Genomic DNA, 206111 nt, shown 5'->3' on the forward strand with positions numbered 1-206111 from the left:
ATGAAAATACAGGTGGTGCTCCAGTGAGCCCAGTGCACATCCACTCTGCGTCCACCTTTGCTGTCTCCCGTCGATGCCACTCAAAACACCAGGGTGATGGAGTTAATCTGTTGGAACTGGATATTTTTGCTGAAGAAAGAGCAGAAATTAATGCATCTGCCAGGTGTGGATTAATTTGTGTGGTGCTGCCAAATGGTTTGCGTCCCTATAATCTGAAGAGAATTTCCAGAATAATAAAGTTAGTAAACTTTAAAAGTTTACTTTAACTAAAATTTAGTACCTACTTTCCTGCATTAGGGAACAGAGTTTTCATTTTCACCGACTAAACCATGCACTGCCTAGAGCCAAAACCTGGTCTGAATTAGCCTGTAATAAAGAAAAAGTCATTACCCTCTTACCATAGGCATTCACTGGGGTGAATCTTATGCAAAACCCCCACATTTTTCTTTTTTTTTTTTTCTTTCAAAGGCCACAATTTATGCAGAGTATATCACATCAGATTACATGTTATTTTTTTATAATCACCCAGTTTCCCCTATTTGGTTGTGTGAGCACAGGCAGGATGCAGGAACAACCACAAAACCACAGATAAAATGCAAAGAGTAAATTTATTTTCGTTACCTCGCCAACCAGTGGGATCCCCAGAGCAGCACCCGGACAGAAGCACACAGGTGGGGACACAGGCATCGCAGAGCACGGTCCATGCTAGAGGATCACTGAACTCGCTGGTTTTGCCATACAGTTGGTATGATATGTGTATTTTTCTACACCGCAGCTGCAGGTCACTTGAGCTTGTTTGTAATCCTCCTCGCCAATCTTCCGTTATAATCCCCTTCTACCCCCTCGCTCAAGGGACTGCATCCGCTGGGGCTGGCAAAGCTGGAGGTGTCCATCTGCGCTCGCGGGGTGTAGGGCCGGGTAACTTACAGAGGCACATAATAAACACGTATAGAAAAAGGAATAAACATGTCACTACACTATTGCTTTGAATCAGGTGTCCCACCCATCTTGCCAGCCAGGCACCACCAGTAGGTTGTTTTGTTTTGCATTAAGTCCTGGGGATGTTGAACGTCATCCTCTGCGCTGGCTGATTCATCAATTGTGTTGAAGCGACATATGCCTTCAAAATCAGAGCCACATTTATGGTGTCAAAGAAGGAGACAGTCCACCACCACTGATTTTGTAATGTTCCTTGGGGTACAGCCATTACCTACTCAGAAAAAATAACAAGGAGGAACATGAATATCAAAAGCACTTAGCGTAGTATAATCCTGTAACACTGGGGTTGTCACGCCAGTGAAACACGTTGTCAGAAGATCTGCGGCTGTTAATCCTCCCTTGATACCAAAGGCAGATGAGTTAGTTACAGTAGTGGCCAACCAAATCCAAGTATTTACATGCTGATCTCATGGAAATGTATCCAGGACATAAACTTGTAGTACAAGACTACAAAGCATGACAGGCCAACCTGTGATAATGGAGGAAAACAGGAGTGTCATCTCCTTCCAGTAATATGCACGCCATTGCTCCAGCTCCTTCAGCTAATATTATTCTGGGTTTGATAACCTGGTGTGGGGTTATTGCCCACATAGATTGGAGGGCTCTGACTTGCGCTTTTTCAGATTGAACTTCAAACCGATGCGGGGTTTGTGACACTAATAACATTGTTTCAGTGCTCTCTCCTCTAGATAATGCACAGATATTCGTTGAAGATACCTGAAACACAAGAACTTGAGAATTTGACATCAACAGAGGATGTAAAATAAGAGAAGCTGGGGTACAGAACCATATGGCATTCTCAGGGGTTATTATATTAATCTTCACGTCTAGAGCTATAGGTCATGGTCCCATCATGCAATCTGTTGGTGTAAACAATTCCATTTACCATGTGGTTAATATTTTGGGAGTGATACTATCTGGAAGAATTTCAATCCTCAGCATGTTTTATACTGGAGGTGCTGTAAAACGATCATAGGGTGTTTGATTATCCCTTCTTCTGAGTTCGTGTCTGCAGAGGGCACATTAATACCACCAGATGTGTGGGATAGAAGTTCTCCAGTACCCTCAAAATCCCAAGAAGGTCTGTAGCTGTTTTACTGTGGTCAGTGCAGGAAATTGCTGGGCTGTTTGCTGTACCTTATTTGGTATTTCTCTAATCTGCCCATGCCAAACTATTCCCCCAAATTGTACAGTAGCACTAGGGCCTCGTATTTTCTTTGGATTCATTGCCCAGCCTCTGCTGTAAGTGTGCTTTCAGTGATTCAGCAGCTACTTCAATTTCTTGTTGTAACTCTGCCATAATCAGTAAATCATCGATACAATGGCAAGCAGTAACAGCACCTGGCCATAGCTGCTATCACTTGGTTGCAAATGGAGGGACTGTGTTTGTATCCCTGAAGCAATACTTGGAAAGTATATTGCTTTTGTAGCCAGGTACAAGCAAACTGATTTTGGCCTTCTTAAGCGATGGCTATCAAAAGGAAAGCATTAGCAAGCTCTATCACCACCTTCCAGGGTTGTACATTTTCGCTATTTTTTTCTGTAAGAATAACTATGTGTGGTACCGTAACTGCAAGCAGGGGGAGGGGGGACACACACGACTTTATTCAATTCTCTATAATCTACAGTCATTCTCCAAGTGCCATCTGGTTTCTGAACATGCCAAATAGGATTATTAAAAGCAGCCAGTTTCCTTAAGGATTCCCACTTGTTGAAGCACCTGAATGCTTTGAGTGATTTCCTCCTCCTCCTGCTCCCTCCTACCCCCCCAGAATACGATATTGTTTTACAGTCACCATGTTGGCAGGCACGGGCAGCACAGCAGGATCCCACTTCAGGAGTCCACACCAGACAGTTACAGACCAAATAGAAAATCCTGCTTGTGAAATCCCGAGCCAGAAGCAACCATTTAAAGTTTCAACTGTTTGTCCCACCAACACATCAATACCCAAATATATATTCTCTAATTGGGGCAATTAACACCACTGTGGTAAATAAAGAGGCATTTCCAATTGTCAAGGTAACCTTAGCTCATAGGGCAGGGGCTCCCTAATCTACAGATCTGTGATGTGGTTTCTTTATTATTAATATTACTAGGTAATAGAGTAACCTCAGCTCCAGTATCCACCAGCATGAGCACATGTAAAATCCCCCCAGACCGTCACTTTATAGTTAAAGAGCACAGGGGCATCGCTCCCCTGCAGGGTAAGAGGCTACAGTGGTGGCAGGTTTGGGGATCCCGACAAACCTTTATTTGCGCTGTTTTGGCATTTTCCAGGCACTGCTTTGGCCTGAGGCGGCAGGCAGGGCTGCGGGTGGGCGCGGGGTTGGCAGCGGGGCCGGGGACAGTCGGGTTTTTTGCATAGGAGATAACTTTTGCCATCGGCAAAACATTTCTGATGTTGTGATCCCATTTATTTCTGATCGCTGGACGCCAGCTTGTAAAAGATCATTCCACATCTGTTTCCTCGTCACCTGTGATGTATTACCTCTTTTCTGTTTTGTCGGCTTTCCTTTATCCACCACCTGCACAGACAGTTCCGAAATCAGAGCCCCAGTTTCCCACAAGGTATTTGCTAGATCGCCCACATTACCCGTAGCATTTACCACTGCTGGTATAATCACAGGTTTTAGTGAGGCAGGCGCTCCTCTGAGAAGCTGCCTTTTGATACTTTTTGTTACTACTACCCTGTCCGGACTGGATCCTGTAATCAATGCATAAGCCATCCCCATCTGCCGCAGTAAATTAATACCTTCCTTCATCGTACACCATTTTTCGAAGGACAACACCAATTCGACAGGTTCATCACATGCTTTTGAAACTGCTGCACATAACCATTGATATAGCGTAGGTGCAATAATATCTTGCCCATCGGAATCTCTGATAGTTTGCAGCTGAGTGTATCCAAGTTGTATCAGATAATCACTGGCTATAGGGTTTAATAAATTTTTTTCACCTGTTAATAAATGGATAGATGCAGCTCCACTATCCCAAGCTCGCAAAAGCCATGCCAGTAAGCCTTCCCCACTCTTCTGCTGATAGATCTCTGAAAATTCCCTTAACTCTTTCAGACTGTAGGTACACATGATCTGCACCCCGCCACCCGCTTTTTCCTGCTGCGCCTTCATCTGTACGGGGAGCTGTGCTCCCACCACCTCCCTGCCTTCTAAAGCCAACTCAAACTCAACCTCGGAGTCTGAGGATTCACTCCAGATATTTCCATCCCATTCCTTGGGATCCCACAAAGGTTTTGTGATGAGAGCACGAACTTGGGAAATCGAAACCTTACTTCTTCCGCATCCGTCCCTTTGTTTATTAGCAATACGCGCTACCAAGCACTCTACAGTACCTTGCAGCCTGTGGCACTGCTGTGCCTGAGTAGTAATCACTTCTTGCAGGATCGCCTTCGCATCCTGGAAAGCACCGATTTCCTTTTCTGATTCTCTCACTTTACTCCGTAATGCGACAACTTCACGATCAAGAGCTCTAAGACCGGCAACCAATAACCATCCCACTCTCGCCGCGAACCGGCAAGAAGAGTCTGATGCTGCCTTCCACGGCAACCCGCGCATCGCCGTTTCGATTGCCTGGGGGGTAACTGCCGCCCCGTCATCCATCTCAGGCCAGGCTTCTGGCAGAGCCCACGCAGCCAGGAAAGTGGCCACGGGGGCCCAGCGGTCAGTACTGGGCCACCCCGGCATACAGAGAGTCACGGTCGTGGCCTCCTCAGGCCCCGACTTCTTTCGCAGCGAGGGCATGGCTGCTCCTGGATCCTGCCGACTGCACAAGAGCGTGTGAGCCAGCACAGGCAGGACACAGGGAACGACCACAAAACCACGGATGAAATGCGAAGAGAAAATTTAATTCTGTTACCTCGCCAACCGGGAGATCCCCGATGCAGCAGCCAGGCAGAGGCACACAAGAGGGGACGCAGGCTCCGCGGAGCTCAGTCCATGCTAGAGGATGGCCAAACCTGCTCTTTTCCCTTGTTTATCGTGGATTTGCACGGGGATAGCTTTCCGTTCTGCTTTGATCTTTACCACAGCGGGGCAGGAATCTCAAGCACGTCTGATAGGGTGCCTCTAAGACTTTCACAGGCCTGTGTTATCTAAACACAGAGGTTCGACTTGTCAAACACACAAGGTTAAATAACAATTAGTGTGATATATGTGTTTTCCTACACCCCAGCTGCAAGTCACTGGAGCGTGTTTATAATCCTCCTTGCCAGCCTTCTGGTATTATTCCACTTTGGTTGTTCATATATCACAACAAAAACATTTTGCCAACAGGAGGTAGGGAGGAGGAGAGGAAAAAACTTGAGTACTCTGCAAACATCAAGGAAACAAACTGAATTTCACATTCCAGTACCTTCTCAAAGTTATAGACTGCCGAAAAGTGCAACTGAAGGCTAGCAGGAAAAACGTAGATATTTTCTGTTGTTTTCAGTGTTCCCAATTAGGCCCTGTTTGACCCAATTTACTTTTCCAGGTAGCATCTCTCAGGACACCAAGAAATGCAAATCAAGATGTGCAGCCATTTATCTTACCAGTTTGTTCATAGAAAAGATGTTTGATACATGCTGACTTTTGTCCCAGGGTCACCCCTCTTCACAGATATTTAGAAAACCCAAACATTTGCAGGTGAAGAAAGCACAGTAAAATAGACTGTAGGCAAGTGTCTTGCGAGGTGTGGGCTAACAGGGTGTCCTGGCTTTGGCACATGAGGTGTGGCTCATCCAAAGAAGAAAAAGTCCGACAAACAAGAGTAACAACCAGAACGACTTTTGAGAAAGACAATTTTGGTTTATTGTCAAGATACCTTCTCTCTTTTCTCATCAAGTATTTCAGATAACTTCTAACATGGATTAACAGTTTCTCTCCTAAGAGGTCACTACAATTTCCCAGGGCCTCGTGTTAATTTGAGACAGAGCATGTTTGTGGCACAGAAAGTAATTTTTGAGATTCTTTGTTCCCAGAATCCAACCTGGGTCTGCAGAGGTTGTCACTTCATGCAAGAAACTCATCCCATGAATTAGATGACCAATCTGTTGCGTAGTCAGTCCTGGGCTTCAGAGCTGCACTTCAGAAAAAGCTTTTATTTTACACAAGCTTGCTTGCCTAGGGTTGTGCTTAACAGTCTAGAAATAAAGTAGTGCTGGTGATTTTTTAAACTCAGAGAAATAGCTTGTCAACGGCTTCTCATGTCCCCACATGCCACAATCTGCACTTCTGACATATCTTGCAAAAAGCTGCATCAATAAATGGAGAAAAACAGTCTCATCAGTGTTCCATGTTGGAATAAATAAAGGGCTATCCTCTTGAATATTACATTGAGGTACAACTTCTTCCTGTATACCGCATTGCAGAGACCTTTCTGTAGAATTTAAGTTTGGTTGATCCTGGATAAGAGACTTGTGCCTTGAAAGACCGAGTGTGCTGTGGATGGGAATATGTCAGTATCACCTGGAATCGCCAGCGGTTTGGTTCTGCATGTCACGTCCATGGCTTGCAAGTGGACATGAGCCACCCCAGAGCCACACGTTGACTTCTGGGCAACTGCACGACCTCTGCGCCCAGCCACGTGCTCCCTTGTGTACACGGTTTTGTCGTCTTAGGAACTCCCTGCTGAAATGTACTTTTGCTTTGTATTAGGACTCTATAAAAAGGTAAATATATTAAAATCATTATCACTCCCTAGCTGTGATTGCTATATAAATACGGGCTTCTTTTTTTTTTTCCAATCCTTTTGGCTACTCTGCAGTTCCCGATTGGCACAGTATTTTACAAGAATCACCATTTTTCAGGCAGCACATTACAAAATCCTGACTAAGGAGAGAAGGATGGGACCGTCTGTCAGACTCCACCAGGGCAGCTTCTCAAGCAGTGATGCTGCACTGGGCACCGAATGCTCTTGTCACTGTAATGCTCTTTCACAGATTTTAAACTGGCCTAGAAATCAGTTTACTTTTTCCAAATGAAATTACTGTTCCTAATACTCTTTTCACACCCGGTTCCAGAAAAATGGACACAGAAATTCCTGCCTTCAAGAGCTTACAATGTGTATTTGACTGACTTTCAACACAGACATTAGTTTACTAGTGAGATGTACAAGAAGAACATGGGAGTTAAGCAATTCTTAGATACTGCCACAGTGGGAACATTCTTCTTCAGATGGCAGATAGGACATTTTGTTCCCTGTTTTTCTTGTTTGTTGCTGGCTTTTATCTAATTATTTTTGTAATTTATATCTCTTCTCCTCCCCCCAATTATTTCTTACCATCTGAAAAAGAACCTATTTTTTTACTATTTTTTGCAAGAGGTAGTGAATTTGCAGAAACTTCTGCAACCTACATGTCCTGACAGATTTTTACTTTTTTTTGTACCTTTAGTAGCTAGAATTTCTGGTTTTATACCAAAGGCTAGTGCACAAACAGAGCAGCATACTACAGACAGAAGCAACTCATAAATTGGGATTGGCCTTTCTCTCTTCTGTATATACCTCCACACATGCATATACACATACATTTGGATTCGCTATTAACAGACAATTTCCTACTAAAAATCAATGACATTTTGCATTAACATTGTTGAGAGAAGAATTGATTTGCCTGTAAAAGGTTGGTTGCACATTATGGGAAAGAATCTAACTGAAAAGAGTTAAATTTGCAACATAAAATGTACTCATTCTGCTGGGGAAGCACTATCAAGGCTTTTATCCAGACCTTCAGAATAATACATGACATGGCACTTCTTTATCAAACATCTCTATACTTCACTCTGTTGAGGGTTTATTAATTCACACCAGTATGGCCAGAGTCACAATCCAGTACTGAATACCTGCAAGATTTTATTGGTGCACTCTGATTTAAAGTTGATAACGCCTCTTTAAACCAAGAAAATTATCAATTTTATGTTAGACTACTTTCCTAGTCTTAACCATGAAAAAAATAACTTCTGAAAGTTATTCAGAAAATAAAGTATACAGGAGGAACTCAGAATGCTAATATCATGTACTATGTATATAATGTATTTTGAACATTATGTAGCTAATATAATGTAATGAAGTTTTTAAATAAATAAATAAAACATTTCCTCATTGCCACTGTAACTTTTTAATGGTTTTGCTGTTAAGTCCATCCATTTAATCTTGTCTTATAGAAACAAACGATGCATTGTTTTGAACCACTTAAATAAATGCACTGTAGCAACAGCTTTGTTGGAGCAGTGACTGCTGATAGAAATGGCATTTCCAAAACTTCGTGGAATCCAAACACCACCTGACAAGGTATAGTTGCTCGCAATATCCTGAAGACATTATCCCTGTGCTGCATGCCCAAGTGTCCTCTCTTCAGCCCAGACACTGACTGAAGGTTTAGCAAGTTCGCAGCATGCAGGTGCCTCCACAGAACCGTAAGCCAGTCAGTGGGAATCACTGGACGCAGGGATGTCGGTAGAAATTTGGCAGAATCCACCTGAGCTTTAGTCTTCCTGATCCCATATTCTTTCCAGATTTCAGGCACAGCTTTTCTGTGCAGAGCCCTCCCAAGAGTTGTGCTCCAGCCTGTAGCCACCTGCCTGATGTCTCCTAGAGCATTCGTCACTCCAGCCTATCACTGCTGCTCTAAGCTCACAGAATTTTGCTCTTTTTCCTCTTCTATTTTTTTCCCCATGTTTGACTGACTTTGGCCTTCCATACGCTTAGAATTGTGAAGAAACATGTAGGCTAAACTTTTTCTTTCCCCTTGCTGTGACTACCCCATGGTTCCTTTGCTGCCTTCTCTCTTCTGTACTTGCTGAAGCTACTTTTATCTTCAAGAATCTTCATTAGCCTGCCCGCCTCATACCTTACTGTCCTTCTGTGCATCCGCTGTACTTTTCTTCTCAGTAATCTCCCTGCTCCACCTTTTCTGCCATTATTCCGTGCCTTCTTTCAGGCTGAGCCTTATGCAGGACCCAGCGCCCAGTCCCGGTTCCTCGAAACCCTGCATTCATCAAATCCACTTCTTTCCCAATTCTTTTAACTGATTTCCAGCAACCTTCCAAACCTCCTTTCACCAAGCTATTGCTCCTTGCACAACCATCCTTCTTTTAAATTAAGATAATAAATTCTCCTCTCTCCAGTATATAAACAGTGAAGGCTCATAAATGCCACAGAACCTTATGGATGTATTAATGTAGTAACAGAAGGGCTCTAAGGGGGACTGGGGCTGTAAGTGGGAAGAACAAACTTTGAACATAAACGAAGGAAGCATAGAATGAGTTAATACAGAGCAAAACTCAGGAGAAGATTGAAGCTGAAAACCATTCCCAATAAAAGGAAAACTGGAAATTAATCTCACATCTAGCTTCAATGGTTCTTGTTTTACAGGCAAACTGTAAACCAACTGTAAACTCTGAACATGCCCTGTAACAGTATGATTAAACATCAGAACGACAAGAGTCTCCTTTTTCTCTTTAGCATGGCCAAAGTCGGCATATTTTTCCTCCTCTCCTACTGCTTTGGATGTCTTTCGCAGAGGTTTGCTAAACTTAACCCACACTTATGACCATTAAAGCCAAAACTGCAAACCTTCCCTATGGAGGAAGTTTATCATGGAAGAAAGGATCTTTGAAGTTGGATGCGTGACAGAAATTAATTATGTACTTGTCCCAAGTAGCAAGTGATAGGACAAGAGGAAATGGCCTCAAGTTGCACCAGGGGAGGTTTAGATTGGGTATTAGGAAATAATTCTTCACAGAAAGGGTTGTCAGGCATTGGAACAGGCTGCCCAGCGAAGTGGTGGAGTCACCATCCCTGGAGGTGTTTAAAAGGCGTTTAGACGAGGTTCTTAGGGACATGGTTTAGTGCTAGAGTTGGTTAGGTTATGGCTGGACTCGACGATCCTGAGGGTCTTTTCCAACCAAAACGATTCTATGATTCTATGTTTTCCTTTGCATAATTATATACACACCAAAGTTGTTGCCAGTACAGAAAACACAGCCTAAAGGTGTCCTTTTTTGTAGTGGAAACTTGGGCCAAAGCCTGTATTGCTGAGAAAACTGACCTATTAACCTATTCTGCATGCTGCTACAGGGGATGGTGGCAGCGGGGAGATGATATGGTAACATCTCCGTAAGAAAGTTACCTGAATTGCCTAAATAAATATCAATATAAGCTCTATTAAACATATTTCAGAACATTTATCTCACTACATCTTATACTGTGTAAAATGTAGTCACATAGCAACATCAATAGGGCTACATAAACACCGCCTTCTGCACATTAGCCAAAACCTGAGCTTCAGCCCAAACTCACCTTACACCACAGGTGGGTTTTAGATGAGCATCAAGGCTCCCTGTGGACAGAGAAGAAATCCAGCCCCTGCTGCCTTTAAGTCTAATCTCACCTACCTGCATTGAGAAGATGGTGTGCACACAAGCCAAGGCTTTCCAAAGCGTTCCCCATACAGCCTGTAAAAATGAGGGGCACATCAGCTGGCCAGCGACGGGGACACGAGCTGGCCTGGCTCCCTCCTGCGGGCACTCCATGCAAAATACCGCTGAGTCCTGCAGAAGTTGCAGGCCGCAGAACTGTAATTTTCTCCAATGCTGCAATTTTTCACTTGGATTATTTCCCCGTTGGTAAACAATAAAGCAAAGCACAAATATTCCTGTCAGGGTGGTGGCAGGAGGACTAGTTGGCCTTTACACGCAGCTTTGAAAGGAAAAGGACCTGCTGTGAGAAGGACACAGCGCTCCATGTTCCATGTGATCAGCCCTGGGAGAGACACCAAAGCAAAACTCACGAGATGTTCAGCAGCTGCAGAATGTTTTGCGCTATCTCTTTGCAACAGTATGTAGTTCAGATCAGTATTAATAATATCTGAAACGATCTACTTTATTCAATTAGGTTTTCATTTAATTTAAAAAAAATCCAATGGTTGTTTAAACATATTTAGCACACAGAAATGGTAGAAAGTTTGCTGTGCACCAGTTAATCCCACCTTTGCTCCAGTGAGTGCAGCTGAATTCACCTTCTCCACTTCATTCCCCTTCTCACACATGCTGCTTATAATCTGGTTCTCCAAGAATTTTAGTTTTTTGGGACAGGTTGCAAGTAAGAGAGAAGTAGTAGAAACACAAATGACACTGGAAAAAGTTTAGGATTATTTCAATTTTTTTTAGTCTCAGCAATTGAGATGCCAAAGTGGGACGGATATGTAAGTATGCTTTAGTTGTTTCTGAAGTGAATTAGTAAATTTTTAATGAAAACTGGAGGTTAGTAGCTGGATGCATGGTTTATGGCATTCAGTGGGTTGCCATACGCTGCGGGACACATCTTTTGAAGGAGATTTTAATCAACTCAAAAGACAATATGGCAACTGGCAGCCTTTTTCTTTATTGAAGCAAAGTCACAGCATTTTCATCACTATTCCCCTCCTGTGACGGGAAGAGTTAAACAAAGGCCCCTGAAATTTACATTACTAACAAATAAAGGATTGAAGAAAGAGATTACAAGCATATTTCTCTAAAATAAATAATCTACAAAGAGTGCTTTTTCTTCTTAAAAGCAATCTAAAAATGTGTAAATTCTACGGTAGGGAGATCAAAAGATATTTTAACAACTTTCAATATTTACAAACAATACAAAAACTGCGCACGCCATCAAATGATGCAAAATTCTTCTTAAAAATTAAAAGCTCCATTCCTACTAAGAACCAAAAACTCCAGCCAATATTTCAGTTTTAATTAATGGTCTTCTTTACAATTGGAAAACCGTTAAATGTTTTTATTATCTGTAAAATATACAATAAAAATGAACCTCACTAAATTATTAATGTTAAAAAAGAAGAGAAATACTGCAGGCAAATCAAAAAGGAAAGTAACTGTAACTTATTCTTTGGTAACCAAAAGTTAGCAAGTATCTGTATTTCAAGTGATGAAAAGTAATCATCTTCCCATTTTGACAAATGGAAGAAAGACTTCTGGCAAACCACAATTCCCAAGTTTCAATTTTGAAAGTCAGGCTCTACCTACAGCTCTGTAGTGCAAGTTCCCAAAGTCAAATTTTGCTTTCCAATTCAGAAACGTTAACCCTTCCAAACTCCGGCAGTACACTGCTTCGTTCCTCTCCCACTTTTCCGCTGTCTGCTCGCATCCTCTGCACACATCCAGTTGTTCCAGTTTGCTAAGGGAATACTCAAGGAAGCAATTCACTTGGAAATGAGTGTTCCACCAAGCGTACGTGTGTAGCTGCATAGCAGCTAATAGTGTGTTACAGAACTCGGATCCCTTCTCCACGGCAACTACGTATTTCATTTTCCCTCAGGAAAAAAAAAAAGTACCTTGGACCAATTCATTACCTGGTGACCTAATTGTTTTAGCAGGACACACTTCATCAAACACTGGGGCACACCCCAGTAATGAGCCATGTAACCCCAGTACCAACCCTACCACCTTCTCATAGGTGATCGTGCCTCACCCGGCCTCTCTCTGCTTAACCAATGCACTGCGACGCGGCACCACCACATTGCTTTTGAAGCAAACGTCCAGCTTGTACCACAGGAGCCTTCCCATTCCTCTTTCTCAGGCTTATTCCTCAATTTTGCTTGCACGATTGCAGTCTCAAGAAAAAAAGAAAAGCTTCACACCCCTATAGGCTCTGAGAAAACTCCCCCCCACAAGAAGACTTCTAAGGCTTTACACAAAAAAATGCAACTGTTAACTTTCTTTAAGCCACAGACCACTCATTCAAAGCAAGTCCTCCCCACCCCAACCCCAACCATGCAGAACTATCATTGCTTTAGCATTTAAAGACACGCATGCAGTTCATCGAATAAATGCTCAGCAAAGTAAACTTGTCCTGGTCTGGGCTTTCTTCGGGAATCTAGTCCTCTGTCATTTTCTAGACTAATATCCAATGCCTTTTGTCACTGCCTTTTAACTTTCTTCAGCTGAAGGGCCTAGATACTTCCTTGAAATACCTGGTTGAGTCATTAAGTCTAGATGGGTTGGATCCGAGGTCTCCTTGCAGCCTGCCTCCTCAGCATATGGAAAGTCATTCACGTCCATTTCATCACTGTTAAACATGTCAAGCTGCCCCTCTTGCTGCTCTTCTGAAGTCCTTCGGACCCTGCCCTCGGACTGTTCCACCGCTTCCCCATCTCCTTCGCTAATGACGGTCATGGGGCTGCTCTGGATGCGGTTGCGGACATTGTACTTGCTGCTGGCAGCAGAGGGGGGCGTTCGTGACCGGCCATACCGAGTGCCAGAGAAAGACATGCTCCTGGGCATCAGGCCCTCGCTCTTGGCCCACTCTTCCTGGGCCCGTTTGCTCTTGCTGGGCGAGCAGCTGGCGGGGCTGTCAGGAAGGTCAGGGGAGGCGTCCGTCTTTGTCCGGTGGAACCGCGGGTCCGTGTTCTTCAACATCTCCGCGGCGGACATGCGGGAACTGGTGTCGCCGCGGCTGCCCTTCTTCAGCAGCAGGGCTTTGAAGTTGTCGTTGCTGGTGCTGCTCTTGCGAACGCTCCTCTGAATGGATCCGGCTTGTTTGAGGGTAGCTAAGGTCGGGGAAGCACCGGTGGGAGTTACGGGGGGCGACGGAGAATGGTTGCGGGTACGGTCGTCTTCAGAATCTTTACGGCCAAGGACTTTCCTTTTGGATCTGAGTTTGAGAAAAAAAAAAAAAAAAAAGGGCCAAGGGAAAAAATGAAACTTTTAACCTCTCCTAATTGAACTCAGCTTAGAGGGATGACAATGAATTAAGCTAAAGCACAAAGAAGGATAAGGGAAAAGTAATCTAAATCTAAAGCACGAGTAAGAACACCACCAAAACTGTACAGGCTCTAATGCAGGTATTGGAGGTATAAGCTAAGTTTATTGTTCTTTTTCTGCAAATCTGGAACAATGAAACCACTAAATCTGGCAACACTGATGTCCAAAAACTCTTTAGTGAATTTAGTGAATCAGGTTTTCTGGAGTCAGTATTCAACTGCTAACATTAATGCATTATGAAGATTATATTCAGTGCTATTTGTCTGTTAGTTTGGGGATTTGATTAAAAATATGTCATCCAGAGTATGTTGGGCTTTTTGGTTTGTTTTTACTATTTCATTTGATGCTCTCTGGAGAATGAGAAGTGTAGCTTAATGCACTTGCCTTTAGAAAAGGATATTGCAATGCACTGCTGCTGAAGTTAAGACAAAGTAATGTGGGCCACATGTAACCATTCTGGAATAAATGATTTTTAAAAAAAAATCCCATCCCCAATCCAAACATTAAGTGAATCATGAAAACTGAGTTTTCCAGTTTCTATTAAGATGCACAAAATTCACAGTTCTGTTGGTGCTCTGTTATTTCAACTCTGACTAAATGAAGGAGAGACCAACTTCCTGACATGAAAGTGATCTTTCCAAATGCAAGGGTGGAGTATTTTTTAATTTAAAGTGCAGGCTAGCAACAACAACAACAAATTAAGAATCATGGAACTGGGAATAAGTGGAAACTGGACTTCTATTGCCCCATTTTCACACTATTAGAAATCTTAAAGAAAGAAATGTATTACATGCCTGGTATCTGTAGCAAAGCTGTTTTGCTTCTTTGCAGGCTAAGCAAGAATTATTTCAAAAAGGCTGCATAAAGGCTAATTTTACATATGCTACTTTGGCAAAAGTTTAAAACAAGTCAGCAGACTTGTTACAAATACAAGATTATCATGCTGTAATTCCATATTAATTTTTATCACGCATGTGTTCAATACAGACCACTCCCCTTGTAAAACAGGTTTCTACTTAACGTGATCCTTAGCTGTACTTTCTTGAAGGCCTTGAGATTTTGCCAAGGCAAGCTCCAATGTCTTCATGCATTGCAGCCTACTGATAATAAAAAAACCCAAAACAAACCAAGCAACAAACAGAAAACAAAGCAGCGGGATCTGTCAGCTGAGTAGGTGGCAGCAACAGACATTGCCATAAACTCTGCCAAGACTTTGGAGTGATCCTGTCTCTCTCAAGTGGTGCTGCTGCCTCCACCTGCCCTTCTGGAAGACGAATGTGATACTAACATCCATTCAGCCTGAGGGTGAATGGACACCAGAGATAGCATAGGGATAAAATGACAGCTTCAGTAGTGGCAAACATATGAACCTTGTCTGGGCTTAACTGTGTGTCAGTACCATAGGGAGCAGGTGAACCTGGTGCTCGGATGCTCTGCGAGTCTGGATGTGAGCATGTGTGCACATTAGTTACAGGAAAAAGATCTCCCTTCATTAGTGTTTTGGCTTCCTACGGGTATCTATCCGCAATGCTGGGGTTGTACTGCTGCCAAAACCCAAATTAAATTCCAAATAAACAGAAAGCAAAATTCAATTGGAAAGATCTGCAGGGAAAGACTTAGCTATCCTGGTTTGAAGTAATGCAGTAGGACTGCGAATGCGGTGCGGAGCAGTCAGTTTGCTGTCAGCATCTAAGCAGCTTTTCTCAGCATGTATGAATTATGGCAGAAACTGAAGAACCAAATTTGGTTTTGGTGGCTTTTCAGACAGAGACAGGGTACATATTCAAACAAATCTGTGACTTAAGATTGTTCTTCCTGCCCTTAACGCACATACCACTAAATTTATTGTCTTACTCCAAAGCACATACTCAAAGTGCCAATCACTGTAGAAATGGCGGGGGGAACCAAAACATTTTGTATTAATTAACAGCTAAGGAAGATAGTGGTTCAAGTCTAAAGCCAGCAAAAGCAAGGTCTTAATAACAAATGTGTCAAGCAGTTTTAACTATTAATGTGTCACATCCAGTTCCATTGTCCATTTCCCCATAAACTCCTGAATTACATGTAGGTGCATACACACAGAGATCCACTCTCCATCCACATAACAGAGAAAGGCAACTGGCCAGAATATTTCATTCTAAAAACAGATTTGTCGCAGTCCCAGTGAGCACCATGCAACATGAATGCAACAATCATTTTTAGAACAGTTCCTATAGGCCAAGTCCTAAGGGTAACCATAAATTACAAAAAGTCAATATCATATATTTGTAACTTTTGTAACGTCTGAAACAGAATCGTTTCAAAAATGAAAAAATAGCATTTGGGTTCCAAGTGCTGCAGTGTCCCAGCTGCATTCTCACAACAGGTTTTCCCATCCCTCAGTACTCCTGATGCAGAACTCAGGCACAGATGCGCAAACTGACTAAACACCTGGATAAACCTACATGGATGCTGCCAAGCACGTTCTGTGACCAGTTCAGAGATGAGGTCCCTCTGAATTTTGAAGGAAAAGACAAAGCCACGAGATGGCACTACCACTACATTGGTTCTAGTCTAAAAGCAAGCTCAGTAGTTCAGAGAGTGGTAATGGTCTTCTGTGTGTACTGTTTAAATGGTGCACACGTTTCATTTTGTGGTTTTAAGCTTTTTTTTGTTTCTTTTTTTGTTTTTTGACAACCTAACGTGAACAGCACAAAAATCTAGTTACCTATTCAGGATGATTTTGTTTTTAAGGGAAATGAATAATGTCAATAATAGAGCCAGTATTGCACATTTCATTCATGAACCAGTTTGACACAAAACACCCGACCTCAGGCTGGATTATGGCAAACTATAATCCAGCGTTTGCCATATGTTTTGCCATATGACTGACATGTTGTGTTACTTGCCAGTTTCAGCCACGCTTGCCATGAAGCATTAGCGTTGAGCCTCTGTCCCAAACTGCACCATATAAGCAGCGAAGAGAGTAAAAAGAGATGGAGAAGAACGAGAATGAAAACAAAAAGATACACAGAAAAAGCAACAGTAGAGTTAATATGACAGATTGAGAACAGTACAATAAATACTAGACGTAACTTGATATTTTAAGGGGCAGGATATTTATAATATCATCTACATTGATTTAATTTGGTAGCTTTTAGCTCAGAACAGGTTAAATATATTTTTAAAACAATAAAGCATAAGTTCTTTTCCTTATCTTTTTCATATAGAGCCTTAGTAAGAAGTTGCTAAATGTGTGCTTTCTGTTAAAGCAATGACTGTTACAATTGGGTGTTTTAGTAAAACAATGTTAAATTAATTTTTGAGAGAACTACCTGAGCCGACAGTATGGGAAGGGCAATTTCAGCCATACCTGTGAATGGCTGCAAAAAGATCCTCAGTAGTCCTTGGTCTCGCTGGCGTTGCCACTCCGTCTGCCTCTTCCCCATAACTATTGCTCGGCAGGAATGAACTATTTGCCGTGTCCGATTCAAACACCTCCACTATGCAGAGAGAAGGAACAATACTGTCAGTTTGGCGTGGGAACCCAAGAGGCTTATAATCCTGAAACCAGCCCATGCTGCCACTAAGGCAAAGCATCTGAGAGATCAAGTGAGTGCACCCTTGTCTTTATCATCATTTCAACACCACTTGCTCAGGAAACGGTGGTGCACAAAATGCCTGTGCTTGCATACACACACAGGCGGAGAACAATGCTGAGAGAAAATCTGTATGGTTTCCACTAAAATGCAAAATCAAATTTAACAAAGCTAACCGTGTTTTCATAGCATGTTTTAATCCTAGCACAGTCAAATAAAGCATCGTTATCTTTCCATGTCTGCAATAATGAGAAGTCAGAAAGAAATTACAAGAAATCTCATAAATTATTAATCTGATCCCTGCAAGTTTCTTTAGGCTTTTAGTTGTAACAATCACGAGAGGGTCTTTTCTCTGCAGAAGCCCACCTGAATGCTAGGATCGCCACCCTCACTCCCCAGCTTCTTTAAAATAGCTACTGCTGCATCTGAAGAGCAGTCAGAGAAAAGAGACTCACCACTTTCGTTCTCTTGAGATAGGTGCCCGTCAGCGTTACTGCCGCTGTCTTGGCTGCTGCCTGAACTGCTTCCTTCATCAAAAGCGGGCTGTTCCTCCTGCTTGGGTTCTTCTTGAACTGGTGATGCAGCAGGCTGCACCACAAAGGCATTAGCTCCCACCGTCTCAGAGAAGGTGAATCTGGCAGCTCCTCCCCCAGGAACCAGGCTGCCAGAGTCCATCTCGCTAGAACTGAGTCCATCTGTAAGACAATTTCTCGCCTCCTCGCAGTGTGCAAGCACAGCGTCTCTCTTAGTTGGGCTTGATGTGCTTCTGGCAGTATCACTCACTTCAGCCGTTTTTTCCACTCTGAGATCTAACTGTGGAGGTGGTACAACGAGGAACAGTTTGGGTTTCTTTGAAATAGGAGGTGGTTTCTTGCTTGGCAATGCAACCTGAGTTTTGTTGGGAGATGCTGGTGACCCCTGAAGTGATGTGCCAGAATGGAGGTCTTCGCTCTGCACTGAAGACTCAGGTGTGTCTTCAGCAGCTGTCCCCAGTGAATCAGCTTCAGAAGGCTTTTTTAGACCTAGGGCACTTGCAGGCCTTGGATCACTGTCAAGCGCAGGTATGTTATCAGAGAGAAGGAGAGGAGAACCCCGAGCCAGTGCTTGAACTGAGTTTTTAAATGAAGTGCCTTGAGTTTTCATTTCCTCTTCACCTGAGCTGTTACTGAGTCTTAGCGAGAGAGATGGCTTTAGGGAAGTCTCTGATGCTGAATTCACGGTACCCTTTTCCTGAGAGATGGTTTCAGAAGCAGACTCAGGTGATGGTTCACCTTCTGTCGCTTTTTTCACAGACCTCAGCTGCACCATTTGCAATGCTTTGGTAGTTACTAAGGGCATCACAGGTCTCGATGCGTCTTGCTTGTTGAGCAGCTGTTTCACTGGACTGTAGCAAGACTCTTCCTGGTTACGTTTCTTAAAAGAATACTGTGGGTATATTGTTGCACCTTTTGTTAGTTTGGGATCAAGAGGTGGTGCTGGTGGTGGGACAGCTAAGGGGAAAGTAGGAGGAGAAACAGGGGAAGAGAACGAACTCATGGAGGCTTCTTGCGGAAACCATGGGACAGTCTGGGCAAAGGAAGAATTTACATCGGCTTCTGGTGGAGGAGGCGGAAATGTGGGAGAGGCTGGCAATGGTGACAGATCCATCACTTCTGCTGGAGGAGGAGGAGGGGGAGGAGAAAGTCCGGGGCAATGTGGAGGAGGTGTTGGAAGAGGAGGTGGTGGAGGAGGTGAACCAGAATCCAGAGGAGAGCTCAGGGTGGGCTCCAGTTTCTTCACACTTACACTCCCTTCAGTAGACGTATTTGAAGAAAGAGACGTGGAAGACGATGACATGGAGACTGAAGACAGGAGAGAAGATTTCCTTTCAGGCACTTTAGGCTTCAGCTTGGATTTCCCATTTCCTGATGATGCAGGTTTTAAAAGTACAGGCACTGGAGTAAGTGCAGTCGGTGTATTGGACTGGCTGGAGTACCCACTTGATGGCGAGGTGACCCGGTGGGATTTCTCCGGAGAAGTGCTCTTTGGTTTGGCCAGTCCACTGGGCACTTGTGGCGCAGAAGCCCTTGAGCCATCACTGAAGTGGCTGATGCTATAATCACTGAGAGCAGATGACGTACTGGCAGAATGGGTCACTGGGGATTTTACCTGGTCGTCTCCCACCGCAGCATAGTCGCTGTAGTAACCCCACTGGTCAGCATACTCTGACTTGATGCTACTTGTTTCGCTCTGAGAGGGAGTGACTGTGCAGATGGAGTAGAGGTTTGGAGCAGTGGTGGACATCATGCTGCTGCTGGCACTGACCGAGCTCTGGCTGCGGGAGCGCAGCACCCAGGGATCCTCATAATCGCTGCAGGGGCTCTGGGAAGGGGAGCTGCCATTTTTGCACTTGAGATTCAGCTGCAGGGAATGCTGGAGGGTGGCAATAAGGGTTTCATCAAGTACCTGTCCATTGGGCTGCGCTTTTTTCTTGGGCACCCTTCTGAGTGAGTCTGTTCTGGATGGTGGCAAAGGCGGCTTCTTTGCCTTTTTCAGAGAGATGTTTCTTGCAAGGGATTTGTCACCTTGACCTGGCTGGTCATCCTGATGTTTCTTCTCCTTTCCTTCAAAGACATTTATCACGCTGTCTCTGGGGTTCCCAAAACCATTAATACTACTGCATGGCACGTCTGACTTCAGTCCGGAGTCCATCTGCATGGAACTGTAATAACCATCATGGTCCACAGAATACAGAGAAGTAGAATCATCTCTGACTGAAGTCCTCTCCAGGCTGCTGCTGCTCAGGTTGCTACCGGGAGTGGCACAGTCTGGTGTGGTACAAACCACCTTGTGTGAGGGAGTCTCGCTGTTTTCTGCAGATTTGTACAGCCAGTGCTCCGTGCTGTTCACTGCTGCTTGTGCTCGCTCCCCCGAACAGCTAGATTCACTCCTACCATCGCTGTCCTGGGAAGGGTTTGGTAAAGCAAGATTGTTCCTACAGCTGTAGCTCACGCTCTGAGCCCCAGCCTCTGCGTTTCCAGGAGTGCTGAGGGAGACGGCAGAGTCACCAAGAGAAAGCATCATGACAGTATTAGATGAGATGGTATCTGAAGTCTGTGAGTGACGTGTGGAGCTGCTCTCGCTCCAGTTACCGCTTGATGAATGATGATCTTCTTTCCCACTGACTGCACTGCTGGCAACAGGATTGTCTCTTGGCTTTGGGTAGGCAGTGGAGCTGGTAATTTTGCTATCCAATGATCCAACACTCTGGGCAGTGTGAATAACGATAACTTCTGAGGAGGATGACAGTGTTGCGTTGGGTATGATGCTGGTTGAGTAGGTGGCATGAGGGGAGACCACACATGCCGGGCTTGCGGACTTTTCGCCATCGTAACTCCTCACCTCTTGAGACTTTGGCCTTGACATGGTTCCTGTCGTGGGATTATTCCTCAGATGCACAACACTATCATCCAGTTGCGATTTACTTATCTGGTGGGGTAAAGTGCCAGCGATGTCTTCTGTCTGCCTAGAGATGCTCTGTGTCTGCTCTAGGGACTGCAGAGACACCCTCGCGCCAGCCCGAGGCAGGCTGTGAAAACCCATGTCGCTGTTTTGGCGAGAAGGAAATATAACTGCAGCAGAATCACTCATCACTGACATGTTTCCAGATGAGCTGGAGAACTGAGACATCTGGGCAGCGATGCCTTGTCCCTTCTGCGCTCGTATTCTTCTCATTGAAGGGGGCACAACTTTCAGGTCCTCTGTCTGGCAGCTGGTGTCCCTGGTTTCAGAGCGCTGCGCGGCGCCACGATAGCTGTCCAGTCTCCCTAGTGTGGAACAGTGATCCGGGACATACATCGAATGCCCTCGGAAATCGCTTTGGCCAGGGCCAACTGCTGGAGTCAAAATAAAAGAATTATTCCTTGAAGCATAAATTCCCATTTATCTTCTTACTCGTTTAAAAACAAAGAAAACCAGCAAACTGCTTGATCCCCATGCTCTTGAAGGTTATGCCTTTGGAAAAACAATCTGCAACAATGGATTTTTGCACAGGCATTGTGTGTTTTCTGCATTTCTCTTCCCTTTTTCTTTATTACCAGGAACCTTCTGCTTACAGAATCATCTGCGTTCCTGCTGCACATTCGACACATGAAATCCTCTGTTTATGACATGGTAATAATTTCCATAGTAATCAGTTATGTCAGAAACCAAGTAGCACTGTTTGACTTCCAGTAGGCAAAGCAGTAGGAACAGACAAAAGCCTGAGAAATGTGAAGTGTGTTTCCATGCTAATGCCTCATGCAATAAAGAAAAGGGGAAGGAAATCTGGAGACTAATGTGAATAATCGCTTCTGCTTTTTAAAAGCATTACACTTCAGAAAAAAAATCTCAGGAGACACAGATAGCTCTCCAAGTCTTGCAATTCATCTGAAAGGAGGCTAACACATTGAAACATGCATTGTTTTACCACAAATAATACATATGCTATAACAGCATTTACACATAGACATTATCCAGCACTGCAAAGAAAACTATTTACAACTACTTTCTATTTATCATAAAGGAAAACCTCCAAGAAATGGGGAGAAGAAATAGCTTGTACTCATGGTTGTCTCATCCTCAGGACCATCAGGAAATAAAAAATAACTGTACTTAATCATGTGTTGATATTAAAAAAAACAGTTGAGGACAATAGAAAAACAGTTTCAGTTCAAAATATAGTTATCACTGGGTCAGTAGAAAGGACTTCAGGGTTCTTTTACATTTATGTTTTTATTGGTAGCAGCCTTTTAAAATCACAAACCAGAGCACTGCTTTAAAATTAGCCTGTGTAAGGCTGTTGCTTTTCAGTTCAGTTGTGATACTGTATAAATAGCAGACACGAGTGGCGGGCGTGCTGCTGGAGATGCTCGTAAGGATGCTGCATGTGTCGCTGCTGGGGAAAATTGGTTATTTCAAGTCTCTGCCTTAAAGCTAGTCTCAGGAGCAATGAAGTAGCACTCCTGATAGGGCTGTTCTCCATTCATATTTACTATATGGAACTGGATCATGAGGATAGGTACTCTTATCATGCAGCTTTAAACACCACTTAAAGAACATTTAATTATCCTTATTCTTGGCAGGCAAAAGAGGCATTTAGGATAAGGAAAAGAGAGCTCTGAAAAGGCTACAGTGAAAGCGGCACATACAAAAAGATTGTTTACTTCTTTTCCCCAGGCACATAAGTAGTCTTTTAGCAGCTTGAAGCCTATTTAGCTTGCCTTGTGTAGATTCTCTTGCTCTGATGAAAACGTAGCCTCTTTCTGCTTCTGGTAGAGGTTTGCAGCAAAGCGAGATACTCGGATGCTGGCAAACATCTTGGATAATCTAATATGAGATACTGTCAGAACAGATGGACCACTGCAGCCAACCAAGAGAAGTATTTGCATATTCCGTATACGGTTATTAAGAACTGTACAGTAAGAAAGATAATTTCATTTTGGTTTCCATGTGTACTTTTTCTATAGAATCAGGTTAAGAGAGACAAAAACATCAAAGTAGAAATTATGAATGCTTCTGGAACCATGATATCACTGATAGCAACTGTTAGCCAATTAAAAAAAGCTGGTAATAAAAATCTGCGGACTAGGTTATATAAATAACGAAAGAGATGGGGTATTTTTCGTGTTTCTACCACCACGAAATACACACGCACACACACACACCCAGCACATACAAGACAGAGGATGGGGCTTGTGGAGAGTGAAGCTGTCAGCACTACAGCAAGTATTTAATACCATCACATACTGACCTGTGGCAGAGAGCACCTCATTTCAGTATGCAGTACATTGGTATTCACAAAGGAAACTAAATGCACTCCACAAGCAGCGTAATGCGCACAGGCAGTTTATGCTTGTCTAAAACGTTACTGCTGGGGAAGGCAGACGGCATAGCAGGACAACACTGGACTTGTGAACCTCCCCCTTCCTCCTTCCAAACCCAGGAGTGTCAGAATGCATTACTGGGGCATCCTGTTCGTTGCAAATGCACAGCAATGCTCTAAAATGTCTGAAATACAAAATTAAACCCTTGGTGCTAGATCTAAGCTGCTAAATGAGAGAGGCCAAGGACCCTTCTTACATCAATCCAAGCCAAGCTCTTTTCTGGCATGGGTGGCTGTACCGAAATGCCTGGGGGAGCGGCCCCTGCCCCATCCTGGGCACCCCTGCCCAGCCAGATCCCGGGCGGCTGCTGGCCCAGGCCACAGCGGTGCTGGAGCAGCGGGTTAACACCAGGGCAGCACCAACAACTGCCCTCAACGCTGTTAAGCATCAGTACTAACCCTGTGTTTGTTACTAGAAGAGATATAATTTAGGGTCGAGTCTGCTTTGCTCACAGAAACTGCATAAATTGATTCTACAGGACACTTTACTGCAGCCTTTCACTACTTAAAAGGAGCCTATAAGAAAGAGGGGGACAGACGTTTTAGAAGGGTGTGTTATGACAAGGGATAATGGTTTTAAACTAAAAGAGGGAAGCTTCAGGTCAGACATGAGGAAGAAATTTTTTACAATGAGGGTGGTGAAACACTGGCACAGGTTGCCCAGACAGGTGGTAGATGCCCCATCCCTGGAGACATTCAAGGCCAGGCTGGATGGGGCTCTGAGCAGCCTGATCTAGTTGAAGATGTCCCTGCTCATTGCAGGGGGTTGGACTAGATGACTGTTGAAGGTCCCTTCCAACCCAAACTGCTCTATGATTCTAGGATTCTATGAACAGCAGTAAAACTTTATAACCTCAATACTGCAGGGGTGCCCATCAGGGCAGGTCTTTGCACCAGCGTGAGGCCTCTGGTAGTTAGAACAGTGCAGAGTCCAAATAAATACAGGGTTCAGAGGGGGCAAGACAGCCCTGTCTCAGAAGTATAAATTACAGGGCTACATCCTTCAATCATTATATGGGATATGGGTAGAGAAGAGCTTTTTCATGGTTGTTGCTATTACGAGAATACAACTTTGAGGTTTTAAATATTTTCTATAGAAATGTAGCACATTCTGAAACTACTTCAGCTTTGGTTTTGGCTTTACATGTATGCACAATCTCATGCAAGGCCATGAGGATTTACTTGCCCTTTATAATACAGCAATTGCTCTTTTGACAGCTCCGTTTCCTGAAGAGGGACAACAGAAATCTGCAGGGAAAATGATTTAAAAAAAAAAAAAACACAACCAAAGGAACATTTAGGATTCAGGTAATCTCTTAAAATGTTGAGGGTTTTAAGATTTTGGTGGAGTTCAGAGTAGGGTAGTGAGGAACCTTTTGTTTGCAATTCCCAAATGCACTGTAAAACCCTCACTCGCTTCCAGAGTAACGCTAAAAGCAAGGGTTTTCAAAAATTCTTAAAATTGAACTGCTTTTGTTGGCACTGCAGCTAGAAGATGAGCAATCCAATTCTAAGGGACAGCTCAAACCTTTAGTTGACTATTACACAGAAAATGCTATGTCTCTCAAAAAACCCTCTACTTAAGTAACAGTCAGAAGTTACAAGATGTTTCTGCAACACCAAAAATTCTGGAACTGAATCAGAGCTTTTAAAGAATACCATCCACAAGTCCATCTAGTTGCAGCGGTGATGTCTGAGCAGACAGCAGTAAAAACTATTGCAGAACTGGACATTAGGTTACAGATGCTGAATGTTACGAAGTCAGAAGTGGCTGCAATTTGGTGGTATGATATATGCATCTGAAAGTAATTAATAATTATCTTGTCCACATTTTATATAATCCTGTGTCCAGTAGCCCTGCAGCCAGTGCTATGTCCATCACAGAAGACCCGAATGTACGCTCCTTTCTTCTTTATTACCCTGCTTCTTGCTATGCTGAAAATATCTCTTTGGGGAAATGCTCTTCCCTAAGGCACACGTTCAGTGTAGATGCCAGCAGCAAGTAAAGAACACTTACCATCCGGAACAAGCGAAACATGCAACATATTTAACATCTCTTGCATGGAAGCACAGAGAAGAGGTTCAAACGCCTATCTTAGCTCCAAGCACTTGGTCCAAGACAGGCATATACAGGTTACACCAGTTTTCCCTGACTCTGGTAGTTACTGGTGTTGCTTATTAGAGACAACAGGGACTGAGACTGACTGCAAATTTGATGGAAAAAAGAAAGCGCCTGCATGTAATCCCTAGGGCCAGGTCCTAGCTACTAGAAGACCCCTTGTCTCACTGTGACTCTGGCTGACCTGGTGGCAACTTGCTGCAGAGAATCAGCAGAAAGGTCCTCTGCACTGACACCAGCAAAGAGAACTGAGGATTTGAGAGGATAAAAAGTATGTTGATATCACAAAGAACATGCTTGTTTCAACTAGTATATAGAAGTAATCTCTCTTCCCAAACCACTTCTGACTAATCATTTCTGCTACAAGCACTTGTCTCTTGTGCCACAGGCACATTACTAAGATTTGTTGCTTTCACCTTCTCACACCCTGCCTAGTAATCCTCCTCCAAAACTGGTGAGCTGGCCAAGTCACTGTGCAGGCACCACAACTTACAGTCTTACAAAAAAACTCAGAGATTCTTCATCTATTTCAGTCCAGTACTTACAAAGCAAATTATTTTTAATAGACACTCAACAAGAAACAGACAAGTACATCAAGCTTATGGCAATATTAAGGAATTTTCACTGTGCTACATGAAGCATTTGTAATCTCTCAGAGGGGAGAAAATGAAGCAGAGAATCCTGCAATACTTCTCAGACCGACAGCTAAAAAATATCCTGAACACTTGCATATATCACTGCCACCCTGCAAGGAAGAATTTTGATGAAAACAGAGGGAATTTAAATTTTCTCGATTCTGTTCATTTCGCAACTGAACAGCCTTTGGTTAAGATTATATTCCTGGCATTGCTGTCTTTCATTCTTGGATATCTGCGTGGCATTTTGTAGGACCACTGGATATCTGGGACTCTTCTTACCTGTGGGACCTGTAACTTGAATGACTGCTAGTGCTGAAAGGACTAATTGGAAAAGAATATCAATTAAGAGGAGTCTTCAATAGAACAGCTGAGTTCCCAAACATCATAAGGACTTATGTGTTCCCATGCTGCTGAGATGGAATGGTATCCTCTAAGGCATGTCAAAGGAGAAGCTTCAACAGTCTCAAATGATACCTGGGACACTGGCTGGTAGCAACAGGGGGTCTGAGCTGTACCACAAGAAAGCAAATGAGTGACTCATTCAGGTGTCAGTCATATCCACCCTGATGAATGACAGGAGGTCCTATAGGTGGCAACTCATTGTGAGCTACTGAAAATGGGAGGCAGGGAAATAAGCTGAAGAAAAGCATTTGAGGTCATTCTGACCCTCTGAACTCTCTGGTTAGAAAGACAGAAGAAAAAGGTAGATGGGAGGGGAAAAAGAATCACAGAGCCACAAAGGCCCTGAATTGCACCCTAAGGTGGAAAAAAAATAATTGAAATAATTCAAGGAAAGTACATACAAAGCATAAAATTTGAATACTTTTTTTGAAAACCAAAAGAAAAGAGAAACTTTCTGTTTGATTAAAGAAAAGCAAAATGTCTGGCAGAAGAAGAAATCAAAAGGTAGAAAACTTGAAGATGTTTTCCTCTCCCCTGCTTTGCTGAGACATGTTTACCTCAAAGATAAACTATGGGTGAACTGATACCCCAGTCAGTCTGGAACTTGCTCCTCCTGCAAGAGAGGGAGGGAGTTCAGGTCACCAGAAGCTGTCCATCGGTGCCTTCGACTGCACCTGTGCAGAGCTCTGGAGAAACACTCACAACCAGATAATTGGTACCCTCACAAAATTAAAGTTAGTCTAAGCCAGACCCTAGAGCACTGACAGAGAGAAGGAACCATGGAAACGTGAAGGCATTTTGCTGCCTTTATTTCGTCTGAAGAGCTGGAATGTGTGAAGGAAGCTGAAGATAACCAAGAGCCAAGACAGGAGCAAGGCCTGCAACAGGTTCTCCCAGAATGCTGCTCACCTCTACCCAACTTCTGTTTGGGAATCACCTTCTTGCCTGAGGGGAGAATACCAGTTTGCATATAAGGCACCATCTAAAGCTAGAAGTGATGGATAATGTCAACACAGAACAGAGAAACGGAGAGCACAAAAACTTGAAGTGAAACATCATCTCAAAATTTCTTGTCCTTTTTGCAGTTTTGATCTGACATTAACTCCATTAAATACATGTATAATATTTATGTTCTATAAGACAGAGAAAGTAATTCAGAGGTATGCAAACCTAATTTTTTCATTGCTGTGCTTGGCAGAGAGAGGAGTGCTTTGCCTTCTCCTCTTACTTCGGTGTTGTTCTGCTAGATAGCACTGAAAAGGTCCTGCTGTTAAAAAATAACTATTCAGAAAATAACTGGAATCTCTAAGCTGGGAGGCATCTCATATTCTTATTCTGTCTCAGAATCTCATCTATCGCATCACATTTTATTTAAGCAGCATTTTTAATGCGGAAGTTTCTAGGCTATGCAGAGAGACTGGTTCATCGGGGGAAGACACCTGTGAAAACATGGCAGTATTGTAACGCACAAAAGGAAGAATGTTCGAAGATAGTTTCCACACAAGGCTTACAGCTGCAGGTAACGACTCCTTTCAATACGTTTGGCTAAATTCTGGAAGGGTACCCTGGCTGCTGAGCTCAGGCCAATAATCAGCGCAGGCTTTTCTTCTGTTCGGTCTTTTTTGTTCCAAAGGAGCCAAAGAAGCCAGAGGAGAACCCCAGCAGCTTGGCCCAGCAGCAGCTCTTCCAGGCTCTCTCGCAAGAAATGAAAATAGTTCAAGCTTGGTTGAAGCTTTGAGGTTCTCTCAAGTTTCTGCTTCCTTCTGAAGGATAAACAAGAGGTAACAAGAATCTGCTGTATGTGTTGGTTATTTAGCCTGCGCACAGCAACTTTGATGTACCAAGGGATTTTAATCTTTGTGTAAATATTATAGCCATCCACAGCAATGCTTTAGGGGAGAAACAAAGAGATTTATTCAGCTGAAACCACGGGGAGAATGTCAATAGGCTCAATGCAATTGCTTGATTTGGAGTTTAGTCCGGATCCTTGTTCCAATCAAATGAACTGTGGAATGTTTTAAAACAACTCATTGTTTGTTTTGGGACAGTGTAAGAGAAATAGGCTACAGAAATACTTGGGGAGTGACAGAGGAGAAAAGGCAGAAAGTACACTGAACAAGGATGGGGGAGACTTAATTTATTCCCAGCCTTGCCAGCGGCTTGGTGGGTGACTCTGGCAAAATCACTTCACTGCAGCATGCCTGGCTTCCCCACCTATAAGATGAAGACACCGATAACTGTTCTCTTTTAAAGCGCACTTTGTTTCTAGTGATGGAAAGCAACACGCTAACAGGATGGACGCCGCCATCAGAGAGCTTTCCTGGCTCACTTTTTGCTGTCTGGATGACATACAACCACCACGGAAGCACGATGAAGCTCCTCAGGCAACTTCCACCACAGGGCAGATGGCTGAAGCCCCACACGCCTGCCCGCTGTGGGCCAGGGAACCGTCCAGAGAGAGCTCCCACAGATACAGCGCAGATATACTGCCAGCCCTGAAATTTCTGCAACTTAAAGTAGGAGCCAAGGAAAACCTTCAAGCACTGCAACATGAAGTGTGCTCAGCACAGAGATGAAAGATCAAAATCAAGGCCATAAAACCTGTCGCCTTTAGTAAACAGATTGGCAATGGTCACAAGCTTCTTTTAAGATACCGATTGATGATTTCTTTTTAAGATAGATGCCAACTGCATTCTCAGTTTTTTCCACCAGGTAAATTATGGCTGACGCTTACAAGCATTAAACACTCTGAAGTGGTCACAAACGTAACCTTGAAGTTTTGGAAACGCTGCCAGCAGGAATCATACTCCACACATCCACCCAAGTGCAGTCGTCACCCGTTTCTAAATCTACACGCCTGAAAGAGTGTCAGGACCCCAACAAGTGACAAATGCTAGTGTGGGACAAAGCGTTCTGCTTCGCTCTGCTTTTCTCCGCTATCTGCCCTCAAGGTGATTACTACATGTGTCAAAGATACTCTCTGTCAAAAACTATGACCTTGGTATGCGTGTCATTTTCAGAATAACACACTAGACTCAAGACCACTGTTAAGTACCCTGAAAATGACCAGTTTAAGGGATATCCTGTATCGGTTTTGCATTTAAGTAGCACAAGCGCTTTTAAGGTGCACAAGTCACTTCGTCTCAGCTCTAGACAAAGAGCAAAGAGATGTAGTTTAAAATGGAAGAAGGGAATTAAAAAGGTATGCATCCTGAACAGATGCAAGAGGATGAGGGTTGTCCCTGCTGTTCCTCAAACCAGGTGTAAACACGGTATCTGAGAGATTAGCCTCAGAGACCTAAAACAGGAGAAGGGAATCTTTTGATAAGAGCAACTCGATATCAAGTTTTAATGTAGCTTTGTTTCCAGCTTTGATCTTTGTTTGGTTAGAACAAATCTATTTTATTTTATTTAACTCTCAAGCTTGTTTATAGTTGATTGCAAAGCTGATAAATGTGTTGTTCTCTCTCAGGAAATAACAAATTCAGATTTTGACCTCCAGGAGGACTCCAGGTCTGGAAAGAGCCTCCTGCCAGGTGGCACGGCCCACTATGGACAGTGAAGAGGGAGGAAGGGAACCCACACTATGAGGAGTTCCCTACGGCAGGCACAAAACAGCATCCATCCCACAAGAAAAGATGGATAAAGGCACCTGACAGCTTTGGAAAAATCTCAAAGCTGCAGTCTGAAATAAAACCATTACATGAGATCCAAAGGTAACAAAATTTAAAGCTGCCTAACTTTAGCTGTCCTAACAGGGTCAGGGCAATTGAATTATCTTTCTTGAGGCAGAGGATTCCCATGGCAGGGCACCGTTCCATTATAGATGCTGAAGGAGCACAGTTCCACCCACAAACTGCTCTTCATGCACTTGTTCATTACTTGGCTTTGTCTACACCTGGCCCTCTAGCTCATTTCAAATCCATCCAGACAAGCTACATATTTTTGATTCTGTTTCTGAAAAATCTAGACAAAGAACCAAGAACTGAAAACATAATTTAAAAAGGAAGGTAGTAAATGCAAGGTAGTCAAATTTACTGAAGCCATCGATATATCAGATGATTCCACACGTAAACCGCCTAAAACGATGTTCTGCTAGACTAGTTTAAAAGACATTCTTCCTGTACTGCAAAACAAAGAGAGAGGGAGCATAATTTTATCTGTGAAGTAATCGTTCAGGAAAAACTGAAACATCTTTTTTAAAAATAAGTAAGAATGACCAGATCTAAATCAAAGAGTTCTACAAAAAGTGTCTGGTAAGTCTGCCAAAATTCGCCCTGCTTCAACAGCTTTGAATATCACGTATGCTACTAACTGTGAAAGAGGACAGCCTGAGGTAGTGTAAATGTGACCGAGGACACATTTTTCCTTTGCAGTATATGCAATAGCTAATGAGCTCATGTAAATTACTTCCAATCAAATAACACTGATACTTAAGTGGTTGCCAATTAGATCTAAACTAAACTGGAAAATATACAGCTTTTTCACTGTTGATGCAACTCCTGGCAGATTTGGGGAGGCATCCATGAATTGTTTTATTCCACTGAGTAATTATTTGCAAGCCAAAACGTCTGCCCACTTCAGTTTTGCTTCAGTGAACATCCTGGAAGAGCAGACATAGACCAAATCTCCAGGAAAGCATTAAAGACCAGAAACCTTATGTCCCTGTGGATTGCATTTTACCAGGACACCATTTTCCAAATACCCTGTTCCCTTCAACAGATGGAAGTCAACAGATAAAAAGGTCCTAATTTCCCAATGCACAAGGTGGCAAGGAGGCACACGCGTATTTGGAACTGTAATAGGCTATCAGACTGTATTGGTTTCATGAGCACTGGTAATGTTATTAGTCGAGTAATGATAAGCAGTGACAATGAACAGTGGATGGAATACAGTTCTGATGAGCCATACCTAGCTCCTTTTGTATGTTGTCAGGGATTCCTGTAATAGTCTTTCTCCTTTTGACTTTCTTCGGCCGTCTTACCACCGTGTCTGTGTAAATTAGAGACCGCCGAATGCTGGCTTGGCGGTCGAAATTCTCCCCTAATACATGGTAGAACAAGCAAAGCAACATTACTTCCAAGCACGCTGACATCATGCACTTTCTTCCACTAGTTTTGTTGTAGAAATGGAAAAAAAGGCATTAATAAATGATGTTAGCTTGTTCCTACAATGAAGGAAGATACTGCATATCGTCACGGTAAGGCTTTAGACACATCCATTACACAGTACTGCCGGTTTTAAAAGGAATTTTGACTTCCTGAGGCCAGTTCAGATCTGGTGAGACCAGCTCTAATTCCACAAGTGAACGGAATCCTTACTTTAATTTGGCCCTTTTTGTTTGTCTTGGGTGGTTTTGTTGTTTTATTTTTAAGTAATGAGCTACATAAAAAGCAAATCTGTTCATGATAATGAAAGATCACAATGGTTTATGCAGGAACAGACACCGCTATTGGCAACAGTTATTACAACATCTTTGCACAGCTCCATCATTAAATCACAAGACACTTTTTTCATTTCAAGTTCCTTTGAACCTGTCAAATACACCACATTTCTGATGGTGATCTTTTAACTTGAATACAAATAAGTACTATGGATCATGCAGAGATCAAACTCATCTTGTGGTCTCATAAATATTTCAGTCAGAGTGGAAGCTGTTTAAAATTGAAACTCTATAAATGATTATAAAAATATACAACAGTAAGAGCCAAAAAATGTGTAAGTGCACGTTGCCAGACAAAGCCTTATGATGACCATGTGCTGTATCATAATGGGACCCAGAAGCACCACTATCATTAAGCAACTTTTCTTTAGGAATTCACTTTTGTTTAGAGGTTTATAATTTGGCCATTTTACTAGTGGCAAGATAAAACTTGCCCAATAGGTCGTGAGCTGAGTTAATTTTCTGTCACTTCTAAAAATCTAACAACTACTCCCCATATCTCACAAGGAAGTTCCCTTTTTAGAAGTTAATGCATTTTAAAGCACTGCTAAATGTCCCATTAAAACTTCAATGCAGAAAAAACTCGATATACATGTATGTTTTTTGCCTTGTACGCTTTTTTTTTTGAAAACTGATGACCAAATTATTTACCTCTAAAAAGTGATTAATGCACAGTAACTAATACATCATAAATATTATCCCTGGCTGACTGCACATCAGTATGATGTGTGTCATGCAAACAGCATAGAAAACCTCATTACCTCCACAACAGGTAAAGATACAGTCATGTATTAAAGTATAGCATGTGGACTTGTGAAAATGCAAGGAAAAAATGTAGCAGTTTCATTCACTGTCTTGTAAATATAAAGAGGCTGACTCTGTTGGACCAGAGCCTTGTGCTGCCACGAGCCACACTTGTGCTAAGAAAAATCCTTGCAGCTACAAAAAAGTGCCAGTTTCACCCAAGTTTTGGACTGACTGAAGTCAGGGCAGATTAAGGGAGGAGGAAGCCCTTGAGATCTATAAAATTTAGAGCTGTGGATCCCACCAGCTTAGTAGAATCCCTGAAATATTGAGACAGACTATTCACTGTCTGGGGCATCACCACTGTTAGGATGTTAGGACCCTTACGGGGTCTTTTGGTAATCCTGCCATGCAGGATAATAATAATAATTCTAGTCACATTATAACAAATCCAAAGAATTTGAAGGAGAAAGTTTTGCATCTCTGAACATATCTTTATCCATTCAAAGGCCAACAATTGTGCCTGAAATGGTGACTTGCAAGGAAATTAAAATACAGCCTTGAATGCCCTGCAATAAAATGTAAATGGTAAGCAGAGGGTACAAAGAAGGAAAGAGTCTTTTACATGAAGCCTCAGACAGCACGAACAGTGTGACCATGGGGAAATGTTACTGTGTCAGCTGACCCACAGTAACTTCTTCCCTTGAGCTACCCAAGAGCTAACTCAACCAATCCATCCTCCAGGGCTTTTGATACACAAAGGCTTTTTCAAAGCCACTGTGCCAATTTAAGAATTTCAAAGTAGCAGCTTGAATAAATTCCAAAAAGCAAAATCAGAATGTCACATTCTTTTTTTCCCTCTTCACTGTCACTTTTTTTTTCTTTTAACAAATATCGATGTTAACGTTAAACGTATTTTGCAGATTTAAGAATACATTTCTCCTTCTGTTACAGGTTTGTAACAAATCATTTAGGCATTCCTTATACATTTTACTCAGTTTTCCCTCATGCAGTTTACTCAGTTTCCTTGGATTCATTGAAAATATTTAAGTATGTGCTTAAATCTCACTAGAGTCAGTCAAGGCAGACTCAAGCAAATGCTTAAATGTTTTGCAGGATCCAGCCTGGCGCTGATCACCTCCACCATCACCAGACTCCTTTATCTGGAAAGAAAGTTAGTTCCGGAAAACCCATGAGAGCAGACACCATTATACATCTTTTAGACCCCAGGATATATGAAAGCAAAGACCGGCCACCACTGAAAATTCAGCCCAACCCCTTCCAGGCCAGAATAAGCTCAGCCCAGGCACTCCCTAAGACTGAACCGGCTTCCAAATCTGGATGTTTAGTCAGCAGCTTGTCAGCCTAATGCAATGCCCCTGCACCTTCAGGCTACCCGACAGATTTTTACTACTACTGTATTAGTTGCAATCTGTTCACTGAAGAGCCCTGAAAGCTGAACTCGTGGAGCACTTATTGCACAGCCACGTGAGAGGCCATTGTAGCTGAATCATTACTAATGCACTGCTGAAAATGCTGGCAATCGCCAGCAGCCTATTCAGAGTTTAACCTTTTATTTAATGCCAGGAGTAATAAAATGGAAGTTTTTTGACCTCACTTCTGGGAGAGTGAGAAAAAGAGCAAGCGAAGGAAAAAGCCAAATCAAAACAAAAACCATCAATGGTTTGTTCCATGGCACGTTGAACAAACGGCACAGAATTTTTCATCGTTTTTTCCTGCCTTGTGCAGTAACATAAGGAGCTTCACAAAATAAAATTACTGGGCGTGTGGGAGGGCAGAGGAGGGGAGCAGATTGTGACTTTTTAAAGAGGAACAAGGACAGCAGCTTCTTTTTGTGTGTGGCTCCTAGTCTGTTACTTTCACAGTAGCAATATAATTATTCCAAGGGAAAGGGAACGGTGGATCCCAGAGACCAATCTGCATACTGCAACAGCAGTTTTCCTTTACTGCCCTCCCTTTCTATCCCTTCCGATTACCTGTTTGTAAGGGAATAAATGCTCAACAGCACACTCCAGAAAGGTGAGGTGCAATATGCGCATTTTTATCAGAAAAGCTGAGGTTTCCTACATCAGTCGAAGTAAGCTGGTTGAAGTTACACGTGTAATTTATCCAAACACAGTCATGTTCCCAGTGACACTGAATTAAATCTGTGAGGGTTATTTGATCTCTTTTACTTTATTTTTCTTTCCACCCATTTACTTCCTCCATATACTTTTAGTACACAGGGTCATTAAATCAAACAGCAGATTACTCCTTCTGTATACACCCTGTTACTGCTGTTGCAATATCTAAGCCCTGCTTAAGCTTATCGATTATGTCAGATTATCCATTATTCCAATAACTCGGCTCTCTGCACCTGCATCCTACATTCCCTACATAATGCCAACCGGCCTAGTAACATTTCAGCATTACACTTGTTTTCCTTCTATTAATTATCCAGACCTAGAGTGTTCCTCATTTTCTGTTGTTTTCACAGTATTTATTTCAAACATTTTCTGCTGTTTATTTAAGGAAACATCTCTTGTTGATTTCTCAGAGCTCTTTGATGTTTGTCACAGAAGTGCGGCTCCTACACTATCTAAATACTATTAAACAGTATTATTTAAAATACTAGTTTATAACAATACATGTGAAAAAATTATTGGTAGTCACACTGGGAAAGGGAACAACTAATTTACTTTCAAAACAAAACCAAATATTGCAAGCTATTGATTGTAAGAGGGAGCATGGAGCCAGAGAGTGCCATATGGTGTTTGAAATAAATTGGATATTGAATATCATCGTGGTTTTAGCAGACAAACGGTCAATTATTTGAATTAACTAATAAGAGACAACCTTGATATTGTGCAGAAAAAGAAGGATTATTAAATTGAAGAGATAATTTGATCTTTTGCAGAAATTCTATTTATACACAACAAAGTATCTATTCAGCATTAGGCTTTAACATAATTTAACTTCCACAGAGCAGGAGTTCTGCACCTGTAAAGCCAAAGAGCACTTTCAAAATGAAGTGTTAATACACCGTTCATAATACGAAAACATGGACTATTGTCACATAAGTGGAATGTCTTACCAAGGATCTCGCTCAAAGATGTAGCCCTATTAACTTTTGGTGTTCTTACCCTACTCTCCTTGACACCTAAACCTCTTGTTGCTGATATAAATAAGGCCCTGGAGTTCTTTTCCTTGAATTTTGTAACATCTAGTCTTTGGAATACCCAAGTCCCTGATTACCTCCCTTACACAAAATTCCTAGAAGAAAATCCCGAAATATCATTAGCATTGCATAAAACACGATTTTCCATTATGTATCTTCAGCGCAGTCCATAGCCAAACACTGCTATTTATCAACCCTCTTATTGTATTTCATGAATGTCTAATGCCATTTCAAGTCAACATTATAGACTATCTTCACTAATAATAATTTTAAGGGATTCTGAGGTTTTCTCATTAAGTTAGAGATGGACTATTAAACACAAAACACTGTGCAATAAGTAATTTAAAATTCATGCATCAAATATATCAGTGTCAAAATACTATGCAACTGTGTGGAACCACTTTTACCCCTTCTCTCCCTCATCAGTGTAATGCAATTACTGAAATTAAAAGCCTACCAGTCACATTAATAGGAACCACATCTGTTTGGACTGCCTGTGCTTGTTGTCGCATTTTCTCTTCTGGTGTTGGCAGTGGGAGTGACTTGGTCCAGTTGGTTTGGGTGTTGATATCCGATAACTCATTTGGAACTGGAGTTTTAGGCCTTTTGATGGTAATAAGCTTTTCTTCTTCTGGGGAAGAGACAGGACACTACAAACAGAAATACATGCAACAATGTAAGTTTACTACCTAAAAAAAAAAGCTATTACTAAGGTATTGCCCCTGCAGTCAGTATGATTGCTTGTGGAGCAAAATATACCCTCACCAATATCCCACCTTGACCTATATAAAGAGTGATTAAGAACAAAAACAACCACACCACAAACTATGCAAAACAAAACACCTGGATTGTATTTATCTAGGGCATCTGATCAGTCTAAGGAATATAAACCAATAAGAAAGAAAAGAGTGGTCTTGAGCAGAGCAAAGGACAGTTACTAATTATCTTACACATTGATCTTACCCCTAGAGTGATTAACCCCTCCAGTGCCCTATTAGGAAGATGAGATCTGAGCACTGCTTTGCTCCAGCTGCACTAGGTTGCAAGGATGTGTAAGGTCTCAGCAAGAAGCCTATTACAAAGAGAGATTTTGGGAGAGCTCAGTAAAAGAACCAGCTGATGCACTCTACAAATCCATCAGCCACGGATCAGTGAGGTAGCAAGAACAACTTTGCTTTGGCCTTGGGAGAAATTCATGCCACGGTCAAGGGGTTCATTTTGCGTATTTTTTTAAGGATGAAGCAGTTAACGTATAGTAGTCATAGAATGATCATTTAAAAAATCATTCCTTACCAAAGTGGCAGATTTCACCTCCATGGTGGGTGTGCCACTTAAAAAACAAAACAAAAAAAATCCCAAACAATGAAACAAAAAACTTTCTGCACCAGAAAAGAGGCTGCAACAGCTTGTGCAAATCCTTCCACCAGACAAAGTTACTAGCCAAAAAACCCATTTGCTTTCAGGGAGCAAATTTGTTTTCATCACAAGGTCCTCACTTGCATGCCAGTAACGGCACAGAAAGCCATAACGCAGCTTTTTGCTGATAGGACAGTATTAGTCCACAGCAAACCCTGAGGACAGGCACGTTTGGAGCACACAGAAGACATCACTAGGGCTTCTATTAATAGCAGGTGGTCACAAGCTCCAGGCAAACCCAGGAGAAACAGCTCTCTCCTCCCCACTCACACCACCAAGGCACCCCGGGGAATCTCAGAAGCAGGAAAGGAAGAAAGACCTGGAGGAAAACCAACCTCTGGCTCCCAGGCAAAACAAAGGGAAAAAAAAAAAAAAACCAGAAGAGAAGAAAACCATGGAAGAAGAGTTGGGTAGAGGCTGCAGCATGAGCAGAGATTTCTCTGCAGCCTCGGGACTCCTGTGCCTCAGGAGTGTTCGCTTGGGCTGCCTGGCACTGTGGACCTCCCTCTGTGCCACCAGACCAGAGCTACAGCTCTCTCCCCCTTTGGAGAGCAGACCACTACCCAAAACAGGGGCTGGCAGTACCAGATCACCGCCTCTCCTGGTAGTTACTCCTTCACTGCTGTACATGGGCATGGAAAGAAACATCACACCTTCTACAACAGATGGATTTTTTTAATTATTACTATATGCTTTCAGTGTAAGCGATCTGTTTTCTCTTGAAGTTGAGTGCTGTACAAAAGACATGCCCAGACACTGTGCCGCAACCACTGTTTATCATTTCTGATTTTAATTTGCTTCCTGTTACCATGAGGAGTTCCCACTGTTTATAAATAAATAACCATTTATTTATTCTATTATGCTTTGGCTCTACATCCTTTAGGACAGGGCCCAACATTTTATTTAATAAAAATAAAAGCAACTTCCAGGCAAAAAGTAAAACAATCTTCAGGTAATAATAAAAAAAAATTCTGGCAACAAAATTATTACTAATATCATGCTGAGGTTTGGAACCACACTTCTTTGAGGAAATAACTCATTTCTGTCAGTCTTACACTTCTTTACCAGGGAGGCTGCGGAGGGGATAGATGCTGCTCTGTAGGAAATGGCTCAGTGCTGTGAAAGCCCTAGCGATTCTTTCAATGCAAGCTTCCTGAAGGACACCAATATTTTGTCAGTCCTGCATTGTTTTTCAAAGGCTCCAAAATAATTTCTATAAAAATTGTATTGGGTTTGCGTGGCAAGATTTTGGTAGTGGCGGGGGGGGGGCTAGAGGGGTGGCTCCTGTGAGAAGCTGCCAGAAGCTTCTCCCACATCCAACAGAGCCAATGCCGGATGGCTCCAAGATGGACCCACCGCTGTCCAAGGCCAAACCCGTCAGCGATGGTGGTGTCACCTCTGGGATAACACTGTTAAGAAGGGGGGGAAAAGCCTGCACAACACCAGCAGCAGTCAGGAGAGAGGAGTGAGAATATGTGAGAGAGACAACTGCAGACACCCAGGTCAGTGAAGAAGGAGGGCAGGAGGTGTTCCAGGTTCTGTAGCGGAGATTCCTCTGCAGCCCATGGTGCAGCCATGGTGAGGCCGGCTGTCCCCTGGCAGCTCATGGAGGTCCATGGTGGAGCAGAGATCTACCTGCAGCCTGGAGAGGACCCCACACCACAGTAGGTGAATGCCCAAAAGAGGCTGTGAACCCTATGGGAAGCCCATGCTGGAGCAGACTCCTGGCAGGACCTGTGCCCCCACAGAGAGAGGAGACCAGGCTGGGGCAGGTTTGCTAGCAGGACTTACGACCCCATGGGGAAACCACACTGGAGCAGTTCATGAAGAACTGCAGCCTGTGCAAAGGACTCATGTTGGAGAAGTTCGTGGAGGGACCCCATGCTGGAGCAGGGAAGACTGCAAGGAGGAAGGAGCAGCAGAGACAACATGTGATGAACTGACCGCAACCTCCATTCCTCGTCCCCCTGCACCGCTTGGGGGGAGAAGGTGGAGAATCTAGGAGTTAAGTTGAGCTTGAGAAGAAGGGAGGGGTAGCGGGAAGCTGTTTTAAGATTTGGGTTTATTTCTAATTACCCTACCCTAATTTGGCTGACAATAAATTCATTTCCCCAAGTTGAGTCTCTTTCGCCCGTGACGTTAATGGCTGACAGCTCTCCCTGTCCTTATCTCGATCCATGAGCCTTTCATTATATTTTCTCTCCCCTGTCCAGCCGAGGAAGGGAGCGATAGAGTGGCTTTCGTGGGCACCTGGCATCCAGCCAGGGTCAACCCATCACAAAAACATAATGTGAATGCTTATTTTTTTATGGGTACATGTACATACACTGTTTATACACCTATACAGTGCATGCACACATACATATATGCACCTATACACAAAGACAAGCACCTTCCCACCACAAATCACTTGAATGTATAAAAACTTTCATTAACTTAAGCAATTTGGGAGAGAAGTGCCCCTGCAGAAGGCAAAGCTGCCTCCAGGCCATGCTTCCCCCCAATTAGGTTTAAAAACAGCTGGGAGAAAGAAAGGATTTGTAGGGACCATGGCACAGAGGTGCCAGCCCAGTGCCACAGCAGGCACGTGTGTGTGCATTTAAAGGAGTAATCAGAGGCTGAGGTAAAGAAACATCCTTTTCCCTCTTCTACAAAGAGCTTTTCTCTGCCTGAATCAAGGCATGCTTCAAGCCTAGTTTTGCAGTTTGTGTGGGGTGAGGATGAGCTCCAGTGACCTTGGGATACTCTGCCTGGTTGACACTGTCAGCATCAATATCTGTCACATTCAGACTGTACGGCAGGGCCAGGTCTCAGCTGTCATAGAACAGTCACCAGGGGCTACTCCAATATGTCAAGTGACAGAGATATTGGTTACAAAGCCACCCTTCCTTTTCAGGGAAATTACCCAAACCAAGCAGAACCCTTTTTCTGTTACAGTATATAAACAGACAGAAAAACTGAAGAACTGAAGCATTTATTAGAAGGGAATCCTAATTATAAAAAAAAAAAAAAAAAGTGAGGCAGCAATCACAAATCTTGCAGAATTAAAAGCTGAGAAAATGAGGGACGAAGGGAGAAAGACGGATTGAAATGAATCAGCCCAGGGAGCACATAACAAATGAAAAGCAATTGAAAACCCAGTTGTGCAGTTGTGCAAAGCCCTGTGTCAGAGAGTGATTTTCTGCCATAGGACAGTGGTGTGGGCATCTACAAAATAATTCAGTAAAAGAGTTGTGGGCAGTTTTGAGTGTAGGAAGAAATGCTGATACTTCATCTGGAGGGATTCCGTGGTTGCGGGATGAGCATGACTGTCTATTCTTATATTCTTTCCTCCAAAGTGCTCTCAATGATCGTGGTATATTTACTTGGTTTTGTGATGTGAAAATACTTTTAAAGGGCATAACAAAGCCGTACACAGCTTTATTGCACACAGAGGAAGACAGCAGCTCATCTTTCAGCTTTCTTCACACAGAAATTATTTATGTCTAGTTGGGATGAAAATTGGAATGTACATATTTTTAGCAAACATTCCCAGATTTACAAAACAGCAGTGAATTGCTGCTGTATGACAGGAATGTCTTCTCAAGTAAGGCCTGTTGTATTAGAAACAGAACTGGACTAGGCAGTACTTAGAGATTATGTTATCTGCTTAGCAAGGCAGACCACAAACACTATGTTTAAAATGGAATAGAAAGCACTGCCTTTTTAAAGCATCTCTGATTCATAATAACTTTATTGCTAGACTTAAATGGCCAAATTTCTGTGCAACGGGATGTTAGACTCATCTCCTTGGGAAAATCTGCTGGAATTCACCCTTGTTAAGCGACTAGGGAAGAGGGAAAGATGGGATGTGAAATCAACACCCTTGGACCTTGCAGTGTTTCCATGAGCATGCATTAGGGGGGACAATGCATGAACTTTCAAATGGGAGTTGAAATGAGAATCCAGGAAAGAAATGGCCTATAAATACACTATAGACAAGCTATATGGCTCAGTAAGCCAGAGCCTTGCCGTTGCCTTGTTGACATATTGTCCCCCAGCCTACTTAGTTGCTGAGATACAAAAGGGTTTCACTATCTCAGCACATTCATGCTATTTGAGAGGTCTCAGATGACAAGTGAGTATATGCTGTGTATCTTGCCACACGCTCTGCCTAAATACCCTGTTCATTCTTATTCTTTTTATATTCCAGGGGTTTATACTACAATGTTTGAAAAAATACAGGACCTCCAGGAGGAAAGTTCAATCCATACATATTTCACTTTTCAGCAAATAAACTTCAGCCTTCTTGTCATGTCTTTTACCTCCCAGCCTATTGCAATCGTATCTAAAATTGTAATTTCTCAGGAAAATAAAATTGAGGGGGAAAAAAAAAAAAATCAGCATTGTGGACAGGAGCCATACCAATTCAGCTGTCTGTTAGTATTTGTCAAGATCCTATTTCTTCTCCAGCCTTTTACTAGGTTTGATGGCCTCACATGCCCTTTTACCCAATGCAAAGGAATCAAGACAAATCATGACAGAGAAAAAAAACAAACAAAGAAACAAAATCCTCCCAAACTCTTAGATTCTTGTCTTGGTCAATTGAGAATGTCACTTTACGTGCCTGCTTCAGCCCACGAGGTTTCATACTGTGCTATGGGACACTGTCACATTGCAAATTTACATGAAATTACACTCAAGTTGAATTATTCGTGTCTTGCTCTATTTGGTGTCCTCCAGACCAAGGTCTCCAAGTCTAGTCCCCCAGTTTTTCATAGCATATTCCCTTTTTATTACTTCTACACAGAGACCTTCAGTTGCACTAGCGTACTCTGTTATCCTACTACATCCTTTACTTCATAGCCTTCACTGTCTCAGTAAGGAAGGGATTATCTTTTTTTGTTGGCAGAAATTACTGACCATCACGCAAGTTATCACCTTAACCAGCATTGCAGAAACGTTCCTTTCTTGTTCCTCTACTCTGTCGCAATGGGATTAAAAATATGAGAAGAGCCGTACTCCATCAGATCAGAGCTCTAAAAGGCTACCTGGTATCTGCCTTATGATAATGGCCAATCAATGACATACAGGTGAAATTAAATCAGAGGATGCATACAGTGGATACCTTCCCCTGAATATTTTCTCAGCACTGGATAGAGTCGTCCCTCTGCCAAGAACTTACCCAGTTGCTTTCTGAACTCATGTAAAATTTCAGCATCCACAATTCTTGCAGGAATTGCACAGTGTGAGTATGTGGTGAGTGAAGAATTACCCTCGTTTGTTTAGTCAAGAAGTTTCTATACTCACTTCCTTATGCTTTGACCTGCTGTTTCAACCCAGTAAACTGAGCAGTATTTAAAAAAAAAAGTGAAGCCATATAAACTACATGCGCTGCTGACAAGAGCACCCCCATGGAGTTGCAGCAGAGGGGCAGGGAGGCCAGCTGAGGGCACCACCACCCAGCAAGACCTCTAGTTCTGCCAGAACCTCAAGGATCTCAGCGTTCCCACCCCCAAACGGGAATGCCCAATTGTTTTAGCCCCTCTTAACACGGAGCAAAATTTTGAATTAGGCCTCCTCAAGTCCCTCAAGCCAATACATTTGTTTTCATTTAAAATACTGAACAGTCTCTTGCAGGTATTGAAGGGACAACTAAGAATTTGGCTGAGTACAGTGGCAAAACCATACTTTTTTTTTTCCTCATGAATTAACAAAATGAATGTTTTTGCACCTGAAGCTTAACAAACTGTATCAAGGCAAAGATCATAAACCAAATGGCAGTACCTGGGGAAAAATACCATGAGTTTTTGCCATACGAACATTTTTACAGATGAAATAAAGACATGATATAATGCATGCCTGGGAGCAAGTACTCTCTGTAGCTCACATTCATAATTTTTAAAAAAATGGTACTCCAAATTAGTAAAGTTTGTCCTTGGCTAATTAAAACCCAATGAAGGGTCCAATTAAATAAAACACATTTTTTCATTGGAGGAGGGGTTTCAAAGGATGCTAATGTTAATAGACAAAAAGGCATAATGAGGAAAAATAAACAAACCTGGCATGACATTCTTCTGTTGAATAGGTGTTTAGTTTTTTTCTTTTGTTTTTTTAAACAGAAAACAGAAGCAGATAATGACTAAAGGCTGAGAGCAGAGTAAGTTTGCGTATATGCTAAATGCTACAAGTAACATCAAGCTGCAGATACGGCAGCTGGATGGTCCCACTCGTGGGCAAGGTACCTTGTTGCTCCAGGGAACCAAGTTACAGCAGGCGCTAATGCAAGACTGAGAGATGCAGTCTAACAGACTAGACTGTTGAGTGAGACAAAAAGAAACAAAGAGAATGAGTGATAAAAGAGGCAAGAAAAAAGAATGAAAAACACCCAGAAGACAAATACATTCAACATACACAATGCATGTGTTTCAGAATATAAGGGGAAGCAGAGTTTGAAAATGACATCTCAATATATCTTTGACACCGGGAAAAAAGAGCAATACTGAAGGACAGGAATAGCTCCCAAGGCACATCACCAACAGGGGCATGTAATAGACAAGAAAGGAGGACACTGGTCACAGTACTGAAGTGTAAAATCCAGATAAACCAATTTAATCTCCAACAAACTCAATTAGGATCAGTACTGCAGTGGAGCTTTGTCTGTGCTCCATTACATGTAACTTGTAAGAATCAATGTTAAGAGTTAAAGGGTGGTTCCAAGAAATTCATTTCGTATCAACAACTACTCAGAGACCTCAGCTTTCTGTGTTTTCTAATTTTGTTTGCTTGTTTCTGAGTTGGTCTCACTTGCCCCCTTCTCCCTAGCGGTTTTCCTTCAGAACAGCAAGTGTTCTTCATATCTCAGACATTTCCTAAGACTCATGTTGAGCCATGTGTTTTGTGGTATGAGTAACACCCACTGGTGAGACACTCACCTCCAGAAAACATGAGAATGTTTGTGGAGGTCTCCTCTCACATCACCTACCCATGGTTTCACATTGCCTCGGTATAGACAGACGAGTGGACTATCTGGCTGCATTTTTTTTTAAAAGTAGATTAAAAGGAGCAGGGAAAGATGGTTTCCTTTGTGAAATTACAATGCAGCAAAACATTGTTTCTCTGCAAGTTGGCAATTATGTCAACTTGGAAGCAAATTTCCAAACAGCAAATAGCTATTCATCCATCCATCATTATTCTGCTCTTCTCAAGTTTCAACTATTAAGTACTGCATCTACAGAATTTAAATGTTGGGGTTTTTTCTTTGAATAGACAACAAAGCTACAAAGCTTTCATCTGGTAGTGAGGAGTTCACATTTTGAATCACGGGATTTTGGTGACCCCAGTTCCATACTGTCACTGAAGAATTCTTCTGACAACTGAAATATGACTCGCTCAAGGCATAAGATTTATCAGAATTACTTGGCACTCTACCAGTGGGATTCAAATGCAAGTTCAGAGATCTGTTGTGGTAAGTGTTCATTTAAAAGAGAGTAAAATTTTAGGCCACTACAGAAAAAGCCAATTAAACAAATATGCTGGTCAAATGACCCCACAAAACACTAAGTTGTATAACATGAAGGGAGAATCATGCTACCTTCTACAAGGGATTAAGGCCTTTCTAAGCTGCAAATAAGAGTGGCAGGGTTAAGGTTAATGTTTTGAGACAATCAGTAACATCCAAGACTGTCAATTTGGCAACTATCTTTCTCCACAGATCTGAATCATCCTTTCGGCTAAAAAAATTTAAAGGAAACTATTCCGATCTGAAATGGGAGTGCTATTCTATCCCGGAAGCATAATTAATTGCATTAATTTTTTTCAGAATACATAGCAATTGTAAGCAACATGTTACGGTAACACTCCAGAAAAACCGTAACCAAGATAAGAATGACAGGTCGAAGACCTCTAAGAGGCCTCACCCATGCTTATATGCTCTTATTCGAATTGTTAAAAAAAAAAGTGTATTTATATTTTTAAAATATTACATTAGTTTTACATGTGCAGATGGTCGTGTGCTGCACAGCACTGGCTTAGACAAGTTGATAACATATATGTATGCATATATATGCAGTACACTAATAGCAACAAACAACGTGTTAATACTTTCCCCAGTGGAAATCATAACTCCACTGATTTCAGTAGGGTTTTGCAAATTATCATTGTAACGCATTCCACAGTATGAATGTGCTTTACATTCTCTGCTCACTGTCAGTACATACCACACACAGCTAAACAAGATGCTCTAATGTTCTGTGCCAATACATGGATAATGTAATCACCACCTGGATGAGAGCCTGTACATACTGCACAATGCCTTTTATTATGTGATTTAAAACCACAGAGGACAGAACTGAAAACACTGTACCCTCTGAAGCGAGTTCTCGGGATTTGCACGCTTTGTATAGAGACAGAGTTATTTGGTCCATGCTACAGAGGCACATTAGTAATGATTCAAAGAAATTAGACTCTGTTACGATCAAGGATATCCTCTCACTCTCTAAGCAACCATTTGTGACAAAGTATTCTGGAGTAGCTGTCTTGAAAATCCCAGGAGCTCCGGCATCTCAGGTGTGGACATCTTGCTGTCCACCAGCACTAATGCCTTAGCCCACAGCACTGAAGTTGGCCACAGCTTCTCCTTCAGAGCCCACAGGCATAACAGCGTGAGGTGAGGGCAGGGGAGCAAAATTTCTTTTGTTCTTTAGAACGTTAATGCAACTTACTAGTCCTTTAATTGAAATGTATATAAATTGATGTATATAACAATGTCTTCACAGCTTTCTTAGGACTTGTGCTCAACTGTCCCTTTGCTTTCTTTATTTGTTTAATTAATTTCTAGATTCTAAGCTAAGCATACATGACGTTGAGATGTAGGCAGGTAAACAGGAAAAGCATGAAGCAATCTGAAAGAAAGCTGATAGTGGGTTATCTTTCATTCTTCTGGATGCCTTTACGCAAACAGTTGTGATGCACTGGGACAAAGCCTCTACCTAATGAAACTGCATAACTGCCTGTATTAGCAATTCGAAGTGTGCACTGTTACAATGGGAGTACGCTGATGGCTGGTTAATTGCTCTTCCTGCTACTGGAATGTAAACACTTAAAAGGCTCAGAACAGCTACCCTTGCTTAGGGTCTTGCCTCTGGAACATTACGAAACTCCTCCTGGCTTTCATACCTTTATTGTGCCAGTGGGACTTTATATAAATGCATGGGTAGAACTGGGATTTTTAAGAGACTGTGGAAGTCAGATTATCTAACATCACTGTAATTCAAAGGAATATGCATCCTTATGATCTTCTAAAAACCCTACCTTACCTGAACAATGTTATGACAGGCAATTAAACCACACCAGGCATGTACCCTTTAAAGCACTTTGCCCCCCCCCCCATTACCTTTTGTTCAATTTCTTCATAATCATCCTGGTAACTTCCAGAGACTGCGCTGGAGGACGAGGAGAAGGTGGGGCCCTGAGAGTAATACTGCGAGCTCCGGTAGCCATCCCGCCGCAGCTTGTCACACTCTGCCGAAAGACAGAGAAAAGAGAAGATTAATTCATGACAAGAGCCATTACTGTTTACACTTCGTGTACAATGGCACTTACAAAAATACAGAATATTTTACCATGCATTAGCACCGTCTATCCAAAGACCAGAATTCAAAGGTGCATTCCTCATATTTGTATCTATATTTCCCCCTCCCTTCACATATATTATATACATATGCCCACACATAGCGTGTATATACGCATGGCTCTTATCTGTCGCAGGAGATGGCAAGAGCTTTGGAAAGAAGTGGAATATTATTTATTTATTTATTTGAGCGAGGCCTGGCTCGGTGTCTTGACAGATGGCAGCATCTTGCAGGATGGGAGATGGAAGCATGTGAGTAACACCGGGGGTCTCATTTGCCAGGCCGGTAGACATCCATTATGTGCCTTACACATGAAACGACGAAGTTGCTCGCAACTCAAGCACCATCTGCTACATAACTTTGGCACTGACCACTTGTCCTGTCTTCCTGCCTGTGGAAGAGACCATTTATTGTGGTTTTGGAGAGAGGAATGCAAATCCTGGGCATCTCAAAATCTCATGTCACTGCAGAGCACATGAGGTTTAATACTGAGGAGTTTTCAAAGTTCAGAAGGAATTCAGAGAAAACATGCACCCCCACTCACAACAGCCAAAATCCCAGTCAGTATCTCATCCCCTCCACCCAAGTTTTCCACAATCATCTTCCTGCCTCCTAATTGATATTCAGTGTGACTGTGCTACAGAACAACAGACGCCAGAGCATAAGGAAAAATTAAATGTTCAAAATGCGGCAACCAAACTCATCAGCCCAGTCAAACTGTTAGCATTACATTTCCAGAGACAGATATCTGAATCTGTTGAAAGACGAGGAAAGCAAAAATAAAATTAAGTATTTGGTACATTTCTCTCTAAAGAACTGAAATTTCTGCACAATACACAGGCATTATCGTGACAGAAAGCACTTTTTTTCATCACTTATTGGAGAAAGTTTTTCTGTGATTGTATCATGTCTCTTTATCTTGATCTCTTTAATACCCTTAAAACTGAAAACATGCAATGTTTATATTGAGGGCAAGGTTTTAGAGAGGCTTTTGCCTGGCACACGTTTAAGTGGAGTTACAACTTGCAACTCCAGCGTAAGTTTCCTCTGTTATAGGCAGATGCCCCTGAGACTGAGGTCTGGAGGGCTCCATGCTGATGGGTTAACTGACCTAGAGCTCTGTGAGGATTTAATCAGTGTGGACTCCCCTGTATCTGCACATGCACATTGAGAAAGCAAGCTCACAGTGTGGCAGCTCGCCATTTCCATCAGAGCCAGACATATGTCCTGGCCTATCACGTGTTTCTGTACCGGGTCAAAAAAGGGCAGTGTGGTGCAAACCTGTCGCTTCTGTCTCAATTCAAAGACCAAGGGTGCTGTGGTGGGTTTGGAGATCCACACCAATTGTTATACCTCAGGAACAGAGGGTCAGCAACCCCATTTACCCGTTTCGCACCTGCGAGCATGCGGGCACTGCACACATCTGGCAAACAGCTGCTGCATTTCAGGAGATGGGAGGGGGGGAGTGGTGAAAAATGACTGCCAGCAACCACAGTAAAACAACTTCCTCCACCACCCTTCCAAATCCAGCACTGCATCCAGCCAGATCAAGCACATAACACTCAAAAAAGTGAGCACCCTGATGGGCTGGTTTTCGGTTTGAGCCACAAATCAGCAGCGATAAGCAGGCTGAAGCACAAGGCCTGGCTGAAGCACAAGGCCTGGCTGAAGCACAAGGCCTGGCTGAAGCCCAAGGCCTTGCATCAACTTGTAGCATGGGTTAACACAAGAAGTTGTCAACTTAAAACACTGCAAGTTTTAGCTGCACATCAGTGCTAATCACCACAAACATGAAGATAACATAAAGGGTACATAAGATCGTTCTTGAGATAAGGACCAGGGTCCTGGCTGTCCACTTCTGTGACTGTTGGACATCAGGTACAACAGCACACCCCAAAGGTGACGGGCTCTTATGGACCATGATAGATGCACCCTTTGGTATTAACTGCTTGACCTTATTTATTCTCCTAACCAAGGAGATGAAGGTGATAAATAATGCACTTCATGAAGTGCAGAAGAGCTCCAAAAACTTAAGAATGTTGACACTGAAAGTCTCAAGTCCCTGCAAGTTCAACAAGTGGACTGACGATAAAAAAATGGCGGTTTATCAAGCTTACAACCTCTATTTGTCCACAAGACAAGATCCATGTAACACCAGAAGCTATCGCAGTGACAGTGCTGAAGAAGACGACAGAATTGCTACAAACCATAAGATGAACCACACCAACAAAAATGTGATTTGTCCCCAAATTTCCATTTATGTGCTGTTACCCTATATTTTACAGCACAGCAGGAAACACACCCTGTGGATGGCACCCGAGGCCAACAAACCTCAGGAAAGGTTTTAGGCAGGTATCTTTCACTTCATATTGCAGCAGCCCCAAAGTGCAACACAAGGTCAGTCACTGCATCCAACTGAAGCTATTGTCATTGCGAGACCAAGGGCGGCAACTTCTGTTTAAAAACTGTTCTAGCTGGACGCAACCCCCCCATCTCATCGCTATTATTAAAGGTTCACATGGTCTTCTGTAAGCAATCAGGTTTGTATTTTTCAGATAAAAGGTTTTTATTTATGTAAAAAATATCGATGAAGAAGCTAGAAATACTTAGTCTAGGAAAGGAGCAATACCTTGTCCTATTCCCACAACCCCAAGCAGAGAGAAGCACTAGATACTTTGTTAAGTGAAAAAGTTCTTAGTTATGCATGTTATTTCAGAGATGTCTGTACTGAAGCTGATTAGGTAACAGAAGGATAAGCCAGTTCTAGTTATTAAAAATCTTCTGTTTTAAGAATGTGACAATAAGTTAGTGCCAGCTGAGCCAGGAACACACATACTTTTGGGAGGACACAGCGAAAGGGCTGCCATTACCCACATTACTCAACATACAAAACCGTGTACAGCCTTTCCATGTTTCTGCCTAAGAACAGCCAGGGCAAACCCCAGGAGACCACATCAGGCAGGACACAAACACCTGTTCCTGAGGATGCCCCTGCTAGTTCAACTCTGCAGCACATGCAGACCAAGCTCATGGTCATAATCTTGCATTTTTCTGATCTGAACTGTGCAAGAATACTATTGTGCTCCAGATGAACCGGTTTTGTTTACACCAATACTGGCTGTTTGCCTGGGAGGACCAGGACGCTGGCACTGCCTTGGGCCATGCTGGGTGATGCCATGGCATACATGCTGGAAATACCTCCCCTTCATCCCACGACTGCTGCTGGGGCTGAGTGCGCTGGGGTGCTGCCCCTCATCATCTGCTGCCCTGCAAGTGCTTTTCTGGCTAGGTAAAACCAGACATTAGTCCTTGTCCTAATTCTACACTAGAGATACGATGAATTTCAAAACCTCTTCTGTATTATAAACGTTGCTCTATAAATGACTGGAATCAGATTACATTAGAATACAATTTATCCCCACTTCTGCGGTACAAGTTAAAACCTTCCTAGAGAAGGAAATTTTGCCTGAGGTTGAGTTTTGCTGTTCACAGGGTGGTTTTAGTTAAGCATGAAGAAAGTGCGTGGGAAATGTGGTCAAAGAACTTTTAACAGCCTCCTCATCATTTCCACAGTTATTAGAACAGGGCACATATGATGTTTCAGGAGATGCACAACACAAAAAAAAATGTGTAAAAGTTGTCAATGTCTGATACCATTATGTGCAGGTGGGTGCCAAATACCCAACCACTCACATGTCTGCTCAGCATTTCATGACCACAGGCTTTGCTAAATCCTGGCATCAGACAGAAGTGTGTTGGAGACGTGTTTCTCGCTGACAGCAGGTGAGCGCATCACTCTTCTCTGCTCTCTCCTCTCCCACTAAATGAGCAGGGGAACACACAGGTATCAGCAGCACACCGCCAGGTGCGAGGGTTCAACTCAGCCAGCTGCGATTCTGCACCAGAGTTTTGAGCCACAAGCATCGAATTCAGCACTGCTGTGAATAACTCTTATAGCCCCTGTGACAGGCAGTCAGGCCAAGTGTATGAAAATACCTCCGAGGCCTCTCAGCCCAGATCTCCTCTTCATTTTATACAAGGAACTCACACGTAATTGCTTTTGACCCTGAGCTGGCAACACACAGTAGCAAGTCTCACATGCAGAGGTGATTTACTGCTTTTCCAACAACCTGAAACCATATTCTTACATGATAATTTGAGCCCCAAATCACCCGACTGAACAGAAGGCACAGTGCTGATACCTCAGTAATTCGTCTGACATGACATTACTGTGGAAAAGCAGGATTAACGTTTACCTTGTCTGGGTTTGCTGGGAGAGGACCGGGTGTGTTGGCTCCTTCCCTCTCCTTGAACCAACTTTGGTACCTGCGGAGCTTCCTAACACCAAAACCAGCTGCAGTATATTGAAAGCGCATATGAAGGAAAATGCATCGCTCTGCCAGCAGAACTGGTCAGAGGGAGACAGATTCATGGTTGTTTTCAGAAGTTTTCCATCTTTCTTTTTTTTTTTGTTAATGGTAAGTGAATTGTGTAAGACCAGGTGTCATTTTTCAATGGCTTCTTCATAAACCTGTTCTTTCACCTGCTGGGGTCAGGGAGCCCCATACTGACCTCTCTACAGGGAGAAAGGCTCCAGGTGCTGATTGATTTTCAGGGCTGGATCCCACCTGAGCCTGGGACGTGTCCCCAAGATGCGGCCCCAGCAGCAGTGCAGAGCCACAGCTTTCTGCCACAGCTCTGGACCGGTCCTCCATGCCTCAAGCCTGAACCTGCAGCCCTCACTCACTAAATTAGCCCTAATGAGATTACTCGTATAAGTAAACACTGCTCACGTGACTGTTGCAGGATCAGGCCTTAAGCTCTGTAGCTGTCCACATCCACACGTACACCCTCAGACACACTCTTACGAGCATGTATTAAAGAGTTTAATATCAAAAAAAATCCACTCTTCTGCATTTCTAAGTATTTATTAGTAATCAGTAAAGACCCTGGCTGAAGAATTAAACTACCATGATATTCACAAGTATAAACTTAGAAACTTGGCATCAAGGTTATTTAGACATCTAAACAGATGAGACTATTTGCTTGGCATGACTAGCCAGCCCATGGGATGCGTCAAGCAATGAAGGACAGAAAGATAATGTCCCTGAAACATCTAAATTTGCCTTGTATCTAAGAACAGCACCTGAAACTTGAGACCAACTGCTAAAACCCAAAGAGAAAACGCCAGTCGGACTAGAAGCAGCTTCCCAGAGGAGCAGATGTGCTGCCCAAAGCCACTGAAACAGAAACTCCCTGGTGTAGAGGGAGAAAGGGGAAAGACCAGCACACACTCTTCTTGCCTCTGCACCATCTCCTGTTGTCTCCTCATCAGCAAGAAGGGATAAGCAACAAGCTGACAGCTGCATCTGCATGCTTGAAAAATTAGCTCCGCTAAAGTCAGGGTGACTTCTTGGCAGAGCCTTTCATGTTGTAACTTGTATTTTGTAGAGTGGGAATTTTTTTTTTTTTTTGGTACTAGGGAAAGGCTATTAACTGCAATAGTCAGCTAAACTGTCAACCACAGAAATAACTCTGCTGACTAGTATATTAAAACATATTCATCCATTCACTGCACATATCACTGTATCACTTGAAAACTACTCCCTGAGGTCAGAATTTTTTTTTTTTTTAAATCTTTAAACATTGCAGCCACTCCCTTTTTCTGCAAACACCCACAAACCATTTTCCTCCCCAGGTCACAATTACAAACGCTATCTTAGAAGTAGTTTTTCCAAATTTCACCTGAAGCCAGACAGACTGTAGTACAATATATATTTGTCTTGTGAAAGCAAACTTCTAAAAATGACTGATTACTTTATAGGTCACAGTGCTCTTTAACAATCACTATACATATCACTGTTTTTTGTTTTAGAAGAACCTTCTGTTTCAAAACTGAAAAATAACTGCATATCATTTTAATTTACTACATGCATATTTTGAACTTGTTTTTCCAGTTGAGCTGAGACAACTAAGACTTTGTAGGCTGGTGACAGACAGGCACGGGTGTCACAAGACCTGGATTCCCCATCCAGCATTGCTGCATCCAAGCAAATCACTTCAGGTTAGATCCGGTCAAGAACTTTACACCTACAGACAGGCAAGACACCATCTAAATTTCACATATGTGCCTCCTAAATTAATTGTCCAAGTGGGTATCTACACTCTGGCTGCAGCACACATGTATATAGTGAGGCACCTGAGGGTAAAGCCAACTAATGGGGAATCTGAGGTGCCTTAACTCTCCTCCTTGACCCGTGAGTAACAACCAGCTCCAGGTCCAATGCTGCAGGCATCCCTCTCACAAGAGGCAGAATGTAACACGAATTTCAACATCTCTTCTTCCAAGGATTATGTGCATTTTATCCAACAGTTGCTTAAAATAAAGTGCTGCAAGTTAAGGAAGTATTTTTCATGTAGATAGGAATTTATATTCTTCAAGGATGGGGTGAGCACAGGCTAAATCTCCAACTTCCTAGCAGCGTGCTCTAAACCCTAAGCAAAAAGGTTCCCACCTGAAATGTTAACAGCCACAGGTAGGTTTTGTGTGGGACTGGTTGCACCAGTGTGGACAGAGATGCTCTGAGGACACCTCCCAAACTGGGACCTCTCCAAGGGCGCAGCTGACTCTCCACCTGCTTGCAGTGCTGTAGTAAGGTGTAGGTAAGACCAGAGTAACTCTGGACTACACGGCTAACTGGGGAATTTCAGGGAGGTAACTTTTCAAGATAAAGAGATTGTTGAGAATGATTATGCCTAGGACCATAATTAAAACAGATGCCTTAGTTCAAAGGTCTCTTTGGTTAGTAAAGCTAACTAAAACTACTGCCTTTTGCTCTGTGCCTCTTTATGAGTCCCTCATTTGTAAACTGGGGATAAGAATGCACAGCTCTCTTTGTGTGGATGAAACAAGCTGTATAAAAGCAGAGCTGTACAAAGGCAATCTTTGCGACAAATATCTCATGCTAAATATGACTTAAAAAAAAAGCAGCTCAATTTAATTCCAATGCAGCATCTATTTTTGTTCCTGGATCTAAATATGAAGCAGACAGCTTGCCTCTACCACTTTATATTCCTCCCAAAAATTCATGCAGCTTGGATCAAATCCCATTTCCCTTAAACGTATAAATCCCCATATCATCTGCAGAACTTGACTATCACAGGGACTGCTTCCATATCAAAGCTTTAAAATACGTTGTAAAGCCACAGCAATGATGCACTTGTGTAACAATTGAACTGTAACCAATGCTGACTGCAAAGCAAGTTCATGAACTTCGGCTGTGATATATCCGCTGCGCTGTTTTGTTCAGACTCAGGTTTTAATGGGCCAGGAATTGCAACAGATGTACCATGGCAGCCCAGCTGAAAAAACTTCTCCTTAACAGCTCGATATAGATGCTTTGACTAATACCAGCCTTTGCCAATCCAGCTACTTTCCCTATTATTTCCCTCTCTTCCCCCTAAATGCAATTTCATATTGCTATTTCTAGGTCTTTGTTTTTATCAATACATATAGAAAAATTTAAGATGAGACTGGAGACAGTGAACATTGGTACTCAACACACTTCTTCCACAAAAAAGTGCCATATGAAATGGCAAGCTTTTATAACCCACCAGCAAAACTTAATCGTTTACTGCAAGGCCTTCCTATCTGATGAGTAACAAGAAAGGTCTATCAGACTTTTTTAATACAGTTATGTATGTTCCCTCTCTTGAATCAGCAGCCAATCCCAGCCACACAGGTAGCTTTTAATGACAGATGCTGTGTGGAGTTTCCCAGAAACAAAGATGTCTTGGGCTCCACAGGATGAAGGTAACCCTAAACAGAGGGCTGTCCCACTTAGTGATGGAGAAGTCTGTTGAATGGATACTTCAAAGAAATCTTACTGACCCAAAGTATTTCTCTTAGGTCTGTTCGCTTTGAGGCACTAGCGCTCGCTGTCTCCTTGGGAAGGGCGTCCTGATGTGGTAACTGGATGCCCAGCTGGACTGGGAAGCTCACCCTTCCAGGTCAGCTTCTCCAAGATGCTTCAGGGCTCAGCTGAACAGATGCTTGTAGTAGCACAAGGATGAGGCAAGAAAAAGCAACATTGAAGTAAAGCAAGTCTGCAGTTAGACTTACTTCCAAGGGTCCAAATCAGAGAGAAGTCTTTAAGAAGGATCCAAACTAAACGGAACTCTGAAATGTGAAAATACCTTTAACAGGGTTAAGTCAATGCAAACACATTGATCATTCCTTTCTTTCTTTTCTTGAAGCTTTTAAAAAACACTCAATCCCACCCTTAATTCCCCAGGTAATCTGGATGATTTAGCTATACAGAAAACCTTTTTAATGGCACCAAAATGCAAGAGCCATTACAAATTATATTTGTTAACAAGCTGTCACTGGGGAGTGCTCAAAATAATTATCACTGTTTGTCTTGAGTTAATTTAGATTTCTGCAAGTGCGTTATACGACTACATTTAGTGGTGACAAGATGTCTTAAGTTTAACAGTTTCTTTGCTTCCTTTTGCATGTTTGATGCTGGCATTAAAAGAATTCTCCCTGCTTTTTCTCTAGTGTTTTTATGGATATTTGTTGTTTCTTAGACAACTGAATACAGCTAATATAAAATATGAAGGGTGTACTTACTGATTTTTCTCCTAGGACACTTAATATTAAACTCAAAGCTATCTAAAATGCTGCAAACAAGCATGTATAACACCGCAATTGAAGAGAGGAAGGAGGAAGAAAAGCAAAAAGGGAAACAACCAAAGGTCTGATATTCTTCGTGATGGAAGTTGCTTTACCTGAAACAACTACACTACAGACAGTAAGAGTTCAAATTTCTTCCCTCTACTAAAGGCACAGATCTGAAATGGGGTGAAGTTTGATAATCTTTCAGCTAAATCTTCCTACTGATTCTGACTTGTATCATAAAACATTAAGAACACATTAATCTGGTTTAAGAAAAAATAAGTACCATTAGTATTATTTTGAAAGAAATTTTTGTGTTCTTTTAACCTTTTCAACTGGAATTGCTTTCACTTATCATCTGCATCGTGCAATCAACCTACATATAACCACCCCATGTGTTTTTACACTCAGCGCTACACTATATAACTAAACCTAAAAATACGGAACCTAAATGATTCTGAGTAGCTCAATTTTTCAGCACAAAAACAGCTTTCAAACACATGCAGTGTAGACACCCGGTCAAATTCTGCTTAGTTTCACTAGAATATTTGCTTTTTAAAATTCCTTATTAGAAAGGGCAGTTGGAACATGGATCTTAGCCAAAACTATCAACAGATGCACTGTGAATTCATTCAGGAAGAGTAAAAAGGGCAGGATACATGGGCAGAACCTCTGGTACTAACTTGACTATTGAAACTACAATAATGAGAAATAAGTTGATGTGTATTTTCTGATTTTACAGCTCCAAGGCCTTTCTGGAACATATGGTCTACTCCTAGCCTTTAATGTTCTTTTACTTCATTAAGGTTTCCAGTTGATAGGGAGCTCACATCTTGACATCCCTCTGAACCTGAACCAGACCTATTGTTAATATGAAGTGGTTCCCCTCTATTTTGCAGGTCTTTAATGATACATAAGATTATTTTAAGTCCATAATCTTCTCAGCAGGATTATTGACTGGTGGGGCTGACCCTAATATTGCTCATCTGAACAGTGATCTGGCAGATGCAATGAGAAAACAAAGGCTAAACACATACCTGTCTGGAGGGTCTTGCAGCAAGACATAATAGAGGCTTTATGAGTAACTACTTAAATCCGGTTTTATTTGACAATGCTAACCAGATGTCTTGTGGAAAACAAATCAAGTGTTTCAATCACTGCTGCTTAAATACATTCCTTGAATTTGGCCAACAAAGCTAAACAGAAGCTACAGTCAGCCAAATCCAGCTCTTCTGAAGATGAGATAATAACTGAATCATCGCAGACATTGGAACAATGAGCCCCATATGATGTACATAGCTTGAATCAACACAATAACCCTGGGGGAAAAGAGACACAAAGTACAGAGAGTTGCGCAGGAATTCTCCGCAGCCCTAGTCTGAAAAGCAGGATGAAAGTCGTCGTATGGAGTGTTCCCACTACTGACAGCTGCACCTTCCTCGGTATGTATCTGACACCTTGTTATCCACTAGGAAGAACAGCCAGCCTAGGCAGTAACCATTGCCCCTCATCTGCCACTCGAACTGTGCAAAAAGCACACTCGCAAGAACTCATGGGCAGGTGACAACATGCAACAGTGGGGCTCATTCTTCTCCCTCTTTCTGTTTATTTATTTATTTATTTAAAATCCAAAGTGCTTTACACTGCTAATTGCTGGAACTGGAAGATAACTGCCCCTTGCAAATCAGGCTATATATGCCCTTCTCTGGCTCCCATCACTCCAACTGACTTACATGCACATTTGAGGGAGAATATAGGATAGTTCAAAAAATACAGAAGCAAACAGAGTTCAGGGGTGTGACAGGAAAATTTATCCTGTTCTTTCACTTCACCATAGTTTGCAAGATTATCTGAGGCCAATGCATTCCATATTACTTTAGGTTTTCCTTTTAGGACACTGGACCAACACCTCTGAACACACTGCTAATAGTGCAAACCTGTCTAGAATGCAGATAGGCACACTTAAGACATGCTCCAAGCAGTTAAGCAAAGCAACACTACAAAAGTGCTGTTCCTCCTGCCCATCTTCACGCTTCATGCCTTATTGCTCATCATTTTTAGACTACAGTACAGTTAGCAAAATGAAGATTAGTCTCTAATTTACTTATCCAAATATTTAAATCACTGCTATATCCTACAGCTGTTCTATCAGTGCTCCTGGCTGAAGACCAGGATACTTTAGGGACTTCTTCAGACAAAAGTCCTTAAACACGACCACGCTGTAGAACAACAAACCAGATCTGCCAGCGCATTGTGTCAGGGACGGAGGCTGTTTTGTGGTGCTACCCTCTGGACAGTGGTTGAACACCCAACTCAACCTCTTGGCTTCATGGACCGAAAAAGCTGTAGGAAACCCTGCAGTATGTGGCACTTGCCCTTTAGCACAGATAATACTCTGCCTTAAAAAAAAAAAAAAGAAAGAAAGAAAAAGAACCAACGCCACTCTGAACAACATTAAACTCACAGCTCTGCTTCTGTCCAGAGCAGGCTCGGGGCTGGTCCTGCCACTCAGTAGCCATTGGCAACATGAGACTAAACAAGTCAAGCAGCCCTTCAGCCTCGGAGCAGAGCGCCCACTGCAAGGGGGCAGGATTGATTTGAGGATCCTGACACCATGCAGAGCCTTCTGCCCACCCACCACCTTCTTCACTCATTTCAACAACTCCCTAGGAGGAAACAGTCATGTGGAGCACAGGGTCATGCAAGACTCCTCAAGGGTCAATATTGTGTCCACCTGATGGTCTGTGTGCTGACAAACACCTTTCTTAAGGTAACTATGAAAACACGAGGAGGAGGCTACTGCAGACAGGCTCTTGGGAAAAGACCAGTCAGAGCAGCTTGGCCCCGAGGGTAAGGAAACAGGCACCTTGGATGGAACATGTTTGACATCCAATGTGTCACCCTATCTGCTCCACCAGGCACCCAAAGGTCCTGTCTGCTTCCCCAAAGAAAGGGAGAGTCTGTTTTACCCAGCGCAAACAAAACACGTAAAATAATTGGATCTACCACCACAACCAAAGAACTGCAGTATTTTGTAAACATTCAAGTCATGTTGCAATAGTACCATGACTCTGAAGTGTAGCTGAATTTACTCTTCTGCTCAAGCCACCAGATTAAGCCACTGAGAGCTCTAATTTAAAATGCAGTAATGCAGCCGAGTTAAACGTGTTCAAGCCACTGATTCAGTCAATGACAACCTCTGATTTTAATAAAAGTCATAAAGCCACTTCAGTTTTTGAGAACAGCTCTACTATGCATAACAAACCTCCTAGGTGTTTCATTTTCTAATTCAGATTACTAGAAAATACTGCTTTTTAAAACTTCAGGTGGCACCTAAGCACCCGCATGCCTAAAGAAGGATAAATAACTTTACCTCAGTGTTCTGGTTTTGGCTGGGATAGGGTTAATTTTCTTCCTAGTAGCTGGTACAGTGCTGTGTTTTGGATTTAGTATGAGAATAATGATGACAACACACTGATGTTTTAGTTGCTGCTAAGCAGTCAAGGACTGTTCAGCTTCTCATACTGGCCTGCCAACGAGAAGGTGGGGAGTGCATGAAAGGTTGGAAGGAGACACAGCTGGGACAGCTGAGCCCAGCTGACCAGAGGGATATTCCACACCATATGACGTCATGCTCAGTATAAAAGCTGGGGAAGAAGAAGGAAGGGGGTGACATTCAGAGTGATGGTGTTTGTCTTCTCAAGAGACTGTTACACATGACGGAGCCCGGCTTTCCTGGAGATGCTGAACACCTGCCTGCCCATGGGAAGCAGTGAATGAATCCCTTGTTTTGTTTTGCTTGTGTGTGTGCCTTTTGCTTTACCTATTAAACTGCCTTTATCTCAGCCCATGAGTTTTCTCACTTTTATTCTTCTGATTCTTTCCCCCATCCCACGGTAGGGTGCAGGAGTGAGCGAACGGCTGCGTGGGGCTTAGTTGCCAGCTGGAGTTAAACCACAACACTCAGATACGAACACATTTGAGTGCAAGATATCACCATTTACACTTGAAACTAACTTTGTAAAGGAAAAGCATAGTATTTTCCCTTGATTACAAAAGGGTAAAAGTCTTGTTCATAGGTACAAAAACATAATAATCTCCCCATGCAACATCTACTATCATGCTATATCCACTTCCACAGTGCAATAAGCAGTGGACATTTCAATATGTAATGTACAATGTAAAACAATAAACTGCGTAAAAAATAAGGAAGAATCTCCTCCTTCTCCAAACACAACCCTACTTCCCGTAAAGGCCCATAGAACATGCAGAGGTGGCCAGGCAGAGTACTTGTTTTCTCTTAAGACAGGTTAGATATCATACATTTTAATATATCTACCCCTAACGTTTTACTCTTAAATAAATTTAAGAATAAGCAGTGATAATAGCTTTTCTGCTCCTGAAGTGGTACTTAAAAAGTTTATTCTAGACAAAAGACAAGCTTCCTATCTATGTCACTAGTTTTTTCTAGCTAGACCCATGCTGTCAAAAATTTACTGAGCTGTTAAAATTGTACGAGAAAAAATAGGTTTGACTTTGCATTATCTTAAAAGCTAACCAGCATTTTTTCATCTGGTTAGTGTTAAATGGGTGAAAACACCCTGACAGAAAGGAATTACTTGGAATTACTTGGAAATATTTTATAAACTCAATACCTTTACAGGTGGCTTAAATGACTATTGTGCTCTACATGTGAATTACTATTTGTTACCAAAGTTTTATCCTTACTTTTCCATTCAGTAGCGAGACAATGAATGCAATAACAAATTAACAGTCTGCAATCATGTTGCTATGTATCAGCAATGCTAGACCTCATAATCCGAACAAGAACAGGACTGAAAAACTTTCAAATGTGTGTTTTAATGGTCTGAACTGTAGCTACTAGTTTAGTCCTCAGGACCACATTATCAGGTTTGAGGGGACCACCAGAGGTTCTCTCTTCCTTCCCAACATCCTCTAAAAGTAGAATTAAATATACACAAACAACTTTCAAGCAGTGTTTCTCTCATCTATTCTTAAAAATCTCCAATGACTTCATAGCCCTAAAAATTTATTTCAGTGCTTCAGTATCTTTACTGCAGGGAAGTTTCCCCTATTATCAAACCTAAGTATTTCGCCACTGCATCTCCGACTTACCACAAAGAAAAAATTAGTTTTGCTTTTGTACTACTCCTTTCCAGTTTCTGCAACACTTTCTGGAGAGCAGGGGGATCCATCCCACTGTTGCCTGCATGGAGTACGGCGCACCTTGTCATCCAACACTGTTCGTTCCCCACCACCCAGGCAGCACATCAGGTCACATACAGCTGCCCTACTGCCCAACGCTTCAGCTCCACCAATGCATTTGAAACACCCAAAAGATGCCAAGATGCAAGCTTCATCGTGACGCCAAGAAACGCAGAATTGAAGTTCCCGTGATAGCCCAATGGTGCTTCTCATGAGACTGCTTTTCCTCAAGGTCTTCTATACTGTAATCACATAGCACCGACTTTAATTCCTACCCACTAAGGAGCTTTGGAAAACTCTGTCTTTTCCAAAGCAGCAGGTGGAAAAGCAGTTCATCAGTTGTCACGATTACGTCACAATTTCAACAGCACTTTTACATTGAACGAAACCCAGCTCTGGCTACAGAACTTTCAACTCAATCCTCCAAATGTGATCAGAAGCACCAGAGTCTTCCTCATTTCACAGAGCTGGCTGAAGCAACAGCCAAGTAAAACCAATAAAACTTCAGTCAGTGCCTCTCTTACTACTCAGAGCCCCTCCAGGCAAGAATAAAATTACTGGAAATGGTGTTAAATTCATGCTCCAGCTACTCGGGACAGGTACAAGTCACAGCAAGGAGCTATTTTAGAACTGCTCTTAGGGAATAAACATGCCTCAGGAAAAGAGCTTGAAGTAAAACAAATAGACAAATAAATGAAAGAGCAGAGTTTTGTTGACTATGTCAGCAACTTGAGGTCTGGTGGAGGCATCACAGTTTCTTCTCTCTCTCGGTTACTACTCTGAAAGCATGAAACTGAAATTCACTTCACTACCAAGGAGTCCTACATCATGTACACAAGCCAGTTTATTTAACACAAATGGCTAACTGGTAGGTTGTAGCAGTACTGGATAGGTTTTGTTTTATAAAGAGCAGCAGCTCTAGAGAAAAATCCCAGCAGACTGAAGTAACTTCAGATGTGTAAGCTGAGAGAAGCAGCATATATTACTTAGTTTCACACTAATATGTTAGATATCAATGTATTGAAATAGAAGATGAACTGCAGTAGATACATTTCTGATAAAACACAAAAAAATCAGAGCAGCATTTTAACCTGTGCAATTTTATTTTATTTTATAATAGTCTCAGAGAACAGAAAAATAGAAGAATGAGTAGTTAAAGTTTACAAAAAGCTAGCCACAAGCAGTATTCTTTTTAATCTAAAGCAGGCAAATATTTTTTCTTTTCTAAAGAACCAGTAAGTGTGCCTGCAAGGGAACAGTAAATATTTCAAGGCTAAAGGCCTGAACAAATGCATTAACCCAATAACAAGTATAGAGGACACCCAGGCTATCTGCTGAGCCATGCGTGAGCAAATAACAGTGGCTGTCAAGACTCCCCTATTAAATGATAACAAAAGGCACCTAGCAAGAGACAGTGAAAATCAATTAACTGGAGAAATGGCAAGAGAAATAAAATACGGCAGCCAAACAGTTCTCTATTCAGAGGTGCAAAATGAAGTTTTCCTGCACGTTTAAAAAAGCAGAAATATCATGTTAAACAAAAATTACAATGTTCTTTTAAATCAGTTTAACTCTTCAAGGTATCAAGTACCTGCATTTCCTGCTGAAACAAAAAGGGACCTGAAATGAGTGGCTCTTTGCAGGGTAACCCCCTTTGTTAAACAGCCAATGTAAAGAAAAATCTAGGTTAACCACTTCCAGAACACAGACATTAAACTGTAATTTTAAACTTTGCTTCTGGCCCAGGGACAGATGTTCTGCAGTCCTCCCCGCTGGCTGCCTGCTGCTGTACCCACTGCTGCACTAACACGACACAACGCATCCCAGGCCAGACCGTATGGGTGCACTCCCAGTGAAGACACTAAGGGTAAAAACTGGTCCTCAAAAATGCACTGCAGCCTTCTGCAAGAAAGCACTTTCACATTTCCCTTCTCTGCCCTCAGCGCCTTTTCCGACCTCTCACAAGTAGCCACATCCCTGGAAATGACACTGTACAACAACAAATCACCAAATGAAACACCTCTGTTGTGGTTCTTACACTAAAGTATAAATGGAATAACTCAGGACTTACTGAACTTGAAGGTACCATTTTAGAAACACTCCAAAGACTAAATGGAAATGGCCAAAAGACACCAGGCTTTCCCTTTTTCCATTCTAGAGTGCTCTGCCAGGTAACAGATTTCCTTGTCTCTTGATAGTGAAAACATTTTCCCCCATCTCTCCTTTTGAGTGGTTAAACCCCACTCAATGTTCCTGATGTGCTGCAGGCAGAAGAACAAACAAGTCTCTTCTGAAGCCTGCAATTCGATCACATTTGCAAAGATTGTGGCAAAAACTACTGTCCCTTTGGAACACCTCAGTGTCTGCAGCAATATCTTACCTCTCAGTACTGACTTGAGGTTCAACTTGGCTTGTCGGTGCAGGTCCTCCACACAAGGTGGCCTTGAGGAGGGCAGGAAGACATTTTCCTGCTGGTGCCAGGGAGCAGTGTAGTGCACAGTCCATCTACTCTCTTCGTCTAGGTTGGAAACAGCTGCAGAGAGAGACAATAATAAGAAAATTAAATGCTATTGTAGAGAGCTGTATCATGAAACCCCACACCTAAGTTTGTCACGCATCATCTTAAAAAGATTGTTTGCCGCTGTAGTACCCATCAAAGCGCTTCCTAAATATTCCCTAGAATATTTACTGTTCCCTTGCAGGCACACTTACTGGTTCTTTAGAAAAGAAAAAATATTTGCCTGCTTTAGATTAAAAAGAATACTGCTTGTGGCTAGCTTTTTGTAAACTTTAACTACTCATTCTTCTATTTTTCTGTTCTCTGTTTGAGACTATTATAAAATAAAATACGACAGTCACCATGAGAGATTACAACAGGTAAAATATCGGGAAATAACTTTCTCCAACCTCGCCTGCTCAAACCAGGAACAAAAATTCCAGTGGAGCCAACAAATGAGCTACTTCCCATTGCTGTGAGTGGAAAGCGTATTTGGACAACAGCAACTCCCTAGGCAAACACTGCCCAGAGCACAACAGAACCAAAGAGAGATTGCTCTTGGCCACCTCTTCTCAGCCAATACACACGTGAAAATAAAATACTGACAATGCTCAAGTTCAAAGTTCCCTACAGACAGTCGAGTGATGAATCAGCCAAAGCACATATTGCTAAGATTTGTTTATCACTTATGCTTCCCCAGAGACAGCCATTACCTTTTGTTTAAAGTTTGTCATCAATAAAAACTTCTACAGTTGAATGGCCTTATCCCTCCACCCTGTAATAATAGGAAAAGGGCAGCTGGGGGTCATATTTTATGATCCCCCAGGAGCCCCTTGTCCTTCAGCCAGCATACCATACATCCTTGCTTTTAGCTCTCCAAAGCAGAAAAAGTTGCTCCAGCTGTGCTGCCTCCCCAGCACCTGCCCTGCCTGCTGGCCTCGCTGCCAGCCCCGCACCTTCCCTCGCTCTCCTGGCTGCCCGCAGCATCACTTTGTCAAGCCGGTCTGACACCTCTGTGGTAGCAGAGGAGGTGTGTAAGCAAACTGAAGGCAACAGCCTTCTGTCACCTGAAAAATCCCTAACACCATCGTGCATCTGCCGGGATCATTTTGGATGGAAACAATCAGTACTTGTCAAAAAAAATGAGCTATGCCTTTCACTTCAAAACCTATCTACAGTCTAATGCTCAAAGCCTGTTCTGTCCTAAAAGGACTTGGGGTGCGGATGGGGTTGCAGGGGGGTCCTTAACTGCCTCTCCTCAGTTTTTTTGGATTAGCACCAGACTTCAAAAAAGGCTTTTGAAGACTTTCGATTTGTCTTTTCATCTCTGAGGTGGTTTGGTCCTGCATCCCCTCCCCTCTCACAGACATATCGGCTGCAACATGGCAGACACACGTTCAGTCTGTGCCTGCTTTTCTTGTCCTTGCTAACTAGAGGTCAAAAATAAATCACCACAAACTGACAAGCCACCACCTACCTGGTTATAGCATCAATCATCCTGATATTATAGAAAAAGCCATAGGTATATTCAACGACCTGCCTGAAAAGTATCCCTCATCATCTCCTGGCTGAGCAGGTGGGCGGGGAGGCGGAGGAAGGCTGGGGGAGGAAGAGGAGGAGGGCAACAGCAGCCTCCAGCCCACCACCCGGCTGCAGTCTCGCCATAACAAAATTAAAGTTCAGAACAATGGCCATCAAAACCAGCTGACAGAAGTGCTGTGCATATTTGCAAACAACACTCTCTAGCGCAATTCCTCCATCTTCAGGAGTCGAATGGGGAGTCGCGAATTTCAAAGCCACGCTGAAAACAGAGCATTTTATAAAAACACAACTTGGCTCAGAACAAGCCTTATAGCTACCAGCCCATAGCCAGACATGGCTCAGCAGCTGCACAAGCAGAGGCAGGTGTCTGACAGACGCTGGGAGGATGGCCCAGCACACGGCAGGACACCGCTGCCCCACAGCAGGTGACACCGCCACACTCAGCCCTTGTCACACTGAGAAGTTCGGCTCCTTCAAAACCTCTGAGACAAAGGACTTAAAAACCACCACAGTGTCCCAAAGCAGAGGTCCTAGAACGCTTCATGAGGCTGCCTCCACACATCAGAAAATATCCAACAGAGAGTGAGATAAACTTAAAAGGAGGCGTCAGGAGAGCAGAAGCAAAGCCGAAGGGAGCTGCACTTTCCTTGCAGGACCCGCTGCCTCCCGAAACAACAGCGAGCAAGCACAACTACTTACTCTTTCTCTTGAAAAGTTTCATGAGAGATTTAAGCTTTGTGTTGATGAAAACCACCATTTTCAAGGTGTTGAATTGCGATCCTGAAGTTTAAATCCCATAAAAAGGAGGAGCTGCAGAAAGGTTACTGTTTTCCAGGGTGAGCCCGTTGTACGCACCCAATTTTTCTTCTGCAGGCTTCTCTCCTCCACCTTTCTTTCCTGAGATCACAAGTTTAAATCTGCCTAGGTCCTCCTGATGCTCAAAACCATTTACGATTCTTTAGTCTGAATTTCTCCTCCTCACACGTAACCTTGTGGACTGAAACCAGCCACTTTCAACAGCAAAATAGCAGGCGGAGGGGGAAAAAAAAGTTAATTGTTATTCACGTTCGCACAGGGCCAAAAACGAGGCTTTCTTGCTGCCCGTGCAAGTACTCAGTTCTTCTTCTCATCCCTTCCTTCGCTTTCCCAAGCTCGGCTGCTGCAGAAAGCCCGAGTTCGCAGGTGGCTCCCCGCTCCCACGGCTCCAGCGGCTGTGCCGGAGCGGGCGCTGCCGGCACCTTCCCCGCCCTTTGCACCTCCCCCGGCGCGGCCCTGCAGCCTCCTGCCAGTTGCAAATGAGAGTTGCATTTTCGTGCAAATCAGGATGCCCTGCTTTCCCACCGCTCCCATCCTCCCCCCTCTCCCCCCCCCCCCCCCCTTGTTTTTAACCCTCTTGCTCCCCCTTTATTAAGGACCCCCGACGCAGCCTCTGCTCCGCATTGCTCTACCCTTCCAGATTCGCTGCTCCCCCCGTAGTCATTGCCATTGCCTGGGACATCAGCCCACTAATTTTACATATCGAATTTCATTCAGCAACACTCCTAATTTATTCTCATTAGCGTCATCTCGGACCAGATACATGGAAAACAAAATCGAGTTATTCCTGGCTAATAGAGAACCTGTTATTCATCAAATGAAACTTGTGCGCAGAGATTAAATAGCCCGGCTTTTTAAGATGCGCAGTATATCCTCATGCCTTTAAAAAAATATATCTGTACAGAGGTCCACAGCCATCCTTCCTGCAGTTTTGCAGAAGAGAAAATGCTAAGCATCAAATCAATGTGCTCAGCAGGGCATGCCCTTCGCGCAGTGTTCAAGCTCAAGAAGCAAGCCCTCCCTGACAAAGAAAGCTTAGGAAACCCCCTCGAGTTAACAATGAAAAGGATTTTTTCCTCAGGAAAAAAAAAAAGAAAAAAAACAAAATGCCAGCAGCAGGGGGCTCAGACTGACCCCAAAGCTGCAGCAGGACCCGGTCTCTGGAGAGCAGCATGGAAAACACGGGTGCTCCACAGGAACTTCACTCCAAGTTTCACCAAATGCCCGAGACTCAGCACCACACAGAACCGACCACAAACAAAGTGCCTCCATCATTGTCTGAACACCCTGTTATCAGCATTTCATCAGTATTTTCCAAACCCAGAGATTTTACAATTACAATATGGGTTTGACACCCAATTTGCCATTAGCAGCAGGTCTCTGGTCCAAGAGACATTTTGACTGGCCCAAGGGACAGAAGACCATGGTGCCATGGCAGCAATGGCAGGGAAGACATCTCTGCTTTTGCATTGATTTCCATCAAGCACCTTACACACAAAGTAAACCTGGCATCAAACTCTGATAACAAGATAACTATTTAGTGGTTTTGTCATTGTTTTTTGTTTGGTTTGTGTTTTGTTTTTTAATCATATACACAATAATACCCCCATTTGGAATTTGCTATCACCCATACATCATTAAAACCGCTTGCTGCGCACACTCTGGAGGCGAGTGCAGAATGACTCTACTTCTAACTCCAGCAGCGCTGCCATCTGAGAGCAAACCCAGAAGGTGGTAACTCCTTTTTTAGTGTGGTGGTGATCTTTTTGAGGATGTAGCAAGTGCCTCCATAAGTGGGGAGGGAAGCTACTGTGCAATTGCACAGGGGAAGGTGACAGTCTGAAGCTGGCTTGTGAGGGAGACTGGGCTACTGGAAGTGAGACAGATTGTCCCCGAGGTCTTCATGGCACCTCACAGCAGCCTGCAAGCCCTGCGAAGCAAGACTTTGTTCCCTTTTCATGGCCAAGCCCCTGTGTATCAACATGATCCTGGGTACTTTGGACTGCTCAGGGAACCCCTCCCTGTTCCACCTGGGCTGCAATATGTGCCAAGTCCAGTGCTGCTCTTTGTTATGGGATCCTCAACTCACCCTGAAGCGTTTCTCCTGACTGAGAACAGTTCTTGAATCACTGGCCTAAAGCCTTGATCTCCAGCACGGGAGGCAGCTATTCAAACCCAGTAACAAACAATGCATAAGATGATGTCTGCCTTTCATCCTCACCCCTCTTTGCTTCCACCTTCCCTCAGGTCATGCTGATAGAGGTCAAACATCAAAAATGGCTACTCCGTCTCTCAGACTCTGCATTAGGTCAAAAACAAGCAAAAACTCTTCCCACTTGAGACAAATCCATTGGCTTCCATGAAATTCAGCATGTTGTCTCGATCCAGCTTTTTTAAAAAGCTTTTCCTGTCACGAGAAACTGTCGCCACAATTGTCTCCTAATGGCTGTTCTCTTAGAGCTGAAAGCATGAAAGTGTGCTTCTCCCCAGCCCGCCTCTCTACAACGAGAAGGAAAAGATAAGGTAGTTCGAGAAAATTTATATTATAGTCACTATGCAAACAGATAAAGGACTTCAGCCTCCAACGTTACCAATACAGCAGACAAAACCACAAAACACTCACCAAACAACAACAAACCCACCTAAAATTACCTTGATAGAAAAAAATTAAAAGTCTGTTAAAGCTCGCCTAACCCAGCATGAACAGTAGGTGTGTGCACAGTATGATATCAGTTCTTTAAAAGCAAATGACTCAGAGATGGGTGGTGGACTACGGAGACCTTGCTCTGTAGCACACTTCCTACTTGACCTTGGAAAAGTTAGTATTAACCCACTGCCTCCATTCCCACATCCTTACAAGTGGGGATCACACTCACCTGCCATTCCACAAGGATACTATCACAAGGAATACAGAAAATACGGAGATTTTCAGCAAATGCTAATTCTCACTTTATGCTGGGTGGGATTGTTAACCCAGATTGCAAAATTTGGCCCAGAAGAAACTCCTTCCAAACTCTGAAGCAAAGAAAATGAGAGGCACAAGATGCAGTGCCAAACAGCGTGCTCAAAATCACGAACGTATAACACACTCATCAGCGAAACTGTGTCACTTTTTAGTTCACACTATAATAGTTTTTAATCCCTGAGTGATTAAACTGATTTTAATTTCTAGTATAGGCCATGTACATGCAGAAGAGCAGTGAACAGGAGCGGCTGATGTGCGTGGCGTCCCTGCAATGCTGCGGCCATTCATTCCTTCACTCCTCTTCCTGCTCTCTCCCCTCTTTAGAGGGGCTTTCCAGCTGACCTGCTCCGCGACAGCCATCTGGGACAGCCACCCCTACACATTCACGGCAACATAAAACATCGGCGCCTGTGAAACAATCTGGAAATATTCAGCTTCCAGGGAAATATTTCAAGTCGGACGCTGGGGGAGGGGGGGCTCTCCTGTCCAGTCCCCATTCACGACCCAATGCCCTGAACCTTGCACCAGCGCACAAGGTGCGTTGAAGAAGTTGAGGCTTTATAAAAAGGCAAATGTTGGAAAGGGACGTACTTGGGTTGTCCGTAACCACAGCCAGAGCAGCTGCCCAGCAGCAGTCCCGACGGCAGCTGTCTGTCAGGGACACTAACAAATCGGTGAGAATCAACCGTTCTCCTTCCTACTGCTGCTCGTCAGCCTACGCACACATGCAGCATTAAATTTAGTAAGTACAAAGTTCAAAAAAAACCCAAACCCCAAATAAAACATAGGAATGGTTAAAGCAACCCACTCCTCCTCCCTCCCACAAATCAAGAAAAATTTTACCACCTATTTTCATGAAGAAAAGGTAAACCCAACACGCATATCAGGGTCATGAAAGAAATGATGCATCAAACTATGTATCATCATCTCAAAACCTAAACTTTAAGCTGTAAGCCTTAGCAGCTTTATTCAGACAATGGAAGAGTCCTCCATTAAACAACTCTATGGCACTGACGACATTTTAACAAGAAAGAAGAAGTAAAACAACAGCACTGAGCTGGGAACTGCACTGCAAGAGCTCTTCTGTTCAATAAGCAAAAGGCTAAGTAGAAATGTTAGCAAGCAGATGTACTAAAAACAATTAAATCAATGCCTTTGCTTTTTACGGCCATGTCAGTCACTCGCTCGAAATAAGTTTCCACTGTGCCACCACCCAGCCGCTCGCATGGGGAAGGAGCTGTTGGAGGGCAGCTGTTTCCAGCGCGTCTGCAGGACTGGGTCTGTGTAGGACCGGGTCTCTGTAGGACCGGGTCTGTGTAGGACGTGCTCGGGATTACTCCCTGCCACCCCCGTCCCCCACCTTCGAGCAGCCGCGGTGTCTGGAGTAAAGCAACCCTGGGACTGACCCCTGAGCAGCCCTCCCCAGGCTGTGCAGAGGCACCCAGGCATCTGCGGAGCAAGCCTGAACCCCAGGAGGGCTATGAACCCCTTCTGCAGGCCACAAGGCTCCTGCCTGGATCACACCAACACCACCCTGCCTTGAAAGCTGCACTTCTAGGCAAGACTTCCGTCATTAAGAAACATCAAGCACCTGAGATAAGAATGCCTCAAGTGCTTTTAAAACTCTGTGCCCAAGTTTTATGCCAGTTCTGGGCATCCTCAACCCATGCTGTCAGACGCTTGCTGGTGCTTAAATGGAGTGAAAGCCACCCCTGCAAACCACAGGAGTCAATAATTTATGGTCAGAAGGGATTCCTCCCTCCCTCCAGAACCAGTCCCGGCTGGCCTTCTCCCCTCATCTTTCAGGAGAACAAAAGTGCTCCTCCACAAAGGCGGTCCCAGCCAGCACCCCATCCAGCTGCCCTCCCGTCTCCAGCCCCGCTGGCTCACAATGGCCTCTTTCAGGACAACCTCGGCCTCGGTGAAGCACGGTACTTCCCCGGCTATTGAGAAACTACAATTCATTAAACCTGGGATCAGGAGGAAGAGCAGGAGGAGACTGCACGGGGGAGAGGGAACAAAGGAGGAGAAGTGTTTTATCCCTAAGCCAGCGTCACAAGAAGCCAAGAAGGACTCGCACCCCAGCAAACAGGCAGGGGAGCCCGAGCAGGGATTGCTTTAGGGGGGGTACCCCAGGAGCACCCTCCTTTACCCGAGCTCTAAGGGATTATGGATGGAGGCTCTGGGAAAGGGGCTGCCCAGCGGGGACAGGGGGAAGAGGGAGGAAGATGAGAAGGAGAAGCAGCACAACCTCAGCCAGAGACAGGGCAGAAAAGCAGCAGACTGATTGATCTGATGATCCTATTTAGGTCACAGCACAATAAAGCTAATTCATTCCTTTGACAATTCAAAACATCTTTTCCACAGGATCCTCTATCATGCAAACACATCACCAGAGAGAAAAGGGAGCATTTGGGCAGGGCTGCCTGCAGACAAAGCAGCAGTTTCTTTTGGTTAGAGCATTTCCCCACACACTGCAACTGCAGGCAGGAGAACAGAAAACATTTACTGAATGTGCAATTCTGTCTCATGGTTTTGTTTTAAATTGCAGGGCACAACCCTTTTTCCTTTAGCCATTCCTGAACCGCAGCTAAGGAAACCTCAGCTCCCAGAAGGGTACTTTTCTCTCTCCCTGGGAAGATCCTTGTAAAATTCCACCAGGATATATTCTCATTTTAAATTCCAAATTCACCTCAATGCTTGTATGCTACAATTTATCCTGAAGAACTGATCAAAAATGGCTACAACAAATAAGTCTTTACAAAATCTCGACTCTTATTCGCCCTGATAATGCACCATAGAGAAGATGCTTCTCTTCTGAATTAGGGATGGAAAAAATACCAGGCAGACGAGTGTACATAAGTCTTTTCATTGATTCATCCTGCAGTATTGGGAGCAAAATCAACAACACCAGACTGAAAAAATGCCATTTCTGAACTTCTGTCCCCAACCGTCTCCCCATTCAGCCCATAATTCCATCTTTGACAGCTGTGCACTTGTGGATCCACACTAATACCCACCAGACATCTTCCACTAATCTCAGTCTGCATTCTCCTTACAGATGGTCCTGAAGGGGACACGCTACCCACTTATTTCACTTATTTAAAGGTCACAGAAAGAATCTCCATCTCCCCGCCCAACATTGCTGTTTGGAATACTGTAATTTATACATGGATTATCCTGTTGTAAGGAGTTGGCAGTTCTTCTTTTCTTATTTCTGCTGACGGTCTTAATAAACTCAAGGTGAGTCACATTTAAGCTCAGAGACATCCTCTCTTAAAATTAGGCCAGTATGTCCTCTAGTTTCTTAAGAACTTTGCAACCTATAAATGAAAAAAAATTAAGATCCTTGGAAAATACCAACCTTCATATGATTGTGTAACTGCTCATGCCAAACTCAAGCACCAAGTGCTTGCTGACTGTCTCACACGGCAACTTGAAATAACTGTTTTGTTTCTTAGTTAGAAACTTTAAAAAACTTCCCCTGAAAAGATTATTTGCACAACAGAGCACTAAAATGATAAGTAAAACCTAAGGTTCACAAATAATAAACGGACTGGAGGAGTTGTGACTAAACTCCTAAGATTTTTGACAAAATCTGAAAACCTGGGTACAAACTGCCCTGAAAAACAATATACTCCAACTAAAGTATGGCATCCAGTCCATGTAACAATCACCTAATTACGTTGCTGCAGGATTCAGTGATCTGTTCTAAGCTCCTAAGGAAAAAACTGAATCAACATCTGTACCACAACATCTCTAGAGAACATCTTTGGCTGGCCACGGGCAAGTGGATCTCAGACACGATCAAATACCAATAGATTTTGAAAACAAATTTTAATATGACCTATGTGTGATCAGCTTCTTCTTATAAAGGCTCTCAATAAAGTAATTAAAATGAAAGGACAGCCTCCTAAATTCATACTGCTAATTGGTTGAACTTTCAAAATTTATAATGTGGATGACAACTTAAAATTTTATTACTCCCATTTTGATTGAAAGTGTCAGAGATGCAAACATCCTTGTTATTAATGATACACAAACAAGCATCCCCAACCTCACAACCTGTCATGGTCAGTTAACATTAACAGCTCAATAGCTATGTTTCTTTGGATCACTAGTGAAAAGCATCTAACAGTTTAAATGAGCTACTGTTAAAGAAGTGCCTCACAATAAAACATCCCCAGAAAGCACTAGTGAGCCCATCAGCTGTCATGACTTTTAATATCGTGGCAATGGTTTCAATAAATAAGTATGTGGAGGCATTAAGCAAACAACAGGCATCACCATCTACTTCAAACCAGAAAAAGACCAAAAATGGAGAATCTCTCCTCCTCTCCTCTCCTCTCTAATTTGCCTTTTCTGCCTCCAATTCCTGTCAGAAAAGGAAAGACGATTCCTACTTTTTTCTACAGGATCCCTACGGCAGATACCTACAATTTTTCTTGCTGTAGAAAGAGTAGTTATTCCGTTCTGTGCCTGGAGAACTTCAGAAAACTGAACAAACAAGAAAGCTGTAATATGACAAAGGGTTTACTATACACCATTTAAGTGAAAGACACCATTTTTAATAGCAAAAACGTCTCTTTTGGTATCCTTGCTTTCCCCACGTAGCACAAAATATAAACTGCAGAAAAGTTCATATTTTGTTGGAGGAGCTGGAGTAAAAGTTGGAGAAGTTGGAGGAGGAGTATAAGTTTAAAGCTTGAGACAGTTGATGCTAGTTTTAAAAAATATTTCTTCCAGTACTTTCACTATTTATATGTGAAACCTTCAAAAGCATGCAGCACCATCACCCCCACTTCAGTTCCAAACAGATCACACACTCCATAGCCTGACATCACATCTCCAGAGTAACCTTCTTCCAGTGGTGAACTCTCACTTGAAGTCAACTGAATCATAGAACGGTTTGGGTTGGAAGAGACCTTAAAAGACCATCTAGTTCCACTCCCTGCCATGGGCAGGGACACCTTCCACTAGACCAGGTTGCTCAAAGCCCCATCCAGCCTGGCCTTGAACATTCCCGGGGATGGGGCATCCACAGCTTCTCTGGGCAGCCTGTTCCAGGGCCTCACCACCCCCATGGTGAAGAATTTCTTCCTTATATCTAATTTAAATTTACCTCCTTTCAGTTTAAAGCCATCACCCCTTGTCCTATCACTACATGGACTTGTAAAAAGTCCCTCTCCAGCCCAAAATGCAAGCATGCATCCACAATTCAGATCAACAGCACTTACACTAAAACTGCCAATGTATTTTTGAAAGAGCTCCTAAATGTAACATCTTGCCAATAGGAGATACACTGTGACTCAAAGATTTACACCACTTGATCAAAGAGTGGAGACACCGCACAAAGAATACAAAGGCAATTATGCAGAGCCTAAAAATAAATTTCTGTGCAGAAATACCATGGGTTTTCCAGCCCAAAAAATAAGCTTGCAACAATCAACAGTCCTGCCCAGCTCGGTCATTCCTGAAACATCCCAGTAGCCATTATTAAGACAACAGTAAGAAAAAGGCAAAGAAATATCAGTAGTTAACTACAACTAAGCAAACGACTCCGCCATCTCAAGATAGTTGGTAAAACTACTGCGTATCTCAGTGGCTGCATTTTTAAACTACACACAATGATACGAATTCAACTTTGGGTTACAGATTTGTCCAGACAACTGCTAATTACTGACAGCTTGTGCTATTACAGAATTGGAATGGGACAGCACTTTACATAGCAAGTTATTGAGAGCAGAGGAGGAGCCCGATTTAAAAATAGTCTGGAAGAGTCAGGTTGGAAACTTCCTGCTGGCTCCCGGGCAGGGAGGACCCCTGGAGCAGAAGATGTGATTTGAACATAAAGAAGGAGGTCTGAGATCAATAACATGGTCAGTGTGAATAACAGTTACACCCTCAGGAAAACTGATCAATAAAACCACAGCTATATTTTCCCAAAAATATTCTGCAGTAGGCAGTATGCATGAAAAGCCTCCTCTTTTTTCCCACCTTTATGGATAATGATACAAGCAGTTCCAGACTTCGGCATCCTTTAAGGACGCTGCAATGCAGCACTGAACAAACTTCAATCCCAGTCCACTTGAGTTTGACAGAAGCATCGCCTAATAGGATCCCTGCTTTGCCACGATGCCAGGAATTGTCTAAATTGATGCACACCAAAACTCAATTTACATTTTTGTTTTTAAACCATGGTTGGTTGAAGAATACAGTTGAAACTACAGTCACCGACAGTATCTGACACATCCCACAATGTCTAATATTCTGTACAGAGCATACACCCTGCTCCAAGAATAAAGAAATTAAAACACTGTGTTCTCATAGGCTTTGAAAATATTTCTTTTTGTGTCAGGGCAATTCAGGTCTTGCTCCTCTTCGGATTTATTAAACCTAGTAGGACAAGGTTAGCAACACACACAAGAAACAAACGTGAGCTCACCTTCAGCTACTGGACATAAACGAGTATTTTTCTCTGACGCTATTAATTATTTAACTTAACACTGCTACCACCATCTGCTTGGGGACCTGTTCACACCCGCCAAAGAGCAGCCCACTGTCCCTGGTCTAGCCCTGCCATTGTGTTTGTGGCAAACATCCGACCAACGCAGGGAGGCCCAGGCTGATTAAAAGTGGGTGCTGAGAACAACCATGAGGGATCATTCAGTCTGGAGAGGTGGCAAACCTGCTTTGGAGTTGCTACCCAGCTACAAGTTTAATTAGCCCTCCCAGGAACAGATCATGAAACTGCAGAGAAATGGTTTTATAATCCTCTATCGACGCTTTTGGGCAAGGACAAATGCGCTCCGCAGCCCTTCCGTGTAAAACTTCGCTCTTCTTAAACTCCTTGTCAAAGCGCCCAAAGGACAGCGGACAAAGAAATGAAAGCACTGAAACAGAAGAGGAAAAGTTGTCCCATGGTCACTATGGCTCAGGTCAGCAATGAGATGGACGGGAGGATGAGACCTTCAGGGTGAGCAGCAGATGGCTGCTGACTCCTCTCAGAGCAGGTAGCTGAGCTCTCCCATGGAAAAGGCATCACACTTGGATAATTTGCCTTTCGGCCACAATATTTACAAGCTTTGCTCTCCTCTCCAGAAGCCTGGTCTCCAACAGCACCCACTCATGCTCAGCTGATGGGGACAAGCCCTCACTAGTAATCCAGGCGGCTGCCAGCACACTGAAAAACAGCTTCCAAACAAAAGCCAGGAGCTGCAGCCCAACAGCCACGAGCAAGGCTTGGGGGAATTCGGCTTTTAAATTAGTAATAGTCAGGCTGCAGCCTGCCTGCCTGCGCACAGAAGACATGGGGAGGCTCATTAAGTACCTTCTGCTGTGACGGGAGCAGCAGCACCGTGGGGTTTCACATTTATTCTCTTCCAATGACTCCAGGTCAGAACTGGTCAGCTTACAAGTCAGGCGCTGTTGCTGTAACTGCTGTAGCGGCGGGCACTGCTTGCAATCCAAAATTCAAGCTGTGTCTTTCCAATCATGTATCATCCCTATAATCCAGATCCCACTGCAGTGTATTACAGCACCAATTGAGATGTAATTGTGATGAGCCACTTAAAGCATTTCTCTGATGAAAAAAAACCTAAGAAAACAACCTCTCTGCCCCAATTTCTGCTTTGACAAAAGAACGTCACCGTTACTGTTTGTTTTGCACCCCGTATGCTTATAATAGATTAGATCCAATTTACTTTTCAACTGCTTATTAGCAATTTCTTAGCTGTGCAATCCTTGTGCCTACTTTTGTGCTTTCTAGTACAGTCTGAAACATGTATTTTGGATAATATGTTAGATAAAACAAAGGCTGCGCCTCCCCGGCCTTTTTTTTTTTTTTTTTTAAATAATCTATCTCTCCCAATCCCAGCTCTTCCGAGATATTTAGGAAATGCAAGCAAAATGCCATCTGTTGGCAATGAGACTAAGCCTTTAATGTTGAAATACTCACTTGAGAAAACCCAGGCAGGCAGATTTAATTGACTGACAAGACTGAGTTCTCTAAATCATTGCATATTCCAGGTCCAGTCCTGTGCTTCACATAATTAGACATATTTCTATTTGATCTGCCATTAACTCCTTGCTTCCTTTCTAAGAATGCAATGAGCTGCCCTTGGGTCTTCCTCCTGCCAAACCTGCTGCCCCTTCATCAGCCTAAAAATTCCAGCACCAGGCTTTTGCTCACCTTAAGAGGTGTGAAGGGGAGGAAAGAGGAAATATACTCAAGGTAGAGACCTTCGGTGGTTTTTTTTGTCTTGTTCCAGCCAGCATCCTTTGCAAATATCACATCGTTTGTCCCTGCAGCGGCTGCCCAGAGGCAGGAGACGGGCGCCCCGCTGAAGGAGGTGCTCTGCAGATCGTGATAACGTCAGTCTGGGGGTGACAGGACAGAAGTCACCGTGGGTGCTCCCCTAACCTGCACCTGCTGCCCGTCAGAGCTGCCCTGCGGTCACTGAGAGCGGCTGCTGCCTTCACACAGCAGGAAAATACAAAAAAAGCAAAAAAAAAAGAACTTGAGGCCAGCTTTCTAAAGTCTCAGGAAGAGCATAACTCAACATCCTACACAGTAATCTGATGCTAAATACATGCAGCGGCCTGGCCACTACCATTTGCTTCTTACTGTAGGTATTTCACACTAGCTAACCCACCTGTATCACGGTTTTTATTTTTTCACTCTTAAAAAGCCCAGTTCTGCTCAAGACTTAAGACTGTTAGCTAAAAAGACTTCCAGCAAAATTGCATAAGGTATAAAAATCACCAAGTTTTTTTACTGCTTTTGGCTCTTCCAGCCTTACGATTCTGGGCAGCATGGGTGCATCCTTCGGCACAGCAGACAAAGGAGCGGCCACGTGCCGGCCAGGCTGCCTTCTGCAAATTACCAAACTAATTCCGTACCAACTTGCACAGTAGTACTTTCACCAACACACAGTCATCATGCAAGGCATAGTCCTTTCTAGTCCAGTTCCTCTCACTTTTAAATACAATTATTTAGCATTGGGGAAAAAAAAAAATACAAATTCCTTCTAAAAATGGGGTCGCATCAGCAAAGTTCAGGCACTCTATCATTCTGAAATTTGTCCTCTGAAGACAGGACTCTGCCAGTTCATTTTCTCTTTTCCACCACTAAGTAGCCTTCACTCCACTCCACTGTCTCCCATATGGTTAACATGAATGTGGCAATTAATATGCAATTAATAAAATGGTGTGATCAACTGCTTTTGTTCACAGCAGCAGCTGCTCTGCATGTTAAAGCATAATTAGGCAAATTAAGACGTAGCGCTTTTGTTTGTGGATGAACTGACAGCATCGCTCATGCTTAAATGTCGCTAAGCCTATTGGCATTTGGGATTATTTTAAACATGTCTTTTTTTATTAACACTACGAGGTATCAATAAGCCAGATTTATACACTGCCAGCTGCAATGCCAGGGAAGCACAAATTTGCTTTACCTCCAAGACATTTGCACAAGCCAACCGAGAGTTAAGGAGAGAAGCGATGTATTTAGAGAATGAGCATGCTTTTACTTAAAGTATCACAGTCTGTAGTACAGAGGGAGTGGCTGTGGACTGGGGAAAAAAAAATAGAGTTGCTCTGCAACTGTGTCCAAGCACAGGTTTGAAAATATTGAGGATCAAGCACTATGCACAGTTTTCAATGATTTGTCATTGGATGAGGGCAGGAAAATAATGAAGGTCTAAAAATCTGTTGTAACCTATCAGACTTCTAATACAATTTGCTTTAAAAGGTGTTAGTTTGGCCTATGCAGGAGCCATAAGGAGGAAAAGTGTTTTCAGGGACAGTCCTGAGGTTTTTGGGAGCTGAGAGCAGGAGCAAAACCCCTGTGCCCAGGCAGGGCAGGGGGCCAGGGACTGCAGCATCAGCTCCAAGCACCAGCAAACCTACACAACCCAGATCCACCATCGCGCAGAGGCCCCGGGATGGGTGGCAGCAACGTCCTGCCAGCCTGGTCCCCCCAGGTCTTGCTAGAGGAGCTGCCACCCAAGAGCCAGACCCCTTTGCCTGTGTGGGGTCCCCAAATGGGAGCCCATGTCCCCTGCGGAGGCTGTATGCTGTTTTCCAATTGTCCCTCCCCGGCAGTACACTGCACAGCCCATATTGCTCCTTCTGTGCACAACATGCCCACCATGTAAATGGCAACACACTGTTTTAATCACTGCATTACCATCTACCATGGGAGCTGCAAAAGCAGCACAGCAGGTTAACTGCGTTCAACTGGGGGCAAGCACACACCATACACAAAACACTGAACATGATACTTCATAAATCAAAGTATTTGTAAGGCAACACAACACCACACCTTTCCAAGGGGTCGTTCTTGAAACTTCTGGCTTCCCAATAGTGTGAGAAAAACCAAAGGAAAGGACACCGTGTGAGGCGTCATCGGCACAGAAAAAATAAGGGCGTGGTGAGGAAGCCTTTGAAGATTTTCACATTTAGTAGCAGCTAACAAGGCAAGTCACCAACAGGATTTCTGCAGGAGGAGCACTGCAAACGTACCAAATGCCGCAGAAGCCTTCTACCACCACAACCAGGCACAGGCACACAACCTGCCTCAGGAGATGGGTGCAAGTCACCAATCTGCAGAGTCCTGAAAAACGGGCTCCAGAAGGGACAATATAAATATCTGCATTGTTGATTAAAGAATTTGCTTCTCTACTTCCCCCAGAACAAGAAAATGCACTACAGCTATAAAACCTGGTTACCTTTTATCACTTCATCTCAAAGTGCTGGCCTAGAGGAGGGTGGGACACAGTAAGAAACAACGCATAGTAAAATGGATTTTGATAATGCTGCCATAATCCATTTCTGATTGCTAGTGTGACTCCATTAGCCAGGCTGATAAAGGCATCCCTTAAAATGCTTGTGCCTTTTCTGTGGAGTTTCACGTTCTCCTCACTGTGTTTCAGCTTTAATCTGATTTGAGTGTAATTTTCTTATAGCACTCCAAACCAATTCTTGGCTACAATGCACTAGATAAAGCAACTCCCAGTAAGATCTGCAAACATACTGTACCTGCCATCCATAAATCTCAGGAGTTTTAATCAAATTATGCACCGAAGAGCCCACTCAGTCTACTGCTAACCACCATCCTCAACCACAAGCTTTGCAATCTCACCTGTTTCATATGTGGATTTGCACTTTCGTTGCTCCGCCTCCTTAATTACAGCAGATGCTCCCTGCTCCATTTGCCAAAAACATTACACAAAAGATGTCTCTGAACACTATTTTTCTAGACTCCTCTAGACACACTTGAGCGACGTTAATGAGCTCCATACCAAAACCTCCCTGCCTCACCCTCGTGCTCCTGAGTGCCACACAAGGCTTCTTGTCTGCTTGCATGTAGAGAGGAATGCACGAAACATCCACCACCAGCATCTCCTTGCAACAGCGAGCATGATTTCACACCGAGCAGCAAGCAGCCAGGCTAGGAAGGAGTTTTCTTTTCGGCAAGACAACACAGCAAGGCCTTCATACTCATGCTACTGATTCTCTTCTGAAGTGTTTTACAGCATCCCAACATTAATCTCTTTTTACCCAGCCTGTTCTGAGTTCTTCATCCCTCCCTTCATCCACAATGCTCTTGTGTCTGACTCTCAAAGGACTTATGAACCATACAGCAACTGCACAGGAGATCAAGATCTGGACCTTCCCGTGCCTGGCCAAAAAACGACAGGCACTGAGGCTTGTTCGATATGGTACACGCAGGGAACATTCAACAGGATGAGCTGAAAATGCAAGACACATACTGAAATGCCCACCGGTAGAGTTGTTGCTTATCTAGGACCTGAAGAAATTTTGTACAAATGGACACGTTCCTTTGCAAGGTTTCAGTGGCTTGTTTTGGCCGAATGAACAAAACTTCCAAGAAGACTCAGGCATAAGATAAACCCTTGCTAGAAAAGGGGAATAAGCCTTTTTTTTTTCCAAGCACATAATAAAAATTATATTCAAGTTATTTTCTCTTTTCAAAACAAACCAGTTCCCGGCTTTATCTGATGCAATCTGATACGTCAGCTGTTATGGTACGAGCTGGATGCAGCAGATGAAGCCGGGAGCAAGGATGGCCCGTCACTCGCATGAGGCTCTGTCAGCAGCCGTCCCGGCCATTCACTGCCACAGACTGAGCCCTTCTGTCACTCGAGGGACGAAGGGCCACAAAGGCTTGCTCAGTGCTCCACACGGCCCGGGATCTGCAGAGATGGAACTCGATTCAGTCTTTGTTTCACACTTCTGAATCAGAAGGCAAAGGATGAATCTTCTCAAGTTGAAAGGATTCTGGCTTTTTGTTGTTGTTTCTTATAACATCCTTTAATTGGGAAATTTAAATCTCATTGTTATCAGAAGAGAAGCCTGGAAAAAAATAGCCATAGCAAACAGTGAATAATAAAATACCCAACTTGGTTCAAAACATCCCGTTCATTTACAGATTTAGTTATTATTCTTTCCAATTTTATCTTTTTCACAAAACATGTATCGCACAGAAGGGTCTCAGCTTTATAGATAAGACAGAGCTGTTGTCCTTAGAAAGGGTAATGAATGAAATAGAAGAAAGCATTCTTTCATGAGCTAGCAGGCAACAAAACACTGAGAAAAAAAATCCCAATAACTGAAGCTACTGTTTAACAAACACTAAAAGTAAGCTGACACTGCCATTGGCTCCCACCCACATCTGTAGAAGAAAGAAAAAACCTCCAAAATCCTCATAAAAACTTAATCATCACAAAAAGCCGACAGACACCGCAGTTTAGCCAGTTTAACAACAACATCCCACATCTTTAAACTTTGCAAATTCAGTAAAATATGAAAGGGCAGTGGGAATCACAAGAGGCAGGCGATGCGCTAAGCTAGAGAAGGTGACGGACTCCCACGGCAGCAGTCACTGCCAACTGGCTCCAATTTATAAGGCGTTTAAACCAAACCAGGTCCTTCACATTTCTGCCAAACCTGCTCAGTAGAAGACCTCAGCTTAACTTCGCTGCAGGAAAACCAACTACCAAACACTCAGCACCACCGGAGTTTATCTGTAATTGCGAATGAACACGTGACGGTCCCTCCGCCACTGTAATACCGTTTTTCTTTCAGACAGGCAGGCTGTTAAAGTATGTATTGCTGAACTTTGGCTGATTTCAGTCCTACGCTGCCAATTTAGAATCAACCTGGCAGTGAGGAACGGCAGAGAAACAGCATCACAGATGCTGAAATCAGGCTGAGCTGCTAATACAGAACCTCCACTTCACGATATCCCTAATTAAAGTTTTATCAGAACAATTGCCAAAGTTTAAAAAAACTAAAACCCTAACATGGTCACTTGATTATCACAGCCGCCACACCACACCACAAACATTGTGAATATTGAGTATTTTGCAGCAGAGATGCAGGAGTGCCGGGGACTCCTGCTGCAGACCACGGAGAGCCCCTCAGCAAGGATGCTCCCCCAGCCTGCGAGAACGTTCAATAATTTGACTGTATTATGTTTTCAAACAAGCCTAACACTACCGGGGGCATTTTTTACGGAGTACATCAGCACTGTGAAACCTCTCAAAGCGCAGTTCTCATGATGCTCGATAAGAACCCCAAAGGGAGGCCTTTTATCAACAGAGATAAAGCTCAGCCAATAATCCCCTGCTGTGCTCTGCAGTTATCACTTGACCTGGTCCCAGAAAGCATTTCCACTCTTAAACACTTTTGTTCCTTAAAATAAACATTAACAGAGTGTAAAAGCAATGCAGCCTCCCTATCTCGAAGAGAAATAGTACCTGTCCCACAAATAATACTTTTAACTGATGGCTTAATTACATTCCCATTCTTGTGTTTCCAGGGACTGGAATGAGTAAGAAGGAAAGGGAAAGGGAGGCAGTGGGGCAGAGCTGGTGTCCCATGTGTGTGGTGGTGGGACACCACCACCGAAGCACAAGTGGTTCTGGGAAAGGTCTGGGCAGAAAGCAGGTTAACTCGTTTTTGCCATTCACCGTTTCAAGGATTCAACATTAAATATTGAAACTTCAATGGTTTGTAATTCAAAAATAGCAAATAAAATGCATGGGGTCATACCAGACACCAGCGAAAACTAACATAACGGAACCAACAATAAACTTGATCTGAAACATGTAAAAGTTTATTGTTAAGGACCAGAAATGCATAAAAAGCTTTAGTAGATCACAAGTCAATTCAACTGCTTATATAAGTGCTGTATTATAAATCAAATGTACACAAATGCACACAATTTTTAAAATATTAAACAGAATCACACAGAGCTCTCTTCATTAGGAATATGCTAAAGCAACAATAAAAAACGAATGCACTTGAACAGGGATGAGCAGATGCTCCCACTGCGTATATAGGAATTATATCACACCATTCAGCCATGTGAAAGTTTCCCAGGCTCTTCTTCGCACACCTATTTACATGACTTAAATTCAGAAGTTCTCATCCAAGAAGAAACTGGACAGTGCCTTGAAGTGACTTGGCTATTTAAACACAAAAATAATCAACAAAAAAATCGCTGTGTTTCAATTTCCAGACTTGTTAAATGCAAAGACTTAAGATCATCAGCACGTATTTACTGTCTCTTTCTAATACCGTGGTAACATAAATATTCTTTAAAGTACTGCTCTGTTCACCATTCCTCTGTCTTTACTCACCTTTTCAAAAGCTTTATTATTTAAATTCAAGTGCATTTTAGAAAGCGGGGCACGGAGGATGGACACCTTTCCCTGCAGACAGCACAGAGAAAGAGGACGCAGGCTGCAGGGAGGGAGCAGGGGTTTCCAAGTGCCCTACGTGTGCTCCTCAGCCCCATTTCCACCCCCCAGAGAAAAAGCAGGTTCACACAGAGCAGCGGCTGCTCCCAACGACCTCTGAAAGTCAATGTCATGACTCTGTAGGAACAAACTAACCTGTCACCCAGCAAGAGAGACAAAATCATCCCCCCTCAGCTGGCACAGAGGGGCCAATTCCTTCTCCTTGAGAGCATCTCTGGAGCTGCTCCCTGACACCTCGGGGCAGCCACAAGCATCTGCAGAGCTTCCCCAGGTCCTGCAGTACAGAGGCTATAGAATTTTACATGAAGAAAGCATTTTCATTTTCCCCTCTGAATGAACCAGAATTGACCCTGTGCTCTAAAATACAAAAATTCAGCAGATGAGGTGGATTTTTCTTTCCCTGCATTTTAAGAAACTGCTTCCTCTTGAAAAAGGCCTGAAACACCCCTGTGGTAAATCACACTCCTCCTACAGGAGGGGACATCAAACGAAGCTTCCTTAGCACTAGGATGGTGAACACTGCAATACAGAAAACAGAAACACACTTGGTTTCACTAATCAGTGTTAGCACCGTGTGGCTAGACAGTGATTTTTCAATTGCTGGCAATAACTAGCTATTGTCAGATGATCAGCATGAGACTAATGAGGAAAAGAAAAATCAATACATTTGCAAATATATTCATGTACTTTTTTTTTTTTCTTAAAGGCCTGGTGCAAGATAGCCAGCCAGCTGGCTTTTGCAGGATAAGCTTTCTTTGTCTTGTGAAATTTCTCCCCCATCACCCTTAAATACACTTTTTTGACCAGCCATTCCACAAACAGCTGGGTGCCTTTGCTTAGGTGGTCAGAAAAAAAAGAAAGGCAAGCAATAAGGCTAAAACCAAAACAGCTGAACATTACCATTGTCTGTCCTATGCTCTCCCTGTTTCCCATCTGTATTTGCCAGTGAAACTTGAAGCTATACAGATTAAAAAAGGAGCGAGTCATCACAATTCAGGATGTCTTTCTTCTCATGGAGGGAAAATAACCTTAGACCTAGGGTTATTCGAAAACAGATTTTTTTTTTTAAAAATAAGTACTCATCTACTGCATTAAACACCTTTGAGTCTGTTAGACCTCTTTCTTATTTTTCCTGGCCTTTTCATCCACTGATTGTTTCTATGGCTTTCAATTACAGTGCCACGTCAACAGCTCCACTCATCTAAAACAATCATTTTGGTGAAAAGGAGCATTACTGAACAGAAAGCAAGTGCTCAAGACCTCTCGAACATAGACATATCACATGCACAACACTGTCATCCTGTATCAGCTTAGCAGTTCCACCAGATACAATATTTATGGACAGTCTCATGAAGTGGAAAAGCATTCTTTTCCTAAGAAAATTGTTTCAAATTCCTCCATCCTCCAAAAGAATAAGTTAAATAAGAGTATTTTCGTTGTTTATAAATCTGTTTTACTTATTTCCCCAATAATGACAACACGAGGCAAAACGACCACAACAACTGATCTTACTTGGCCAGAAGGAGTTGTCGTCTTTGCTCAGCAACTTTTTCTTGAGGCGGCCGGGCAGCCTGGAGTGAGTGTTTCCCATTCTGCCGGAATACAGCGGGATAAGTTCCTCCTCCTCCTCCTCATCGTTGCAGCTGGGCTGCCACTTGCTCCTGCCGAGGCAGCCGACCATGGGGTCGGCGGGCAGGCAGTGCACATAGGCGATCATTGTGAGATGCTGCTCCCAAGGATGTCCCTGCTGTCCCCAATGGCCAGGCTGGAGCAGAAGGGAGTGGCCTGCTCATCACCCTTGAACGGACGCATTCAAGTAACTGCAGAGGAACAGATTTTCTCCTCCTCTGCAATTAGGCAAGCTAAGCTATTCGGTTATGCTGAGGACTGTTTTGAACACGATTCTGTTAGCTCTTCAAAAAGAAGGAAAATTTTTAAAAAAAAAAAAAAAGTCAACCACCTGGTTAAGCAGCCACAAGCGGGAAAATAGGGGCTGCAGAAAGCTGTGAAACCCAGTCATCTGCCACAGATTTCAGACTTCTCCCTTCCTGCTTCCACTCCAGTCTGCTGCTTCTCTTAAGCCTTATCCCAGATTATTCGCCACCCTCTGAACAACAGGTACTATGGCCACACGCAGATGGCCGTATCCCAGAAGCTTATTTAAAGCTAACTTACCATAATCACTGTGACACTGATGGCAGGAATCTGCCAAGAACATTTACTTTCTTCGAGAGTGCAAAAGCAGGAAAAATATACAGACTCAAGAAAAGAGAGCCAAGTGTCATGATTTCACTACTTGGATTTTAGTAAGGAAACACTCTTTCCAAAGTCAGAATCATGATTGTCAACCTAAGGAAGGTACCATCCAGGTTAGACTACAACCAGATTGATGCTGAATACAAAGCAGAAGCAGTTATCAGTTTGCACTCAGTTTGTCCTGAATAAATACATAAATCCTCACAATGTCTCTCGAGGGTAGGTATTATTCCTATTTAAAGGCGAAGACGTAGTCTCAAAGGGATTTAGTAACCTGCCCACAGAGTGGAAAAGCCAGGATTAGAGTTGAGGTATTCTCAGTTCTTCAACCTCAACCACAAGCCATTAGTCCACGGCACCTCTCCCAAATACTGCACTACTGAGCAAGTTCCCATGCTGGTAACTGTGTCAGCCCTCACCTTAGACCCCCTATGCTGTTTTTCTCTGGGATCCAGGACACATGTCCTTGCTGGGCTTTGGAACTGGCTGCAACAGCACAGCCAGATCGGGACAGCAAGAAAAACAGCACACAGGAAACATGCATCCTGTGTGAACTGCTGTCTTCAGCTTTTTAAACTTTTTTAAAGTTTGCTTTTTACTTTATATTTATTGTTCAAAAGGTAACATAGGATGATATTTGTTTTTAAAAATGAGAAAATATCAAAACATTAAAGTACAATAAAGATCAATTCTTATTCTGCTTTCTTAAATCTTCTCCAGAAGTGCTTCAGTCACAACCCACACCATTCACTGTTCTCTATATAAGAGCACAACAGTGTCAGGTATTTATATATTTAGAAAAGGCTTTATCTGCTGTCTGGTTGATATCTAACATAAAATTTTGGACATAAAATATCACTGTTTTTTAAAAAAAAAAAAAATTTAAGATCATATAGGATGCACACCTCCCCTTTCTCCCCACGGCATACACACATGTCCTGCTGCCTAGTGCGGCTGCATCAGCAGCCACAGCCCCGAGCTGGCTGCACACACCAGCTGCCCGCAGGCACCACACCAGGGCGGCATCAGCATTCAAACATGCAAAACACAGAGTACCGCCCAGCATAAACTGTCTGAGATGCTGACTCAACACTGCTGGCAACGCGCAGAAAGTTAGCAAGAAACTGGCTTGGTTTTGGTTTGGTTTTGTTTGTTTTGGTTTGGTTTTTTGTTTGGTTTGTTGGTTTTTTTTTGGTTTAGCATCCTGTTGCTTTACGTAGCAATCCGAGCAAATAGTTTTCACTATATACTGTTTTATACACACCTCACATGGTTGAATCTCAGCAAACTTGCAAAATAGATGAAAATGGGTCTTAGAATGAAAAGTTGCATTGTGTAACTTTAATAAATATGGATGAAACAAGCCCTGTCTCTACTTTTAGATTTTTTGACAATTTCAAGTATCTGCAAAAATACAGCTGGAACTGGGAAAAGGTGCCAACAGCATGGGCACATGGGCAATAGCTGTCGGCACCGCTGGCTCATCTGTACATAGAGGAGAAACTGACTGGCATAAACTGAAAGCTGGCAACCGGGCGTTTGAAGCAAATACAAATTTACAGAGCCAAGTACATTTACCCATCAGACTATGAGAAAGACAAACTGTGATTAACACCAGCCAAGTTCAACTCACTCATCAACCATGCTGATATTCTTGTGTCCATCAGAATAAATGAATGTCTAGACAGTCCTCCTGGGTGGGATGAAGCTCTGACAGCGCTGTCAGTGAACCAGTTCATAAGGAGGCACCATTAACACCCCCCTAATGAGATAGTATCTCTGTAACCCGCCTGCCTAGCCACTGAATCTGCCGTCTCACCCTTTGGATTCCTTGCGATTATCAGGGACCCAGGAAGATTCAGTCCCATAGATGTGATGCACAAAGCTTCTGAGCACCAACAGGCTATTAATAAAAGAGTGCATTGGGGCGTGTAGTTATTTCTCCCGCAGACAGGAACAGTATCTTTTAGCGGACAAGGATATAGCTGCATTTCTGTTATGCTTTTCAACAACTCGAAATCATGTTTTCAAATCATATTTCAAAAGGATATCAGCTGATGTTTGCATGCAGTCCTTGTATCTCTATGCAATCATGTTACTTGACATAAAAGTTATGTGTAGATCTACACATAAAACCAGTATCACCAGGTAACATGCAGGGCAAACACAGGAGCGAGAAGACAGGGGATACAGACAAAAATTAGTGTTCAGCAGATTCAGATGTTCCCAAACACTTAACAAGATGACACGGGATAACATATTGGCCTGGAGTCCCCATGACATTTACCATGCCCTTCTCTAGGCTACAGACATACCCAATTAGCCATGTTTCCAATGCGTGCTCATGAAGGCTGATGCACAATAATGGGATCAAGGCTGAAATCCAGTTTAACAAGTATATTCACCATATGGTAGGCGTTAATATCCCTACAAGTTTTTTACTTGAAGAATAAATCTGTTCTTCCCTGAAGCCTGGAAGACCTTGGTAACATATATGATACAGGATTTGGTGATGGTTATGGTCTCAGCTGTTAGCAAATGCAAAACTATAAAGAGTTAGGAAGAGGATGTACTATTTCATGTGAGAAAGACATGGCGTACATTGCCTCTTCTAGTCTCCTCCCCAAAATCCTATAAAAAGACACGATTATTTTATACTGTGTCTATATGGAGCAATAATCTAAGTTTGATAAGGACAAAACTTCAGCTGAAATCACACCATGAAAAGTTCTGATTAAACTTCATTTATCCTACTGCAGCTGTAGTGCTGTTTTACTATTAAAAATATACAAAAGTGAGGCTGTTCATTGTTCTCAGCCTTGGACTACCATTTATATAAAGATTTATTCCTTTACTACTCTTTTTCACACCTTTTAAAAATGGAACTACTAGTAATGCAAGTATGAATGTTCTGAGCAGACTGTTAAACATGCATATTCATCTTCATCAGCATATTTACTTTTTGCAAAACCACCTCTTTACAGTCAGGCTCAATTAGGGAGACCATGAATAATTAAGGAGAAAATTGGTTACATTATACTGGAAACAACATTTGGTCTAAAGGAAAAAGATCGTTAAGAGTTTGACAGACTCCCAAAACTGTGACTAACTCGGGGATTACAAGAAACAAAATTTTAAAAAACCCAACAAAGTAAAACATTAGCCCTTTTATTAGACAAGCATAAACGCTCCTGAGCTCTAAGAACAGCAATGATACTGATGACTTATCACACGTAGGAGTTTTAAAAGCATATAGGATATACCTAATGACAACTCAGGGAATTTGGAATCACAAAGTATGGTCACGTCAGTCCTACTCTGGTATTAAGATAATCTTTATAAATATGCTCCACAAGAAATTGTATCATCAGTCTTTATGTACAACTAGCAGATCCTCTGGATAAAAGGAAAATGGTAATACGCACAATGTACTAAAATAACAGCACTTTTATGAACACCACATGCAACAAAAACATCAAATGAAGTAATTTCTGATGCAAGCCCAACAGCCACATTGGAAATTAAAGAGAGCTTGCAGAAATCCACAGGGATAAACTTTGCCCTAATTAGGCAGCAATTCTATTTTTAGCAGTGATGGGTTGATGTATTCTGGGCTTTTCCGCTGATCAGCTGGAAGTTTTAAATTGTACTTAAATAGCTATTTTTAAAACAAGCAAGAAAATAAATTACTTGTACATTAAACATACTTCATCTGAGCCATATAGCGTTAAATAAAGCCTTAAAATAATACTCTTGGAGAGAAAGTACCCTCCCTTTACAGATGGACAACTTGCGACACAGAAAGAATGCGGACGTGCCCGTCACGGCGGAGCACCCCAGCATCCGACACAGGATGTCCTGCTCTCCTGGCCCGTGTCAGCACCTTCCCTCTTTCTTGTGCATTAATTCAGTGTGTCTGAAATCCTAACTCATGCTTCTTTAAACACACATACAGCTGACAAAAGCTAAAGAATTTCAAAACAAAGGGAAAAAAACCGTCGAGGTATTGTAATTCGCTTTTTAACTCAAAATTAATCTTTCAAACAGGAAGCGAGCAGGAGGTATCAGTTTTACGGCGTTTAAAGGAAGCCCAGCGTTTGAAGCTCCTGTACAATACTGGCGGACATCAGGGCGCAGGGGAGATGAAAGGGACCCGGGTGGGGTGGCAGGCACTGCTGCCAGGATGCACACAAAGCCTCATGATGTTCCAAAAATCTCTCTCCACGTGGCCATCTTCGCATTCCCCAGCATTAGCTCTATCTCCTACTACTTTCACAGATGTATTTTTATCATATGCTTGCAGTCACATAGCATCCATCAAGCTTTTAACTTTTTTTTTAAAGGACATAAGTAATAAGGAATGTGTGGCTAAAAGAGCTCAAATGGCACGGCAGCTAAAAGCAGTCCGAGCAATCAAATACTCTTCATAAAAAGCTACAGCAAGTGTTGCTGGCAACTGTGGCCTGACAAACTGGATGCAAACCCCCAAATGCAAAGGCATTTGGCTAATTTAATTCCTGGTACCCGAACAGCCAGCCCTAGCTGCAAAGGGTCATCCCTAGGGAAACCTCAGCCCTCTGCTGGGACACTGAATCTGAAAACCCATCGATACAGCAGGCACCCATAAAACTTTCACACAACAAAAAACAACAACAAAAAATTCGAAGTAGAAGGAAAACTACAAGGAATGTGAGGAATCATCTGGAACAGCCTCCCCATTATCTCCCTGCTGCATCAATTCTAAATAAATCCATTATCCTCTCTTTTATATCTTAATTTCATTTTTCCTTTGCTGTTATGTAACAGCCCTCCATAATTATTTTTAATCCAATAATAATTTTTATATACAGCACATATGTAAGGCACTAGAGGAGATAAACACACTTTGCATTACATTATTGACAGTGCCTGGGCACTTAAAAATACACTTCTATGTTCTAATTATTCATCTTTACTTTCAATTAGGAGGCTTTTTAAGGGCAACGAGCAATGTCATATGTTTGATATTAACTCTTATTTACTGCTTTGCAATATATAAATGAGAAAGCAGATAAAGCCAGCTGGATAAGCAGCAGGTAACTTGGAAAAGCCCTTCTGTGCCTGTTTCAGCTCTGTGGCCATACAAAAAGCAAGATGAAGTATTTTGGTTGGCACATTCTGTGAACCAGACCGCCTTCAGGAAAGGGGTGACGGACATTTGGGACAGAAGAGAGGGCCCTTAGCGAGACAAAGGCAGTTAGACAATCGTTCTAATGAGGAGCTATTGCTGCTGGTGGTCCAAACAGAAGCTATTTTTGCTGCCTTACTCCAGCGGCTGGGTCCCACACATCTGTTGATGCTTCTGAAAACACGGAGCAGAACGTGATGCTGCCAAAAGCCGGGGGAGAAGGTTTCCAGTCTGGAGCCAGCACCAGTAACACTGGACTATCCACGTGCTTAGAGAGCAAGGCAGTCACATCTCTGTCAGCTTATTTTACAACGCGCATTAAATGACAACCCAGAGTTGCGCTAGGATTACTTGTTTCAGGTCTGCTCATTAATCTCATTACCATGGTAACAGGAAGAGAAAGAAGTCGTTTCACCGCTATTTTCTCTCACAATTCCCTTATGGATTTAAAGGCCCGAAGAGGGAAGCACCTTTCAACGCAGAGCAGCAGCGACCTCGCTGCCACCCAAGCAGCTCTCCGGAGGAGTCCACACGCAGCGAGATTCTCAACACAAAACCAAAGCAACTTACAGTACTTGACAAAAGCTACCATTAGAAAGCAACCTTCAGTCAGAAGGGCACAGCATCCTAGTCCTCCTCCTCTCGGAGGAGATGCTCTCCTGAGGCTGCCTGTCACTCATCTCCACTGTCAAAAACATAGTGCCATCTCCTGGACACACATGTTCCTGGGAAGGCCGGCTTTGGCCAGGTGCGTAATCTGACAGCCAAGAGGCTTCCAAGATTAAATCAACAAAAAATATTAAAAGAATTCAAATCCATACTGATAGAGTTTATGATTTTTAGTGGGCGCTCCTAGAAAAGTTTCATTTTTGCACAGAGTGCTTCAATGAGTGCCCTATAAAACTCATTTTTACTAACAGTGCTGTTTCACTGTACAGTAAAGTAAATCTGAGACGTTAGAAGTTGAGTTGATCTGTTGGCCACGCGTTTTAGACAGAAACCACTAGGTAATACCCAGCCCAGCAAGGTCAAGACTTTCCACTTTGTAGGGCACAACATTCAACATTGAAGAACATCATTCAACCCCTGCCAGGCAGAGGCAATCTTTCACTCTTTTTTGGACCACAGAGCGGCAGCTAATACATTACAATATAATGCAACAATATGAAAAAAAAAAAAAAAAAGAAAGAGCAAGAATGACAAACCTAATTGTTACAAAAAGAAGAAATCCAACAGTTGTGCTTTCATTTTGTGGCCTGAAAGGGTCTTCCTGCATATCTGCACACATTTCAGCTGCACAGTAGTTCAGCTCAGGGATGCTCCTTTTGGCACGACCCTGGTCACCTCCATGCCCCGTGACACTGGTTTCCATTGCAGGCTGAAGAACCTGACAACTACTCCAAGCTACAGATCCCTCTGCTGTTATGCTACTTACCAGTGTAAACACAGCTTCTCATAGTCATTGCTGTGTGCTTAAGATAAGATAGTTTTACTATTTTTAAATGCACAACCAATGAAAAAAGTAACCTTGTCACACACTTCCACCAGCAGCCTAAGGAAAGGCTATACCTCAGAAAAGAGAAGTAAGTGGAAAGAACTAAATCAATACTTTATATCAAGATCATCACATTAACCTGAAATGGTTCGGTAGAAAATTAAGCTGAAGTGTCGCATTTGCTTGAAAATCGTATTTATGCAAGATTAGCCAGTTAGCACTAACTTCTTAGGATTATGCATAAATGCAGCCCATCTACTTTATAACAGGTCACATAAAGGCTTTTAAAAAAGAGTAAGTACAACTCTTACATTTACAGATCACAGCAGAGGAATGCATCAAATTCCATTACAACAAGTAAGGACAAAAATATGCACCTTTTGTCATGGACAAGATTAAGCTAATGAGGAGCAGCACAGGATAGTTCCAACTATGTGCACCTGGTTTGTGCAGGGAAGGGCACCTATCCAGAGGGTGCTGCACAAATGATGGTTCCTGGTTGCCAGCAACTACAAAACCCTCGTTGTGATCTTGAATTCAACTGAGGTGTGAAACTGGGACAACAAAAAGCAAACCTGACCAGCTAAGGAAGGGTACATTTGTGCATTCAGACAGTGGAAAGCTTTTCTCCAATTTAACACAAATCTCCCTGCAAATTAAGCCTTCAGGCAAGAGTGTCCAAGTGGTTGACCTTAATAATGAAGGGAGGAAAAACTTGGGTTTTTCTCATTACTTTAGCATTACGCTTTTTTATCCCACACAAGCATGTTAAAGATGCAGCAATTTTATTAAGGCTAAAAGATGCACAAATAATCCAAGACTTTGGAACTGAGGTGTGGACAGAAAGCACGTTTCCCTCCTAAAAAGCAGGCTCTGCTGTTGCTGAAGATGCCTTTGCTTCAGCATCACAAGTATTAGTCCTTGTCTTCACCATGAGATGTGGCTAAAATTCCCATTTTATCTTTCTGTTTCAACAATTATTGATGGGTTTAAATTAAAATGAGGATGGATTAAAAATCAGAAACCAAAAGGGGCCAGGATGCTGTGCTGTGAAGAGCAGATTTCCAACAGGCCTCTGGATTAGGAGCACTTGCAGGTCAAGAAGAATGTTAAAACAAGCAGCTTAATGTGAGACATGGTGGTATCTCACTACGTATGTAACTACAATGAGTCACAGGAAAAGAACAAGCGAAATTTGAAAGGTGTCAAGAAGCCCCTGTGAGTGCAGGAAATAGCTAAAGTAAAACTTCTACGGAGACTGCAGTACACCTGGTGCTAGAAGAGGATGCTGACGCAGAACAAAACTAAGAGAAACTTCAGAAGCTGCAATTACATACTTAAATGGATAATTCTTCTTGGTCTTCACAGGAGGAACAACAGAAGCACCTAATCATGGGATGACTACAACATACACACAGTACAAATGCAATCCTGTCCCCAAGACGCCACATAGCCCCATGGCCCTCTGTCACAAACTCCCCCTACCAGCTCCAGAAATTCTGACTTAAACTCTCCCAAAACTTATCAAGAACCATCTTAAAAACACTCCTTTGTCCACATTATCCTGTTTGGAAGTTTGCTCCACAACTTCCCTCCTTGGATGGTTTGGGACCTTTTAATGTCTGACTTCAATTAATTCACAGCACACCCATAACCATTCATCTTGTGCCAATACTCTCCTTGGACTTCAACAGGTTTCCTCCCTCCTTGTGGTATTTACCTCCCAAGCTAACAGCTAGACTAAATAAACCATACTTTTGTAATCCCTCTGCATATGACTAGCAATTAAGTTTAAAATACTTTAAAGTCTGAAGGTCCGGATAAGTTACACGAGAGCTTCAAATGCCAGAAACATTTTCTGATTTCTTTTTTTTTTAATATAGCTAGAAAAAAAGTGGGATGCTGTAGAGGACTGGGAGTCTAACAACACTGGGATACTATTAAAAAAAGATCCCTGGGGTAATTATAGACTGGTTTGCCAGCCATTAACTATAAGCAAGATTGCAGCTGTGACAGGACTCTCAATAAAAGAATTAATAAAAATTCCATCTCTTAATACCAGGCAATGTGTTTTCACAGGGAACAGGTCTCCCATTTGACAACGATTTATGGCATTTCCCCAAAAGTAACAACAGCCTTCTGCACAAATGCTGTTGGAGGAGGGAAAAGCCAATGTAGAAGAGTTACAAGCATAGACAGCACAAATCTGGTAATGTAATACTTAAACAATGTGAAATCACTACTATGCTTAAACCACTGAAAAACATATGAAGATATTTATAGGTTTCAAGTATGTGCATGCTGTTTCAAAGACCACTTCAACATGAAATTCTTTCGATGCTTATGAATCCAATCAGCTGTGGGTGCTACTTTTTTCATCTGTTTTAATATTCTCTAGCCTGCATGCTTCTGCTGTTTAAAATTAAGTGCTGGCTTCTTGCTGCAATTTGACATAAATTAACTGCCCTCTACTACTGCTTTGCACAGCAATCACCATCTGCATTGTACTCGCAGCCCTTCAGATGATGGAAGTGGGTTAACAGATACTGTTTAAAAGCAAACATTAGCAGGTCAAGGAAAACAGCCGACGATCTTTCTACCTATGATTCATTTACCAACAGGTCCTCTTCAGGATTGCAGTGCTGTGTGAATTGTGCAAACGGCTCCTGTTGCAATCTGCAGTAAAGAACTACACATGGCGCAGAAAGGCAGAATGTGCATTAAATGCTCACGTGAAAGTAAAATTAGAGTCTAAGGAAAAGCTGTGTGTTAATTATACAGTTGTGACAGTAGATGAGTCAATTTGCAGAGTCTTAAAGACTGAACGCCACCATCTGAGTAAACTAATGGGACTACAAGCATCAAGTATTTTTGTCTGTGTGTATTTATACTGGACTGTGTTCGAAAAGCAGAAGCTGAATTCAAATATGGAAAGCTAGGCACATACAGACATCTTTCCTGACCTCCATATTTCCAGTCATCAGCTAAAGATTTACTGAAGGAGAGGTTCAATACTAACTGATTCCACAGCTGAATCTACATGACTTGCTTTGTCACCGTGCCACTTGAGGACGAGAGCCCCGTGTGCCCTGGGAAAGGCTGGCATACCTGCCAGAAGAGATTTTTATCTATTGCCTGGTTAGGCTCACCCTGCTTCAACCACTGCCATCGGCCTTCTGAAAAATTTAACGGAAAAAATAAGGCCCCACACCCTGTTCTATGACCAAAAACAGGATAGCAAACCCACAGCAAACAATAGCCATTCATTCTGCAGGTTCTGTGCCCGTGCCATTTGGTGGCCTCCTCAGAAGCAGTCACATGAAACAGCTCCAAGGGGTGAAACAACATGCTTAACACAACGTGGTGAACAAAGTGGAACAAATGTATGTGTGGGCAATTTTTGAACTGCAGAAACAAGAGCTGGGGTACGTCACTCTCCCCGGTCGGCCGGCCTGGCAGAAGCACCCTCTGGGGTCTCCATCTGCCCGCTCCGCTGCAAAGAGAGCCAAGGGCAAGCGGGGGAGGCAGCGCAGGCACGGCCGGGGCTCTGCCACCCAGGCGCATCACTTTGCTTCGTATACAATACCCTCCTTCCATTATATTTCCTTCCGATGTATTTAGATTGCAAATCCATGCAAGCAGAAAGAGTGTTTTACTTGCTGCCCAAATACAACATCACACGACAGGACCGTAACCGTAGGTAAAGCAGTTGAATGCTACTTAAGGTAAAATAATAGAAGTATATGGGAATGTCCCAACATTTTGGAGCATCTGGCTAACTCCAGTAACAATGCTATTGTCCAAACCTATAATCTTCCTTTCGTTATGTTCAACTTCACCCTGTACCTCCAGGAACGGCCAAAAGTGATTCCCATCCAGGGCCGCCCGGCAGAGCGAGGCCCGGCCTGTGCCAGGGGCTGTCAGCCATGCTCAGCCATGGGCCTTCTCACCCCTGTGCCTCTCCTTCCTTCAGCGTGAGCTCATGAAGTTGTCATTTAACCAACAAAACCTCCAAACTTCAAGCAGTCTTAAACACTAAAAATCTCTTTATTAAGTAAAAACTGACTTTTTCCCCATTGCATGTGAATGCTGGGTGTTTGAGAGAGCGAGTGACAGACCCCAGCTGCAGCCGAGATGAACCAGGCAGCCATTCGCTTGAGCGGGGACAGGAAAATCGGTGGCAAAAGAGACTGGAAAAAGCACAGCAGGAAGAATAACTCCATAAGATAGAGGAGAAATGAAGAAAAATAGCAGATCTCTTCTGAGATGTAGACTTTTTTTTTTAAACTCAGAGTCATATGCTTGATACTTGATTCTCATTTGTTTGTACTAATTCTGCATTTGTTCAAACTGCTCGTATATTTCGAAGAACTGCAGATAAGAAATGTCCCCAAAGTTACACATCCTATTAAAATAATGTATATGACATAAAAAAAACAAGTACAAAAAGAATGGGTATGATTCATGAGTCCCATTGTGATTACACACAACACTGAGACAGAAATAAAAAAATTGAAATGAAGTCAGAGGAACAAATGCCACACAATCAATCTTAAGCTTTAACTAAACTTACCAAATTCTGCCAGGAATCTTCACTTGGTAAGACTCCTTCATTTAGTTTACTATACATCCCGTCCCTCATTTTGGCCTGCTGTTATATACACAGAAAAGTAATACTTTAAACAGAAAGAAAAAAAAAAAGTAACTTGTACAAATTTTTGCTTGCCTAGTTCAACTTGGAAATCGTATTTGTTTAAAGACATCAGAGAAAAATCTGTTTCTGATTTCAAACATTGGATATTTTATGAGAACATTGCCAAGAAAGGAATCTAAGGAATGTCCTTACACACACAGAACACACGAGACAACTGGTGAGCAGCCCTGTGATCTTTTACAAAAAACAAATAAAAAAAAAATCTGCATTTCTACCATGAAACCCTTCTCCAGGGAGCAAGCAGCGCATGCCTGGGATTTTTCATGGATAGCTTCTATCATAACTTCTTGCTATTATTAGTATAAAAGACTTTCCTCTCAAATCCACAGCTGTAAGACAAGCAAGGATGGAAAATACTTCCCGAGTGCAGGCAAGCAGCAAGAGCACATGCTCCCTTCACAGCATTTCTTGGCACTATTCTCCTTCTACAAAAACTATGCAGGAAAGAGAAAGTCCAGGCAAATATGACAGAAACATGAGCTCATTTTTCAGCACGTGCCAATGAACTGGCTCCTCACCCATAAGAAAAAGTATTTAAATCTTCTGTTTGTACCTCTTTAGTCCAAAAGATCCATAAGAAGCGCACAGCATCGCCTCTGCTGCAGAAACCCGATTTTGACCAAACACCACTGCACCCCGTGTTTCACACAGTAGGGGTCACCTCAAGGGCCACGCAGAAGAACCGAGCACTGCCCGGTTCGGTCCGTACGCAAGTCTGGGACTAGCACACCTGATCAAGACTATTTGCCAGATCAGACCAAGAGAACACACCACAGGAGCTGGTGGCCAGGGTAGCATCTAAACTTCACCACTTCTTCCTGAGCTCTCACAGCTGAAAACAACCTGCATCCGAAAGGCAAAGGTGCTTGCAGTTTCCAAGACAAACAAATCCTCCTCCCTATAGAGGCTACCATCAAGGCAGTAAAAGGACTGGTGTGTAACAACTTAACTCCTTTGCATGTTAAGGTTAACAAACAAACAAACAACAACAAAATCAATTATAATGCCCTAGCTTATTACTTCAGGATGACGATTTTCAGTGCATAATAAGGTAATGCACCATAACTGTTGCTCCTCAAGGTCGGGAGAAGCCTACTACGAACAAACAAAATAGTGCAGAGCACAGTGACATAGAGAAAACAGAATGTAAGTGCATGAAAACAGTCAAAAATTAAAATATGACAATCAAAATATATTGCTACACAACAAATCTATCCACTGCTTTGAAGCGTAACCCTAAAATGGGGGTTTATGTATTGTAACTAGCAACTTTTCTTATTCAGAAATAAAACCGGAAAGTTTCGAAAACACTTTTTTCCATACGTTCAACTTAAGATTCATTAAAAAGCAAGTGTAATTCAATTTTATTATGCAATACAAAAATATTTTGTTTCTGTACAAACTCTTTTGCTGCACGTATCGTATCTCTGAAAACTTTACTCCTTGCTTCATTTTCCGTCAGATGATCTAGATTCCAGAAGCCTCAGTCTTCTAAGCTGCCTTCTTACCCAACTCACTTGAAAACCTTTTACCTATTATACTCTTCATTAAAACAACTTCTACCTTGTATCTCGAAGTTAATGATTTTTAAAAAGTTTCATCTTTCATTGTTTCTAAATTCCAGTGATCTGTTGAGTTGTTGCGAATTAAAAACCTCTTGTACAGTTAAAAAAAATGTAAACAGTGTGTGTTTTTTGACTTGCACACAGGCATATTCAGTTTATGATAAACTACTGCATAGCAAATTGTGTTGTACAATTCAGCAGTGTTTTCTGTAGAAACACCGGTTCACTACTCAGAAATACGCAGGAAAGGAACATTTTTTATGCCTTTTTGAATTTATGGTTGGCAACCATACCAAGATCCTTAGCGGAGACTTTGCATAAATAGAAGTCATTAGTAGAATAAAAGCAGTCAATGTTTTGAATCAACCTGAAAATAAGAATATTCTGAGCAAGCATTTATAAGCACTCGAGTATTTAACTTAATTGCTATTCTCTCCTAGGGAAGGTATGTTTTTTACAACTTCTAAGACCTTCCTTACAACAGCTCTCTGGTGTCAGCTTTCAACAACTGCACTTCAGTAAGAAGGGTAGCAGTAACATCGTTTATAAAAACAGAAATACGAATGTTAAATAAAAAAAGAGTTAGCCATTTCTAGTCTTTTAGTTTCAGAACCACGTTCTTAAGAAGTCCAGTTAAAAAGATAAAATAAAAGTATCTCTTTGGCTATAAGACCTCATTGTCCCGGCGGCTCTGCACCACCTCTGAGTGAGAGAGCAGCCCGAGTTTCCACCGAGCACCTGCAACCCCGCAGCACCACCCATTCGTTGCCCCTCTCCGGGCGCTCCGTGACATCCCACCCAGAACGGGGGCAAACCCGAATTAAGGTAAATCAGCTTCTGGTGCAGCACCACCAGTAAAGATGCTCCACACCACCACCCACCACGGAAGCTCCCGCGATGCGAAGCTCCCACCCCTTGGAGGCTCCCCAGCCCCGCCGCGCACCCCGAGCCAGCCCGGCCTTTTGTCCCCGCCGCGGGATTCACGCCGGGCAGCGCTGTCCTGTTCGCAGGAACAAAAGGAACGACACATCCATACGCTCCCTCATCGACGCGCTCAGCAGGTTGCTTGTTTGTTTTCCTTTAAGGACTACATTTCAATTCTAAAAACCCCTCTTTCCATCAGCCGAAAAGATCCAGCCGGAAGCGGCCGCACCAGCTGTTTGTTTTTTTTTTTTTTTCTCCCGGCGCGGCACCCTCACCTTTCAGGCAGAACATCCCGCAGCCGTCCCGGGCAGCGGCCAGGCGGGGCGCGGCGGTGCCTGCGGCCGCGGCAGCCCCGCGGGGCCCGGCCCAGCCCGCGGAGCGGGGCCCGGCGCTGCCCTGGGGCCGCCCAATCCGCTGGGGTCTGGGCCGCGGCGCCGGCACCTCCCCATCGCTCACCTCCCGTCCCGGCCCGAAACACAAGGCGGGGAAATGAAATGCCGCTTACAACGCGGACTGCCGGTCACCTTCGGAGTGTCCCAGCTGTCCCCGGCCCGAAGGCAATTGTTGTAGCTCATCTGTCAGCATTTTCCACCGCTGTGGGTTCAGCTTATGGGCATCAGTTGGGCAGAGCTGGAGAAATGCATCGCTTTAATCCCACTCAACTGTTCGTTACGAATTACTAACTGCTCTTTGTGTTGTTTGGGGTTTTTTTTATCTTTTTGTTCTCAAATATGTGCCTGGTCTCTCTCCAGAAAGTGCTTTGCTTGCGCAGTTTTCTATTTCATCTATACATCTAGGCTTAATTAATAAACAAAAATCTTGCGAGTGTATCTCAACAGTCAAGCTAGAGATGGCTCATCTCTACCTGACTACTGGCTAGAGACAGAACACCCCTCCACCCAATTTTCTGTACAAAGAAGAGTAACAGTTGGGAAAATCTAAAGACGACGTCAAACCATGCTGCACCTTAAGTGACTTCTCATTTTAAGATGAATACTACAGTTTCTCAAGTTAGAGCCAGCATGTATTCCCTCTCACTAGCATCTCAGTTCTGGGGGTACTAAACTTCCACAACACACCAGTTACCCTCCACAGTCCAAGGGGGGAAATGCTTTTTTTTTTAATAGAATCATAGAACAGTTTGGGTTGGAAGGGACCTTCAAAGCTCATCTAGTCCAACCCCCTGCAATAAGCAGGGACATCTTCAACTAGATCAGGTTGCTCAGAGCCCCATCCAGCCTAGCCTTGAATGTCTCCAGGGATGGGGCATCTACCACCTCTCTGGGCAACCTGTGCCAGTGTTTCACCACTCTCACTGTAAAAAATTTCTTCGTCATGTCTAGCCTCCTTTAGTTTAAAACCATTACCCTTTGTCCTATCACAACAGGACCAACTAAAAAGTCTGTCCCCATCCTTCTTATAAGCCCCCTTTAGGTACTGAAAGGCCGCAAGAGGGTCTCTCCAGAGCCTTCTCTTCTCCAGGCTGAACAAGCCCAACTGTCTCAGCCTGTCCTCACAGCAGAGCTGTTCCAGCCCTCTGATGAACTTGGTGGCCTCCTCTGGCCCCTCTCCAACATGTCCATGTCTTTCCTGTACTGAGGGCTCCAGAATTGGATGCAGGACTCCAGGTGGGCTCTTACCAGAGCAGAGTAGAGGGGCAGAATCCCCTCCCTTGACCTGCTGGGCACGCTGCTTTTGATGCAGCCCAAGGTCCGATTTGCCTTCTGGGCTGTGAGCACACATTGCCAGCTCACGTCCAGCTTTTCATCCACCAATAATAATAAATATTCCTTGCTGTGCAGATAAAGACTGCTTTCCCAGCTCAATACCAGAGATGACGCTGCTAAAAAGATTTCTTACATACACCCTATCTCAGCAGAGGAGACCTTCAGGGATAGAAGTGCACAACCTTGTAAGCATTTTATTTTTATAAGGGTCACAAAGAGCTACCACCAGCAACTTACTTACTGGTGACTTACTGGTCTAAATGCAGCTGTGTTTTGTTGACTAATTTTTACAGGCCCTGGCCTTGTACAGCAAAGAAACATAAGAACCAGGGAGAAAAGTAAGGGTCAGGGTAACCTACCTTGCTGAACAACAAATAATTGCAACTGTCTCCAAATGCATGAGTTGTCCAAAAACCTCCATGTAAAGCCAAATTAAAATAAAGAACACACACAAGTGCATGTTATCTTTGGGTGGAGCGCCAGGGAAAAAAAAAAAAAAAAGTCAGATACCTTGCAAATGAAGTTTAGACTCCAGATGAAGCAACACTGATGAGACGCTAAGTACCATTAGCCATGCTTAGATCTTACGTATCACATTTCAGGTATCTATCATCATGTAAGAAAAGTTACTTCATTTTAGAGTGGGCTAAGAGCAGGCTGCTGTGGCAGAAAAGTGGAGATATTATAGTGGAGTAGCTCAAAATCCAGAAACAGTGTTTATATAGCTTAGCCTGCCTTTTCTCTTTTAAATCCTGATAGAAAGGGTACAATATGTCCTTATGCTCTGAGAAGCAAAGGGCCCTCTCCCCTTAATTCCATTTTCTGGTGCTCCAGGCATGCGCACACTATTTCCTACCATAACTCTTCAGAGGGCTCCAGGAATAAACATTTCATGGAGGCAAAATAAACAAAAACATATTGTAGCTGGAGGAAGGTTACTTGGATACCAGAAGGATTTTAAGGTCCAATCTTGTTAAATCTACTCATTAATTACCTGGAAGGGGAAGTAAGCAGCGCATCAGTGACAGTCACCAGGGATGGAGAGCAGCTGCAAACACACCACTGGGGACTGAGAAACAGCACGACAGATTCTAGGGGAATCACAAACACAAGTAGAAAAACACAAGAAGAGACAAAACCAGCAGTCAATTCTGCACACAGGCAGCGGGAAAAATGTCAATAAAACAAAGAAGAGGAAGTCAACTACGGAACAATAATATTGTCTGAGAAATTAGACACAGCTTAGAGGCAACACAGCATTAAAGTGCTGAAAAGTCAGAAATTGCTCTGGGCCGTAACACTGGCGACACGTACCGCTGTGGGAGGATCGGGGCCAATATCCCTTCCTCAGGGGACACCCTCTGTCCTGTTCACTGGCTCCCTCTCCCACCCTCACCACTAGAGCAGAGGAGCCTGAACGGGATCCCCGCCTTCCTGATGCCCCTTGGGAAAGAAGGAATGCTAGAATAAAATAAAATAAAATTTCATGAAGGGGAGCAGAATTACCAAACCCTGGATAGCCATGAGGCAGTCCAGCATCTATTTCCACCTCTTTTTTAGTGTGTCAGGACTCTGTGAGTGCCCCAAAGACACGTGCGCAGCTTTATAAGCAGCAAAACTAAGGAGGGCTGGTATCCCACCTCAAAGGTGGTGGAACTCACTGCCCAGGAAGGCAGGAGGTCCAAGTGGTGTTCTTCTCTTGCCTGGCTATTTGCAGCAACCGGACAGGTGCCTGGACCCTCTCTTGCAGCTGTGACACTTTGCAGGATGTCACACCTGGTCCTGACTCCAAGTCCCATCAGGGAACTGGTTCCCCAAATCTCCATGTCTCACTTTGCTGTCTGTGACAACAAAGAACCAGGTTTCCACATTGTACTGGGGTGAACTCTATGGAAATAATATGGAAATATCTTCCAACAGTCAAATTACAAAGTATATATATATATTACAAAGCACTACATGGCGAGCTGCCTACGAAGAGGCAGCTACAAGTGTGAAGTGGTGCCTCCAGGAACATATTCCACCCACTTCTACCCCATCAAGGGAGACACAGAAGACATGATGGCAACTGCCATCGCCACCTCTCATGGAGGCACTGCTCCTGCTGCCTGGATGCTCAATAGACTGGCTCCATTCAGGAGACCACGACAGACATGCATGTATATCCATGTTTAATAAGGACTGGCCATGGTCTTTTAAATAACAGTCAGGAATTTTGACACACCAGATCGTGTCTTTTGTTCTCACTCTCAAGTCACTGAAGCTTCTGTCAGCTCTCTGAGAACAGCTAGAAGAAATACATCCGTATCGTTTTTCCCTTGTTGAAAACATAACATCACTAGTGGCATTTCTCTTAGCTGCCCTAACCCGGAAATGCAGTAGGATGGAAGGAAATAAATTTAGGAAAAACATGTATATACTTGCACCATTTTTTGACACTAAAGATTGTATCATTAAAATGAGCATGGAAGAAAATGCAGCTGAGACCTGCCCAACTCAAAAAAAACCGATGAGGGTTTAGGCTGTTTCTCTGTTGCTTCACATGTTGCTGCACAGCAAAGTGCATCTTGATTTGCCTGCCAGCAAGCAGGCCTGTTGGGATGTTTAATTAAATACTTTTTCCATTTAGAACCAAAGCGATCTGCAGAGACGTGTGTTTCTGATACCCTGGATGGGTGCCAACTATCAAAAAAGATTTTTTTTTTCCCAAGGCCTGAATCATTCTGACACGTTTCCCTTTCAAACTGTGCATAAAACACATATACATTAAAAACAAAACAAAACACAACACCACCAACCCATCCTGAAAAAGTATCCGAAGAAAACAGCTGGAGGAAAAATAAAATTTTCAACTTGAAGTTTGTCACAACCCAACACTATTTAGTCTGCAGTTGGCTCAAGCAGTAAGGAAAGCCAGACCCAGAGCCTACCAGGCACTGTGGTCCCACTGGTGATAAGGGGAGGGAGATAAAGAGAGGTCAGGTCAGCCCCAAGTGTATCTTTAAAGGAGCAGCATCGGCTCGGAAACCGAGCACCGGCTGGAAAGATATTAACCATTATTTTTATAAGGAAAACCAAATATTCTTATAACTCCAAAACAAGAGAAAGTATTTTGCTATTATCTCTTGCAGTTGATAGCATGCATTATATTACCCTTTCCTCTTGAGGAATTTTTCACCGATTAAGGTGGAGTTTCCTCATACAGTGAGGAAGGAAAGAAATATTTTAAAAATTATTATAGAAGATGAAATTTATTTGGGGAAAGTCACAGCAGACACAGTGAAACAACTTATTCAAATGATCAGGCTGGAAGCACGTCCTTTAAAGCAGAATCCACCATGAATAACTAGAATAAGCCCCTGATTAATTCAAATACCTCAAACTGATAAATATTCACCATAGCAGGAGGTAAAAGGATGTGTCCTGTCTTGCAAAAAGTAATGCAGGTAGGTGACTTGTGGTGAATGGACCTTCTCAAATTATCAGCGAAACAACTAGTAATAGAGCTACTTGTACACTTCCAGATTCGCAGTTACACGGCCTTGTTGTACCTTTCAAGACTGGCATGAGAAACAGAATTTACCAAATATTCAAAGGTAGAAGAAAATTGAATTTTGAGCAACAAAGATGAACAGAACCAATCTAAACATCAGAAAATGTTGCTTATAATTAAAACTGACTTCTAAAAACCTTCCAGTGAAACCTCTGAAACCGTTTGAAAGTGTTTTCCTAGAGAACTAAACATAAAGCACTGACCTGTTACTTGAAGAAGGGACATAGTTGCACTTTAGTCATATGTAAATTCAGGAGTCAAAGTAAAATCCTTTATTTATGTGCCTGTTTTTGTTTTGTTTGTTTGTTTTTAATCAAAAGATGATTTTCAGTGAAACAACTTTATTTCTATTCCTACTCTTGCTATACCTATACTGAGGAGTTTTCAATTAGATACTACATGGAGCATTTGTGAAATTATGTTATGGTTTCTGCCTATTACAAACAAAAAGTTCTCCTGTAATAAATCCACTAATGTCTGCAGGTGTAAAATGCTTGGCAATAAAATTAATAAAATAAATGGGTGTAGGAATGGGCTGTCTTCTGCCTTAAGTGAGGAAGAAAACAAATACAATGAAGTCATGAATTAGTTCGCCTTATCTTTTGTTTGCCTTACTCTTCAGACAAAGGGCACAGAAAGGGCAAAATCTTTTTAAGAGCTGCAGTAGGTCAAGAAAGGAATCTGTAACCAACTTCTCCAAATTCATTCAGGAATTTCTTTGCCGAAGAAGTCAAACAAAGGGGGCATTTCTGGTTGTGTGGGGAGGACTGAAGCGTATAGAGGCTTACCGCATGACAGGGAGAAAACTAATTATACCAAAACAGTGACTGACGGTCCTAAAATTAAAGAGAGATTAGGGTAGAAATTCTGAAGAAAAAGTCTGGAAAAACAACAGGCAATCCAGCAATTTCAGTCCACTGCTAAAAGACCTGCTCCTAAATTTAAAAAAAAAAAAAAAAAAAAAGTTTTGCAAGGGTTGTGTGCCAAATTATCTTTGATTAATGGATGCAACAGGGCTTTACCAATAATGTTTACTGTTAAAACAAAAAAGCCCTTTGCGGGCACTTTCAGTTGTCCAGTTGCCTGTGCACCACTCCAGAAAAGGCTGCAGGTGTACCACAGGTTGACATGGGCTCACTTCTTCCGACCGACACCGTCAGTTTTTCACTAGCCCTGGTAAGAACAAGCCGCTGAGGAATGCTCTGAGGCCGCCTTTGGGTAACCAGGAATATCAAAATCACAGGCGGCAGGAAGGACACCTGAATTACCCCATTATCACCCTGGCATCCAAACAGACCTGGACTGTTACACACCATCCTAAAAGGAGCATAAAAGAACAGGTTGTTTCCCAAAATATGCACGATTACAGCACATTGTCACCAAATACAGAACAATGGTCTTTTATCAAAACACTCCCCAGTGCTGACACACATCAGACAGACACAAAGAAACAGAAACATCAGTTTGTCTTCTGAGCTAAGGGGTACAACCGTGCAGGCACATCATCAGTACTAGCTGGGAGCCTTCTTCGTTCACATTATCAAAATGCTTACCTAACAGACCAGAAATAAATAGTTCACTGAAATACTGAGCTAAACACAGCAGTACTTCAAGCAGTTCTCTTTTGATTTAAAGCGATGTGCCAAAATATACCCAAGTCCTTCAAAACAAATGACAAGAATTGGCACTTGGGCATTCGCTGTCCTTGGGTACCAAACTGAACCAGCACATCCATCAGTAACGTCATGCAGAGCAGGCTAAACCAGAGGTTTGTAGGTTATTACAGCTTCACCTGTGTGTTGCAACGGGAAATATTCCTGAATCCATCTGTTCCAGCTCTTTCCTTGCTACAAACCCAAGCCAGCCCCCAAGGCGTCCTCTGCCATCATCCCTAGGGAAGAAACGCGATTGCTTCTTCACTGAGGCTCCAGCATGTGTGTGTGAAGTGCCAGCGCAGAGTGGGGACAACAAAATGAGTTATTTCTCATCTGACCTGATTAATTTAATAGATTCGCTGCCTTTCCCACAGTCCCAGCTGAATCACAATCTGCCAGAGACAGTGGAGGAGCTACAGTCTCCTCAGTGTTAGGTCCAGCTCTCTGTTGTAGCCAGCGGCACCCCGGTGAAGGAGCTGAGCGCTGGGGGTCTCCTCCCTTTGCAAAAGCAGGTCAAGTTGGCTACAAGTCAAAAGTCTAATTTCATACCTGGTTCTGCCACTGCATGTCACAACGACCTCATTTCATACAGAAATGAAAATGCCATATTTTTTGTATATGGCATTAGATGCATTACTCAAGGTTAATGAAATTCAGTTAATAACTCCTGGATGAAAGTTTCCATGTAAGTGCACAGTGCACTGTAATCAGTCACTCTTACTCATCAGCTCTTCAGCAGTCTTGACTACAAGGGAGAAAAACAGATACAAAAGACTCCATGAAAATTACAAGCAAGTACAAACAAATTTCAGTTTCTAAAAGGCAACAGCCTCCACTATTCATTAGTTTCTATACCTATTTCAGACATTGAAATTAGGCATGAATGACAGAACTGAAATTAAGAGCTTGGGTTTTTTTCCGTAGGTCCATTTAATTAATATTGTCACCAGCGAGGTGCCTGTAAGAGTGTAATTCAGAATATTAAGCCAAATACGTAAACCGTGAGCGTCCCTGCTGCATTAGGAAGCAAACACCTGTGTGTGCAAAATAAAACAAAGCCCCAGGGAAGTAAGAAAATTCACACGTGCAAGCAATCAAAAGGAAACAGAGGCAGCAGGCGGCAGGAGTGGGTCTGATGGGACCCGACCAAGGGGGACGTGCTGCCTGTACCCAGGCGTGTGGTACCCGGGGGCAGGTGCCGTTCCTGGGCAATGCAGTGAGGAGGCCAAACCCGGTCTCGCTCCAGCAGCCGTACCATCAAACCCCGCCTGCCAGCTGGCACACACGGCTTCTTGTACCACAGTTAATGGACATGGCCCACAGTTCATGTAAGAAGAGAGAAGAGAGGTCATGTCTCTGCTTCTCCCCTCCCTTCCAATACACATGCACACAAATGCACGTGCACTTTTCTTATGGACCAATGAAACTGTGACCGGGGAAAACTTCTATTTAACACCTCCGTGAGCTACTCTCAAGCAATACGCAGCCCTCTGAATCCCTCTGCTTTGGTGTTTGATTTGACAACTTCTGAGCAGCTTTACCAAATGCCGCCTATGTACTTCACACATCGTTTTGAGTGAACGGGCAAGCGATACACAAGATGCAAAGCTTTTAATTCGCAGCTCATAACTGCCTTTGGTACACTGCAAGTTCATGGAGACACAATGTCCAGGGAATCCATCTGCCTCAGGGAGATAAAATGCCAAGCAGAAGCTGCCATGCCATATATAAGGGAAGCTCCAGAAGGAGCAGAGGGTGTACATATTAATTACCTTTCCTCAAGATGGAAAATACACCAACATACGTGACCACATGATGAAAATACACCTTGTGTAGATACCATAAGCAGCTAAGCCTTGTATTTTAACAGACCACTTCAGCTCAGGCTTTGGAAAAACAAGCTACACCTAAGGTTACAATGGAGTTTCCATTTCAATTCCCCAGGAAAAAGAAAAATACAAGAAAGGGGTTTCTACCTACAAGTGGGAAAGAGAGGCTATTAGATAAATTAATGGGTAAATGTCAGGGGGGGAAAAAAAAACCCACAAAAAAAAAACCCAAAAAAAACCCCCACAAAAAACAGGTGGATGGGAAAACTAGAATTTAATTTATTTATTTTTATTGAGATTCTGCAGCTAAAAGACAAGAAGAAAATGTATTTCACAGTTTAATTTACAAACTGTCAATTCCACCCTTTTTAATAGTTTCAAATCTTGTAATAGAAGTTAAATACACTATTGGAAAATTAATTAACTTTAGTCATTAAACCACATTCTTAACCTTTAACTTCACTTTCTTTTCATTTGTAATGGAGATTGGAGAAAAACAAGTAGCTGTAATATTTGCAATGTCCTGCCAGAATGGTGAGCTATGACCACACCAGAGACAAAGGTCCCCTCAGTTTTACGGGACAATTCACGAAACAGTTGGCTAACAACTGCAGGGAAACTGAAATTTTCCTGTATTCTTTTCCTTGATGAGCAGTGCGTAGGAAAGCACACAGAGCACGTTGTTTCAGCTCAAAAAGTGCATACAATGTCTCGCTGGAAAGCATCCAGTCTGCTTTATAAAATACAACTAGCTAAGAGTAAAATGTGAAGGTCAGGAGACATCAGTTCTGACCCTCTACTGAGGGGAAATAGTGGCCCCAACTTTTCAGCCTAAGGATTAGCTGGACTCCGTAGGGAATGAGCAGTATCCTGGGAACAAGAAAAAGTATATGAAGTGTATAAAAGTATATAGAAGTGTCTACAACATGAAATATAACTTGAAACCATTCATAAAGGTCAAAACGATACCCTCAAGGAAAACCACAGCACCCTGTGCATTTCTTCATTGCTGCAAAGAAGCAAGCAAAGGACACACAATTCTGTGAAGAGCACTGCTCCAGCTACAGTGCTAATCCAAACATCATGTAAAGCTAAACTGCAAGACAAATTGGGTTGCAATGTCCTTGTAACTTTGGAAACACAAGGTTAAGTCAGGTGCTGCTGAATTTGTTTGCATTTCCCAAGACTGTGGTCTTCTACAGCGACCAGCCAAGAAAACTCTTACTGGAGCTACTCTGCGAGTGACATTCAAGGTGTGCTACGGCAGGTAAAAGCAGCCAGAGCCTCACTTCACAGCAGCTCACAGCTGCCCAGATGGAACCAGCATCTGCCCGGGCAGAAGACATGGGAAAGAAGGCAAAGTTTTGATTAAATTTGCATTTATGTACAAGCATACAAAAGTTGCTACTTCAAGTTGTAGTTAAATGCAGGATCTTCGACCATCTCCAGCTGGTTTTTTGCCAGCATTAAAAGTTTCAATTGCTACAGCATATCACAGAAGTTTTACAGAACTCTCTGCTGTGCCACAATACAAACAAGCTAAGACAAACAGTACATGCCTCAGTAATTTCAGTAGTACCTCTGCTCCCAGCTGAGGACTGCCTCCATAAAAGCACAACATCCAACAGTTTCAACCACAAATATTAAGATGCAAACTTGACCATATAGGCAAATTGTTATGAATGCATCTAACTACATCCTGTTTTATCTTTGCATACAGAACCTACAACATGTCAAAGGAAAAGGTATGGCAAGACAGAAAAATGGCCTTTGTTATCAAATACTTCATTATTTTTTCCACTTAAATATTTATTTTTGTATGTGTGCTTATACATACAAAATTACATGTCTATAAAACATTTATTTCTTTTTAAAAAGTCTTCCACAAAAAGGTATATAAAACATATAGTATTTGTTTTGGAGTTATTCCAGTCTCTTACGCAAATGCTTTTTGAGGTTTCCGTAAATTATTGTTTATGGACTTGCCCAAAGCTTCAAGAATCCTTTTCACAGACACACACACCCCAACACTCCAATCCATCACGTATTACTGCATCTACAAACACTAACAGCTCCCTTGGGTTTATGGGCCCTTATCTCTGTAGTATCTGACATGAGTTTTCCACCCCTTGAACACAAGATTTTGTGCAAAAACATACAGAAAAAAAAAAGCCCTGTTAAATGATTTTACATTAGAATAGCAACAGCAAGTCTGGATTCAGTAATCTTGCTTATGGGGACTTACTAGTTCTTGGTACTCTTAACATCTCATTACTACAAAAAACATGATTACTGCCCTGTCCCTGAAACCCCCTCATGAACTGTGTTCATGACTTAAAAACCACAGGATTTAAAAATTCATTTCGACTTCAGAAAAAGACTGAGCTGATGGTCTGATGCTACAGTTAGACAGCGTCATAGTTGCAAATCCCTACACTGAGTTTCTACAGGAAGCACTGAAAATACAAACACCTTGGTATTAAACAAAACAAAACAAACGACGGTCTTGAGTCCCGACTCTGCCTCTGGAATGTGAAGAAAAACTCATCTGATAGTATCAAGCTTATGCGACATATGTTTAAACAGACCACAGGTAGTATATGCATAGCTAAACAACATAATTTTCACTGACATAATAAGGAAACACCAATATTGCTACTGTGACAGAACAAATTAATTGTTCAGTTTGTAGAGACTTAACCTCTTGGTAAGCATGATGTTATGCAGTGGGTGGTTAGGAAGTTAACTGACAGCTTTGGTAAGAGTTGTCATCAAGATGTCAGGATTATCTCCATCAGACATGCCAGGAAGACAGGAAAGGCTGACCCCACAAGCAGTTACTTATTAATTTAAAGGACTTTTAGCATTAAAACAGAGTTTCACATTTAGACTGTTTTTGCAAAGAAAAAATGGGCATTCCACACGCTTTTATATTAAGGACCAAGACTTGGCCAGCAGACAGCAGAAAGCCAGTGGCTGCCACCTTTTGAACTGGGTTTGATCAGTCTTTAAAAGACCATAGTTATCTGAGAAACGAGGTTTCTCTGACTAATGACTCCAAATAAGTAAAAAGCAGCCAAGGCTGTTGACTTTCTCTGGATGCAGAAAGGCTGGAAAGTGACCAAGTGAAATGGAAGCGGTGGGTAAAAAATTACAGCAATAAGCGGGGACAGGAGCTGAGGGGAGAGGGGGAAAACCTCCTTCTCGGGTAACAGCTTCATTTGATGCATTGCCACCTGTGGCCAGACCTCACTGCTAATGGTGCTTCTCCAAAAACTGGCCAGAAGGTCACTGTTGGAAAGAATTAACAGGAGAAAGAATGTCGCTAGCTCTGGAGAAACATCCTCCCTTTCTCTGCATCGCTGCCAGCATGGTGGGAAGATCAGCAAGATCAGATATAAAGGCAGCACTGCTCAGAGCTGCTGTCACAAGCTCTCCTTTTCCAGCCCCGAAAACTAGGGAAGGGAAGGGAAGGGAAGGGAAGGGAAGGGAAGGGAAGGGAAGGGAAGGGAAGGGAAGGGAAGGGAAGGGAAGGGAAGGGAAGGGAAGGGAAGGGAAGGGAAGGGAAGGGAAGGGAAGGGGAAGAGGGAAAAAAAAAGAGTAAGCAAAACTCGGCAAGATATTCTGATGCTGAAATGTGGCTCATCTCCTTTTCTGCAAAGTCAAAGTAAATATGATGAGATCTGTACCATAAACTGACTAGTGTTACCTCAATTCAAAGTTAACTTGCTATGTCATACTCATGGCAAACAACACAGGCCCATGTGAATGACTGTAACGTATTTCCACATGGCAGAAACCCTTTGCAACACACATAAGCACCTTTGCTTCAGTTTCAAGTAGTAACTCTGTCAGGTTTATTTTCAAAATAATGTATTTTTTAAAGGAAAAAATGCTCTGAACTTCAGTCTGAAAACCCCTGGGCATCCCTTGGCAAAGGTGCTGGGGTGCCACTGCCCTGACACCCCACGCTCAGCTGCATGGAGCACAGTTCGCTCCAGCAGCTCCGTCCGTAACAGGCTGGATGAATCCAGATTGACTCTGGCCATGCTGGCCTGTCCTCTCCCCTTGGAGTGACTCCTGGGAACACCAGTGACAGAAAGAGAACAGAAAAAGGACATTCGGAGCATGCGTAGGGAATAAAAAAATACATAATTTCACCCAGACACACACTCCAGAATAAAGGAGACTTCTGCAACCCCCAAGAGAAATCCGAACTAAAATTTCAGATCAAAGAAGAGAAACACGGGGTTACAGTGTGCTCGCACTTCAGAAGTCCTCCAGCTGACTGGGGAGGAAGAGGGCTGAGCAAGAAAAGTTTCAAACAACAAACTTTTATTTTACTATCAACGTTTACCGTCTTCTTTAGTAACTGCTTTATCCAATGTGAAGTCTCATCGGTGCTGCCAGTTCCAAAACGCTCTGCACTACTCTGTACCTTTTAAAAATGAAGAGCAAAGCAGTGGCCCCCAACTTGACTTGCACACAAACAGAGCTCAGCCACGCGGGACATCAGGGTGTGCCCTGGGATCGTAGTTACCATTTACTTTTTGTTTTTCTTGCTCATTTTAAACTGGCAAATCCGACCAATCTCGCTGCTTGCTACTGTTTGCAAGTTCCCGTTTGCAGCCAATGCAGATTAGCCACTTTGCTGGTGAAATACCACGCAACACATGCTGCCTGGTGCCTGTCACCTAGCAGCCTGGTGGGAATGCAATATGAGACGGGAAGAGCAATGAAGCGGCAAAAGAATAAAAGGTTTAAAAAGACAGGAAAAGAAACAGCTCTGAAAGAAAAACAACAATTCCTTCACTTCCAGTTTCTGTTAACGCTCCTGCCTTTACATGTACAGCTAGGTGAAGAAAAAGGTGTAAGGAGAGCCTGTGATTTGTCATTTTTACCAGTTTACCTGAGGAAGAACTAGAGGCAAAATTATTTCGATAGATGAAATTTTAATGGTTTTACTGCTAATTTAAAGTAAGCAGTCTGGTTTTCTACATAAAACTAGTCATCCAGTCTTCTGTGCATCCTGTTTTTTTCTAGTCTGCATTAATTTTAAGTGATGTGGTTAATTCGAGCACCAAAGACAATATTGTTTTGAGCCCTCAAAGGCTGGAAGGCAGTAACACAATGGTCCAATGGAGCGAGCTAATTTGAGAACACAAGTATTCACTTATCACGCGTGTTTTGCCTTTGAACACAAACCCAAGATGACGACTCAGCCAGGTAGCGATACTCAAACTGCTCCAACACCGTGCAAGCCTGACTTGCAGCCCTGGGTGAAACACTTGCAGCTGTGATCAGTTTTTCCTGCCCCAGTATATAACCCAAACTCCCTCCAGCCCTGGCATCCCCCAGCAGTTTGTCAGCTCCCTCCAAGCAGAGGGTCCTGGTCAGACAGAAGTGCACAGTTAGATCTACGATCCAGGCAGACTTTACAAGTCAAGTTTAATTGTACCCTGCAAAGGGGAAATAAGTCCTGCATAACCTATACCCCCCTCCACCTTCCTTTCAAACATGATGTATTGTCATCTCCTCTATAGGCAGGCAGGGAGGCTTTCATAGCTTGCTGCCCAATTACGGGAGGAATTCTGCCCTCCCCCTTCAGCCTGTACAATAGACTCTTTATGTAAATCACTCAGAAAAATTAATACAGCATTAATCCATCAGTAAAGCTTCCTTTCCCATCTCTGCCTTGTGGTGCGAGCGTGGACTAAGGAAAGCAGTATGAGAAATTTCATGGAAGCTACATAGCAACCAGCAGCAGGGCTGCGTGGTTCTTCTCACCCGCAGCACAGAAGATCCCACAGGCGTTAGAAGCATATCTGACATCGCTGTGCAATATCAACATGCCAGCAACCAAAAGTGAAAATTAGCCACCAGCTGCAAAAGCAAACTCCCTTCGTAGAAGTTTTTCAGCAGCGAAAGGGGTTAAAAAACAATCTTCAGAGCACAGTTTAAAAATAATCTCCTAGGGTGCTAGTAGCAATGCACAAGTGTATACATCCTGTGTTAGTGTTCCTGCATCCAAACCATTTACTCAAGCCACAACTTATTCTGACTCAGAATTTAAATTCTGGTCAAATAACTACTAACTGCTCCCAGAAATGAAAAGAAATAAAAATCCCTTTGAACTTCAATGTCCCTGAAGTGCTTGCCTGCTCTTACAAAAGTGACCTTAGAGCAGAACTGAGTCAACCTCGCACTTTCCATTAACAAACTAGTGCTTTGGCAGCACTAGAGAAATTACAACCAAATCACTTCATCAGGTGTTTTTAACCATACACGCTACTGCCAACCAGCCAGTAAATGCACTGATAATGGTAGCTCACCAGCTCTGAGAAGCAAAGTTCTGAAATTTATTTTGATTTATGGTAAATATGAGGTATACTTAAATATGTACCTGACAAAGTCCACTCAAAAAAAAAAAAAAATACTCCAGGTCTGAGTATTTCAAGGATTCTTTCAGAGCTGCCTATCTTGCATCCTAGATCTCCTTCCTCTGTGGAGCAATTCCCATCGCCATTCCATGGTCCCGTTTTATTTTGCATCTGGGAGCTCTTCCCAAATTGCCCTCATAAAACAAAATGCACTTAAAATTTTCCAGCAGGACCATGAGGCAATTATCCAAAAGCCATCCAGTCTGTTACAAGCGGAGCTTTAAATGGCTTGTGGTACCACAGAGAGAGGAGAGATTCCTGCAGCACTTGCCCAAAGGATCTGCCACGAGTGACTACTGGCTACAAGAAGCATCAACAAGACTTCCCTACACACAACACAGTCGGTACCTCTATGTTGCCCAGATGGGAAATTAAAGGTTTTTCCAGCTGATTACTATGAGATTTTACAGTTTTAACCCGAGAAAAACTTGACAAGGTGGTGCTGTGCCTAGGCTTTTGTGCTGCCCTCCTCCTCCTCCCCTACCTGTGGCTCCCAGCTTGAGCAGGACCCCAGCAGCTGGACTACAGCAGGGACCAGGGACTGGCACGACAGCAACAATCACAATGGTTAAAGAGAAAGCAAGTCACCTTTTCTGTGCTGGCTCCTGTAGGTCCAGTTCTCATCATCCTCGTCTACCTGCTGCACGCACATGGAGGAGAGTTCACCATCGCTGCGAAACAATCTCTTTGTCTGCCTTGACAAGGAGGAGAAATTGATCCAGCTTACAGCACGCGAGAGGGAGCCTGGGTTTTGTTTGAGTTTGAAAGATCTCGAGACACATTCCTTTTTCATTTTCTTTTAAGCCAGCTACTAGCCTCAGTTCCAAATAGACCTTTCTGAAATTGTTCCCGTCCCCTCTCTCCTGGTGGTTTTCGTGGAGGGCTAAACAATTTCAGTACGACTTCCGTCCAGGTTTCTTCTGGCTGCATTTAAGCCAGCACCACCATGGAGGTAGGTCACTGTGCCAGCGCAGCTCCCCTGAAGCTGTTTTGATACAGCACTTAGGGAGCTGCCAAAGAAAACAAAGGGAAGAAAAGCAGCAGAAAGTGGCACCTTGCAGCAGCTCAGAGAAGCACGTAACGGCTGAGCAGAACACAGCGCTAAGGCACGTGTTTTCCCCATTCTCTACTCAACAGCAAAAACTGTAGCTTCACTCTTCTCCCTGGCATCGCTCCCCAGGATCGTGCATGCGATTCAGTCCCCTCTTCTGGCTCATCAAAAACACCCCACGGCGGGGGAAGAGCAGGCAGAGATCACACCCCAGCGTGGCACAGCTCAGGAGGGACGATGGACGGATCAGGCTTCTGCCTCCTCATTCTGGCTGCCCTGCTGTTCCCCAGTGAAACGCCTGGTGCAGGAGCTCCAGGAAGGCTCTCCTAACAATAAAACAGACTGTGTAGCTATCGCTTAGGATTAGAGTGAAATACGATAGGCTCGCTCTCCTAAAAGCACAACCGCAGAAGCAAAACTCCTCCTTTCCTCAGCCAGCTCAGTGGCAGCGCAAACTTCTGAACCCTGCATGCAGAAATAGAAAAGCACTTGTGCACCTCTGTGGACTCAGAGAGAGGAAAAATAAAATTCTGGAGCTTGTCAATGCCACAAGCATCCTGAACAGAGTGTGCTGCAAACATTAGTGCCCCTGTACCTGGTGGTACATTAAAAAAAAATAGTGCAAAGACACAAAATCTATTCATGAGCAGACATTTTTAGTGACCAGACTCCTACTGGTGTGACTGCAGCTCACAAAACAGGTTTCACTCCCAGCTGTGCTATGTTCTGCCACCTTCTCTTTAACATAGCAGCTGGAAAAAGCACTCCATGGTGTGAAGGTTTTAAAAAGTCAGGCACTACTGAAAGCTGCCACAATGCCAATCGCTTGCCCTGCATGCCAACAGCAGTGCTGCTTCCAGGAGGGGGTAAGGCAAAGGCAGCGTTTTAAAGCAGACAGAAGCTGGCAATACCAGGGCATCCCAATATCCATGGTTTTTGACGGGATTTGTCACCAAGATGTAAATTGACAAAAACCACACAGGTTTGTGACTTGCAGCAAAAGAATAGACTTGAATGTATGAGACAGCCAACAGAATCAGTTCAGTGAATCCTCAAGGAGATGCCTGTAGCGAGGAATCCGGGGGCAGGGGGAAAGTGCCACCTATCTGAAGAATAAGCATTGGTGCTTTAACATCTTAATGGCTGCAGATGATGTTAGCAAAAGGAAAAGCAGCTTAAGTAAACAAGGGTACAGTGTTTCAGCTCCCAAGCTGTCAGTCAGATTTGCACTATTGCAGAACACACCCCAGCCCCCTGGCAGATGCTCTCAAAGCCCTCTGGATTCTGCTGCACAGCCTCTTCAAAACCATTGAAAACAAAGGCTCCAGCTTTTTCTGAAACTTTTGGTTCTCTGACTCATAATATGAGGATAAGGTTTAACCCACTGACTGGGAGGCAAAAAGCTAAGTACTGTATCGGATTACCCTATGAATCAACTGGGCGCACCAAAGTGACCTTTGGCTCCTACTAAGACAGCACAATGGGTTGGCCAACTGTCTTCTGTAAATAATTTAATAGGCTGCATTTAAATTGAGCTCGCCCAGCGAGGTAATGCCTATGTACATACACAGGTCTTCCGCCACTTGCCAAACTCAGTGGTGGTGTGGTGGGGCTGGGGAGGGGGGTAAGGGGGGTACACGAATGGGAGCATACACTGCTAACATTTGTTTTTTTCACTATGCCATCAAGTCCTTCTGTTTTGGAGGTTTTTGTCTTAAAAAGACACCACCTCCCATTCCCGATGAGACAAGAGACTTGGGTTATGGTTTGGGGGTTTTGTTTTTATTCTTTAGACTGTTTGCTTAAAAGATTTTGAGAATGTGGGGTGACATAATGTAGATTCCCAAACAGCAGAATATCCATTTTGGGGCAGTCCCTGTTCAAATAGGTAGGATTTAACGTAAAAAATCAAAGATGATGCTTGAAGTCAACCTAATGTTTCTTTTGAGAAAGAGCAAACATTTGGAATGGCCAGAACCACAAAATACAGAGAACTGTAAACTACCACAGCTATTATTGGCTAAAGTATACAGAGACAGATGTATAAAAACCCTGGTAGGAACTGCAGAATCAGAGTCATCTTCTCTACACTGTACTTCTTACAAACAGAAGATTAGAGAAAGCAACCCTTTCAGGTTAACCCAAAATGCCAGGGTAAAATCCCATAGACCTGTCCAAAGTCTTGGCAGCAATTTATTTTTAGGAGTTTTCCTGACCTGTCTGGATCTTTGCCCTTGTATCGTGGTGTTTAGTTAGAACTTGACGATGCAAGGATGAAAACATTGCCATGGGTGATTGACCATACCATTTCCACTGCTACTGTAAATACAAAGTGGTACAATGTTTTGTGTTCAGTTCAGTATTATACTTCCTTCCAGGAAAAGATCCACTAGGATACTGTCATTACCGTGGAATGCTTTTTTTTGTAGGTGACAGGAAGCTTAACATCAGCATATATTGTTGCATATGTGGATCAAAAGTGAATTTCCCAAGATCAAGAGAAAATAACAATTACTGCTTGAAAAACAATACATATTGAGGCATTAATCCCAATAGCATTGCAAGCTGATCCACGCTTTAATCAGTAGCCAAATGCAAGGCCAAGGAGTTGGAAATTTTAGCATCTGACACACTTTAGAGGATTAATTTTGTAAAACACTCTACAAAGCCATTTAAGAGAAACAAGGTATGCTTCTAATAAGCGTAGGTAATTTTCCAACCTGACTATTTTCTCCCTTATGAAGTCAGCATACAAGTAAATAGGCTTAATATTCTCCAGGTTACACATGTAAAGATTAAGGTATTATTTCTGGTTCATCTCGGTTGAAACAAAACAAAACATGAAGGAATCACAGAAGAAGAAACCCAGGGTTTGAAGTAGAAAGCTAAACTGGTTCCCCCTCCCAGCCCTTTTTTTACAAATTATTTTTAGAGGTGAACGAGAGCAACTATGCATAGCCTCAAAAGCCGTCAGGATTTTTAATGTCTATCACAACTTGATGGTCAAAGAATGTTCTAAAAGTTGTTAGGCAAACACACGTATATGGCTCACAGCCACTGCGTTTCCGTATGGCCAGCAAAAAAAAAAAAAAAAAAGTTGAACGGAAAAGGTTTCGGTTCAGTGTAAAAAACCAACAAAACAGAAAGAAAAGAAACAACTCCCAAACCCCACAGATGTGCTCTGGTTTTGGTTGGGCTGTGGTTTTTGGCACAATTCACATGTTAGTTTAATTCCTACGTTTCCTAGTCTGTCATTTCTGATGACTCAAGCAGACAGTAACACGGGTGATTCACAAGAACAGCTCCAGCCACCCAGAGGACATCTCTCTCTCAGGTTTCCTGGGTGTTTTCCTTCAGGTGGTAACAACTCATCACCAGCCGGTCATAAAGCCGTTCGGATTAAGCACAGTCAAAAAGCCCATTGAAAACAACTGCCGGCAGACTCAGTGCTTCGCTACACAGTTGTCGTGGTGCACAGCAGCCCCAAGGGACCCTCCAACCCAGAAACTGCCCCCACGCTGCTGGATCCTCCACATGTGGTCACCCCCCCCACAGTGGCACTCATCACCTCTGGGCAGAGATGTGAGGGAAATTCTGTAGCTCGTGAACCTGACTTCCATCAGAGGTCTTTACCTACAGCATACCTGTTCTTATAGGTATCCTATACAATGCTCACAAACCTGTAAAGTAATCCATATTCCTGCATGATTACTTACAGCAAAGCAGCCACAGAGAGCGTTTTGGTATTATGACAAGAGGCTGAAACTTGCAGTTAAGATCGTGTCCCTTTTTATGCAGAGCACGTAGAGAGAGAAACTTTTTCCCTTCCAATGTGAATGGACCTGAGAGGGGGAAATCATAGTAAAAGGATCAAAAACGAAGTTACTTGCCCAAGATCACAGTGAGGATAAGCAGCACAGCTAAGAAAAGAAAGTAGGTCTCCTGGCTACCAGCCTCACGACCTACTTAAGTAGGCCCCTTCTCACACAAAAAGGAATGCCTATTAATTGCTTCTGTCATAATCATTACAGGGTCTTTGAATGCTCTAATTACAAATTAAAGTTTCCTTTCTGTTTTGTTACCTATTTTATCTGTTGGGGTTTTTTTGTTGTTTTGTTTTGGTTTTTGTTGTTTTGTGTGTGTGTGGTTTTGGTTTGGTTTGGTTTGGGGCGGGGGGGGGGGGTTGGTGTTTTTTGTTTTGTTTTAATTTTTTTTGTCAACTTAAAAATATACCATACTATAAATGAGCACCTAAAAGAGAATTCTGCACTGTAGGACTGCTTGAGGCATCCCATCCACATTTCCAACTTTATTAGGTCCATAGGAGAAAACACAACAAAACAAAAAAACCAGACTGCAGACAACCATAAAGGATAAAACAGTTTTGGGGCAGGTCTATATGATGCACCTGCCACCAGCCTCCCTCCCTTCAACTTCTGTACCCCAGAAGGATTCACTGCCTCAAGGCAATCTATATATGATGCAATAGCTGTACTTACCTTGGTAAAGAAATTTTGTAAAATGAGGGGGGCAGTTTCTACACAGCAGTAGGCTCTCCTGGGCCTGGTTCTCCCCCCAACACCACCCGCACATGGGGGTAACTCCCACCCAGCCAACCAAACCGCTTGTGCTGGGAGAGAGGAGCTGAGCAAGGAACACAAACAAGGCGCTCGCACAACTTGGTTGTTAGCAAAAAAGCAGGATATTTCTAAGAGAGACATAACAACCATATTTGTCTCCAAGAGTTTGATGCCAAAGGAGCAGGCAAGCTATCTGCCCATAAGATGCCTACATGCTTCAACCAGGGGTACAAAGACACCCACAAGCTTTTCGGTTTGTTAATAAGCATAATTCGAGAACTAATGGAAACCCCAAATTGCAGAGATCTGCTGTCAAGCACGCAAGGAGTACTTGCTGGGTGAGAGTATGATGGATATTCTGAGGGATACAGAAGGAAAGGGCTCAAACCGCATTAAGTTTCAGCCTTGTCCGTACACAGCAGAGTTTCACCTCGTAGCTGCCAATAACTGTTTTCCAAATAAAGCAGTGTATATTTATCGGTAAAATAACTTCTGTTCTCGCAGCACACGAGTGCCGACGCGAAGTTCTATGTCGCCGGGCAACCCGTGGGGGTGAGTAACAGGCCCTTGAGGAATTCAGGCAACTTGGCACTGTTTGGGGCCGGCAGGGGGCAGCAGGGATCCAGGCCCCCGCGAGGGCTGCAGGGTTAGCGACACGGTTCGTGTGACTCGCCTGTGATTCAGCTTCTAGCCATCTGCATGCAGAAAGCTGTTATTATCTCTGCTAAAAATGTCATTAACAATTTTAGTGGGTGTTTTCTTTTTTTGTTTTTTTTTTTTTTTTTTGACTTGGGCATGACACCTCACTAACTAAGGCAGCTCTGCTAAAAGCTCACACTAACTGTGGCTGCTGCCTGGGTTCCTACACGATCCTCCCGAGCTGTGGGGCTCTGCTTTCAAAACAGAAAATCTTTTTAAAAAAAAAAAAAAAAAAAAAACTCTTAACCACAGGGTCACCCACTCTCCAAAGTGGATGCTGGCCCAGGGAAGTACTCCACTCACAACGCATCCCCAATGCCAACGCATCCCCAGTGCGGATCATCTGTGAAGATGAACTAAATATCTAATTTTGAGGAAGGAGTAAGTTTTCTGTCTGCTGATTATTTTTTTTTCCCCAGACACTCATCTGTTGATTGAAGCACCAAAAGTTATCAATAACAGCTCTGAGCAACACCAGATGTCACTTACAAGGTCTGGGAGAGAAACTCGAATGGCGCTACCCAAGTCAGCAGCATCCAGTGCCTCGGTACCCCCGCACCGCACTGACCCCGCTCCACCTGGCACCACCCGCTTCCAAACTGCTGTCCCAGCCGGCATGAAGGATGCTCCAAATCAAACCACCCCTTGCGTCTCACCAGGTGGCTCCTACCTCCCAGGAAAGCTGTGTGCTTTCTAATATCCTGTCTTTACATCATATATATTCCTCTCTGCTCTTGAACACACTCTGCAATGAACTCATGGGTTTAAACAAATTCTGACTTTATAAATGCAACTTGCATGGCTTCCATCTAAATTGTAAGACGAGTTTACTCTCTCCTATTACTTTACTCAGCACACACTATGTTCATATAAGGAGGGGCTCAAATCACTCTTAATACCTGAATATGCACATGAAACTTTGCAACACGTCAGTTACATTAGGAATTTAGAAATATGAGATTTTAGAGAAGCACAAGAAACTTCTACTGGATTGTCAAGTTTCCTGTGGAAATGCTGACGGCTGTACTAAAAACAACTGGAAGCCAGTTAAAAACAAACTGTATAAAAACCATTTATTAACATGTAATTGAGGACCATTCTGCCAGCAGGAAAGTACTCTAGACAACTAAATAAATGTCTGTTTCCCACTTCTGTAATTAAGAGGATACCAGGGAAGGTACAGAGGGGATATGGCTGTTTGCTTTGAGGTGGAAGCCCTCTGCTGGTTAACATAAACTAATTAATGCACTAATCTGAATGTTTTTGTAGATAACAGAACCACAAAGAACAAGAAAAGAGAGAGTGGCTGACAAAGCTGCAGAGAAGAATCGTCAGTAGTCTCAGAAATCCTCATTCTTCATCTTATTTGCTCGGCCCATATATGCCAAAGGGGCTGGTTTTGTTTTCTTTTTTCTTGTTTGTATTTACGTACTCTTTGACTTACAAAACATGCAATTTGATAAATCTTACTAGGTATTTGCAATAATCAAATGCTAAAAAGGAGCTTTAGAATGCAGGGAGACACTTGGGCAGACCTCACCATTCCAACACTAAAAACATAGTTCATGTGTGTTATAACCAGGTCTCACTGTTTCACATGCAAAATACAGGAACCTATTTCTTCCTAGAGATATGAATGCTCTTTGCACACAATTTTTTGTCTTGAGTCCTGTATCTTTAAAACATATTTCAAAGTTACTTCACAGCCAAAACCAGCAAAATTGTTTGACCTTACTGACATTGTACATAGATCTCTGCTAGGAACCAAGCTAAAAATGTACCATTTCTGTAAACTGCGCACAAATGCCAGACTTCAGAAGGAAGACAGAAGGCTCACTTTTCCTTGTGTGTGCACAGGTACAGGATTGCTGTTGCACTTTTTTCATTCATTTCTGAGTTTGCATGCCTGCTTAACCTGATCCGTGGTAAGCACAGAGGAGTGTGTTGCAACTCCGGACAAAATTTGTAAATGAAACCCAGCCCTGCCACGCCTGGAGGAATGCTGCAATCTCCTCTCTTCCTCACAACAGGCTCTAGGTTAAAAGAAACTCATTTCTAGGCGGAGGATGAACACAAGGAATGTTGCTGACACACAGAGAGTGAGGAAGAAAACAGAGTTTGTGGCTTTGTTACTATCCTACATAGTTATATTTAATCCTCATTAAAACAGCCCTGTTAAAAGCTTGATAAAAACGCAAAAGAAAACTAAACTTCTAAAGTAATGAACATATGGCCTATGTATGTGTATGTGCTCTCTCTATACGGAGGGCCTGCATATGTGCTCCCTCCATATGTACACATTCACATATTCAGCAGGAGCACCAACTGTGACCAATGTCAAAATTCTTCGTCCCCCTCCCCTGCTGCAATTTCCCCTTCTGCCCTATACAGGCCTGAAATTAACCCTGATTCTTTTTTTGCAACCTAGAAACTTTTTTAACATTTTTGCCTACCAATAGCAGTTTCTAGGTGGAAAAACACCCAAGAATACGAAAGCATAATATGCAGGGCCAGTCTTGCAGAGCCCATGGTCCCCTCAGCAGACCCTATACAAAACATTTTACACACAGGAAAGGTTCCTATTCATCAGCTGGCAAAACAAGGTGAGGACAGGAGGGAAAACGAAATCCCAAATAATCCTCAGTGGAAGACAGGATAAATAAGGACATTCACACTAACAGCAGGAATAATCTGAACCTGCCTCTCAACCACTGGTATGTGAAATAATCAGCCTCAACAAAACAGCTGTTCAGTTGGCAATTAAAAAACGAAAGTGTCAATTTTTAAATCGTTGCTCTTTACTGACAGCACAGAGAAAACCAATCCAAGGCTTTGCAATCTTCTGTAATTTGCATCATGGCTTCTTGTTTATGTATCTAAAGAAAGCTCATCTTCTGGCATACCCTTTACTTCGTGAAATACAGGGTGGGAGGGGTGGACAGTGAAAGAGAAATCACATATTACTGAAATTACAGGTGTAAAAAATGTTCGGTCATCAGATACTTATCTGTTGAGAGCCCAGTGAAATGTCTCCCACAATACTAACACCCCAAATCAACTTCTCCCAAGGAAGAAGGAGTTTAAAAAGCAGCCTCACCGACTTCTCACAGCCAATGCCAACCTCCAATCACTATTTCAGGTGGTTTCATCAAGACAAAGAAGATTCATACCTTGATAGCAATTCTTAAATGAAGTTGCCCTGACATTTCACTGTAACTAAATTACAGGCCTAGGCTTCACCTAGGGCTTTTTCCTGCCCACAAGACAATCTGCTTGAAATAGCCTGAAAGCAACCCTAAGCTCCTCATCACGCAGATTTTTCGAAGCCTTCCTCTTCAGATGCTTGGAAACCGAGTATCAATCCTGATGCATCATTAACTCCTGAACACCTCCTCCAGCATGACTCCTCTTGTGGCCAATGCCAAAATCCTGCTCCTATCTACACAGTTTGGTTTTATTTTTTTCTTCTTCTTTTTACTAAATGAAGTAAAGCAACTAACACAACTCGCAGCCCATGTGCCACATGCAGTATTTCATGACGTCTTTCACCTTCTCCTTGGCAGAAACAAGGAACACGGCTCGGCTCGGTACCGGAGCTTGCACACCTAGGTATGAAGAAGTGGAGCAGCAGGAGATCTCCACGAGAACAGGCCCAGGTCCCACGGCAGCGCACCACCACAGCAATACGTCTTTTACATCTTCCAGGAGGTGAGGGGTGAGGAAAAGAAGCAGGACCCAAAATGGAAGCTAACCCCTTCTCTGAGCACACAAAAGTAAAGGCTATTAGACATAAAAGGAAATGTCAAACTGCTGTAAATAAAACACATCCCCAAAATAAAATATTCAACTTATGCTTTAAATGATGGATTTTTATTGTAAAGAAATCAAAATGAAGGTTTTATCGCTGTGTTTTTCACCTAGTTCTGCCTGTAAAGTCAAGCCATCTTCATCAACATCAACGCTATTACATTACACTCAAATAGAAAACAACAACGCTGAGAAGAGGTACTTATTATTTAACTTGCAATAAACATTCCTTATTTACAGGCATCTGGCAAATTGCCAGCAGTAGAAACAGATGCCATATAGATATTTCTAAAGAAATGCAAGTACAGACACATAGGATTACATAGAAAATAAATTGATGCAGAAATAGTTATTATCTAAGCATGTGCTCTATCACATACCACATTCCTGTTATGCAACCAAGTTTATTAACCTGGAGGAGTCCACTAACAAATAAGGAGAACGTTTCATATGTATTTATTCATCAAATAAAAATAACAATGGTTTCTAGATGGGAACTACCACCTTCTTTTGATTCACATGCCTCCTCCATGCTGCTTGTTCTAAACTCATCAAGTGGTCAAGATTATCAAGATTGCTTAAAGAGTCAATATTTCTCTCTTGTACTTTTTTTTTTCCTGAAATAGCAAAGTGGAAAACACGCTGGCTTTCTCAGCCAGCTTTGGCATAGAGGTAATGCCATGTTCTGTGGTTAAGTGCTGGCTCTTCTTCCTCCGAGGCACTGTGAGTCATCTCTGCTTTCCACACTGGTGTCTTCCAAACAATTCTGGGTAAAACTGTGCTAGCTCATTCTCACCAACGACATTGTATGAGAGCACAATTACGCAGAAGGGATCACATATTAAACAAGTTTTTTTAAAGCATTCCATTAAAAAATGTGCAAGGCAAATATTGCAGCAACTATTAATCAAGTCTAAAAAAAAAAATAAAGCTAACTTCATGAAAGACGCCTTGGCATTTGTTGACATTTAAAGTTTTCCTTCAAGTACGAGCATGGCCACAGCAGGATTTGCTCCTCTCATCCAATGGCACTTTTTCCCCAGCTTAGACAAACAGATGTGAGGAGACACTTTCAATCTTTACTTGCAGACAATATTGTTTTTTCATTACGACAAAGTGTTACTGAGCTTGGCGGCAGAAACCACCCACTTTCAGGAACTCTCACTGTAGTTAATATTCCTCTGCTTAACAAAAGATGCCGTGGTCTCAGGCTGTTTCTACAGGCTGTTGTTACAGCACTTCACCCAACTGACCTTCATTTATGAAGGGCTGCTTGGTTACCAGATTCTGAGTTACTCTCTGTTTAGCTTAGGGCCAGCAAAAGGCAACAGACTGACAGTTCTAAAAAACACTCAATGGGGAAAAAAAAGAAAGAAAGAAAGAAAAAAATCACATCTTGGCTATTGGCTAAAATATATGGTACCGGCAGCATCCTTCAGTGATGAATGGGCCATCTTAAAAGACACTATTTAGTTGTCAAGTTAGTATCCTGCATGGTTTCTCTTTTGAAAAAAAAAAAAAGAGAGCGAAAAAGGTACCATTTTATAGACACTTAAAAAACAACTAAGCAAATAGACAAAGCAGCTCCTTTATGGCTTCCAAATTCTGGGCTGCTCTAGAGGTCACTGCAAGTATCCTGTGAAAACAAAACAAAACAACTTATGATAGCCCCCAGGAGAGGGCTTGCAGCCCACCCTCCAGGGTCGTCGATGGGATCTACCCTTAGGTGGGGTCATTACAAAGTACCTTTTCTTTTGCTCTCAAGCAAAGCCAGAAAATAAAGTTTCTGCCTTTCCCTGCCCTATGTGTGCTTGTTCCTGCGCTGCAACCACGGCCTTTCTGAAAGGCTGGGATTTAATCTAAATCACTGCAGCGAGCCAACAGACAGCCCCAAAGCAGCTGTGTCAGCACGGCCCAAGGAGAAGGGTGGACACGAGCACTGAAAGAATGGGAACTTCTTCAGAAGCAGAGCGCGTCAGTTTAACCAGCTATACCTCCAACACTACATCTGTCCAGGGCTTTCTACAAACTCTCCAATTCTCTTCTGGACAATTCAGGGTATTGATAAAGAGAAGAAAGTTAGCGGACAGTATTTTCCTGGATCCCTGTTAAACTCGTACCTCTAAAAAAAACCCTTTGATTTTCAGACAGAAGAACTTTTCTTCATGGGAAAATGTGTTTGCAGGGGCGGGGTGGTTTGGGGGAGCCTTTTTTTTTTTTTTTTTAATAGTGCTTTATTTTAACTGCATGTGGGAAAAAGATGCATGAAATCCTTGGAAGTTTTCAACACAGGAAAAAATACTAAAGAAGCCCCATAGTGGGGTGAGGTCACAGTTGGGCTTGGAGTGCACTCAGAATACTTATGTGAACTATGTCACCAAAAAAAATTCAAAACACATTATAAAGACGTGTGGAAAAGTCATTGCCACAGCACAAAAGGGATATGGCATCTAAGATCACAGGAAGTTCATTACTGGATTACTGGATGCAGAATTTTGGTTTGTTTGTTTGGATTTTTTTCGGTTTAGCAATCAGTTTTTCTGTGTTGGAAGTGCTCTCCTGTGCTGAGAAGGTTTTGTTATATCCAAAAGCATCTCAGCAGCCAGCCAAGACAGGGATCAAGAGAGGGAAACACTGTTATGTTCTCCCCAAGTCAGGAGAGGACAAAGCCAAGGTAAATAATTGAAAGAGAGCCGTCTTCCGAAGTAAACTTTTCTTTTAGTTCATGGGTTATTTCTACATTGTCAGCCAACAATAGACATGCCAATTTGTTAGGGCAGCCTGTTGAAATTAAGTGGAAATGTATATCCACCTTAATTCCAGGGAACTTTATTTCCTTTGCAGTTTTTTAACTCTAGGACCTCTTGGCAAAGTTGTTGCCTGCTGCTTGGATTTCAACACTTTTTTTTTTTTAAATGGAAACCTTCACCTTCAGACCTTACTGCAGGAAATCACTACAGGACAGGGCAGAAAATACATTTCTGTGCTACAGTGTCAAGCATGGAGAGGACGAAAAACAAAAACAAGAAAACCCCACAAGTCATTAATGTGAGCGGAGGGCAGGACAGGCATCCCTGGCCCTCCAGCCCTGATGGAAAAGAGATGTCACTGCCTTGTGGCTGAGGTGAAGACACAAGCTCATTCCTTGACTAAAACACAGACATGCACACCCCTCTTCTCAGAAAAACAGCTCAAGATGCCGCCTGAAATACCCTCCTTGGCCTCAGCTGCAGGTCCACTGGGCAGGCAGACACCCTTCAGGCACTACCAGTCAGTTTTAAGCCTCGAGAAGGCTGTTGCCTTTGCATGTCTTCAGCAGAGGTTCATCTGCAGTTGTCCTACAGGTTCTGCCTGTAAAACTGGGTCTGCTGTCTCCCTGCAGGGACGCTGGCCTCCTTCCTACCTGCTCTCCTCATCCCACAGCCTCTCCATAACAACTGCTGTCTTCTCCAGCGATGGACACTGTTAGTCAGAGCCAGACACTGACACATGAAAAAATATCTTTAACCTCATCAAACATTTTCTACAGTATCATTCCATCTCCATACGCAGCTTTCCAGGATAGCGCAAGTGGAAAACTAAGCCAAGGAAAGCAAGGTGGCACAGAGCAACCACACTGCTGCTCTCATGGGTCAGGGGGAAACACCATGCATGGGCACCCATTTTCCCTCGCCTTTTGCAGCACTGCTAATTTCTGCAAAATCCAGGGTGAATCATATTTATGTTGCTTCTTCCCACATCCCGTTTCTTGGGAGTCATATATCTGGGCCAGACTCTCATCTTTCATCTTCAAAGAAAAGAGAAAATTTCTAAACTTGAGGGATGGAGGAAATTCAAACAACCTAAACATCATAAAAGCTCAAACCTCAAATCCTTTTTGTTTTCACGTTTCGTGATTTTTGGGGGGTAAGCTCAAGATCCTGAGTGCTTTGGTTAAACACACTTCTACAGGTGGGAAGATCTTAGCCAAACTCTTAGTGGAAGCAGTTACACTGCAGGAATGCAGTTAAAGCAAGATAAGGGATGCATTCCTGGGGAGGGTGCTGAATACTTGAACATGATAATTTTAATGTCACTCCTGTCAAGGTAATGCCCCGTCAGGGTAGAAGCAAGAAAAACACAGGCTTTTCGTTATTGGATAATTGGGTGCACACCCTTAGTAGTGAAAGCAGTTTACTAAGTAATTACTCACCACCAAGTAGCTAGAGCAAGAACTAGAGCAAGAACAGTAACAAAAACATTTCAAGATCCTAAGTGTCAGAAGAGAAGCAAGAACTCAAAAAGCAACAACACGAAAATAAGAAGTTTTCTATATGGTAAAGACTTTAGCCAGTACAAATCAATAACACATGGTCTCCTCTCAGAAAACACACAGCCAAACATAAGCACAAATGACTAAAGTTATTTTGCTCAAAAGCTAATTAATGAAACTTTAAATTCTTAAATGCTTATTTTATTCAAAGATTTTATTGAAAAATCTGATATTTATTCAACTCCCATCATTGATTACATTCAATTTTAATCAAATTTAAAACAAAAACTAACCAACTTTAAAGACTCTAATTCTGAAAAGAGTAATTTCATAGTTTTTTTTTAAAAAAGCAAGCAACACCTGAGATGACCAGAATGGGATCAACACTACCATTTCCACCTCCCTCCCTTTCTTTGCTAGCTCTGTGCAAACCAATTCTCTTTCTGAATCACCCGAAGCTGGGTGTGTATAAAGGTGAGCAAGCAGATCTGGATGGATGCCTCCACCTAGCTATCAATTACTGTCACAAGATTTATACTTCACCTGTTTTCTGCCTCTCCTGTTTCATTTCTCCTGCATCTGTCATGAATTTAGAACAAAACAACAGGACTAAAAATTCAGTCACTGCCACCTACCGAAGCCGGTTCACCAATAAATGAGCTTACCAATTTTTATATTGCATGGTGTGAAAGATTAAACTGCAAGTTCCAATAGCTTGCAGATCAGCTTCCCAAAAAAAGCTGCTCTTATTCTCAGAAAAATCAAGAATGGACCAAATCAACATTCAACACTTCGTATGTAAAGATGAAGCATGCCCACCTATTTAGCCAAGTGACTTATTTCTGCTATAGACTGACATTTTCTTCTTTCGCTCTTTCTTAGATAAAACAATAATAAGCCAATATATTATGATAAGTCGTGAGAAAGAAGCATCAGTAATGACTGCCTAGATAAACCAGAATATACTGACAAAATTTTTATTGAAAATACATGAACTAAGCCATCAGTTGATAAGTTTGCCTTGAGAACAAGAGTAGTCAACTCAAAATTACTTATTCTGTTTTTATGATTAAACAAAGAGACAGCTAGCAAGAGATATATAATGCAGAAGAGTCAGTTACTCAAAACAAATCAAAATAGTTTGGAACTAAATAGTGGTTTAGAACTAGAACTAAATAACATTTACAACAAATGACACGTGCTTCTGCCATGCAAATGAAGACAGCGATGAGAGTGCTGGACAACACTGGAACTTACTAATGGCGATTTGAAAGGAAAAAAAAAAAAAAGATAATCAGCAGAATGAGAGCTGATGTTTCCATCACAAGGACGAAGATGACCCTCTGTCCACAGCAGAGAAGCCACAATTTGGGGGTGAAAGAGGGGAGTATTTCCTTTGCCCACATAAGGCCTCTGACCTAAAGCTTCTTCGCCTTCAAAGATTCAAAGATTTTACAAGTATGGGGCACTTGGACACGGGTTGGTTTTGGTTTGAGTTTTTGTTTTGTTGCTGTTTTGGGTTGTGGTGGGGGTTTTCTGTTTGGTTTGGTTTTTGGTTTATTTTGGATTGGTTTTTTGGGGTGTGTTGTTGTTGTCGAGGTTTTTTTTGAGAACTCAACACAGCCTTCTTCATATGACATAAAATGCAAAATTTATTTTATTGATCCCTTTCATTGCTCTGAAAAACAAATCTTGTGTAAAGAAAAACAAGCTATGCACTGCTGTAAATCAGTTGGTCCACAGCTGAAGCAGTCTGCTACAGCTACCATCTCCACTATATTTACGTTACTGCTTAATTCCTCCTTTTTCTCGATTTATGGCATATCTGAATCGTCAACACAAAAAGACCAAAATAGGGTCCTGGTCATTTGATGGGACATTCCCAGGAAACTTGCGGATAATATTAAAGAACAGGAACTTTGGCAAACAAGAGAAAATACATACAAGGGAAAAATAAACTCCATTTAGTAGGATTATATAGTCAAACTGAAAAATGATTTTTTGATCTGATCTATGGCTTGTTGGCCCTCTATTAAAGCAGACACACATATGTTGAATATCTGTTTAAAAGCAGAACACATTCACTAAATCGTAGTGGAGCTAGAAAACTATTTGTAACTGAGACCATAAAAGGGAGAAACCTATGGAATGTGTTATGTTCATCTAGCAAAGCTGCTCTCTAGCAATCAGCAGATTCAGGCAGCATATATCAATCCTGCTCTTAGACACAATAGAGCCTAGTCTGGAACACAAGAGTAAACTAAGACAAACCATTAGAAAGCTCCCCAGAGATTTTTTTTTTTTCATTCTCTTTTTTGTGGCATCAGACACTGCTGGCAGGAAATCCTGATAGCAAGAAAAATCATGTGCTCAAAGTTTACTGCTCCAACTTCCTAGTAAGAGGATGAAATCAAAACACCTCCCTACAATTTGCACTTTAAAAAAAAATAGGAGAAAATTAAAGAAAGAAAAGATTAAATAAAGGAAAACGTCAACGGAGGTTGTCATCATAGTGAAAAAAATGTCTGGAAACAATTAGCAACTCAAAAAAGGAGGAGGAGGAAGAGTAATAAAAAAATACTTAAAATAGTAAGTATTGAAGTAATGAATTTTTATGACTAGAACACCCTAAACATTGCAGAGATGTAACTTAGAGTTTGACACATGCTTCCACAGAATTTCATGCAGTTCAAAATAAAACCAACCTCTTTTATTATCGACATTTCGAGGCCATAAGCCTACACAGCAAGTTATCAAAGCAAAACATCTGCACACTGTCCACACACGCAGCGCGTGCTTATGAAACAGAGAAGAATGATGTCATTTCAGCCTGCTTTTTATTATATTCCGTTTTCTCAATTCTTCGCAATATGGCCCTACCTCTGCCTCTGAGAAACAGCTCTACGTTGCTTCACCATCATTTGGGGCAAATTTACAAGGGAAGCCACTCACAATGCTCCATGGAGTGACTGGTCCCTGTCCCGCGCTAGGGAAGGTGCTGCACGGTTTCATTTACCCCCCACAGCTGGGAACAAGCCTTTGCCTATAAACGAACCTGAAGCATTACAGATTTTGTCGGCTTCCCCCTGGTGCCACCAGCGCAGCCAGCAGCCTGCTCCCGCAACACAGCTGGCTTCCAGCAAAACTGTGCCAGTCCGTACAAAGGAGCACGAAGCTAAAATCAAGTTTCTTGAGGAGATAAAATCTGCTCTCCAACAGAGAGCCGTAGCAATCAAAGCTGAAGTTCTCAGACACGTACTGCCCCCAAGCCCACTGATGCAGCAAGGAGGGAACTGTGTGTTTGGGAGAAAATATCTGAGGCCACACGTGTCATCACTTCTCAAGGCCAACTGTGCTGTGTCCATCAACCTTCATGCTTCAACCTCCCACCTCTCAGCAGCTTCATTTGTGTCAACCTCCGCACCACTGGTTCAAAAATTCCCCCAAACAAGTCTCCATTTTACCACCTGCTGGTGGTTTCTTGAGCCCAGCACCCCCCTCACCATTTCCTCCATCCTCCCATCACCATTGCGCCTCACCTGGTATTTCTCCCAGAGATGATCACTCATGTTATCAACACATTTTCTACAGGGAAAGCAAGGAGGAGAATTACTGTCGCGACCTACAGAAGCACTAGAAAGCATGGCTATGCTAACACAGCACTGTGCTGCTTTTTTCCTCCCTTTTGGGGGAAGTTAATGTAAATAAAATGAACACATTTCTGGCACTGAGGCCTACAATACCCCTAGAAACTGTCAACCAGACTGGTTTATTTTTTTCTTTTTTTAATTTACCATGCTAGAGAGAAAGTGTTGTTGAGCAGATCATACAGCTTTATAAAGTTGGTGACTCGTTTTTAATTATTTGAGAAGGACTAGCACATTGCAATGAGGGCTTTGTAAATGTGGACCTTTGGTAGTTTTGTGGAGGGATATTGAGTACATGTGTTTCTCTCTCTCAAACCAGTTCCAGGAGACAGTGGAAAAAAGCCATACCCTTTGATTCAAATGAAGTCACTCCTGCTTCTCTTCCAAAAATTACAATAGCACCATGTACGAAATTCATCAGTAACTGGAGAATCTTGGCTTTCATTATTTAAACCTGGACTTGATGCAATATGAACTCTTTTTTAAAAACAACTTTTCACATAAAGGCATTAATATAAACTCGGTCATGTATATTTTTTTACGCATACCAACACTTTCTTGTAATACTCCTGGACTGTGTAATATTGGCCTTACATACTGCATGTAAAAATACTCTGTCCTCTTACCAAACAACGGGCTTGAGGAACTCCAGGGCTTTTAAATTTGGACAGACTGTAGTAGAAACATGGGATCTGCTCGTGGACCCTGAGCGGGAAGCAAGTGCCTCTCCCCGCACTGCAGAGACCAACCTCCCCGCGCGATGGCCAACCTGGCCGCCCCTCCAGCCTGGGCAGAGCTCCAGCAGCACAGGGCAAGTCCCCATCCCTGCCAGAGCCCTTGCGGCTTGCCTTCCATCTCTGTCACCATTCAGAGAGGTTGCGGAGTGTCCTTCTCTGGAGACATTCGAAACCCGCCTGGACGCATTTCTGTGCGATCTGCTCCAGGTGAATCTGCTTTAGCAGGTGGGTTAAACTAGATGATCTCCAGAGGTCTTTTCTAACCCCAACCATTCTGTGATATCTTCTCGCCCTTACCTGGTCTGATACGGGTATTACCAAGGGAGTAAATGCTTACGGCATCTGGACTAACTGCATGCAATATAACATCCTCTTTACCTACACATGTTAACCCACGGCATGTTAACCCACACATCCATCAACGCTTTCACGAGTGTTGTATTAGTTCTGAAATGAATACCAATGTTAAAAATGCCCAAATGTAGTAATTTCCAGCTTTAGAACAGCCTTGGCATATAAGGTCATCTAAGCCAGCTAAAATCCACAATCAAATACCTGAAAATCTCCTTGCTGAAGAATGAGAAGAAGGGCAGAAGTATTTCATTTTGAGGCCCTAAATGGAAGTCCAAAATTTGTGTTTACTCCAAACCAAAACATAAAGTGGAAGAATTACTTGCAACACATAAGGAACTTAAAATTGCAGATTTTTACTAATATTAACAAAATTGTTTTAACTGCCACTAAGAAAGAAAATACTACTGACAGCTCACTGTTCTTATCATTGATAGGAAGTTCTTTAATATGCTTTAAATTGATACGAAAGCAGTCAATGGCCAGATGACTTTACTAAAGGCTTTTGCTATTCTGTAAAACACACATCCGCACATGGAAAAAAAAAATAATGTGCAAGAACAGAGTGTATTCAGCATCTTCTCTCTGCAGGAAATTACTCCCATCAGGTATCTGCTTATTTCTATGTATACATGTACACAGATAGAGACACTTTCCATTCCTTTTGTATATTGCACACTATTTAAATTTACCCAGTAGGTAAAGTCCTATATACAAAGCAGCTTAAAAAAAGGTCATCCAAAGAGATGCTGCCCCTGGAACACATAAAATATCCAATCCCATTTTAAAAATAGTTCTTATATATACTTCAATTGATAAATCTCCTCTATCTGGAGTTAGCCAGTGTGAGAACACTGACACTAACCTGATAGTATTGTAAATCTGAATTTGGAAGTCTTTACTAGTATTGCTTAAAAAGCAAGGAGTTGAGAGTCTTTGCCTTGTTTTACTGTTCACTTTGTTAAAGCAGTTCTTCCAAGCATTCAGTGAATTAAGTTTACTCAACAGCATTCTCTGTTGTCATTTACGCTTGATTTAAAACATATTATGAAATCAGAAGGACACGTACTTAGGTTAGAATCTGTGCACTTGGACTCTGACCTGACTTTTAAACACAGAAAAAAAAAACCAAGTGTGAAGCTTTCATCCATAAACCAAAGTGCAGACTTTATCTGCATAATCATAAATGCTACACAGTTGTAATAAAAAACCTCAGTTGCTCCTGCTATATTTAATTGTTCCCTTCTAAATTTAGGATAATTCCAGGCCTAGAGACTCAGGTCACCAGGTAAAGCTTTGCAGAGCATAAATCTATCACCACCTTTGCTCAAACCATCTCTTTAATCAAAATTCATTGACTATGACAGTGAAAAGCGGCCAATTTAGACAGGACAGCCAGATAATTTTGAACCCGTTCATCCTGTTTTCAAAGGAAGGAGATCACAGTGGAAACTCAGAGGAGTCAGCAGAAACTCTAGAAAGTTGTCAGCCTGCCAACCAACTTTTTTATCTTTTTGTTTGTTTACTTAATCTTCTTCAAAAATGCACGTTCATTGCAATTGTTACCAATTCCCAATTAAATTAATGTAGCATCAGAAAAAATGTGTTTCTGTTTACTTCTTGGTAACAATTATAATTACTAGATATATGGGTAGCCAACCACTACCACAAATAAGATTATGCATTTCCCATAATTATAAGGGGAAACATTAAGACTGATATTGTTCAATTTTTCCTATTAATATAGTTACCACTGAACTCTAATTTGGCTCATCTGTGTCAAATAGACAGCGAACAAGTATGTTTGTAAAGGGAGGGCATTTCAATTACTGATGTCTAAGGCATGAATGCATCTGTAGTAAGCTTTTTCAAAACCAGAGCAGCTTGACAGTGTTTATGTATTTCTTCCCTCTTTTCTGCTTTATATATGTATTTTTAAAATTCTGTCATTAATCTACAACTAAATGAAGGCATATGCTTTAAAAAAAATGGGAGACATTACCTTTTCTAAAGCAACTTGTATTTTGTGAGATATGGTGGCTCTAAGATTTAACGAAATAAAGCTGTGCTCCAAAAAGGTCTGTTCAAAGTACTTTAAAGTATTTAGGCATTCCTATTAAAATACAAATGTGAAAAATTAACTGGAAATGAACATTTCTTTATGGCTTTAATCAATGCTTCAGTGCAGGCTGCCGGAATAGAGACACAGCACTAGCACCGCTTCACAGGTTACTGAAATCCAGCATTCTTGGGGAAAAATGGAATCACCCAGTTCCCTATGGCACATCGTATGGTTAATGAGGGAGGAATTAATCAAGCGATGTTATTACATTTAAGTTTTCATAACAAATGACTTTCTCTGGGGAAGCCAAAACAAATTAGACTCATCATTAGAGCGTTTCAGCTGCAATTCAGCATCCAGCAGCAGCGCTGCTTCTGCTGATGCCTCTGCAACCAGCCGGCCAGGGAACTCATCTGGCTGCAAAATAACCCTGCAAAGTCAAGTAAATCAAATCAAACCTTCCGGGGCCATTTTTCATCCTCTCCACCCCCATTTGGTTCCCCACACAAGCACACACACACGTGTGCCAGCACAAGAAGGGGCACAGCGACAGGCACTGGTGCCAAGGTTTTGCTCGAAACGTGCCCCAAGTTTTTCTTCTACTGTCTTCTTTTAGATATAACTCAGCACCGCCACAAACCTTTGCAACACCTATATTTCTAATTTGGTTTTGCCTTTGCCTGTAGACTGTACTTTAAAGCTAAGCTAACAGATGATGAAAACACTTCTTGTGTCTTTCAGGATTGCAGAATGTGGAGGCCTCACCGCAGCACTGCTCCATAATGCTGCCACAGCAAGTCATCAAAGAGATGCTAGGGTTGGCTGATGATTCCTATGAGTCTCATAACTCACATGCAACTCCCAGACCTGTACAGCAAAATCAATGAGGACTTCCCTCAAGCTTCCCTCTTCAAAGCCACAGAGAAAGGCTGTGGTGAGACATGGGGGGGATGGTGTCTCACCACAGGCTGAGGGAAGCCCAGACGGAAGCCCAGCCTCTGAAGGCTCACTCAAACTCCCACAACTGATCTTCAAGCTCCACAGAGCTCCTGGACCAGGCACTGAGCAAGGGGCAGGTTCTACACCTGCCTCTGAGCCTCGAATTCCCAGCACTGCACCACTAGTAGGATTACCACCACGCCTGCCACACCCCCATTCATCTTCCTCAACGGGAGAGATCTGATGCAACGCAGCCACCACAACCTGTCATCATTCGGGTGTGACAGCATGGTATTTTCTACAAAGAAACACAGCAGATACTATGTATAGATGCCATGAAGGCAGAGCCACGATGCTTTAATTTCCTGCAGTAGGTGGAAAAAATACAAAGGAAACCACCGTGAGGATCATCAAGGAGGAGACGCCCTTGTCTGAAACAGCCATCCAGCTACAGATACCTTAAAAGAACTAATTGGTACCTGCTTAAATATGCCCTCTCCTAATAAAGGAGATTTTTTTCTGCTGTGTTTCCACTAGTGAATTAGTATGTAGGGAAGAGCCAACTTCATTATTTACAAGAGCCTCAATAATCTATCTGCATCTCCACATCATGCTTCAAGCAAAACAATCTAACACTTCATTAGAGTTTATTAATACATGAAGCCCCATGACCACCTTGTGATTTATGGTATCATTTCCTCCACTTTACAAACAGAGAAAACTACAGAACAGCGGTTATCTCAGTTGAGTAGGTTATTAAAAATCTCTGGGAGGAAACCCACAATACAAGTCAGCTAATTTCCATGGGGCCAGGATTTCACGTCTGGTTTTCTGACTCCATGCCTGTGCTTTAACTTTACAATTACTACCAAACTGCAGTGAAGCGAAGCTCAAATAATTAAAGAGACATAGTCTGCTTCCACCAAAGCCGGTGGCAAAACTCTCATTAATTTTAACAGAAGCAAGACTAGACTGTTTATAAAGCAGTTGTGATCACTGGAAGGCACTTCTGAGTTCTCAATATTATTAGCTATGAGATTACATCTATCTAAGAGCAACTTTTGTTTTAAAGCATTCAAAACCTGGTCTCAAAACCTAGCAGGTTTTAGGAGTTTTTGTTTTTCATAAGAACATCATTGAAGGAGCACTGAATGGTTATTACGTGTATTGAAATTTTTTATATGAATAATTTAAATGTGTTGCTGAAGCTCATACTAAAGGCCACTCCAGCAAGGGACAGAGTCCCTGGGAGGATTCTCGTTTCTTTCATATCTGCTCTTGCCCCTGGTTATAATAGCTTTTCATTCGTTTTCCAATTAAAATGGTAATACAATGAGATTTGGAAGATCGATCCAATCAACAAGTTTATTGCTGTATTCAATGGAAAAATCATTAAATACCTCAAAATGGAGGAAGGAAAGCTTTTCAAAGTCTTAGATCGAGTTGCTAACAAGAAATTGTTTAGATTATAAAGCACAGCAGATATACAGAGTTTCTTGCACTTGAGTGATCTGTTTCTTTTTTGAATTACGAATTTTTCTCTACATAGATAGTGTCCCACACTGAAACAAATGCATCCTAAAGATCATGAATGATGGGTTCCACCACACTTCCTCACTCAATTTTAAAACAGAAGTTATATCCTGAGTATGAAATATACCTAAAACGAAGGCATACGCAAGTTCTCACCAAGCCTTTTGGGCAACGAGTGAACAAGCATGACTTCGTTATGCTTTAACTATGATCAAATCAGTGCAGCCGAGGGCCCTCAAGTACAGAATTGTGCCAACGGCAGCAAAGGACCTACCTTTATTAAGTGTGAGCAAGAGCTACACCTAATGAACACGAGTACAGCAGCTTTCACAGGCAAATTACCGGTGTGAGCCACACCAGGCGGCGAGGAAGAAGTCAGTACAGCACCTATGACTCTCCCTGCAAGTGAAGTGATAAACAGGTGGCTCTGCTCCACACTGATCCACTGCTGTATCTCTCAGAGGATTTTAAAGAGAAGGCTTCATTAAATGCTTCTAGAAGCCAAAAAAATCATAGCTAACAGCAACAAATTTCACACTGTAGAAAAACGCCACAATTATTATATCAGAGGACTCTCTAAGAAATGAGGGATGCAACAGCATCCTGAAACCACACACACCTGTATGTCAAATAGATCTCAAATAATGGAATTTTTTTCAAGAGATTTCCTCTATTTTGCAGCACAATGTAAACATTTGGGTGATGACTGCCATGTCAGCACAGTTGTTTAGACATATTCACCCAGATTAAAGAGAATGGAAGCGAAAGCATAAGAGTGCTGCTGCTTAAAAGAAATTCCAACATGTCAAGGGTTTGCACTTTTCACTAGAAACCTGCAAGGCCACGGCAAAGCAAAGTGTACAACTTCAATAAATGCTGCTTCTATCCTATCCATAATCACAGAATTAATATTACAGTATCACAAAAAATTTCAAGTATAACAGAAGCTCAGACTGCTCTTATAAGATATCTGTGAATGCTCAAAGATTTGAATCATTACTTTAAAAGACATGAAAATATTTTTGGAAATCAGCTATGAAGAAAAAACTATCATTGTTCTTTACCAGTCTTAGTCTGCAGCCCCTGTGATCTTATCAGTGTAAATTTAAGTTTTCCATAGTCTCACCTGAGCTTCCAGGATTCATTACAAAGTCCCTCACAGATTCATTGTGTTACAGTCCCTACATTTTTACTGAAGATAAATCGGCGAATAAATATACTCATTTAAAGCAAAGAATACTCATATTTCTCTACAGCAGCAGACCTTGTGTGTTGTATATGCTTTGACGACTTTTTTTAACTGACTTCATTTTCACATGAAAATCTAGATCATTCTGAACAGCAAGGATGACTTGTTCTTTACAAGCATGAAAGGATGCTCTTTCTTCTGTTTAGTCAGCTAAATGCCAAAAACGTAACCCCCTATTTAAATCTACCTGCAATAAGAAGAGACTAGATATACACCCAATGTTATTTCCAAAGATGAAATCTAATTTACACAGAAACAAAATTAGTTGTTCTCCAACTAATGACTGCATCCAGAAATGGCCCTACTCGCATCTGTGCTAAGAGACAGATAAATTGGCACCTTGTCCCCACGTCCACCTCAGCTCTAGCAAATGGGAATCCCAAAGCTGCCCATGAGTGATTGCTCCCCCTCGGCACTACACACCACATGGACTTGCCTCCTCTTGCCTATCCACTGTCTCCCCAGATAAACTCACAACAGATTTGCTACCTCAAAACACATTTACAAGCAGCACTACCTGCTGCTTTCTTGGATAAACATCTCCAAGTAGCTCGACTTTCCATAAAGGAATGTGAACCTTCTCCAACCGTCATTACACATTCCGATATCCCTGTACAGATTTCGTCATTCTGGCGAGCACAGAGCACATAATTTCAGCTGTTTAAGCCATCTGCACCACTGGATCCCTTTATTCAAACCAAAACAATTCAATCTCATTTGTGTCTTTCCAGTCGTCTGTATATTTTTATCCTTGCAGATAACTGTACGTCTGTGCCAGCTGCTAACATCAGTCACTCATTAACTTTCTGTGGTCCCCTCAGCCCCCTCTAAATCTCAAGCAGTAACCAGTTTCACATCACTCCATGATGTGCCAGGTAAGCATCAGTCCTGTTTCACAGCTGAAAACACAGATATAAAAGTTTACTGACTTGTTTAAAGTGAAGGGAAAAAAAAAGACTTGTTAGTTAACACTTGTTGTGATCAACAAAAACACAGTAAAGAACTATTTAAGACACTCTGATATTACTGTGCTACTGACATTTGAAGTTGATATAAAGTTATGCTTAGTAACCTTTTGAAAGCACCTACTAAGCCCAACTTTCATCATTAAAAAGCCATATGCTACTGAAGTAGAATTTTGAATTATAAATAGGTATGTATAGGACTGACATTGGGGCTCCTTTTGAATATTCACCACTGTAAAAATAAAGGGGAAAAAAGCCTATAATAATTCACACTACCATTCATTCTATTTAAATTGTACTATTAAGCCGTACTACTGAAAAAAACCAGAGTGGAAATCTACTTACCAAAAGGGTAATCCCTTGCTTTATATACCCAGAAACAGATAGGATGATTAAACTACATATTATATTTGATATGAAAAAGAATTAAAAAAAAAATAAATAAACTGGTAGCAGATCTAATTTCACACTCAGAGGATTACAATGTAGAGAATACACACATGCATTCTTCACTGACAACAGTGCTGTGAAATGCTCAGTAGATTGCTGGCACTCCTGGGATTTAAAAGATTTAATGTTCTGCTTCGTTACTTCACAGCATGCCAAAGTTTGGAGGACGCTGGAATACCGAGCAGCTTAGCAGAGAAGAAAAAAGGCAAGAAAAGGGCCTCATCAAACTTACAGGATCCTTCTAGACCTTATCTGAGAGCATTTTACTGCGCTTAAATTGCAGAAAATAAAAAACAGTGTTTCTATTCCCTTAACTGCATAATCAAAGGCACGTAGCAGGTGCCAGTGATTGCCCCAAAAGCAGACTGTACATGCACTGATACACTATTTTTACTAAACCTAGTAGAAAGAAACTTCAATCCTTTCCTCCAGCCTTTCAAAAACCATGAAGGCTTGCAAGACCAAAAACCAGCAAACTTACACCTGGAGTAGCTGCATTAGAAATTTTGCTTATACCTGAACACAGGCCGTTTCTCATCTTGGATCTCCAGGAGCGGACACTCTGCAAACACCTGCTTTCCAGCGGTCAGCACTGAGGCGGACCATTGCTCCTCAACAAAGAATAATAATTAGGGCAAAGCATCTCTGCAAGCTGCAGTAATTTCTCCCTTTTTTCCCTCACGCAGCCAAGCAGGAGCAACCCCGCAGGGTAGGTGACAGGACTACAATAGCTAATCCCAACAAGCAAAATTCTAAGCAAGGAAATGCGCTCTGGAAGTGCAAGATGTATTCTAAGAGGATGAGACTCCTGAGAAAAGAGAAAGCCTCAGTAATTAGTCTTCAGGATGAGAAGGTGGCTCTTTCACCTAAGAATTCTTTTCAAATCTTGGGTATTTAGCTTAGCTCAAAGAAAACAAGCTTTTTTGTTACGCAAGTATCTAAGCACCTGGAAATTTTAGAAGCACACATACAACTTCAACAAAAACTAACTTCAAACAACTGGATGTTGTGTTTAAGCTGCCCTCTAAATTATCTGCTTAACATTGAAGGTTTTGTGGTTGTTTTTACCCCTTTTATGAAAAAACACTTAGGTGGGCGGTTTTGTTCTTATTGTTCTGTTCAGAAAGGGCTTGAGGGAAAAGTCAAAATCCACTCAAAATACACCTCCCCTGTCCTTCCCTTCTCCCGGTGCCTCCCAGGGCGTGCTGCAATGGAGAACAGCAATGGACCTGACCCACAAGCGTGACCCGAAGCCGCTACCCTCCAACTACCCCACTTCTGGGAAACCACTGCACCTAAATCTGCCCTCACACACTTCTTCCCATTTCCATCCCTAAAGAAACCCACCTGGGCTGGGAAAAGCTCATCCCAGGAGATGGTACAGCAGCTCCTCAGGGAGCACACACAGAAACAATAGCGGTGTCTGGTCTGCGGCTTTTCGAAAGTTGCAATTTACTAGCAGAGAGCTGGTAACTGCTCTCATGTTGTCCTGAGCAGTCCCAACTACATCATAAATATACATTAAATCAACCATATTTACTTAGTGAAAAGCACGTATAAATAGCAGAATGGTCTGAAGCTATGCAGAGAAACAGTAAGTCACCCATTTATAACTGGCTGATACATCCTCAGATAATTGTTTTACTGCTTAAAGCAGTAAAACATTGCCTTGAACAATTCCTATTCTTCCTGCTTCATCCCTCCCCTCCCTTCCCTCACTAGGCTATCCAGCAAGGATCTGGCACTGATGAAAAAGGCCTGACCCTTTTCCTTTTTCCCTTTTCCAGGCTGGCTCTGGCACCACCAGCCCACGGGAGCAAAGGGGCAGCAGGCAAGGGAAGGTCAACCGACACATTCTAAACCATTACTGTAAATATACGGCTTTTTGGCCATATAGGCAGCTCTCCACATGCTCTCCCAGCACACCACCACGGCTCTACCCAGTGTGCAGACCTCGAGGGATGTATTTTGACAACTAGAATTTCTGTAGCTGACTTCCTAATTTAAAACAATTCAGATTGCATTTCTACAAACAGGATCATGTTCTCTGGGAGTTCATCCACTCCCAAGTCTTACTGATGTCTGTAATCCACCTCCTAACCCTGTCATATTTTACCAAGCATTAGAAAAAGCCACTGAGTTCGCAAAGGGTCTTCAGACACACCAACTTTCATACGTAAAACATGGGAAGCAAAAGGAAGACGGAAGCGAAGAAAAAAACAAAACGGGATTCCCTGAGCAGGTCTAGCTGATGCAAAGTTTGAAATATCTAGCTGTATTTGATTTTATATCATATATGAAAACGTTTGTACAGTAAGCACAGCATAGAATGTAAGCAATAATTGCTTTGGAAGGAACAGTAATACGCAAGATGAGAATAAGTACTGGAGGGCAGGAGTGAACAGGAAGAGCTAATTTGCAAAAGAAAGATATTTGACTTTAAAAAAAGAGTATATATTAGTAAGTAAAGGAAACATCAGTGCAAAAACGCACATGTATTTTCATCAAGTATAAGGCAGGTCTAAATGGAGTATGAAATAGCTGCTACTTACCGGAAATTATTAGAGCCATACAATATAGTGTTTCATTTTGAAAGCTTACTGGACTTAAATTAGACTGGACAGACAAAATAGAAGGCTACTTATTATTTAAGCAGCACTCATCTCAGAAGCATATTATGTTTATAGCCTGGTGCTGCTTACTCATAACAAAGTCTAATTACAGCCTAACAAGCACACTCACTAACTTAAATGAGACTAGTCAAAAAGTAAGACAGGCTCCATCATACATCAGGTTTGGCAGCTTCTTGATGAAGTGCTCCGGAGGAAACAAAACTATTTGGCCAGTTAATAGAGGAAGTTATTTGACACGGAAGCCAAAGGAGGAATGATGCAACTTGCTCAGCACCACAGTAGTTCTATCAATGCCAGAAGGAGGATTTCAGAACTTCACAGCTTCTGTGTATCTGCACAAGACCATCAGATCTCCGCGTGGAAAATGACCACCTTCAGTAGATCTTTTATTTCACCGGTTATTTACAGCTTTGATAAAAAGTTTCTGAATCACCTGCTTTTATTATACCGGTAATCACACAGGGACTTGAGTTATATATAGGTCACTGTCTTCTATTGGAGGAAAGTACACTTTTGCAGCTGTAATAAAATGCAGAAAGGCAATAAAGGAAAAGTAACCAAGGAAGAAACTTGGGACTAAATGGTGGTTGTTTTCAAGCTCCACCTCCCATCATGAGCCAGACATCAAGCGGTAAATCAGTTCTGCATATCTGCTTGGCATACTACAACACCCACACAAAACATACCCATCCAACTGATACCTCCTTCAAAACACTGAATATTCAATGCCAGCAGTATCAACCTAGATAGCAATATCGCTCCAAGAGCTCTCTCTTGAGTTTGAGTAGGGCTCTCTGATCCACTCTTTAAACTACGCTCCATAGTGCCTGTAGAGCACTCCTGACCGTAGTCCCTTCTCAAAGCAATTAAATTCAATCAGGCCAGACAAATAAGTGGCTGTGAGGTGCTGCTGTTGCAGGGTGTCACAGCGGAGACCGCTGAACATTCCAGAACTGTCCTGTGGAGAGCACACTAAAAAGCAATGCTACTAGTAACGCAGGGACTGGAAGATACTGGTACATCACGGGGAAACTGTGCCAAACTGACTAAATGTGGATTGTTTTCTAAATAACTTTTGCATTCGTTATTTCTATATGAAATTACATTCGTGTTATGACTGCACATGGACTTGGTTACACAATGACATTAAATTAAAAAAATAAATATTTCTATTTCGATTTGTAATATTATGATTGAACCAGCATACTTCACATTTCAAGCACTGTTTACATTCCTCCCTCTCTCGCTTCCCCCAACTTCCACCTGAGTTACAACCACCTGAACTCCTCAGCCCCAAAACATGACCCCTCTCCCTCCACGTTCAAACTGGGCTCCTCCTGGCCGGGAACACTCCAACGGGAAGGGATGGGATCTGGCCAGAGCCCCACTGCCAGCATTGCGGGCTGGCTCCACTCAGCAGAGAGCTAATGTGAGCACAATTAATACAATCTCAGTTACACAGGCATAAGAGTTCAGCGTCTGGTTAGTCTACATGCAACGTCCCTGGCACCCTGTCAGACAAAGCCAGACTTTCTTAAGCTGCGCAGACTCAGGCGTGGAATCCAACTGCACTCAAGGGCTGGCAATTTATAGGGTAAAGTCTGTTGTGTTCATAACAAACTATGTCTAATTTGTCGCAAAACCCAAATGACAGACTGGTTAAAGAGAATATCCACCGCAGTTGTTCTCCTGATGTGTTGCAGCACTACCGGTGTTAAAATATGCAGGGGAGTTAAATATCTGTGTTTTTGAAAAATAACAAAAAAAAAGGAGTGGGGGGATGGGGTGAGAGTAGAGCACGGCACATACCTTCACTGACAAATTACAGCTTATGTCTCCCTGGTCAAAAATTCAAACCACCTACATCAACAATACCTAGTTGATCTGTCATAAAAACACACTGGCTTTCAAAATGCCTTTAATTTCATCCAAGCAGAGCAGCCAGCAGGCCATGCACACATGTGGTCCTCCCATGCTGAAGCTTGCCCCAGCGCCCGACTACGATGGCCAGGAGGAGGAGGAGGAGGATGATGAGCCGGTGCAGGCATCAGCCATGGCAAGGGGCAGCAGCGATGCCCTGCACGTGGGGCACAGCCCGTCCTTTTTGCCATTTCTCCTGAAATGCTGTTTTCTTCTGTGCACTAAGCGAAGGGGAAATTGCAATCATGCATATTCAAAATGAGGCGAAGCCTAGCATGACAAGACAACTTTGGATATGTACTAACTGGTGAATCGGACGTTTTTCCACCTCTTCTCTTTCCTCTGTTAACTGAGAAGCCAAACTAATCCCTCCCCTTTGAAACTGTAATATTCAGATCAGAGGTGTAAAGGCAGACTCAGGATGATCTTTAATTATAATTTCTGCATGTATTTTGGTTGCAGTCTTAATAAGGGCATGCTAAAGGCCCTTGGGTCTTGTTTTCTTTCCTCTTGATTTTATCTTGCATCATTCAAATTACTATATATGACTTTATACAATGTGGCTGTTTCAAGCACCGAAATTTGAATGCAGCAAGAATCAGACCACCACCTATTCTTACAGCTGAGGTCACCTCAACTCACACAGATACCTGCAATTTCTTTTCGGTGCCAAACCTAGCAATGCTGCAGATCTCTCCACATGCTCTCAAGCATGGATTGATGTGCTGCTCCTCAATAAGTTGGGACAAACAGGAGGAATGAAGGAAAAGGATAAACAAACAGGGTGGTCATTATGTCACTGTATCCAGCTTTCAGGATGCAGTCCTAAGGAAAAACTCTGGGGTTCGTGCATCGGCAGGGACAGCCAGTTGGGATTCCTGCCTCGCTCAAAAGGAAGGACTTCAAAAAGCACATACAACTGGTTCTCAGGCTCTTCAAAGAGCTCCAGAAGCAGGAAAATACCAGACTAAAACATATTCAAAACCCCGTAATAACAGTGGCAGCTTCTGACACCTTCTCACATTAGAGATGTATCTGCAACCTACCCCAGCAGCAAACAGAGATAAGGAACAACCCAGTATAATCAGCCCACAGAAAAATGGAACTCAAGCAGAGGGACGATAGAGACTTCTTCCAAAATATTTAACTATCTTGGTCGGCTACTGCACTGGTAACTTTAAAGACTAACTTGGCGGGGGAGGGGACAAAGGGTAAAGGTTGCAAAGAAGTATTAATAAAAAAATGCTTATTTTTCATCAGTGTTGTCAGATGTTCTCTTCAACTTGTATCTCTGCTTCCCTGGTGAAGAGGAAAGGAAGCTATGAAGGGGTTGCTAAGCTTCTGAGCAGAAAAAAGGAAAATAAGCAAGCAGGTAAATGTCTCAAAGATACGGCTTCAAAAGGAACTGACAGTATCAACACAATTAACTGGAGCGACTGCCTGCATAAATCCATCCATGTTTGAATGTGTTCATTTCCCCAAAGCTTACAAAGGAGTCAAAGGCTATTTCATGTCTCAAGGAAAGGGAAGAGGTCTGCACGAAGCAGGCGGCGGGGGGGAAGAAAAAAAAAAAATCAGCATGACTGTGCGGGTGACAGGAGGACGGGCTGAGCCCCGCACAGACGTGCCATAAGCTGCTGACATGATTTCATCCTCCGGAGCCTCCCACGGTAGCGATTGTGTGAAATGCTGCTGCCCGCCCTACCGCAATGCCAGCACGCCTGTTTACACAGCCATGCTGAGAATCAGATCTGGCTTTGCTGAGCAAAACAAAAACCGCAAAACATGTTGGGTTTTCCCTCACCCTTTTCCTCTGCATTCTTAAGTCGGACCCAGTCCCCGGCTCTGGGTCACAGGAGAGCTGTATAGCTGCTCTGGAACAACTGAGAGGGGTGGAAACACGGGATATGAATTCATCTTGTAAAAACACAGTTTAAGCCAGTTCTCCCTGCCAGAGACAGATTTATCTAGGCTTAGAGGAATTTATAAATGAGCAAGTAAAACCCATCCACATAAGCCTTTTTGGAGACAAAGCTACATCTCATGCAGTACTGTATCATATATCCAACAGGCATTTTCAAAGGAGGAATAAATAAAACCATGTTTCGAAGATGCTGACTCCCTGTCACTGACATCTGCTGTCACCAGACCGCAAAAGAGAGTCCCCTACGGAGCATGTGACATGAGGTACCTGCTGCAGGCACTGCCAGTGGCTGGCACGGCCAGCCTGCAATCCTGACTTCAGGTCACCAAAGGACAAATTGTGAAATTGCATCCCGAGAGAGGCAACTGTCCAAGGCCTGTCACCTGTGCTCACTGAGCAGCCAAGTGCAGGAAAATGTATGTAGGAGAGTTTTCACTTGCAAAAGCCCGTGCTCTAGTGTGTGTAACACCTGCATTCACGCAAAGCTTTGAATTCAAGGAAAAAATGTAGGTTGCTAAAACACTTGTGTTATAAACAGGGTTCTGAGTGCAGCTAAATGCCTGTTTCTTTTATTCCATATTGGTTCCAAATACCCTGAACCCAATTTACTTAAACTTAAAAAAATATTAAATTTCTCATTTATTTGCATTATTTTCGCATTTTGTTTCAATCATACATTCAGAACTGCTGAAATGAGCATGGATTTGACAAAACTATTTATTGATTTCTCATTTGTAAGGCAAACAATGTTCATGTCCAAAGAAAAAAAAATATACATCACTTTTATTAGAATGCAAATACCTTTCCATCTTGTCAAATGCATGATTACTGCTCCCGTGGGTTTTAACTCTTCTGCAGAGTTATCACAGCGCACTCAAACAGACCTCTTCCACCATTAAAGTGAGAAAACATTCAGATGTGAACTCTTGCTTTGAAACAGAAGAAAAAAAATTGGCAGGCTTCTGCAGAATGTAAAAGAAGCCGCATGTGCAGTAAATATCACATGTGCAACAGCTCAGTGGACAAAAGTAGCAAGAGTTATTGCTTTAAGTAATTCTTGCAAAGAGAAAGTTTGGAGAATAAAGTAACCATATATAAAACTCATGTGAACTGAAAAAATAATGTGAAAAAGGTAGCAGGGCTTGTTTTGTGCCCCCACCCCAGCAAACCTCATAATCACTTATACAAGGAAGGGTAATTTATGCTTTTTATTAGCAGGGAAACAAAAGGTATAATTCCCAGATGCATCTATGCACCTCTGTAATCCATATTCCACTTATTTTTATAAGTCGGTCATTTGGAAAATGAGTATATGCATACCTGAAAGTTTAGCCAAACAGCAACTGCAAGAAGTGTCTTAACCAAATCCAGCACTACTATGTAGAAACTTTCAGCTCACTTTAAAAGTTGCAAAGCTTGATCTTTAGCTCTTTGGGTCTCTCAAAGCCAGCTCCTGGCACTACACCATGGTATGGAGATAAAAAAACGTCATCAAGATTTGGAAGTACATGCTAATGATGTTTGTTTACGTGAAAACTGGTGCAAGTACCAAAACTTGCATAAAATGTACTCTCCCAGCCACCTTCCCAAGGTTTACACTTACTTCTATTTAACAGTTATTTTCTTCCCATTTAAGTGTTTCATAGAAAGCCTTAAACCAAGAAGATTATGCTTCTAATACGGTGTTTCCTTGGGCTCTGACAGCAGCGGGAGGAGCCCTGGCTCCCTGGCATCGCACCAGCACATGAACAGATCACAGGTGCCGCCAGAAACTTCAGCTGCTCTGAAAACCTCTCAGCATGCACAGCATCTGCTGTGTCCTGAACAGTTACGGTACTTCTGTAGAAGGATGCATTTGATGTAAATGAAACAAAACTAACTGATTGTAGTGGCTGGAAAACCAAAGGAATGCAACAGTGAGATTTTTTTTTGCCTGCGTCTTAGAAAGACATCATGGGCTAACAGAGTGTCATGCTTATGAAGCCCTGCTTATTTGGTAGCATTAGAAAATTCCCTATTGTGAGGATGCAGACTTCATAGGCTTGATCAAAAGTTGTATGACAGATACATGCAGATAAAGCCACTATTTCAAGCTTCAGAGCTGCTGGTGTTCTTTCTGCACAAAGTTTTTGCTGAGTATGTGGCCTCTGTCAGTCCTTTTGGCATCTTGAAATTCTGCAAATAAACAGCACACTTGGCATGACATTTCCATAGATGTGGGATTACCCAAGTAATGTCAGTGGAACCCAGACTCAGAACAAAAACTATTATTAAAGTTTGTATTGCTCATCTATGTTGCAGAGTACAAACTCTTAGGGGAGAGGAACAGAATTTGAAGTATACTTTCAGAATGTTTCTCTTTTAGGGCAAAAAATGTTTTTGTCTTTTATAACATCTAACTGCCAAACATATTTCTAAGAGACATGATCAACTCAGACATGCGTTACTGAGCCTAGTGTAGCGATTGCTGGATGAAACTCCACGCACTGTGCAGGATATCTGACCAAGTGTTGAGACTTTGCCCTGTAAAAGCTTAATATGAAGTACAGACTCAAGCAGAAGAGAAAAACAGGCTACCCCAATTTTGCATCCAGATCATAATTTGGAGTGTATGCTCATCTTAAAACTGGCCCCACCTCTTTACTTTAATGTTGGTGCCAGAACTGCTGTCTCTCACCTGCATCGCTCCCATGGAAAACTCCCATTGCCTACGGTAAGAGCCGAGTTGTACACACACACACAAAAAAATGTTTTCTCTGAGTCATTTACAGCCGTAAGAGAAAATGAAACAAATGGGGATAACAAACAAATGGTGAGGTTGATGGATGGAAGAAATGGAAGTAGAAAAAATAACATAAGCAGTTTCACAGAACTATTATAAGCATGGTTAGTTGGAATGGAGCCTATGGATTTGTACTGTTTATTTTGAGTTACAAGGCAAATAAAATATTGCAGCTTAAACAATTATTTCCTTACTCATTAGACTCAGGTACGTATTAAGCCTTTATATATTAAAATGATGAGTAATTCTCCATAGATCACTCAGCAAAAACTCATGCGTGTTGTATGACATGAAAGAAAAATAAAACGACAGGAAAGTTGGGTAAGACATTAAATGACTGAACATTAGAATTGGCAAGGACAACAACGATGAAGCAATCACTTCACTGACAGGTAAAGTTAGCACACAATACTGCAAATTACTCGAGTATCAGGAGGAGACAGCAAAGCTTGGAAGAACAGGATAAAAACAAATATTTGGAAAGACTGATGTGCTTACTGCTTTCTGCTGAAGAGCAAACAGTGTTAAGAGCATCGCTTTGCAAGGAGCTCCGGAGAGCTGTTACCCTGGCCCCTGCTCCGCCAGCTCAGCAGCAGGGGCTGCACGGAAACAACCCAGACAGAGGGGAATATAACGTAAAAGCACAGAAGATAGTGGTTTTCCAGCCAAACTTCACTCTTTTTGAAAATGCTTGACTCTCGAATATTACTCAAAGCTTCCAGGACATTAATCTATAAATCCAAGTCTGCAGCACATTGAGCACCTGCCCAATGTAGTAAAGTGGGCAAAGATGTAAAAGTTTAAGAGCATGCTAATCACAAAATAGGAAAATAGCAAATAATGGACAGACTAAATGTTTTTAAGGAAGTCAGGTACCTCCTGGAGAGGGCAAGTTTCCAAGAGTCATAATGATACCTGGTTTCAATTTTTACTGTCTTGTAGTTTATTACAATAAACTGTGGTTAAGAGGATTGGTGTAAAAATGGGAGCAGGTTACAGAGAAGTGAACTATTTCTCAATTTCTAAAATAAGCACGAAAATATTCTGCCTTATTTGCATCCCCATTACATTTCACAGAATCACAGAATCACAGAATGTTAGGGATTGGAAGGGACCTCAAAAGGTCATCTAGTCCAATCCCCCTGCCAGAGCAGGAACACCTAGGTGAGGTTACACAGGAAGGCGTCCAGGCGGGTTTTGAATGTCTCCAGAGAAGGAGAATCCACAACCCCCCTGGGCAGCCTGTTCCAGTGTTCTGTCACCCTCACTGAGAAGAAGTTTCTTCTCAAATTTAAGTGGAACCTCTTGTGTTTCAGCTTGAACCCATTACCCCTTGTCTGACTGTTGGTTGTCACCGAGAAGAGCCTGGCTCCATCCTCATGACACCCACCCTTTATATATTTATAAACATTGATGAGGTCACCCCTCAGTCTCCTCTTCTCCAAGCTAAAGAGACTCAGCTCCCTCAGCCTTTCCTCATAAGGGAGATGCTCCACTCCCTTCAGCATCTTTGTGGCACTGTGCTGGACTGTCTCCAGCAATTCCCTATCCTTCTTGAACTGAGGGGCCCAGAACTGGACACAATATTCCAGATGAGGTCTCACCAGGGCAGAGTAGAGGGGAAGGAGAACCTCTCTCGACCTACTAACCACCCCTCTTCCAATACAACCCAGGATGCCATTGGCCTTCTTGGCCACAAGGGCACAGTGCTGGCTCATGGTCATCCTGCTGTCCACCAGGACCCCCAGGTCCCTTTCCCCTACACTGCCCTCTAATAGGTCATTCCCCAACCTATACTGGAACCTGGGGTTGTTCCTGCCCAGATGCAAGACTCTACGTTTTCCCTTGTTATATTTCATTAAATTTTTCCCCACCCAACTCTCTAGCCTGTCCAGGTCTCTCTGGATGGCAGCACAGCACTCTGGCGTGTCAGCCACTCCTCCCAGCTTGGTGTCATCAGCAAACTTGCTGACAGTGCACTCAATTCCCTCATCCAAGTCATTGATGAATATATTGAATAGTATTGGTCCCAGAACTGACCCTTGAGGCACTCCACTAGATACAGGCCTCCAACCAGACTCCGCCCCATTGACCACGACTCTCTGGCTTCTCCTTCAGCCAGTTTGCAGTCCACCTCACTACCCGATCATCCAGTCCACGCTTCCTCAGTTTTGCCGTGAGGATGCTGTGGGAGACAGTGTCAAATGCTTTGCTGAAGTCAAGGTAGACCACATCCACTGCTCTGCCATCGTCAATCCACCTTGTTACATCTTCATAAAAGGCTATGAGGTTGGTCAAACACGACTTCCCCTTGGTGAAGCCATGTTGAGTGCCCCTGATGACCCTCTTATCCTTGATATGTCTTAAGATGGCACCAAGGATAAGGTGTTCCATCACTTTCCCAGGGATGGAGGTGAGGCTGACTGGTCTATAGTTGCCCGGGTCCTCCTTCTTGCCCTTTTTGAAGACCGGAGTGACATTTGCTTTCCTCCAGTCCTCAGGCACCTCTCCCATTTCCCAAGACTTGGCAAAGATGATGGAGAGTGGTCCAGCAATGACTTCAGCCATTTGCAACCTCATAGTAGATTGAGGGTAATTTTTTTTAAAGAAGCTTCATGATAAAGTACTTCATAGATAAGGTTTGGAAAATCTTGCTGTCAGGGCACTAACCCGCAGCATAGGGCTTGAGGCAGAAACTCCTTAAATTCTGCCGTAGCTCCTTCCTCAGACACCAAAACTCACATCAGGCCTCTGATAGATTTGTAGCAGTCGGTAGAAGTCAGACAAGTGAAGTTGCTCCTATCTCTAACCACCCACCCTGTCCCAAGGCAAAGGTGCCTGATTTGTACATGAATCAGCCTGGGAACAAAGGCACTTTTCCTCCCAGAAACCAGACACCGTTCACCTTGGTATGTGCCCAGTTAAAATGCGTAGATTTCTGCGTGTGAGCAAGTTGAAGAATTTGCCAGTTGTAGCCTCTCCTGGAAACACATTTTCAACTTCCATATCATTTCCCACCACAAGAGCCAGCCAACGGCACTAGGAAATGGCTCCAAAACACCTGACACTGAACTGAGGATGGACAGACTCATCAAACCAGGTTCTGGCAGCACAGGCTAAGCCTTGTTGCTATATCCTGCAACTCAGCATAAGGAAGTCTCCAACTAAAGAAAAGACTATCTTTAGACTTGAAGAGCGACACACTTGCATTTTAACCTTAAATTCGAAAGGATATTCCACTGTAGCACCAACTTGCAACATGACACCTCCTGCTGAAATTGTTTCAATTTCAGGAATACTCACTTGAATCTGCTCAAATGCCTATTCAATATTTGTTTGTGCAAGATTCAAATCATGTTATGCATTAACATTAATGTTTGATTTCAGCTTTAACCACACACAGGGAAATTTACCCAAGAGTAGAAGAAATAAGAAGGAAACCTCTAACTAGACAAGAACTGTGAACACCACAATTAAATGTAACAGCCAGTTATAAACACAACTCTATAACCAAAACCAACTTCCAAAATATTTGTTAGCCCCAAAGCAACCACCCGTGTTCTTCCAAAGCCAACCTGTTTGTATAGACTATGAGCACAAAAGGATGTATGTTTCAGTCACAGTCTTGCAGAACTTCCACCACAGTTTCCACACCACACCAGAATTTAGCATTTACCAAAAACATCACCACAATTTTCCTGTGTTGATGGCTACTTATAATCAAGATCTGTTATGAAGATTTCTGTTGAACCTGCATTGATTCCAATGGCATTTAGTCTGACGAATGATGGCAAGACAGGTGCTGACATACCTGACAAATACTAAGTTTGATATGGGAAATGTGAATATTAGCAAGCTCTCCATCTTCAATTTATTGTTTTCATGAATCGAACCTCAGCTCTAATTTGAGAGCATTTTATTTTGGTTGAAGAGCTCATCTAGTAGAACAAGTCAAACTTTGTTGGTTCTTGCCCAGGGGATAGGTGTGTTTTGCAAATTACAGTCTCACAGACTAGGAATAAAGAGGATAGGTTGGGAAAAGAAACTCATGATGGAGCTGGGCTTCAATTTAGTTGGAGACAGTGGAAAAGAAAATACTGACAACATATTAGCACACTTGGATTGTTTTCATAGAGTGAAGTACCAGAAAAAACATTCCAGCATATATAACTCTAAATATTTTAGTGCACCTTATTCTAATAAAATACCCTATTTCATTAGTCTTCATGCTTCAATCTTTAACCTTATGACCCTGTGCAAGCTCCTTGAACAACCTTTGTATTTTGTACATATATTTTCTATTTGGCTACTCTACAAAAGGCAAATTTTATATTAAAGCTACCAAAATTTAATCCTCAGGCATTATTGCAGGTACTGTTAAAATTTTTTTTAAACAATCCTGAAAATTTGTGGATACTGCAGTATTTCATATTTCAAGAAAAATCACTGTAATTGAAGCATCACTGGTAGTTTTGAGTAAAATAATTAGCGTTCATGAGAAGGCGCCTGGTTAATAGGTCTGGAGAAACTTGTCTACTTTTGTTTTATTTTGATCTGTAAATAATGTCTGAATTTTTGTATTAGAAATGCAGATCCTGTCTAGCCTGGAAGATCAAGAGTTTGCAAAATGGTGACACTGCAAGAGTAACAAAATCAAGAGTGCAGTCACCAGCACAAAAGATGCCAGAAAGGTCTTGTAAAAACTTCTGAGTTTCACAAAAACTAAACTAATATAGTAAGGAAATGCTGTGCTTCCTTCAGCATTAAACCCCTGAAGTCTTACCGCATAGCTTTCACAAGGTAAAAGATCAGAACTGGCATGTTTTGTTATTGAGTGGTGGTGAATAGGAGAAGGAAAACAAATAGTGTCTTTCAAACCCTACTTTTTCATCCCACAGCATAAGATAATTTTTTAAAAAGCTGTAAGAAAATTAAAAATTATCATTCTTTCACAGTTAACAGAGTAGACACATCAGCTGTATCTACATGGCACTGCACTAGGTATAGGTGATTCCACTGTCCATATGGTACAACGTTTTAGTATAGCAGAGTCTAGAGCTGTTATACCAGTTATTATAAATACGCTTCTTACCTGCACTTCTGGGGAGGGAGGGAAACCCAGCAAGCTACTTATGTCAACAGGTAAATGTAAGTTTTAAAACTCAAGCTTTATACCTATTTTTAAAGTCTTGACTTTCGTCTTTCCTGTAAGACTGTCAAAATTTATGCTAACCACAGTGATGCGTTAAAAATATGAATGATGTGGTCATCTGGAATACAACTGAGATCAAAGTGTTTGTATGCTACCAGAAACATCAAACTGCAATAACCTTCAGTTCCAAACAATTAACACTTGAAAAGAACTAGATCTTAAAAAAAAAAAAAAAAAAGAAAGAAAAAGAAAAGGTAATTTCATTTGGGCCTCCCACAAGTTTTGAAATAATTTTGAAGAAATAAAGCAGCAGAAATAATTTGCCACTTAACAGAAAACAGAACCTCTTTATTTTTGGTCAACAGGTAAGTAAGGTTATTTCACCTATATCATAGAAAGGGCCAGGGCGCACAGAAAGCATGAGGCCCTCAGGGGCTACAGGGATACTGCTTCTGAATTACCCACAGGCAAATTAGCAGGACCTGAAACAGTCAGAGAAGTCTTAAATTTCACTTCTGGCCTGTCCTAACTCAAACATAAATAGATGGAAAGAACAGAATTTATAAGAACTTCAATCACAGCTTTATAGTTCATTTTAACTTGTACTACCTTAGTTTGACAATGCTTTCCCTTTGCCTATCCTTTTTGAAGGTAAGGAACAAAAACATGGAAAAAGCATTCAGATTCTACATAAAAGTCTACATTATTTTATTCCCAAATATAAGACTCTTAAATATTTAAATATTTTAAAAATTTAGAAGTCTATAGACAAATAGATAAGTGATTTGCAGTTTATTTGAGGTCTACAACCATATGAGTGGCTACATTCAATTTTTCAGTGATTTCAGTTTCTCTATTGTCTGTTGCCTTGGAATTTAGCACCTCTGGGCAATATAAAAAATTCCTGGTCGTCAGTAAAACAAAATCTATTAACATTGAATATTGTTGTTCTCTGCCTCAAAATTTTTCAGACTTCACTCAAGCCTACATACAGTGAGTAGAGGTGCATTCGTGCGTCCATGCTCTTCCAAAAAAAATAACCACCCAGAACTTCTCCCAGTGGGTAACGCCGACTTAAAAACAATCAGGAAGAGCTTTATAAACCAGCAGTGAACAAAAGATGTTTCTGGTGTTCTGATGAAGCCAACACTGACACAGCGGAGTTCGCAGGGCATTGTATTCCTCTTGAGCTGCAAGATTCAGCAAACGGAAAGACCGGCATCACAATTCAACCACGATTTATTTCTAAGTTGAGGAGCAAAGTGCCAGGCTGACAGACTTCTGTCAGATAAAAAGCAGGCACAGTCACTTTGCCGGGGGGGGGGGGGAAATAGGTGAAGGACTGATGTGAAAATTAAGAGTAAATTTCATTTCTGTGCTGTTGTTGTCTCCTTAGGTGCTAAGCCTGTGGGTACATCCCCATCCCAGTGACTGCTACACATGCCCAACTGCATCTTCAAGCAACCAGCTCCAGCCCCGGGAGCTGCCACTCGCCCACTGGGACCACAGTGGCTACCAGAGCAGAGAGTACTGAGAACTGCCACCTCGCTGCTCACCTCATTAGCTGAATATTAGAGACTACACTGCAACCACAGCAGCGCCTGTTGCTTGTAACATAAAGAAAAGCAGAGTGGGCTTTTCCATAATATATCACAGGACATAAATGAAAGGAACTTGAGATTTAAGCCCATCCTTAGACTAAATTCTTCACTGTGGTTTTCCAAAGCCCCATTTATTCCAACAAAAATAAAAAAATCAACAGTGAAATAAATGAAGCAATCTCAGCTAATGTATGAGGTGGGACATAGCACTTTCAATTGTTTACTAGGTAATAATGAAATATCAGCTTATAGAAAAGCTAGGAAGAGGAGAAAAACTGACGTGGGGCACGTGGCTTACGGAGTGTGCTGTGCTGCTGTGGCAGCTGCGTGTGGGGCTGCTGGGCACCCAGCAATGGCAAGGGGTAAGCAGTAGGAGATGGAAGGGAATACCTGCAAACTGTCACCCCTGACACGCCTCCAGTTTGCAGTTTCCTCGGAAGGTTTAAGGAAACACAACAGGGTTTTGTTGTTTGGTCGTGACAGAGGCAGCCTGATTTCACCTGCTTAAACAAGTTCTAAATTCACCTGACAGCAGTAGGAGAATAAATTTAGAGCTATGAAGAAACTCCCTCTTTACAAGCAGAGAAGGTTTTTTAATTCAGTTAGGTCTTCCACACGTAAGTGAACTCAAAATGAAACGTGCTGTGGATATCACGTTTTATTTGCGCTTTCCCCTCCTATCCTTTACCCATCTCCAGCCATATTACAGACCACTTCTGTGTGCCTGACACACATACAATCAAGCTGAACGAGTGAGAGCAACGAATGCTGGAACTGCAGCAACAACACGTCAGTCCTGCAAACAGGGAGATTCCAGCATTGACAGGGAATAACCTGCACTAGAGACACCGAGGGGAAAACATGTCCCCCTCAGCTATGACAGGTCAGGTCCCAGTGCTGATGTGTCCCACCTCAGCCAGTGCAGAACATCCCAGCTGGGCACCACCATGCCACTCCAGTTCTCTATTCACCAGCAGCACAGGGCTGCCAGCGGCACAGCCGGCACGGCCTCTGGGCCCAGCCATCAGCCAACAGGCCTTGCAGCCCACAGCTGCACCTGAAGCTGTAAAGCAGCGTTTTCCTCTCAGCTACTCATTTTTCTGGTACTTTGCATCTTCCCTCCCTGTTAAGTTCCCTTCTTTCCAGCCCAGTGCTATAAATCAGATGTTTAATTTCCCTGATATGGGAGGAAAAGAGAGCATGCATGTAGCGATAGAACAAGGGGTAACAGTTTAAAACTGAAAGATGGTAGATTCAGATGAGATCTAAGGAAGAAATTCTTTGCCATGAGGGTGGTGAGGCCCTGGAACAGGCTGCCCAGAGAAGCTGTGGATGCCCCATCCCTGGGAATGTTCAAGGCCAGGTTGGATGGGGCTTTGAGCAACCTGGTCTAGTGGAAGGTGTCCCTGCCCATGGCAGGGAGTAGAATTAGATGATCCCTGAGGTCCCTTCCAACCCAAACCGTTCTATGATTCTGTGGTTCTGTATTCTCATTGCAGTTTCTCCAGCTATCCCTCCCCATGCTGCCCTGACGGCTGCCTCGCTCTCTGCCTTGTCATCCCTCATTCCCTGCCTGGGACACTCAGCTCGGGACCTGGCTCCCTCCCCAGTTCTGTTCCTCCCTCAGAGGCCTTCACCACACTAAGGTGGCCAGAAACATCTAGGTCTTCTGGCTCTCCCCTCGTTACCCTGTCTGCCTTGCTGATATTTTATTTTTAAGAGAACCATATGAAAATCGGCATGACAACGAAGCAGGGCCAAGCCACTCATCAGAAACCATTCAAAAATAATTTCCTTAAAAACGTAAAATTTAAACACTTGCACAGTAGGAAGACAAACAAAAGGTCTCCAACATCACAGTGAAAAAGCTTCTTTTTTTCTTTTTTAAGTATGACATCATTTGGGCTCCTCTAGATTTTTTTAGGAGTAATTTTTTAAAGTATCTTTTGGTCTGTCGAGTTAAAAAAAATAAAAAGAGAGTATGTAAAAGAGAAACAAAAAGAAACAAGCGGGGGTTTTCCACTGTAGAAATTATGCAGACACACATACTTGAGATAAAAATCTGAGCTACATATATGCCTTAAAAACAGTTAAAAGCATAAAAGTATTTTAGAGATCTTATTTTTGTAGACCACTTAAAATTTAATCCTGCAAAAGCAGGATTGACCGTGTGAGCAGCTCCCTTTGGGTGGTGCAAGAAAAGACAAATTGTACATATTTGTAGAATTGTGCCCTAATAATTGCATTAGTTCCTAAAATACAAAAAAGAATTCTAGAACCACACCTGAAAGATTTCTTTGGAGCACTCTGTCCATCTCAGTTTTCAGTAACTGATATGACACTAACTGAGCAGAAAAACCTTTAATAAATTAAAAGTGTGAAGAGAGAGTGCATAGACTATTTTATATCTATTTCATCTATGTCTGTAGGTTTTTGTGCAATCTTCTCCCACAACTTAGCACTCAATGTACACCCGTTGTTTCAGGTTTTTCTATATTTTTTTCCTATTTCACCAAGGCAGACTTTCCAAATGCCTTTTCCTGGCTAGTTCCTTCTCAGTTCTGGCTATTTGGCTTTGAAGGACCTGTAAAGTCAGATTTCATAAAAGGCTCTTATTCACTACCAAATACTATGATCTTACATATTTATGTAGGATTCTTTTAATTTCAGAAATAGTAGGAGACAGAAATTTTCTTTTGTTATCAGAGCAATGTTCTGCAAACAGGGTTTTTTTCCGCATGTTTTGTCTGCTTTCTACATATTTACATCCATGGGATTTTTGCTGGTATTCAGAGCTCTGAACAGTCCTGTGACCTCTTTCACATTCAATCACAGTCATAAAACATGCGCTGGACCTAAATCAAATCAATATATCTAAAAATAGCATAATAAGTAGAAGACTCATATTTACCATTCAGTTCAGAATATTCTGCATCCATCATCAGGTGTCAGCCTGGACAAAACGAAGCATCTCGGAGCACCAGCAAATGGGCTGCTCCATCTGAATAGTTTGGATGCAGTTCGACAATAGAAACACTTTTTAAAAACAGAAAACAAGCAGGCAACAAGCTGAATAGCGCGAGGAAAGCACTAGTAAGCGCATTCTGTGACACATGCTGTTGCAAATCACAACAGGCCATTCCACTGGTTTGTCAAGGGATCATTACACATTAAAACAACTTGCAAACAAAAAATTTCATTTTGGTGGCTCACTAAGAATCATTAACTTGGTCCATGTTTATCAGAGATTTTCTCTCCATTCATCTGACACCACTCAGTGTCTAAAAGAGCCTGGCTTCCAAAACAAAATTACATCAACTCCTTATTAGTAAATATCTTTTGAAACAAAACAGGAACCTAAGTTTTCACAGTTTAAAAGGCACAAATAAAAATAGTTTAAAATCTACTATAAATAAAACCTTAGTAAAGAGAAACAGCTATATTCCCAGCATTTGCACCAGGCAAAGCACCCATGCAGGCAGTTTGCTCAATATCACTTTTTTTCTGCAAGAGAAGAATCAGTGTTGTCCATTTGCATGCGAACAGCCAGACAAAATCTGTGTGTGTGATAATTTGCTGTAGCTGCAGAGAATTTGCAATGAGGGGTTGAAAGTTTTCATAGCAACCCACTGTCTCCCTGTGTGCATGAGGGATTAAAAAGGAGACACTTCTTTTGCTCGCTGCTCAAAACGAGTGTCACACAGGGCACAATCCCAATGCCACACACCTTGAGCTTTGTCCAGGCTGAGCCCCAAACTTCCTGATCTTTCCTTGTGTGTTTTACTTATTCATTTTTTTTTCTCTTGCGTAAACACACCACCTCTCTTCCCCCTGTCCTCCAGCTCCTCCTTCAAAGCCTCTAATTCAGGCCATCCAAATTCTTGGATGGACACAAGTATTTCTTGGGGTTGAGCTGTATCCGTTTGGTTCTAATTTCTTTCTCTGTATTGATTTTTTAGAAGTCATCTAAATGAAGGGCAGTTCTTATGCTGTAAAGATTTCAGAAAATCAATGTCTCCATACACGTATTATTTTTAACATACAAACACTATAGCTAAGTGACAAAAATTTATTTTTTACTTCGATACTTTTATGCAATACAAAACTCAAAAAGAAGTTAAATACGAAACTCTCAGCATAATAAATTGTTCCTGATGGGAATCAGGAACTGGAAGTGTATACCTCAATATATTTTATGAAAATAGACGCCTACTCAGTGAACTCAATGGGTTGCAAAGCCAATGGATAGGCCCCTTGTAAGACTGGAGTTTTTATTACTGCCTAAGATTCTCAGAAGGCTATACAGATTAGAAACGTGAACATAAAAGACAGTACAGCAGTTTTCTAAAACTGTTCTGGCTGATTCCTACCAGGGTATATGATAATGCACAGGTAGACAGAAACCCTGGCTACCACAGTGTTCTCCCACAATTCCTCAAAAGTCCAGAGAAGCAGATTTCATTAGGAAATAAGAGCAGTTCAGCTAACTGCAGTGCTTATTGCCATACAAAGCTTTTCCAGAATAGATGGGAAAACTCCATTGTGTGCCCAGCTCTCATTCAAGGTAGCTTAACTCAAGAACTATAAATATGTAGTAATGATATACACAGGGAACGGTTAATGCCAGGTATGCTTAGCCAAGGGAAGCCCTTTCACAGCTGCATAATGTAGGCAAAATGAAAGGAAAACTTTTGTATGTTAACCTATAAAGAGAATAAAATATGTACATCTGTGCTAGAGATCAGAAATCTTACTTTACAATACGTTACGAAAGGAAAATGATCAGACAACATGATATCCCTGGAAAAAGACATGGCAACTGTTACTTACAAAGCAGAATACCACAAAAACACCCCGAGGCCCTTGCAGATTCAAAGATACATCTTGAATGTCTTATTATTGTTAAATATTACTAATATCTTCTGCACATGGGGTAGAGTTTGCCTTCCACCAGTCTCAGTGACAATCAAAGTTAGCAGTATCACCTTTATTTTCCAAAAAAGAAAGAAAAAAAGGAGAAAAACCATGGGAACCATTCACCATACTATCAACTGTATATGTATATAGGGCAGCAATGCAGCAGAGAAGATGCGGCCGCTTGCGGCTGGAGGCTGCTGCATCCTCCAGCGGCAGCGATGAAAGGGAAGACAAAGAGTTACAAGAAGCGCCTGAAGCACTAAAGGCCAAGAAGTAACAGCAATAGCCTGATTTGCTGATGGGTGAGCCCATTAAAAGAAAATAAAAATGAAGAGAAAAATAGAGGAAAAGAAAAAACATGTCTAGTTGTCTTAACAGTGTTTGAAACTGTATAACTAAACCGAATCCTAACATGTGTTTTAGTTATCTAGGTGGAGACTTGCAGCAAGAAGGCATAATTCTCCACATTAGGAAGTATTCACATCATGAAAAATAAGTGACCATCCAAATTTCAGCCAGAATAAAAATCATTTTATCTCCTTTATAATCACATAACATGTATGGCATCTTTCCTTTGTTGAATAACAGCCATCGCTTACAAACCTTAATGCATTTCATTTGTAACATTGCTTCCTGTTGCTGATAGGGAAAGGAAAATTCACGAGGCAAATATTTAGCTCCAGGCAACAGGCCAGTATAGCAACAGAAAGTTTTATACTTGTGCCAAGATTTCTTGGTTTCCTTTTAAAATGAAAATCGTGACAATTATCTTGATGCTCTCTGATGAATCAGATCTGTCTATATGAAAAAAAAGACTTTTTTTGTTTCCAACACGCTATTTTACAAGCTTATTCACTTTCTTTAAAAAAAAACAGCTTATGTACCAACTTAAAAGCTAATGTGCTTTCATGAAAACATTCGTAACCAGTCAAGCCACAGAGATTTTCAGTCGGTAAACCTGAAATGCCAATTGAAAGAAATACAGAATTTCACCAAAGGGACGAATTTAGAAACACTTTTAAAAAAATACAGTTATTGTCCACTTTGTTCAACATTCTCCAATCCACATAATATATCTGACTAGCTTGTAAAGCTAATCCTTGATAAAGTTGGTGTTTCAAAAAACATCTCACCACAAATTAAAGCTTCAATGGAACTTGAAAAAAACCCCAAGTACTTCACATGCCATGTCCATGCTGCTTAACCATCACAATTCTAAAGTCAATATTATTTTGCTGGTTCTTTTTCTCATATGTGCCGATTTCTTCTGGGGTCTTCTCAATACTACTCTTGTACTGCTTTTACACCAAGTGTTGAACGTGTCAGTTGTTAGCTGATTTGCAGGTAGGAATATGAGCTCTGCTTATTTTTAATCTCACATTTTAACTCTGTTCTCACACTGAGCAGCAATTCAAGAACGGCTAAGGTCATCCCAGCTTGCAAAAAAATACTAGCTCACCTCCAGAAAGCTTTTTAAAGCTAAAGTTATCCTGTGATTTTTCAAGAATCTAATCTGTTTCTAATGTGCATTTGTTTCCATTGCTTTCTTAGCTCTTCCCCCAGAAATCTCCTCCTGGCTCTCTTGAACACGCTTCTTGACCAGCAGCTGATTATTCCCACTAGTAAAGCTGAATCCAAGAGTGCTGCAGGTACAAAAGTTCACAGCAAAAACCAGCATCTACATCCAGGCAAGAACTTATCATATTCTGGACTTCTGCCTCTCTCTCCTTCTCCCTTCCCTGGCAGAGCTGCAAGTGCACTTTCTGCTCCCCACAGAACGAACACACAAGCAGATTTGCCACAAGCAAACTCTTGTTAAAAGCAATATGATGCACAGGGGTCAAATCCCATCATGCACAAACTCAGTTTCTTTGGCAGTCAAATTTCAAATTACCAACATCCATAACTGTCAGGCTGCGAGCAAAAAATAAATAAATGCAGACAATTTGACAGTAACCAGGGAAGCCCTTGCCATCACAGAGCAGCTTCTCAGCTTTCAACCTGCCTCACTGCTGTAGACACAACAGATCTCCTCCACTGCTCTCTGCTTACATGGTTACTATACAGAAATATTATTTTCAGTATAGGAGGAAAGACTCTGAAACCAGATGTTCTGCAGCTCTTCAGCCTGTGCTTGTAAGTCTTTACAAGTCCATCCCCCAAGACAGAGCACAGCACCCTTAAGAAGTATTAGAAGTCTATTTCAAAAGGATTCCTATGTTATGCAAAGCTCCTTTTCACAATAGACACCAAGACTACAGATCCATGGTAGAAAGCCAGAAGACCTAATGAATACAATATAAAAACAGGACTCATGGCACTGGATTCCATGTTTTTCTCAGTCATTCTCTTTTTATGTTCTCCAAACCCGAATCTCCTGACCTTAATAACACTGCGGTCAGGCACGCTCATTCATACCATACAAACACTGTTCACATGATCGCATACGTGAAGGAATTACGACAGTAACTGATTTTAATTGTTAGATCTTTATCTATGAGTTTGCTTTATTTTTCAATTCATCCGGTATTAGGACAGTGATTGCAAAAACATCCAGTTCCTTTTTAGTGGAAAAGTTGCCACGGATTGTAGTTAACGCAACTGAATGCTAGAAATGAAAACTTCCACTCCTTTTGGATTTCCTTGATGAGAACTGATGTCAAATCAGTTTTGCCCAACCAGAGCTTTCGACCTGAGAGAAGAGGAATCCTTGTGCTCATCTAAGTATGCTCCATAGAAATCTCTTGTGGTAAAAACAACTGTTTTCCCTCCCACCATGCTTTATCTGGAGCTATACAGGATTGATGCCCAAAACCAAACCGGGGACTGTACACAGGGAAGAGCATAAAAGAAAAAAACCCAGAACATAGTGTATTATTACTTCTGAAGCATTCTATTATTTGTGGCTGAGTTCTATTTCTGTTAGCTTTTAAGTGGATTCATGTTATACAGTTAAGTATAATTTCCATATTTGACCTCCCCTGAGATTGCCTATTATGATTTTATGGAGTTAGTGCATTTCATATAGCAGCGGAAAGTGAAGAAAACATCCTTAAGTAAAAGACAAGCTGGATGATACTCCCACAGACACTGTACTGGGAAGAGCGGGGATTTTCTTCTTTTTCTATTTTTCTCTTTTTCCCCCCCAATCACATTCATTATTTTGTGGAAGAGATCCAACCTAATTTCAGTATGAATACGCAAAGCTTAAAAAAAAAAAAAAGGGCATGGCTATTCTTCTCAAAATATACAGCAACCATTACTGCGAAAGGGCAATGGGCAAGGTTGGGCATGCTAAAATAACCATATTTCAGTCACTGGAAGTTAAACAGTCCTTTGGAAGGGTCAGGAAGCAAATGTTTCACCACAAACGGCTTATACTTTTGTTTTACTTTCTTCTGAAAGGCTTTATCCAACCTCAGGCACAACAGGGAGCTAAGAGGGAAGCACAGAAACCCTCTGGTAGCAGGAGACAAATGCCCACGTACAGCAGAACATTTGCTTTTTCTGAAACGCCACATTCCAAGCCTAAACCAGAAATCTCAGAAGTATTCTCTCTAAGTACTAGGTTTTGTACAGAGGAATACAGGCACTAATTCCTGTGCTCACAAGCACAGTAGCCAACACACCCACACAGTCTTAACCCATTTCCAAGCTTTGGTTTCTCTCTCTCTCCACAAAGGCCGTATCATCACAGGTTTTCTACTTTTTTGTTTAAAAACAAACAAGAATACTCTCCTCTTCCTTCTCTCACCCTTGCTACTTAAATCTGATCCCTTCTCTTATTGTCTCCCCCCTCTAGCACCCTCCCACGCACCCCAGTGCTGGCCTGGCCTCTCCTTCATTACCCGCTATCTCTTCTTGCCACTCGACACCTCCTTCCCGTCACACTTCCCACCACTCCATCGGACCCTTCTGCCCGCACCTCTGCCACAGTAAGACGTGGGCTTCTGCTTCACTGTTTCTTCTGCAGTACCATACTTAAAACTCTGATTTAGGGCATGATGAGGTATGCAGTAACAAGAGAAGCAGCCAAGGCCCCAAATTCAGCTGAATTCAGCACTCCTGCTAGAAGGGTGACCCTCGTCCTCCCCGCTTGCCGTGATTTAACTCTTGCTCTTGGGCTGGCAAAGGGAAGCGCAGGGCAGGAAACTGCTCCAGAGGAGGATGCATCGACCTTCTCCTCCTCCTCCTCCTCTTCTCAGCTTTGCCTTCAGCTGGGGCAGAGAAATGTGAGTCACAGCACTAGCTTAGGAGGGATTATTAATGGTAACAAGACTGAAACAGGAACTGGAGAGAGGCCTCGATTTCAACAGGAAGAACTGAAGAAACACACTCTTCACTGGATTGTTCAATGCTTCCTATTAGCTCACTTGAATCAGACCTCCTAATAAGTATAGGGACACAGGAAGAGTTTATCCCTGGTGTTTTGTGGGGGACTAATGGCAGAGCTCAAATTAGGAGTCCAAGCCTTGTAAGTCCACTCCAGTGCTCAACCAACTTGACAACACTGTATATGCAAGCTTGAAATGGCTTTCGATGGCATGCTTCTCCGCTGCTTGCAAAATGCCCATCATTTTTAAGTCTGTTGTGTTCAGAAAAAGCTACAGAGAGGATTAAAAATGCAACAACAGAAGGCAAGGTTAAAAGAAAAGCCCAAGTCCCAAAACCAATGCTCTTTGCATTTTTGATTCTGCATTTGCATGTATAGGACCCTACTTGCACATTAAAAGACAAACTATTGCTGTCGCTATGAAACCTCCAACAGCCTTCCTTCTAGGGTAGTGCTCACAAGCAACCAAAAAATGCATTTCACAAAAGCCAAGGGGCATGAGCAATCTGACCAACATGTAAGTATTAGAGCACTGGTTCACATCCAGTACAGATCACGAATGGTCAAAACCACTATAATGCTACCTAGCCTGTCACCTCAGCTTTTGCGGAGGCAATATTGATCAGTTTGCTCACTGGTACTCTGACTATGATTACGTACTGGATAGGCATAGTAAACTTGCAATTGCTCAATAGATGGCAAAAAGATTTACTGTCCTTTGATGAAGCTGGTACCAAAAAAGAAGTCCATGCCATGCTAAAATCCAAGAAGTCCTGGCTCAAACTACATTACTGAGAAACTACAATCTGAGCACTCAGGATCAATGTTCAGAATGACCAAGCATCGAGGACAAGGGAAAAGAGCTACCATTCATTTTAAACATTTCCTTTGAATAAAGAGTTTTCTATTAGTGGCACTGAAAACAAAGTAAAAACTTTGTACAGTGTTTGGATTGTGGTTTGGGGCTGATTTTGAGAAAGGTCACTTTCTTGTCGGGAGACAAACTTCCAAAAAGCGATCATAACCCAGAACATCCCAGATATACAGCCTGTGGAGTGGCACCAGCTTCACAATCTTTAGGCAGTTTCCCAAGCTGTTTAAGACTAGCCTGAGAAATGAACACTAGCATAGAGGTGGAACCAGTTAAAAACAAAACAACAAAACAAAACACACGCAACTCTAATGAAAAGCAACTAAGCAATAATAGTACACTGAGCAGTAAATCACTACCTACCAATATGCCTACTCCTACCAGCATGTCTACTAGGTATCATATACAGTGTTCCAAGCTAAATTGTATGTATAGCAGTGCTTACAAACACAGTATAGGGAAAGTGTGCTGAGGAATAACAACCTCCCCACCCCAAGGGGAATTTCAAAATCAGACCCTATATGTGCACCTTACATAGAAGAGAGCTAATATTAAAGGGCATGTTTATTATAACCTAATGTGTCCTGAAACAGGAGAGCTTTTTGGGAAGCATCAATACTGAATGCAAATGTGCAGAACAAACAAAAACAGGGTAGAGACGTGCAAGTGGGGGGAGAAATCAAGCAGGAAGAGGAAACTTGACCTTAATGCAAAAGGAGATGAGACACCAATGAATGTAGGAAGAGCCAGGCAGGGCTGAGCAGAGAGGAGCAGCAGTCCTCCCACCCCAGCTCCCAGGGAAGAGGGATTACAGGGCAGCCTAAAAGCCCTGAACTTCCAGCAAAACAGAGCAGATTAAAAAAAAAATGGCAAGGGCAGACCTGCATGTTTGGACATAAGCACTAGTTTCTGGTTGAATTAAACCCATCATTTGTGAACAACTGTATTTAAAAAAAAAAGTTTTCAATTCCTATTAAAGCAGCTGCAAACAGGAAGGGGTAATATCCTGTCTTCTACTTGTTTAGTGTCTGAGAGGCATCTGCTGTGCTCTGAACTCCAAACCAGCTGCTTTCTGCCACTGCAACGTAAGTCACAGACTGTTGTACCAGGCTGAGAAGTTCAGTGACTCAGGTTTTTCAAGACATTAGGCATTTTTAATTAGTGAGTTGTAACGCAGACTAACATTGAGCAAAACTGGTTTAATTTTCATTTAATTACAGCAGCAGATTAAGCCACAGAGGTCTGGCATCAATTTCAATAGGTGAAACTAATGAATACTCAAGGTGTGTGAGAGAAACAAGAATTTCAGCTAAGAATTCCAGTCCCTACAGACAAAGGCAAGAGATGGCGAGAGAGTAGAGAGGCGTACTCTAGAGAAATACAGGAAGCAAAGCTTTCAATTTTGACGTGCCAAAAATACTTGGCAATCTAGGTAAAGGAATTAGATTTATAAATGATGTACTATAGAGAACCAAGAATTGGATAGACAGAACTTTTTATTAATAATACCTGTATATTATTATTAAAAGACATGAAAAAAAATCACTGGACTACAGCAGAAAAAAATCCCAGAGTGCAGACCAAAACCCACATTAATCCAAACCAGTCAAGTGCCCTAACTGCCAGGCTACAAAGCCTAGGAGGCTTCTTTCCCTATTTCTTCCTTTCTGGTCCTGTGACCTTCACTTCAGCAGGAGGGACAGCAAGTGCTGCTATTTCACACCAGCCCAGTGACTGAAGTGACTGAAGCTCATGCACTCAGACTGCCTTCAGTCTGAACAGACGACTTAATGAAAAGTACCTATCATTTTCCTCACCAAAAAAAAAAAAAAGAAGGCGGTATCAAATGAGTGATGATGAGTGGCAGAGCCCATCCACCAGCTTGCTGCCACCATCAAAGGGGGCATCCACATTCTTCTACCTTGTCTTACGGGTCAAAATGCATCTGGAAGAGGTCTGGAACTTTTCAGTGGTGCCTTATTTCTGCTACTTCCCCCACACACACACCACACCAAGCTCTCTTGGTGTATTAGGTATGGCTGGGCAGGTTATGCCAGGGCATAGCATGGATGCTCCAACAGATAAAACTTACTGAAAAGACACAGAGTCCAGTTTGAAGCAAAAATCAGCACAGACTGAAGCGCACTGTAGTTTTATGCAGAGCACCATTCCAACAGCTAAGCACACACACTGTACATGGCTCTGTCATGTCATATCAGACATGACAGCGACACCTATTCATAAATTCAGGTGTGAAATAATGATTCTGTTTGGGAACAAGCAGCAACCATACCCCTTATATTTTAGACTAAAGCAATAGGAGTTAAAATATAAAACCCTCTTGCAAGCACTGCACAAATTCTCATTGTTACTGTTCTAAAAATCCCAACTCAAGCTTATGAATTCATTAGATCCTTGCAGGCAGCTCAAGGGAAGCTGCTGACACCGGTGTAGTGACAACTCTCAAGCTCGTCTCCGAGAGCAGTTGGTGCCACCTCCTGCAGCCTTGTGATGCCGGCCCCAGCTTCTGCATCGCGGGAGCCTCGTTGGGCTCCTTGTGCTGCTGCACTTTAGAAAGTAAAGTGAAAAGCCATTCAGGGAAAAGCTTGATAACAACCATGGCTGGAAAAAAAAAAAAAAAAGGCATAAAGGCATCACAGGCAGAGGAAAGAAAAAGCAAACCCAAGAATTTTTAAAGCTCTCTACTGATACATGCATAAACTAAAAACAATCAAAGAACCTGCAAACAGCAGGCAGCGACTTCATTTAACAGGTGATGAAAGACATTTATATTATTTATACGAAGGTACAAGGCTGCCATGGCAGCAAAGAAACCAGAAATAGAACATTTGTTATCAATTCCGTGCTCTAAACCGATACCTCACTGTTCTTCACCCTCCTGTATTTTTCCTACTGGCTTCTTTTTAAACAAGATATAATTGCTAACAGATGCTACAGCAGTGCAGTCCTCAATGAATGGGTAATTAACAGATGAAAGTACAGCAGTTGTTTCCAGTTACAGTCAGGTGAGCTGTATACTCCTCATCCTGTAAATGAGGTAAGGGGACAAGCAAGCCAACCTCCATCCCCGGTCCCCACTGTGAAATGGTTCACAGTGGGACAGATCGAGCGGGACTTGGAGGTGCTGAGACAAAACAAATCAGGACCACTCAGATTCTTTAGGCATTGTCTCCAGGATTTGAGAATTGCAAATATTTAAAATATTAACTTTACTAATTATAGTGAATATTCTTAAATTTTGGGCAAAGTTGATTTAAAAAAAAATCAGTACTAGATATCTGATATTGACCAGTGAGATATATATTTTACATGTGCTCATTACAGTTTGTTCGTAAAAACTTGTATCTCTTCTATTGTAGATAAAGCCTGTGGGGAAATAACTTCTGAAGCTCTGCTGATCTTCAAAACATTATTTACCACAGCGTAAGCAAATGAACCAAACTACATGCAGGATATGGAGGAACTGCCATGTATAAATGAACACAATGTACGGCTTCAAATAATCCAAACCCACTTTAGTTGCTTCTCTCACTACTTGACAACTGTCACAGTTTTCGTTGCTGCATAGCTAACCTTAGAAATATGCCAATTGGGGCTTGTTTGCCATTTCTGCTACAGGATTTGGTTGTCAAAAATGTAAGTTGCAACCACAAAAAACAAGCAAACAATACATAGAACAATGACAAGCTTTAGCTAGTCTTTATAATTATTCAGCTGAACTTTAATTATTGCAAGAATAAGACTGACTGTCTCAAAAGATGACAAATGAAGACTGATGTGCCATGCATGTAAATTAGAGTAACACTGTTATGGTTGAAAATATCGCTATCATCATAAACACATGGTGCTGAGACATTCACGATTTCAGAAATAAAAAAGCATTACTTTGGGGAATTATATTAATATTACCCAGAACAGATCTCAGCTGGCAAGAACGTGAATGACTCCATAGAGGGGAACATGCCACACATGCTTATAGGTAGCAGGAGGCTGGAGAGGAGGTTAATAAAACTCAACCTGTAATTTCTGAATGGCTTTTGAGCTAAAAATAACGTTTTAAAGTATTTTCTTTTGGGGCAGGCAGGGGTTGGGAAAGAGTACAGCCTGCTTTATTTAAGGACTGTGAGTAGAGCAGGGAAAGTTTTCTTTGTGGTTTTGTTTTGGTTGGGTTTTTTTGGTTGGTTGGTTTTGTTTGGTTTCTGGTTTGGGGTTTTGTTGTTGTTTGTTTATTTGTTTGTTTGTTTGTTTTGTTTTCTTAAATCCTAAGAACTTCACCACAACGGATCTGTCTGAAGACAAAAAAGACTAATGGTATTTTATTTTTAAAAATCTATTTTAGATTAATGCATTTATAAACAGACAGGGATTTTTTTTTCCCCTCCAAACAGTGGACTATCAACCCATAAGCTGCACAAAAAATCCTGAAAATGCACTTACACTACTAACCACTCTAAAGAGTTAACAATAGTTCATTTCACTTAAAATCATTTATTGAAGAAAATATTAAGCTTATACTTAAACACTTCAGTATTTATTATATCCTTTGGGAGTGGTTACAGGGAGTTGAACTACATACCAGCTTACACCAAAATAACTAAATCTGTTTTCATTTCACACTTCATGTTAATTCTCAGCAAATCTACATCTGCACATTTATTTTGGAATCAGATACTTTTTCAAAATGTTGCCACTGGCACTGAAAAGGTGGAAGGAGGTTCTGCCAACACCAAGTGGTCAGAAAGTGACACAGGGCTGGCCAACAGGGTACCAGGGCTGGCTCCCACGTGATGTTTTTCTCTCGAGTGCCACCAAAACCAGGGGCTGCTCTAACTCACATTAACTGGCAGCAGCCCCAAATGGCAGCATTTGGCCACACTTGCTCAAATCATTCCCCACATTTGCTCATCAGGAGCTGCAAGGTGTCCCACGTGTGTCCTGTGCCACCTCCTTGCCAGCCAGTGATTTTTTCCGTCCTTCTGTGGAGTCACGAGAGACCTTCCTTTGGGTCACTGCTGCTTTTGTTGTGTAGATGCACACCAAGACAGAAGAGCAAAAAGTAAACAACTTTTTAAGGGAACGCAAGTGTGAACTAATGTATCTTTCCTCAGTTAAAAAAAAAAAAAAGTGATTTTTCAGAGCTTTATGAACTCCAGTTCTGTATGACATCTGCTTCCCTGAAATCCAAACCTGTTTTATCATCCCGATAAGAGCTCAGGTTTGGTGGAACCACTACTACTTCATGGCTTCAATGATGGTGCATTTTACTGCTCAGTTCTCCAGTACGCTCCTGCATATCTAACCATAAAATAGTTTGGGTTGGAAGGGACCTCCAAAGATCCTCTAGTCCAATGCCTCTGCAATGAGCAGGGACATCTTAATCTAGATCAGGTTCTGATATGGACCAAGTAAAACACTACAGCAACAGGCTACTGGTCACCAGCTGAAGCATTTCAAAAAGATCCATCTCCCCTTACAACAGAAAGGGCAACGTTGCTTTGTGTGATCGATTGCAGATGTGGGCATACTTAAAAAAACCAACACAGAACATGCAAAAATGCTGCAATACATCCTTACATTAGCAAAAATTATCTTTTTATTTTTAATAATTCAAGCCCCATTGTTACAGCATCCCAGTGTCTCAAGGTCTGCGCTAAGTCCCTCACTAGAAACAGAATACCCACCCCAGTAAAGTTTGCTTGTATTCTGTTTCTAGGGAAAATAGAATACCAGCAAATCAATCAGCTGCACTTAATACTGGTCACGTTAGTCAACTGAGCACAAACAGATTAGGTCTGATTTTATTTTTATTTGCACCAAGATAGAGAAAACCCGTCTGTAACTGAAGGGGGAGTGGTCCCACCAGTAGCCTACTGGACAAGTCTGGAGTGCCACTTCTTGAGGGGGGATGAGCAAGGGGGCCTGCTGTGAGCAGAGCTCCCACCGACACGTGTGGATGGGCCAAAATTCTCCCACTACAGCTGAGCACAGGTAATAAAGAACTGAAAGCCACCACTGCCATGTGAACGAGACCAAAAACATGGTTGGCGTCATACCATTCAAGAGGTTGACCAACACGCGATGGACAAACAGAACCCAACACAAGGGAACACGACCACGTTAGTGCACGTCATACAGAGTAATGCGAGCATGTTAGCAGCCTCACCATTCAAAGCTGCTTTTGAGGTAGGGAGTGCAAACAATGCAGGCAAGATAAGCACAGGCTGTCTGCCTATCTGGATTGGAGATCTCACATTGCATGTGTTCAGGTATGTTTCCCTTTAACACAACAAATATCCTACTGTATTTCCTTGAAGCCTAAGTAGAGAAACTCTTCATTTTACCCATCCCCTGTGTGCAGCAGGCACAGGCCTCCCAAGTCAATGCCGATCTCAGCACTTCGGCACAAGGGGTAACCCCCCTTCAACCACCTCAGAAAGGCGACACCCTTGCAACCTCCATTTTCAACCAAAATCAAAGAAAATGCCTAACTTTTTCTGTGATCTTCAAGTACTAGTACGGGTATCGCGAACCTTGAAATTTCATTTGAATTTTATATACATATTGAAAACTTCTACATGTTCAGCTTAGATATGCTAAAGATTTTTTTCAGTAAGTGTTTGTCCATTTCCAATTTCCTGGTTGCCAGCAAAAGCACTATGAAAAACTTAGCACTCCATGTAATCCAGAAAAAGTATTAATCATCCTGCTGCCAAAAAAAATTTCCTTACTGGGGTACTAAGAAATAACACCCTATCATACAATCTGAAGTGTATTATAGCAGATTTTCACATGTGGCTGTTGGAATTAGGCACACACCTTTCAGTTTGGTATTTTTCACTTCTCAGCCTTAATCTAATTTATTTAAATATACTCAACTTTTCTTCTGCCAGAAGCAGAAGGAACAATTTATAGCAAAGCGTCAAATTTTTAAATCAGTGGGAGTTAAACTCAAGGCCCTAAAAAATTCGAGACCCTATCTTTACCTTAAGAGTGACATAAAATATTTTTCCCATTAGCACTTTCTACATCTAACATTTCAAAAGCCACTGCAGACATTTACATCTACCATTCACAAACGTTTTACTGAGAATCCTTCAGAGATTCATATTACATAACTCAGCTGGGATAAGTAATTGAGAGCAATTAATCACTGGGGATATCACATACACTTCTTCTGTGAAATTCACTTAACTGAAGTCAAAAAGCATTTGACCCTTTCCACAGAAATCCTCAGACATATCTCACGAAGTAACGTGTGTAAGTCCATGTACATTATAATCCTCTACCGATTCATGTGGTAAAAACATCCTTGATTTGTTCGCGAGGGGTTGTTAGAATTAATCAAAGTGGGGATTTTTTGAGGAAGGCTTTTGAGGATTGTTGAAGCAGGAGGAAATATTTCAGCTCAGGCACTAACCAGCAGACCAGCGAGAAGGCTGCCAGTGCCAGCTGCGTTTGAGGGAGCAAGCAGGAACCATGGTGTCGCAGAGAGCATCTCTGGGCGTGCACAGAGCCCAGCAGGCGAACGGCTAATCCAGGGCACCTTTGGACCCTTCCAATATTGATCATTAGAGAACTTTTGGGGTGCACCAAAATGAAATCTTATAATGACAATAAAAATACTGAATCCTTATAATACTTTGAGGAAAAGCAGTATCTCGTATTTAAATGTCTACGGAATGTTATGGGGAATAATTTAATTATTTTCCTTTATCGTTAAAGTTGTCTTAATCATCACAATCAGCCCAAGTCTGCAAAATTCCAGGCACTCCTACTCCCGCCTCAGATCTGGTAGATAGGTTTGGCCACTGATGCCCTATTCATGAAATCCAAACTGATCAAAGTGAAGTTCAACAGAGGGCAAGCCAATGCCAGGCAGATCAAGCTTGTGCAGCCTACAAACTGGAAGAGCAGCTTAATCCATTGGGATATCCTGTTTCACCAGGACTGAGATACAGGCTCTGATACCAGCTTACTTAGGCGTGCCACTTGACCTTTCTGAATTTTCTTTGCCTTAACTGTAAAATGGGAATTCTGTCTTCTTCAAAGCCATTTTAATATCTGAGTGAGAACATCTTTTAGCTACAGCTATAGCCACATCTGCACTGGGCCCACTTTGAAAACTCAGCACTCAAAAATGGGATGTTGCTCTTCCATTTAAGGATTTTTGTGTGTGTGTGTGTGTGCGCGCGCGTGTGTGTGGCGGTGGCAGTATTTTCATACAGAGGTTTAACAATTCTTTGTGCATTAGTCCATTCTACTGCATGCACAGATTCTATAAGAGTATTTCCAGTTGCCAAAATAAAGATCTGTCCCTAATCTTCGGGCAAGCCTTAAATTATTATGTCAGAGGAGACCCTGCAAGCTTACAGTACAAGAATTCTGGTCATTGTTAGAGGTCTCATAGGGATGCTGGAAAGTACAAGCACTCTAAGCACCAGTAGTACTCATAGGATTTAATCCATAGCATTTTGACTGTTGTTGATTTTTTATTCTTTTTTCTTTTCCCCCCTAAAATTCCCTCCAGCAAAACAAATAACACTTTTACCCCCCCCCCCCCATCTATTTATTTTTGTTTCACATACAAACAAACCCCCCACTGGCAACAACAAGACAACACACGTGAGAATCTACCTCGACTGCAAGATGGCTGCAGAGGACACCACTTTGTTAGTTCAATAGGACCGATGCCAGCCTCATGCTCACTTCCTTTCTTTTCAACCCGTCCCACCCCATTTGTGCCATCTGCTCGTGTAACCACCTTACCTTCTCCATTCGCAGCAAAGCAGATTAATTAAACGCAAAGCGGACGTCAGCTGGATGCGCCAGCACAGGCAGCCACGTTCCCGCACTTTCGGACCCCGGGACACCCCAGAGCCGGGGCAGAGGCCCAGCCGGGGGCCACAGCGCCACTCGCCCCGCTGCCACTCTGCAGGCCTGAACTCACACCATACTCATTACTGAATATTAATAGAGCTTGATTAAAAACTCAAAGGCAATCCTTGGTTAGGAGGAGCTCTGTTTTGAAATTTCAATATTGCAAAAATCCAGCTTCCAGAGCATTCCTGGATATACCACCGGCTCCTGCTTCCACTGCTGGTAATTCCCTCTCCTCCCAAAACAACTCCCCCTCTGTTTCTACAGCATTTCAGTAAAGAAGAATGAGGGGTAGTCTCAGCAGTTGTGTGAAACACAAACCTGTGATAGCTAGAGCTACTGAAATAAATGGTGGAAAAGCTAGAGGCAAATAGGGCTCAAAAATATTTTTAAATAAAAAAGTAATTTTAAAAAATGTACCACAATCCACACACAAAGCAAGCTGTTTACAGAGAGAAGAGGAATATAAGAGCATTTCCTGTGCAATAGATATGCAAAATACTGATCTAAACCAGCTACCTAATTAGGAAACATTTGGGGATATCATCCCCCAAAATAAAAATAATTAAAAAAAAAACCCACCACCACCACCAAAAAAACCCACAACTTACCTACATACTTTTCACTTTTGTTCTCTCTCCTACATCTTCACTGTTACAAACACACTCCCAAAGTGCCAGCCTCAGCATTTTTTACTCCTGAAGCAAGCGGGCTCTTCCCTACAAAGACAGCGCTTAAGTCAGAGGGACTGAGCTCCAAGGATGTGAGCATGGGGGAGGGAAACTTCAATATTATAATAAGACCCATCCATCAACCACTGCTATAAAGCTCTTTTGTTCCAAGTTCATACTTGGTAACTCAAGGTCAAAATTGATGTTGGAAAATGCAAACCATAAGTCAACCCAGACTTTCACCCCTCTGTTCTTCTTAACCTTAAAAGCAAACAAGAAACAGGCAAAAAGATTTTAGCTACACAATAAACTTATACAAAAATGTACATCAAGGAATATTATCAACTTTAAAATGACTGTGGATTAGGTTCTTGACCTACACTACTAATGATACAGATTAGAAAAACAAAATCAGAATATAGCCATTTAGGATACAATGCCTTTACTACTTTGGTTTTCTTACAGTTTGGACAAAGTCAATCAGTTGTTTTCACCTGGTGGGTTTTTTTTTTTTGTTTTGGCTGATTTGGTTTTCATTTTTGTTTTGTTTTTTTAATTGAAGAGTAAGAGACACGTGTAAGGTTTGGTTGAAAACACCACAGGGAAAACTAACTGGTTAAAAAAACCAACCAACCAACCAAAAAACAAAACACCACACACAACACTTTTCCTCCCTGGTAGAAAAACAAAGGAAGACATCTCTATTAGCCTTTGTCTTTAAGAAGTCCTGAGTCAGATGTGGGCAGCCTTAACAAAGAAGAAAAATAGTAGGTATTACAAATAAAAAGCAGTGGTTTCATTGCAGCAGAGACAACAGGATGTATTCCATAGACTATAACTATTCTCCTTAGAAACACAGTAGAAAAAAAAAACATTCATTATGCTCAAATACTTAAGGCCAGACTTTTCAGTGAACCCCATTTTTGCAAAGTTCCACAGCAGAAAGCAATGGAGGTGCCACATATCTGAGATTACAAGCTTATCCAATGGATATTTCCCAGAGGTGCTGTAACAAAAAAAATCAATATACACTACAGTGTAAGACAAGAGAACTCTGACATGAAACTGTGATCTAGTATTTAAATCCCTTAATTTTAAGATGATCCAGTAGTCTTTAGAATTGTCATCTCAAAAGTTTTTTAAGTTTTATTCCAAGAGTTTACATGTAACATCTTTCATATGGGAAAAGTCCTGCCAAGAGCTTTAAATATAGCTGTATCAAATGCCAGTTTGGCTTCTTCCATGAGAATTGGGACACTTCAATGAGAGTTTATGAACTTTCATTGGAAAAAAAAAAAATGAATGTATAATACTAGTTTGCCATCCATGTGTGTAAGTAATAGGTTATGTAAAATAGCAGATAATCCTGCAGTCTAACAGAAACATTTTTAAATAAGAAATTTTTCTCCAATAGCTTTTATTTAGCCCTTAAATCACAAGTTTCATTTAAAGCACCATCACATATACTAAGTCCAGCCAATTAACTCAGCGTAAAATGGTGCTTATTGAGGGGAAGGCTAAGAAAATGTGTTAATTAGCAGCCAATCAGGATACTGAGGGGACTTCTTTATTTGATCAACTGCTGCTGTGGATGATGAAAAAGGTATTTCCCATAATTCTCATTGGAGTTCACTTGCTTGTCCCATGCAAGATGAAGAACAGAACTATAAGTTATCTTTTCTAACCCGCTAAATAACACTCCAATTGCCAAAAAAAAAAAAGTAGTATTAATGTAACCTAGATCCTAGACAGTTTCCAAAAAAACTAGCCAAGAATCTTTGTCCGAATTTCAAAAAGAAGCTGCTGCTGAAATTCTTAAGCAGGCGGAAGGGTTGTTCAGGACTCCTCCTGCAAACACTGAATGCTTTTCAGTCTGTAAGGGATGCTGACAACAGTATCTGCAAGCTGAGGCACTGGAAAAGTTTCCACTATTTCCACTGGAGATAGTTTTCACTTTCTGGTATTCAGTTCATGATCTTGCCTTTCAACAGAAACAGTAGGTATTTTTTGCTGAGAGTATTAAAGTTCTTCCAAAGAAGCACTGCAAGGTGAGAAGTCCTCAAGTAAATAATTATGTGCTTTTTGGCTATTAGCTTCGTTACTTAAGACTAAGACCTTCCCCTACCCATCCTTTTTCAGATAGATGTACTAAGCTGTTTACCTAAGGCCACAGAGTACCCCAGCTTTCTTGATCAGGTTGTCCATCTTGGATACAAATTAGCACCCCTCTTTGACAGCCTTCCACTAAGAAGAGTATTAGGGTTCCTACTTACAATGCTTTGCCAAGAGGCAATGAGCACAAACTGAAACACAAGAAACTCCATTTAAACACAAAAGAAAACTTTTTTTTACTGTGAGGATGGTCAAACACTGGCACAGGTTGCCCAAGCAGGTTGTGGGTGCTCTATCCTTGGAGATATCCAAAACACAAGTGGACACAGCCCTCAGCACCCAGCTCAAACTGAGCCTACTCTGAGTAGGGGGCTGGATTAGGAGATCTCTGGAGGTGCTGTCCCATTTCTGGGATTCTGTGATTTCACTGACCACAGGAAGAGTGCTTACACTTTCAGCTGCAAAGCTCTCAATACATGATCAAGCATGCCTCAAGCAGCCTCGAGAACTTTTACTTGAAGGTTTCATTCCATTCAAACTCACAGTCATAGCTTCAACAACAGCCACCAAGGCAGAGGAGAATAAAAAAGGGGTACTACAGCAAACAGCATGGAGTTCAAGTATCTTTTATAACACCCTGTAAGCAGAGACTACTCCAGCGTTAACAGAGATCATGCAGGACTTTCAGTCTGGTCACTTCAGAGTGAAGCTACAGCATTCATACCAAAACCTGCCCTTGGATCTGCCTTTTGTCAGTTAGCCATTTTTCCATTATTCATTTCTGTTAAATGCTCAGATATTCCGGGATTCAAACTTTTACCAGAAATAAATCCATGGTTTAACTTGTCTTCAGGATTAAGTTTATTCATAGTTTATTTTTTTTAAAGTCAGTAATAATAATCTAACTTAGAAATACCATATGTGTATAGACATAAATAGTGATAAAACCAATGGAGCACAAAGATGCCAAGCTGACAGGAGCTCAGATGATGACAAGCTTTTGTCTATCGTGACCTAATTTGCTTTTCTATCAGTTGTACTACACAATGCATTTAAATCATTTGATGTGTTAAGCTGCAGCACATTATCTCTACATACAGTGCTAAGTTACCTACTCTCCATCCTGCTGTTTACAAGCTGTAGCTAATTCCAGACTGCAGCAAGTTTCACAACTTGTCAGCAAGGTTACTAACAGTAACAAAATAGTTTCTAAGGAAAAAAGCTACTATATTCTGTGTGTTGGGAAAAGGGTGGGAGAGGAAAACACGCTCTGTTAAAGCAACAGGATCAAAACAACATGCCTGGAAGAGCACTCCCTCCCATGTTACCACGCTCTGCAGAGGGCACATCACAAATTACAGAATGGAAGCCAAACTCAGAAACGAGTGGGAGCAGGCAAGATAACGAGTCGTGCAGATGGTTTTGGTCTTCGTTACCATTAAGTAGACACAATGTCTCTGTAATAGATATGGAATAAACAGAGGCTTTTGTAACATGACAAACTAAAAAAACACCAAGAACTCTTTAAGTTTTTGTGGTATTCTTTGCCTCAGGCAAACACTCTGTGGATTTCTAATTACCTGCTCTTCCTCTAGACCTCAAGAAGGCCCATAACTATTGTGAAACTTCGGGTTCCTCAACACAGATCTTTTCAAACCACACTTAACTAAATTGCCATCTTCTAGCTCAACTTGTATGTGTTAAGACTAGACTCTCTTGAGGCAAAGAGCCTCGTGCTCACAGTTAAATCTGTATTGTGGCTGTGCTAAATGAGCGCTTTGGAATGTTTTAAGGAAATTTGTGATCGCAAGTAGGCCAGCCCTGAAGTTTTACCTTCCTCCACCACAAGCAAGCACAGCCTCCCTCCTCTCCATGCAGGGGACTTGCTGCTGAAGGACAGCCCTGTCCTACTGCCAACCACCAAGACAAGGCAGAGCAAGAGAACTGGCTCTCACTCACCTCATTTTGTCTAGCTTTCCTATCTTTCCTGAACATAAAGATCACAATTATAGATTGTAATTCTGTATACTTTATAAGATAGTTATTATATTATTATAACTGCGTCTGTAATTCCAAAGTCAACTATAATAATCTAATTACATTTAAACCACCCTTGTTCAGACCACGCTTGCCTCCCCAGGATGAGGTAAGCCCTACACGATGCTACCCAGGATTTCGGCAAGCGCAGAGGCAGATCCACTTCAGCACACGTTGCGCAACCGGTGCCCAGCCCAGCTGCAGCCCGATGGGGTCAGGGCCCCCCCAGCACAGCTCCCCGCAGGGCTGGGGCTGTCCCAGCCTGCCCAACAGGACCACACACCCTCCCCACAGCGAGGGCAGCAGCCAGGGATACAAGGAAGGACGTCGGCCCCATGGGGCTCGGTTGCTATACCAGTTTCCCATGTCTGAGCTTCCATCAAACTCCCAGCACAACTGGTCCAAAATCCTGCTATTCCCCCATTATCGCCCTTCTACTTCCTACCCTACCCAGTCCCTATGGCATGCATTCAGCCGTGAAAATTGACTTTTAGTGATAAGTATGCTTGTACCTTATAATACTCTTGATCTTCTATCACATACACATGCTAATAAAAAAAAAAAAATCTAGCGGGAGGAACCGCACAGTAACCACCTACCTATATTTTAACAGAACAAGGAAATATTTTAATAAACAAGTTTTAGAAAACTGCATCTAAACTAATACACCAAGGCATATTATGAACATTACATTACTTTCATTTTCTTTCTCCCTCATACCACATGTAGAACAAACTTATTCTTTCCTCTATTTAAAATGTTGACGTTCACAAATAGGGCTCCTATCTTTCCAACACTACAAATCAAAACAGTATAAGCTATATACTTCATTGAATTATTGTTCATGTATACATTCACATAGCTCAATCTTACAGGGTAATTATTTCCAGAATTTCTTGTATCATTCAATATTTGAGAACAAGAATTTTATTTGCATCGTGTCCAGAATAAGTGGGGTGAGATGTAGATCTTGCTGTGTAATCAAGCTTTGCTTGCACTATCTTTCTTCTAAATTGAATATCAAGTACCCCAGCTAACAAAAAAGGGAATGTTTTGGATAAGTTTTGTAAAAGTCTGTTCCCATTCCCCAGTAGTTGGTTTCTTTTTTTCTCATTCAAAACGTTTTAAGCGCCTCTAAGGACAATGTGACTAACAACATTTTGAGGTTTTCTTTATAACGTTTAAAGATATTGAATTAGCCAAACATCACTTGGTTTTTCAAGCCACTCAAGCAGAACCAGTTACTTAGCATCAACCAGATATTGAACAGGAAGGGAAAGCCAACACCACTCACTTGGGAGCTCTTCCCTCCCATACAACAGAAACAAAAGGTGCCACTAGAGATAACCCACAAAGTGCTCCTCTCGGGTCCTGCTGAGCTTCCCATAAGCAAACTCCATCTGTTGCCAAAAGCCAAAACTTGCCAAAACAGAAGACAGCCTGCCAGAAGAAAGACTAAACTTGCTTTCTCATTCAAACTCGTGCTGTTGAGAAAGCTTAACAGTCCAACAACCAGACACAGAAGAATAGATGTAAGTCAGCTGATGAGAGCTCTTCTGTAGCCAGCATTTTGGTACTAAAAAGGAAAAAAAAAAATGGGAGGAACAAGGAGAAAGAAGAGCATTCAAGTACAATATGTTACCACTTAGAATATTCTGAAGAAGTCTCTTGTTTTCATTTTCTGCTTGGCCATTCAACCAGAAAAAAATAAAATAAAAACCCACCATCACTATTACTCAATACGCTTGAAGTCTCTACTTGATCATCCTTCCATTACAATTTACATTAGTATTTATTGCTAGTAGAAAAATTAAGTAGCTCAATTCTTCAGATAGCATCCATAGTTCCAGTTTACTTCAGGAGGCATCTGTTACAGTCCTAATCTCTGAAAAGTAGGAGCTAAGTTAATTAAAAAATTACAATCTTAGATTAATCAAAATTTGCTTAGACTACAGTCTGATTACAGTAAAAGCAATATCAAATCAAGTAGCTTAACAGATCTATGGGTTGTCAGGATGTTAAATTTCATGTTAAAACAGAGCTGCTGCTCACATGTGGGTTAAGGAAATTAAACCTACTGAAACATTAAAGTATCCTTTAAGTTCAAAAGTTATAAGATCTCAGCCACAGATATTCATTAGAGTTTGAGGTTTTCTTATTTCAAGTAATACCTGGACACTCTCACTTCCACTGCTCTTATGGTATATATGGTTTTGCTCTTGTTTTACACTCCTATAGCAGAGCAATAGACATCTCTGTGTTTGGAAGGGAAGTATTAAAAATGGACAAAGGGATCTACTTGAGCAGGATTAAGACTATTACTATGGTGCCACAACCCCAGCCAAGAAGCTCTTATGCTGGGGCTAACAGCAAGGGGTGTGACACGGAGGAGTGACAAGGGAGAAAGCCAGAAAGCTCATGAGAAAGCAAGAAGCTCCATCAAATGTCACCTTCTCCTATCTCCGCTTCCCATCCCCTCACATCCTTCCTCCCAAATCCTACAAATTATCAGGCATGCAGAGAGCCTTGCAGTCGAGGAAGGGGAGATGTCCAAGGCCAGTTTTATCAGGCATGACATGGATGGCGAGGTGCAGAGCGGACATTGAAACTGCCACCCCTCAGAACAGGCAGGGTGGGGAGCCCAAACTATGAAAGAAGAGGAGAAAGAGAAGAGTAGGGGAGAAGAAGACTAATCAGGCCTTCACCTAAAAAGTGTGTAGACCAGTGGCTCCGATGGGGAAATTACCAAGAGGAATTATGGCAAAGCAATTACTCAGCACTGGCTCTCTCTGCAGGCACAGCTACTCTGCCTCCAAACTGCACCACGATGGAACCTCAACCACATTCAGCAGGACCTTAAACGTTCATGTTCTAACTACTCATCATTCTCAAAGGGCAAAGAAATCTCATACGTACAATTAAAGGACAGGAGGCCAACAAATAAATAAATAAATAGAAATGGCCTAGCATAGAAGACCATAATTCACAAATGACAAAGAAAAAAAAAAAAAACCACGACAGCCTGAAGCCAGAAGCAGCCCTACCCAACTAAAACATGGTACGACATAAATACAAACAGCTTGCAAAGTCCACCCACATTAATCTGTGCTTAACCCACAGGCAGAAAGATTTATTTTTTTTTCCCAGTCTCTTAAATGGCATGTCATCCAGGCTCTCTGGAGACTGCCATCCAACCAGCAGGTTTCCTATCAAACCTACAGCCGAGAACAACATTTAATTACCATGTTTAATTGATCTTGTTAACTGTTAGGGTGGACAGCTTTGATCTCGCCTGCTGATAGCTAGTTTATGACTACAAAAGAAACCGGGACTTTGCATAATTGCCAAGCCTTCAATGTGTGTTTTTTAATTCCTTCTATTTCTCAATCTCCCTCTCTGTTTGTGGTGCATTAACGCTCCTGATAACAGGAACCAAAGCACATGCCCTCATTTATCATATCATTTATTTGAATATGCAGGGGGAAAAAAGAAAGACAAGGCAAGGGAAATTGGCCTTTCTTCACCCAGAAATACAGAAAAAGGCCAGAAATTACCATAGTGAATATGGCCTTGGCAACACTAAGCAACCCATGGCTGATGGCAGCCGGCACCAGTTCAGAGGAAGGTGCAGGAATCATCAAGCACACGTGGGATAACCTGCTCCTCATCCCCCTTGAAAGCTTCATCTGACTCTCCAGTAGTTAGAGGCTGGTTTAAATTCCAGCACGCAGGTTTTGAGGAATTTCAGTGGCTTTCCACTGTGTTGTTTTATGTTTGCTAATAGGTTCACCCAAAAAATGCCTCTTCTGCGGGAACTTCATATTAACATCTTAGGAGAGAATCCCACAAGACCAAGATTACTAGTTTACACTCAACCAAGCAGAGACTGTGCCAGTACTAATAGGAAGAGAAACTTCTGAGGACATTTTATCGTACCCTAAAATATCTAGGAACCTTCAAAATAGATCCTAATTAAAAACAACTAACTACAAATATGTTTAATTCATTAACTACCTCTCCTAAACGCTGTTTTCCTGAATGATCGAGCCAATCATAAGATCTACGGAAATAAATGTTCATAGGTGTTGTATAATAGGTTCTGAGCAATACACAAAGCAGCTCTAAATTTCAGCCAAAGAGTGTCAACTCTTTTCAAAACAGCAAGCCAAACCTTCATCAAACTGAATTCGGCTGGAGCTTTGCCACTCAGCAGGACAGCGACTTGGCCCACGGTCCCTATGGGAAATCTTTTTCTAACTCAGACTTTCTTCCTGCTTATTTCAAATGAAATCTCCTTTGGATCAGGTTGAATTTCCACAGATAATTAGTCTTGCACTAGCTAAAGAAAACAGGAGCTATACTGCTTCTTAGCAGCAATCTGAGTGATTACAACAGGGTAAAAGAGAAAATACCTTTTCTTTTTCCTTCCTAGGGGAACTGAGCTATTAACTGTTTAACATGGTTTGAACTTTGCTGCTGAATCTTCATATTACAGAGCAAAAGAGAGAAGAAAAGTATCATTGTGTGTGGTCACCTAGAGCATCTGTAGGGTATTGTAGCCAAAGTGTAGCTCCCAAATACTGTTAGAACAGAATTTTTCCCCTGAAAATCAGTCCTTTCTCACCAAAGCTTCCTCAACAACACAAAATTGTTTTGGTGGTTGGCTTTGCGGTTTGTTTTTTAGGTTGGTTTGTTTTGTTGTTTGTGTTTTGGTGGTTTTCTTTTTGGTGGTGGTTTGGTTTGGTTTTGGGTTGTTTTTTGGGGGGGGGAGGTGGTTATTGTTTTCACTGGATTGCCTTTTTTTTCTAAACCTTTTTCTAATGAAGGCTTCTTGTTGTTACTACAAGACGACATCTCTTCTACACTCTTTCCTTACACCAGAAGCTATAGAAAGCCCTGAAAGTCAGCCAGCCCATTCATCTCTTGCCTGCTGCTGATACTGCCTCGAATAATGCTCATTTTTGGTGGCTGGGGATGGAGGAGGGGTTTCCCTAGGAATAAGCTGAATAAAGCTTCCTGTTCGGCTGAAGCAGGAAATGTGCTCCCGTATTGCCTTACACACAAAGAGTGGAAAATACTTACTAAACAAAATAGCAGGAGATGGAGTGTAAACTGGGTTGTCCTTACATCATGCAGACAAATAGAAAGCCATATTCCCCACCCCCATAGCTCTCTTTCATTAAAGTGCTTAAACTTGAAAAAAATACATACATATGTATTCACATTCTGCATGAACATCAAATGATTGTGCTGTGCCTTTAAAACCAAACACTGAAGGATTTTAAACAACAACACTAATTAGGAGGTAGCATTTCCTCCCTCCCACAGGATCAGTTTCTTCTTGTTAGAACAGGAGGTACGACTGGCCAAACCCCATCCTGCTATTGGAGAAACTGAACCAGAAGTTGTCATTAGGTTAACCTCCTAGCATTTCTCTCAAAGTATTTCTTCAGAAGGACAAAAAGTAAATAGCATAGAAGACGGAAGGAACAGCCTTCCAGTCTGTCAAACCATTAGGATTCACAGAAAAGAACAGCAATATTAAATTTTGCATAAGTATCTGCAGATGGCTGAAGACAAATATTAATGGAAAAAATGTCCTTCTTCATGCCCTATGAAAACAATGACTGTTTAAGGCCTCACAGCATTTTCCAAGAGCTGGCCTTGTAATTCATGAAAGATTTCTCTGCTGCCATCGTATGCCTTTTGATAAGTTCTGATCACTTCAAAGAGCCACTTGTCCTCACCCACCCTTACGTTTAAGAACTGAAAGTGATGAAAAGTATTAATACATCACCTAATGCTAGGTCACAGCTACAGATGCACGCTGCTAGAAGATGAAAAGCTGTTAGCCAAGTTCAATGGTGTAATCCATATTACAGCAGCTGGATGCTGGAAACATACAACAAAACACCACACAAAACAGCAACGCACATAAGCCTAATGAAAACCTGATGAAAGACTGTTAAAAACAAAGAGTACCAAATCTAATTAATTCTCTAGACCTGGCTAGAGCAGTTAAACTAAGGTCATGAGTACTGCATATTGCACTTGAATTTAATAAACCACCTTGAGCCACTAATGCCTCCCACCACCATGAGTTATGAACCAGTCATCAGCCCCTGGGGACATGTCTCATCATATTTTCATGTCCCTTCTAATGGCACAACACCCTGCTCATCATGCAAAGCTCTGCCACTATAAATGGAAAGTTTAAGACAGACAAACCAAACCGGAGAGAGCTGAAACATTCCAATGAAGCCCATTGTCCAGGGTAAACCCTGGAAAAAGCACCATCACTAAGGTCGCACACAACTGAAAGCTGCCTTCAGTATGCTGAAGTACATGAAACTAAACTGCGAGTGTGTGTGGCACACCAGTACAAACCCCTTGGAAAGCAGGCCTCCCAGCTAAAGGACATGACACAAGTCCAGCCGCTCTTGACAGATGAGGAAGTTTCCCACTTGTAAGGGTTGCAAAGACGTAGCATCTACTGCAATGCAGCACATCATTGACCAGTTTGCCACATTAGAAAGTTCTTTCACTTCTGGTGCAATGAACGGATTTACTTGAACAAACGCATTCACTATGGGATACCAAACAGCGTACAACAGAAGAGACACAGCAGAGATCATTCAAGCAACATTTATCTACTAATACTCCAATACATACACCTAGGAGCATATGGATCCTACACACCCACAGAGGACACACCATACAGCCAGACAAGCAAGCACAGTCCACAGCTGTAGAGAACAACTAACTGAAGACAAAGAGCTTTGTTCTGCCTGCTTTCCCTCCTTTACACAGCCACCCCTGCTCATGGAGGAACAAACACTAACGGTCTCCAGTTATCTCAAGGATATTACACTGAAACTTTACTTTGAAACAAAATTATGATAGTACACCAAAGAAAAAACCCTCATAATTTCAAAGTATGAACTTTCCCAAGCACCAGGGACATGGTGTAGCTTACACCAGCTGCCAGCCTGGAGCTACTTGCCAAGAAACGGTTCTGACCCAGATTTGAAGTCTGCTAGTCCTCTTCTGGTCCTTCCCATAGAAGACCATGGTGGGATCAGAAAAGTCCTCCTGGGATCTTATGCTTCAAGAGGAAACTATCGTCTGGGCCCCACAAGGAGAACAAGTAGAAATTACCCATGATTTGAAAAGCAGTTGTACAACATCCTGTCCCCTCATCCTGAAAGCCAGAGCAGAATACTTAAGTCATCTGACACAACATCATGCTACATCTGCCTGTGTACCACAAGAGATACAGTAGTTTACAATATTTTTCCCCACAAATAAAAGTTTATGAGCAATAAGAATCTAGTAAATGGGAATGCAATTAAATTTTTTTTACAATCCTTGTTGTTCTTAAAGTCCCACACCTGCAATCAGCTTTTTCCATGAAGCTTCTCTATCTTCAAAAATGGGAAGGAAAAATCCCACTTGTCATTGTTCTCCAACAAAGCCAGCATTATTAAACCATTCTCTTTGTTTTGCAGATATTTTCCTTTAATGCCAGCAACGGGGTTCAACTTGCAGACAAGCCTTGACGGCTTGCATTATAGAGATGGTCATGATGCTAACTACAACTGATCATCCCAGCCGATCCCCTTGGACAGATTACAATACGTATAAAGCACATAAGAAGAGAAATGACCTGTCTTTATATGCAACTTCACAATAATATACTTAGCCTACACACCAATTCCTTGTGACTGATAAGTAAATAAAAGAATCTTTCTTTACAAGAAGGCTGTATTTCACACAATTAAAAAATACATATTAGAAACACCGTTAATTCTCCCTGACATTAATAAATGAGATGCTTGAAAAGTAAATATTAGCAGCAGCAATGCAGCTGTTAAGTAGGAAAATTAAATTTGACAGCAGAGACACCACTTACTAAAGAATTTAAAACCAAATGGAGAAAGCCAAACATAAGAAGTGCGTCCAGTTTTGAGAATTGCAATGACAAGAGCAAAGATCATCAAATTAAAAGCAATAACAGGCTTAGCTCAAAGAACTTAGTTGTAAAAAAATAAGCAGCAAATACATAACTTGTGCAAAACAATGACCAAGGGAAAATGTAATAACTAAATGTCTGACACATGTAAAATTTCAGGGCTTGCACAGTGCAGCAATAGCCTCATTTCACCCTTCCCTTTAGATGTGTTGCATCAGTGTACGGTAATTAGTAGCTCCCTATTTAAAATAAAGATAAATAAATACTGCTTCCTATCAGGGTATCAATGTAATATACCACCATACTGCAGGCATCCCCAGTAGTAAAACATTCTCACTTCAAGTCTGACTGCACCATGCCATGCCAAACTTACATAATGATATTGGCAGAAAAGGATATACCTGTCTTGATAAGGAATAAATGCTCCTTAAGTTTGTCAAGCAGTTACAAAGCACCAAAAAGCCAAACTGATTATCACGAAGCTTTAGCCTAACACGAACCACAGAAATAGCCTTTTGATAAGGGTGACAATGGTTTCCTCCTATGGAGGAACCGTTTACTGAAGTATACCATAGGGAATAATTCTGCAATGAAACAGGCAAGTTTCCCGCAGAGTGTTCATATTCATTGAAACTTACCTGTGAAAGGCCTTCCTTCCCAATTTTGTTCCTATGTACACCATATGCAAAGCAGGCTTTCTACTCCCATTTAGAAGAAAACTAACAGTGGTCTCCCAGCAGCAGTCCTGGTTAGGCTAGGCTTATACCTTACACAGCTGCCACAGAAGTTGCAACACAGTTCTTCAGATTCCTGAGTGTTTCCAACACATTGAGAAAGCTAAGCTGATGTTGCAAGCCAGCTACTATACTCTGTAGGGAGCTAGGACACACACAAATGAAATTCTGTGTAGCAGATACAGTTTTTATGGGATCCTTTCTCTAAAGTTGGACCAAGCTCAGAAGAACTTTCCTATAGCTCTCTGTAGCTGTACAGTTAGTCGCTTCTGAGGGCCACTTTACAGTGGCTCAGAAAGAGACTTAACAAGAACCTCCCCATGCTGCCACTACTTAGGAATCTGAGGCCAAATCTGGATCTCGCTGCTTATGCTCTGTATGAAGTTGCAAATATAAACTTGGGGTCAGTTCTGCACATAGAACAGAAGCTCAGGAGAATCGAGAGATACAAAACCAGCTGCAAAGTATATCCAGGTTTCTATTTACTGAGGTCTTCCCATGCACATACAAAAGAATTAATCAGGCATGTGGGCTGAACTGTCAGAAGCCCGGCTGATCCGAAGTCTAGCTCAAACCCGGTATAAACATATAAACAAACCCACCCAGCCCTCCCCCAGGACTACCATGCTATCTCCCAGCTAAAATCCCCCGCGCTGGAAGCGCTGACAGCCAGCCAGCTCCCTCCGACCCCGCGTCACCCCGCTGCCCTCCCTGCCAACTCCCCCTCCCCACTCAATTAGATTTCTGCCAGACAGAGGCACCGGTGAAACTCCAGCAACCACCGGCCCCGCCCGGTGACACCGCTCTGCCCGGGCGGCAGCCGGCGCCGGAGCCGCCGGAGAGAAGCCCGGGGCCGGGGTCACCAGGAGGCGGACAAGCAGCGCCGCGCTGCAGCCGGCAGGCACCGGCGGGGCCCCGGGAGAAGCGGCGGCGGGACGCCGGGGGCAGCCGTCGCCACCTGAACACGGGAAGGTCGAGAGTGGGATGCTTCAGCTTCCCTCTCTTCTTCTTTTTTTTTTTTTTTAATAAATAAATAACTAAAGCAAAGCCTGCCGCGCAAGCCGCCCCGCCACCGAGCGGGCGCCCCCCGACAGGCCCTCCCCGCCACCGTCCCGGGCTCGCAGCGGCGGGGAAAGGAAAGGTCGCACTCACGGATCTTGACTTTGCGGTGGTCGAGGCGGGCGAGGAGCGTCTCCAGGGCGCCGAGGCGGCGCTGGAGCCGGGCGTTGCGGTGGCAGAGGGAGTCCGCTTCGCTGAGGATCCCGCCGAAGATGTCGCCGGCGCAGCGGGAGAGGTCGGAGAGCTGCATCAGCAGCGACACCAGAGCGTACGAGCTGACCTGCTCCAGCGCCCCGAAGAGCGGCACCGCGCCGCGGCGGCGGCCGCCGCCTCCCTCCGCCGACCCGGCGTGGTCCCCCGGCGCCGGGCCGCCCCGCTCCGCGCCATCCCCGCCGGCCTCTTCCAACCTGCACAGCTTCAGGGGCTCCAGGGTTCTCAGGGGGAACGGCATCGCGGCCGCGGGAAGGAGGGCAGCGCAGGGCACGGTGGCGGGGAGGGAGAAGCTAGGCGTCCCCGGCGCAAAAAGTCTTCATCTGCGCAGCGGCCGCGGTGACAAAAGTTCAGAAAGAGGAGAGAGAGAGAGAGAGAGGGAGGGAGAACAACAACAACAAATGAATCGGGGCGGGAGGACGGGCGGGCTACGCGCTCCAGGGCCGGGGGGGAACCGCGGCCGCCGCCTCGGCGGAGGGGGAGCCCCGCGCGGCGCCCATGTGCGGGAGCGGCCCCGGGAGGAGCGGGGGGAGAGCGGAGCCGGGCGGCCGCCGCCGCAGCACCGCCGCACGGCGGGCGCGGGGAGAGCCGGCGCGGTGCTGCCCTGCAGCCGGGAGACAGGAAAGAGCGCGGCTTTTTCTCCCCCAAGTGGAGACGGGATCCGAGGGGAACGTGGGAGGGAGGGGGGCTGAAGCGCCCTGGATGCGGCCACAAAGGAGGAAAAGCAGCCAGAGAGAGAAGGGAAGGAGGAGGAGGAGGAGGGGAGAGAAAAGCCCAGAGCAGCCCCACCTGGGGAACCCCGCGCCGTTGCAGGCACTTTTCTGAACGCACCAAACTCGCAACCCGGAAAGCGAGAGCTGGAAAGAGAGGTGGAGAGAGGGGAGTGAAGAAAAAAAAAAAAAAGTCTCCGCGAACCTGGGAAAAGAAAAGGAGGCCGCCGCCTACCTGTAGCTCCCCGAACTGGAGCCTCTGCCAGAGCCTCACCCTTCCCAGCCAGCTAATAGCCGAGGTAGCCGCTGCCGGCTCGGCCCAGCCCCGCGGCGGTCTGCGCCCGGGCCAGCGGGCATCCCCGGGGCGCACCAGCCTCCTCCTGCCCGGCGAAAGGGGCCAAGGAAGAGATGGGGAAGGTCGCCGCTGGCCTCTTGTCTCAGCCTCTTCCCCTGCTTTGCCGCAGGTCAGGCTGGGGATGCTGCTCAAAGGCAGGGGAAAATGAACAGTCTGCCTGAGAAACACAAGTTGTGGAGTGAGCAGAGCTATAATGGTTGGTTGTGGTTAATTTTTAGTAAGGTTGACACCACGGTAGGAAAAGCAAAGTCTGAACTAGGTGGCATGACATCAAGTGTCGCAGCACCAAACGTTGCCCTAGCATGTAATTTTGGTACAGATGGAAAGCAGGTTCAAGCTTTAGAAGCCCCCACACTTTGCCCGTGTAAGACACAATCAGCTCTTCATCGTGATGACTGCTCTAATGAGCTATTCCCCACAGAACCAATTTAGTGCAGTAGCAACTGTCAACAGCTGCTATTTAATTTTAATTGGACAATGGCCTACTGGCTCTGGGCTCCTGCTATATGATAAAGAGGGGAACCCAATCCCACTCTTCTTATGGAAAAGGGCCCTGGGGAAAAGTGGTTGTATGGTCCTTTCCTGCCCCATTGCCTGCTCCAGCCCCCACTGCAGCTGATGAATCTACATGATGAAAGAAAGAGAACCAGCTGGAGAAGGAAGGATCCAGGAATAGGCACACAGTGCCCTTCCATTAGCATCCTGAGGCCGCATGATTTGTAACAAAATATTCTGCATCATAGTAATTCTCATAGGTAGTTTACTTAAGGGAAATCTGAAGAAAACAATTCTACCAGTAGCGTTGCATAAGCTCCTTGGTGCATGGAGGAGTTTGGGGGCAAGAGTGCAGGCAGTGGGATACAAACCAAAAGTTCGGTGGCACACAGGAGAGTTAAGATCTACAGGAAACACATTTAGGGGTGATACTCATATTCAACAATTGCAAGTCAATTATTTTCATACATTAAGTTAAAAAAGCCTTTAATCTTCAAGTATTCATTGAAAAAAAAAAAAGGCAACACAGTGTAGTGTTAATGAAATAAAGAACAAACCCACCTTTCTTCAGACCCAAGTCCAAACAGGTTACCAAAGGATGACTGTACACCTTGGAATGCTTCCACTGATTTTCTGTTACCAACAGTACCACTGAGTGCATTTGTGCATTATTTGTAGAAACTGATGAGGAGAACACACTGCAAACAGGCTAAATGATGTTTAAAGAGGGTTTTAAATGCACAAGGAATGCCAAGCAATAGTCTTGCAATAGGGATGCTGTCAGGATTGATTAACAGAGGATGGAAAGCAGTTATACTCTAATAGTGAATTCTTCTGGTTTTATCTTGGGATGTAATGTCTTCATTAGTTCTTAGACACGTTTGGTTAGGATAGTTGTTTGATAAAAACTATGGCCTGTTTACTGGCATGTCTGAATTGAGAGGAGTGTATCTTTGTATGTTTTGTTTAAAGTATAGGAGTATCATGGGGAAACCAAGTATGAGGTGGACTTTTAAATATAAAACACAGTAGGAAGAAAACAAGCAAAGAGCTTAGTTCAGGTGACAACTGAAAAGAATCTACAGCTACATATCTGCTGGGACTTACCATAGACTTTGATTGGGAACTACTAATTTTTAAGCTTAAGTAATAGGTAGTTTAAAAACTATAAATGTACCAGTCTAATAACCTTTCTTGCAAGAGAAAATTCAGATCAAATTCTGATATTGCAAATATTTTTGCATGTTCTTATCTGTAAGCAGGAGAAAATATTTAAAACAGATTTGAGTGCAAGGAGAATTATAGCAAGAAATCAAAACTTTAGACAACACCTACATGCAGTAAAGAACCTCAGCTACTGTGAGTAGAAGTTCACTGCCAGTGAAGCCTACTTTATACCTATTTCACTGGTTCCTGTGTTTGCAAACTGTAAAATGAACTACTGTGACAGCCTGAATATTTTTGGTGGGAAAAATATCTCATAAAAAAGAAGGCCTTTTTAGCACTGACAGTTAAACCAAGTTAAGAAATAAATCTGAATTTTAAATGCACTGATGTTCTTGAAAAATTCAAAGTCTGTATGTTTAATCCAGAACAATACTTTTTCTCATTAATTCACTTGGGTCTGTTTTTCCTGGAAGAGATGTTACCATATGGAATACTCAGAAAAAAAACAGGTGTGAAAAAAATGTAAATATTGAGTGACTGAAATGGGAACATGGGTTAACTGAAACCAGTAAAGGATGGTCTCAGATCTTGCTTCTTCTCACGCAAAAGGAAGGGACATAGGAAGGGAAATGGAGCTTAAATACTTACACAGTTGGAAATTTAAAGTAAAGTATTCATCATGCTGGAAAGAAAGCATTGAAAATTTCTAAGTTCAGCGGAAATACTGACTTTTTTGGGGACACACACACCCCCCAGTTACCCATGCATATTTTCTACTTCAAGCAGTTATGGCTGGAAAATATTTCCCTTTCTGGCAGCATTGTCAGGCTGCTCCTGCCCCTCTTTTATACTCACGGACAATGCCTGGCAGGGCAGCGGTGGTGGCTGCCCCTGTGCTTCTCCCTGCTCTCCATCTGGCCACTGCCCTCGGGTGGGCCACCCCTGTGGCTCACAGCCCCACAGATCCACCTCAACACAGTTCGTGGCAATTGTGGTGCGAAAGTGGCAGGAGCGAGGGGCTGGTTTCCATTTAGCTGCATCTGCTGGAGAAGGGGGTCTGTGAGCTCAGTGGGCAGCAGTCACTTTCACTTGGGCAGCTAAGCCTGGCAGAGCTGTGACCTGGAGTTCTGGGTCTCACACCTGCAAATACCCTCAGTCAGGAGTGGGAGATCCTCTGAGAAGAGGAACAGAGCATGTAAAATGGAGATGCAAAGAAGGAAGGCGGAGAAAAGGACAGAGAAAAGGACTTCACTGAATATTTCACATCAATATTAATCCAATTTTTGATGAAAGTTCAAAGTTCACTGGAAAATTTATTACGTCTGAATTGTAGCTTTCTTCCTTCAGCATTTTGAGCCTCAAGTTAAATTACCAAATTAAGGACCTAATAATTTTCATGCTTTATTTCAAGAAAGAGAAAACAAGTCTTGTGGTAGTTACTCATCACCTATTGTGAAATGAATGCCTCTGCTTGCTTCCGCAGTCTGTTTGGGCTCTCAGAAGCAAAGGGCGAGCAGTAGCACAAGAGCCACGTGTCCAACCATGAAACATCAGACAGCTCTTCCCAAAATTGCAGTTACATGCCATAGTTATGTTTAGATGTGGTCAGCTGGGCTCACCAGGCTCATCCATTGTAGCTTAGCCCACAGATTCAAGCTATATGCCTGTGTAGGCTATGAAAACCCAGCCAAGTTGATATATAGGAATAAACAACAGCACAGCTTGGGGGATGGAGGAGGGTATTTCTTGGTTGCTCCCAGAGTGGTGCTAATGAGCTCTGGTTTGTAATTTAGGAAGAAAGCTCAGTGTTCTGAGCACATAGTCAGCTTCTGTATTTTTGAGTTACTTAGGCTGTTGAGCTTTAGAAGTTCGGTGTAGGCTTAAAATAGAGGCAACTCCGCAAGAGAAGGATGTTTTCTGACAATTTATTCTTTCCTGGTTAACCAAAAGTATGTAGATGCTTCCAGTCTTGTTGGGGCACTGGGCTCTTTTAATCATCATATATTTCACTTCTGTCTTCAACAGAAAATCTTTTCCAAATAAACCTGCATAAGATAGGCAGAAAATGGAAGTAGATCTGACTCCTGACAAAGTTAAATGGTACTAGAATTTTACCCACTTCTTTACTGGTCTGTCCCTCATGACACTGTACTTTTTGTGCTTTATATAAAAACTAACAAATTATCAAATAATTTCCACAGAAAAAACGATAGCTGTTTTGCTGGGTTTCTTTAAAGAAGATCACCTTTGCCTGATAATGCAGCAGAACTCCCAGTCATCACTTTTTTTCCAGCTTACCAGTGTCAGGAACTGGTGGTTTTGTGTACTGGAATTCTCACCCAGCATGGCCCAAAACAGAAATGGATGTTTGTGAATATTCTTTTAAAACTAATAACAGAACTTCTCTGATGATGACAGATGTTTCTCTGACACAGGTTGCTTATGAAGTTGTATTTCCCTGGACATTCATCATTTCAAACTTTTGCCAGCCGCAAGTTCGCCTTGTCTGGCTTATCCCTGAGTCACGCACCTGCTTGAAGCCTAGAGCTGAGCTCCCTTTTCTGTTTACTTCTGTAATAATTTTGTTTATTTTCTTCACCATGTTATCTTCACTATTAAACAAAGGCAGCAGCGTAACTCCAACACCTTCATTTCTGTTACTCAAAGTACACTTTCATAGTAGATGAGTTTAACATTTTCTTGAGCACTATCTTAAAGGTTAGCAGTTTGTTGCACCAGACCCAGTGTCTATTTTTGTCTCTGCTCTCTTTTCTCAGTCTGAACATTAAGCTAAAACTTATTCAAGTCTGTCCAGCTTGTGGTTTAGACCTTGGGTTGTTCTGCTAGCTGGTCCCTGAGCTTTTCAGAGCTACAGAGCTCTGCATATCTATACAAGTGCAAGAGTCAGCACAGTATGTTCTGCCAGCTTAAAAACTCTCAAGCCCTTTCTCATTTTTCTATCTTTACAGAGTTGTCCTTGGACAAAAGCCATGCTAGCAATGGTGTGATGGAGCAATCAAAGCCAACGGTAGTGGGAATGACACCATGGAGGAAGCAGTAGTTGTGATAGCCTTAGGATATGATTCAACAACATACCAACCAGGCATAACAGCTCTTTGCCACTAAAAGAGGAGCTCTTCCACCCCTGCTTCCTTCCTTCCTGCTCACAGATGCATGGTTTGTAGCTTGCTCTGCAGGCATCTGAAGTCCTCAGTGTAGAACTACTGCAGTTCTGCTGCACAAAATGAGGCAGCTGACACGCTATGAAGAAACTGCAGGCAAGTGTGCTCTGCGCACTTCAAGACACAGCGGTATGTCGTACATTCTCAGAGGAGCAGAACAGTGGGGGAAAATCTAGGCTGTGAATAGAAAAATATGCAAGAGATCATAGAGTCTATGAAAACCCGACTATGATATTACAGCCCCCCTCAGAGCTCAAAGCATGTAGTGATCATCAGAAGCTCTGGATCCAAGTGTTCAATGGACTACAGAGCCAAGAGAAGACTGCTAGTCATTATGGCAGGGTGGGACTGAGACAACCTGCCGTTAGGACTCCAGTTCTTGGAAAATGGAAACAGCCCCAAGCTGTATCTCCCCACTGAGAAACCGAGTTGCTGAGAAATTATCTCAATGGATCAATAATACTGCTCCTGGATCTTCCATACCCATTTTCTTCATTTGGTTGAGGCATTTTTGTGTCTTTTAACAAAGTGCATTCCTCATTCCCACATCCTCTTCGGCAGGAAAAAAATCTTCTGATATTTTCTTTTTCTAATTTATAAAGTGTTTAGGTTTCAGCTTCACAAAGATTTCAGTCATCATGGAATCACAGAATGGTTTGGGTCAGAAGGGACCTCTAAAGATCATTTATTCCAACCTCCCTGCCTTAGGCAGGGGACATCTTTCATGGGACCAGGTTCCTCAGAGCCCCATCCAGCCTGGCCTTGAACACTGCCAGGGATGGAGCATCCACAGCTTCTCTGGGCAACCTGTTCCTGTGCCTCAACGCCCCTATTGTAAAAAATTTCTTCCTTGTATCCAACATAAATCTAATCTAAGTCATGTATAATTATTAATTATTACTGAGTTACATAGCTACAGGTATGCATACAACAAGTGACAGTACCACAGGAATACAGGTGTCATTATTTGTGAAAGAAAACCTTCATCTGGAAAAAACAAAGGCTGGAGGTATTATCAGTTGAAAATCAGACTGAACACATGGAGATTTCATAAATGCTGAGCAAAGCCTTTTGTTGCTGTCCCCAGCTTTAATGAGAACAATTTGTGTTGAAAGCTTTTGTAAATTCCATATGAAATTTTTATTTATCTAAGACACAGACCACATTCATGTCTTCTCTAATTGTGTTATATGTGGTCTTCTTTGAAGTAATTACACAGTTTACATTTTGATTCATTAACCAAATATTGTAACAAAAAAACCCACCGAACCCTAGAACAGTTTCAAAAACAATTCAGTCAAACAAGATTTGAAATTGTATTCTTTTAACAAGGCTGATTATGTTCTCAAATGAATGCCTCAGGACTCAGGGCAAACAACACATCCAACAGACGGGAGCCTCTTTAATTGCTCCCTGAACGTGCAGACTGTGCTGGTCACTAGAGCAGAACTCAGCTCCTCCTTAGATATTGGATTTCCACCATCAGTCACTACAGCTACAGTAAAGTACTTGTTTAAACTATATATATAGAGCACTTTAAAAAAAAATTGCCACTGTTTTCTTTCAGTTGATGAACACAGCTCAGTGGTGCACCGGTCAGTCACAAATGATTTTTGATACATTGCAGCAGCAGCTCCTGCCTCATTAACAAAATACAGGCTTTGGTCACTGAAAAAATGCAGAGCGTGATAAACCATCTATGAACCAACACAGATTTCCTCATTCACTTCCTTGCGAGTGAGCAAAGTTTGTCCCTGTGATCCACACCATGGATGAACCAGTTGCTGGTGAAATTATAGTGGGGCTGTGTACAGCAATCTGCAACAGACTACATCAATGTCTAAACTCACCTCTCCTTTTTTTAAGAGGTTTTGGATACCCTTGGAAATATTCAGATTAAAAAAATAAAGACAAAATATTTCCAAAATATATTTAACATACCATCCATGTTTTGGATATTTACAGGATGCCGGAAAAAAAATATTTTGGCTTTAAGCTGGCTTTTAAAAAGATTCATTAGGGAAGAATCTACCACTGTGGTAGATCATTAAAGGTCTCTGGCTGCCTTGTTTATGTTCCTCCGCATAATTCCTCTACCTGATGGTTGATTGGGATGAGATTCAATGTGTTCACGGTGCAAAGCTCAGTTTTTCTGTTTATATACCCAGTCTCTGAGACTGGCATACTTCTAATAAAGTCTAGTGAAAAATCCTCAAATTCCAAAATAATAATATGGAAGACTGAGAGTAATGGAAAATCTATTTTATGCCTGTTTAGAGATTACACTGAATTTAAAAATCTACACTAAATGGAGTTACAGTTGAGGATCTATACACCTCCACATTAAGGACTCACCATGACACCTGTGATGACTGGCACATTTGTATTTTCCACGACCTGTGTGGTGATAGTACTGCTGATTTACAACAAGTATAAATGATCTGAATTACTGGTGTTGCAGAAACATTGCTGTTAAAATTTCTAACTTGTACAAACAAAACCTTCTATTAAATTTAAAATAAAATGAGAGTGATATTAGAGAGAGTAAAGGAAATGAGGATTTTTAACACACACTGCTCTCTGAATATTCCCAAAAGTTTGTGGGTACCAGATACGTGATTATGCAGTCACTGTAATAAATGCAGCTGTGTTTATTTCATTGCATAGATCAGACAAGCTGTACAAGCTAAGCATCAGCGTCTTGTTCATAAATCAGTAAAAAAATGTAGCACAGTATGCAAGATTTACTCAGACCTTCTTTCTGTTCCAAGTGTTTTCAGACTTGGCAGAGTACGCGTTCCTCGGAGGACTATGAATATGCCGAGTTTTAAGCATTTCTAGCAAAATAATTTTTTAGTTGGTTCAAGAAAAAAACAGATACATTTTGCTTAATAGCATAGGAATCCACTTTTAAATACAGTGAAACACAGCTAAAAAAGTTGAGCTTTTCGTAAAAGTTTGCAAATTTAATCCCCAGCTGTACATATGCAGAAAACAAACAAACACACACTTTCAAAATGATGCCACTTTGTTTCTTGGATGTGTTGATTTTTCTATGCTTTATATTTAATGACAGTTATAACTGCAGTTTTGAAAACTAATACAATTATTGTGATCCACAACCAAATCTTGTAAATGCATATAGTCAGTTATTTTCCACTGAAGTCTATAAATTTTTACTATGTTTTCCCTATAGTTGTGTTTTGTTTGTTCGTTTGTTTTTTTAATATACTCTGATAAGGAGGACTCATTTAAACCTGTTTTTCTCTTAAGAAAACCTTAAAATAGAAGTCTTCTCACTTATATCTACTGTACCACACTATAATTAACTATCAGGCTATACACAATTGCCTTCAGTGTAAGAGTGCTAGAAAGAAAATTCTAGAATGCCACTTAGCGTATGCATTGCTTAGAAACAGTTTTCTGTACAAATATTTCTCTGTACATTTATTCTCTTTAGGGAATGGATTTTTGTTTGTTTTTAGTTCTGCATTTGTTTATGTCTAACAAAACAGAGTCTGAAATTACAAACATGCTTTTGGATGTCTGTCTGGGAGAAGACTTCAAGTAGTCAGTGGAACTTCTCCACAATGTATCTTCTAGCCTCGAAAAAAATAGTCACTCCATGCTTTTAAAACATCGTAGCAGTTGTATTCATAGTGAGCCACCAAACTGTAGAGGGGGAAAGGAATTAAATTTCCCAAACAACACAAAGTGACTTGAGGCCAACTAAAAATCTGACCAGGAAAAATTGCAGGCTGCAAATAACTCACTGTCCTGCTTTGATATTAAGAAAATTATCTGAGTTATATTTCTAGAATATGACTATGTATTTCTATAATATATTCCATATTACAACACTATTTATCTAATTGTAACTATGAGAGCTACATTTAATGCTTTCAGCATATTCAATAAAGGAAGGCTACCTGCTTGCCTTCACAGTTCTTTGCGGGCATAATCTTCACAAATCTCCTCACCTAGAAAAATTACTGGATTTTCTTGAGTTGAATCAAAGTTTCCAAATAAAGCCTATAATTTTGCACATGGAGTTTGTAATTTTAAAAAAAATTATTCAAGTAAGTTTTATATAGTGTGGCTCAAGAAAAAAAAATTAAAAGTTTGCCTGGTTTTCTTTTAAGCCAAAGGATCCATCAACAAAATTCAACTACAAATTCTTTTCTATAAGCTACAAATTCATCCTTGCCCATGATGCCAACAGAACCTTTCACAAAAGTTAGTCTGCTGCTGTGCTTTAACCATGGTGGATCATGTAGATCCAGGAAATCTAATTATTTCCTATTTTCTTTTTCCTCTTTTGTCTTGTATCCATCTGTCACATGAGTTTGAGGCAGAAATTGCCTTTATTTGCTTCCTGAGTTTGCACAGAGTTTCACACCATTGGGATTCTTGGCCATGACTGAAGATTCAGAGGTGTGTGCAGGTGATTATGTCCACAAACCCATGCTTGTGCACACTAGAGGTGAGGCTAAAATTGCTTTAAAAAGTTAAACTTTATTTACTGGCCCTTGCCTGGCACCACTAGATTACTCTGCACTAGCAATAGTGTTCAGTGGAATTTCATAGAGAGAATGTGAAAAGTAGTTTCTCCTGCAGTACCAGCACTGGCAAAGAAAATAAAACAATTTTAGTAGGCACTCAGTGAAACTATTAAAAGAACTGAGCAAGTATTTTATTTCAATTGCTACCTTAAGACTGTTTTTTGTTTTGGTTTGGGGTTTTTTTGGTTTTTTAAGGTCTTACTCCATTATGGTCCTCTCGTGATAAATGACTGAAGAGTTTAAAAAGCAGGTTACAGAAAACAAAAGATGCACCTTGGTTTTCTGTGATATGAGCTGCATGTTCCATCTTCTTGTACTGAATTAATCATAAACATTATTCACTATTTAAATATTTAAAAGCGGAAAAGAGCAGGTGCTTGCCAAGAACAAGTGTCACAAATCTAAAGCTAAATAAAATGCAACAATCCTTTCCACGTATTATTTCCATAATATACATCAGAAACCATACTCTGTACTAATACAACCCCAGCTGTACGGAAGAAAAGCCATCTGTCACGTGTTTTCTGATCTGGTCTTGTTTCTAGAATTTACTTCCTACTTTGGTTCACAAGGGTTCAGTTTTGCTAACTTTGATGGCATTCTATAAATATCATGTTGCCAATCTTAGTGTGTTTGTAAGCATTGTTCCATTTACAGTGAGTAACTCAATGAGTACCTGCAAAAATAATTCAGCAGGCTGCCCAAGGATGAAGGATTTGCCCAAGATTTATTTCGATTTATTTAAAAAGCACACATGAAATTCATCATTGTCTAATATTGAACATCCCTGCAAACATTTGAGGGAAAGGTGCCATATTATCCAAGCCTTTTCTCAAGCCTATTAATGGGTCATTTGAGTGCTGTGAGAAAGGTTATTTATGACAAAATTAGTGAAACAGTTTGATAGATGTAATCATTTTATTATAATGTGTTTTAACATGTGAACAAGCACTGTCTGAGCAAAACAATAGTGAGAGATGGAGATTAGCAATCATCCTGTGCAAAAAGTCTCTTCCCTCCCTGCTTTCTCTCCACAACATTACCTTTAAGTGACTCAGTCTTATCCTTCAGAAAACCCTACTCTTTTTTACAACATGCCAGCATCTGAAAACATGGAAAACATTTTTAAACCATTCTAGAGGAGAATGGTTTATACACTAGTGAACCACTAATGCATTTCTCACTAATCTTAGTTTTACGTTCCTGACAGAGTCTGAAAAATTGTATTAGGTTTGGGACTATAACTGAAATGCTGGGTGTGCTGGCAGAGCCAATGACAGCCTTTTTCCTTTTCCAGCTGGAGTATCAGGGTTATTAAAACAACTAATGTACAGCTCCAAAGTGCTTTTTCCTTGGAGGATATCAATGCATTTTACAAATATTTAAACCAGATATTTAGAGGAAGGCAAATGTAACTGCACAATAGCTTATATATCTATTGAACAAATATAGAATATTAGCAGGAAAAACTTCTTCGCTAGGACTGTAAGGTAGTACTGGAACAAGTTATCTGCAGGGGTGGTGGAATCTCCATTTTTGAAGGTTACAAGGCCTGGCCAGACAAAGCCACAGCTGACCTGATGTGGCAGGAGCCCTGCTCTGAGTGGGAGGTGGTGCTACAGGACATTTGTGCAGTCTTCATCCTTAAAGATTTTTCAAGACAGGCTGGATAAAGCCCTGGGTAACCTGGTCTGAGCACACAGCTGATCCTACTTTGACTTGGAGACCTCATGATGTCAGTTCCAACCTGAAGTATCCCATGATGCTATGACCTCAAGAGGTGCTTTCTAACCACCATTAATTCCATGATACTGTGAATATGAAATCCAGACTAACTAGTGGGCATGTTAATAATATTCTTTCAAGATAATTTTCCAGGCATATAAATAAATCAGTGGGTTTTTTTCTGGAGACAAGACCACAGCTTACATCCCAAGGGTCTATGCAGAAGCTGAAGAGAGAGCTGGAGACCCTTAGCTTAGGCAGGGGTTGAAGGCCCTAGCTGAAATGGGGCTCCTGGGCCTACGGGCAGTGGGGTGAGTGGGTTCCAGGTGGGACTGGTCAGGGCCATTCAAGCCCCAGAGGCCTAGGTCTTGGGGTGACTGCTGCTGCTATGTGCATCTGAACCACAAACTTGTTGCAGACTGGAAAGTGCTCTGAGGCAGCATGACATGTTTGCCAGCTTCTTACAGTCTTTTGCAGACATCTGCAATTGGCTGCTTTGGAGCTAGGATGGTGAGCTATATGGACCTTTGCTCTGACCAGCAGAACTGTCTTTATAGTTGGTGGAATTCATCAAAGCTCCCATGAAAGGAAGAATCAGGTTTCATTCCTAGGGATCTTTGAGATCCTGAGGAGATCATCTCAGTCTTTGAGGGACTATAAGAGCATGGAGCCAAAGCAGGGGTGGGAAAGAAGACCTGAAGATATACTTAGACAAGAAGGAAGTAGGGCTTAACAAAAGTAACACCTCCAGAAGTGAGGAAAGCTGGGACAAAACTGACCAAGAAAGTCCCAGGAGGACATTAGTAAGGAGCTAACGAGGTTGCTCTGCAGTGGGAAACTGGGGCAAACTGAAAGGAAACACTTTGAGGAGCCACCCTACTTCAGAGGCAGGCTTATGTGTAACCAAAAAGATTCTGCTCTCCAATTCAGCAAGTCCCTTCTGTTCTCTCTCCTTCCCCCGCCTCATCACCGTGTTGTGGGTGACCACATCACCACACTGCTGACCCAAGGAGGTGGTTTATTCAAGAACCACATTCTGGCAAAAGATCTGTTTAGCTTTTAAGCAGGTCACATATTTAGCTAACCAAGAATTGATATTTTTTTTGCAGTAATCTGACACTGGATACACACATAATACTGGTAGAGATTTTAAACTACTTGCTCTCATGTATGGTAGTGCTGACTTCAATAGACTATTCATGTTAGAGACGTGGAACCTGATCAGTAACAATATATTAATAGAAGTCTAAATATTTACATATACTTATATTGATTCACTTAGATAGCTGAATCATAGTGTGTTACACAGAGACACCATGTAAGTATACATGTTGACACATTTTCAATGGCATTTCTTGAGGGTGTATCTGTCATCATTCTGTAAAGCAGAACACATGTGACTAATCCACACCATTCTACATCCATACTAATCCAGTGATAATTAATTTTCTTTATATATAATTTCAACTTTGCTGCATTGTTCTGCACATTTAGCTGCCTGATAAATACACACACATCTTGTTATGCTGCTGGTCGTAAACAAGTACTTTGCTTCACATGAACAGGTATTTCCCATATGACACTCTTTTTTGGAAGGTGATGCTACAGCAATGTTGTGCTTCCATGAGTACAAGGTGCCACCCTGTGAAATACATCTGAGATTAACTATAGAAGGTAAAGAGCCAGATGCTTTCATCACTTTCTTGGAAGCCTTTAGAACCCGCTTGCCATCTCATGTTAACTGAATAGGGTTTTCAGAAAGAAAAATCTGATTTTATTTGCATGCATATCTCAATACAAAGTACAGACTAACTTCTTTGAAGTTCTTCTTCAAAGCATCTTCAAAGGTAGATCTCTAGTTTGTAAGGAGATATACATGTAAATAAAATCAGATTGAATTAACTTTTAAATTTGCTTCTTTAACAATAACATTGTTCCTATTAAAACACTGTAACCTTTGGAGGACTTCAGTCACCAAGTATATACAAACTCTACCACTGTAATGCTTGTTGGTGTTGTCAGAAAAAAAGCGTTATAAAGGAAGAAAAAAGCATCTTCCCAACTGTGAATCATTACCACAACACAAAATTATGCAAAATCTCAGCTAAACTGAGATAATCCAAAATACACTTTTTTGTTGCTGTTCCTGGTGAATTATCTTTATTTGATTCCAGGCAACAGTGTTATCTGCAATAGGATTCGTACTATCAAGTCAAGACCACAGTACCTTTGATTCTTTGCTCCTAACTTACTATGATATTTTATAACAAGTTAATTATTCTCTATAAAATTATTTTTACTATGAAAACATACAGTAAAGTCTGATGCCTTCCCAATTATCTGCCCTTGTAGGCTTTGCTAAATCAGGTATAAGAAATAATCGAGATATTTTAATAACAATTCTAATGTAATGTAGGGCACAGTGATAACCAATGTACTTGGAGCAAAACATTACCAGTATGCTTAATTTGATTGTAGGTCTTTTCTGGGGTGTCCCAGGGAAATCGCACACTGGTTTTATTAGAGTGACTAAGTTAGTGAACTTGATTCCTCATCCTGAGAGACTAAACTGAAGCAGGGTTGACTGTGGAATCCAACTGCTTTCTGAATATAACAGTAATTTTAATTTAAAAATGCTTATATTAGTGATGGAAAGATTTTCCCTTTATTTAAAAACAGCCCATAAGACATTCTATTTCGTCTGCTTTGGTAGAAGCAAAGGATAGCTAGTCAGTTTCTGTCCTAACTGTCAAACCTCTTTGCTTTATTCTGCATGCACAGAACACCATTAATCACATGGCAGAAACCAAACCACACTTCTATATATAATACAAACTGCAAGGTGGATACACTTACTTGCTTATATAGCATGTGAGGAATGACCTGAATGAACATAAACATTTTCAAAGTTATCCTGCAGAAACAGGATTTAATACAAATCTTCCAAGTATCTACACAAATGTGTCTGTAAATCTTGCTTTTTCCAGTTTTTGTAGCGCCCCCCATACGTGTGTGTGTGTGTGTGTATATGGGAATGAGGATTCTACTTCAGCATACCTATGGCTGAGAATTTGTGACTGGCTTACAGCCTGTGCGAATTTTGCTAGCTCTTGTTTCCCTGTAATGCCTGCCAAACTAGGTATCAGA

General features: G+C 42.2%; 1 protein-coding gene across 2 annotated transcripts; it reads right to left on the reverse strand.

Moving 5' to 3' along the window:
- Positions 1-11742: 11742 nt before the first annotated feature.
- On the reverse strand, positions 11743-191088 carry NHSL1 (NHS like 1). 2 transcript variants are annotated; one of them, XM_065632591.1, is made up of 8 exons: positions 190652-191088; positions 63067-63219; positions 46546-46673; positions 36214-36406; positions 31303-31434; positions 17786-21202; positions 17105-17234; positions 11743-13642 (listed from the first exon to the last, which is right to left on the reverse strand). In XM_065632591.1, exons 1-8 carry the CDS (start codon positions 191007-191009, stop codon positions 12919-12921), a joined length of 5235 nt encoding a protein of 1744 aa, XP_065488663.1. In that variant the 5' UTR covers positions 191010-191088; the 3' UTR covers positions 11743-12918. The 2 variants fall into 2 exon arrangements, with proteins under 2 accessions (XP_065488663.1, XP_065488662.1); XM_065632590.1 differs by having other exon boundaries at positions 17786-21205.
- Positions 191089-206111: the final 15023 nt, after the last annotated feature.

Source organism: Caloenas nicobarica, chromosome 3 (genome assembly GCF_036013445.1).
Source record: "Caloenas nicobarica isolate bCalNic1 chromosome 3, bCalNic1.hap1, whole genome shotgun sequence".
NCBI lineage: Eukaryota > Metazoa > Chordata > Aves > Columbiformes > Columbidae > Caloenas > Caloenas nicobarica.

What these genes read in the sequence shown, in the direction of transcription:
- NHSL1 (XM_065632590.1), bottom strand. Translation starts at nt 191,009, where the DNA reads ATGCCGTTCCCCCTGAGAACCCTGGAGCCCCTGAAGCTGTGCAGGTTG. An exon ending in GGTTCCTATTAATGTGACTG is followed by an intron (nt 31,435 to 36,213) that starts GTAGGCTTTTAA and finishes ACCATGTATTAG; the next exon opens with GGGAGAATTTCGACCGCCAA. An exon ending in CAACATACAAAAGGAGCTAG is followed by an intron (nt 21,206 to 31,302) that starts GTATGGCTCATC and finishes TTTTGACTCCAG; the next exon opens with CAGTTGGCCCTGGCCAAAGC.